The sequence below is a fragment of the Ochotona curzoniae genome, unplaced genomic scaffold, assembly GCF_017591425.1.
Source record: "Ochotona curzoniae isolate NIBS_2020 unplaced genomic scaffold, NIBS_Ocur_1.0 patch52, whole genome shotgun sequence".
Lineage (NCBI taxonomy): Eukaryota > Metazoa > Chordata > Mammalia > Lagomorpha > Ochotonidae > Ochotona > Ochotona curzoniae.
In genome coordinates, this window is record NW_024467031.1 from 1 (window position 1) to 214,958 (window position 214,958).

The window sequence follows — 214,958 nt, forward strand, 5'->3', positions numbered from 1 at the left end:
GATCTTATTCTGGCAGTGGTACGTGAGATGATGGAGAAAGATCTTCAAGGAGACCTGCTGGAAAGTTACTGCAGTAATTTGTGATGTTAAGCACATTTATGTTGTTTCCTATTTTAAAAATATCTTTCTATGAAAACTCTTTTTAAAAAGATCTGTTTATTTTTATTTAAAAGGCAGACTTTACAAAGAGAGAGATACTTTTATCCATTGTTTCACTCCCTAAATGGCCACAAGAGCCAAAGCTGACTGATCCAATCTGATCTGAAACCAGGAGCATCCTCCAGGTCTCCCATGTGGTTGAAGGGTCCCTAGGCCTCGGGGCCGTCTTCTGCTGCTTTCCCAGGCCACAGCAGGGAGCTTCATGTGTGGTTCCGTGTGGCAACCACAGCCATGGAGTGGACATGCGGCTTTGACGCATGAATGCATTTTTCTTTTGTGGGCGTGAAAGGCAGGGATGAGGCACCTGCCAAGGCCTCTCTTGTTGGTTGCAGGTTGTTGCCTTCTCTGTGTCCTGTACGGTCTTTGCTCTTCTGGTGTATCTCTCTCTCTGGGACACTGGACGTTTGCATTAAGGGCCCCCTCCAATGGCTTCATTCCTTCGACAACCTGGTCTGGCAGGAAAGCAGCATTTGGAGGTTCTGGGAATAGAGCTTCAACCCCTAATCTTTTATTTATTTATATTTTTTATGATTTCACACTGAAAACCACGTGAGTTCACAAAGATGACCTGGATGGGTGATGGGAGCATTTACTTCTGCAGAATCAAGCATGGGGTTTGATTCATTGGAGATCCAAAGAATTTCCTGGCTTTGGATCAGCGCAGCTCCAGCTGTTCACTCCATTTGGGGAGTAAACCAGCAGATGGAAGATCTTCCTCTCTGTCTCTCTATGCTTGCCTTTCCAATAAGAATAAATACATTTTTAAAAAATACATTTGAAGAAATGGTTTAAATACATCTCATTTGAATCTGTATGATTGGTATGATGACTTACTGCTTGATGGTAATCCCCCTAACTTGCTCAGTTTTCATACCAGTGGGTTGAAGTCTGTGCATGATGTCATTATTTTAAGAGCTCAATTATAAGTGATCTAAGATGAAGCTGATTCAGTGTGAACTGCTTCCCTCACCATGTGCCAATCAGCCTGAGGGTACAGCAGAATTCTTTAAATGTTTGACAGACATGACTGTTTTTATCTTCCAAGGTGTTTAAAACAAAGCTTTGATCGCAGAAGCTAAGCAGTTCGGGCCTGGTTGGTACTTGGATGGGAGACTACTTTTCTTAAAACCTGTGTTTTATAGATTCTTAAAAAAAATGACCAAACTTGAAATCACTGTAGCCATTTTACATACAGGTATTTAATCATTTAAAATGTCATAGTATTTGTATTTGATATATTTGATGATGCCTGCATGCTGTTCTTTTTTTTTTCTTTCTGATGTTTTAAAGGAATAGTTTCTCAAAAAACCAAATGGACCAGCAGAATGTCTGGCACGTGATCTGGCCTGTTTGCTGCAAGGGCGTCGGCTCGACTGTTACTTAAGGGTGGTACGAGAACAGTGAGGATCTGGACGTGGGCAGCAGGTGCAGGACGGAGCCCTTTTCCTCGGTGGCTCCTGGGGGCCACCTTGCTGATTCTGGGTTTCTAGATTTCCTCTTGCTTCTCCCCAAGTGTGTGTCGCTGAGCAAGGTTTTAGCAGGAATTTCCCTTTCTGATGTGTTCCTTGTAATTCATTTTGTGCTATGCAGTCAGATAAAACAATTTTGTTAGATTTTTGTTCAAAATGAGAATGAAACATTCTAACTGTAGGTTTTATCTATGTCAACGGTATGGGATGATGCCGTGAATCCTGTGGACTCCAGGATTTTTAGCTGTGTCCAGCGCCATACGCTAGGCAACAGATTCATTCAATTAGGTTGTAATTGGACAGTGGGTCACTTTGGCATCAGAGCAGAATCGTGTAGGAAAATCGTTTCATTTAATTTATACTGAAGTGACTGAACGGTGTTCCTCAGAAGTACTGAATTGAGCCAATGTCATGAGTTGGTTAATTCTAGTCTCTCTCTCTCTCTCTCACACACACACACACACACCCTCATGAGGACCTCTTCCCTGTTAGGGCAACGTTCACTGCGTGTGTTGCTGTGGTCACTTGGCCACCAGTTTTGTGGTGCCGATCTGTGGTGACCCACTTTCATATGCTGCGTGGAGAGCCCTTGGATGCAGAGTTTCATGAGGCCCGAGGAGTTTGAGAATGACGTTGAGTTGGAATCGGGGTAAGAACCGCCGAGTGTAGTTGTGTTTTCTGTCTTGTCCCAGGCAGGGATTGGCAGGAGCCGCTCCTCAGATGAGCTGACTCAGTGTCATCTACTTGCTAGATTGCCTCCAGAAATATGGGAGGCTTTGGATCTACTAGTTCCTGGCCAATACAACTTGTGATTGGGAAAAAAAAGTCGCCTTGCAGTATTGCCTGTATTATGTTTCTGTGAAAAGACACGACTGGTGGGCTCTGAAGGTCATTGGTGCAGCCCTGCTGCCCTGCAGGGGTAGTCAGGTTATCTTCATTGGGCACACACAGTTCAAGTGCAGGCAGCAGGGGGAGTCATCTCAGAGCCGAGGAGGGGAGACTGACAACAGCCTCCTGGACTCTGGCTCCATTACACGATGCAGAACTAAAGTGACTTAAAATGTTAAAGGAAAATTTAAACTTTTTTTGTTAATATTTGAGATATAAAAGGATGCAATGAATGTGATTTATTGCTATGACAATTTTTTTTCAGAGGGCTGCAAGTTATTGAGAGCAGTTTTAGCTAAGCAAGGTTAACTTAAAAAGTTAGAATTTATTTCCCATTGTATAAATTATGAACTGTTTACTTGGAGTAATAGTCACAGATGATTTTAATTTAAATGGGAAGCAAATTAGAATTTAGAATAGCTTTGTATAATTAGGTTATAATTATTTGAATAAATATACCTAAATTCTAGAAACTGTATGTTATAATCTCTGAATTAAATGTAAATTTATTGTTACAGAATAAAGAATAAAGAATGGGAGCTTTTCCTTTTTTACTGATCATTCTCTCCATCCTGATTTTTAAAGCACATGTTGAGCATTGACACATAAGATTGAGTGAGATAAGGGTTTCTTACTTACTGATGCTATTTTGCATATTTGAAAGCTAATGCGAGGTTGAAATGCAAGGTTTTATCTGTTGATGTGTCTGTGTGGGTGGACTGTGGTACTGACAAGGATTACAAGGCCAGGATCTCTGAGTGGCAGGCTGTCGCTGCCTGGCTATAGCAGCGGGCAGTAGCTTCTCTAGGCTGTGCAGCTCTGCCAGGAGCTTCTGCCAGGACCAGAGGGGACTTCATGTCCAGGTCAGCACTATGATACGAGGTGCATTAGGACTGCTGCCTTATTAATGTTAGCCCTCTGCCCAGCACTGCCCCAGGCACTGGGGATTGTCTAGATTCTGGTGAATTCTTCCACTCTACATGGACACCTGTAGGCAGCTCTGTAGTAATATATTGTGTTTGTGTTCTTACTCTTTTATTAGCACCCTAGCCCACTGGCGGCAGCGTTGAAATTGAGAACCTCTCTGAGAAGCAAGTCCTGTTTGAATATGGTTGACTAATGAGGAAAAATGATGCGTTAAGAAATGATGTGTTTGATCTAAATAAAGCTCAACAGCGCATGGCCCACTGTGGCCTGTGGCCGTAGTATCCATGAGTCCTCTCCGGAGAACTTCTGTGGACCACAGTCACGCGGAAGCAGCCAAGCAGCTGCAGCAAAATTATATTCTCTACAACTTTGTGTCAAGTTATTCATTGTATTGCATTTTAATGAAAATATTTTAAAAGCCTACTGATAACAATTTCACTTTAAAATGTGAGGCTTGTTTCTCAGTGAGAGAAGTCCCTGATGTTTCAAGTTCGGTGAAGTGTGTGGTGTCATTGCAGACCTTCAGGTTTGTCCCTGCAGACTCCTGTCCACTGCCACAATGACACCCTCAGAAATCTACACCTGTTCCCACCTGCTCTTTCTTCTTGTGGCTGCTTTCATTGCGGTCAGCTAAATGTTTCCTTGAAGACATCAGTGTATCATAGTGTATCGTAGTGAGGGAAAGGCCCCCAGATTCATGCTTGACTTTGTTCTCTACAGAACAAGAACAAGCCAGGCTACTTAGGACATCTCTAACGAGGTATTTGGAAGCTATACCACCAAGTGGACGGTAATGACCATTTGGCAAGAATATGACTTTGGCCAGTTCCACTACCCCAATCTTAGTGGAAAAGGCCTTATTGATTTGTGTCTACTCTTACTAGAGCCTCTAGCAACTCCACATATAGTGTTAAACTTACAATCGCTGCATCTCAGGTACTGTCAGGTTAAGGCCACTTCACAATCGTTGTGTAGTGTCCATCATCTTGCACTCTGCCTTGGGTCTCTCTAACCCACAATCCGGAAAGTGGAAGTTATCCTCTTAAATGTTATATGAGAAATCTGCAATTTTGTGCAGCAGAGGGCTGTGTGTGCAGCCCAGAACCCCAGGACCAAGCTTTTCATTTTGTTCTTTGCCTTTTTCTAGAGTCACATTGGTGTGACTTCTGAAAAACCGCCAGGAAATCTTTGGTTCACTGTGGCCCAGGAAGTTGTAGTGCAGGAAATACCAAGAAGGAGAGTCTAGAACTAGATTAGGAAGGAGGACATGGCCAGGCTGGAGAGGGGCTGGGCCTGCAGCTCTCCTGACCCAAGAGGATTTCCAGGAGGTTGGGCGAGCTGGAAAGGCTGCAGTTTATCTGGTTGTCCACCCCTGCCCCCTGTGATCTTAAGTTTTCAGATATCCATGCTCAGATATGAATCTCAAAGTCCTTTTAGTACCAAATGTAAGATTATTTTTAAGCTGCCCATGACCTCACTTGTGTTGCGGTGTGTCTCAGTGAGGATGTGCAGTGGAGGAAGGCCAGTCATGTTCCAGCATCGTAGTCTGTGGCGTCACCTTTTGCTGAGTGTGTGCTCAGATGCACCCAGCACAGTGTCCTTCCTGAAAAGTGAGGGATGAAAAGAAAAAAAAATCGCCCAAAAAGCTTGGTAACTCCTCATGGTGAGGCAGAAATGTAGTAAAAAACAAAGAAAAAGACAATTGGTGTTTGAGTCTTCATTTTGCAATTTGTACATTTGTGGTGTGGATTCACTTTTCTCTCTGAGATGTCTCACCGCTAAAATGGAGCTGGTAAACTGGCTCTATAGTTATTTTCAGCTTTGAAATAATGTTCCTGACGCTCACAGCCCTGCTACAGCACACTTGCTCACCAGAAAATGTTATCATCAGTTTTATTGTCTACACAATACATGGCATGTGTTGCAATTCATAAATTGAGGTTGATGCGACTATAATTCAGGTGATCTGCCTCTTTTATAGCCATTTATTTGAATTCTTGATTTTGTTTTCTTACAATAGTGTGCACTGATTGCCAGGCTACTAAGAATGGTTCAGTAGTAATTGGTAATGCGGTTTGGATTTTATTACTTTCCTCTACCAGCAAAACTTCTGTTTTTAGAAGCGATATTTATAGAAGGAACTGGTTATTAATCTATATTGTATTCAGCAGAATTATATTTTAATGGCTCTATTTGCTGAAAATCTTCCCTGAAGAGTTGGAGATAATAGAGACGCTGCTAAAAGTATCTTATGCCAGACGTTTTGCAATGCAAATGTTTTAATGAGGATAGAGATGTGACTGGATTTCCAATAGCGCTAAGCCATTGTTTTATTTTAATCAGTCACATGTACATTTGCTGTCAGTATGAAACATGCGTTTTGATCTAAAATAATTTTGCATGTTGGAGTAAATTCTTTGGGACACATAGTAATAATTATCTCTTGAGTCACAGTAAGATTTCTTGTTAATTCACCTGGTTCTCCCTCCATGTGACTTTTATGTTAATGACAGAAAACGAACAGAGTTTCTCATAGAATTACTCAGGGTCTAAGGTAAGGACAGAAGAATGAAGGCAAATGGGCTGGAGTTCATTGTGTCTCTTTTCAAATTCAGATCTGGGTCAAGGAACTTGGTGGTGCCTGACCCCAGACTGTTCTTGCAGAATATAGAAGGCTTTGAACTTGAGGTCACAGCTAGGCTGCTGGAGCCACTATGGTGTGACCTTCAGAGGCACAGCTGTCTTGGTGGGCGCCTTTGGTGGCCAGCTTGATCAGCTCTAGTGCAGGGCCAGCTGATGCCTTTTACCAAGTACTGTGCTCCTTGACCCAAAGAATTTATGCAGGCTGTGGCTAGCTACTGTGCTGGGCATCTTCTTTATGACAAATCTCCCTCAGGGACATTTCCTTGTATGTATTATGCTTCTATTAGAGTTACCCAGGAATGCAGAAACAAATGCCAGCAGCGTCTGATCCCTGTCAGTGGACACAGTTAAAGTCTTCCTGCCCAGAGCAGATGATACCTTACGTGTAACTGGTCTGGACCCCAAACTCCACTGGCCAGAATTCTGTATCCAAGTCTCAGATTCTCTGTGATAACCCACAGCTGTTTGTCAAAACCTATATTACGGCATTGCAAATATGGAAAAACTCTTTGACTCCTCAAGGACAGTGGAGTATTATGTGGCCTGGCTGGGGTTTGATTCTGTTTGTCTTGGAGCTGACCCTGGAATGCAGTGGACTCTGGTTTTCAATGAAGGCCTCATTATTCCTTTTAGTGATTAAGCATCTGCCCAAACATGTGGGTGCTAGGACAGCAGAGGGTGGCCAAGGTCTGCAGTCCAAGGCTGTGTCTCAGGTTTGGTGATGTTGTGATGGAATGCCACAAAGTGGGTAATATATAAACTATAGATGATCTTTCATGGTTCAGGCGGTGAGGAAGGCCAGTATCAGGATGCTGTCATCTGACGTTCCATCATACGTTGGAAATGAGAAGGGCAATGCCTCAGAGCTTCATGTTGACATAATTCAGAGGTTTCCAAATGTTCTTGTTCTGCGTCTTACTTGGTAAGAGCCCAGCAGTTTACCTGAACATAACTTTGAAAGTGTGGGAAAAGTAGGATGTTCATACACTTTCTGTTAAAATCTTCATTATGAAATCTTGCAGAGAAGCACAGCAAATACAGAACAGTGTAGAATGTCACGTGATCAGCAGCATCTGCTATCGATATCGACAGAACTTGAAGTTGCCATACTGGCATGGCATGCGTACTCAGAAATCTTTAATTTGTTATTTATGTTCCTTGGTAGAATTACTGTTGTCAAAGGTTTCAGGAGGGTTACTTAGATCAGTGAAGTAGAGAAATTAAAAGGGAAACCACAGACGTAAGTTTCAGATCTACTTTAAGCAGGTGGATGTGAGATACCTATTTAGGCAGCAGAAGAAAAGATACTGCCAACTTTTCTCCACAGTTCCACATGTGGGTGTAAGTTCCACTGTGCAGTGTTAATTTCATGTTGGTCAGTGTCCATGTGCTCATGTGCATCCAAGTTCCGCATACCCTGTGCTGTGAAAAGTGGCACTTTATCATTCTGTTGAGCCTGCACAGGTTACTCATGCTGACAGGTTACTCAAGGGACTGCTGTGACCCATATCTGGAAATTGTCAGCCTCTTGTGGGCACTTTCTTCTTTATCCAAAGACCCTGGAGAGATGCCAGTTTTTCTGCCTTCTCTCTAAGCCTGGCGGTAGAGCGATGTGGTCCCCTTCGTACTTTCTTTTCCAGACAGGAAGGCTCAAAGAGTCTTTCTGTGTGTATACACTTTTACCTGTCCCTGTCTCTTCTCCTGTGCTGAGGTCACCTTCGTGTGGCTTCTAGAACCAGTGGACTTCTAGTCTATCTGTCTTATTCCCTGGTATGGAGCCTCTGGTTAACACTGTTGTCTTCTGATAATGTGCTCTGATTGAGAATTCTTTTATCACTTCCGAAACTTAAGGTTCCCCTCCTCCTACCCTCTATGTTGGCCACAGTTTAAGTGTTACTTTATTTCATCTATTTTCAAGAGGTTTTAGCTGCGAAATAGCAGGGCATCCATTTAATCTGTTTTAATAAAAGTCCTGCATAGTGCAGTTTTCCATCAGTAAAGTCTTTATTTTATGGATGCCTACAATATTTGCATACAGAAGATAAGTCAGTATGTTAAAAAGATTATGATGTCTATAATATTTATGCTCTAATCTTTTAGTGTCCCAATTTAGCAAACATGATTGAGATTTGAGTTTCTGAACATTCCTGAACACTCTGGTGGATGGTCTGTGCTTAAAAATCAGTTTGTTCTTCTCTGTATTAGTTCGGTACATTTATGTTGTTTTCCCAGTGGGTTCTTCTAGCTTTCAAATGTCATGCCTTCATTGGACAGGCTAACTAATTGCATTTTTGAGAGAGAATGAAGATGCTCAGTGTTGTAGGGTGTCTTCCTGTGCTGTGCTGGTTCTACAGGCACAACTGTGCAGCTTCCAGCTCTCCATTGGCCTTAGCTGGACATGGTGAAGCTCACTCTTGTGTTACTGTCTTTGGGCATAGGGGTGGAGTGTTCTCCTGTATGCGTCCAGGCAGCCCTGTCCAGGGTCGCCAGGGCTGTGGAGTTGAGGTAGTGGTGGCTTGCCGTCCTGATCTCTCAGCGTCCTGCTCTGGCTCTGAGTCTGTAGGGACCTCCCCCTGGTGCTGATTGTGCCCTTTCTCTGCTTCACAGTCCATGTGATGGCCTCTTCCACTCGCAGCTTTGTCCGTTCCTCTTTGATGTGTTCTTTTGTTCTTTCATCTCTTCCTCCTGGAAAATTCCTGGCCTTTGAGCAGATGCTGTATCTTTCTGTTCATATGACAACATGGCTGCTGTGAGCGCACATGTGATTTGGGAGTCTTTGGCTCTTGCTGATCTAAAAACAATTGCTGCTTAGATCCAGGACCTGTTCGTCTGCTGGTTTGAATTTTGTGATTATTTTTGTAGTTCTTACTGAGCCCGCCTGTACAAAGGCTGCCGTCTACAGAAGCATAATTCCAGGTAGATGAGGTTGGACAACAACAGATTTGAGACTGATCTTTGGAGACACACACTCTCCTTCTATCCCCGGAAGCAGATGTGTGTGAAAATGAAGACAGCTGTTTCCACTTAAAGTTGGGCGCACTGAGAAGAAAGCAGAGGGAATTTTGTGAACCTGCGGAGAGAAAAACACATCAAAATAGTCGAGCAGCCAGGTGCAGTAGCCCACATGGCACTTCACAGCTCCGAGCAGAGCTCTTTCTAAAAAGGGTGACCCTGACATTTCTGCTCCTGTACCTGGTTTCAGGGTCGTCCACACATTCTTCTCTCACATTTTCTCCAACTTTTTCTAAGAATCTTGGGCTCCAGAGCTTAGTGGGTAAGGAAGAACACTCTGTTGGCCGGGATGTTCTCTGACGGCAGGACTGTCTCAAAGACAATGATTTGGTCTCTCTCTCTCTCTTCCTGTCTTGTTTTTCTTGAATCAAATAATAAATATTTGTTGAGTGTCTACTTGGTGCCTGATCTTTTTCAGTTTCTGCCACCTCACAGCACTATCATTTGTTATTTATACCTATTTTTTTACATGTTAAAAAGATTTATCTATTTTTATTGGAAAGGCTGATTTATACAGAGGAGAAACAGAGAAAGAAGGTCTTCTATTTGCTGGTTCATTCCCCATCTGGTTGCAGCAGCCAGAGTTGAGCTGATCTGAAGCCAGGAACCAGGAGCTTTTTCTGAGTCTCTCTCCTGGGTGCAGCATTCCAAAGCTTTGGGCCACCATCAGCTGCTTTTCCAGGTCACAGGCAGAGCGCTAAGTTGGAAGCAGAGCAGCCAGGATATGAACATGAACTGATGCCTGCATGGGATGGCAGTGCCACAGGGAGGAATGTTAAGTTATTGAGCCACCGTGCTGGCCATATTTATACCTCTTCTTCTTTTTTTTTAAGATTTATTTATTTATTGGAAATTCAGATATACAGAGAGGAGGAGAAACAGAGAGGAAGATCTTCCGTCCGATGATTCACTCCCCAAGTAAGCGCAATGGCCGATGCTGTGCTGATCCAGAGCCAGGAACCAAGAACTTCTTCCATGTCTTGCACGCGGGTGCAGGGTCCCAAGGCTTTGGGCTGTCCTTGACTGCTTTCCCAGGCCACAGGCAGGGAGCTGGATGGGAAGTGGAGCTGCCAGGATTAGAACTGGTGCCCATATGGGATCCTGGTGTGTTCAAGGTGAGAACTTTAGCTGCTAGGCCATAATATTGAACCCTATACCTCTTCTTAAAATTAGAGGAATTTAAGGATTCACATTAGGGGTCCACTAATTTTGGGGTCTCTCTCAAGAGTGAAAGATTCTTCAGAGTGCTCATCTGACTAAAGCACCTGTTTGGTTTTCTATAGCTAGTGTGATGTCTAAATGCTTCAGAAGAATCCAGAGCCTTGCTGTCTTTTGGTTCCTACTGAGTCCTCGCTGTTGTGGATCTGACTTTGTGTCCTACCGTGTTGGGGAAGGGTTTCTGTGGTGTCCCTGTGGGGCTTCCATCCAGGAGGAGAGGCAGGATGGGACCTTGCAACTACTTGTCGCCAAAGGCAAGTTCATGGCCTCATTTTTGCAGCAGCCTCAGGGCTCACTCAAGGAAGGGCACCCTGAGTGCGGTTGGCACTCAGGGCAGTGGCACTATCTGGGTCATGTGTTGGTGACACAGATTGTAGAGGGCAGAGATACAGCCTAGGATGGTTGGCGAGCAGAGGGAGTGGGTAGGACAAAAAAAATACTATTTTAAAAAATTTTCCTGGTGGGTAGTGTCATCTGTAAAGGCTTAGTTATAACCTTCACATGTGTGGACAGTTTTAGGGCAGTTTTGTTTTTAAAGAATATTTATTGATTTGTATGAAAGGTGGTGTCAGGGAGGGAGCAGGAGAGAGAGAGAAAGAGAGAGACAGAGAGAGAGAGACAGGCTATCTTCCATCTGTTGGCTCACTTCCCAAATGACTGCAATGACCAGGGCTGTGTGAAGCTAAAGCTAGGAGCCAAGATCTTCACCCATATCTCCCACGAGTAGCAGGGGTCCAAGCAGTTGGCCAATGTGCCTCTGTTTTTTGAGGCATGTTAGCAGGAAGCTGGATTAGAAATAGAATAGCTAGTGGGTGGAATCCCTGTCTTTCCTTTTCTCTTTCTCTGTAACTTTTTAAATAAAGAGATGCATTAAAAAGTAACCTCTATTTTAAGGAATAAAATTCTAAGCTTTGTAAGAAAATTCCTATGGTCAGAGTAACACAAAGTCAGAATTCTTACTTTTTTGGCACTGTTTTACACAGTTACACAACTGATTGTATCAGTAGGAGAAGACAGAATTATGGTTAAATATGCCCTTATAGGTAAAGATTGTCTTGTGCTTCCTGGTGGATCGGTAGAAACCCATGTGTATATAGGTATTTTTAAAGATTTATCTTAGATTATTTGGGGACTAGAGAGTGAGAGAAAGGAGGGAAGAGGGCAAGATGGGATGAAGAGAAAGAAAGATCTTGAAGTCCCTGGCTTACTCCCCAGATGTCTGCAACAGCCAGAACTGGGCTGGTGTGAAGCTGGGAGCCAGGAGCTTCTTCCAGATTTCCCTCAGGTGCATGGGCTGCCAAAGGACTTGGGTTATCCTCTGCTGCTTTCCCAGGTACATTAGCAGGGAGCTGGATCGGGAGCGGAGTAGCTGGGGCTTGAACTAACGGCAGCCTATGGAATGCTGGTACTACAAGTGGTGGCTTAACACACCGGGCCACAGCTCTGGCTCTCATAGTAGGTATTTTTAAGACAACTTAAAAAAAATTTATAAAATACACCATATACACACAGAAAAGTTTGCATTTTTTATAGTTCCTAATGCAACTGAGCAATTTTTCTTGTATTTATTTGCCATTGGGCTGTAACTTCGAGTGAAGAGATGTGTTCAAATCTCGTCTCCCTGTAGGGTCCCCACTTGCCTTTAAAAAGGTGAAGATTTTGGTGTTTAGGAGATGAGTCTTGTGTGGGTCACATGTGTTACAGACATTTTCACCTATTCCGTGGCTTGCTTTCAACTCTCTTACTGGAATGTTTGAATGAAAAGAAGTTCGTAATTTTGCTGTCATCCAATTGTTCTTAGTTTTTCTTATGGTTAGTACTCTCTGTGTCCTGTTCATGAGATAAATAATATCACGATGATATTCTCTTCATTTCTCTTTTAGAAGCTTGGTATTTTTGTGCTTCATATTTATGTTTACAATCCAGTTGGGATTTGTGTTTGTGTATTGTATGTGGGAGAGAAATGTCTTCATCCCCCACCGGCTGTGTTACAGTTACTGCCGTGTTGAATTGTCTGTCTTGCTGCTGTGTTCCGGAAGCCAGGAAGCCCTCTGTGACCACTGCTGTTTCTTGTCTCTGTTCGATAGGCCAGTTTGTTTATCCTTCTACCAGTAGTTCACTGTCTTAATTATGGTAGCTTTAGAATTCTCGATATTTTATGAGCAAGCCATCCCACCTTGTTATTCAGGAGTGGTCAATGTTGGATCATTTTATACAAGAAAGTAAACATTTCTGTTGTGATTTTTGGTTGCTGTTGCAGTGACACTCTCAATCACCTTGGGGAAGATTAGAGTCTGCAATATTGCATTTTCTAATTCATGACGAGCACCTCTTTCCATTTATGTATCTTTAATTTCTGTCAATGTTATTGTACCTTTTACAGTTCTCTTTGTAGAGGCCATGCACGTCTTTCATTTGGTTTTGTTTTAGGTATTTGATTTTTTTGATAGATAGTTAACATTTTTTTTTGTTGCTGATACATGAAGATGCAAACAAAATTTTTGCCCCACCTCCAGCAAACTTGCTGAAGTTTTTGCACTAATAATTTGCTTTTATGTATAGTTCTATGGTCTGTAAGCTGTGACAGCTTGTTTTCGATTGATTTCGTGTTGTTTTTGTTTGGCCTCACTTCACTGAGTGGAAACAACAATTTCAAATGTTCTGTGTGTTCTATTTCAGAGAAAACTTTCATCCTGTCACTCATCAGTATGGTGTTTGCCTAAGGTTTTTTGTCAAGAGTCTTTATCAGATACAAGGAGCTTCCTTCTAGTCCTTGTTTGCTAGAAGTCCTCAGTGCTGGTGGATGTTGAATTTAATCAAATGTGCTTTTTGTAAGGGTTGAGATGATTGCATGGTCTTCTCTGGAAGTTAAATTCCCAATTTGCTCACAGATCTGTTTTTTTAAATTGTTTTATTTTGTCTGAATGAGCAAGGAGACAAAAGCTGACATATTTCCTGTATTCATTACATTGTTGTTTTGTGAAAAGGAAATGTGTAAGGATGTGTCTGATGAGAGGCAAAGCAAGAATGTTGTGTACCAGGATTGTTCTGCAGGTTTCTCATTCAAAAGACAGATCTTTGAGTGACTAACAGAAAAAAAGAAAACAAAATGCCTCATTTGAGGATGGAGTGCTTATGACGATAAATGGAGTGTTATTGCTGAGGATATGTTAAATTTGGAAATCAAGGGACCAGAGATTTACCAGATCTTTCTTTCTCTTTTAAAATTTATTTACTTTTTTTTTTAATTATTGGAAAGGCAGATTTACAGAGAGAGGGAGAGACAGAAAGACAAAGATCTTCCATCTACTGGTTTCACTGTCAGGTGGCCTCAGCAACCTGAGCTGGGCCGATCTGAAGCCAGCAGCCAGGAGCTTCTTCTGGGTATCCCATGTGGGTACAGGGGTCCAAGCACTTGGGCCATCCTTCACTGCTTTCCCAGGCCATAGGCAGTGAGCTGGACCATAGGTGGAGCAACCATAACGTGACACAACATTCGTATAGGACTCCAGTGCTGCTGGTGGCTCTAGCTAATGAGCCTGCTTTCCCAGGAGCTGGATAGAAAGTGAGATAGCAGAGACTTAAACAAGTTATTGGATGTGTAATGCTAGTATAGCACACAGTGGCTTAACCTGCTACATATTAGTTCTGCCCACAGCCTGGGTTTTCAGGATAAATTCGTTCATTCTGGATCCATCTGCCACTGAGCAACGCTTAAGACTCATCTGTACGAGTGTTGACTATGTTTATTCACCAAACTAAAGCCAGCATTCTGTGATCTCAAGGTATTTTTCAGATGGAGAATGTTTTAAAGAAACACGACAAAGAAGTAGGGGAACAAGTAGATATGTAGCAGTTTACTTTTTAAAATGGATTTGTTTTATTTCACAGGTTGGAATTCTGTGTGTCATTTTTTCCCACAGCCTTCTTAGAAATGTGAAAGCAATCCACATGTGAAAGCCAGGACAGGCTGATGCCAGGAAGTTTTCTCAGAATCAAGGGGAAAAACTGACTTCCCAGATAAGTCTTGGGACAACATTTTCACTCTGTCTAGTCCCTAATGCAGAAAGAAAGAGTTAGCAAGACATAGGAGTGTACATTTCGGACGGGTATGTAGTTATAAATTCAGGAAAATGAATGAGCATTTGTGTTTGGGAAAGAAGTTCTTGGGATGTGTTTCTTGGCTGCATCTACTGCTGGCAGAAGAACCACAGTGGTTTTGTTTTCCATATCTTTACTCCAGGGTGGGTAAGCAGTTGGTGTTGGAATGCAGTTGAGCTTTTTATTGAAGAAAGTAGAGAAATTTCTTTTTAAGACCAAAAATACTGTGACAGTTGGACCTCAACATTGTTCATTTTATTTTTCAGCATGAAAGTAACATTTCAAAACAGTGTGATTCCTATTTTGAACACAGAGGCACCATATTAAGCAAAAAAAGACGTTAGAGCTCTCCAATTCAATTCTTGCCTGAGAGAGAGAGAGAGAGAGAGAGAGAGAGAGAGAGAGAGAGCCCATATCTGCTGTTTTATTCCCCAATGCTCGTAATAGTTGGGATCCAGCCAGGTTGGAGCCCAGTCAGGAACTTGTTCTGGGTCTCCTGTATGGATGGCGGGCTCCCACTACTTGAGCTAACAATAAGTTGGAATTGGAAGTAGAGCCAGGGTTTTAACCCAGATGTTCGTAAATGGGATGTGGGGATCTCAAGCAATAAACCAGCACCTGTCAGCCCTTACCTGTCATTTCTCCCTTTTAAAAGTTGAGGATGCTGGGCCCGGCGCGGTGGCGCAAGTGGTTAAAGGTCCTCGCCTTGCACGCCCGGGATCCCATATGGGCGCCGGTTCTAATCCCGGCAGCCCTGCTTCCCTTCCAGCTCCCTGCCTGTGGCCTGGGAAAGCAGTCAAGGACGGCCCAAAGCTTTGGGACCCTGCACCCGCGTGGGAGACCCGGAGGAGGCTCCTGGCTTCGGATCGGCATAGTATCGGCCAAAGCCCAAAGCTTTGGGACCCTGCACCCGCGTGGGAGACCCGGAGGAGGCTCCTGGCTTCGGATCGGCATAGTATCGGCCCGTTGCGCTCACTTGGGGAGTGAATCATCGGACGGAAGATCTTCCTCTCTGTCTCTCCTCTCTGTATATCTGCCTTTCCAATGAAAAAATAATAAAAATAAATCTTTAAAAGTTGAGGATGCTGAGACCTGGTGTTTTGCGTTTAAAATAAAACAAAATGGCATGATCCTGTGCCAAGTGTTCTGCATGTTGCATAGTTATTGCTTTTCTCTTTCTGTTGAGGATTTTTTTTTGATTTCTAGAACTTCTCTTTATGATAAGGGGTTCAGTTAGCCCGTGGCAGTGTGTTGTACCAGCCCCCTTTCCTTCTGCCTTTTATTGGTGGAATCAAATGGATTTTTAAAAGATTCTGTTGAAGTGAAGCGCATTACGCATTTGGTCCTGTAAGGCAGTGGTCTTCCCCTAGGGAAGGCTGGAGCCATCTTTGGTTGTTACTCACGGAGGGTGAGCTCTCCTGGCATCTGGGAGGCGGAGGGGAGGACACTGCCAACATCCTGTGGTGTGCTCAGGGCAGTGCCCCTGGCAAAGCCGTGAGCAGCCTGCTGTGCCAGTAGTGCTGAGGCCGGGAAACACTGCGTGGGGAGTTTTGTCCTTTGTTTCTTGCTTAGTAAGGCATTCCCTTTTATCATATTCATATTTACATCCAGTTCTTCACTGATGCTGCTGTGCAGACACACCACCAGCATGGCCGTTTGTTCTCCTTATTTCCTATTGCCACAAAACCCTCTCCATTATTTCCTGTCTGAGGTGCTGTCTTACTCCTTGGTGCCCTGTAAGTGCCACAGATCTCTTGAGTCTCCTTCGTGACCAGCGTGGTGCTGGCTAATGCCGCATGCTCCGCTAGTGTTATACATTCTCTCCAAGCCTCTAGTGGGCTGGGTTTCCTGGAACCCCCTTCCTATTTCTTGAGGACTCCTTCATCCCTCTGAGCATGGATGTAGATATGAGTGGATGCTAGTCTGTCTACTTGGTTCTTCTCTGGACTTTTTTTTTTTTGCACTAAGCTATTGTCATGTCATCTTTGTTTTTGTCTTTTCTTTATTGTTGTTATTATCATATTATTGTCATTTTATGATATTGCTCCATAGGCCCTGGGATTTCCCCTACCTCCTCTCCTAAACCCCCCACCCTCCCACTGAGTCCTCCCATATCATTGCGACAACATAGTTCCTCATAAACAGTCATAAGTCCATCATTACAGGCATGGACAATGGCAGAGTCCAGTATCCCATTGTCAAGACACATCCAACAATTTCACTGGGAGTCCATGCTGGATCCAGAAGTAGAGATGCACACTGCACTGTGTCCTCATCTGGACATGTCAGTCTCCATTACACAGTCAATGTATGTCTCCTCAAGTGAAAAGCCACAAAGCACAACCAACAACAGGAAGAGAAAAAGAAATTTACAGTGCCAAGAAGTTAAACAACATGCCACTGGATACAGGTATTATGCATCACCTTAAATGAAAAGCCACAAAACAAAATCAACAATGGGAAGAGAAAATAGAAACTTACAATGCCAAGGAGTTAAATCACATGCTGCTGAATGACTAATGTGTTTTGAAGAAATGAAAAAGGAAATCAAGAACCTTCTTGAAGAAAATGATGCTACTGTATGATCTGAATCATTAAAGAATTTAATGAGAAAAAACATGTTTTGAAGAAATGAAGCTAAAAACATCAAAATCCATGATACAGTTTCTGCTGATCTTTGTTGATGAGATGTATCTCCTATAGGCAACAAATAGATGGGTTTTTTAAATCCAGTCTACTTATGTATGGCATTTGATTGATTAGTTTAAGCCATTTACATTCAAGGTTAATATAAATAGGTGGTATTTGGGCCTGTCATTTTAGCAAAGGATTGTTCATTGATTTAGTCTCCTGTTGTCATTTTACTGGGATGTTCTTCACATTTGCCTTTGGTTTTGGTGGGTGCTATTCCTCTTCTCTGTCAAGAGAACATCTTTAAGTATCATTTGTAGGGCAGGTTTGGAAGAGGCATATTCTTTGAGCTTTTCTTTACTATGGAAGAATTTTATTTCATTTTCAAAGACAAAGAAAAGCTTTGCTGGGTACATTATCCTGGGCTGACAATTTTTTGCTTTTAGAATCTGGAATATGTCGCTCCATTCTCTTCTGGCCTGTAGAGTTTCCTGTGAGAGATCAGCTGTGAATTTAATTGGTATTCCTTTATATGTCAACTGATTTTTTTCATGTGCACGTTTAAGGATCTTTTCCTTATGTTGAATTGAAGAGAGCTTGATCATCACGTGTTGTGGTGAGGATTGCTTTTGGTCAATCCTGTTGGGAATTCTGTGCCCCTGCTGGATGTTGTTTTCCAATTCTTTCTCAAGATTAGAGAAGTTTTCCCTTATTATTTCATGAAATACGTTTTTGAACCCAGCTTCTCTTTCTGCACCTTCTGGGACACCTTTTAATAGTGTCTCATAATTCTTGAATATTTTTTTTAGCTTGATCCAGCTCTGCTTCCAGCTTTTTGTTTGTTTTCCCCTGGTGACAGGAAATATCTTCCAATTCTGAGATTCTTTCTTCTGCTTGCTTCATTCTATTTTGGAGACTCTCCACTGTACTTTTAATTTGCTCCACTGTATTCTTCATTTCTGATATATCAGCTTTCATTTGATTCATTTCCTGTGTGACATATTCCTTAAATTCCTTGAACTCCTATATTATGTGCTTCTCGTTGTTGATAAGAAGCTTTATAACAAGTGTTTTGAGTTCTGTATTCCCCATTTTCTTGATGTCTTCCTCAGTTAACTCTGAGGTTGGCAAAGACTTTTGCTCCTTTGCAGGGGAGTCTTCAGTAATATTCATTGTGCCTTTGTCTCTTGCTCTTGGTCATTGTACTTCTGGTTATCAAAGTCTTCTCCTTGGGGCAGTTTTCCAAGCTGTGTTATCCACAGTCTACAGTGTAATTTTACTTAATGTGGTTGATACATGGTTCTGTGTTTGCAGTCAGTTTTGCCACTTTCTCCAGCAAGATTCAGTCTGGGCTCTTATGTTAGACTTCCACCGTAGTCTGTGTAGCCTAGCTCCTGGTTCAACACTCCACCTCCTGTGATCCCATGCTATTGTTGTAATGTTGTCTGTACTGCTGGTCTCTCTCTCAATGTTTTGAACATAGCATCCGTGGAGGCTGGGTGAGGACCACTAGAATTCTGAGTCATCAGGGCAAAAATACCACCTATTCATATTAACCCTGAATGTAAATGGCTTAAACTCATCAATCCAATGGCATAAATTAGTAACTGGATTAAAAATACAAAACCCATCTATCTGTTGCCTACAGGAGACATATCACACCAACAAAGATCAACAGAAACTATATCTCATGGATTTTGATGGTTTTGTTTTTATTTTCATTTCTTCAAAGCAGTTTTTTTTCTTTCTTATTAATTTCTTCACTGACTCATAAGTCATACCATGTCTTCAAGAAGGTTCTTGATATTCTTCATTGTTTCAGTTACATATTAGTCACTCAGTAGCATGTTATTTAACTTCATTGTACTGTAAATTTCTGTTTTTTTTCCTGTTGTTGATTTTGTGTTGTGGCTTTTCACTTAAGGAGATGTATAGTAACTGTGTAATGGAGACTGTCATATCCAGATGTGAGGATACAATGCAGTATGCATCTCTACTTTCAGATCAAAGATGGATTCCCAATGAAATTGTTAACTATACCTTGACAATAGGATGCTGGATTCTCTACCATTGTCCATGCCTGCAATGATGGATTTATGGCTGTTTATGAGGAATTATGCCACTGTATTAATAAGGGGGAAATCAGTGCTGTGAGGGTGGGGGGAGGATTCTTGGGGAGGGAGAAAGGGAAATCCCCAAACCTAAGGAACTGAATAATAATAATAATAATAACAGTAATAATAATAATAGATTTCTAGTATCATCATCATCATCACCATCATAGAATTATAAGCATCAAGCTGGAAGAGGCCTCACCATGTTTGCTGTAGCCCCTCACTAAATACGAGAGGAGTATGTGCCCAGAGCAGCTAGATGCTATCTTTCAAGTCTCTCACCCACCTCTTCAGAGCAGGCAATGGCCAGTGCTCAGCTGGCTGCATTTTCCATTAGGAAACTCTCAGGCCCACCTCTTCTCACTAGAGTTGCTGCCTTGGTTTTGTTGAAAGCTGACACTATTCTCAGAGACAAGTTCTAAGACCTGTTCAAAATCTGCCTGTGTCACACAGTCACTTGTCGGATGCTTTCTCTCTCCATTGCACTTTCAAGCTAGTTGGATATAGAAGGGACCTTGAACTCCATGCGACAGTGATCTTACGGCCATTGACAGGCGTGGAGTAGGCTGTGTCTTTGACTTTTGAACTGCACGTTCAAGTGAACAAGTCTGACTTTTCCATTGACTGCAACCTCTTTAAGGGCCAAGGCTGGGTTTTTTTTCTCACCTTCCAGACCCCTCTTCTGGACACCTTATGTGGGTTCTCACAGGGGATTGGTGAGTGTCACAAGAATGACTCAGTTACCGTATTAGGTTTTGGGTAAAAGTGCAGAGGTTTGCAAGGGACAGGAACAAAGCTTGAAATCTAACTCTCGTGGAAGGGGCCCTGGGGACGGGGAGGTGTGTGTGTCTTTGAGGCCCAACCATTGTGCAGATAAGGTCTGAGGCAGCCCCGTCAGCTAGGACTCACAGTTTCTTGGGACTCTGTAAATGAGCCTGTTTTATATCTTCTGCAGGCTTTTTCTTTGATCCCTCATCCTTCATTGTTGTGCTGCTATAGGCACTGACAAAAACGTGAATAGTAGGTGATTGTGGGAAGGCTGATGTGTCACAAGGTGACTACGTCTAATTATGGTCTCAGGGCCGGTAGGCACCTTTACTCAAGTCCTGCCTCCCACGTCTCTATGGGCCAAGCCCTCATACCTGCTCTGGGTTACGGCATTAGTAAAAATGATGAACACATCTGAAACAAAATGGAAAAAGAACAGTTTTAGGTTAGGTCTGCTGCATGGAAAACATTTGGCTTTAGTAGATGCAGCAAACATATAACATTTAATGTTTGATAAATGAGCCAGTTGGTGAAGTGTATACAGAAAATCATTAACCCATGGGCTTCCTCTTTCTCTTTATTGCAGTTGATATTACAAAGGTTGATCATTTCTATCATCATTGGAAACTAGAAATTATAGCTGTGAAAATCTCACCCATTAAATATTGAGTAGCTCAAAGTCAGGGCTATTAATTATGACCTTTTGCTTTGTTATGCATTTGGGCACTTTGGTTATTACCTGCTTGTAGGTCCAGTTGAATGGGATTCAAAGCACTCGTGACCTCTTCAATAGGAATTTTCCCTTAGGAGAGAAAATACAAACGTAAATTAAAAAAAAACACTATAAATGATTGTGCAGATTAATGTTCAGTAAGTCTGCGGGATGACAGGCTCTTGCTTAAAAGTTAGTTGTTGCATTTTATGATGCAGGTAGAGCAAGTGTCAGCACAGGAGTGATGGCTGCCAGCTCGTGAGAGAGCTAATCAATAGGCCAAGGAGTGTCATGAGGATAAGACCAGTGTCCCTGCACGGCACTGAACTTGTGCTGTCGCCTCCCAGTGTGTTTATGTCTGGGAGTGTGCTGCATCACTCCTTCGCTAATCTATACTACCGACAGTTGAATTTTTAGCTTCATCCTCTTTTGCTTCCTGAGGATGCTGAGCGACAGGGCTTTCCTAGTCAGTCATCCTTCATGGTGCGCATGTGCTGGCTGTGCCCTTGTCGTCCCTAAGGCCCAGAGAGCCGCCCTCATGATACCTGATGGGTCTCACCAGTATCCTCAACTCTTGAGTCCTTTACCTGTGGTTGACTGACTCCTTCAGACAGCAAAGTGGGCATTGCTGTGGGGACCTGCCCCTGGCCACCCAGCTTTCTGTTCCTCTCATGCTGCTCTGGGGTCGCTGGCTTCCTTGTGGCTCACAGAGGGCACAGTGTCTCTAAGATCAGAGACGGGCCCATGGTCCACTGTGCTATGAGCCAGCTTGTCCTCCAGTGAGCCTGTCATGATCAAGGCAAAGCCTGCCAGCTCTACTGGTTCTGTTCCACCTCTGCTTTTAGAGCAGATTCAGTTACTTTTCATGAGCCTCAAAGCACAAGAGTGAAGACACCCAAGGTTCTTCCTTGCCACATGCTCTCGGGACTTGGGTTGGGACCGTGGGGAATTCTACGTGCACTTCACGAAGCATTGCACTCTGGTGGCTACATGTCATGCCATCACTCAGCACTCATTCATCTATGGGGCAATTGTTGATGTACCAGCAGTCGTGGGCCAGCGCCGTTCAAGAACTGGGGACACCTCAGCAAAACAGAAAAAACAAACCTGACCTCATGAGGTTCTAATGAGGGGGGATGGAAAGTAAATAATGGCAAGTGGACAGTTACAGTATGTTGGAAGATGACAGTTGTCTTCAAAAAGTCAAGGAGCTCATGAGGACTCAGCAAGGCCACCTGCTGCGGACTTTGCACTGTTTCGCAGGGAACTTGGTGATGCCTTCAGCAGAGGAGGCCCAAAGGACGCTTAGGATCAGCCTTGAGATCTGAAGGCATCCCGGCAGAGGGGACAGCCAGTGCCAGGACCCTGAGGTGGAAGGTCTGGAGGCCTGGTAGGTTGTGGGAACCAAGTGGGAGACAGTGCACTTGAGTAATCGGATTAGCGTTTCTAAGATTTCTTGGAAGGTTGGAGGAATCAATGTTCTTACTGTACTAGGAACTAAGGTACAATGTTTAATGTAATGGTGGGCACACGATAGGCACTCAGTGACTGGCAGATGGTACTGGTTGTTCTTACTGCTGGCACTGGCTTCCTGCTGGGGTTGAGTGCATCAGTTTTCACTGTAGACCTTTGACTCCCGGTCATGGCCTGGCTTCGTCAGTGTGCACTGAGGGTTATCGCTTTCCTTTCTCTGGTCTGAAAGCGTGTTCGAAGCGATGGACTTGGTCCACTTTTAATCTCTACCGATTTGCTGGGTGCATATAGAACTAACTATAAGCTTTGCCTCTCCTCCTTTGCAGGATGTTTCTGGCATCACGATGGTTTGATAACAATGTTTTGGTGCTGAGATGTGGCAAGAGCATGTGGCTGAAGGACTGGCTTTCCTTTGTAGTGGCCACCATGGGTCACTCAGTGCCTCTGCCCTTCGGTTTTCCACCTGGGATTTGGGCTGTTGTGGGGACGAATGAGCTACTCCCTGGCTGGGTTCTTCAACCCCTGCGAGTGACCATCTCAGGAGAGCAATCGTTGCGTGCTGGTGGACCGGGGTCTGTGTGTTTTGAAGGACTTCTCTATTGTGCTGGGTCTTAAGCTGCACTACACACCTCTTCTGAGGGTCTGACCGGACTCAGCAAGGGGGCTGTGATGAGGCAGCCATAGCCAGGAGGCTTCTTGTGTCACCAGGCAGGTGGTTTTTACCTGGTAATGCTGTCCTCTGAGCTGCCTTCAGTGGAGGTTTGGCTTTCCAGAATGAAATTTTGCACGAATGCTTTGTGATTTCAATGTAGTTTTGCTGTTTTAATGCATATATTGAACTCATTTGTGGTGACGTAAATCTTGGATATTTTGAAAGTTTATTTCACAAATGCAACTTTAAATGCCTCCTTTGTTCTAGCTAATTAAATTCTTTCTTCTTGTCAGACAGCTCTAAAGGTGACACCCATTCCACAGGGCCTTCCTAAAATAGCCCAGAGGTGAGGTCATTGTGTGACTGCAGGCGGTTCATAGCTCTCCTCAGCACGTGCTCTTCCCAACTACCAGTCAGTCTGTGCGTTTGCATCTCTTTCCACAAATGCTTTTTGGAGTCCCACCCTGCACCACGTGTTCCTCCATGTGCTGAGGATGGAGTCCTTGTGGCAGCTGAACCCCTTGCATTCAGGGAGGTTCAGTTTTTGGTGGAAGAAAAATAAAATGGCCTCATTTGGATCATTCACCACATTGTGAGGGAAGACTTCTCTGACAGGGTGACTCATTAGAGAATGAATGAGATGAGATGTGGAGAGCAGGCAGATTCTCCCAGTTGAAGCATTGTGCTCAGTGGGCCCAGCAGGTGCAAGGGCCCTGAGGTGGGAGGGAAGGAATGAGGCAAAATCCAGCAGCAGAAAGTGAGGGTGCAAGGAGACGACCTCAGGGGGCAAGAGCGGGGGCCGGTCAGCGAGAGCTTCATCTGCCGTGGACAGAGGCTGTTTCACCTTGAGTTGACGTATTATGAAGTTTACATGATTCAAAGTTCGAATATCCTCTGCTAATCTATTGGCTCTCCTGTGAGCTTCTGTGAAGGAACTGCTGAATGAAAGCATAGAATGAATATGGCATTTTTGGCGCACCATTGGATTCAATCCAAAACCTCTTATTCCCTGAAGGAGTTTATTGGAAATGGTTTGATAAGGGTGATTGGCAGAATAGGTAATCATTTCTCCATGTAGGATTCTTGATTTGTGTGCTTAGGTGTGTGACTGTTTTAACCAAATCCGAGCATCCTGTTTTCTGTGTCCTTAGTTCCCGGCTGAATTCTGTTTTGTGAGCAGTCCAGTGAAGCCAGGGACACAGCAGCCAGAGAACTAATTTTCTTTTATCACAGAAACAAATTGTAATTGAATAAGCACTGGGAACATACCCGGGCCCTTGCTGTCTGGGGAAGAGCAGGTGATCTTTCCCGTTGTTTTGTGTCTCCGGGTGCCAACAGATGGCCACTCAGAGGTCAGCAGTGAAGGACTTCCTCCGCCCAAGAACACAGTGAAAAGGACGTGCCACCCACGTTTATCTCCCATCTCCATGGGGTCCCATTCCTCTGAAATCACCCTCACCGATAATGAGACCACTGTTTCATGGAGTTCTGCTGAGGTCTCCTCCCACATCCTGTCCTGGCACTTGCCAGCGATGCAGACAGACCATTCTAGAAGCCTTTAATTCAGTAGCATCACTCAATAAAAGATCCCTGATTAGGGGAGACTGGACAACTCTTGGAAGTGGTGACACCGTGCACACATCACATGGCTCTTCCTGCAAAAGGAGACCCTGCAGAAGCCCAGGATGGCAAAGATGTTTCTTGGTCCACAGCTAAAACATCCAAGAGGGTGTCTTCCTTGCAAACCTAGATTATAACCATGATGTCTTAGACATTTCCATGGAATGCTAAGTTGTGAAGTCACTGTAACTTAGGATTGGGTTTGGGGAGCTATCGACCACCACTCAGTTCCTTGCTATCATGTGGTAATGACCTTGAAAAGTGTGCCTGCAAGTCGTTGGGAACCTGATTCCCCGCCTGGGAGCAGTGCTTCTGTTCCAACAGCCACTCTGAGACGCCGAGCTGATTTCCCAGTGATGGCACCGCTTTCCTTATGAGGGAATAATTGACCCATTTATGGTCTCGTTTCAGCTCCTTGCAGATCCGTGTGCCAGCAACCCTTGTCACCATGGCAACTGCAGCAGCAGCAGCAGCAGCAGCAGCAGCAGTGATGGCTACCTCTGTATTTGCGATGAAGGCTATGAAGGTCCTCACTGTGAGCAGGCACTGCCCAGTCTCCCAGTCTCAGGCTGGACTGAATCCACAGCCCCTCGACAGCTCCAGCCTGTTCCTGCCACCCAGGAGCCCGAAGTGACCGTATCCCGCTCTCAGGCCACCGTGACGCTGCCGACATGGCAGCCGAAAACAGGCCAGAAAGTTGTGGAGATGAAATGGGATCAAGTGAAGGTGAGGACATTGTACTGCGTGTGGTTTTCTGTAGGAAATCAGAAATGTCAAAGGCATTCTGGTGGTTCTACCATCAGCAGTGAAAATGGGAGAACTCTCGCCGTACCCCTGGTGGGGAGTGTTTGGTATGGGGGTACAGTGGGGTAAGCACACTTTAGTGACACTGCCATCACACGTTGGAGCAAGCTGCTCCGCTTTCAGTTGAGCTCCCCGCTAATGACCTGGGAAAGCAGAAGGTGGCCCTCCTGCAGTGCTGGGAAGCTCAAGATCAAGGCCAGCTGGGAGTCACACGATGTGTTTTTCTTTGGATGCCATCACACTGTGACCTCATGTGGCAGAAGGTGCACAGAGTGGATCATGCCCCAGCCTCCTCCCAGAGGCCTTGTCGCCTGAGCCCACCACCTTGAGGGTTGCATTTCAACACTGGCATGCCGAGCAGAGGCAAGGGAAACTTCAGGAAGCTGATGGGCAGTGGAATTCATGGATACATTTATTCTAGTGCAAAAAAATTGGAAACCCATGAATAATTTTTCATTATAAAGTCATGGAAAATGTATAATATATATATGTATATATATGTGTGTGTATATATATATATATAAAACCTAAGTGTGGATTTTAAGTTACTTTTGGAGCCAAGTAAATGTATCTTTTTGTTGCATTTTTCTGTGAGCTTTTCCAGTGTTGTTCCACATTCAGGCCCTAGCAGAAAGTTAGGGTGCCCAACTATGTAGTTGTTACTGTTTAGATTCTGGTTTTAGTACCTTTTACTACTTAGGTGGGACTTCAGAATATTTTGAGGATGTGTTTAACAATGAAATCTCCAAATTTTATTTACTTTGACGATAGCAAAATGTTGAAATGTGTCCCACGGGATTTGGATTCTGGTACCTTCAGAAGTCTTACCTGAAGATTATTTCCTGGTAAATCTCTAATAAAATGTAGAGTTTCCAGCTATATCTCTTTGGGAACCAAATCTACACCAAGAGTTGCAGCTTTGCGGAAACAGCGTTGCTTTGTTCCATGTCTTGGTGATGTGTTACTATAAGGAGTCTAACTTATATTACCATCAAGGATTTGTGTACAAAAAAAGTAAGAGGCATATATCTTATTTCTTGGATGATTTGACTAAGTTTTTGGTTGGCCCACTTTTTTTTTCAAGCCACACAAGCTTATGCCGGCCACGTTGAGACTGCGTTCTTAGCCTGCCTACCAGAACCGGGCGCTGGCTGCTCTCATTTCAGACTTCCGATAAGTGCTTTGAAGTTGCGTTTAATGCCTGTCTTGTAGGTGACTTATTTCTTGCATGTCAACTGGATTTGGTTCCAGGTTTATCAAGGAAATATCCTTTAAAGAAAATTGCTCTCTGACCGGCCGTTTCAGTCTATTTAGAGTCACAGTTCTCTGCGGTGGCTGCAGGTGACAATGAAATGTCCAGACTTTGTGTCAGGCATTATTTCCTTTAAAAAAGATTCATTTGGGCCCATAGCCTAGCAGCTGAAGTTCTCACCTTGCATGCGCCAGGATCTCATGTGAGTGCTTCCCATTCAGCTCCCTGCTTGTGGCCTGGGAAAACAGTCGAGGATGGCCCAAAGCCTTGGGACCCTGCACCTGTGTAGGAGACCTGGAAGAGGCTCCTGGCTCCTGGCTTCAGATCAGTGCAGCTCTGGCCATTGTGGCCACATGGGGAGTGAATCAATGGATGGAAGATCTTCCTTTCTGACTCTCCTGCTCTCTGTAAAGCTGACTTTCCAATAAAAATAAATCTTGAAAATAAACAAGATTGATTCATTCACTTGAGAGAGAAAAAGGATGGTGGTATCTTGCATCCACTGGTTCCTTCTGATGGAGGCTGCGATTCCATCCAGGGGTCGGGGGGTGGCAGGGGCTAAACACTTTGGCCATCCTTCGCTGCTTTTCGGGAGCATTAGCAGGGAGCGAGATGGGAAGCGGGAGGCTGTGGGGTCGTGGGGGACTGAGGTGTGTGCAGTAGCTGTCACTGATGCACATGTGACAAGCCAGGCTTCCGTCTCTGAGCTGAGCGGCAGAATCTGTGTGACGGCACACTGCTGGGGATGCGTCCTGCAGGTTGGGGCTGAGGGGCGTGGCTGAGAGCTTTGTACAGTGCTCAGGGGGTTCCCTCCTTGAACACTTTCAGGCCCCCTTCCTTTCCTTGGTCAAGGACAAGGACCATAACCACATCTTAGAGACGAAGTGAGTGCAGTGGTCAGGAGCCCTTCCCTGGACCACAGCTCAAGAGTTCCCAGTGTGCTCAGAGAGCAAAGCCATGCACCCCCAGGAGCTCCTCTGGCATGGAGGGCTGGCGGTGGGGGGCAGTGGTGGCGTGTGGCTAACAGGCTAATCCTCCACCTACAGTACTGGAATCCCAAATGGGCACCCATTCTACATTTGGGTACTCTTATTTCCAATTCAGTTCCTTGCTTGTGGCCTGGGAAAGCTGTAGAGGATGGCCCAAATCCTTAGGACCCTGCACCTGCATGGGAGACCTGAAACTCCTGACTTCAGATTGGTTCAGTTCTGACTGTTGTGGCCATTTGGGGAGTGACCCAGATGATGGAAGATCTTACAGTCTCTCTGTGTCTCTTCTTTGCCCTCCTCTGTAGATTTGCCTTTCCAATAAAAATAAATAAATCTTAACAAATATGTTAAAAGTGAAGATATAACAGGCAGGAATGAGGAAGGGCCCCTTCCCATTTCCCACATCCATCCACACGGGCGGGGGGTCTTTCTCACCATACACACCTATCTCTGGCAGGTGTGAGCCCGTCTAAACAGGCTTCCTCCTGTTCTTTCAGCATCTGATGCTCAGGCTGAGCATAGAGCAAGGGCCCAGGGGTGCTGTAAGGAAGGAAGGGGCAGGGCGTGCAATCCTGCCACCTTTCTGGAAATATCCAACTTTTCAGTTGATTCAGGAATTTGTAGGTTGCTCTTGGGAAAGACTCTGTGTGTGTGTCGAATGGAAGGCTTTCCTTTCCAAGTTCCTGTGCTGTCACTCATCTCTCCCATTCTTGTTGAGGCGCTGCTAAGGGGGTGAGGGGATTCACCATCATAACCCAAGAATGGGTCTCCTTCTCTTTTCACAGGTGATCCCTGATACTGCCTGTGGGAATGCCAGCTCCAACAGCTCAGCAGGTGGCCGCTTGGTGTCCTTTGACGTGCCTCAGAACACCTCAGTGAAGTAAGACATCTCATTGTGTGACAAGATTGGGCGGGCCGGGGTGGGGCTGGCATTGCAGAGCAGCAGGGTGGGCTGCTGCTTGCCTCCTATCCATATGGGCACCAGTTCGAGTCCTGGCTATTGCATATACTATCCTCTCTCTGCCAGTGTGCTGGAATGGCAGCAGAAGTGCTGGACTTTTTTTTAACCCATGTGGGAGATGCAGATGGACTTCCAGGCTCCTGGCTTCTGCTTGGACCAGTGTCAGTCATTGTAGCCATTTGGGGAATGAACCAGTGGTTGGAAGATTCATTCTCTCTCTCTCTCTCTACTCCCACCTTTCAAATGATCCAATCAATGTAGGTATATCTGTGCCTATCTGTCCACCTATAATAATGTATATACAGAAACAAGTTTGGGATGGGGCATGTTTTGCCTAGTAATTAAGATGCCACTTGGACCACCTGTGCCCCATATAGGAGTGCCCAGCTTTGCTCTTGGCTCCAGCTTCCTACTCATATACATCATGGAAGGCGGTAGCTGATAACTCCAGTACATGTGTTCCTGCCCAGGACCCATGTGGGAGACGTAGACAGATTCGCTGTCTGCTTGCTTCACTCTTGGGCAATTGTAAGCATTTGGGGGAATGAACCATTGAACGGGAACTCTGACATTCTGCCTCTCAAACAATCAATTGGCCAATCAATCAATATATAAAATCAAATCACTATTGATCCCATGTCCATGTGTCAGGTGCTGTCTTCTGTCTAACTGGCTCATTTCTGGCCAGTCCAGTGGGCACCCTGAGGATGCGTCCCTTGTCTGCAGGAGCTGGAGGAGGCTCTGTCAGCACAGGGCGTCACCTGGGATCTAGCTGGGGTGTGCACTTGACATAGGATAGGACAGGTCGGAGTGAGCAAGTCCAAAGCTGGATGCCTCTGTTCCCATATGTTGTTTGCTTCTCAAATGACTAGTATCTTTAGATTTTAATTTTCCACTGGTTAAACTCATGCAAAATTTACCCCAAATTTCAAAATCCACATATTACAATTTTCTCTTTAAAAGCAAGCAACTGAGAGGAGTATTTAGCTAAAATGCTTTCAAATGATAGATTGCTCAATGTCACCCGAGAGCCTAGGGAAGAAGCATAGCAGAGTGACATTGCCCAGGCGAACGCCTGCCACTGCTGGGTGCTGTCTGTGTGGCTCCGAGTAGGGTGTGCAGACAGACGGACAGCCTATGTTACCTTCTTGCCTTGTCCTCTGTGCCACCACCTGCCACCCTGCCCATGCCACCTGTGCATCCTTAGGTGTGTCTGGTGGGATTTTTGAAGATGGTGGAACATGTGGCTCTGGCTGGTCAAGCTGATATAATTGATCCCCTTTAATGAGGTCAGTGGCCACCCCAGCCCTCTTTTCCATGTGTACCAGCCCCTTTTTTTTGCCACGTTGCCTTCTAAACAATTGAGTTTCTGAAAATGTCTGTTAGGCAGACTTTGTTCCCTGCCCTCTGTGTCACCCTTCCCCGAGCCTTGAGTTCTGGGCGAGGGAAGAGCCATTTAGGGGGCAATGTCCCAGTGAAAGGGAGCTGGCCTCTGAGGCCTCTTCAAGCTCCGCCAGCAGGGGGAGCCCGGAGCTCAGTGTTTCATTGCTTGTCCTGGTGAAGGCCCTTAGTCCAGGGACGGTTCTGGAGAAATGGACAGGGAGCCCTCAGTTCACTTGCTCTTACGAAATCGTCTCTTGACTTCTTCCCGTGGAGGGGAAATAGTCTTATCTTTAAAGCCTTTCTCCAGAGTTCTGGTCTGCAGCCTCTTAAATGCTTTTGGTTTTGTGCTCTCCATAACCCTGACAGGCTGCAGGATTGGGCAGAAATGGCAGAGTGTGGCCAGGATACATAAAGTTCAGAATGGGTTTAGTGCCCTGGTTTCTTGGGGGGTGATGTAGAGGTAGAGGTGGCTGAGGAGGTAGTGGCGGAGGTGATGGAGGAGGTGGCTGAGGAGGTGGTGGGGGAGGAGGTGATAGTGGAGGTGATGGAGGAGGTGGGGGGAGGAGGTAGAGGTATGGGTGCAGATGTAGGTACAGGTGAGGATGGAGCCTTGTCCTTTGCTTATGGGGGTGGAAACCCAGTCCGCCGGGAGTGCACCTGGAGGGGCTGTAGCTGTCATGGCAGCATGCAGTCAGGGGTCTCTGTGAAGATGTGAAGGCAGGCACACTTGTCAGGTGGAGAAGGGGTGTACAGCATGGGACCTGGGAAGAGGTGGCAGACCCTTGTCCCCACAGCATTCGGTGCAGGATGGAGGAGCAGGTGCTGAGGCCCAGGGGGGAGCTGGGGTGAGCTGGGCAGGCCTTCTGCTGCGTCTCATCTCCTGCACTGCATCCTGAAACCCGCCAGAAGCCAGGGGTGCTACACATGGGGGGCACTGGGAGAACACACTTGTGGAGGGTTGGGTTACAAACTTATAAGACATTTAAGCAGCCTTTATGTACTTATTAGTATTGACTTAGATTGGTTTACTTTGAAAGGCAGAGAGAGGAGGGAGGGAGTGTGTGGTCAAGCATGCACACACACCAGTGGTCTGCCATCTGGTAGGTTACTGTGCAAACACCAGTGGTAGCTGAAGCAGGGCCAGGGTCAAGCTAGGAGCCTGGAACCCGGTGTAAGTGTCCCCTGTACTTGAACCTTCGTCTGCTGTCTGTCAGGCTGTGCGTCAGTAGGAAGCTGAACAGGAAGTCCTAGAGGGCACTGTGGCATGGCGCATGAAGTCACTGTCTGCATTGTCAGCTTCCTGGTGGGCACCAGTTCGCGTCCCACTATTTCACATCATCTAGCTCTCTGCTAATGTGGCTACGAAGGCAGTGGAAAATGACCTAAGTGCTTGGCCTGGGCATCCACAGGGGGACCTAGCTGAAGCCCCTGGCTCCTGGCTCCTGGCGTGGGCCTGGCCCAGCCTAGGCCATCTGAAATGTGAGCCAGCTGCTGGAAATCTTTCTTTCCTTCTCTCTGTTACTCTGCTTTTCTGGTCAATCGATCAAATTTTTTTTTTTCGGTACTGAAATCAGAACTTGAACCAGGCACTGGGAATGGGAAGGGGCTCTCAAGTGGCATCTGTAACTACTGCCCGAAGCCCCTTCCCCGAGATGCTGATGTTTCTTCGTCTCCTTCTCTTTTAAATTTTAAAATTACTAGAGAGGCAAAGGGCGTAGACAGAAAGAGAAAGACAGAGTGTGTGTTCCTACCCACGGGTTCAGATACCTGCAGCCGTCAGGGCTGGGCCAGGCTGGAGCTGGGGACACAGCTGCAGCTAACAAAAATCCAGTGATTGGAAAGATCTCCTGCTGCCTCCCAGGCAAGGAAGGCACACGAGCAGGACGCTGGAGCTGGGAGACTCTGGGACTCAAACACAGGCATCCCAGCCAGCGTCCTGACTGCGAGGCCCAGCACACTTCCCCAGAACCCTTTACCTTGTGTGGCTGCGGAAGAACTGATCTCCAAAAACTTGAATGTTTCTTGGAAGTGCTCCCCAAAGGTGAGTTCCTGATTGCTCGTCGAGTGTACTTTGAGTAAGTGGAGCAGACATGTGCAGCCTTCAGCGTTCACAAGCGGATGTAGCAGAAAAGGTGGTGGTTCTTGTCCTCCCAAGACCTGTGTGGCTGCACGCGTCGTCTTGAGCAGCTGACGGATTAGCTCTAGGATGTGTTTTTCTGAGCATGACTTTCCATCCTTGCCGTTTTCAGGATTCTGCAGGATGCCTCCATCTCGCTGATTCTGTTGTGGAAGGTCACGGCTGCGGGCTTCCGGCAGTGCTCCCTCATCGACGGCCGCAGTGTGACGCCCCTGCAGGCGCCAGGGGGGCTGGTGCTGCTGGAGGAGATGCTCAGCTTGGGGCAGAACCACTTCATTGGTGAGTCCTTGGCGTCGCAGCAGCACCCCACCTCCAGCGCAGCTCGGCTGTGTAGAGCCTGCCCGTAGGCAGCGTTGTCCACGCGGCTGAGCTCTGTCTTGTGGTCAGAAAGTTTCCGAGGTGTGTGTTCTGAAGGCCAGGCCAGGCCCAGCTGGGCTTTCTGCCGCGGAAGGAGATCTCCCACCTGCACATGGCTGTGATGAAGACGACGGGGCCAGGCTCATGTCCACCTGGGTCTCCCACTCAGGTGCGAGGTGGACTTGAGCCATCTTCTGCTTCCTTGTCTCGTGTATTAACCAGGAGCTGGATCTGAAACAGAACAGCCAGGACTAGAGCTGGGATGGGATCCAGCACTGCAGGTGGTGGCTTAAGCTGCTGTCCTACAGTGCCAGCACTGTACCTTGGTTTCCTTTGTCCAGGTGTTGGGGCAGCTGGAGGGCAGCTGGGTGCTGGTCTCCCACGGAAACCTCTGTTCCCTTTGATTTCTGCTTGAGTTGGGCTCTGGGGGTTGTGGCTGTCTTTGCCTCCATCCTCCACCCTGGGTCACTTCTGGTTTTGAACACTTTCTTATACTTGCATCTAGACTTGCATTTTTGAGTTTTCTCTGTAGCACATTAACTGCTTTTCTGTGACTTGGAGCTGATATTTCAAGAGAATGTGTTAAGTGCTACTAGTCTTTAAAGGGTCGTTCGTGTTGCCAGATAGGACCTATTGAAATATTACCTTACATTGTATATTGCTTTTGCTTGTGATGTGGCTGTAACTATAGACTGGTCTTGGGAGTCAAGATGGAAGTTAATCGAATAGGACTGTCTTGGGTTAGTGTAAAATTCTTCTATTGCAGTGGAAGAAATGCTGTGAACTCATACACAATCTGTACTCATTTTTCACTGAAAAATATTATGTATAATTTACCGTATTTTGAAAAAGGGTTGTGTTTATTTGAAAGAGAGTTGAGGGAGAGAAGGGGACACACACACACACACACACCTTCTGTTACTCTCCAAAAGGTTGCAATGGCTCATTCTGGGTCAGGCTGAGGCCAGGAACCCGGGACTTCATCTGGGTCTCCCACATGAGCAGCAGGGGTCACTCATATGCTGTTTGGGGGTAAATAGCCACATTAGCCTCCCTTTAACTGTCTGGCTCCACAGGGAACATCCGAGGCGCTCTTAGCTCCTCTGCCATCTCATTGCCTACAGTTGGAGTTTGGGAGGAGTGGGGCTGCTTGCTGCAGTTGCATTTCTGTAGGGCAGGTGTGGCTTGTCTGCACCCTGTAAGGTGAAGCTCCCCTGCCCCAGTTCATCCCTGCCGTGACTGGAGGCAGGCACTGTCCAGAAGGGCGATTTCAGAGCAGGCAAGCCCTGTGGTGGTCTGCAATGTCACCACTTCCGTTGGACCCTTCTGTAGGCTTTCCCTCTGATGTCAGTGTAGGTATCCGCTTGTCTGGAAGGGGAACCCTGCTCTGTTGCCCCTCCCCACCTAGAAACTCCCTACTAGCCTAGAGAACCCCTCCCCCACCTCTCTGTGCTTGGGATTCAGATTCTGATGACCACAATACCTCATGTGAGCCCTTCTGTCCTGGAGCTCATCTCCTTGAGTCTGAATCCTTTCAACCCAGAGTATTCTGATGGGTTGTCTTTTTGATTGGAAACCCAGGCAGGGCATGCCTCTGTGTGTGTGTGTGTGTGTGTGTGTGTGTGTGTGTGTGTGTGTGTGTGTGTGTGTGTGTTTGAAAGGCAGAGTGACAGAGAGATGAGGGCTGGAGGAAAATAGAGAGAGGGAGGGAAGAAAGGAGGGAGGGAGGCAGAGAGAGAGATTGAGAGAGAGAGAGAGAGGAGGGAGGGAGGGAGTGAGAGTGCCTCTTCCAGGTTTTCTGTGTGGGTGCAGGGGTCACTACTTTCCCAGACTCATTAGCAAGGAATTGGATCAGAAGTGGAGTAGCTGGTGCCCATATGGGATGCTGGCTCCATAGGTGACAACCTTACCATACTTGCATGGACCCTTTAGTAGGTCTTAATGAGAGGATGGGTTGAGTTTCCATCTTCCAGTGGACTTCTGGGGTCACTGGCTTCTTGAATTGGAATCTTTCCATTCAAACAGAGGCACTGAACTTCAGCCATGTTTTTGGAGTGAAATCTAATCTCCTTCAGGGGCCATGTCTTGTTGCCCCAGGTCCCAGCTTTGTGACTGTCAGCTCATCCCGCTGCTGCCTCTGTGGCATGCTGCCTCCCTGTGCTCCGAATGCTGGCAGTTCTGCCTGCCCAGATGTAAGCTGTGCTTTCTCAACCCCTGCGCTTTGTGGTTTGGATGCTGCTTACCTTTTATAAGAAGTTCACTTGATTCAACCCTGCAAATATCCTGTGTGCTTCTCTGTCTTTGCTTCTGGCTTCATTTCTCCTGCTCCGATTCCCCTCCCCGACTCCCAGCTCCTCTGTAACATCATTATCGGCCAGTTGTTTGTTTATCCTTTTCTGTCTCGGTAGCTGGCATCACACAGCTTGGTGTCTGGGTATCCTCCCTAACCTCCTCCCTGTTTTTGTTGCGTCTGTTTTGTATTTTTAAGAGAGGTCAGCCTTCTAGAATGAACAGATCACATCAGGACTCCTTGACAACATGGTGACCATGTGACAGTCACACGACTGACTGAGTTACTCTGCTCAGCAGTTCCTGAGCCACGTGAAGAAAATGTCTACTGCAAGATGTCAGCTGGGACAGTAACTTCCTTTTCTTTTTTTTCTTTCTTTCTTTCTTTCTTTCTTTCTTCCTTTCTTTCTTTCTTTCTTTCTTTCTTTCTTCCTTTCTTCCTTTCTTTCTTTCTTTCTTTCTTTCTTTCTTTCTTTCTTTCTCTCTCTCTCTTTCCCTCCCTCCCTCCCTTCTTCCCCTCCCCTCCCCTCCCCTCCCCTCCCCTTCCCTTCCCTTTTTCCTTCCTTCCTTCCTTTCTTTCTTCTTTCCTTCCTTCCTTTCTAAGCTTTGCTTACTTTTCTTGGAAAGGTAGATATACAAGAGAGAGATAGAAAGAAAGACCTTCTATCCACTGGTTCACTCCCTAAGTGGCTGCAATGGCTGGAGTTGAGCTGATTCGAACCCAGGAGGGTCTTCTGGGTCTCCCACATTGGCATAGGGTCCCAAGACCTTGGGTCTTTCTCTACTGCTTTCCCAGGCCACAAGTAGGGAGCTGGATGGGAAGTGGAGCAGCCAGGACACAAACTGGTGCCCGTATGGGATTCTGGCGCATACAAGGTAGAATTTAACCACTAGGCTTTTGCGCCAGGCCCCACTGTAATTTCTCTCATTGCCTCATTCACAGCCAGATTTCCAGCCAGGTATAGCCTTTCTTTCTGAGACATGGAAAAGGGGGAACACCTTGGAGGGAAGGGCTGGGAGGGGAGCAAGACAAGGAGAGAAAGACGGAGTGCGGGTGGAGACCATCCCTAGTGCTGGAAAATATAAACTTCTGGCACTGTGTGTTTTGTCTTACATCATTTTCCAAAAAGATGGCTTTTTAATATAGTCTTTTGAAACATTACAAAAGGCTCAATTTTTAAATTTCTTTTGGTAAGAGTAATATGTGCCAGAAAGACAAGGAAAAGTGAAATGTACTTTTTTATAATTCCCTCTCTATCCCCCCTTGACCTCCAGTGTTCATATTCATGGTGTCCCCCCTGCGGAGGCTTTCCTTGCCCACCGTGCATGCATGTGAGTGATGTATGTTGGTGCTATCATTTGTGTATTGTCTTTATATGCCTGTAGTGTGTGTAGGCCTGTGCCTGTTTAGTACTTAGTTGCCATCAGTTGACCAGTTTATTTAATCAGTCTGTTGTTAAATGATTCCAATCTTTCTCCCTCCCTTCTGCCTCTCTAAACAGAATTTCAAACACCATTGCAAGCATGCCGTTGCGTCTTTTTTGGGTTATAATCCCAGCTATGGAATTTGCTGGATCAAAAGCTTTGTACATTTTATTGGGAAAGGAGATGGGTGGTCCAGACTGCCCTTAAGTTTCTTCCAGTTTTCACTCCTGAGGGCCAGTTTGTCTTTGGAAGTGTGTAATGTTTGTTTCCCATGAGGTTTAGCTGGAGCTGGTCATTGGATTTAACCTGAACATGACCTCTCGGCAGCTTCCTGAATAGCCAGCCTTGGAAGGCAGCTCCTGGAGGAGGAAGTGGCTTCAGCAGTTCCCCGAGCAGGCGAGTGCAGGTCCTCTCAGCACAAGACACTGAATGTGGCTTCATTGGCAGCACACGTATGCCCCAGGGACGGCAGATGCAGTGGTTTCATGAATAGGATTGCACATCACAGTGAGCATGAAACAGAAGGGTGTGTGAGGGACTGAGCGAGGGGCTACTGGGGTCATGGTCCCGACTCCAATGTCTGGTTCTGGGGACCTCTCTTCTCCCTTGAGGTACAGAAAACATTCCTTTTCCAGGAGATGGTGCTTTCTCATGCCACTTCATGTCTCTCTCTCTCCCTCTCTCTCTCTGTCTCTTTAAATAAGATTTGTTTTACTTGAAAGAGTTGCAGAGATATTACATCTGCTGACTCACTCCCCAAATGGCTGGTCCAAAGCTGGGAACCTGGAGTTTCTTCCAGATTTCCCATGAGGAGCGGACACGGGGGTCCAAAGCCTTGGGCCATCCTGCACTGCTTTCCCAGGCCATTAACAGCGGACTGGATTGGAAGTGGAGCAGGTGGGAGTAGAATCAGATCCCACATGGGATGCCAGCGCAACAATCACAGGATTAGCTGACTAAGCTATGGTGCCCCAATCCCTTTCCGTATCTTTCTCTACACTTCCTTTTCTTTTGCACTTTAGTATCTGGGAAGTAACTATTTAAGACTTTTTTTTTTTAAATTGAGGTCAGAGTGATTACATGAGAACAGGGCAAAGCATTTCCCAGAATGGACAAATATTTGCAGACTCTAACGGGGGTCTTCGCGAGATCACTTGGTTTTACGTACTCATGGTTGTTACCATTGTTTCTTTGTGAAGATCTTGGGTGTGAAAGTCAGCAGCAGCAGCTGCAAATGGAGCAAAGCAAGGCAGCAGCAAGGGAAGACTGCCCACCTTTTGGCAAGGGATAGAAATAATGACTGCCTTTCAGAGGCTGCCTTGCTGCGGGGTCTCTAATGCTCTCCCTGGCATTTGGGTTCTGAACGCTGTTGGTATTTTTGGCATTCACAGGCATCCTTAACAAGCACGGCTCTCGCAGCTGTCCTGTTTCAATGCTGTCATTGCGAGAGTTTGACCTACAAATGTTACATTCGCTTCGCAGACCAATGGAAAGGCCTTCTTAAATGAATACACTGACAAGCGCTGTTGGTCTACATCGCTAATGATGGGCGACAGGCTCGGTAGAGCTCCTGTGACTGAACAGAAAAAACAAGCCAGGCTCACACCACCTGCTCCTCCACTACTCCCCCGAGTAGCATCCACAGACATCCAACGGCTGTTCTCAGCACTGAGGTTCCCCAAAATGTGAGACGCCAGCCCCTGACTCCGAGGTGTTAGCCTCAGACAGACAGGACTTCATATGTAACCCAGATAAGTATTGTCCTGTAGCCCAGACTTCTGCTTAAGGTCACATAGAGATAAACACAGTCTAGTAGCCAAAAATGAGCACATTTGAAGCCTTTACTTGCCTTTGTGAGGGAATATGAGTAGCAGTGAAAAGAAAATATATTCCAAGGCAAAAGTCATCTGCATCTCCTCTCTCAGTAGTCGCCATGTGTCATGCTGTGGCTCCCTCTACCTGTGTCTGCTCCCCAAACTCTCAGCCAGGCACCCGTTTTTGGAGCCTTTTCCATCCTTGCTCCTCTTTGCCTGTGTGTCCCGTCCTCTGTTGTACGTCTCAGTAGCTTCTCTTTTGTTTGTTCTTAGTTCACCTTCCAGTCTTGTCCATCATCTGGGCTTCCCCTTCACTGAGAACTTGACCAGGGACTGATCTAGTGAGTGAGCCCTCCTTCTCACAAGCTGGAGGGATGAGTGCAGATATTCATGCATTAGTCATTACTTGTGAATGGTAATGGTTTTGAGATGATGTTGCATATAAAGGGTGGACTGAGAAGATTGCCTAGTGCATGCAGAATGTTAGATGAATGTGCAGTGAACGTAGGGGTTATCTGAGTGCAGGATGGAAGAGTGATTACCAAGGGAAAAGGCTCAGACTTCCAGGCATTCCAGATGCAACATGGGAGGGCGAATGGGTGTGTCTAAGAACTCAACCTCCCTCCCACGTGGGTCTTAGCGACTGAGTACTTGCTGCATTGGCAGGTGCTGGAATTGGGAGCTGAACTGGGACTCCATCCAGGAACCTGAAAGTGACATGTAGGTATCTTAACTGCTAGGCTAAATGCCTGCCTCTCAGGCAGCTTCTTAGGGAGATGAGAAGGTGAGGGGGTACCCAAGGTGGTGATGATGTTTTGTGTGTGTTACTGGGGCAGCTTTAGCTGGAAAAGGTCCAGTGCCCACATCAGGTGGCAGTGGCTACAGAGAGCAGGGGTGGTGTTGGTGCCATTCATGTGGAAAAGAAGGCAGGAGGAAGAGATGGCAGTATGGAGAGCAGCAGACATTGGGGTTTTATGGAGGACAGGGCAGGGGAACAGAGCTATTAATGGAAGGAATGCCTCTTCTGAGCAAAGTGCAAGAGAGAGAGCCTAGACTGGAGGTCTGAGGCTTAGGCTTCTGGGTGGGACATCATGAGGTCCGAGTCTTTGGTGATGGACTGGTGTGGAGTGGCTGCCGTCCCTGGTGGGACCCCCACCTCTCTGCTGAGGCAGCACCATCTTCCCAGGCACAGCTGCTTTCTTGCCTTTCTTGGATTCTCTCCTCTTGCCACCTGCTCCTCTCTCACTCCCTGGCACTTCCAGGTGTCTTCCCTTCTCTAGCCCTCTGCCCTGGCCACCCTCTTACCTTGGGCTCATGCCTTACCTGATCTACTTTGTTGTTCACTCCTGCACAACTGTTATTGTCACCTCGTGTGTCTGATCACTCTCTCTCCCGTACAGTTGCCACATCCCTTCTCTTCATTGGTGTCTCTTGACCCCCACACTCCTATAGCCTCCTCTCGTTGGCCCCTAGGACATGTCACTAGAAGAGCAATAGCGATAAACTTTAAGCGTGTTGTTGACAGGGAACTTGTGGATTGTGTTCAGTGTTGTTTTGATGCTGGTTCACAGTAGGCATCTGTAAGCATGCTGAATGAATACTCATCACTGGTCGGCAGTCAGACGGGTGTTGTTTTGTTAAGTGTGGAACCCTAAGTTTCTATGGAAAACTGCCCACACTAAGCAAGCAAAGGAGGTGAGTGCAAGCAGAGTTTCAGGACATGAGAATTTTTAATGTCATTGCTACCTTCATCAGTGGATCTCCTTCAGGGCAGCCTCAGCCCTGAGGGACAGTCAGTGCTGGTTCATTTATTTTGTGTATCAGGCTGGTTTACACAACATGCTGTTAAAACACATAGACGCAAATCCATCTACTGTGTATACATGCATAGGAAGGGTCTGTAATAACTCCATTAAGATGTGTTTTATGAGAAAACCACATGGATAGCCAATTTTTTTTGCACCCGAATAAACTGACCATTTTCTCTTGTTTTTTTTCCAAGAACATTTTGAAGAACTGCAGTGTACACACACACGCACACACACATGCCCCTGTATGGACACGTAATACATACATATCAAGATGTACAGACAATGTATGCACATCTGTGAGTTACATAGCTCAGCAACTATGCAAGGATGTTGCCTGGACTGAGAAAGTGGATGTGTAGGCTTGCAGGAGCATGGAAGTGGACATCTGACTTGAACAGAAAAAGAGTAAGGGCTGGTGTAACGGTCCAGCAGTTGAAGTGGCTGCTTGCAGTGCTGCCACCGAATAGTGAAGTGCATGTTGAAGGTCTGGCTGTTCCACTTTGTTAGTGTGCCGGGGTAGGTGGCAGAAGGCGGCCTGGCTGCTTAGGCCTGTCCCACTCTTATGGGAAACCTGTGTGGGATTCCTGTCTCCAGGCGTCAGCCTGGTCCAGCCCTGGCTGTTGCAGGTGTCTAGGATGTAAACCAGTAGATGGATGTGGATGGAAGATTCTCTCTCTCTGTTAGTCTGCCTTTCAATTAGATATATAGCAATTTAAAAAATGAAGAAATAGACTTTTTAGAATTGAAAATAACACTAGTATTTCTACATAGGGTGTAGTATAAATAGTAGCTATTCGTGAGTGCAAAGCAGTCTGCTCAACAAGGATTTCATTTTTTATTAATGTGATTATTGTATTTTAAAAAGCATTTCATTTAGAATATCAATGCGTGCTTGTGTTCTACAAAGAAGCCCAGTTCCCGAGCTGCGTTTGCCAGCGGGTCGCTGGGACTCCACTGTGACCAGCAGCCCTGACAGGCAGGAGTCTGCAGTTTGCATTTGAAATGAAGCACCTGACGTGCTTGATGATTTTTTTTCTTTGTTTGGAATGTGAACAAAGGCTGTTTTTTCTTTTGTCTTGTTTTTGGAGTCTTCACACAGTGACTCCTGCTAGACATTCCAAAGGTGGAGACCGGCTGTCCACCCCCTAACCTACCCCAGCCATTCATACTGAGATTTTGGGTGTTAAAGGTTTTGGGAGGGAGAGGGATAGAATTTATAATGTGCCACATTGACCATTGCTGAAGGAATCAATGATCTGATAACAGTCCTACAGCTTTTGTCTGGAATGAAGCAGAAATAAAATCTGCTCTGGATAGATAAAGAAAACCTGTCAGCCCACTGAGCCGATGGTCATGTTGAATTGAAGAAATGAGCTTGGGAGACGGCTGATTGAGAACAGGCACGATGGGTAATTCCTTCTTTCTCGCTGTACCTGCAGACCAACAAAGTAGGAACAGGAAGAGGGTGGAGGGTGGAGAACAAATTAAAAAAGGGAAGGGGCACATGTGGAGGCTCCTTTGATACAGCTCAGGTGAGCCTGGAAGGTGTGGGGGGCATTGGAGGGGCTGCGGGCAGGCCCCAAGGGATTGGTGGCTGAGATTGTTGGAACCACAAGTGATTGGTAGGTGGGCAGGGATTAGAGGAGGGACCATGAGAGATCAGTGGGTGGGGTTCTCAGGTAAGATGCCATGAGGTTGCAGCCCATTGGTGGATAACGGGGATGGCGTGGATTCCGCGAGCTGTGAGAAGGAAGTGACACCAGTCCAAGATGACTGGGTCTCACCAGTCTTTGGAACGAGGTTTGAGCCACTCCTCACACATACTAAAGTTGTTTTATTTGAAAAGCAGGTCAGAAGGAGAAATATTGGAGGGAGTTAGGGACACAGAGATCTTGTATCCGCTGTATTCACTCCCTAGATGGCTACAGCAGCCGTGACGGGGCCAGGCTGAGGTCGGGCTCAAGGAACGCAGGGTTTCCCAGATGGGTAGCAGGAACCTGACCACTTGAGCTGTCACCTGCTGTCTCTCAGAGTGTGCATCAGCAGGAAACTGGAATTGGGAGAAAAGCCAGGGCTTGGGCCAGGTATTCCAATGTGGGATACAGGCATACCAGTTTTTTCTTTCTTTATTGGGAAGGCAGATTTACAGAGAGAAGGAGAGACAGAGAGAAAGATCTTCCATTTGCTGGTTCACTCCCCATGTGGCTGTAATGGCTGGAGCTGAGCCAATCTGAAGTCAGCCAATCTGAAGTCTTCTGGGTTTCCCACATGGGTGCAGGGCCCCAAGACTCTGGGCCGTCCTCTACTGCTTTCCCAAAGCACAAGCAGGGAGCTGGAAGGGAAGTGGAGCAGCTGGGACATGAACCAGTGCCCCTGTGTGTTCTTGGCAGCTGCAATACAGGGATTCAGTCACTAGTCCACCATGCTGGACCCCATCAGTGATTTCTTAAATATTGCATCAAGTGCCTGTTCTTACCCCTTGAGCTTTTTGAAGAATTCTTGTATTCATATAGTCTCCTGTCCAAAAATATCCATCGAGTGTCTTTTGTAAGGTAGGCACCTGATTGGTGTTGGCAATAGAGTAATAAGCAAATGAGATGGAAATTTTCACCCTCGTTAATCTTAAATCTTAATGGGATGGCAGTATTGAAGAAGCAATTCAAAAAATAAATAGAAAAATCCAGATTTGATCAGTACACATTGCTATCACTGTTGTGGGTCATAAAAATATACTATATCCTTGGGCAATAGGGGATCACTGCCTTGAAGATAGATGGTTAGGCTGAGAAACCAAAGGCACTAGGGAGGTGTTTCCAGACTGAGGGCTGGAGTGCAGGTGCGAGGACTCTGACTGGTGAGGATGCTTGGTATCCAGAGGATCTGCAGCCAGGTGGGGAGGCCATAGGCCACAGGGAGGGATGTGGTGTGGACATGCTCAGCTGGGCACGTGGGGCTGGAGACCACGTTGAGATCCTCGCGGCAGTGAGGAGCCAGTGAGGAAAGGAGCGGAGGAATCTCTTGGCCCTGGTAAGTGGTCCTTGCTGAACTTTTTGCATCCCTATGTCAACAGCTGCTTCAGCTTGACCTCAGGGAGGTTCTGTTGCTGCCGGATTGCCGCTGTCTAGGAGCTTCAGCACTGGTTTGATTCGTAAATTCTTTAGTCAGTTCTGACTCACTTCAGATTGCAGGCATTTGTGAGCATATGCGAGGGGAGATGAGTGGGGCTGGAGACCCTTCTCGTGCTACAGCAAGTAGAACAGGTGGGAAAGGCTGCTGTGGAACCTGTTGGGACTCAGATATAACAACCCTGGTGATGCCCATGTGAACCAGGAGTAACCCAGGCTGCCTTAGACTCAACCTCCCTTTACTGCCATGTTATTTTTATTTTATTTTATTTTTCTTTATAAAGCTTGGAGCACCACTGGGGCCTCATTGCAGATACAATGGTTAGTTCTATTTTTAGTGTGATAAACACATGCACTGAAAAGCAAAGCCGTTATGCATAATTCAGGAAGCTAATGCATCTCAAATTAGAAACTTTACCACATGTTTGTAAATTCAGGTAACTTTTTCATTTGACCTTGAAGCTTCTGCGCAGCCTGTGGCTGACCACAGAAACTTAGGATTTTTGAATCAAAGGAAAGCCAAGAGCTGTGAGAGAACAAAGGCAGCTGATGGATCATGTTGACAATGCTTTCATGAGCCAGGGGGGTCAACATGCCACTCAAATGCTTTTCCTGTGAGCTCTCTGCAGGCTTGCGTCCTGGACTCCAGGATGTGTAGGAAGTCATTTCCAGTCCACTTAGGTGCTATGCATGATCTCCTTATCCTCTCATTACAGCACAAGGAGTGATTAATTACTTTGGCGTTCCTACTAATGCCATCAATCAGCAGGCATTCATAGGCATTAATAACTGGATGTAGTGGGCAATTGTATGTGAGTGCTACAGTAATTTAGCAATTGATTTGTGAGTACTTGATGAGTTGAAATTGTACTAATGAAAGATGAAATGATACAGTTCTAGCCGATTATGATCAGGCGATCAAATAGACACTAAGAAATTAAAGAAATAATTTCAGCTAACATTATGTGCTATCCTTCAAAATTTCAGAGGAAAGTGCAAATTAATTTTCATGTTCAATCAGTGGCATTCAGAAACTAGCATTAAAGAAGGATGTTCAGCTATGATATGATTTTTACATCCATTGAGAATTTTTTTTTGTACAAAATGGAACGAAATCATATTTGTACTGATGCCAGAAATAGACATTAAGAGATTACATTAGCCTGCTTATAAATTTTACTGTCGAAAAGGGTCTTATAATGTGAATATTTTTGTAGTAATGTATCCTTGCTTGCAGACATTCCAATCAGCTCTACTATCCTTGGGAATGCATACGACGCTTTTAACTGAACATTACTTTTAAATATTATTTATCTATTTATTTTAAAGAGAGAGAGAGAGAGATTTTCTGCCCTCTGATTCTGGGCCCCAGGAACCAGGAATTCCACACTGTATCCCTGATGAATGGTAGGGGTCCCAGTCATTTGGGCTGTCATTCACTGCCTTCCCAAGTTCCTTAATAGGAAGCAGGATTCGAAGTAGAGTAGCTGGCTCTTGCACCAACAGTCTGATATGTAATGCCAGAATTCTAAACGGTAGCATAAAGCTCTGTTCCACAGCATTGCCCCCTCCACCTGGGTGTTGATTTTAATTATACAAATAATTTTAAAAAGTAGCCACTACTTAAAAAGTCATTTCCAAAGTTTGATTTGAGAGGAGCTGAGTGGGGAACTCTCTGTGACCTCCTTGCCTGTCATCTGTTTTCTCAGGGAGACCTGTTCTGGCAGTCTTTCCTTCAGGTGCACTGTAGCCTGTAGGCTCTTGTCTCTCCAGCTAGGATGCTGAAATCTAGTCTCCAGAGTGATGGGCTTGGGAGGTGGTTAGGGCTTAAGGACTTCACTTTCATGAGTGGGATTTGTGCCCTAATCAAAAGAGACCCTGGAGATCTCTGTCACCCTTCTTCCGCATCAGGACACAGCCAGAAAATGGGCTTCACCAGACGCCAAGTCCCTCCAGCACCATCAACATCCTGTTGCCCAGAACTGTGGACAATAGACTGTAGTTTGGGATCTACCATTCTATGACAACTTGTTCCAGCAACGCAAATGCACCACGGCAGGACCCTGGTTGTGAGTTGTCGTTCCTGTTAAAGATGGTGGTGATGAGGAAGGAAGTAATGGTCATGATGGTGGTGGCCATGTTAGGGGTGATAGTAATGATGATGGTGATGATGATGATGATGGTGATGATGATGATGGTAGTAATGGTGTGCATGCTGATGATGAAGGTCCTGATGGTGGTGACGGTGGGTGATGGTAATGATGATGGTGAGGATGATGGTAGTCATGGTGTGGATGGTGATGATGAAGGTCCTGATGGTGGTGATGGTGGTGATGGTGATGATGATGGTGATGGTGATGATGGTGATGATGATGATGGTGATGATGATGATGGTAGTAATGGTGTGCATGCTGATGATGAAGGTCCTGATGGTGGTGACGGTGGGTGATGGTAATGATGATGGTGAGGATGATGGTAGTCATGGTGTGGATGGTGATGATGAAGGTCCTGATGGTGGTGATGGTGGTGATGGTGATGATGATGGTGATGGTGATGATGGTGATGATGATGATGGTGATGATGATGATGGTAGTAATGGTGTGCATGCTGATGATGAAGGTCCTGATGGTGGTGACGGTGGGTGATGATAATGATGATGGTGAGGATGATGATGGTAGTAATGGTGTGCATGGTGATGATGAAGGTCCTAATGGTGGTGACGGTGGGTGATGGTAATGATGATGGTGAGGATGATGATGGTAGTAATGGTGTGCATGCTGATGATGAAGGTCCTGATGGTGGTGACGGTGGGTGATGATAATGATGATGGTGAGGATGATGATGGTAGTCATGGTGTAGATGGTGATGATGAAGGTCCTGATGGTGGTGACGGTGGGTGATGGTAATGATGATGGTGAGGATGGTGGGGAGAGTGATACTGAAGGTGATAATGATAGTAATGGTTGTGGTGATGGTGGGAGGGTGATAACAGAGGCAATGGTGATGATTGATGGAGTTGTTACATAAATGTACATTATCCGAAGAGTGTTGCCCATTATCATAACAACCACCCAAGGGATTTGACAGAGTTGCTACCTTTGTTTCAGAGAGAAGGAATTCAGGGCACAAGGGGTGTGAGTGACTCTGTTAGACACAGAGCTGACGAGAACTCAGTCTGTGACGACAGAACCTAGTGTCATATCCGTGACTCTCATTTCAGCGTTTTGGTGATAATAGTAAAGTCTCTAATCAGCAGGCTTGTGCTGAACTTAATGAATAGATATTGTGGGTAATTACCATTTCTATAATGTGAAACATTAAAAATCAAATGATAGAGATGCTTATTTATATGTATTTAAAATATGACTCTATTATCAGGTAACCTTCTGAGGCTTGTGCTCAGTTCCCTTCTTCTTGTCCAATAGAGAGAGAGCTAGAAGACTGCTCTCTCCGTTCCCCATCCTGCTTTGGAGTATTAAGTAGGTGGAAGAAGAGGGGGGATGCAGTTACTTTATTTTGTAAGTTTCTAGCTCTGAGTAGGCACTACGTGGTGATTCCCTCTGGTTGGGTGGCCAAGGTCACAGGCTGCAGTACAGGAGAGCAATCTTATTTATTTGCAGGCCTGTTGGGATTTATCTACAGGCATGTCTTGGTTAGGGTGCTGGCCAAGGTGTTGTAGTTAAGACTTGAAATGCAGAACCTTCCACAAGTTACCTGTCATCACCATCATCATCACCATCATCACCTCATGGGACAATGTAGAGTGGCTGGCCAAGAACTGATAGGGCACTTCTGCTTCCTCCACGCAGTATTCTGCCTCTGTACTCAGTATAATATCCTCTCTTGGGCGTGTCATCTAGTAGGAACAGGGCCAGGGCCAGGGTATGGGAGTGCATGCTCAGCCTCAGATGGACAATGGTGAGTCTCACTGAGTCCCTGATAAGTTTGTGCTCCCTGCCGAGTGGGCCAGTTCCCACGGAAAACTCTAAAGGACCTGGGAACATAGAGTGTCAGTGGAGCACTGGCTGTCACGTGCACATTTAGATACTCTGGACCGACTCAGGACAAGCAAGTAAATGGAAAAGAGTCTAGTGGTGCCAACATCTGCTTAAGGGCACTGTAGACAGCAGCCTTTTGCTGTGGGTATTTCTTTTGGGAAAATGTGGGATGTAAACCCTGGGATTCCAGCTGGAGCTGGAATCTGATCTTTGAAACCCTTCATACCTGTTGGGTGCCAGCCATGGGACTTCCTGGATGGTGAACAATTTTTATGGGTTATGGGTTTGTGCCAAATGACTCACTGAGTCTTAATAGGAAAACTCAGCACAGTCTGTTTCTAACACTTTGAGTCCTTATGGTCAGAATTTTATTTTATGCTTTCCCTTTAACAGTAAAGAACATGGTCTTTAGCCAAATGAGTGAAGTGAGATGTGCAAATCCCGTTTGCTATTAATCCCAATGAGGTGTTAACTACAAAGTCCATTTAAGACTCTTTAGCGTTAATATTAAAGAAGGCAGGCAGTAAAATAGTTGATGGCCTGGAACCAGTCATCTTATGTATTTTAACTGATGCTTGGCCACTCCATTCCACTAGTAATGATTGGACCTTCTTTCAGCTGCTCCCAGCTTCTCATTTGCACCAAGGGAGGTGAGTTTGGCAAAAAGCACTGCCTTGAAAAGACCGCAGTGATCTCAGATCATTTCATTACTGTGTTCATGAGCCCCATTTGGAGCTGTGGGCAAAGGAAAATGTGCTGTTTGTGTGTTGGGGTGGTAGGGAGGTAGGGGCAAAAAAAAAAATAGAAGGAGGAGAAGGAAATTCAGTGTTGATTTGTCGTCATAACTGGTTGCTTGAGTGTTAACAGATCCATGGGTATTTTTTGTACAGTTTTCCTTTGTTAGAGTTTGAGAACTTATTAGGCAAATCATCTAGTTACGTAGCACATAGAAATGAGAGCCTCCCAATCGCAGGTGCCTGTTTTCTTTCCTTCCCTGCTTTTTCCTCTTTTCCTTTCTCAGATTCTAAATGTTGAGTTGAGGTCTTTGGCATTCGTGAGGCTTTCCCCCCATAAATTTAAGTTTTCCCATTTAATGTTAAAGATTGTCTAAGTGCTAATGTGTAGTTCTTTAGGCTCTTCTTATAGAAATCTGTCCTTATCAGTGTGTCTGTGGAAGAATCATAGCTCTTTCTGTTTCAATTATTTTTTTTTTTCTGGAATGGTGAATGTCTGATAACCTCATAAAATTAAATTTATGTTGGAAATGTTCGGTTGCAAGCTTTAACTGCTGTTCTTTTTCTGTTCTCTCGCTGTCCTAATGTGTTTAGTACCATCCGCTTTCAGATGAGTGTCTTATTGAAATCTTCAGCCCTGATTTCTTGAATTACCCACATCCCACTTCAGCCACCAACTTGACTGCTCAGTTTGGGGAGCAACTCATCAGCCTCTCAGATTCAGTTGATCCATTCACAGTGCAAATACTGATTCCTTTGGTGACCAGCAAGGTTGTTTGGACTTTCTTGTGTGATTTCTTCCTTTCCTCCGCACCCCACCTCCATTATACATGAAGGTTTTGATGTTTTTGTGTGTGATCTTTCACAAAGCCAGAATCATGCATTGTTCCACTGCTTGATATTCTTCAATGGATCCCTGTTACACTTGGCATGAAATTCCAGTCTTTATGAAGGTTTGTGAACCTCCAAGTGATTTGACCCTTGCTGCTTCTGCATCCTGTTCTAGAGTACAGTGTGTTGACCTCAGCTCTCTTTCCTGGCTCATTCTCAGTGCTCAGCCTACCGGAAGTGCCAGAAACACCTGCTGGATACTGAGTGATTGAACAGAACCCCTCCTTCGTCCTGCCACACCTCACGTTGACATGGAATGCATGCTGAGTCCACGAAGGGCGACTCAATGTTTCGGTTTCTTTCTTTTTTTTTTTTTTTATTGTTGCTTACATTGTATTATGTAGTACAGTTTTATAGGCGCTGGGGATTCCCCCCACCCCTCCCATACCCCTCCCCCCATGGTGGATTCCTCCACCTTGTTGCATAACCATAGTTCAAGTTCAGTTAGAATTACAGACTTGGATCATGCACAGTTATGACACAAACAGGTTTATTCTTGAAAATGTTCAAAGGATTCAGTTTCGATGTTGGTGTGGATGGAGAATATGAAGCCACAAGAATGAGATTAAAAGCCTTTGTCACCAAAGATGTGACAGTCCGTGAGCGTTTTGATGGAGAGCCTTCGTGTGCTCTGCCATTTCCACTTGTTTTTCTGTCCTAGTGCTTTCTTTCTTTTTCTCAATTGATATCCATCTTATGCTTTGGTTTCCTTCTTTATCCTGTTCAATCTATTTTTTTTTCTTTCTCTCTGTTGTTTCCTTCTAACTTCTAAACCTCTTCTTTTTTTGGCTTTTAATTGAAACCAGGCTGTAGTTGCAGCAACTTTATAGGCTCCTGTGCAATACCAGTTATTTTGTCCTTAGAAAGGCCATGAAAATTTAGGTGTTGGGGGCTGGTGACATAACATAGGCTAAACTTGTGCCTGCAGTGCTGGCGTCTTATATGGACACTGGCTGGAGTCCTGGCTGCTCTCCTAATCCAGTGTTCTGCTTGTGGCCTGGGAAAACAGTGGAGGATGACTTATGTCTGTGGACCCCTGCGCCTACATGGGAAACCTAGAAGAAGCTCCTGGCTCCTGGTTTTCAATTGGCTAGGCTCTAGCCTTTGGTAGCTATGTGGGGAGTGAAACCAACAGAATGGAAGACCTTTTTCTCTATTTCTTCATTCTGTAACTCTGCCTTTTAAAAAATGTTTAAACAAATAATTTTAAGGAAGGAAGTGCAGGTGTTGGCAAGGTCTACTTTAAGGCAGCTCTTCAAATGGCAATGGAGAATTCTTCCTGCTCCTCTGTAGTCTCCCAATTGACCAATTGGCCTGTGAACCACAGCATTCTGAAGGTAAGACACGCTTGCTGTGCAGGCTCTGTAAGGTGTTACAGATACTGACCTCACACCACCAAGGAACAGAATGGTGCTCAGGTGCTCTGCGTTTCTTACGTGTTACAAGTGTCCATCCGCTGGAGCGCTGCGTCAAAGAAATCACACTGGCTTTTCAGCAACTCTCAAGGGTTCACTTTTAAAGACCCAGAGAATTTATTTGAAATGAATTCTGCCTCATTTTCAATTCTTCCCACTGCCTGTTTGTAAGGGGCACACTTTCTGCTTTTGACATTTGGAATTTGCTGAGGGCTACTTTGCTAGGACCCAGCTGCTGTTTGATGAAAGTTAAATTGGATAATATTACTTTTCATTATGAGAAAATGCAGGCGTTTTCCCCTAGACATGATCAAAGGGAAGTGCAAACAGCTTATTGAAATTACACTTTTACCTGGAAGAGTCCCCCAGCCGCTGTGTTCATCATGTGGATGGCACATTGCTGAAAATAGCACACTTGTCCTGTTGACTCACTTCAGAGGGTTGGGTTCGGAGTCTCACAGCAATGGATGGATGACACACTATTCTGAAGACTGATTTCTTCAACCGTTGTTTGATGTTAAGGCCAAGACGCAAGTCTTAAAGATAGTGTAGAAATCAAGAACTTGAGAGACGATAATGAGCTTGGAAATATAATCATTGTTTAGTGTGACAGAATCATCTGGATTTTAAAAATAGATGGGTGAAATATGCTTTTGGGGCTTTAACTTCACCATGATTGTTAATGATATTATTACACAAGAATAACATTACTTGTGTAGTTTTTTTTTTTTTTACCAGCTCAGTTATTCTTAACCAGTCAGCACTACTTATGCTGTTCCCGCCTCACCTCCCCCACACTAAAAAACAAGCAAGGTGCCAGAGGCTCATCCGAGACTTCTGATTCTGAATGCTTGTGTAATACCAGCAATACAAGAGAACCTCAGAAAGCTCCAGGGCAGGGGTGTTTGGCACAGTGGCTGACAGTTCCCTAGCAGGGTGCCTGGTTTGAGTTCCAGCTCCTCTGTGTCTGAAAGTTTCCTGATCATGTGTCTGTCCCCCAGGGGGCAGAGGTGAGGGCTCTGGCACATGGGTCCCCCCATCCACCTGAAAGGCTCACATTGAGATCTGGGCTTCCAGCTTTGACCTGAAGTAGCCCTGAGTGTTTCAGGCATTGTGGCAGTAAACCTGCAACTGGAAGATCTCTCCTTGCCTTTTACTGAAAGTGAGATGAAAAGGGAGGATCTTTGACCTTCTCAGTTAAGCTGCCAGTTGACACACCCATGTCCCACCTTGGAGTGTCTGGGTCTCATTTCTGGCTCCCAATTCCAGCTTTCTGCCAGTGTGGACTCTAGGACACAGTAGATGTTGGCTCGAGGAGTTGGGGTCCTTACTGCCCCCGTGGGAGGCCAGCTTTGTGTCCCTGAGTCTTGATTCTGGCCCAGCCCCAGCCATTTTGGGCATTTGGGAAGTGAAGCCGAAGATCTGAGCTCTGTCTGTAGGTCTGTTTATCTGTCTCTCTGCTTCTTGGATAAACATGTTTTTTAAGGGTTATGGAATTAGCAGGTGCATTTATTTTGATATAAAAACTTGCTTAAATCTGTGCCTATAGACGATCTTCAGGAAGTTCATTGAAAATGTGTATTGTGAAAAACCAGTGGCAATACTTCACTTTTTTCCACACAATACACTTATTTTTCAATCCCATATATACTTTGTAAAAACTCCTACAAGATTTTGAACCTACTGATTTTGGCACTAGTAAAAAAAAAATCCTACTTTTGATTGGAAATTTGAAGTGCTAGAAATTATAGAACCTGCCCTAGTGCCACTTTGTAGATGTGAGCTCAGTAAGGAATGTAAATTCACTGAGCAAATAGGACCAAATATGTAGAAAACTATACCTTGTATATTTTTAACAATGTGCTCATTTGATTTATTGCTGGCTAAGTAAGTGTAAGAGTTGAATCGAGTTTTAAAAGCACCTTTGAAAGAAAGTCTCATTTACAAAATTACAAAGCATTATGTGGCTCAATGCTTAGTGAGCAGAAAGATAATGTGGATTTTTAAAGTAATGTGAAACTAGAGTGTACAGCAAAGATATGAAAATGAAAATTGCTGAAACTAAATTTTGTCTTATTTTTAACATATCATTTAGAACAAGATCGGTAGTCGCATTCCGGTGTTCTGCCACCCTCCATTTCTCTATCAAGGACAAGCGCTTACTTTATTGGTAAACTGGAATTGGTGCTTTTGTGTGATTATTGTTCTTCAAAGTGGAGATCTGGTTAGATGTTATGACATTCTGGAAATCCCTCTTTGGAAATTGTCTTTGCAGCAGTGACCATTTGGCTCCCGAGTCTTGACTCCCGACTGCTTCTCTAAGACAGGATGCCGCCGGGGATACAAGAATCTGGGATTCGTGCATGATGATATATACTTGAGCACGAAGGACATGGTAGAGATTACAGTGGGATGCAGGAGAGAGGAAGGGGGCAATGGTTAGAGCAACCTGAGCTGATCTCAGTGGCTGGAAGCCTGGGAGGACTGCTGGCGTCAGAGAGGGCCAGGGGAAGTGCTTCGGTAACTGGGATGAGCTCCAGAGGTGTTAGCACAGGCCCAGTAGGAGGAAGTCTGAACCCATGTAGAAAGTGTCCCAAGCTGTCTCAGAGTCAGTAGGACATCTTGGCATGAGAGCAGCTAGGGTCTATGCAGGTAAAATACCGCTCTGTGGTTGTCCTGTGCTCTCTGCTGCCTGATGCCACGCAGGAGCAATCTTCACTTCTTTCTGGCATTCATTAAGTCTCCATCATGACCTTGGCACTTGTTGGCTGCATCGTTCCATTCTGCTTTTGTGAATCCAGTTTACTTCTGCCTCAGGCGTTAGTGTAGAGCCTTGTCTGTTGATTCACGATGTTCTCAGGATGTTAGGAATGGTGTGGCCACGCTGTCCCATTGGCTGGATCATCTCCCTTCATGTCTATGTCAAGGTGCAAGTTTCCCCCCCGGAAGTCTCAGCTTTGACGCATTCTGTGATTTCTGCCTTTGGGGTAACTCTTCATACTTGACACATGAGAACACTTTCGCTGAGAGTCATGGCTTATTTCAAATCAATTTGGTGCATTATCTTCAGTGCCTTTAAAAATTATTCTATTTTTGTTGGAAAGTCAGATATACAGAAAGGAGAAGAAACAGAGAGGAAGAACTTCCGTCTGTTGATTCACTCCCCACGTGACCACAAAGGTCAGAACTGAGCCAAAACCAGGAGCCAGGAGCCTCTTCCAGGTCTCCCACATGGGTATGCAGGGTCCCAAGGCTTTGGGTTGTCCTTGGCTGCTTTCCCAGGCCGCAAGCAGGGAGCTGGATGGGAAGCAGGGCCTCTGGGATTAGAACTGGCACCCATATGGGATCTCGGTGTGTGCAAGGCAAGGACTTTAGCCACTAAGCTACCACGTTGGGCCCTTTTAAAGATAATGTCGAGTCCTCCTCGACATTGTTTTTTGTTAATTTTGATTATAATGTGTAACGTTAATTTTAAGCAGATTATTTACATTCAGGGCTGGTTTATGTCAAAAGTATGTTTCCCTCTGCCCAAGGAGAGCTAGAAGAATAAATGTTCTTTTTTTAAAGCCTTGATGATTAAGTCTGAGGGGTCTCCTAAGGCTCCAGACAAGCTTTAGATAATTATGAGTGATAATTTGTCTTTGGTGCTTTTCCATACTCTCAGCTAGTGCATGGCCTATGATTAGGGTGCATATTCCAGGGACTGAAGAAAGGAGGAAGGCCACCCCTTGCCCAGGATATTTGCCTGGAAGACCTGGGTCACTTGGGAACTACCTGCATTGGGCTGAGAGCCAACATGTGCACGGGAGGCACACGGGCCTCTCTGGCGATGGTTTGTTGGTTCTTTCGCGAGGGGTTCCTGCAGCCAGACTTAAACCTCGGGTGTTGCAGTTGGGTCTGCTTCCCGCCACTCCCTGTGCTCGTCTGCCTGACGTCTTCTTTGCCAGGCCTTCTTCTCTACGTCTACACGGCCTTGATTCCAACTCTCTGGCTCTGGGAAGGGGCCGTCAGTCTCTGTAAGACTGTGTGGAATATGGGAACTCCTAAAGTCAATAACTTTAGCAAGACTTCCGTGAGTGTTCAGGAAATACGGAGGCAACCTGGAGACTTAGTCTAGCAGCTAGAAGCAGTTCTAGGAGGGAAAGGACCTTGTCAGCCAACCCAGGGCACTCAGGGGAGCCTTGAGGTTTACTATGTCTCAGAATCCCAGAGAGGGCACATTCCTTTTGCCTCGGAAGTTACCTTGTGCTTTTTGGAATTGCTTCCAGGGTGCCATCATTTAGCATGGCCCAGGAGGGCATATCTACTCTCTCCTCTCTACTGTGGGACAGCCTGGAGATGACCCCCATGCACGGTGAGATTTCCAAACACATGGCCATCCTAGAGGCTGATGGGTCCAGGCGGTCTGGCCCCAAGCCCAGGCTAAGAGCCTTGCACAGTCTTTGCTCAAACAGAGAAGACCGAGTCTCACTCTGCTGTTAGCCTGTCCTGTCCCAGCTTCTGAACGAGTTGTTCAGCCAAAACCACATCTTCCCAGGATGCAAATAAATGTAGGCAAATGGTAGTAGGGATCGACATTGAAGGGAAATCCTTGCCCGCCAGTTGCTTTCCTAGGAGCCGGACAATTCTGCAGGTGAGTGTAACGGGCTGCACGTGGGTTGTCGTAGTTGGATACGTCAGTGTTTACATGATTGCTGCTGGTGAGGCTCAATCAGCGGGGCGTGGTAGCTCTTGTGTCCAGTGTCCTGCCCTTTTTCCTTTGCAGGCAGGAACTACAGTCTTTTAGAAGGTGGGTTTCAGTTTCTTAAACTTTTTTTTTTAAAGATTAAAAAAATTTTTATTTGGAAGTCAGATATACAGAGAAGGAGAGACAGAGAGGAAGATCTTCTATCTGCTGATTCACTTCCCATGCTCTGTAATGGCTGGAGCTGAGCCGATCTGCAGCCAGAAGCCAGGAGCTTCTTTCCACGTGGGTGCAGGGTCCCAAGACCTTGGGTCGTCCTCGATTGCTTTCCCAGGTCACAAGCAGGGAGCTGGGTGGGAAACGGGGCAGCCGGGATTAGATCTGGTGTCCATATGGGATCCTGGCAGGGACAAGGTGAGGACCTTAGCCACTAGGTTACCTCACTGGGCACACTTTTTTAAACTTTAAGATGTATTTTTGTGAAGCCTTCAGACATAACCATCTTTAAAACTGTGTGTGTATGTGTGTATTGCAAGATCTGTCTTATATGTGTATAAAATGTGTGCTTACATGCCTGTATATATTTGCATCCAGGCACTTCCCACTCATCCGTTTGAAGCCATAATCTGTTTCCAGAAAGAGTTTTCATTGATCGCATACTTCTGTGATGTTGTCTTTATAACTTCCCCTAAGGACAAGCAGAAATAGCTCGGAGACCAAGAGAGATGTCTTATTTTTAAAAAGAACCTTGGAAAAGGAAACAATGTGGGAAGTCTCTTGTTAACTGCTGAGGCCAAATTTCTCAAAATACCCTTGTGTTTGGAAGTAAGTGGAGTAAATGTGTCAGCAGCACTTTGCATGCATCTGTGATAAAGCGTTTCAGGAGCGTACAGCACTTCGGTGTGCGAGGGGTTCTAAACCGAGCACATGGACATCTTTGGAAAGTTGCTAATTTATTGTGAACGGAAGCAGCATGTTCTTAAATGACCTGAATTAATGAGCTGATGTTAGATTCCATGCAAGTCAGGTTAATCAGTGTGTGTTCCATCTTTTATCTGCTTTATCGCTGTTTGATGCCATTTACTGACAACGGATTTCCAGATGCAGGTCCGTGCTTGTGTCAGAGAAAGGGATTTGCCATGGCAGGGCAAAGACTGCTGGAGATGTATGTAGAGAGTGACAGCAAAATCATTTTTGGGCTGTCTGGTCCAGATCTCCAGACACTATATTTTTCCTTTTAAACAAATTTAATTATTTGAAAGGCAGAGTTAGAAAGAGAGAGTACCAGGCACATAGAGCTCTTGCACCCAATGATTTACTCCCCAAATGGTTGTAACAAGTAGGGTCGGGCCGTGGTTGGGCCAGGCTGAAGCCATGAACAAGGAGCTTCCTTTGGGTCATCCACATGGGTGCAGGAATCCAAGCATTTGGGCCTTGCTGTGGTTATTTCCCAAGGCAGTTGGCAGGGAGATGGATTGAAAGTAGTATAGCCAGGACATGAACCAGTACCCGTATGGGATGCCAATAGCCAGGACATGAACCAGTACCCGTGTGGGATGCCAGTGTCTTAGGCAGTGATCTAGCCTGCTGTGCCACAGTGCCACACTTCACACGGTGTTTTGTAGTCTGACAGAGCCACTTTGGAGATGTGATGCCTGAACCCTAATAAATAATCTGAATTAAAAATTTGGTTACACAATGTTTAAAATGTGTGTAAAGCTATAGGAAAACATGGAAGGCGTCTTTTTGCATTTGCCTTATTTTCTTTCTATAGGATTAATAACTGAGATATTATATATTCAGCCAGAAGTGCCCTCCTTGCCACCTTCACTTTCCCTTTGAGCCTGGTTGATCTCTTTCTGGGCATCCTTACGTATTATTTGTGGAAATATGTGTGTCTACCAGTGCCGCCCACATAGGATCCCTGCTTTGTAAATTTTAATGTTCATTAACTATACATAATATTAAGCCACAAAAGTTATTTGCAAGAAGAATTCTGTATCCTAAAAGTTAATCATTTGCTGGCTTTTTGTATTACATATCTCATTTCCAAGCCTGTGTCGAATCAACTCTCCTTGTGCATAGTAAATTTACATGCAATTAAAATTTGAATTTCAGATGTTAAATTACATATATATTAAATCAAATTTATCTTCAACATATAAATTATTGCATTTAAATTTATTAACATACATTTTTGTGTTGTTATTTTGTATCATATTTAACAAATCAAAAAAATAACCTTCTGTATTTTCCAGTTGGAGCTTAAAATATTGTTGTTTCATTTTTAGTTCTTTAGTTATGATGTAGTAGGAGGTAGGGATCCAGATACAAGTGTAAATATTTTCTGGTCAATGAGTATTTTGGTTGCTCTGAAGTCCGTTGTTTTCTTGTCTGAATTTCTTTATCCTAAAAAATCTCTTCTCTTAAAAGTCAATATGGACACGGTTTTCTGACACTGAAACTCTTGGGCTTAATCTTACTCTTCAACAGAGAATGGAGCAATTTGCTTTGAATATCTTATAATATTCATGAATTTTGATATGTGTTTTTTAAAAAGATTTATTTATTTTAATTGGAAAGGCAAATTTACAGAGAGAAAGAAAGACAGAGATAAAGATCTTCTGTCCATCGGTTCATCCCCCAAGTGTCCGCAATGGCTGGAGCTGAGCCGATCTGAAGCCAGGAGTCTGGAGCCTCTTCTGGATCTCGCATGCAGGTGCAGGTCCCAAGGCTTTGGGCCGTCCTCCACTGCTTTCCCAGGCCACAAGCAGGGAGCTGGGATGGGAAGTAGATGGGAAGTGAAACAGCTGAGACATGAACCGGTGCTCACATGGGATTCTGGTGTGTGCAAGGCGAGGATTTAGCCAGGGCCCTTGATATGTGCTTTGTTTTCCATTAAAGGAGGAAAGGAATATATATATATATTTAAGATTTATTTATTTTTATTGGAAAGTCAGATTTATAGAGAAAGTAGAGACAAAGAGGAAGATCTTCTGTCCACTGATTCACTCCCCCTGTGGCTGTAATGGTCAGAGCTGAGTTGATCTGAAATCAGGAGCCAGGATTCTTTTCCGGATCCACCATGTGGGTGCATGATCCCAAGCATATGGGTGCAGGGTCCCAGGAGTTTGAGCCTTCCTCTTCTGCCTTCCCAGTCCTCAAGCATGGTGCTAGAAGGGAAGTGGAGCAGCTGGGATACGAACTGGCACCCGTATAGGATCGTGGGTGTGCAAGATGATGAGTTTAGCCACTAGGCTATTGCACCAGGCCCCAGGGAATATTAACACACACACACACACAAAATTTGGGAGGGGCTGTATTGTGGTGTAAAGGGTAAAGATGCTGCATTAGAAGTTGGCCTCCCATATGGGTTCCAGTTTGTGCCCTGGCTGTTTCACTTTTTTTTTTTTAAAGATTTATTTTTTTATTGGAAAGGCGGATATACAGTGAGGAAGATCTTCCGACCGATGATTCACTCCCCAAATGAGTGCAACGGCCGATACCATGCTGATCTGAAGCTGGGAGCCTCCTCCGGGTCTCCCACACGGGTGCAGGGTCCCAAAGCTTTGGGTCATCCTTGACTGCCTTCCCAGGCCACAGGCAGGGAGCTGGATGGGAAGCGGGGCTGCCGGGATTGAACCGGCGCCCATATGGGATCTTGGGCCGTGCAAGGCAAGGACCTTAACCACTGTGCCACCGCACCGGGCCCGGCTGTTTCACTTTTAATGCAGCTTCTTGCAAATATGCCTGGGAAATAGCAGAAGATGGTCCAAGTGCTTGGACCCCTGTGTGTATGTGGGAGACTCAGAAAAAGCTCCTGGGTCCTGGCTTCTTACCTGGCCAGCCCTGGCTGGCAGCCATTTGGGAGCAAACCAGTGGGTGGAATGCCTGTGTGTGTGTGTCTTTCAGAGAAATAGATAATTTTGAAACAGAGATACTCAGTGAAATAATTTAATTATCTCTGTTCTAGTTAGAGGCTGTGTTCATTCACTATGTCATTCCACATTTATTGCTGTTGATTGTATGCAAATGATTGCATTAGACACAAGGATCATTCGCTGATAAATATCATTGATAGCGTAATCAATACTGAACCGTGATTAGTCCTGTTTTATTAGTTACAGTAGAACTGGCTTATATTGACACTGTGCAGATTGGCGAGCAAGTAAGATGATCTTTTGTAAACCCAACCTAGAATTTCCAGCTGTGTTGCATGTCCTCCTGTAAGGAGCCTGGGAGCCTCTAGGGCAGGCTCATAACTGGCAGACTTCTGGGAACTTCCGGCACCTGTGAGTACCCAGAAGAGTGAGGGAGGAAGAGCTGGGTGGCGCTCACACCCTGGGAGAAGCCTGGAGTTCAAAGCAGGTTGAATTCAAAGGCTTAAGTGCAGAGGTGGCATTGAGAGACCGCGTGGGGCTCCCTTGTTTTGGCGTCATGGTTCTGCAAGCTGCTGGGGAGGACTCCTTCCCCTTAAAAATCTGAAGTCCAAGTGGACTGGGCGTGCGCCTCTTCCTTTGCCATATCACCTGTTGTTTAGTTGCTCAGACTGGAATGACGCTGTGGCTGAACTCACAGTCTCATGGGAAGGCTGTTGACAAAGCTTTATCTTACATTTCCTGTTCTTCCATTTTCCTTTAGGTTTTGTGAACGATTCTGTTACTAAATCTATCGTGGCTTTGCGTTTGACTCTGGTGGTGAAGGCCAGCACCTGTGTGCCAGGTGAGAGCCATGCCAACGACCTGCCTTGCTCTGGAAGAGGGACGTGCAGCACGAAGCCCTCGGAGGTGAGCAGAAGCCTAGCAGTGTGGACCAGTCTGTTTGTATAAATGCAAACCCTTGTATTCATGTGTGTGTGTGCATAGAAACAGGGATGGATGGGAGAGACCAAACGCATCTGCCAGAGAAAACTCACCAAATGTCTGACTTGAGTTATGTATCAGTGGCAAACATGTGGTTATATAAATCTCTGTATGATTTTTAAGATGCTTGGAATGAATTTGTGCATGAGGGTCTTGCAAGAAGTAGTCATGATGTCTGGCTCCTTAGAATCAAAGGAACTAGAAGAAGGGCAAGCACGCTTATTACCAGGTTGCATAATTGTGGCCTACAAATGGGTTGCATTTCCCCAGGGATGATAACTACCTACAGTAGAGAGAGTTAAGCAAAGGGACAGATGAGTGGGGGGGAGGGAAGGGGAGAAGCTGTTGGAGTTAACGTTAAGTGGGAGTGGAGCTTTAATCCCCCAAGGAGCGTGGTTTATTGTAGACCGACTTCAACATTTCTGGAGTGACAGCCCCTTGTGATGTGGGTGCATTTGGTGATGTGACCCCGAGCTTTGCCAAGTGAAAGCCCTGTTGGAAGAGCCGTGGTTTTCCTATCTTAGGTGTGATATTGGAGTTATTTAAGCAGACCGTTTTCATGAGCGAGAAGGCAGATTATGATCAGAACCTGAGTAGCAGAAACCATGATTTCTGCAAAATTGTTGCGAAAGAGCACAGAAAATAACCAAAGTCAAACCACAACTCTGCTTTCGGTGAGGGCGGGTGATGGAGTCGGCACACTAAAGGCAGCAGGGATGCATGGCAGGTGCTTCTGCACAGCTGGTGTGCCCGTTCCCTCCCAGCCTCGGCTCTCCTGTTTCTGCCCGCATGGACTGTTCTGCTTCCTTTGCTGAGGACAAACCTCGGTGTGTGTCAGGAAGAGAAGAAGTGAGGAAACTGAGCGTTCTTCTGTGACAGTCAGTGCTAGGGAGAGGCCAACTTGGTGAGGGGCAAAAGGAGGAGCGGGAGAACTTGTCCTACGAGGGGCAGACCAGGAAGAGCCAAGGATGTGGGTTGGAAGAGCATCTGGCCTTGCTGGGGCACATCCACCTGTTCCCAGGGGACAGTCTTAGGCCCGGTGAGCTTTGGAAATGATCCTTGTGGCAAAAGATCAAGCTGATCCATGAGGAAGGGAGGGCTGTTCTCAGAACTGCTGGCTGACAAAGTGGTAGAGTTCCTTGTGAGATTTCTTTCCTGTCGATGGCCTTTCTTTGTCGTGTTCAAGGCCATGTCCATGCCGTTGCTGACCATGCCACCGCTGACCATGCTCGCTTGGGGGTGGCCACCAAGCCTGGGACTCTGCCGCAGGAATGCTCTAACTGTGAGCTTCTACTTGGGGGCTTGGCCTGGGCTCATGGAGAACGCAGGAAAGGGACTGAGCACCTGGCCATTGACTTGGCACATTTTGCCCAACGTAGGGGGGAGACTTCAAAACACAAACTCTGAAGCCTTGGTGAAGGATCCGTCCTTGCAGAGAGAGGGTGTCTTCCTCAGGGGCACCAGCTGCTCGGATGCCTCCTCCTGCGGCTGCAGCCCCCGACTTGGCGCCACTTGTTCCTGCAGCGTGGAGCCTCTGCTCTTGACTTGATGTTTACCTTCAGCGTGTTTCAGGACACTGGCAAGTAGTGTTCTGTGAGCTGTTGTAATTGTTCTAGGCAAGGAGCAGGCTGGATCATCCCTTCTGAGACCCACCATTGCTGTTTTTTTTTTTTTAAAGATTTATTTATTTGAAAGCCAGAGTTACAAAGGGAAGGGAGATGAGGAGATACCAGTTTATTTGCTAGAAGCTTGCAAGAGCCAGGGCTCAGCCCGGCAGAAGCTAGGAGCCAGAAGTTTCATCCAGGTCTCCTTTGTGGATACAGGTGGCTGAACCCTTGGACCACCATCTGCTGCTTTCCTAGGCACATTAGCAAGGAGTTAGATTGTAAGTGGGACAGCTTGGATTTGAACCAGCAGCCCTTTCATTTTTATCTTGGAAAGAAAAATCTGGTGTGACCTGGGCCACCTATGGCAGGAGCAGGGGAGCAGGAAGCTGGGGTACCATGTTTATGTCTACCTGGTTACCATGGCTCTTAGTGATTCTACTGTGGCTGCTGTGGTGCCATAGGAGTAGTTTGGTAGCCATGAAAGACTTGTTGTCATGTGTCCTTCTTTTTATTGTTTCCTAAAATTAGAAGTGATATAGTCCCATCTTCCAGCCAATGCAAGAATCTAATTCATAGTATAAAACAAATGAACTGTATTTGGTGATTTAATTTTATTGTTTCTAATCATTTTTGTGTCTTTTTATTAGAACATCCATCAGAACAAACATAACGCTGTTCTTTCTGCAACTCCTGTCATTTGGTAATGGAACTCATTTCTTTTCTGTCGGCCTTCCTTGGCCGGGGAATATTTCTCAATTGCACGTTGATGGGTGGCTTGTGAGAAAGCTGGAGCTTGTTGCTCTTAGCTCTGGCACCTTTCTGGGAAGGTCTTTTCAAAGGTTTCCTGTAACACTGGAAGGAGTTCTTGGTTTCTGAAAACTGCTTTTATTACAAGGGCTGATTCTGAGCTCCTTAAGAAAAAAAAATACTTGTCTGCTGGCCACTGTTTGTCGTTGAGCTTGGTCCCCAAGGTGGCTTGCCTGGCAGCCGCTGCCTAGCTGATCACTTACTGGTTGGTTAGTTTGCAGGTAAATATCAGGGTCCACACGGGGCTCTATGCTGGGCTGATTGTTAAGTCTTCTTTACATCCAGATTCAATGTAATAAATGTTGTCCCTCATGGGCAAGTGGGTATCAGGTAGGGTCTTCCAGAGAAGCAGACCCAAAAGGATAGGTATACTGAGAATTTTTTAAAAGCACATGTATTGAAAGGCAGAGTGATATGCAGAGAGAGGGAAAGACAAAATATCTTCCATTTCCTGGTTCACTCCCCAAATGGCCACAGCAGTCAGGTCTGGTCAGTGCGAAGGCAGGAGCCAGGAGCTCTCTCCAGATCTCCCCTGTGGGTGGCAAAGGTCCAAAGTACTTGGACCATTTTTCACTGCATCCCCAGGAGCATTAGCAGGGAGCTGGCTTAGAAAGAGAGCAGGTGGTACCTGAACAGATGTTTCAGTATGAAAGGTGGGATTGCAAGTGGCATTGTTGTGCTACAATGCTTATCTGAGTGTTTTAAGAAATTAGCTCTGGGGCCGCTTTTGTGGCATAGCAGGTTAAACCCGTTTGAGTCCCAGATGCTTCACTTCGAATCCAGCTCACAGGTAATGTGCCTGGGAAAGCAGCAGCGGCTCTTCTAAGTCCTTGGGGTCTTGCATCTATGTGAGAGAGGCAGATGAACGTCCTTGCTCGGGACTTTGGCCTGGCCCAGCCCTGGATGCTATGGCCATCTGCGGAATGAGCCAGCACATGAAAGATCTGGCTCTTTCTGTCTGTATTTCTGCTTTTCGAATGCATAAATAAATTCATCTGTAGGGAAAAAAATGGGAAATCTGATGGAGGAGATGGGGAATCTTTCACTCAGAGCAAAGCAGCTTGCGTGCGAAGACGCCCTGCAGGCTCCCTGCGTTCAGAGAGGTCAGCCTTTGGTTCCTCTGTGTCTTCAGCAGACTGTGTGACTACATCCAGAACACCCTGGCAGGAACATCTGCTATCAACTGTGGGGGGCACCCAGCTACACTGGTATTGTTGTTCCCTGTTGCCCATGCCCACCCAACTAATCTCTTGCACAAAGCAAAGGGAGTTGTTGGAGTTGTTTTGAAGTGTAAGTTCATGGAGCCGGCATGGTAGCATAGCACATGAATCCTCCACCTGCGGTGCTGGCATCGCATATGGGCACTAGTTCTAGTCATGGCTGCTCCACTTCCCGTGCAACTCACTGCTTGTGACTAGGGAAAGCAGTAGAGGATGGCCCAAGTCATTGGGACCATGCACCCACGTGCAAAACCTGGAAGAAGCTCCTGGCTTCAGACTAGTCCAGTTCTTGCCATTGGCATTTGGGGAATGAACCAGCAAATGTAAGCTAGCTAACTTTCTTTCTTTCTTTTTCTTTTTTCTTTGTTTCTTTGTTTCTTTGTTTCTTTCTTTCTTTCTTTCTTTCTTTCTTTCTTTCTTTCTTTCTTTCTTTCTTATCTGTAACTCTTTTGAGTAAAAATAAATAAATAGTTATTTCAAAAAGACATTAGTTCACCTAACAATAGCGTCAGGTCCCTGACACATTGCCGCACTCAGGCCCCTCATACATATTCTCACTGTGAGGGCTGTTGATTCTACTGTGAAAGTGGATTGCAGGCAGTGCTTCTGGAAGCAACGGTCTTGGGGAAGTGCTTACTGGCAATACGTTCTGGCTGACTCCCTACTGGGAGGCACAGCAGTTTTCAGTGAAGGATTGCATTGCTAGTCATTTCAAGGTCGTCTAGAGAGAATCCAAAGTGAGTGTTGGGAAATATATAGTGATTCAGGAACTAGAGTGTCATGTTTCCTGGCCTTGGTCTTTACCAATAAGTCGTTGGGACTGTGTCTCCATTTCTAGAACATTCCCTAGAAATCTCTCATGATCTTCTCGTAGGAATCCATCACCTGTGGGCTGTTAGGATGGGGACTGGGACTTTTCTTCGAGGAAATTTGGCTGGTGTCACTCTCAGTCTCTTTCAGAGTTTGTATCTTAATTCTGCCTCCGGATATGGGTCTGTGCCTGAGAAAGGCACTTCCATATCAGGCTGCTGGAGTCCTTGGGTCCCCTTTCTCGCTTGCTATTGTTATCTCAGGCTCAGCCCCAAATCTTCCTTCTTCCAGAAGCTGTCTCCTATGCACCAGGGTGAAGTAGTCACCCCTTCTGAGTCCTATAGCGCAATCCTTGTTTGAAAGTATGTGTGGCTTCAGACTGATGCTGTGTTTTCACGAGTTCGTTATCATCTGCTTGTGCTTCTTGCAGTTACTGGGCTCTCAGTACTCTCCTGGGCTCTGGGGGACACAGCATTAGTCAGGCAGATCACAGCCTCTCGGGAGGGTTGGGAAGGTCCCCAGGTGCTGGATGGATGACTCACTGGGTCCAAGCACAGGATGCTGTGTGCGGTGGGTGAGGTTTATGAGACATGTCCAGCTCTGGTGTGAGATCATGCAGAACTCCCGCTGAGGGATTTACTCAGTCAGCCTCGCTGTCGTCAGCATCAGCTTCGGGTTCATTTCACATCCACCTCAACAACCAGCTCAGTGTTTCCCTGAAGGAGGTGCTCAAGTGCAGTCTGTGCGCTGAACGAGAGAACTAACAACCCAAGAGGCAATGAAAACCAAGTTCTCTTAGTTTCCAGTTAGATGTGTGCACTGAGGGCTATATTCACTAAGTGTGGGAGCATGGAAAAGAGATGCTGAGTCTCATTTTGTGAAACCATGTGTCGTCTGATCTGTAGCTGTCCTGCATGGTGACCTAGAAAGTGGCAGCAACGCTTAGCTGCATTTTAAGCAGCATTGCCAATCCTTTCCCTGTGTTTTCAGAAGGCAAAAGGTTGGAGTCGCTGGGACTCTGCATCATGACTTCCCAACCTGCTGGTGGTTTGAATCCTCCACAATGCTCTGCATGTCCGGCAGTGGCCGTGTAGAATCCTGTTCCACCGCCCTTGGACTCCCCTCCAAGAACTGATTCCCCACCATGGTTGGTGCAAGCCCAGAGGGCCTTGTGCTGAGACCTTGGAAGGCACTGTGACCCAGTAGAGTTGTTAGGAAGAAATAGGGTAGGAGAGCACATGAGGACCCAGGTACAAACAGCTTTATGATGGACTCTTGGTATAAACTTTGGAGCTAGAGGAAAGCATACAAGGTGAAGACCAGCAAAAGATATGTGCACTTTCCCTGGCAGAAGCTGCTCTGTGGAGCTAAGGAGTGTGTTTTCTGAGGAGTCAGGGTAGAGGAGTCTTCACTGTTAGAAACACAAAGACTAGGATTGAATCAAGATGGTGGAATATGAGAAGGACACGTTTAAACAGAGAAACATTAGCCAGTGTGAAGCAGACAGGGCACATTCCAGGAAGTAGGAGAGGACAGAACAATAGCAGAGAGGTACCTGGAGACTGACAGACACAGGAAGGCAGCAGACACAATGGTGTGGTGTTGCAGTGATTGATATTCCACTGACATTGAGTGAACGGTGATCTGAACTTCACCAGCAGCTGGAACTCCACCAGCAACCAGGTGGTAAGGGCTTTCACTGGGAGTTCAGGAGGTGAACCCAGACAAAGAAGTGCTCATCCTGCTGGTCTGTTTGATTTAACCAGAGGCAGAGACAGAGCAGCATGTCCCGGATGGGTGGTGCGAGGACAGGGAGGATTTCACAGACCAGTCTGTCCCCTAGTGTGGAATTGGGCGCCATTTTGTTTAAATAGGCAAAGGTTAGGGGATAGTGCTGCACTTGCACTGAGCTGGGAGTGAACTTATTTCTGACTCAGTGAACTGCAACAACATGGCATCCTACAGGTTCCACCGAGACAGGTTCGAGTAGCCCTAAGACCTGACAGCCAAAAGAATTCTAATAGTGGCACACTAGGTGCCATTTTGTATGGTATGAGAAGACTGCAGTGGACAACAGTGAGCTGTGCATGCACTGAGCTGGGAGTGAACTCACTGAGCTCAGTGCATTGCACTGGTCCCACAGGAAAATAATACTGACTTTGACATCATATGGGTCAAAATAGGTCCGTGTGGCCCTCAGACCCAACGGCCAACAGGTTCTGGCAAGATCAGTACTACCAACAACTTAGCTATGTAGGACACATGGTGTCTCCCTAATCCTGGGACCTGCTCCAAATGGAAGTGGGAGAAAGGTTGCAGAGACAACAGTGCAGCCTCAGCATGGTATCACAGGAGGTGGAAAGTGGTGAGCCAGGAGCTGGGGCTACGAAGACCATGGTGGACATCTAACATAAGAACCCAGACCTGGAACTGGCTGGAGGGAGTGGCACAACTGACTGCAAACAAAGAGATATGTACCAATTGCAGTAAGTAAAATCAAACTGTAGACCTGTAGGTGACAGAGCTTAGAAACCTGCCCCAAGGACAAGACTCTGCTAACCAGAAGTACAATGGCCAAGAGCACAAGGAGAGACAAAGGCACAATGAACATTCCTGAAACTCTGCTGCAACAGAGCAAAAGTCTTTGCCAACCTCAGAGTTAACTGAGGAAGACATCAAGAAAATGGGGAATACAGAACTCAAAACACTTGTTATAAAGCTTCTGATCAACAACAAGAAGCACATAATACAGGAGTTCAAGGAATTTAAGGAATATGTCACACAGGAAATGAATCAAATGAAAGCTGATATATCAGAAATGAAGAATACAGTGGAACAAATTAAAAGTACAGTGGAGAGTCTCCAAAATAGAATGAAGCAAGCAGAAGAAAGAATCTCAGAATTGGAAGATATTTCCTGTCACCAGGGGAAAACAAACAAAAAGCTGGAAGCAGAGCTGGATCAAGCTAAAACAAGGTATTCAAGAACTGAAAGATACTACAAAAAGGCCAAGTATAAGAGTTATGGTAGTACCAGAAGGTGCAGAAAGCATGTTAAAGCTTACAAATATATTTAATGAAATAATAAGGGAAAACTTCCCTAATCTAGAGAAAGAATTGGGAAACAACATCCAGGAGGGGCACAGAACTCCCAACAGGGTTGACCAAAAATGATCTTCACTACGACACATGATAATCAAGCTCTCTTCAATCAAACATAAGGAAAAGATCCTTAAGTGTGAATGTGAAAAAAATCAGTTGACATATAAAGGAAAGCCAACTAAACTCACAGGAGATCTCTCACAGGAAACTCTACAGGCCAGAAGAGCAACATATTCCAGATTCCAGAAGCAAAAAATTTCCGGCCTAGAATAACATATCCAGCAAAGTTTTTTTTTGTCTTCGAAAATGAAATAAAATTCTTCCACAGTAAAGAAAAGCTCAAAGAATATGTTTCTTTCAGACCTGCCCTACAAATGATACTTTAAGATGTTCTCTTGACAGAGAAAAGGAATAGCACCCACCAAAACCAAAGGCAAATGGAAGAACATTCCAGTAAAATAACAGCAGAAGACTAAGTCAATGAACAACTCATTGCTAAAATGACAGGACCAAATTACCACCCATTCATATTAATCCTGAATATACATGGCTCAAACTCATTAATCAAACATCACATGGCTGTTGATGGGATTAAAACAAGGAAGCCTATGTATTTTTTTTGTATACAGGAGACATATCAATAAAAATCAGTGGAAACTATAGGTCATAGATTTTGATTTGTTTTTAGTTTCTTCAAAACTCTCATTAAATTCTTCAGTGACTCATAGATCATACAATAGCATCATTTTCTTTAAGAAGGTTCTTGATTTTCTTTTTCATTTCTTCAGCAACACATTAGTCATTCAGTAGCATGTGGTTTAACTTCATAGTGTTGTTCATTTCTTTTTTGTTTCTGTTCTTGATTTTTGTCTTGTGGCTTTTCATTTAAGGGGATGTATAGTGACTGTGTAATGGAGACTATCATATCCAGATGTGAAGATACAATGCAGTATGCATCTCTACTTCCAGACCAAAGATGGACTCCCAATGAAATTGTTTATTATATCTTGACAATAAGAAGCTGGACTCTGCCATTGTCCATGCCTGCAATGATGTTTGTGAAGAATGACGGTTTATGAAGAAACATACTATAGTAATGATATAGGGCAACTCATTGAGGGGGGATGGGGGGATAAGGGAAATCCAGGGCCTATGGAACTGTATCATAAAATGATAATAATAAAGAAATGCTAGATGGAAATCAAAAACCAAAACAAACAAAAAGAAACATATGTATCACCAAGGTGCTGAAACTCAGGGCACGGGGGGGAATGAGTCAGTGTGGGTTCGATACCCTGTCTTGGAATTGCAGTACGTGGTACCCCTGTGGTTAGGAAGCTGCCACTCCCTTCCATGTTACAAAACCCACAGATTACTGTATGTTTACCTGCACAAGAAATAGGATGAAGTGTTTGAATCAGTCATTCGAAATGATTTAAAGAAATGACTTTAACATCCTACCCAGCGGGCAAGTGTCTCATCATGTTTTCAGAGGTTTAAAGGCATCTCCTCACATTAGTTGTAGAGGAGGGGACATTTGTGTCATTACAGGCTTATGAAGGTGAGGATTGTAACATTAGTGATAATATCAGGGTCAGAGATTTTAGCCGCATCTCTGCAGATTTTAGACACCAATAAATTACCAAGAAATCGAAGTTTAAGAGGAATGGAGGATGTTTGTTCAAGGTTTTGGGAACCAAGTCATGGCTGCGGTGGGAACAGGTATGGGGAGATTTTGGGGACTTTGGCTCTGGTTCCATTTGCCCCAGTAATGTCCCATATCATGGTATTCAGGATTGTGGCCAGCTGTGGAACCTGCTTTGTCTGTTTATTACAAGGGAAGCAGGGTAGCAGGTGGAAATCTGATGGTTTTAGTTTTTGCTTTGACCTTGTAGTGCTTTGGCGCACTGTTTCAATGTATAATGTGTGTGTGAATCACACGGGAGCTTGTTAAACTGCAGATCCTGACCCAGCAGGTGTGGGATGCACCTGAGCCATGACACACGTGATCTGAATGCTGCTGGCCTGGGGACACGGATGAGAGCCTAAGGCATTAAGGACACGTCGCCTGTGACCTTCCTGACACTTGGAGGATTCGTCAGCTCCCTTTGTGACAGTCGATGGCATATATCTTACCAGGGGACTCGATTCTTGGTTTTTCTTTCTTTAGAGCAGATTTTGAGGACATGGTGGCACAGATGAAATCAGTCATTTGGGAACAGACCAGCTCCTCTAGGTACAGCTATAGGAATTCATGTGTGGCCCAGAAATCGATGTTACACATCATTTGTTACCTGACTAAGGCATTATAAAGGGAAAGGATGCTTGTTTTGTAGCTGTGGTAGAGATCCATGATTATTATTATTATTAGATTTTGATCCATAGCTTGAAATACAAAAATAAAGCTTTGGTGATACTTAAAAAAAAGGAATTATTTTTTATTTTACTTGAAAAGCAGAATTAGGAGAGGGAGATACAGAGACACAGATCTTCTGTTCATTAGCTAACTCCCCCATGGCTGCTACAGCCATTGCTAGACCAGTCCAGAGCCAGGAACCAGGAGCTTCTTACAGGTCTCCCATGTGGGTGCAGGGACCCAAGTCCTTGGGCCATCAGTTTCTGCTTTTCCAGGTCACCAGTGAGGAGCTGAATGGGAAGTGGAGAAGCCGAGAGTAGAAGGGCACTCCTGTGGGATGCTGGTGCCAGAGTGGAGGATCAGCTACACCATGGCGCCGGCCCCTAGGGGAGATGGTGACACCTAAGGGAAAAGCCATCATTTTGGAACTTGGAAGGCTTGCTTTCTTTGCTTTTCCTCTTTGAGGAATTTTTTTCCTTTCACTTGGTGTTTACTCCTTGAGTCAGAGGGCTGAATGAGAGGCATCGCAGGAGGTGCAGCCTCGGGCCTTTGCACGGAGGACACAGCGCAGCATCCGTGTCTTCTCGGAAGAGCCTGAAAACTGTCAGCTGTTGCTCCTTATGAAGAGGCTTGTTCTGTGTAACATGTTGCAGGATTCCTTCTTTTTTTTTTTCACATTTTCATGTCCTCATCCAGTGTTTCATAATTGTAGAGCTGTGTCCTCTCTAAGCTCTCCAATGTGTCAGTCCAGAGCCTACTATTGAGGGGCCAGCACTGTAAGAATCAAGATGGTGGAATAGGAGAAAGACACATTTAAACAGACAGAGAAACATCAGCCAGTGTGAAGCAGACAGGGCACATTCCAGGAAGTAGGAGAGGACAGAACAATAGCAGAGGGGTACCTGGAGACTGGCAGACACAGGAAGGCAGCAGACACAATGGTGTGGTGTTGTACTGACTGATGCCCCAGTGACATTGAGTGAACGGTGATCTGAACTTCACCAGCAGCTGGAACTCCACCAGCAACCAGGTGGTAAGGGCTTTCACTGGGAGTTCAGGAGGTGAATCCAGACAAAGAAGTGCTCGTCCTGCTGGTCTGTTTGATTTGGCCAGGGGCAGAGACAGAGCAGCATGTCCTGGATGGGTGGTGTGGGGACAGGGTAGATTTCATAGCCCAGTCTGTCCCCTAGAGCAGTATCTGGCGCCATTTTGTTTAAGGAGGCAGGAGCTGTGAGTTAGGACTGCACATGCACTGAGCTGGGAGTGAACTCATTTCAGGCTCAGTGAACTGCAACAACATGGCATCCTACAGGTTTCACCCAAGACAGGTTCGAGGTAGCCCCCAGATTTGACAGCCAGCAGATTCAGAATTCTAATAGTGGCACATTAGGTGCCATTCCTTACAGTGTGGTAAAGTATTTAAGACTGTAGTGGACAACAGTGAGCTGTTCATGCGCTGAGCTTGGCAAGAACTCACTGAGCTCAGTGCATTGCACTGGTCCCACAGGAAAATAATACTGTCAATGGCATTGAGGGGTCAGCATTGTATCATAGCAGGAAAAGTTTCACAGGGCTGCCGACTTGAGCTGTGGTTGCCGCACTTCCAGTTCAGCTTCCTGCTAAAAGCCTGGGAAAGCAGCAGAGGATGGCCCACGTCCTTGGGCCCTTGTATGTACATGGAAGATTCAGAGAAAGCTCCAGGCTCTAGACTTTAGCCCCGCCTAGTTCCAGCCATTGGCATCCATGAAAGATCTCTCCCTGTGTAACTCTGCCTTTCAAGTAAATAAGCTAGTCTCTGAAACAATAGCAACAACAGTGATGGAAAGAAGCTACGATAAGGAGTTCATGAGTCTGAGCCTCATCTACAGCCTGTCTCCCGGAATGCATCCCGCTCTCCTTGGCCGCCTCGGTTTCTAACCATTTGGGGTGGCCTGATACTTTTTTCTGATCTGAAGGGGGGAATCCTTTCTATTATGTCCCCGCCCCCACATTTGCTGCAGCCACTGCATGTTGAGTCCTAAGGCTAAGAGGGGCTCACATCTTCCTCTAAAGGTTCGCAAGGTTAGATGCTTTGTTGTTTGTGACAAATGCCCAGATCCTTCTGTGACTTTATTTTAGATATTAGAAATAACATGTCTTTGCAGAAGGCCTTTCCAGGTTGTGGCAAGTTAGGCAACTTTCTAAGGGTGAGTGTTGAAGGCAGCCGTGATTAGGAGGAGAGCAAGTGCAAAGCAGCATTTGAAAATGGGGTAGAAGCACCCACTGGTTCTGGGTGCTGGCTCCAAGTGTTGGATACGATTGGTCATTTTGCCCCAGTATTCACTGGGGCTCCTGATGCAGATCAGTTGCTCACTATGGTTTGTGAGAAATACAGACTTCCTTGACCCCTTGGCCAATGGGACAGTATTAGTGCGCTAGCTTCACTTGGCACAGTGAGATCCTGGCTTTGCAGAGTAAGGATTTAGCCATTAGGTTACTGCACCAGGCCCCTGTTCTTTAAAATAGTATGGAATTGGACATGTAGTAGAATCTGTAAGATTAGTTGGATGTGGTCTCTGAGACAGCATCTGCAAACTTGCACTCTGTCACATTATCATGTATAATCAACAAGTCTAAAATCAGTGAACTTTTGCACCTTGATCTGCTGGCCTGACCTGCTTTTCATATCTTTCTGCAGTGAATGGGTCATGTTAAACCTTGCAGCTGTCATTTGGGAAACAGAGGCTCATCAAGCACTGCTGAGTTTCCAGGCATTGACATATATCAAGATACAGCATCAGAGACATCGCATCTCTGATGAATGTCACTGCCAACCTCATCAGAAAAGGTTTTGAGTATTGGGAATCTGTCACATTTGTAATGGAAGATAAAGGTTCCCCAAATTGTAATTTGTCCTTGATAGCTCGGAGCAGTGCTGGCAACAGAAACTGTTGAGTTCTTTCTCCTTGAAGTGACAGGCTTGCATTGTCCCTTCCAGGGAGAATGGCTGCCAAGTCGCCAGGATAAAGAAGTATAGTTTGCCTTAGACTCATTCTTGAGGAACAACAGGCAGTGTGGGCTCACAGGCAGCAATTGCCCCAGTTTCCTCCAGGCAGCGCCTGGGCCTCAGAATGCAGGAGTGGCTGGTGTACACCTCCTGTTCTGTGATAGGAGTGTTGGAAAGGCATGCGTATTCTCAGGGGTTGAAAGCAATTGCCATTTAAGTTTTTCCTGCTCTCTCTAGGACCTTCGAAGTGACAATCACCCTTTCCCCTGCAAGTGCCGGATCATGTCAGGGAAGTTCCATAGCTGTCTGCTGCAAAGCTACTGCCCCGGTTCCTACAGAGGCCTTAGCAGTTCTCCTCTCCAGTGGTTTTGTGTTTCAGTGCCAGTGTTCACAGGGCGGAAAAGGAACGGGTGTCCTCCTAGCACTAGAAAATAGTTTTGACCCCAGGGACTTGCTAGCGGGTTTCTGGAACACTCATCCCTCTCCCGCCCCAAATCCTGGAAACTGCATGTTGAGAATGTCTGCTTCTCCTCCTTCTTGATCTCTCTCTTCCATCCTCCCTCCCTCCCTCCTTCCTTCCTTCCTTCCTTTCTTCCTCCCTTCCTTCCTTTCTTCCTTCCTTCCTTCCTTCCTTCCTTCCTTCCTTCCTTCCTTCCTTCCTTCTTTCCTTCTTTCCTTCTTTCCTTCTTCTTCTCTCATCTTCTTCTCTCATCTTTTTCTTTGCTGACCTGCCTGGAGACAACAGCTCCCAGGGGTTCTGTGCTCTTTGTTCCTGGGTGCAGGCACGTGGTTTGTCCACCCGGGCTCTCCAGGATTCTGGTTGGGGCTTGGACAGAGCTGGAGACTGACTCAGCCCCAAGTGCTCCTTTGCCTGGAGCCTTTGGGGTGTTTGGTTCACTTCTAGGGAATGGGAGTTAGGGTACGTACAGAAGAGGGTACACTGTCTTGACCAGGATCCCTACAAACACCCTTCTCTTCCCCCAGTTTGTCAGACAGTCCTGGACCATCATCCCAGAAATCCCAGCCCACACCTGCACCTGCACCCACAGTGCTTGGTAGCAGTGGGATCATGCTGTCCTCAACCCCCTTTCCCTTAATGGACACCCCGTGGAGCCTTGCAGGCACCTGTGCTTTCTAGGCTCACAACACAGCAGAGCAGAGCTGCTGGTTTAGTGAGGACTCTGTGGTTAGACAGGAGATTTCCAAGTCAATGAGGGATAGAGGAGCTGACTGCAGCGGGGCACGAGAAAGCTCTCTGTGGGACACAGCAGCTGCTCACTAATGGATAAAGCAAGCATGTTTCCCGCAAGTCCTTTCTGGCTTCTGCCATCAGCACAGCCATCTCTCTGGTGGGTTTCCATCCCATTTCTGGGCAGAAAGCTGGAACAGCGGTGGTTATGTGATCTGTGCAGTGGGATGTCATTTAGGGCTCAAATGGAGACAGAATGCTGAGGGCTCTGGCCTGACAGTCTTCTACGGGAGTGGAAGAGATCCCAGGGGGGTGTAGACTATTCCAGAATCCAAGCTCACTCATTCTGTGGGACATCAGAGCTCTTGACGGCGCACTTCGCTTTTGCACGTGTATGCTAGTTTGGCAGAAAATTGACAACGTAGGCACACGTGGAGTCAATATCTGTATCTACATATGTGATACCATTTTAAATACTGTGCATAATGGTGTACATTTGTCTTGGCCCGTATCAAAAGAAACTTTTTTTTTTTTTTCTACTCAATGTCTCCATTACAGTTTGAAATCGCTTCACTAACTTCCTTACTGTATTTTTGGTTTTTCTTTTCCTACTAACACTTTTCATTTCTTTATATGCTCTCTTTATTACATTCAACCATGAAGCATTTTCTTTTTAGTTCTCTGGGCACAGACTGGTTTCCTAGACAGCCAGGCTTCTGTATCAAAGGATTCCACATCTGCAGATTCCAACAAAGTTGAATTGAAACTTTGTTTCACCCCTCCAGCACACATTTTATATCACAGCTGGTATGTACTGCCCAGCTCTGCCCACTGCTGAGTACATAAAGGATTTTTTGTCATCTTTCCCTAAAAAATATAACAACTGTTTGTGCAGCATTTACATTGTGTTAGTATTAGAAGAAGTCTAAAGCTGATTTAGAGTCTCTGTGTGCATATGATGATATATAAGCACAACACCATTTGATGTGAAGAATCCGAGATTCTGTTATCTGTGAGAAGGTTCCTGTAACGAATCCCATGAGTATGTCAAGGGACACTGGTTCTCATGGACTAGGATACTGGTAAACAAAGTTCCACAGGCGTGCGTCTCAGAGTTGCACAGGATCCTATATATCAAGCGCATTAAATGGCTTCTAGTATTATGTTCAGTGGAAACCGAAATTTTGCAGGAATGAGTTATACATCAAGGAAACAATTGATTGAAGTCATAATGAAGCAGTCTGTGTGTATTTGGTAGAGAGAAAGTGAGAACGAGCAAGCAAGGGGATGGGGAAGAGAGAGAGATCCCAATAACTTTGACAGCCAGAGCTAGACCAGGCTGAAACTGGGAGCCAGGAACTCTGTCCTGGTCTTCCACGTGGGTTGCGGAGGGGAAAGCCCTTGGCCCATCCTCCACTGCTTTCCAGATGCATTGGCAGGGAGCTGGATTAGAAGGAGGACAGTTAAGGCTTGAATTGGTGCTGTGATATGGGCTGTAGACATGGCTTAGCCCTCTGTGATGCAGCGCTCATCCCTCTGTGCCCATAACGATCTCCTAAAGAAGTTTTGTGGCATCTGAGATGGACTCCAGCAGGATTACCAGGTGAGGGCCAGGGGTCCTTGTGACATGCCCAAGGTGGATGCACTAGGAGCTTGGAAACATCCAGCGGGAACTTGCACTGGAATCCAATTACTTTTCATCAAGACTCAAGTATTTTGATTGATTTTCCAACTAGAGCTTGCCTTGCTATTGTTAGGACTTTTCCACACATGGCAGATTTGGGGGAATTAAAAAAAAATAAGATGCTGTGGTGTCTAAAATCAGAAACAGCCGTCAAATCTGACTTTTGCCTGAAGGGCTTTTTCAATTGACTAAAATAAATGTAAATGTGAGAATTGGAAACTTCCAGACTTAGAACAATGTAATATTATACATCCATTTTCTCCCATTAGAACAATCCACTGTGTAATCCAATCACGTGTGTCCTCTTACCTTTAGCTTCATCTAAGTTCACAGGTTGCTAATGAGGCGCCAGTCCATGACCTCCTGGTAAGAGACTGGTACACCACACCATACCTGCAGGTAGCTGATGACATGGACACTGTCATCCAGATTCCTGGGTGGGGCATGGGGGCTCCAGGGAATTAAGTGACCTAGTTTCAGTAAGAGCTAGAACTTCACAATTACTTGCTACTTCCCAAGGTAATGATCATTTTAGTTTTGTTGAGAAGCCTTTAAAGGCCTTCTTTTTGTTGCTAGTTAGAGACAGGATTCAGGGCACCAGCAGGGGCTCTGTGTTTATGGGAGCTGCTCCATATGTGGTCCAGGAGATGCCGGCCTGTGCTGTTCTGTCTGTGCAGAACCAGGTGACAAAGTAAGTGCAAGGCCCAGTGGGGGCCAGCAGACAGAACTGGAGGAGAGCTCAGAGGGCAAGGTGTCACTCCAGCACTGCTGCCCTGGGGCCATGTCATTCACTGAGGCCTCTGAACTCCTGTCCAAGGAGGGTGTGATGACGAGGTCCCTTTGGCACACAGAAAGTCTCATGCTTGCACAAAAGTGGTCCAGGTACTGTAGATCTGGTCACTCTCTGACAGATGGAAGGTGACACCTGCAACAGCATCTGGTGCCTGTGCTGGCAGCACCTTCCTCTGGCCCTCGTTGTCCTTGGCACCCTGACCCTGGTGCCCGTGGACATTTCTGCTTCCACTTGTCCTCTTTAGAGCCGTTCAGTATACTTCCGGCCAACACAACAGGTTTTGATTTGGCTGTGGTGGAACTCCTTTGGGGTCAGTTTTACACTGAATTTCCTTCTTGGAAACTTTAAAAAGATAATTGCTGGGAGAAAGCTGATACTTGCTGAATCCAGGAACTAACATACCCCATTCACCGGCTTTGATTTGAGTTTTAAAGACCTGTGACAAAAGCAAGTGTGCTTGGTCACAGGCAAGTGCAATATAGGCTTGCCCTTTCCTTTACTTGTTGTTTATAAGTTATATTCAGCTCAGTGTGTTTTCAGTTTTGTAGAAATAAATGAGTAAAACCAATCAGTAACATTATTGACAAAATGTCAGTTTAGCTAGAAATATCCATGAATGTATGATTGTTCCTGGATCTTCTGAAAAAATAACAAAAACAGAGTTTCTATCCTGCAGTGGTAGCCAATTTCTTAAATATCTTTTTATTGTGAAGTTTCTTTCTTCTAAACCAAAGATTTCTTTAAAGGAGAATACCTTGATACAGGGTCAGTCCAGTTGCCCACGTTGTTGACAGCAAGCAGTGGCCTGGGAAGACCTATGTGGTAGTGTAAGACTCAACGCTATCTTAGGAAGTTCCTTCTCCCCCCATCTGCTTGAGACATGGTTCTGGCAGGATGCCTGGATTCCTGTTCTGGGAGCTTCATTCTCATGTAATAAAGACATGATTTCCCATTTAAATGCAAATATCCCTAAACCGATAGCACATTAAGTTGTTAGCCATTACTGAAACTGGAATAACTTAGCTTAATCAGAGGTTGGCTTCTATAGGAGAGAGACGGGTAGCTTCTTTTAGAAGGTGGGTACTTGCTGGAGGTACAGGGTGTAAGAACAGAGACCTATGTTTGGGAAGTGAAGTTGAGCCTAGAGGAGACTGAGTGGCCCCAGGGGCAGCTGTTGTTCAATGAGTCTCACCTCAGAGCAGCAGCCCTGTTAAGCAGCCTTTAGAGAAGAGATTTGATTTTTTCTTTTTCTTTTTCTTTCAAAGTGAGTTTATGAAGTGACAATTATGAAAAAGAGTTTGAGCTCGGCCTCCACACCGAGGACTGTCGTATGTGGCAGTTGCACTCCTGGCCTGTGCTGGAGGCTGTGTTTGAATGAGGAAGGGAGCGCCATGCTGTTTCCAGCGGTGGCATGGATCTGGCTTGGCCCGAAGACTTGCAAGGCCACACAGCTTGGTGACATAGCCATTTTCATCCCTGTAAGAGGCTGTGGGACAATAAGCATGGGTTTCCTTTGAGGGAAGAGCCTCAATGCAGTCTCCTGGTTTACAAGTCCTAAATGAGTTGGAGAAGAAACTGTAAGCGTTGTAATGATGAAAATAAGACACATGGACCAAGATGTTTTTGAAAGGAAGATGTAACAGGTGTAATGCTATTGTACTTAGGCAAGTTTTTAGGCAGAAGTTTTAGGCAAATTTTTGTTTTACTATTCAGATTTAGAGGATTAAATTATCACACAAAAGCACTTCATATGAATATTACATATTAATAAAATCACTTGGAACGCAAGCACACTTCTCTGTGTGGATTTACCTAATTCTTTTGCCACACCTGCATTAGATATTTTGCTGCATTTGGTCTGGAGATAATTAAAACAATTCTATTCTAATTATGCTAGTGAAATGCGTTCATTAGCTATAACCTGCCTCTTGTTCAGTAACAAGATGATGAAAGCAACAGCTGATGGGACCTTTACACCTTTGTTGGTGTTATTTCAATAATGACAGTACAGAGTCAGTGAATTAAACAGTGCGCCAAATAAGTAATGGAAAAATTGATGTGGTGCATGGAGGCAACCTTTGTGTTTGGCTCAGACCAAAGAAAAATGTTCGTGAAGGCAACCGCAGTGAGGAAAGCATGATTGGTTAAAGACAAACCTCCTGGCACAGCATCGGAAGAGGGGCTCTTCACACAGCTATGTGTGGGCTCTCTAGAATAGTGGGGAGAGTATGGCAATTTTAGAGAAAGTCAAAAGCAGCCAGTGGGAGAGGCTACTGTGAAAATAATGGGAGGAATATACAGAGAGAAAGAGAGAGAGAGAAGAAGGGGAAGGTTGGGTGGCTATTACGGGCTGGATTTGTCCCCACCCCAGCCCCCTAGTTCATTGCTTGAGAACCCAACTCTGAATACCTGTGATTGTGTTTGAGTAGGAGCTTTCAAGAGGCACATCAGGTGAGAGCGAGGTTGAAGGAGTGAGGGCCCATCACCCATGACTGATGTCTTTCTGAAAAGACATCATGCTGTACATGCAGAAGCAAGTCCAGGTGAGGAACAAGCCGAGAGATGCCTTGGAGGAAGTCCCCTTGCTGTCACTTGGGATCTCGGACGTCAGCCCTTGGCAGTCATGAGGAGAACCACGTCTGTCGTGTCCGGCTGTGCTGGTTTTCCTGGGCTGCCCTAGCAGATGCATGCAGTAAGACAGTAGGAATCGGAAAGTAACCCATGTGCTGGCTGCAAATGACAGAGGACTTGGAGCTGGGGGTCGACTGAAAGTCAGAGCTGTTGGACCCAGCAACGGAGGGAGCTGCTGAGGTTGTCTCCTTCCCGTCCCACTGGGTTCACGGAGGCTGTTGCATCCCTCTCGTCACAGTGTTGTGTGACCCCTCACGCTTCTCTCTGTGACTTGATTGTTTTAGTTTCTGAAACTGTGAAGTGTCTTTACAGTGAAACCAGAAGCTGCATTCTCTGCCCCTGGTTAGCTGGGTGACCCTGGACGAGTGTCTGGAGTTGTCTGAGCTGTTTCCTCAATGGTAAAGTAGAATACGCGATGCAGTCTTACCGGCCTGCAGCCTTGGCACCGGGTGGCACTTTCTTCGGTAGACAACAGTACCATCATTTGCCTTGTCCCCTGGCTGAGTAGTACGTACTCAGCAACACTGGCTTGCCATATTTGGCACCCTCTGAGCTAACCTGAGGAAGATGTTGGTGGGAAGATCGCTGTTCTTCAAGTGTTGCTCGTTAATAATTTATACATAAATATTTCTGTTTTCCTAAACCTTTTCTCTTATTATTTTTTTCTGTTGTACCAAAGGTAATAACTAGAAGGATAAATGGAATTTTAAAAGAAGAAAGTAGACTGGGATGTCCTTTACTTGTGGGATTGGGCATTTTTCTAAAGGAAATTCAACAAAATAGTGTTTCAGTGACTTTTAAAAAAATAGAACTACTTTTTAAAATGTATTTGGACATCTTGACAAATAAATGTATGATGTTTGCAAATTGAAGATCAAAGTTGTTTGCATGGAAATTTCATGCTTAACTATGGCCACTCTAAGAGTACTAAGAACCCATCAATTTCTTTTTTTTTAAGGATTTATTTATTTTTATTGCAAAGTCAGATATACAGAGAGGAGAGACAGAGAGGAAGATCTTCTGTCTGATGATTCACTACCCAAGTGACCGCAATAGCCAGTATTGTGCCAATCTGAAGCCAGGAGCCAGAAACTTCCTCTAGGTCTCCCACGTGGGAGCAGGATCCTAAGGCTTTGGGCTGTCCTTGATTGTTTTCCCAGGCCACAAGCAGAGAGCTGGTTGGGAAGCAGGGCCACCGGTGTGTCCAAGGCAAGGACCTTAGCCACTAGGTTCCTGGTGCGTTCAAGGTGAGGACCTTAGCCACTAGGCTACTGCGTGGGGCCCAGAACCCATCAATTTTCAGGATACTGCTAGGAAATGCATCTGAATATCTCTGTAACTGCCTGTCCACACGTCCAGTTTCAGGAGGAAAAAGTTTATAAGAATTCTTAAAAGATGTTTACATCTTTCTCTCCTGAGTAAGAAAGGAAACTTTATTGTCCTTTGAAAGGGCAAGACTTTCATTATGGACACTGCTATTTAAAATTTAACATCTAAAAACCCAAGGAATGAATTCTGTGAGTTCTTAAGTGTCAAGTTTAAATTGGATGCCTAGATGCACCAGCATATTTCTAACATTACTTATTTATGTATTTGAAGTTACATCTGCAATGAATGAACCGAAATGGAAGACGAATTGTATGACTAAGGCTGATAGGAAAATAAAAAGCAATACGAGGATCTTGTTTATATAATGTGCATAATGAAAAATAGAACAACAAGAGCCAGCCAGTAGACAACAATTTAAAGAATGGAATTTGTAGTGAATTTGCCTTTGAGTACTTTGTTCCCAAAATGGGGCAGCAGTTTGTGTGGCTGGGGTCCAAGGGTTTTTGTGTGGCCCCGGGCTCAGGAAAAGGCATTTATAGGACAAGGCATTTTCACATTATAAATAGAATTCACAGATCATCTCTTACGTTTTACATCCAAGTAATCCCTCTGCCTCTTAAAATACTCGGTCTGGTTTCAGCAAAAGGCCGAGTTCCTTGTGTCTCAAAGAGCGTGTGGACACTTCTCGCCCTTGGCCGTGGCCCACCCAGCACAGTTCAGTGAAAATGGCCGTGAAGGTTGCTGTTTCCTAACTTGGTTTTAGTGTCCGTTGCCTCTGTGATTTCAGACTTTGTGACCACCAGTTCTGGTTCCCACTCCCCAGGAGCTGTGCCCACAGAGCCTTGGCCAGGGTGGACAGGACAGCATTGTTGTGGCCTTGGTCTCCACTGATTCGACCATTGCATTTGGGACAGTTGAGCCTGGAGTCTGCTCTGTTGTCTGAGGACTCACTGCCTCTGTCCCTGGTGTCTGCTTTGAGCAGTGTCAAAGTAAACACTTGGCCGAAGGGAGTGCTGTGACCCTCACTCTTGGGCGCATCTTCCCCGACACCGGCTGCAGGAACTCCTCCACTGAGTAAGAGTACAAAGATTCCAGAGCCTTCCAGTGTTAGAAAGCAGACTGCACTCCTTGATGCTGCTCCCAGCAGAAGGAGGACTGGTTTAGAGAGGTCTTCTGACTTGTTACCTTTCAGCTGAGGTCTGGGCTGACCCCTCCTGCCGACCCCAGCACATGGGGGAAGCCAAGAAGCGGCCAAACTTCTCTTGACCCAGCAGAGCCTGAGCCTCCTCCCAAAGCAGCCTGGATTATTTAACGAACGTGGTCTGTGTGTTGCGTGATGTCCACAGGAGAAAGCATGACCATCCCCGAGGGCCAGTACGGCTTTTGTGGGCACTTGGATGTGAAGTCCATGCCTGGAGTGGGGCTCAGAATGTGCACACAGCGCTGCCCCCAGCACGTGGGATGGCAGATCCCTCTGGGAGGAGCTGGACTGAGGTGCTCAAGTGGGACTCTATCTTTCAGTTTTATCTTTCCTTTCTTGGTGCTCAGCCAGGCTCTTAAAAATGACAGTGTCTATTTTGGAAAATTCAGACGTATGTAAAAACATGGGGAGTCATTTGGCTAAGTCCCATGTTGGTGTCACCTCGTTTCCACAATTACCAACTCATTAGCCGGAGTTCTGACCTTGCAGATGTTTGGATAGTTAACTGTGAAAGCCCCATATGTTTGGGATCAAGCTGGCCTATGACAGCAAACAAGGGATGGCTTGAATCATCTTAAATCCATCTCAGAGGCTCCAGGGACGTGCTAGTCACTTTTTGGCTGAAGATAGCCCTCCCCATCCTTGTTATTCCCTGAAGCACGTACATGTGGTCGATGACCGTGCGAGTGGCTATGATGCTATTGAAACAAAACTCAGAATGCTCACAGACAACCAAGGAATCAGGGGATGATATCCCTATATTTGTGTAGAACCCCTCTGCAAGTGTACTTTGCTTTGCTTTAAAGGTTTGCTCATTGCCTCGGGAGGCAGAAAGGAGAGAGAGAGAGAGACAGAGACAGAGAGAGTAGGAGGAGGAGGGGGAGAAGGACAGACATCCCACCAGCTCATTCATACCCAAGATGGCCAGGGGGCAGGGAGAACAACCCTGTAGGTCAGTCCAGGTCTCCCACGTGGATAGAAGGAATCCAGCCTCATGAACTATCACTTGCTGCTTGCTAGGATCTGCTTGCATGGAAGTTGGAGTCAGAAGCCAGAGGTGGGTATTAGACCCAGGTACTGCAGTGTGATACGTAGGCATCTTGATAGCTGGACCAAATGCTCAACCCTGGAAAGTCTACTTTTAAACAGCCTGCTGTAGAGTTAGCTGAACTCAATGAATACCCACATCCATTCCTTGTGTGTTACTAACACTACAGAACTCCAGGGCCTCCGGCACTGGCAGAGTCACCCAAAGCTTCTGTCTGTTCAGGAATGATCAGACACCTTCTGAACGAGCGATACCTTCAGTCATCAGCAGCATGTTCTGATACCTTATTTGGATATGTTTGATCATATTCTCAAGTTAATGGGAAATTGGACTCTATGAACTTTTAGACAAGTCAACAGTGCAGGGTCAAGGAAGGGAGGAGAAAGAGAGAGCCAAATGAAACCAGTAACCAGAAGCTACTGGTGGATTCAGGGGCCCAGGAACTTGAGCCATCTTGCACCTCTTTTTCATTCCATAAACAGCGAGCTGGATTAGAAGTAGAGCAGGCAGGACTCAAAATAATGCCTACATGGGGTCCTGGTGCTGCAGATGGAATGTTAGCCTACTGTGCCATGGCACCAACACCTACACATAGCAGAAGTCTGGTTATATCGGAGTAAGGCTGAATGGTGTTCCTACCTCAGTCTGTCATGTCTGAAACCATCATGATGAGCAGACAAGTACAACTGTGAATAGAGGCTCTGAAATGAAAGTGTAGGGATTGAAGCCTTCACTCATTCTATCCACCATCTGGGGCACCTTAGACAATTTGTCTGATAACTCTGTGATTGCTTTCTCAATTCAAAAATGAATCTGATCCTACCCATCAGTGAAGACTGATGATTTAATTCCATGTAAGCAAGCTTTAGAAGCAATGGAATGCAATGTCTAGTTAGCTGCAGTTTCCATGTTCAAACCAGTATCACTGGGGCATCAAAAGGAAATAAATATATGTTCTGTATACTTTAAGGCAACAGTGCAGAGGTAGAGAAACAGAGATCTTCTGCCCGCTGGCTCATTCCACGAATGCCTGCAACCAGCCGAGGCACAGCCAGGCGGGAGCCAGGCATCAGGAACTCCCATTCTGGTCTCCCACAAGGATGACCAAGGCTTCTTTCTGCTTCTTTCCAAGGAACATTAGCAGGAAGTTGGATCATAGGTGGAATAGCCAGGAATTGAGTTGGTGCTCATGATGCTGTCACAAGTGGCAGCTCATTCCCACTGCACCACAATGCTCGCTCCAAGTCGTGATTTTCAAAGGAAAAAAAAAACACAGCTCCTTGGGAAGTTTATTTCTAGGGAAGATAATGTTTTCTGACAATTAGAATTGACTGAAAGGTGAAAATGACAGAGTGTGACACCAGATAGGAAACAATAGACTAGATCTTTGAGTCTTGCACACCAAGTGAGGAGGCTTTAAACTTACTGATGGATCTATTTGGTTCTCTTTTTCATAACGTGCAAAAATAGAAAAGTACCCCAACATGAATCAGACTCATTGAATCGATGAATTAGGAGGCCACATTCAAGAAGGAAAGGGGAACTGTTATCAAGTTATTGAAGCCAAACTTTAAGTAGACTTGGGGCTTACTGCAGCCAGATCAAAAATGAAAGAGATGGGTCATGAAATTTGTCTGTGAGGACAGAATGTCAAGTCTCAGGATGAGCTAAATCAGTGACACTTACATAAGGGACTTTTTGGGCACACGTCATGAAAACATAAATGTCCTCAAGACATCTTCATCGTCAGTGGCACGGTAGGCTTGATAGAGCTAATCCTTGGAAAGCCAGAAAACACTCAGTTGAGAATGCTGAGTGAATAGAAACTCAGCAGAAGAAGCATTTCTGCCAAGAGAACACGAGAATGTGGCCTGGGACTTAGCTTTATGATGACTGGGCTGGATTCAGGCGCAAAGAAGAAGCCTGGCTACAGAGGAAACATGAGTTCTACTTCTGTGAGGATATGGCTCTTCCCAGATAGACTGGTGAAGACACAATACACTCTACAAAATACACACACGTGATGTGCTAATCCAGAAAGTTTTAAATATGCTTTTATTGATATAAGAACAGTTTTCGTGTATTTCACAGATACAGTTCTAAGAATATAAGAACATTTCCCTTGTTCCGTCTCTCCTTCCTCTTTTTCTTTTCCTCTGATTTTAGTGGTAGCATAGTTCAAATTTATAACCATAGACTTAATGTTCCACCAATTATACCATTCAGCAAATAAAAAGTAGAAGCAGAAGGACAAGCTGTTTTCCAGGAATACAACCAAGAGCTGAAACTAATAATCAAATCCTAAGATGTCAATTTCATTCTTATACACTCAGGTTCTTTTTTTTTCTTATTCTGTAGATTAGTTCCCATAAATCAGACAACAAGATATTTGTCATTTTGGTTCTGTCTTATTTCATCAAGCATGATTGTCTTCAGTTGCATTTATCTTGTTGCAAAAGACAGGATTTCATTCTTTTTCATGGCTGATCAATATTCTATAATATATATTCTAACATGTATATATATACACACACACATGTATATATAAACACCATGTTTTTCTTTTTATATTTTTTATTTATGTACGTGAGCAAATTTCATGTATCTACACGCACAGACTTAAGAGCATAATGGCACTTTGTGTGTTACCCCCCTTCCCGCTTACACTTCATTCGGTCATCAGTTGTTGGGGATCTGGGATTATTCCTTGTTGTAGCTATTGCAAATTGAGCTGCTATAAACACTGGGATAGGGATAACTCTTTCATATGCTGGTTTTGTGTAAATTCCCTGGAGTGCTGTAACAGATTCATATGGGATTGTTTTCAGATTTCTAGAAATCTTCAGGCTGACTTCCATAATGGCTTAGTTGATGCTTCCTCCAGCACTGCATTAAGGTGATTGTTTTGCCACATCATTGCCAGTATTATATTTTTGTTTTGGTATGATAGCCGTTCTAACTGGAGTGCAGTAAAACCTCTTTATGGTTTTTACTTGCAGTTCCCTGTTGTCTGGTAAGCCTGAGTATCGTATCTGTTGGCCATTTGTATTTTATTATTTCATCAATTGCCTGTTTCTTAAAATATTATTTCTTTTTTGTTTCTGACTTCTTGGAGCTCTGTTAATATTCTGGATACTGATTTTGTTTTTTAAATCAAGTACTGAGTTTGCAAATATTTTTTCTCATTCTGTTGGTCTCCTCTCCATTTCGCTGAGTGTTTCATTGTGGTGCAGAGCTTCTTAGTTTGATGTGATGTCGTTTGTCCAGTTTGAGTTTTGCTGCCTGTGCTTCTGGGGTCTTATCCAAGAAGTCTTCGGCTGTGACAATGGCTTGCTGTGCTTCTCCCATGTTTCCTTGGTAAAATGATGGTTTCCTGTGTTAGATACTTGGTCCATTGTGGACTGATTTTTGTATAGGGTGTAAAGTAGGGAGGGGTCGTGTTTCATACTTCTGCATGAGGAGATCCAATTTATCCAACACCTTTTTGTTTGTTTGTTTCTGCTGGAGTGATTTTAGTTTGTCTAAAATTAGGGGGCTGCGTGTATGTGAATTAATCTCTAGAATTTCAGTTCTGTTTCATTGGTTCACATGTCTGTTTTTATGCCAGTACCAGGCTGTTTTGAGTATACCTGGCTGGCAGCATGTTTTGGAATCTGATATTGTTGTGCCCTGGTCTGTGCTTTTATGCTTTCAGATTGCTTTAGCAATTAGAGAGCTCTTTTGTTTCTGTGAGAATTTTAATATCTTTTTTCGGGATCTAAGAAGAATGGGGTTGGTATTTTGATTAATATTAACTGAATTTGTAAGTTGCTTTGAGTAGTGTTCATTTCTTAATGGTATAAAATTCTTGCTATCTCTGAATATGGACTTTTTCCCAGTATTTTTGGTTGTCTTCTATTTCTGACCTTAGTATTTGTAATTTTCACCGTTGAGATCTTTATCCTCCATGGTTAAATTTATCTTGAGGCATTTAAATATTTTTTGGAGCTGTTGTAAATGGGACTGACCTTAAAAGTTTTTTCTCGGGCCCGGCACGGTGGCACAGTGGTTAAGGTCCTTGCCCGGGATCCCATACGGGCGCTGGTTCTATCCTGGCTGCCCCGCTTCCCTTCCAGCTCCCTGCTTGTGGCCCGGGAAAGCAGTTGAGGACAGCCCAAGGCTTTGGGACCCTGCACCCGCGTGGGAGACCTGGAAGAGGCTCCTGGCTTCGGATTGGCATAGCATCGGCCGTTGCGCTCACTTGGGGAGTGAACCATTGGATGGAAGATCTTCCTCTCTGTCTCTCCTCTCTGTATATCCGCCTTTCCAATAAAAAAATAATAATAAAAATAAATCTTTAAAAAAAAGTTTTTTCTCTACCTTGGTATTATCTGTGTATAGAAATGCTAATGATTTTTTTTTCAGATTTACTTATTTTGATTGGAAAGTCAGATTTACAGAAAAGAGAGACAGAAATATCTTCCATCCGCTGGTTCACTCCCCAAGTAACCTCAATTGCTAAAGCTAAGCCAGTCATAAGCCATGAGCCAGGAACCTCTTCTGGGTCTCCCATGTGGGTATAGGGTTTGGGCTGTCCTCAGCTGCTTTCCCAGGTCACAAGTCATCTTGTCCTGGACTTTTCTTGTTGGGTGTTTATTACTGATTCAATCTCCGTCTTAGTTATTGGTATACTAAGTTTTCTATGTCTTGCTTTGTGTATCAGTTTTGGTAGATTGTGTGTGTCCAGAAATTTATCTAGTTTTGGATTTTCCAAGTTGTTGGCATACAGCTATTTGTAATACTTGCTGATAGTTCCTTTTGTCTCTGTGACATCAGGTGTAACATCTCCTTTTTATTTCTGATTTTATTGATTTGGACATTCTTACCCGTTTGAGTAGTTGGCCCAATGGTTTATCAATTTATTCATTTTTTTTAAAAAAACAAATATTTAGCTGATCTGTTATCTGATTGCTTTTACATTTCAATTTTGTTTTAATTATCTAGTTTTTATGATTTCTTTCCTCCTATTAATTTTAGGTTTGGATTGTTCTTGCTCCTAGTCCTTGAGATGCATTGTTAGGCCATTTATTTGAGGCCTTTCAAAGTAATGTTTTAAAAGATTTATTTGTTTATTTGAATTTGGAGTTATATATAGAGAGAGGGAGAGACAGAGAAGTCTTTCATTTACTGGTTTACTTTCCAGATAGCTGCAATCGGTATGACTGGGCCAGGTGGAAGCCAGGAGCCAGAAGCTCATCTGGGTTTTCCACTGAGCAAGAACCCAATCTCTTGGGCTGACTTCTGTTGCTTTTCCCAGGCCACTAGCAGGAAGCTGGGTTATTTATTTATTTGAAAGGCAGAGTTACACAAAGAGAAGCAGAGGCAGAGAGAAAGTCTTTTATTCTCATGGCTTTCTTCAAATGGTCATACCAGCAAGCCTGGTGGGCCATGCCAGTCAGCAACCTGGAGCTTCATCTGAGTCTTGCACGTGGGTACAAGGACACAAGCATTTGGACCATCTCCTGCTGCTTTCCCAGGTTCATAAGCAGAGAGCTGAATCAGAAGTGGAGCAGCTTAGTTATAAACTGGTATCAATTTGGGATGCCAGCACCACAGGTAATAGCTACTAGTTTTAAATGAATCCATTTTTTCTTATGCTTATGACATCACTTAAACTAGATTGATTAACTCTTCAGCAATAGATCGCATTTCCTAAAGTTCCCGTAATGCTTTACAGCTTTCAGTGGCCAGCTTATTTTTTTTTTTGAATCATCAAATACAGTTTTCTGTAATAAGCATTCATGATCTCTTTTAAATCAGCAGAGTTAAAACTATCAAAACACCTTTTAAGAGGTATTTTGGGAAACTAAAGGAATCAGAGCTAGGAAGAAATCTGAGTTTTTGAATGACATCATAAAAATACACACGTTTTAACCAACACTGAATGGTAAACATTTGTTTACATTTGTTTATGCCTCTTCTCATTCATCAAAGCTTGAAATAAATCAGCTCAGTGTCCTGCTTTGCCCAAAGCCATTGTTGTAACATTTCTTAATTTCTTTCAACACCGTTGCTTGCAGTAAAGCAACATAGAATATGTAGTTTCTGTTTTGGCTTTAAATTAATCTACAGTTAACTCAAAGGTATTTGATTTGGAGATTTTGATAATTTATTGTCAGAAGCAACATATGTTCCCTGGAATTCACTAAATGAATTTTATGCAAATTATATTCCTCAAATAGCTAAGGAAATTTATCTGTGTTATGGAATGTCTGGATCTAAACCAAGTAAATTTTAGAGGTAAGCTGCTAATACCAGTGACATGGTAATTTATCGTGACAACCTGGTGGCTCACTTAGAAGTGTATGCACTGGATGGACTCCGCATTTCCATTTCAAAGGCAGTCACAAAACATTGGTGCACAAAGGTCTCCCCGCACAGTGTCTGCAGATACCAAATGCGTGCTCTGTTGTACATTTAAGCTAGAACAAGATTTTCCTTAGAAGATTGTTCTAGAAAAAGGCTTTGCCCAAGTAAAAGAGTATCTTTCTCACAACTGAACCCACACAAGAGGAACAAACTCAATGCATCATGAAAGAGCGGTTCATTGGCTAACCTAATGCTGGAATGCAGAGAGGATTGCCAGCAGTCACAAGGAAGTTGGAGAATGGTAGAAATGCAGGATAGAAAGTATAGTCACTCTAGTTGGACTGGAGATGAGGAGGTGATGTAAGCATTCAGAAAAAAGACTGGCTTCTCACATGGTTAAGATCAAAGATGTTGTTGAAGAATGCAAGCTAAGGGCAATGTCGTCATGAAGATCACAAGCACTTCCCTTAGTCCTTAACATTATTTTGTTAACAAAAGAAACGCTACGCCAAAGCTGGCAGTCTGGGCAAGTTCAGTGTCTCGTGCCATTGTCCGACTCCTTGGCTGGACCCTTGAGGCCGCAGCCTTCCTCATTCCCTCCTTCATTCACTTGTTACCTGGTGCTTATTCTTAAGAGGTGAGGTGGAGTCTTGGGGCCAGGCACGGAGGCTCTTCACTTTGCAAGGGTTGGGATCTCATACGGGCTCTGGTTCATGTCCAGGCTGCTCCCCTGCAGATCCATTTCCCTGCTTGTGGCCTGGGAAAGCAGTAGAGGATGGGCCAAAGCCTTGAGAACCTGCATGCTTATGGGAGACCCAGAAGAAACTCATGGCTTCAAATCAGCTCAGCTCCAGCCATTGCAGCTGGATTGAACCAATGGATGGAAGTTCTTTCTCTCTGTCTCTCTTTTTCCCTGTAAACCTGATCTGCCTTTCCAATAAAAATGAATAAATCTACAAAAAAACCAATAGGATCTTGGTGCAAGGATCTTAGGAAAGAGTCTGTTGGGAAGAGAGGGCATCTGTTAGATGAGAGGTTCTAGAAGCATTGGTACAAATAGAATCCAACTACAGTAAAACCATTTTGTGTAATGACCTAAGTGACAATTTCTTCCAAAAATGTAAGACTGAATCAGTTCTTGGAAACCTACACATTCAATTCATGTGATGAGCAGTCAGTTGTTCATACATGAAAGCATTAGGTAATTTTTGTGAAAGCTAAAATGGCACTTGATTAAACCCCCTAATTGTTCCATATTCTAGTTAGTGATAAATTCTATAAACAACATTTGGAGGCCGAACTTAATCTGAGAGAACCACCAGTAATACATTGGGAGCTGTATTTGAGGTGGTGACATTATTATTTAAAATTGATAATACTGGTTTTTCCCTTTTTGGTTTTGTGTTACCTAGAAAAGCTGAAAATCAGCTAAAAACTCAGATCTGTACTGAATGCTCAGTAGGACAGCTGTACCAATAACCTGGCATTCTAGAATAATCCCTAAAATGTAAGATAAGTGTTATAAGAATAGGATGAAGGAAATATCTGAGTATCAATTGCTACATGGAAATCAAAAATATGCATTAGTAAGCTGGTTAGTAAATGCACCAGAACTGTAAGACTGGACAGAAGTAATTACATGTTATAGCCAAGACTGGATGCAAATTTCCTTTTTTGGGAGGAGGTCAGACACAGGGTTGTGCTGAAGAGAATCTGGGTGGGAACCTGGATGGAGAATACTTGGAGGAGAGGTGGAGTCTCTTTAAGATGAGGATCAGGAGTGGATCCAAGGAGAGGTGGGATGGACAAAGGACTGGTGGCTGGGGCGGAACTTTGAAAGAGTGGACGTGAAGCAACTGTCTCTCTCAGTGTGGGAGCTGCTGTGGTGGTGCCCTCGAGGGGAAGGGAAGGACCTCAGAAGAGGAGCAGGAGTGGGATCAGAGCATAGGTGGGTTGGGCGAGGGCCTGGTGACTCTGGGCAGAACTTTGGAAGGCCAAGTCATCGGCTGCAGTGCTGGCCACAAGCCCAAGCCCAGCTGCTCCGCTTCTGATCCAGCTCCCTGTCACTGGCTTGGGAGAGCAGTGACGTGTGGGGTTTGGGAAGACAGCTTGGAGAGATGCTTTTGTCTGTTTTGCTTAGTTTTGTGTTTTTTATTTTTATTTTTATTGGAAAGTCAGATATACAAAGAAGAGGAGAGAAAGAGGGGAGGATCTTCTGTCCATTGATTTACTCCCCAAGTGGCTGCAACAGCTGGAGCTGAGCCAATCTGAAACCAGCAGCCAGGAGCCTCCTCTGGGTCTCCCCTGCAGGGTCTCAAAGCTTCGGGCCATCCTCGACTGCTTTCCCAGGCTACAGGCAGGGAGCTGGATGGGAAGCGGGGCAGCCAGGATTAGAACTGGCGCCCATATGGGATTCTGGGGCGTGTGCAAGGCGAGGACTTTAGCCGCTAGGCTATCTTGCCGGGCCATTTTGTTTGTTTTTAAGGAGTAAGATACACTAACCCACTTTCTTCCATCTCCCTCCTTTCTGTTTCTTGAAAATGTCCTATAGTGATCTTCATTGCTTGAGGTGGGCATTGAAGCCAGACTTGTGGTCTTTCATGGAGGCTTGGATAGTACTGTTTTTATTTTCCCTTTCCTTGGGCAGTCTGCACGAGGCTGTTTACAGAGCCATTTAGTGAATTCGGTCTGCCCTGGAAGCACAGTCCAAGCACGACATTTGGTGACATTTCTGTATGTGCACAGTTGATGCTGATTGGTTTTATTTGGTTAGAGCAACATTTAGTTTAATGGTTGTAGTATAATTTATCTGCCTAACAAAATTTGCTATTTTCATTCCAGGACAATGAAACTTCACGTTTAGGCTAAAATAAGTTGTTCTTTCTATTTCAGGCTGATTAAAATGTTTGGATTAAGTAAGACTGTGAATTTAAAAATACATGCTTGAAATTAAATGATAAAGAAACACATGCTGTTTCCCAGAAATCTGAGATCTTAACCTCATCACGATTTAGCAGATAGGACAAATGACTGTTAGTGTTGTTATCGGCCCCGGTGGTGACTTGTCACTGTAAGCACACACGTTTTTAAGGAACCCAGATGGCTTACACTGTGTTTCTTTATTATCTTAGGCAACGTTTTCCTGTACCTGTGAGGACCAGTATGTGGGCACTTTCTGTGAAGAATTTGACGCTTGCCAGAGGAAACCTTGCCAGAACAATGGGAGTTGCGTTGATGCAAACGAGAAGCACAAGGGGAGCAGTTTCACCTGCACCTGCCTTGCTGGTATGGTTTACATCCTTGAGCAGTTATCATGCTGTCTCTGCAGAATGCACGCTAATTAACGACTGTTAGCACATTGTTCAGCTGCTGGACAAGGTGACTTAGATCAGAGAACAGGAGAAGTAAGCTCACATGGGGATAAACATGTTCTGTCCTGATTTCTGATGTTACAATGCTTCCGTTTCACCCTTTACCTGCTTTGTTCTAGGAAAATCATATCCTCGGTCAAGGAGAGGCCTCGGTATTTCAAAACCAATTGCTCAGTTTTTTTTTCCACACATGGGTTGGTAAGGTGCTGAATGATGAAGTTAAGTAACTTGTAGGAAATGTGGGATAAACCGCAAGCTGTTGTATGAGAGCCACTGATCCTTCCACTCATTTTCCTTTGGCTGGTGTAAGCTCAGCTAGCTCAAGTTCCTGGTCTAGCTCTCTCCTCGGTGGGGCAGTTGTTTGGCATTCCTTCCTCAGCATGGGGGGTTGTTGGATGTCATTGTACTTCCTGGTGCACTTGGAGTGGGTGAAAGGAGACAGCGTGGTCAGTGGGTCCCACACTTGCTTGGCCATCATCCAGCTGGAATTACTGCTCAGCCCGTGTATTCTCAAACCGTTCAGGAGCAGGAAGGGTATTTTCCAGTGATTAGACTGCAGTTTAAACGTGAACACCAAGCTCCTTTTCTGTTTACTTACTTAATGTACAGAATAGGCATCCTCTTTCCTCTTTGTCAGCTAACCTGGATGGGGAGTCAGGGTGTGAGGTAGGATTGAGGATGCCGAGAAAGTTGGGATGAATTGGGGCCTGGTGGTGATGAAGGGCTCATTGTGAGAAATGAGAGCCAACAATGCAGATGGGCGTACGTACACTGATTGTCACTCATCTGTCCTCACCCAAACCTAGTCAAACACAGGAGCAGCTCAAGAGTTTGGCACATTCGCCCCAGCTCACTGTGTGCCGTCTGAGTGTGTACTCCTCTTGCAGACTGTGCGCTTAGGTTTCTTGTATGTGTTCTTAACAGTAAGTGCAGTGTGCATGCTGTTTTGTAATGCACCCAGTAGGCATTTGCCAGGAGGTCACACACAGCCTTCCCTGGGAGAGACACACGGAGTCGGCTCACTCATTTGCACGCTTTCCTGATGTATCTCCTATGTTTGTGGTTCTGCTCAGGTTCCACTCCAGACCTACTCATGTGACCGTTGCCTACTTGGCATCTTCATTTTCTGCCTCAGGTCACTCGCAAGCTGAATCATTCATGCACTCAACCACACACAGGTTGTTTTCTGGTGTTGTATCCACCACCGCAAACCAGGGCTTCCCAAGTCACTCCCACCTTCCATATTCTTCCTTCATCTTGGTATCTTTCAGTGTGTCACTCAAGACCATGAGGCTGGCCACATTCTCTGCACCCCATGGCACCTCCTGGCCAGCTGCCTCTGTCCTTTGCCTGTGCTGTTGAGTGAACCCCTACTGTTTCTCTGCCTACTCTTGTGCCAAATTGAGGCTAGGCCTTGTTCTTGTCCACGTGTTTATACCCCTTCTTCTGCACAGGCTGTAGGTGATCCTTTCCAGTGAAAATCAGATGTAGTTGCTTTCTTTAACATCCTTCTCACATGGCCTGCTGTGGTAGCCTGTTGGCTAAAGTCTGCCTTGCACGTGCTGCTGGAATCCCATATGGGCCCCCACTCTAATCCCGGCAGCCCCACTTCCCATCCAGCTCCCTGCTTGAGGCCTAGGAAAGCAGTCAGGGATGGCCCGAACCATGGGACCCTGTGCCTGGATGGGGGACCCTAAGAGGCTCCTGGCTTTGGATCAGCACAGCTCCGGCCATTGCGGCCAGTTGGGAAACAAATCAGAGGGTGAATTATCTTGTTCTCTCTCTCTGCTCCTTTCTGTATATCTGACTTTCCAATAATAAATAAATCTTAAAAAAAAAAATCCTTCGCCTTCTGTTTGGACAAAGTGAAGAAGTCTTTAGCCTCATGTTCCTTTGGGATGCACTTTATGCCTTTTCCTTTGCTGTCCCTTTTTACCGCATGTCTTGCTTGCTCTAGGTTGCAGTCACTTGACCATTACCCTCTCTGAATGCCAGAGCTGCTTTCTTCCAGGGGGTCCAGCCTCTCTTCCTTGGTAGCCCTCCCCTTCCTGGAGAGCCCTCCCCTGTACCTACCTGCCTCCTCCCTAACTCTCAGCGCTGTTTCCTTGGAAATCTTGGCTGATGCTCTGGTCTCCACTTGTCTCCTTTGTGGTGCTGTGTTCCTGCCTTCCCGGCCCTGTCTGTTTTTAGCATGCGTTTATGTGCATGGTGCTCTGAGCACTTTCTTCTCTGCTAGAGGTCAACCCCACAAAAGCAGGAACAGAGGGTTTTTGTTTTGTTTTGTTTTCATCATTGCATCCCGCAGTGTCTGACAAATTGTGCCTGCTCAGTCAGTGTGTTGATGAATTACTGAAGCAATATTAATGGGGCTTGTGTTTGAAACCATTACCGTCTTTCTGAATCTTTAGGATTTTTCGAAGTTTCTTTTTCATAAGTTACACAGAAACAAAAGTTCCATGAGTAGTCTCAATCAGAGCCAGTGTGTGGAAGCTTTCACCATTAGGGATAAAATAATTCCAGGCTGATATTTTATCCAGTTCTGTCCACCAAAGGGATTTCTGTTTTGTTTTGAAGTCTCTCGTGGACATAAAACTGGATTGATCCTAATATTTGTGACAAGTTCTCATCTCATCCGCACATACCCTCTTTCTATACACTTATTGGACACCAGGGAAGCTAGTGGCACAACTGTAAGTTAAATCTGATAACCATAACCTTGTCTATTTGAACTGTTTTTCTGACCTGCACTGCAGCATCTGTGCTTATACCGTGTCTGAAATATTCAGAAGCATAGATGGGTATTTTTGTTCCGTAGTAGAGAAAAAGTTTTATCTCCACCAAGGACGATGCTTTAGCCACTTCCATGTAACCAGCACGTGGTGGCCAGGTACGCACATGGGCATGTGGGATTCGTCTTGGGCCTACTAATCACAGCATCAAGTGGGAGAGGTACAACCTCTGACTCTGAGCAGGCATCAGGAGCAAAGGGGCCCACCACAAGTATGTCAGTGTTGGTGATTAGGCTCAGGGGCAGTTTGGTGATGGCTGGTCAGTTCATCAGAATTGAGCTGGAAACCTAGAGATGAAAAATGGATCTAGGCTTACCAAATGCTTACCTTGTGTTTCTCCTGTTAAGACAGCAAAACTATCTTTTTTTACCATGATGCTTGTAAAACATAGAAATGTACTGTGTTGATATTCTTTAGCAGTAGGTGTGTCATTTTCCAAGTCTTAGAAAATCAGAAATCCTCCAATGTTCATGAAATGGCAGGAGGTTTTATTTTAGCTCCAGGTGCCTTGCACAAGTTTCAAAAACAACCTAAAATCCCACTGACATATTTGCACCTTATTTTCTGAAGCTCTTCTCAGAAGCAGTATAATGTTCTTGGAGTTGTCCACCTGTAGATTAAAACAACAGCAACAAAAAACCCTCCTTGTGAAAGTTCTTCTTATTGAAGAGAGCTCAGAGCAGCCAGTCACAGAAGGCAGTTCAGAGCTTTGCTGCTCTGCTTGAATCTCATTCTCCTGCCATCTTTCCTTTTTAACCCCAATAGGCTTCCCATCAGATGGAATCCCACAGCCATCATGTTCCTGCTGGGGTCTCCTGGGCTCCCAGCAACCTCCTTTCCCTACATTCTCTTCCCTTCTTACAAATGAGAGCTGATTGCTCAAAAAAGAAAAAAAAAAGATTTTTTTTTTCCTAAAGAAAAGCTGCATTTCCTTTGCAGAACTGCTTATGTTAATTAACATTAGTTAATGGGCCTTTGGAGCAACGGAGGTATATACACAGGACTCCTCAAACAATGCGAAGTATCTTCTTTTTGCAAATTTATCCCACTGTGTACAAGACTATGTTTGATAGGTCTGAGAGGCGTGTTACTTTGTTTGAGGGATGGATGAATGGAAACCACGGTATTGTCACAGGAGAGCTGAAGCTCCTCTCACAGCCTGCATGGGTGCTTCTGGCTCGAGGGGGAACAGTTCTTACTGAATGAAAACATGACGTTCGGGAGAATATCTGCAGCTTTCTTTCAAGTGTGTTAATATTTCGGATGTTTTAGTCTCTCTGTCAAGGGCCAGTAGTAAAAATCATGGTTTTTTTTTTTTGACTCATGGGTAGAGATTATATAAATCTAAGAGGTTGGGTTGTGAGTTAACTAACAAATTCTCCTCTTTAGTTTTCACATGTAATTTCTTAAAAACAGGAGATGGCTTTTAACTAGTAAAAACATTGATAAGGATCACATACATGTTTGTGTGATATAAAGTGGATTGTAGATTATAACAAATGAAATTTCTATTTGGGGAAATCTTATCAGGTATAATTGACATTTTACTTTTAGCATTAAGAAGGTGGTTAGCAGCATCAAATACTGCAGGGGAACACATAAGCGAGTTGTTGATTGGGAGCAGGACTTACACAGGTCGTTGGTGGTCAGCCATGACCTTGGTCTCATCTAGGTTACATCAGAAGCTTTGAAGTCTGCAGAGAGCAGCAAGGGCGTGCAGTTAGAAGTTGCTAAACACTTTGAAGGCTCCAGAACTCCTGTTTTCAGATAGTTATAGCCACAAGGATTTTTTTTTAAAAACTTTTTCCTGTTTCAAATCTGGGTGGAGGGTGGGGGTAGGGGACATGAGGAGGGAAGAAGGGAAATCCCAGAGCCTAAGAAACTGTACATAACTTAATAAAATAAATTAATTTAAGAAGATTTGTTTTACTCAATTGAAAAGAAGAGCGATGGAGAAGGAGAGACAGCAAGATCTTCCACCTGCTGGTTCACTTTCCAAATGATTGCAGTGGTTAGGACTGGCGCAGGCTGAAGCTAGGAGCTTGGAACTCTGTCTGGGTCTCCCACACGAGTTGCAGCGACACAAGCATTGGGCAGTCATTTGCTGCCTTCGCATGCATGTTAATTGGGTGTTAGACTTGAAGTGGAATGGCCAGGATTGGAATCAGTGCTTCAATATGGAATAGTGGAATATGGAACCTTAACCCACTGTGTCACAAGGCCAGCCCTTGCACAAGGTTTTCATGTGGCCAATGGGGCTGTGAATCCCACAAAGCCATGTTGGTTGTATGTCACCAAACAGGATGCCAGCAGGACATGAGATTATATGGGCAGCAGGTATGTTTACAGCACAAATTATTGGAGGTACAGAATCAGAGAAGGCACAGTGATGGTTAATTCTGAGTGTCGACTGGCCTGGGCTTCTTGGCACCCAGATGTTTGCTCAGACATTACGCTCCGTGTGTTTCTGGGTGAGATCAACGTTTGAAGTGATTGAGCCAAGCAGATGGTCTTCTGCAATCAAGTGAAGCCCCAAGTGGAACAGAGAGGCTGACTAGGAGGGGGCTCCGCCTGCCTGGCTGTGGCGAGCTGGACACTCGCCTTCTCCTGCGTCCACACTTGAGCTCACACATCAGTTCCTCCTGGGTTTCCAGCCTGCCAGCTCTCAGACAAGAAATTACAGCTTTACGTCTCTGCTCCTGCCAAGACCTGCAGCTTGCCCATAGTACATATGCAATGCATAGTGAAGCTGAAATTTAACTTCTTTCATCAGGATATATTTTATAAAAGCCTTCTAATTTCAAGAACAGTTTTTCCCGAAGGAGCTATTTCTTTCTCTATAAAGAATAGCTGTGATACACATTCAGAACCACCACTGCCAAAATATTATTAGCTTTATACAAAGCCTTTCTCAACTTCAGAGCACTACATTGTTCTGACTAATTGGTGATTTCAGGCTATTTTTACAAACTCATCAATTGAGAGGCAAGTGGAGCGTAGTGTGTGTTCTTGTGCCAGCTTTACTCTTTCAAACGCTGGCTGGTGAGGAAGTGTCTGTTGCTTGGAGTTGTTGATTTGAAGTGGGTCACCGCTTCCTGGAAACAGACCCTGATGAGAATGTGCTGGGAGTCCTTAATTGCAGCCTCCTTCAGGCAGGCAGAGAGTGCAATAGCTTATGATGAACGCGGCTGCTAAAAGTAGGTTAGTTTGGAGTTCTGGCTGGGAGGGACTCCAGAACTTGGCTGTACAAGAGAATCATGAGGCACAGTTGGCTGTGTGAGTTTGGGGGAACTTCTCTGGGGTCACAAAGTTGGCTGTGTGAGGCTGGGAGGACTTCTCTGGGGTCATGGAAAAGCGAGATCTGTCTCATCCTTCTTTGAGAATAAAACTGTGTTGATGTGACATATACAGCTGCATCCCAATATTCTTGCATAGCAGGATTGAAAGAGAACCACTTTTGTGTGAGTTTTTGAGATCCATGGATAGTTTTTCCATATACACTTTCCATGACTTTTTTTTTTTTAAGATTTGTTTATTTTTATTGCAAAGTCAGATATACAGAGAGGAGGAGAGACAGAGAGGAAGATCTTCCATCCAATGTTTCACTCCCCAAGTGACTGCAATGGTTGGTGCTGTGCCGACTTGAAGCCAGGAACTTCCTCCAGGTCTCCCATGTGGGTTCAGGGTCACAAGGCCTTGGACTGTCAACTGCCCTCCCAGGCCACAAGCAGGGAGCTGGATGGGAAAAGGAGTTGCCGGGATTAGAACCAGTGCCCATATGGGATCCTGGCGCATCCAAGGCAAGTACCTTAGTGGTTAAGCCACCACGCCGGGCCTATCCATGACAGTTTTAAAAAACTTAAAAAGAAAGAGTTATTAATTTTTATTGAAAAGGCAGATATACAGAGAGAGGGAGATACAGAGAGAAAGCTCTTCCATATGCTGATTCACTCCCCAAGTGGCTGCAATGGCCAGAGCTAAGCCGATCTGAAGCCAGGAGCCAGAGCTTCTTCTGTGACTTCCATGCAGGTACAGGAATCTCAGGTTTGAAGGTAGGACAGCGGGAGGATGAGTTCTCGTCTCTGGTACTCTCCATGCTGGTAAAATTACCAAGGCTGGTCCAGACTGAAGCAAGGAGTTGGGAACTCTCTCCAGGTCTCCTACATGAGTGACAAGAATCCAGCTCTAGTCATTCCTGCTACCTCCTAGAGTGTCCGTTAGCAAAGTCAGAGGCAGAAGCAAGATGTGGCTTCTGAATCAAAATACTCGAAGTAACTGCTATGCAAAATACCTGACTTTTTTGTTTGTTTGTTTTGTTTCAGATTTATTTATTTTTATCTGAAAGGCAGAGCTACAGGGAAAGGAGAAACAGAAGCTCCATTTACTGGTTCACACCCCCCCCCCCCAAATGGCTACAATGGCTGGAGCTGGGCCAGTGTGAAACCAGGAGCCAGGACTTTCTTCTGGGTCTCCCACATGGGTGCAGGGGCCCAAGGGCTTGAGCCATTCTTTGCTGCCTTCCCAGGCCATAAGCAGGGAGCTGAATCAGAAGCAGAGCAGCAGCTACTTGAGCCAGAGCCTGTGTGGGGTGCTAGTGCTGCTGGTGGAGGCTTAGCTTGCTATGCCACAGTACCAGCCCTGTCCCTAAGCTTTTGAAGATTCCTTCTGTGCTTGGATGTCAAAAGTTTTTTTTTTCAGGTACTAAAAACTGTAATTCTTTTTTTCCATGGATTTTTTGAGGTTATCTGTTTTGAATTTTTCGTTCGCTATGCATAGTGTAGAAGTTAGGGATATTTCTGCTTTACTGTGAATCTGTTGTTCCCAGTCTCTCTGTCATCTCTCAGAACCAGAGATGGCACCGGTTGAGGTTTTAGGGGATACAATGATTATTACATGGTAGCCTGGAGCGTCAGTCTAGCCTCTGGAACTTACTGGCCCTGTGACCTTGTGGGGTCCCTCCTAGCCTTTCCTAAACTCTCTTGGGGTTTTTCATCTTAAAAATAGGAATTGTTATAAGGATATTTGATTATCTGACAATCGTTTCTGAAATGTCTGCTAAAAACCAGGTGTTTTCTTAGTGCTGAGAATACCATTGCAGACAAAGCAGAGTCATATTGCAGGAAGGGAGATACATAGGCAGTACACAAAACTGTGTGTTCTTTGATGTGTGTGTGTTTGCAAATGTGTATATAATATTGTGTGTCCCTGTGTGTCTAGTTATGAGAAAGCATCAGGTAGGAATGGGTGTCATGAAGTGAAAATGACACAGAGATGGGAGTAAGGTATGGAGAAGGTGATTAGTGAAGCTTCTCCAAGGGGATCTGCTTTGGAGGAGAAGTGAATAAAATAAGCCTGCTAACCACGTGACTCTCAGGGGGATTGTATTCCTAGTGGAAGGAGTACCACCATGCTGAAGGCTGACTGGTCATATGTTGAATCCTGATCAACAAGCCAATGGTTGTAGAAGATGGGTTCAGGCAGGTTCAGTATGTCCTGAAGGCTCCCTGTTGGTCAGTTGGGTTGATGGCCTTTGAAGGGGTCCTGGAGAGCTGGCCTGTCTTGCTGCTTGTCGGGGAGCCTCCCTGTACAGGCAGAGGGCCTTTGCCTGATGCTGAATCTGTTGGCCCCTTGGACTTGGACTTCCCAGGTTCAACACTGTGAGCAATAAGATCTTGCTGTAGCAATTTAGCTAGTATAAGGTGTTAAGTTACTGAGCAGGGTGATGCAAATAAGATGTCATAGAAAGTTCCTGAGGAGGAATCTGGAATGTGCAGGGGCTGGAGCCTGGAGCCCAGAGCTTGGAATCTGGAGCCTCATGTGTAGAGCTTGGAACATGTAACCTGAAGCCTGGAGCTCAGACCCTGGAACTTGGAGCTTCATGCCTAGAACCTGGAGCCCAGAACCTGGAACCTGGAGCCTAGACCTTCATGGCTAGAGCCTGGAGCCCACAACCTGGAACCTGGAGCCTCATGGCTAGAGCCTGGAGCCCACAACCTGGAACCTGGAACCTGGAGCTTCATGCCTAGAGCCTGGAGCCCAGAACCTGGAACCTGGAGCCTAGACCTTCATGGCTAGAGCCTAGAGCACAGAATCTGGATCCTGGTGCCTTGTGCCTGGAGCCTCGAGCCCACAACCTGGAACCTGGAGCCTCGTGCCTGGAGCCTGGAGCACAGAACCTGGAGCCTGGAACCTCATGCCTGGAGCCTGGAGCCCAGAGCATGAGACAGCCAGAAGAAACAATAGAACCACACTGGAAGCTGGACCAAGATGCAGAAGGACAGGGACCTGCTGAGTGATGGAAGTGCTTCATAGCGGAGTGGGTTGAGCCATGTGATTTCTGTATCTCTCTTTTAAGATTTATTTATTTTTGAAAGACAGAGTTGTAGAGAGACGGAAGGATAAAGATCTTTCATACACTGGTTCACTGCCCAAATGGCTGTGATGATCTGAAAGTGAGCTGATCTGAACACATGAGCCAGGAACTTCATCCAAGTCTCCCATGTGGATTCAGGGTCCCAAGGCTTTGGGCCGTCCTCTGCTGCTTTCCCAGGCCACAAGTAGAGAGCTGGATGGGAAGTGGAGCAGCCAGGAGATGAACCAGCACTAATATGGGATTCTGGCACTTGCAGATAGAGATTTAGCCTGATTCACCACTGCAGTGACCCCTGATTTTTTTTTCTCTTAAAAGGAGCATTATGGAACCTGGAAGAGAACAAATACATGGAGGGCACAGTGGGGATTAGTTAGGAAACTGTGACTGTGTAGGTGAATGATCAGGTCAGCTTGACTTCTGTAGTACTGGATACCAGGAGAGGCTTTTGAGTTAAGACATATTTGAAGCTACAGCTGGTAATACCTGGTGGATTGGGTGTCAAATGTGAGAGGCAGTGGAGTTGAGGATGATGCCAAAGGCTGTTACTGTAATAGAAGCTTTACTGAATTACAGTCTACGCACCATCGAGATGTAAAATTCACTGGATTTGGATGTATTTGCGGAATTGTACACCCATCACCCAATCTACTGTAGAACATTTCACTCCTGCCGAAATGAGCCCTCTGTTCTTTAGCTGTTACGACCCCCACACCCTGCCAGCTTGACCCTCCCGTCTTCCCCACACTCAGCTCTAGGCCACCACTGATGTAGTTTTCGTGTTTATAGATCTGTCTCTGATGGATGTGTTGGGTGTGTTGCCTTTGGTGCCTGTCTTTGTACACGTAACTTCACATGCTTTCGTGTCTTGGGATTGTATTCCTTTTCATACCTGAATCATATGATCTTGTCTGAGTGCACAATGCGCTGTTGGTTTATTCACCTGGAGAGCATGTGCTGCTCTGTCTCTTGTGAGTGGTGCTGTTCAGAGCTTCACGCTTGCTGAGCTCTCCCTGGCTCCCAGGAGTCCTGTGCTTTTGACTTTGCCTCCTTTTCTTTGCTGAATTGCAAGCTTCCCCCTGCTTTTGCCTTCCATGTCTCAAAAAGTCTCCCAAAGACCTATGAAGATAGCCAAGAATCTAAGTCCTTGCAGCTGCTTTCCTATCTTCACCTCCTCCTTTTCCCCTTCTTCATTTCCCTCCCCTCTTTCTTTCCTCTTGCCTGTACTTTCAGCTCCATTTCCTTTCCCCTCCCTGATCTCTTCATTGGTGCTACACTTCACTTTATATTCAACTTGTAATATGCTACCCACTCACTGACACTGCTTTGCTTCCTGTGTTGTGAAACAGCTTCTCCAAGGCCATCAGTGGTGTCCTCCTCATTGATTTCCACTCTCTTTGCTGGACCTCGTCCTGCCAGTGTCACCCCTTGTTTTGTTCAGAAGCACGTCTCTGACAATTGGAGTGCCACCCTGAGTCCAGCTCCCCAAGACCTCTGCCAGTCTGTCATGCTCATGCTCTGGCTGTTCTCTGCCTGTGGTAGCAGCCGCTCACTTGGAGCTGTCATCTCCAGGCGGATTTTTTCCAGACCTTCTTCCAGCCTGGTTTTTGTTTTCAGCATCAGCTCTGTTATTGGGTTTGACATTGATGCATCTGCTTGCTCCTTCTCCCCAGACAGACTCAAGCCTTGATTCACCTTGCTGGCATCCCTCTGCCTCCCATGAATGCTTACAAATCTGGCTTTTTCCTACATCTCGAACTTCAGCCAATGATGGCCTTGTGGCTCTCTTGACTTGGACCTGAGACTGAGCCATTACGGCTGAAGCCTTCATCTCATTTATCTTTGGATGGCCACCATGTTTGCTTCATTTATAACAATTCTCCATCTGTCCCTGAAGTTCCTTTATATCACCCATACCCTGCTTCAAGCTGCTGTTAGCTGCAGCCTGAGTGCTTGTGGCAAGCCTCTGTCCTCTCTTCTGCCCATGCCCCTCTGCTCTGCTCACAGTTACCAGCAGGATACTCATGAAGCCCAGGCTGAAATAAGCAGCAAGCCAAACTTGGCTGAGGAGTTCAGTTGCCTGGGTACAAAGTCAACTGCTACTACTCGTTTGAAGGATGTGTGTGAGAGAGATCTTGGGGGAGATGAAGTGGTGTCATAGGACCTCAGCAGTCAGTGTAAATCTCAGGGGGAGTGGTACTCCGTGGCTGCTGTGCAGATTGAATGAGATAATCTGTGTGAAGAGCCCAGAGAGGGAGCTGGCACACAGTAGGCATTCTGCATTTGCCAGCCTCTGCTGTTTGGAACTTTTGCACAGTGCCCTGCTGCTGCCTTTGCTGGAGATAGGGCTTCAGCTTGCTGGGGCTGCTCACTCTGACCAGCCAAGCTGGACTCTGTGACCTTGAGGACCTCCTGTTTTCCTCTGTTAAGCCCACAGGAGGGCCAGGCTAGAGTGGGTCACTCCTGGGGCTGGCTTTGGTTGGCTGTCATGGTCCTTTCAAATTGGGTTTTATCAAGGAGAGAGGCGACACAGGATGAGTGCAGAAGCTGGAGTTGGGATTCTGAACTACTGGGCTGAATTCCAGGCTGAGTCACAACTCTCCTTGGCTCCTTTGAGCCCAAATTTTCTTATCTGTGAAATGGAATAATGGGATTGACTTTGTAGCAGAAAATGCATGCACAAATACACACACTTATGAATGCATGTGAGTTTGTATGCATTCTTATGTACACATACCACACATGCATGTACCATGCCACACACACAGACACAGTAACACAATGTGTGTATGCACACACATGTAACACACATGTATCCAGGAATACACACAACACGGAGACATGAATACATGCACATACACACACATGTATGCACACAAACATGCACAATAGCACAGAATGGTTGAGTCACCAACAGCAGTGGTCTCAGCCTCAGTGCATTGGTGAGATTCAAAAGGAGAAAAGAATGGGAGGCATTGTCCTCCACATTTTGTCTCCATGACACAGTGCCTACTCCCCATCCCGTAGCCAGGTTTGAGGGCCTTTTTTGCTGATGCTTCATTTTGGCCACAGTAGAATATCTGCTCCCAGAGAGAAGGGACAAGCTGCTGGCCAGAGTAGAAGTGACTGAGTCAGGAAGTGACCAGTCTATAGTACTTCCTTGGCACGGCTGCACACTCCATGCAGAAACCCCCAAAGGTGTCACGTTGGTGACCTCAGCCTCTTTGGGCGTGGAGTGGGGCTGGTCATGGGCAGCCCCAGCTCAGCCTCATTTCCCTGCACTTGAGGCAGCCCAGCCTGCTTGCTGGCACCCACAGGTATCTGACTTGCTTCTGTTTCCTTGGTTTCATTTGCACTCCATGAGCAAGTCCTGTCTTGTCAATTTGTAAGCTTCCTGAAGACAGGACATAATTCTTAGATTTTTAGATTCCCCAGATGAAAGTTTTCACGTGGAAAAAAAAAACTTCCTGAAAAAGTAATTAATACCTCTTTTTAAAAAATATTTGCATAAATGTTACAATAATCTTTTTTTCTACACCTTAAAATAGACCCACGACTTAACAAATTTATCTAAATTAATCTTAACAATAATTTAGGTTCTCCCAGGTAATGATTTCCTTGCCATAATTCCCCTTTTCTACCAAATAATATCTTGTTTTTCTCAAGACTCACTATAAGCAACTAAGCAAAATGACATTATCCCCCTGCTACAAAATTCTTAATACCTCTTTGATACTTTGTTATGTGAATGTAGATTTATACCGATAAGAATCTCCCATAAGCTATCCCTGAATTTGCCTGTCCTAGAGCATGCATACATTTTTTAAAAATTATTTCCATTGGAAAGTTAGCTATACAGAGGGGAGGAGAGACAGAGGAAGATCTTCTGTTTGCTGATTCACTCCCCAAGTGGCCACAACAGCTAGAGCTGAGCCAATCCAAAGCCAGGAGCCAGGAGCTTCCTCTAGGTCTCCCACATGGGTTCAGGGTCCCAAGGCTTTGAGCTGTCCTTGACTGCTTTCCCAGGCCACAAGCAGGGAGCTGGATGGGAAGCAGGACCGCTGGGACAGGAACTGGCACCCATATGGATTCCAGTGTGTGCAAAGCGAGGACTTTAGCCATAGGCTACCATGCTGGGCCCTAGAGTTTGCATTCTTAAGACATTTTTTTTATATACTGTCTTGATCTCAGTGTTTCAAGAGTGGCTTTCAGGACATACTAAATGGAAGGAAATCCTCCACTCTTCATATTCACCATGTTAAAAGACATAGGGCTCATCGATTTCAAAACTGCACTATGTCACTATCACAATTCATTCCATTTCATCAGAATGAAAGGGATTATTTGTAAACATGGCTAACTGTGGTGCTTATGCATTTATTAATTTGGGTTATATATTGAGTACCTACGATGCCCTGACTCTGCAGTGGGCGTTGGGACAAAACAATATCTATGCATAAAAAGGAAGCAGGTGGTTGTGGAAAGAACACAGAGGCACATACAACGCCCAGCCTGGGGGCCTCCATTCTTCCACACACACAGACGTGCTAATGATGTTTGACTTTCATCTGTTTGACTTGGATCTTTTTTCTCTAAAACCCCACTATATGTACAATTCTTAGACAAATAACATTGGCATTTGATGTGCTATTGGTTCTCAAACTTGGGTGTGTCTTGTCTCTTGAACGTCACATGTGAGTCATCACTACAGCTTCTACTTCAACTGGACTGGGATGATGTTTGGTCCATTTCCACTTATAACAAGTTCCCAGACAGCTGCTGCTGCTGCTGCTGCTGCTGCTGCTGGTCTGGGGCCCACGTTCCAGACTATTATTCTAAATTTCTCATTAAAGACTATGAGGTCAAACAATACTGGCATACAGTTTTGTAGTTTTGAAATCTGTAAATTCTTCATTCATCCAAAAATCAGTGAACCACCTGGGATGTACCAGATACTTTGAAAGCTGCCGTGGATTCAAGGGTGCACCTGAGGGAAGTGACCACTGCTGCTTGCAGTTGATCTTGTCCAGTCACCAAAGCTGCCCTGGGAGCCAGCAGTCATTATCCTCATTCCACCTCTCATTGAAACCAAGGTCAAAGTCCTGGATATCCTCAGCCGTCTGATCGTTGCATTCCAGCCCAGATCTTTGAATCCCCAAGCCATTGACCTTTCAGCTGTACCTCTTGCCTGTTCGCCTCCTTCTTTATTAACCTTGAGATTTATCTTTCTAATTGTACTGCATGTCAGCTTTCACACCTGTGTTTTTATGACTACACTCCCCTGTGGATTGCCTTTCGGAGATGGGCTTCCAGATTTCTCTTGCTTTGCCTTGGTTTTTAAATCGGGTTTGCATTTATCCAGGTGTGCTCATGTTCCTCCTGCCAGTAGATCTCACTAATGTCTTCGCTAAATGATTTCTGCCTTTCAGCCTTGCGGTTGGATGCCTCTGGGATGGCATGTCTTGAAGGTGCACAGATTCCTGCTTCCCTGTGCTAATATTAGGTACTTTATTTCAGCAGCAGCTCCCAAGGCCCTGGGCCTGGACTGGCTACTCAGATCCCTGGAGGGCGAGAGCTGAGGCCACTGCCTTCCATTGATAGCATCAGGCTTTCAATTGAAATCCAGCAGTTTCACCTCACTGCACAGGCCAAGCTATAAAAAGACCAAGGTGTTAAAAATAGCTCCTACCACATCCCCAGCGCTGGAAGATTTCAGGACAGCTTGCTGAAAAAACAATTTGATTCCACCTCACAGAGTCAAAACAGCATGGAGGAAAATCATCTTTTGTTTCAGTAGAGGCATTGTGAAATAAACATTTCACTCAAAACCAGTTCTGTAACTGTTGTGAATACATTTAAAAATGCAACTGGTTGATTGTGTTGTGTAGATTTTTTTTAATATCCTGATTCACTTCACCTACTTTGCTTACACCTCCTGCCATTTGCTATTGGATGTTGCAGGCAGTGAAGGTGATGCAGTGTGGGTGCAGAAAGGTGGCTTTTTAAAGAATTTTATTGTTGGAAATTAGAAGATACTACTTAGTTTTCTCTGAACCATTCTGATAAGTCACAGGAAACTAGATATTCTCTCTTCCTATAGTAATAAGTTTTAAGTTATGTTTTATATCTAGAAATAAAGTAGCATAAAAACAAATGTTCTAAATTGATATCAAACCATAGTATGTTTACACCAACTGAATACTTCTGTGGTTCAATACAAATTCTTAAAGGAAGGCTTCTCTTATTAACGTGTGTGCTTATTCCAGCTAACACCACTGTTCAAAGCCAAAATGCTTTAAAAAGTAGCAGGCTCTGCTTTGATTTCCCAGTTGTACCACGTGTCCTCAACAAGCATCCTTGCTATATACGTCCCGAGTCACCACTTTTCTTACATCTGTGTTATACTAGAATTTTCTCCCATGAAATGGTAACTCCTCTGTGATTTCCCTAGAAGAATAGATCAGCTTTTCTAATAGCCATCTTTAAAAAAAAAATGATTATTTCTTTATTGGAAAAGCCAAGCAAGACAGACGAAGAAAAGGAGGGGGAGAGAGAAGGAGGGAGGGAAACAGAGAGAAATAGAGTGAATGAACGAATTATTCTTCTTGCTGATTCAGCTTCCAAGATGTCCACAACATCCAGGCTGAGTCAGAATGAACGCTGGATCCAGGAACTTCATCCTGGTTTCTCACATGTGTGGTAGCCCCCAGGCACGTGGCTTGTTGTTTACTGTTTTCTTATACATGCTAGCAGGAAGCTGGCATAGAAACAAAGCAGCCAGGTCTTCACCTGGCACTCTTCCATGAGGTGCTAATGTTGCAAGTGGTGGTTTAACTTACTACTCTACCACACAGCCCTCCTCATCTATCCTGAACCAGTAATGTTACTGATTCATTGAATATCACAATTATAAATCCCCCAGCTTGCAGCTTCTCTGCTTTATAAGCAGTGCTCTCTGTTTAAGGGAAAACAGGAGGCCTTTGGACAAGAACCAAGGATTTAAGTCCAAAGGATGAGGGTCCACTTGACCTAAAGCAGGCTTGCCACTTCTGGCAGTAGACATTTGGGCTCTGTAATGCTTTGTTTCAGGGTCTCTCTTGTGTATTAGGAGGCTCAGCAGCATGCTGGGCCTCTGCCTGCTGGGTGCCATAGCACCCCAGGACATGTGGCAATAAACAGCATCTCCAGACCTTACTCAATGGACCCGGGGAGGAAGACCTCCCTAGTTGGTAGCCAGTACCTTAAATTTGGACAATGGCAGTTATGGGAGAACAAGATGATGAGTTCTGTTTCTGGTTTGTTAGTTTCCGATGACAGAAAGCACTGAGCCCTAGGTGGAAGCATGCCTGGGGTTCAGAAGGGGGTCAGTTCATCCTCTTCTCATTGCACTGTGATGGTGGGAAGAGGGACTCTTTAGCAGGGCAACTGTTTGTTCCAGTGATTCTCAAATTAGAGATACAGGCTGTTTGCACACAAGGTGATTTTGATAGCACAATTTTATGGTAGTGATTTAAAATATTTAATAGCAGACCTGGCTAAAGTTCTGGCGTCTTACACACACAGGGATCCCATATGGGTCCTGGTTCTAATCCCAGTAGCCCTGCTCCCCATCCAGCTCCCTGCTTGTGGCCTGGGAAAGCAGTCGAGGACGGCCAAAGCCTTGGGATCCTGCATCTGCATGGGAGATCCGAAAGAGGTTCCAATCTCCTGGCTTTGGATTGGTGCAGCTCTGGTCATTGTGGATGCTTGGGGAGTGAACCATCAGATGGAAGATCTTCCTCTCTGTCTCTCCTCCTCTCTGTGTATCTGACTTTCTTTTTTTTTTTTTTTAAAGATTTATTTATTTTTATTACAAAGTCCAGATACACAGAGAGGAGAAGAGAGAGAGAGGAGAAGAGACAGAGAGGAAGATCTTCCATCCGATGATTCACTCCCCAAGTGAGCACAACGGCTGGTGCTGCGCTGATCCGAAGCCAGAAACCAGGAACTTCCTCCAGGTCTCCCACATGGGTGCAGGGTCCCAAGACTTTGGGCCGTCCTCAACTGCTTTCCCAGGCCACAAGCAGGGAGCTGGATGGAAGTGGAGCTGCCGGGATTAGAACCAGCACCCGTATGGGATCCTGGCGCATTCAAGGCGAGGACTTTAGCCTCTAGGCCACCATGCCGGGCCCTGCATCTGAGTTTCTAGTAAAAATAAAATAAATCTTTAAAAAAATGTGTAATAGTTACATGGTTATACTAATGTATGTTAGGAAAAAGAATAGTTAGCACCCTTCTCCTATGTTGTTTTGGATATTGGTGCTTAAGGAGAGACAAACATATAACTTGAAAGATACAGCTGATTTTAGGGCAGAAATTTTAAGCAGATAGACTCATTCCATCGACAATGATGATGAAAGCAAAGTCCTGATTCTGAGGGAGTTTATGTTCTTGAAGGAGCACCAAAGTCAATGAAAAAGCACATTATAAAAAAAAACCACATCATGACACGCAATGATAACTATGACACAGGAGCCGTAGAGGACAAGCAGTGGCTCCTGTGAGGGCATGTGTTGTCAGGTGGAGGTACACGCTCAGTTGGAGAGCAAAGCAAGGCAGGAATTCTGAGGTCCGATAGGTGGTTCTCAGCTGAGAGCTGTGCACTGAGCCAGGTGGCCTGGAAGACCCTAGCAGGGGTTCCAGGCAGTGATATATCAGACTAGACTAACAGGGCATAGGTTGTGACCATGTGGTGGCTGCAAGGACGAGCTAGGCCACCAGCTGGAAGGGAAGGGACTTTGACAACTCCTGGTATGTGCCTTGCTGTGAGAGGGGTGAGAGGTAGGCTTTTGATGCTTGGGAGCAAGAATGAAGGAAGTTTGTCAAGCTTGAGGGTTCTTAGGAAGGTATTAGTGATGTTCACAGCTTCCTTGTGACATCTGTGTGGGTTTTGCCTTGTCACTTGGAACTTAACGGCATATAGATCTTTAAGGCTGAAATGCTTGTGTGTGTGTGTGTGTGTGTGTGTGTGTGTGTGTGTGTGTGTGCAAATCCCCCCATAACTCACAAGGTTGCCACTTGCTACCTTTCCTTTCTGCAGCATTGGCTCTGTCAGGTGCCTGCCCTTGCTTTGTACACAGTTAATGTTCTGACTTATTTGCCAGAGAAGAGATGAACTTGCAGAGAGATAGAGGAATGGACCTAGGCAAGACACTTTTCATTGAAATCCTTAGTCTTCACTAATTTAGATTCTTTGGAGCAGAAGGCTCGGGAAGGGTGATTTGGGTAAGTCTTAGCAATGCCAGGCAGGGTGTCACAGAGTAACAGGGTCAATGATTTGTCTGACACCTTGGTCCAGTTCAGCTGTTGGGGGACCCAAGGAGTGACTCATTGGGAGTTCAGGGACCTTCATCCTGCCAAGGATGTTCATGATACCTTTTCCTGTGGCTTCAGTGATCTGGCAGGAGGAAGGCAGTCACCTATGGGACCAACTGGTGACTCCACTGAAGACTATAGGGATACCTGGATTTTCTTGATGAGCCTGCAGCCTGGCATGGACTAGGGGCAAATTTATGGCTACAGATCTACAGCTGCTTCTTGCCGGTCATGTTGGTCAATTGTATCTATCAATGCTCAGTAAAACTGTAATCTCATTGACTTGCCTGCCTTCTTCCTCTCCGTCCTTCCCACATGCCCCCATTATTGTGTCTTCATCTCTAGGGACAATGAACCTTACAGGCACGTCCACCTAATCATTCATTATAAGCACAATTAGTTACATAACATCTTTTTCTCTACAGTTTTCTGTGTGACAGTGTGGGATATATGGGAACTCTTGGTGTATTCACAATTTTTTGGTTTTCAAATTTAAAATTATCCTGAAATTAAGTTTCTTTAAAAAATCTTTAGAGACTTTAAAGCTCAAGAAGAAAAGTGATGATGTTTTTGTTGAATCTGGACCAGTGTTTTGCACTGAAGGAGATTATTGGCGTTGTGTGTAACACTCTTACGCTCAAGCTTCTCCACTCAAGTAGGGCTTTCACATCTTCACCCAATACACGCCCGTGGCATCCTCAGACACCCTTCACTTTCAAAGCTGAATTAATCTCCTACCCCGAAATCTTAGCAAACTTGCACACAGTGTTGAAGCTTTTAGCAGAACTTAACATTCATTTTGTTTACATATTTCATTTATTAGAGCTTTAAGAACTACTTACTTGTATGGGAGAATTTATATATTGTTAGACAGTTCTCAAAAATCATGAAAAATAATCAATATGCTTTAAAAAGTGTTTAGTGAAATTTATAAATGGAACTGAACATTGAGAGACTATTAAAAGTGACCTTTAGAAACATCTCCTTGTGTTAGGACAACAATGAAATATTTACAGGTGAAATGAGATTTGCTTTAAGATACTCTCATGGGTAAAATATGGAAATGTGAGAGGGCAGGCTAAATTAACAAAATGTTCTTGATTGTTGATATGAGGCAATAGATATGTGAGGTGAAGAAAAACAACTGTTGGTACCTGGAGCCCAATTATAGTCATAGATAGATCATAAGTTACAAGGGAATATTTAGTGCATAGCTATCTCTGTGTAGGCTATGCATTTTGTTATCATCTCCTGTTATTTTTGTTCGTACTGAATACAGGTTTTTGATGACAGCGTTACAGAATGCCTTAGACCTTATGTTCTGTTTAGTGACTTTTCTCCAAGTGGAGAATGCACAGCACCTTATCGTGTCTGCTGTAGTCACCCCATTGTGCTATAGAACCCCAAAACTGTGGCTTAGAACCGATCACTCAGCCTCTCTTCCTCTCTCTCATCCTCTTGTTTTCTCCATCTTTGGCAACCGCTATTATATTCCCAACTTCTGTGATATCAACTTGTTAGGATTCCGCAGGAGTGACATCATCTGGTACGTATCTTTTGTGCCTGGCTTCTTTCAGTTAACTTGTTGCCCTTTAGTTACTTCTGTGTTTTAAATAACAAAATTCCATCCTTTTCATGGCTGAGTAGTATTCTACGATGCAGATTTCTATACCATCTTTATTTGTTGAACATAGGTTGTTTCTTGCGTCCATTACTGCAGTAACCATGGGAGGGCAGTTGTCTTTGATGGACTGACTTCATCCCAGTGGTGGGATTACTACATTCTGGGGCAACTGTGTTTTTGAGGAACCTCCACAGCATTTTCCACAGTGGGTGTACTGACTGATATCCCTGCCAACAATGGGAAACCGTCCCCTTGTCTCCACATCCTCTCCAACACATGTTGCCTTTTGTCTCAGGCAATCAAGTAGGAGTGAGGCAATGTCTGACTGTGGGTTCCATTTAGATTTCCCTGGGTATTAGCAGTATTGAACATGTTTTCATGTATCTGCTTGTGATTTTTATGCCTTACTTGATCAATGTCTGTCTGAATCTACCGTCCATTTTTAAGATGAACTAATCATTTGCTACTGGACTGAGATTTTCCACATGCTAGCTGCCTTTCAGATGTAAGTAACTCTTTAGTCCCATTCTGCAAGTTGCCTCTCTCCTCTTGCTGGTTGCTGTTGCCATGTGGAAGCTCTCCAGTCCCAGGACCAGCTTCACTGATCCAGAGTCCAGTGTCCTGAAGTCTCTTCCATGTTTTCTTACTGAAGTTCTGGTTCTTTTGTTGAGGCCTGTGATGCCTTTCAGGCTGAGTTTTGCACATGGGGAGAGAGGGCAGTGGTGTGGCGCACGTAGTATTACTCTTGTACACATGGTTAGGCAGCGTCCCGAGCACACATTACTGGGACGACTCCTACTAAAAACCAGGCGCTCTCTTTCATTTTGAATCTAGAACTTTTGCTTGAAAATGTAATCTTCACATAGTGTTGTAATATTCACACAGTCTGCTGTGGAGTGGATTTTTGTTCTGGTGTTTGGATAATTAGTTCACAGGTTTGTTAGTTTGTCTTTTCATATTCATGGATCGCCAAAAAATCCCTGGGTTGTCTTAAAGCAAAGATTGTAGGAACAGTAGAAAGTTGTATAGTCTTTAATTAATAGTCTATAATTTAAGCTACTTAGGCAAGGTAACTGAAGCCCAGTCATATCATCTCTTATCCAGTACTATTAATTTACTTATTTTAAATCTGGGATTAAAGTAATAAAGACAGTCTTTCTAAAATAATTTGGGAAGATAAGTTTTTTTATAGTGAAAATCATCCTGAAGATGCACAAAAAATGTTACAGAATGATTGAAGATGTAGGAAATCTCTATACATCCAATGTTTCTGAAAAGGATTGTCTCCAGGGCGTTAATGGTCCTGTCATTCAAATAACGTGACTAAAGACATGTTTCTCTGTCATTATTTTAACTCTTGTATTTCTCAAATATTCCACCATAATCCACTTTCTTTCACTTCCCACTTTTAAGATGAGAAGCATGTTACCTTATTATTTTTTAAAATTTTCTCTGTGGAAACCTTTGTTTTAAAAATTGATTAAAGAAAATCTGGGGCCCGGCATGGTAGCCTAGTAGCTAAAGTCCTCGCCTTGAACACGCCAGGATCCCATATGGGTGCTGGTTCTTATTCTGGCAGCTCTGCTTCCCATCCAGCTCCCTGCTTGTGGCCTGGGAAAGCAGTCAAGGATGGCTCAAAGCCTTGGGACTCTGTACCCATGTGGGACACCCGGAAGAGACCCCTGGCTCCTGGCTTCGAATTGGCACAGCTCCAGCCATTGTGGCCTCTTGAGGAGCGAATCATCGAATGGCAGATCTTCCTTTTTGTCTCTCTTCTCTTCATATCTGACTTTCCAATAAAAAGAAAATAAATCTTTAAAAAAAATCGCTGGAATTTATTTAAACTTGTTTGGCCTCACAGGTGTTAAAATCGATTTACCGCCTTCTTTCCCATCCTGTGTGTGTGACTCAAGTTTTCTAAGAACATCCCCATGGGGGAGGTGCTTGCTTCGCTGAGAATTTAGTTCAATCTGTGATGTAAGTAAGTGTTAGGAATCATCATACTTAGATAAGTCAGTCTCCCCAAAAGGATATCGTCTGTTTCCCCTGAGTTGTGGTGCTAATACATAGAGTCCCGAAAAATGTCATGTGCACGAGTGAGACAGGCACGTTGAGGTTTGGTTACTTTCCTGACCCTTGTCTGTGCTCTTGAAGAATGGTGGTGTTTTGTTTTTTTTTTCTGCCAATCATTTGTTGGATCCTTTTTCTGATGGAGGGTTGAGCCTATGTGAAGTGTGAAAACTGAGGGGAGGGGAGAGAAAAAAAAAGAAAAGGTAGGAAGAGGCAGGGAAGGCTCATGGGTGGGAGGGAGGGTGGGCTGGAAAATACCAGTATGCTGTGTGTATGTTGTGTATGAAATCTGTTCATTGTATACAAACAAAATAATTTTATGTAGTTTTATAAAGATGGTCAAATATGCCTTTATGTCTCCAGAATAAAATGTAAGTTAGAAAGTAACATATTAATATGCTTATGTATTATATGGCACAAACTCTTTATCTTTTAGAATGAGGGAGGAGAGTGCAGAATTAACATAAATGGGATCGTCTGCCTTTAGGATACTTTCCATGAAGAGTCGCGTGCCCCGACCTTCTCCTAACACTTCTGTTCTATGTCATTGTGATGAGCTAGGAAAGCGGTCGTCATTTCAGTGAGTTCAGTGTTGGGAATTCTTACAGCCTGTGATACGACAACAGTAACCTCAGCCCAGACAGTTTAGTTCCATTGAGAAAGCCTGGAGCTGATGCTGAAGAGAAGTCTGTCTTTTTGATCAAGAATTTTGAAAAGTGAATAATGTTTGAATCGTGGTTGTAAACCGCTATGATTTTTTCCTACTTGTAAAGGTGCACTAGCTCAGGAGGCGGGGAGGGGATTGGCTGAGGATGCTGCCCTTGTCTCGCGCTCGGCCCCGGATGAGCCTGTCTCTTCCTGGTGTGGCCCAGAGTGGCTTTAGAATTACAGTTGTTAAAATGTGCATTTTGTTTCATTCAGGTTACACTGGACAACTTTGCGAATCCAAGATTGATTACTGTATCCTAGACCCGTGCAGAAATGGAGCCACATGCATTTCCAGTCTCAGCGGATTCACTTGCCAGTGTCTAGAAGGTAACCCCTGCTCGTGACCCCACGAACACCTTTCATGTTCATTAAGGCATGAATGATGAGCTATTACTTCAAATTTCTCAAAAAAATTCTTCATGAGAAACGAGATGGTCCCCTTGTTTTTAACTCTGTGCTAGAATAGCTTGAACATTATGCTTGCACATTAACTATGATCTAGGAATTTCTGTGGTTTTTCTTTATACATTGAAACAATGGACAATTACAAAAAAGCAGAATCTCTGGTGATGAAATTTTACTTGTTAAGATTCCTATTTATTTAAATTGGTTCTCAATACCATTTCACATGAAAGAATTCGACCTAAAATTCAGGTGCTTTTTGTTTTAAAGTTAAGTTGATAATGTCTTTTGAAACTCAAGGATTACTTTTATTTTACAAGAGTTTGTCAGTTTCATAGTTTCACCCCAAGTAAGTAGGCCGTTAATCTTAGCTAGCAAGCTGGTGTTCAGGAACGATTTTGTACTTGAAGGAAGTTTGTTCCATTTATGCTTGGAGGGATATTATGGGACGGGTTACTTTAAATCTTTAATGTAGTACGAATAACGTGACATTAGAGGTTTTTCTCCTTGAGACCAACATGTAAGCTCCTGATCCACAGTGGTGATATTGACAACTATGTGACATAGAGTCACCTCCTCTGCAGAGATTAAATGCTGAGCCTGAGTGCATCCGGAAACTTTTCTGCACTAAGAATGACCTCAGACGGCCCCTGCTGAAGGGGCTGCAGGGAGGCCATGGGCCCCCTAGGAGGCCCAAGGCTCTGGCTCCCTGGGAGCTGTGCCGGATCAGCAGCCTTGGCTGGCTCAGAATCCCGGTTCTGCTTGTGATTCCAGCTTCCTTCTGGAACGTTCCTTGGGAAGCAGTGGTAACGACTCAAGAGGTTGGATGTGCCGCTTGTGTCGGAGACCTGGGTTGAACTCCTGGCTCCTGACTCAGCTGGCCCAACTCCAAAAGTTGTGAGCATTTGGGGAGTAAAACAGTGAATGACAGAAAAAAAAATCGTTTCTCTGCCTTTCAAATAAAATGAAAAGTTTAAAAAATTTTATGTAATTATTTGACAGGTGAACTACAGAGAGAAATAGGAGAGATAGACAGTGATAGAGAGATCTTCCATGCTTTGGTTCACTCCTCAAATGATTGCAATGGCTAAAGTGAAGACAGGCTGAGTCCAGAGGCCAGGAGTTTCATCTCGGTCTTCCAGTGGGTGTGAAGGCACAAGCACTTGAGCTATGTTCTGCTGCCTTTTGGGAGCGGGATTGGAACTAGAGCAGCTGGAAAATGAACTGGCCTCCATATCGGGTGCCAACATTACAGGCACTGGCTGAACTGGCAATGCCAGAGTGCTAGCCAAAAAAATAATTTTAAAAGGATGTTAATTCAGTGTATGTCAATCACAGAAGGGTGAATTGTTGTCTCCTGGGCAGGGTGGGGCTGTATCACCCTGAGTTGTCCCTTTTCCAGCTGTGTATTCAGTACATGAACACAGCTACTGTGACAGTGTCTGGTGTGCTTGACGAACCCTTTTTCCTTCCCTACCTGCCCTTGTTTTGCAGTGCAAACTTCACTCTTAACCGAATGAGAAAACTTGTAAACATCACCCAGGCTGATGATGGAGCACATGAACACCAGGCATCATTTGCCCACGAGCACTTAGTTATACCCTTGCTCAACTGCCACCTGACTCTGGTTGTTGGCTTGGCCATTTGTCAAAGGCAGGCTTCAAGGCCAATATGAAACCGAATTGGAGTTTTGCAAAAGAGCCTGGATGACTCCAGTATGTTCTGTTGTTATTGTTTGAATTATTACCTGAAAGTTAGACTCTGAGGCTTAGTGAAGAGGTGATATGCACAAAACACACTGACAATAAGGGCTGCTTTTTGAATCCAAGAGTCTTTATTCTTAAGATTTATTTTGATTTCAAAGGCAGCTTTATGGAGAAGGAGAGATGGAATAGAAAGAGATCTTTCATCTGCAGGTTCACTCCCCAAGTGGCCACAACAGCCGGAGCTGAGCCAACCTGAAGCCAGGAGCTTCTTCTTGGTCTCCCATGTGGGTGTAGGGAATGAAGGATGCGAGCCATCCTCTGCTGCCTTCCCAGGCCATAAGCAGGGACGTGAATCTGAAATCTAGCAGCCTGAGCTAGAACCAGTGTTCATAAGGGATGCTGGACCTTCCGGTGGAGTATTAGCCTGTTGAGCCATGATGCCACCTCCCCGCCCTTGAAGTTTCTTCTTGTGCTCACGCTTCCTTTCCCACTTCCTGTGGAAATTACAGAGCATTTTATGTGTGTGCCAGGTGCGAGGATGTAGTAGTGGAACCGATACAGCCTCTCCCACACACAGATATGTGGGTCCTTCACGGAACATGTATGTTAGGAAAGAACTGTGCACAGATTTCAACCCACCTGTTCATTCCGTTTTCCATGACCTGTTTGATGTACCCTCATAAGTGTTGACTTCTAGGAGTGGAAGGGTAGAGTTTGAAGCAGAAAAACTGATGGTTTGAGAGGATTTGGAGTTTCAGTGGAGCAGCCTGGAGAGAGGTGGATTATGGACAAGAGAGAGAGTGGCCTGAGTGTAGCTTCAGTAGTTGGTTGTGTCGTTCATGGAGAAGTATTCTGTTTTGGGAATGAGTATGGAGGGCTCTTGTTGGGTTTAGCTGGAGACTTCCACTGGGGAGTTGTTGTGTGGATCAGGAGGAAGTCTGGGCCCAGTGCGAGCACAGAGACGCTGGCCTGTATAGATGGTAACGTAAGCCCTGGGTGTCTGCGGGATGGATAGATGGTGGACTTTCTCTTCATTTCCTGTCAGTTCCTTTGCCTGGGTTGAACCAAGAGAAATGCAGTGCTCTGAACCTGCAAGGAAGGTGATGAGCTTCTTAGTGGTCTTTCTCTGAAGACTTTCCTTAAAGATCAGCCAAGGGTGAGGGCTCTGGTCATTATCTAGAGAGATTCTTGGCAGGGTTCTGAGCATGGCAGCAATGCCTGGTGATCCTTGGACAGCCTCGCTCCCTGGCCTGTGCTGGAGTAGTAGTCCGTATCGGTAAAGCAGCGTGTGCTTGGCTGCTTCTCGTGTGAGCTGTGCAAAGTGTCAGATCCATACAAGGCGCTAGAGTTCCGGGTCAGCCACTGTCCTTGGCCCTTGCCTGTGCTCACCTTGAATAGTGGGGTGGACCATGCTCTGCTTCTCAGCGTTATCCTCGCATTGGGGGAAGTGTATTTTATTCGTCTTCTCACAGTCACTCCTGACACCCTACTTCCAGAGTTTTTTTTTTAATGTGGGGGCAGTTCATCAATATTTAGTAAATAATTCAACTGTAAAAGCCAACAGTGTGGTACTACTCCCAGTTGGTACATTAACCAACTGCTTTGGTGCTCACGGCAATCCTAGGAAATACATACTGTTAATATTTCCATTTACCAGACTGGGAAATAGGGCCCAAGAAGGTAAATAACTTGCCTGAAGCTGCACAGGTCACAGGTGGAAAGCCAGGCAGCTTGGCTTCCGTGTTCTTATCCACCATCTATCTCTAATATAGTTGAAAAACTAAATCCTATGATGTTTATGTTTAAAGTTTATCTGTGTAGCCATCGTCATGATTCAGACAGAGGCGAGGTTTTTGGGTTCTGGAATTTCTAAACACTCTCACTACTTAAGTCTGCAAAGGCAAGAACATATTTTCTTTCTTTTACAGCAACCTCCTGTAGAAGGGTGTGTTCCCTCTGGGTAGCGCTTTTGGTGCTGCATGTCCAAACCACGGTTCCTTCCCCATCTGAGCATCTTCTTCCCTTTTCCATCCCATTTGGACCAGCTTTCGCTCTCGTGACTCTGGTCTTCCTTTTAGCCCCTTGCCTGAAGTTCAGGGTGAGTCACTGGAAAGACTCATGTATTCCCTTCTGGGGTTGTCTGCTCCTCTCTGATGCTGAGTTCTTGTTCTCCCTCATTAATGGCTTCTGTCTTTTCTTTGAACGTTGACTCTGCTTTCACTTTTTGGAGAGGAGTTTCAGATTCTGGTTCCAGTGGGGGTGATTAGAGTTACAGGTAAAAGCACCCAGGGTGTTCCCTTGTATTCACTTTGTGAAACGAGAATGACTGTACCAAAGATAAGGATGTGGAGTAGGATGCAATTGTCCGTGCACCTGCTGTGTACCCGGAGTATTTTGGAATGTTAGGTTTAGACCTTTGAGAGCCTTAAATTTTTCAAGAAAAATTTTTTCAATTCTGACGATGTCTAATTATATCTACTTACTATCATAGCACATTGACATTTAAATGTGTGCATAAAATTAGACCCATATAAAAATAAAATCTGAATACTAATATCCAGCTATGATCTTTACCTCAGCAATTCAGTTTGTATTCTCCTATTCTAGGGTTTTAAAGTAGAACACCACACAACTTAATACAGAAGTGAAAGAAGTCTATTTGTGGTTGGAACGTTCAGTAGTAAAGGACTGTTGTTGGAGCTGGGAGAGTGACCATTCATGGCATGCAGCTCATACCTGATAGAACCACCTACCAGCCAATTACAGAAGCCTAGGGAAGTCTGGTCCATAGAGAGAATATCGGACTTAATTCACTGTTTTGCGAAAATAGAATTTTGTTCAATGTATTCAAACAACAGCAATGAAAAAAGCCACTACTGCTAATGATAAGATAGATGCACAGTGCTCTTCAGTGTTCAGCATGAAAGCAAATGTTGCAGTTGGGTAGTGCGGAGACCTTTTGTTCAGTCATGGGATGTCAGAGTTTAGCACTGGAGTTGATGGTCAGACATGGGAGATTTTATGACGTGGCAGCTTCCATGAGCAAGTATGAGAAGTTCATGTCATCTTCCAGCGTGGGTGTTGCTGGACCTGAGAGTGTGCCCAGTGACGAGGCCGTGGAATGAATGCATCCGTTTGGGTGTTAGGTTGCATTGTTAGGTTGGAAGTCGGGAGCCACCTCTTTTGACAGACTCTGCTTCTCCAAGACTCATTCTTTTGTAGGGGGGTGTTTATACTCAGCTTTTAAAGCAGTGGGCAAAAATAGAAACCCGCAGCTCTGGGCTTCCACCAAGTGTGAATGTGGAATAAATGCTAGTCATTGAGAGATGATTCTAAGACATAGCCTTTTGTTTCTTCCAGCCCTTGTTTCCATCTTATACAATGAGGGTGGATCCTTCTGTATTACTATTGAGGACCCCTAAATGTCCTTGATTCACATATGCCAGCTGAGGAGCTCCTCCCCGACCCACGTCAACAGTCCATCTTGCTTCCACTGATGTTTGTAAAGTCACCAATGAGTGACTCCAGCGAGACTTTTGTCCTGGTGCTGAGGGTCTGCAGATTAAATCCTGCTGCCATAAGCTTCAAGGGCTTTGTTTTTCTGCATTTTATAGCCTCGAATAATCTAGTTCCATCAAGCCTTTTGTCCAACTTGAATTTCACTGGTAATACTATCTGTCTTAGGGATTTACAGTCATAACCATACGTGCCACAGAAATCATCTCACAGATAATGTGCCCTGTGCATAAACTGGGCATGGGATTCAGTGAGGATCTAGAAGGGCTATGATTCTGGGGTTTGTTTGTTTCTGCTATGTTGTGTATAATCTTGTTGATGGCACATTCTTAGGACCGTAAGATATTGCACATCTTTATAGATGCAATGTGCAACATGTCCTCATGAACTAAGGAGGGCCGTGCGAAGTGCTGTCCTTATCCTTGTAAAGTTGCCATTATCTCGAAATCATCACCGTCTCCAGGAATCCTGGCAGCTGAGACCCCTGAAGTTCCAAGTGGTATAGAGTTTCATCTCTTGGAAGCAGGATCAAGGATTATGTCTTATTAAGTGTGAATAAAACATCAGTTTCTGTGTTTGGTGTATGCTGATTAATTTTTGTTTTATACTGAAGTGTATTTGTCTTTTCATTTTTTCCCCTCTTTGTGCGTGTGAGTCTTTTCCACATAACGTGATTTCTCTGAGGTTGTTTTAAATAAAAACATCACACAGAATTTTGTTTGCTGTTTTGCACTAGCTGTGGAAGAGACAGCAGCAGTAACTTTCAGTGGATGACTAAAGCTTTTCTTTGGAATCCTGAGCTTCAGCGAGTGGCTTGTTCTGTTCCTCAGCCTTGCCTCCAGTACGTGGCTTCTGTTGGAAACCATTTTAACATGGTTTGGTACCGGCAGATAGCAGCCAAATGTTAATTGAATGAATGAATGATGGTATCTTGATGCTTTTCCCTCTAAAAAGAGTTTGAATGTACCTTGCAGATAAACCCCAAATTCAGTTTCTTATGGATCTGCACATGACAGTCATTTAGCTTTATTTACTGTAAGTTTTTAGCTTTGAAAATTCAAATGTATTCTTGCTTCTTTTTTTTTCAGTTGTAACTTTTTTCTTGTGTGTGTGAGAGAGAGAGAGAGAGAGAGAGAGAGGGTGAGAATGCGACCACGAAGAGTACGATTGTATCTACTGGTTCACTCCCGAAGCCAGGAGCCGGTATATCAGTCCAGGTCTCCCATCTGGTGGCAGGAATCCAGCTACTCCAGCTTTTGTCATTGCCTGGTGTAATGTGCCCTAGCAGGAAGCTGAAGTCAGGAGCCAGAAGTGGAGCTCCAGTTGAGGCACTTGCACGTGAGCAGCAGGTGGCAGTCAAGCTTTGGAGAGCAAACAGCGGCTCCTTGTTTCTTTCATGGGGCTCCAGGAATCACACGGCAGAAGCAGTGATTGTTACTGACATTTGTCGGGTGTCTGTTGGTTAAACACTTGTTTGGCATGGGAAGTTTCTATCAAGCTTAATTTAGCAGTTAACAGCTAAAGCTCAAGTGTGACTTTGACTCTGTATTCAATTATGTATTACGTGGTGACTTTGGGCAAGTTGTTTAAATTCTGTCTCATTTTTCCTCATCTACAGTGAAGGCAGTATCAGTACCTACCTAATGGAGTTATTGTAAGGATTCACGAAGCCCTGAGTGTACAGTGCTTGGAGCAGTGCCCAGAAGAGAGTGAGCGATGATTACAGGTCACTGTTTGCTCCCGACAACAGCTCTCCAGGGCAGTAGATATTATTACACGGTAGTAGCAAGGTTCTCAGGTTCAAGGGCATCCAGGATGTAAACCCAGAGTTGTTTTTGCTGCACTAATTCCTCTCTGATCACGTTTTACCACCAGTGACAGTGATTGGCATGGCCCCTTCTGTCTGTTCCCTGTCAGGGATTATGGACTCATGTGGGAGGCGTGTGTCTTAAGAGCATCCGGGTCTTAAGTAGAGATGAAACTTTTGTTGATTAAGTGAATGAGTAAATACTTAAACTGTTCTAGATTAACATGTTGTAAAGGGGGAAGCACTCCTGCATCGCCAGGATGGATTAGCCAGTGGTCACCAGAGTAAACAGGTGGATCTCTGGCAAGACTGAGAGACGCCAGCTGCTCTCAGTGCTGGGATCATGACAAGAAGAGGGCAGAGTTGTCATACAGAATTTGGGGATCCCCTTCTCTGCTTCTCTTCTTTCCCGGGCCCCTCCGTCATTCCGCATGGTGTGTTTGGCCCAGGCTGTTTCCCAAGATGCCCTGGAAAGAGCAGGTTGTGTGCTCTGTATCACAGCTGTCATGCTCCTTGGGGTGGGACCCTCAGACAGAAGTCTCAGGCCACTCTGGTTGTTGCCTCCATGTTTTGACTACACTGCAGAAGTCTGTCAGCTTCGCTTCACTTTCCAGAGCCTTGATATGGTTGCTCTTCTGTTTTTTTGCCTGGAGATACAACTGTCATTTGAGGGGATATCTCTGATAAAAGCTTCCTTCTCCCTAAGAGATGGAAGATGTTCACTGTTCTTAAAAACAACCAGGGTCCTTTCAAACTGAAATGCAAGTATTTTAAGGATAAATGTGATGTTTTTTTTTTTTTCGGAAGCAGAGTTATCTTCTTACACTTGCCCATCATGAGATCACAATCATGGGGGAAGCTCAATTTGTCTCTAATTTTGGCCAAAATACATGTTTTGTAACCCAGGCCACCTGCTGAGCTGTTCAGGCTTCAGTTCCAGTTCCTATGAACATCCTTGGGTGAATGCAAAGGGACCCAGGTCCAAGACAAAGTTAAACAAAGTCATGGGCGTAAAACAGTGGTTTGATAATTTGTCATGTTATATGTGTGATTCATAAGCCTTTTTAAGTTCTGTTTTCCCCTCCCAGGTCTAATCTGGCATTCTGCTTGTAACAGGCAGCTGAGTGTCAACGCTGTGCTTCTCCTTGATCGCATAGTCTGAGTATTCTGATATGTTTTCCCACTATACTTCCTGTCCCAGTTCTACTTGGTTGCATTATATGTGAATAATTAGTCCTTTTTAGGGCACTTTCCTGACTTTGAACTCCCCAATAGCAATGTTTTTGGTCACGATGACGTTTACCTGCTATAATCTGTTTACTACTTCTCGACATTTTACATGGTCATTCTTTCTGTGATGACTTAGGAGTATATATAGTGCTTGAAGTAAGCTTTATACATTTTTAATTATCAAAGAAATCTATGCTCAAAGAAAGAGAATTCCTGTTACCTGTTCTCTCAGAGACTGAGGTGAATCTCTTGGAAGTCTCTTTTTCAATTCCTCTTTCAGAAAACTGAACTTGGAACTTTCTGTGCACTCTGTTTTACAATGAGCTGCTTGACCGAACGTGTCTTTAACATTCATCAAAATAATTGTATTTTTCTACAGTGTTGTGAGTGGCTGTATTTTATTCTGTCATACAGATGTGGTCCAGTGAATATGTCATTGAAGACTTTATCAATCACATAGTATTTATTAGCTCCTTATCCATATTGCAGTTGCTTGGTGGTTACATGGGCTTCAGTTATGAACAGGCAAGGTAAATGACAGGCAGAGGAGGGAGGGTAGATGGAGTAAAGACCAGAGTTAAGGAAAATATTGGGAACCTGATCCTGGGATGCAGGGGGATTGTGATGGTGGAGGGAGCTCAGGTGGCAACAGTGGAGATAGTCATGGATCGTTGTGGCTGTAAGAAAAGAAGGACACTGGGCCTGGCGTGGTGGCTCAGGGGCACCAGGAATCCCGTATGGGCACTGGTTCATGCCTCATTACTCCAGTTCCCATTCAGTTTCGTGCTTGTGGCCTGGGAAAGCAGTCAAGGATGGCACCAAAGCCTTGGGACCCTGCACCAGGGTCTTGGAACCCCGAAGAAGCTCCTGGCTTTGGATCAGGTGAGCTCTGGCCGTTGGTGCCACTTGGGGAGTGGCTCAATGGATGGAAGATCTTTCTCTCTGTCTCCTCTCTGTAAATTTGCCTTTCCAATAAAATAAATAAATATTTAAAAGAGAGATAGAAGGAAGAGTACAAGTCAGCTTTGGACCCATTTTTCAGGACTTTTGTCCTTTCTTCTTTTTTTCACTGCAGCTGATAGTTTTTTTCATGTTCTTCAAACACAAGAGCTTGGAAATTGTCCTCTGGAGGGCACCATTTACCTTAGAGCTAAGCAGTGTGAGGCTGAAGTCTTGGCTGCTGATGCTCCCAACCACCTCCACCTCCTCTCCTTAACCCCCACCTCCTTCTTCCTCTGGACCAGACGTGGCTCTCCTTGGCTCATCATTTGTGTCTCCCTGGCGGCCGTATCCAACACAGCTCGCATCCGTGTCGGCCTGCTCTATCTGCTTCAACAGCAGTGGTGTTGTTGATGATTCTACCTACTTGGCTATTGCTGCTGTTTGTTTTCTTCACCAGATTTCAAGGTCTTGTTGAAGATAGAGACATGATTGATCTCAGTGTTGGTTACAGAGGGAAACAAAGGAACATGACAATGCCTCTTCCATTCTTTTACATCTTATTTTTCATCATAGTTTTTTGTAATGTATTTTATTATTATCTTTTAAATTTTAGATGATGTTAACATAGTTGATCAGGGTAAGAAGGATCAAGGGTTATAGAAAAGTAGGTGTGACCATTGTTTTCAAAATGACTGTTTCTTCTTCCTGTTTCTGGGGGAAGGAGAGATAAGGGAAGAAGCCATTGCTATCCTCGCAACCTTCCCAGTACCCGGGATGGGGAATGGCCACCTGATATCAACCCAGAGTTCCAATGTGGCACATGCTCTGAGGGTTCTGCCCAGGTGGTTTCGATAGTTCTGAAATGTTGTCTATCTTGTCAATCCAAGGATGAGGGAATCCTCTCAATGTCCCTTGTCTGACATAGTCAAATTTTGAATCTCCATTTGCCCAGGTATTGGCTGTCATCATTGGGCTGGGATATTTATTGTCTAATTTGTTTTGCCTCCTTCCTCTGGCATGGTACATATGTCCTCTGTAGGCCTCAGTGGGCTGTCATGTCTCCCATATGGATCTGGGCCAGCTGTCTATTACTCCGTTTTTTTCCACTGAGGAAGCCCAGTTTCGCAGGTGGGCCCAAGGACCCAGGCCAAGTGTCTTGGGCCTTGCTGGACCCCTGCCCTTGGGGCTAATAGACCTGGCACCCGCCATGCAGGCAGACACAGGGACCCAGGTCAGGCGACCATGGTCTCATCAGACCCTCCGCCGCTGGGGCTCACTGACCAGGCACCCACCTTCCCCAGACTAGCATGCCTCACCTCACCTCGGCCTCCATCAGCAGGTGCTTCAGCCTGGTTTGGTCCAGCCTGCCTCCAGTTCTACCATTCTGGTGTGTGCTACAGCCTACCCAGGCCCAACCAGCCCCCAGTCCTGGCCCTAGTGTGAACTGGCTGGTGTTGCAGCCCCATCCAGCCACAGGTGTACCCAGTTCTGGTTCTCAGATCAGATCTACCAGTGGATGTTTTTTTTTTTTAAAGATTTATTTTTATTATGTTTTTATTGGAAAGGCGGATATACAGAGAGGAGAGACAGAGAGGAAGGTCTTCCATCCCATGATTCACTCCCCAAGTGAGCGCAAGAGCCTATGCTATGCCGATCCGAAGCCAGGAGCCTCTTCTGGGTCTCCCACAGGTGCAGGGTCCCAAAGCTTTGGGCTGTCCTCGACTGCTTTCCCGGGCCACAGGCAGGGAGCTGGAAGGGAAGCAGGGCTGCCGGGATTAGAACCGGCGCCCATATGGGATCCCGGGCGTGCAAGGCGAGGACCTTAACCACTTGTGCCACCGCACCGGGCCCCGACCAGTGGATGTTTTGAACTGGCTAAGCCTGGCCTGCCCCCAGACTTGACCCACATGTATGCCATCGGGTACTGTAACCTGACCTGGTCTGGGCTTGTCCTTGCCTTTTGTCTTGCATTCATCTGCAAGGACTGTGTTCTAACAAAGGAGTTATGTTTCCATTTTTAACAGCCAATTATTTTTTTGCACATATAGCTATAATTTGAGTAAATTTGCATTTTCTACCTTTTTATCTATTCTAAACTGGGGAAAAGTTGCTTTAGCATTCCTATGTATTTTTTCTAGTTATTTTTCATTTTCCTATCTGGGTTCTAAATTTGTCTTTGTGTACTGCTAAGGAAAATGTCCTTAAGGCATATTTTTCTTTCAATTGGTTTTCTTAGAAGTTGAAAGCTACATCCTCGGTACAATCCTGTTGGATCTTTTGTATCTGATGGGTTTGTAATTGATTTTCCTAGATATTCCTCCTTGCCCTTATCTTGCATAGCTGAGAACAAGAACAAATGCGGTCCTAATTAACTTTTCCATAAACATCAGCCAAAACCCCTTCTCTGATTCTATCATTTCACTTCCTTGTCTGCTGAGTCAAATCTTGGATTTCTTTGAGGCCCAATGCAAAACCCAACTTTCCAGTGAGATTTCGCTGACCTGTGTACTTTGCGGTAGTCACAGACACGGGGAAGGCTGGCACTGTCAACCCCCAGCTGGCAGCCTGGCTGCCCCTCTAAGCCACAAATATTTGCAAGAATTAAGAATGGCCTCATCAGCTATCTGCTCTGCCCTGCCCTCTGCGAGTCAGGATCCTACCTTCTCCCATGTGCCTCACACCTCTTGGTAGAAAATTCAGGAAAACCGTATCATCTGCCCTCATGATTTGATGATTATTCACTCACACAACCATAACAAAGTCATCAAACAGTCATACTTTACATATTCCCTCATTATAAATTACAAGACATAATGCGTATCTATCATCCACTTTGTTTTTTAGAATGTTTATTCTGTGAGACGAACATTCCTAAAGTCAAGACTAGGTGAAGACAGAAACATTGCAAAAAAAGGGGGAGAAATGAAACATGAAATCAAGCAGCAATAAAATAAATACTTCAAGCCAATCTCATATTTGTGTTGTGTAAGATATGTTAGTATGTCTCTTGCCATCCTTCCCCTCCAGCCACCTGACCATCCACCCGCCCAATTTCTGCATGTACATTAGTGCACTATTCTGGCTGATGGGAAAATGCAAGATGACTCCTCCCCCTGGAAGTTTATGATGATGGACAGCTCCAGAGCCAGTACATAAGAGCATCATCACACATTGACCTGCAAGCTGTGAGGCCAGTGAGCAGGGGCCATGATACTGAACAACAAAGGGATATGCACCTCGACTGCAGTGTCTAACATTTAAGCTAAGGATTAGAATGCCAGGACGATGTAGCACTGAAAGCAGACAGGATCGGGGTACCTGAGGCTGTGGAAATGGCATGTCACAAGTCTCCAGAGGAGGACTGGGAGCTGAAGGGAGACTTATGGGACCAAAGTCTGAAAAACGAGGGGTCGCAGTGGTCAGGAAGGTAAAGGCAAGCAGGACTTCTTGCCCGTGGAAGGCAAGTGCAGGTTTACCGTAGGATAGCTGGACGCTATGATCTTTGCTACATTTTGTGATCACTCTGCTGTTCTTTGAACGGCTGGTTATTGGATAAGATAAAGCACAGGATCTCGCCATGGGACACTGTGATGATAGAGGAGACGTAACTGTGGCTTCTCCTAGGACGGCGGCAGCAGAGACATCACAAAGCGCTTGGGGGTTGTGATATGTTTCAGAAACAGCCTACTGACTGCTGAATCTGGGAGTTGAGAGCGATAGAAAGGTGGGGTTCTTGGGTTTCTGAATTGAGTCATTTTCTCAAAGCAGTGAGTTCATTAAATTAAAATTTCAGTATCTGTGCACATCACGTTTTATGTGGAAATGGGCTTTATTTGCAAAATTGCCAGTATCACTTCATTTTGTATATTCATCAATTTCTGGTATTTAGAGAGGTTTCTAACAATACACACAGTGACTTCATTGACTTACAATTTAAAATCTTCCAGAAATGTTTTCTTTTGGTCTTAAATATCTAATTTCTATGATATGTGCAAAGCAAAGATTGCTTTCTTCTCATTTACATAATAAATATTCAGCAGGCATAGTCATCTAAAAATTGGTTTAAATGCAAAGTTTGACAGAACCGGCAGCTACCTGGCGTTGGCTCTTATTCTTTAGGTTACTTTTGCAGTTCTAGTTCTAGTTTTATTCATCGAGACTTTCTGAAAGGTATGTATTTGCAAGAGCATGAGTGACTTGACATCGATCCAGTGGTTCACCCCTGAAATGCTCCAGCTGAGGCTCTCAGATGGGTGGCAAAGACGCCTCCCTGAGCTCTGCCTGCTGCTCCTAGGGTGTGCGTGACCAGGAAGCAAGAATTGGAAGGGAGGCTACCACTCAAATACACGCACTGTTATGGCATGGGAACACCCCCAAGTGGTGGTTTAAGTGGCATGGGAACGCCCCCAAGTGGTGCTGCCCTGTTTCAGTCCATGGCTTTCTAAGCTTTCTCACTGTTGGACTGAAGTCTCTTGGCTGCTGGCATTGCCACCGTGTGTTGGAGACAGTCTGTCCTTGGGGCTTTTGTGTTTTCTTTCAGCTTTCTTGATGCATGCCCTCTGAGGTCTGCACACCCCGAGCTGGGTCACCCTAGAGGTATTGTTCTGTTCCTTATTTCTGTACTTCTTGGCTAACGGTATCATACAGCTTTTCAGTTGCTACTCTTTAAGGAAAATTGTAAATCCAAAAATATTTGCTCAGTAGCTTCTAGTTAGGAGCATACATTACTCATCTATTACAATTTATTTTCAGAAACACGATTAGTTTTATGACATCATAGTACAGAAAACCATATTCTGCTTGTCCTTCTGCATGTGAGGTTACTTCAAAATGTGTAAAATGAAATCAAAGGGTAAATGTATCTTGATACAAACACTTTTGAAATTATGAATATATTTTTTAATAACGTGTATGTTCTTGAACTTTGGGGGTTCATGTTTTTGGAGTTTAAATGTGCCTAGGAGTGTGATTGAACCCAAGAGTGTTCAATTTTCTTTGCTAATCCTCTTGCTGTTTCCACCACAGTTCATTTGTTTTGCCTATTCTTCTAGGGGAATTTTCAAAAGCATGCACCTTAACTGATTATTATTGATGCATTCGCCAGGCACAGCTCTTAAGGAATTTTATAGGGACAGACATTCGACCACGTCTTCCCCTCTTGGAAAGTCTAAGTTAAATAGCAAAATGTTTGCATTCCCCTCCCACTCTGTGCTGACTCCTTCTTGCTGCTAATGAGCTCCCTGACAGGCAGCAGCTGATGGTCCCCGCATCTCAGTTCCTGCCACCTGTGTGGGAGATCGGGCTGTGTTCTCAGAGATAATACATACAGGGGAATCCTCCTTTTATTCGGGAGTAGAGATGCATACTGCAATTTATCTTCACTTCCTGGTATGCTAGTCTCTATTATAAAATATGTATTTACCTATATATCTGTTTATCTTGTATTTTACATGGAGGTTGCCTTATATCAGAGAGAACATGATTTGCTTATAAGTTCTTATAGTTATTATTGTAGAGTTCTTTAGATTTTCTTTGTATAATATCATAGGCTGGCGAATAAGTCTTATTTTATCCTTTCTACAGTTTATGCTTTTTTCTTGATTTCTTTTACTGGCCCGATCACATATAAAGAACTTGCAGTAAAATATTGAGCTTCAGTGCCAAAGGGAGCCATTCTTATTTGTTTCCCGGCTTAGAGGGAAAACATCACTGTGTCGTCATTAACTTCTAGGTTACCTGAAGCTTCAGATAGTATTAGGATTGCAAGCAGTTTCTGCTAGGCATGGCCAGCATGTGGCAGGGTTTGGAGAACCTGTCCGCCAATTCTTGGCTCTCCTGATGAATCCCAGATTTCTAGGGTTACAAAAGCAGCAGGTGTTGAATGGCCCCTTAACCGTGTGTGTGTGTGTACAGCGCAGTGAACACTTCCCAGTTTCACCCACTCTTTCCTTATGTGTATCCAGGGATACAACTCTGTCAGATTCTTGCATCTATTTAGATTGGTCCCACAGTGGAGACTGACTGACACAGGTCAGCGTCCTTCCCAGGGCTTCACCGAGTGATGAGGCTGTTGGCAGCATGACATTTCCGCAGAACCGCTGCGCAGTGGAAAGAGAGTCAGACATGTATTGTGCATCATCTTGTTTGCTCCTCCCCGTTTTGCACACCAGGGTATTGAAACAAAAAGTAATGAGGGATCTGGCGTAAATTCACACATCAGATGGGAAGATTCAAGCTCTGATTTTGAGGGCTCTCCACTCCTTGTGACACAAGAGTCACTTGTGAAAGGATGTCTTATGAATTAGAGAATAACCATGGCTCAGGTGACAGAGGAAATGCAACTTTGCTAGACAAAGCAACTGCATTTTCCAAATTGACTCAGCTTCCTCTTATGCCTTGTGCTTAGCCATGTCGCAGTTGCCCACAGTGGTAGCACCTGTGCCCATGCATTCCATTTCCAGCAGTATGCCTGTGGCCATCAGTCCTTGTCCTCTAGGCCATGCCGTGCTCTTGATCAATAGGTCTGTGCTCTGTGGTGACTACTGATCGACTGCGGAAGCATCTCTACCTGACCTGCAGCAGTCTGAATTCATACCACTCAGCCCTCCCAGCCGTGTAGTGGAGTCTGCTCCCATACTGTCTGCTGCAGTTGCTAACAACATCACCCACACTGTCCGCAGGTCCGGAAACTTGGGAATCACATCGTAATCACAACTGCTTCTTATGGAACACTTCTTTTTGGAGCATCACTGTGCCAAGAACTTCTCATCAATTTTTCTCTTAAGCTTCATAAGAAATATAAATTACAGATGTTAAAATCTCCATCCCAGAAATACAGAAGCAGTGGTCAGGGCATTTTCAGCAGTTAATGAACGGAGGTGATGCTTAGGGTGAAGCTCCTTCACATCCAAAGTCCGTGCTATAGGACATGAAATCACCCCGAAAAATCACATGTATGTGGCCCATAGATGTATTTTATTTGAGACATGATTTGCCAATACTTTAGAGTAGAAAAGGTTCAGTTATAATCTGTCTTGCAGACTTCTGTTGAAAATTTAGAACAACTGGTAATCAATACCGTATTTCTAAAAGTTATAGATTGATGGCAGTCATACCTCTCAGCTGGGAATTCTTTCTCTAGCTTGCCCGAGGCCCTGTCACACGTGTTGTGTTACACCTGGGTTACACTCCTGAGCAACACTGCCCACTTGACTGCTGATGGAATTTGGGTTTTGACTCCTGTTCTGTTGTGTCCCTGGGCTCCATCTTCTCTTCCGTTGGTCGCAGGTCCTTGTATTGGCATTGTTGTGTGTAAAATCGTTCTCCTATCTGGTTCTTTTTGTTATGCCAGTCCTACCAACTGGTCGTCACGACCTCTCACCTCAGATGCTCTGCTGATCACCTGGCATCCTATTCTAGTCTTCATCGCCTCTGATTCAGCCTGCAGATGGCCCGGCTGCAGGAATATATTTTTAAAAAAATTTGTGTAGATGAAGTCCAGTGTCAGAGTGAAATACAGACTCCTTAGCATGATTATAAGACTATTTGTGTCCATTTGTGATCTGGCCTCCGGTGTTGGTTCATTTTTCATGCTTCTCTTGTCCATATTAAATATTGGCTCTTCCCCAAGTCTTGACCTTTTATTCGTCCTTTTGCACTTTCCCTTCTCCTTGGTATAGTCTATGTAAATTATATGAACACGTGCAACTGCAAATACAAACATGAAACTAGAGTCATTACTTTCTGAAACTCATTTTTTATTTTATTTTGACCTGATCAATAAGTCTCCTGTTTCTGCTCTCACTAAGAACAGATACAGAAGAGAAAAGCAGGCTTACATATCAGAGTATTGTCCTAACTGGTTCATCAGAGCAATAATAGCAGACAGCCTTGGCTGTGTATCCAAGTTTTGTTATCTATTAACTATGTAGAGTTAAAATATTTTTATTTATTTGAAAGACAGATGGAGAGAGGGAGAAAAACACAGACATCGTCCATCTGCTGGTTCATCCTCTGGATGGCTGCAATGGCTCTTAATGGGCCACCCTAAAGACAGGAATCTGGAACTCTGTCCAGGTTTATCAGGTGGGAGAGCTTGGGCTGTCTTATGCTATTCTCAGGAACATTAGCAAGGTGCTGGGTTTGTGGTGGAGCAGTTGATGTCCATGTAGGAAGCTGGCATTGCAAGAGGCAGGTGAACCTGCTGTGCCACGGCACCAGGCCCTGACTGTGTAAACTTAAACAGGTCATTTCACATGGTTGTACTGTTCTTTACTTGTCTGTAAAGTAGGGATACTAATAGGTCTTCCACTCCACTGAGGTAATGGAAATAATTCACATAAAGCCACATATTATCACCCACTAAGTATTAGCTATTGCTCCAATCTTTACAGTTTTTACTCCATTCAGTCATTCATTTAGCCTGGGAACTGTTCTAGGATATTTGATACATGTCTTTTTAGAAACCACCATGTCTTTATGAAGATAATGTCAGCCCTCTTTCCATGTGAAAATATGGAAGGTGAGAGAAAGAGAGAGCGAGAGAGGGAGAAGGAGGGCGAGAGAGACTGCCACAATCATAAAACCCAAAGATCTTAGGTCTTGCTTCCCTTCTCATATTACCCCTTGTTATGTAAGTTTTGCTGGATTGTCATAACAAAATATCGCAGAGTTGGGGGCTTAACCAACAGAAACTGACTCCTCATGGTCCCAGAGGCTGGAAAAGGTCAAACTATTGGCATGGAGAACTCTTCTGCTGTGTTCTAAAAGTTTCAAGTATCTTTATTCATTTTTATGCTCAAATAAGTATGTTTCTTATTTCTAAATTTTCTGGTCTTTGATTTTTATAAATATTCATTCAATGAAGTTCACAGTTTAATCTTAGAGGGTTTTCAGGCACTCCTTTCCTTTGATGAATTAGCTTTTCTGTGTTCTTCCTCTGACCTCGTGTGACCATTTTATTGCTCTACTGGAGGAGAAAAAAAGAATCCACGTGTTCTCTCAAATTTGAGTTTAGCTTTTTGAGCCTTAAAATTTTTAATCTTGTTATTCATCATGAACTATTGTTTCAGATAATTTCATACCTTGCTTTGGCATGGATGATTATCATGAATCTGAATTCCTGAGGGGGGAAAAATACCAGTAGGACTGCAGGATTAATTAGAGCTCCTTTTCGTTTTTTTTTTTTTTGCATCACACAATTTCTCTTATTGAATATAAGCTGTGGGGTGACCTGGTCAATGCCTTTCTCAAATTTACTTCTTCAGCTTAAGAGAAAAACATTTAATTACTTTTAGTGTCATACCCAACGACACTATATTTGCAGTGAGCAAATTAAAGGGACCATTCTTGTTTCCGATGGCTGTGTTTCATTTGCTAGACCCAGAGAAGAATGTTTTTAGTTTGTTCTAAAATGAAGAGTTTTGAATCTATTTTGAAAATAGCATATTCAGTGGTGCTGATGGCACACAGTGCTGGCTTATGTTGATAAATGTTTTAGTATCTTCTTGTCAACCTGAGTAAAATGGAATACATCTGAGTAAAAATGAGAATGGAGCTGTTGTCACCTCAGCTGCTAGGCAAGACTGAACAATGTAAATGTTGCTAAAACTGATTGTATGACATATTTTCAGTATGATTCTAAGATTGAAATCTACCAGGAAATTCATGAATGATGAATAGCTTTGTATTTCTTTTTCTCTCCATATTTATACCCACATACATATACTTACTTATATGCCAAGTTGACTGTGCCAATTTGTGAAGTGGCAACTCAAAGAATTAAATCTGGGAGTTGATTTTCCTATATCCATTCATTCATAAATCTGGTAGTCTGCTTCATCTATTCATTAGATCCTTAACAATAGCAGTAAACACTGTCGTATTACTAGGAGTCCTGTGTGAAGATGGATAAATAGAAACTTAAATGTAGATAAGGAAAGTGAAATATAATAGTAAAATATATACTGTGTGTCTGTAAAATTAGTTAACCTTATCCCTAAAGTTTGAATAATCTTAATTTCGTTTCTTAGATTTCTTTTAAAAGACATATAGGCCTGATCCATAGCTGTATTGATACACATCATTAAGGAAGCACAAACATTGATGGGTCTGGAGACCCGTAAAACTTAGGAAACACCTAACCACACACGAGGTCATTATAAAAATCACTCTTCAATCACCACACCTGAAGTTTTAGAAACTTGACAGTTTTGCAACATTTCACATATGATAAATTCATTTATTTGAAGAGTACAGTTAGCACTTTTTAGTAAGTTTTCAGAGCTGTGCAGTCACGGCCACAATCCCACATGGGAAATTTTCATGAATCTGTTTGCTGCCAACCCATCTTCCCCCAGCAGAGGTTACCCCAGTGCCTGTGTCAGTGATGAGCTTTCTCTGAACACTTCTTCCTTCACCCAGCATGGCACTTTGAGGAGCAGGTGTCTATCCTCACTATCTTCCTGTTGCCATCTGATATCCATCGTATGACTGTGCTGCCTTTTTTCTTTCTTTTTTAAGTTTGAGATTATACATTTTTTATTTTATTATTTTAACATTTCACAATCCAGTTTTATAAAGTTTTTTTTTTTAATTTTATTTTAACTTTTTCATTAACAGTCACATGTTCATCATTGCGGGCATGGACAATGACAAGAGAGTCCATCTTCCTATTGTCAGGATACAACTCATGGTTTCATTGGGAGTCCATCTTTGATCTGGAAGTAGAGATGCACACTGCACTGTATCCTCACATCTGGACATGATAGTCTCCATTACACACTCACCACACATCTCTCTAAAAATGAAAAGCTACAATATAAAATCAAAAACAGGAAGAAAAATAGAAATTTACACCATGAATTTCTCAAGAGGTTTTGATAGTTCAACAGTCCTGAATTGCTGGTGATCCCGCCGTTCCAATCACAATGAAATCTCTCCCAAATCCACTGGCTGCTATAGTCCACCTTAGTGTCTCCGTCTGCCCAGATCTTCACTGCCAATGGTCGGCTGGGGTAGTAGATCAGTTTTTCTGTCCTCTGTCCTCTCTCTCTCTTCTTTTCCTTAAGGACTATTTTCTTACATTGAAAGTCAGAGCTGGAGAGAGCTGCACCAAACAAAACCAGGAGCCAGGAGCTTCCTCCAGGTTTTCCATGTGGTTGGCAGGGGCCCAAGTGTTTGGGCCATCTTTTTTGCTGCCTTTCCCAGACCATTAACAGGGAACCATATGGGATGCCAGCATTGCAGCTTGTGGCTTTACCTGTTATGCCGCAACATAAGCCTCTGTGCCATTACTGCTTAGCCTTTATAATAACTTTTTATTATTTAAAAACATACACTCAGGAAAAGGGTGGGAGAGGTTTATTTCATTGCTTATAATTTTATATTTTATATTTTTTCAATTTGACATAGTATATTATGTATTAAAGCAGGTAAGGGATATGCTTCCCCAGAATTATACTAAGAGGAAGGAGGAAGCCCTTTGCTGATGCAAATTCCAGCCCCTTGGGGTACTCAGCACTGATTCTGTGGCGTTCTGCGGTCAATGTGCACATGCACACATGTGTATTCAGCTATACTACTGTGCAATCTGTGTGTTTGCACCATCTCAGCAGTCTTACGTTACATCTCAGAAATGAAGTCACAGAGCGTAGCAGTTTCACTCAGGGGTGCTACTAATACTGACTTTTCTGACTTGGTCAAATTGATCAGTGCCCCATGTGGAATACTGTAAGTGTGCAGACCCTGTTTGTTCATTATGATGTGCATTTTCTCACAGGCTACTTCGGATCTGCTTGTGAGGAAAAGGTGGACCCGTGCGCTTCGTCCCCATGCCAGAACAACGGCACCTGCTATGTGGATGGCGTGCATTTCACCTGCAGCTGCAGCCCAGGTTTCACGGGCCCCACCTGTGCCCAGCTTGTTGACTTCTGCGCTCTCAACCCCTGTGCTCACGGCACCTGCCGCAGTGTGGGTACCAGCTACAAATGCCTCTGTGATCCAGGTTGGTGCCATTGCAGACAGCAAAGATTTTTCTTTTTTTCTTTTTGAAAGCAAAGTTACAGAGGGAGAAAAGGAGAGACAGGTGGAGAGAATGAGAGATCTTCCATCCACTGGTTCACTTTGCAACTGTCCAAAACAGCTGGGAGTGGGCTGACCAAAGCCAGGAGGCTGGAACTTCTTTAAAGTCTCCCACATGAGTGCAGGGACCCAAACACTTGGGCCTTTTCTGTTGCCTTCTGAAGTGCATTTGCAGGGAGCTGAATTGGAAGTGGAACATCAAGGTTTCGAATTGATGCCCATAATGAATGCTGATGTTCTAGACAGTGGCTTAACCTTACAAGCCACAATACTTGCTCTGCAAAGCTTTTCTTGACCCAATTTCAAGATGCTGTTAGCTTTTCTTTGGTATTGAAGCAAATGTCTGCCTAGAGAATTTTGTATACTTTGAATGAAAGTGGATTCCACTCACGATACATTTTCTTTCTAGATTTCCTTGCCTGGGTTGCAAAAATGCCCTTTGCCCTGTGTGTAAGCAATTTGGAGTTGGAAAATTAGGCAATGCAAGTGAGCAAAATGGATAGATTAATGTAGGAATAATTGTATAACAGGTTAATTCTTTTTAACAGTGTGTTATAGGTCATGCTAGAGCATGCTTTTAAAAGATGGCATATCCTTTACTGCTGTGTGCTTAAGGTAATGGAATAAGCTTCCTGTCTTACTGTGTGTGAGAAGCACAATGCAAGCCATTCAGAATGTTGTCGATTAAAATTCTGCCTCCGTGCACAGAGTGTCACACCCCTGACTGCCTGCCGATGCATCCAGGACTCCCACCATTTATATTTTTCAAATGTCTTCTGAGTTTGTATTACTGCTTTCTAATTATGGAAATTCAGCTGTTTAGATGTCAAAATGATTACTTAGCCAAAATGTATGTATGCCCATTCGTATGGGAGGGGTTGGACAACACATGGGCAGTCTTTTCTTTCCTGACATTTCCATTCTGTCCACGTCCCTGTCGTTGCACTAGGAAGCTCTTTAAAAGGCTTCTCAGGCCTCGGGGTCCCGACGCAGGTCTCTGACCCAGTGGCCTGGCTGGCGCTGCCTCACTCTGCTTGGCACTGGCGCACCTGCTCCTCAGCACCCTGTTTTGCCTGGAAAGCTTTGGGACTGAATCAACTCTTCTGCCGCCGCCTACACAGTCACCTGCGCGGTCTCTAAAACATTGTTCAGTGATGCTGTGGGTTACACCAGCTGGCCTGGACCATGTTGATCCCTACTATGAGGCCCCAGTGTGTGAGGGCACTCTGAGTGCACAGCGAAGCCATCACCCAACGATGCATTTCTCTGGATGTGTCCCAGTTGTGTGAGGTCTGCATTCAGTGCCCGTGTTCATCAACAACATCAGACCCCAGCTAAACTTTAGTGAACATTAGTATTTCTAGGTTGTGTGCTGTATGCTTCACATCTCTGAAACGTGGTCTTCCCATGCCACTTGTACACCAAGATGTAACACTGTGTGTGGTAGGTGTCTACACACCCAGTAGGGACCTAAGCCCACATTCTACCCACGTGCCCCTGTTTCTGCTGCACCAGTGCCTGGTCCAGAACTTGCAAGAGGCTCATATCATACCTTATCAATGAAAGGAGACAATGGGAAAATCAGTCAGCATCAGAAGGGTGTTGATGGTTCTTTTTCACCTAGGTTTCTTAATGATCTGATTTCCCAAGCAATTGTTATTTTGCCAAATGCCTCTTTTCTGCTGTGAAACAATCAGAGGAAATGGGGGGTTGAGTCATCCTCATGTCAGAGTTAGGTTCCCCAGAGGAGCAGCGGAGGGATGGAAGCAGGGAGGGAAGGAGGTAGTGTGTGTGCAGGTGCGGCCCAGCCACACCACACTGGCTAATCTGCTTTTCTCCACTTGTGCCAGGTTTAGTCTTCTCTCATCTAGTCATATAGTAAGAGCAACACCTAGCATAGCGTTAGAGAAAATACCTAGGTGTGTGGCCCAGCCAGGGAACACAAAATTAGTTCTCCAGTAAACCTTGAGATGAAGTTTCTCCAATTCTCTGTATGATGTGAAAACCTTTCCCTGGGATTTTGCCTCCTCTCAGAGCCACAGCAGAGATAGGAGTAGTGCCTCCCAGGACCTCGTGCCCTGGGGCTGGGCAGGGTGGGGAATGGGGCAGAGTGGGCACACCCTTACCCATGGGGAATAGAGATCTCTAGCACGAGCAGTGCTGTGTTTGCAAATGGACTGAGCTGCAGTGGTGCTGGGCATGGATGGATTGGCCCACCTGTCTGTCTGTCGTCTATTTATCTATCTCTCCCTCTCTCTGTGTGTCAGGGAAAGTTACAAAAGGGCGAGCCAGGCCACAGCCCAGATCCTGGAACCCCATCTCAGTCTCCTACATGAGTGCAGGGTCCCAGGCACTTGGGTGGACTTCTGCTGTTTTCCAGGCACATTAACAGGGAGCTAGGTCAGAAATGAGCAGCCTGGACTTAGATCAGCACCCATGTGGGATACTGGCACTTGCAGGTGTTGGTTTAATTTGCTACACCACAATGCCAGCCCCTACTTGGTATATCTTTTTGAAGTTCAAATGGAACACTGATATTTTAAGATAAATGTTGCTCTTCAATAATGCCAGTAGAATGTTTTCTTTTGTGTGTGTGTGTGTTTTTTAAATTTAAGGAACTTTGGAATCCATTTGATTCTCAGGATTACAATAAATACATGATGATTACTGCAACACAGTTCTCCTCAGTCGTCATGTTAACATGGTGTTAATACAAAGAAAACATTTAGTGTCATGCACAGAAGCAATTCTGATATTTTTGCTTTGTGTGAGGAAGTTTTTTCTAAGTAGAAGTAGCCGTTGCAGAGTGGGAATAGGCTCCCACTACTGACTGTGGCTGTAGAACTGCTGGGTCTCCCTGGGCCTCCCTGGGCTTTCCTTGGCCTGCCTGGTTCCCCTTGGGCCTCCCTGGGCCTCCCTGTGCCTCTCTGGGCCCCTGTGTTCACTCTGTGTGAGAGTACTAAGCCAAGGGGAAACAGCCTGTCTACCGCACATGGTGATAAAAGCCATCACTTCCATGCATTGTTAAAGGTTTCTGGAGGAGTCTCTCAAGTCATAGAGGGTGAATGGCTCCCATTCAGTTCCACTCTCCATTCCCTCTCTCTTCTGCTGGAGTTCGCTGCCCACTTGGCGCATTTATCTCGTTCATTGCCTGTGGCCCAGCAGCAACTCCTATGCAGGCTTGCAAACGTCGAAAAACACTCACTTTTGAACCCTTTGTGTATTACACGAAGCCCTTCGTTTACTACACAAAGTGAAAGCCTTGGGAGGTAAAATTGCTGTTGGATAGGACCTTGCTCGGATCCTTAGGGTGCCTCATGTCTGGTGAAAATTTACGCTGGAAGAGGTGAACATGACAAGTTTGGATGTAAAGTTTCTCGTCTTAATCTTTTGGAGCATGTGATCGGTTTGCATAATGGAGGAATCTCATGAGAATGGGTGGAATTGGGTGACCACTATGGAGCATAGAGTTGGATCATCCTTTCTGAGAGTGGACAAGATAGATTCCCAGTGAAACTGTTGAATATATTCTGACAGTAGGATGCTGGACTCTGACATTTTTCATGCCTACAGTGTTGGGAAACACTTCAATAGTGGAATGATGGACTTATGACTGTTTATGAAGGACTACCCATTGCAATACTAGAGGGGAAATCAGTATGTGTGGAGGGGAGGCAATGGGAAATCCCAGAACCTATGGAACTGTATCATTAAAAAAAAATGCATTAAATCTAAAATATTTAAGTGAAGTTTAATTAGCTAAGTTTTGATTTACACCAAATATAGATAAGGAAGACTGTCAAGTAAAAAAAAAAAAAAGAGTGGAGAGTTCCCATTTCATAAATGGCAACAAACTGAAATCATGTCAAGCTGGAAATTAGTTCTCAGCTGACAGAACGTGATCTTGGCCTGACTGCATTGATCATAGGCCCTGCTAGATGGACTTGGGTTTCCATTCTAAACTTGCTTGTTGTAGTGAGTTAGCTCCTTGAAAAGAAACTGTATCCATGGTAATTCCGATACCATTTCTGTGTTTTACATAGGCCTTCCATTACAGGCTGTGTTTCTCAACTGTATGACCTAAAACAAAACTCTCATTTCTTCCTTCTGTTTCCCCTCAGACTTGGGGAGCTCTCTCAGTATTCTGATGGTATCTGCTGGAGACAGAATCAAAGATAAGACTTAATGGTTGAAATTTTCAGAGGAATTGAACAGAAATAAAGACATAAACATACCTGCAAAGATATGAAGACATTAGCTCACTAATGAATGTCTAAATGCATTTATGTGCTTGGATTAAGTACAGTGTACAACTTTCATGTTTTATTAAGCAGAAAACTTTATCTTGTTTGCCAGGATGAAAATCATTCTTGGTTTAATATGCCATAGGAGTTTGCTGATCAGCAGATATGTGTACCACATCATTCAGGGCAAGTTGAGGAACATTATATAAAATAAATTCTCTCTTTTCCAGTCCTAATCTTGCTACTTTGCCCTTTCTCTTTTCTTTTTTTTTTTCTTTCTTTTTTTGAGAGTCAGAGAAATAGACACAGAGAGAAAGAAAGAGAGAGAGAAAGAGATGAGTGAGAGAAAAATGAATGTTCCCAGCTGCCAGAACCCAATCTGACAGAAGCCGGGAGCTGAGAACTTGACCCAAACTCCATGTGGGTGGCAGAAATCAGCTCCTGTGCCTCTCTGTGTCTGCGCTGGCAGGAAGCTGGCATCGGAAGCAGGATCTTGGCATCAAATCCGAAATGCTTCCATAATGGGAAGGGGTGTCTTAACCGGTGTCTTAACCACTAGTCAAATGCCTGCCCCAGCCCTTCTTTTTGTATCCTCCAAGTGTGATGCATACTCTTGCCAGCTGGAATCTGGTGGAATCTTGTTTAGCTCGCTGCTGCTGCAGTAAGAGTGGTTTGTTCTATTCTTCATCATCTTTGTCTAAGAAAAAAGGAAATGTCTGCGTTAACATCGTGATGGCACCAAGAACCGAGAGAGAGAGAAATGCAACTGCTGACATTGGCAATTGCTCTGATCTTTCCAGGTAGACCTTGAGGTTGCTGAGAGCTGACTTGGTGCTCAGAATCAGGCGATGGTGTCTGTTGAATGCAAGGGCATGATGATCTCAAAGAAAATCAGTATGTAACTGTGTCTAAGATGAAAACAAGGCCGCCGTTTACCCCAGAAAATACTAAAATTTCTCTTTTAGTTCTTAGTGTCAGATAAACGGATAGCTATTTCTGTATGGATTACAGCATTAGCCTTGCTTTCTGTATGAGTAAGGTTTGCTGAGATACCTGAGCATAGAATTGCTTCTGTTTCTGTTCACTCTAGAGTGTTATTCTTGGATCATACAATCAGGGTTCAAAATCATACCAGGCTACGTAGCACCTGCTACAGAGACACGCCACCATTTCTCACTGTGCGGCTTCTCCAAGCTTCGGTGACTAATACACTGAACTTGTTCAATTCCACTTGTGTCTTTTTGGTTGGAGGGTGTTGAAAAATGCAACTGATGAAAATGCTGCTATTATTGTTGAAGGCATGTGATCAAAATTTCCCATTAAAATTAGTTTAACATTTGTAACGGATTGGACTTTGGAATAATTGTTTGGATTTGTTCATAGGGAAGGGTGGAAAACGCAAGTCCTGGGTGGTTTTAGAGAAGGACTCATTGGCTGCCACTGAGAAGTATCAAGTGCAGTAACGGGTGGTAAGGTTGAAAGTACTCATTGGAGCGGACCGAGGAAGAGCATTGCAAGAGTATGACCAGTGACATTTCAGGGCATTTTGCGTTAGTGGGTGTGTGCGGATTGCTGTGTTTTAGACACATTACTTCCACAGCATTTGATGTATAATACAGTCAAGAAGTGATCATAATAGGAGATGTGTGAAATGGAACTTGTTACAGTGGGAATGAAAGGATGGATTGAACAGTCTGGTGAGTGGAGCCATCAGTTCAGTTGTCAGTTGATTGTTAGACATCTGTGGTGGGAATGGGGATAAGGGTAACTGACAATTTCATTTGGATAACTGAGCAAAAAGGGAGATGCAGCAGAGAAGGCACTTCAAGTCTTCAGGTCTTTGGGTCCACTCCAGGGCAGCCAGAGGAGATGGGCCAGTCCACAGTTGGTAACTGGAACTGGAACTTGGGCATGAGGCTGAAATCCGGAATGTTAAGGTGGGGTTCTGATTCTGCGGGAACTAGAGGAAGTTACAGACAGTGTTAGGATCAATGGAAGTGAGAGGGGAGGAGAGTGTCAGAGAGTTCTAGCATTGAGGTGGGAGTAGAAGCTATAATCAGAGGTGCTTAAAACTGTCACTGACTTGGAGGACCACTGGGCAGTGACACGGGAGGAAAGAGTGGGTGCGGACACTGTCTGCAGCAGGAGCAGCTCAGCCAGTCACCCCAACCGTCCTGTGCTCAGTGGGCTGTTAGAGTTATCTGTGTGTCTTTATGTTGCTGAACCGGGAGATTACTTTAGGAGAGATGGGACACTGGTAATGAGGGCAGGGCACTCGCTAATGGAGTGCTTGGAATTTTTTATGGGATTCTTGATGTTTAGGTTCTATTCGCAAGGTTGCTGGTGAGCATCACTTTAGGAGTAACTCCTTATGCGTGGAAGTGTTCACGAGCGAGCCTTTAATGATAGTTTCTATTTCCACCTCTCCCTGATTTCCCTTCGAAATTCAAGGCACTCAGAGCTCGTGCTTGGCTGAACTCATGTTGAAATTCTGCAAGCTTTCCTTGCTAAAAATATGAGCTAGCAGAGTCTAGGGGGACATCAGGGTTCACTCTGTGTCATCTCGCCTGGAATGAAAGTTGCAAATGGCACAGCTGACATTACTAACTGATGAGTATTTGGGGAAGACCGTATTTGAAGGTCTGCCACCACATAATTTCAGGAAATTTTCCTCAAGCTCATGGCCCTGGAGGTCATATGGGGGACTTACCAAGGACCATTTTGTAACTAAGCCATTAACACTTACTAGATGGTTAAAAATTATTATGATCTGGGCCTGGCACGGTAGCCAAGTGGTTAAAGTTCTCACCTTGCATGTGCCGGGATCCCATATGGCCGCTGGTTCTAATCATGGCCACCCCGCTTCCCATCCAGCTTACTGCTTGTGGCCTGGAAAAGCTGTTGAGGATGGCCCAAAACCTTGGAGCCCTGCAGCCACATGGGAGACCTGGAAGAGACTCCTGGCTTCTGCCTTCAGATTGGCTCAACTCTGGCTGTTGAGGCCGCTTGGGGAATGAATCATCAGACAGTACATCTTCCTCTCTGTCTCTCCTCCTTTTTAAATATTTAAATAAATCTTTAAAAAAATATTATCATGATCTAATTGCTCATACTGTCAGTTGTTGCGAATGTTTGAGAATCTGGAGTTGAGAACCCCAAATCCTGTATGCCTTGCCCCCCACCTTTTTTTAATGGAAAAGGACCAGGGCATGGAGTTGAGCAAAGCTAAATTCAAGTCCTAGAGTTACCCGAAATAGTTGTGCAGCTGGCCTCTCCATTAGCTTTGTTTTCCTACTGTGTGAAATGGGGACAAATGTAACATTGATGAAGCTCCAATGAGATGACACATGCAGTGACCCACTTTTGAGATGTGTAAAATAATGGAGCTGTGGCACAAATATCGTTTCCTTTTCTGGGGAAGCTGTGGAGGAAGTGATAAATTCTGCACTTTGGGAGTTCAAGATTAGAGTCAGACTAGAGGTGGGAGGCATTTTTAAGGTCATGGTGGATCTTCTTGCATATGGATGCGTACTCAGCTTCTTAAGGGATTAGGCAATGCTTATTGCCTGGCTTGTGGCTCTTTGCAGTGGCAAATATTTAAGAGCCAGGTGCAGAGATGTTTCATTGGGTTGATTTCTTGCGTCTCCACAGCCTTTGCAAAGTAGGACCCATGTTGTTGCTGTTTTTGAGCGAGTTCAGGATGAAGCTGGAATCCGACCCAGGCTGTTGTTGGGCTCTGGAAACGTAGTTCCCTCCTAGGGAATAGTGTCAGATGGTGACCTGCATTCACTGAGGGGCAATGACTGAAGAATGAAACATCTATCTCCATTTCCCAAGTGGTAGTTGTCTTAATAACTACCTCAGATGAGCACGTTACGTTGGAAGTTTGCCAGTCACACTGATTCAGCTCTGTGGTTCTAGGGCATCATTTTCCCAAGTTGTTTTTTGCCCTGAGCAGCTTCCATTTTGGAGAATTTATGCTATCTCCACTGTGTACCAAATACATGACAAATGTTTTCTTTTACAGCCTCCCCAGGTTGTAGTATTTTTGTTACTTAATAAAATTGATGCATGAAAGTCCAAACAAGAGGCAAAGATATCAGTGCCCCCGTTTTAACGTACATTTATCTTACAGCAAAGCCCCTGCTCCTGCCTACTAGGTTAGGCTTAGTGCAATTTAGAGAGCTTGTGGCCTCGCAGGTTAGATGCTCCCGTTATGTCTGAGTCAGTCACAGGAACACGCTTCCAGACTCCCAGTCTCGGCCTCAAAGCCAGGTTTATAAAGTAACCTGACGGTGGCTCAGTGACTGCCTTGGACCAGAAGTTCTACCTGCTAGTACAAAGGGGCCACGGCTCTGACTTCCAAGCCTACTGCATGGCTTGCAGCTGGGCAGACCCTTCCTCTGACTCTGCTTCACTCTGAAGATCCCAGAATCCACAGCTTTGATGTTGGTACTGAGGCTGTCCCTGATTGAAGCTTGCAGTTTCATCTGACCCGATGCCTGCTGGATGCAGCTAATTAAAGACACTGCTCTTTGCAGGCTAGTCACGTGACAGGTGTGTGTCCTTCAGTTTGGGTAGTCTCCTGTGATTGATGCTTCTCATTTCTGGGGTTCTTGATGACTATCAACAATTTTGTTTTAATGATGGTCTGGATCCCTGGAAGTCTCCTGCGTTGATTCATTATAGAATAGAGCCATTTGCTGTGTTTTCTTCCCACCCCTCTCTAAAAGTATCCTAGTCCCAAAGATGTTCCTTCCTCTTCCCATTTGAAAGGTGTTATTTTTAGCTCCGTGCCTTGGGATATCATTATGTGCTGTACTTTCAGTGGCACCTCTGGCTGTGATCAGATGGTTGACATCAGCGTCGACAACAGAGGGTCTGCCCAGCCTCGGCAGCCCAGGATGGGAGAAACCTGGACTGTGAGATGCTGTCTGAGGTGTGTTGTCATCAAGGGGAGCCCTGAGACCGAGTCCCAATTAGAAAACTGATCAAGAGGTTTGTCTGCCTGCCCTACTTTTTTGTTTTTCTGGCTTGATACCATCCCATGTGATTTTACATTCCTTCTTGGTTTGGATTTGCATAAAAACCTGCAGACAATGCCCTGTATTTCTTCCATTGGTTTCCTATCCTGCCCATTAATTTTTAGTTTGAGAGCACACAGTGAGCGTGCTGCATTCATAGTGCCTTTACCAAATGGCTTCGGTTTTAATGCAGACTTAGAGCTTGTAGTTCTGCCTAGAGCAGCTTGATGCATGGCTTCCTGGCTGCTTCCCTTCTTGCTTGCTTTGCTTTCTCTCTCCCCTGCCTTCTCCCTCCCTTCCTCCCTCTCCTCCATCTCCCTCCTCTATTCCTCTCTCCCTTCCTCCTTCCTCCCTTCCTTTTTTTTTTTTGCTGTTAGCATTGTCAGCACAAAGCAGATGCTGATCTTGCAAAACAGCACATCTGCCTTTGTCTCACCCAGGTACTTCCTGCTTTGTACAAAACCACATTTACCTTTATGGAGATTGTCCGCAGACATCTTTAGTTGGTTGACCTGAAATTGTAGTGATACATTGGTGACGGTCAGGATCACGTCCCACTTAACTCCACCAGGTCACTTCTGATGGCATAGGTCGGAGTGAAGCTGCCATGTCTAATTCATTAGTAAGGTGAAAAACCCAACTGCATGTAGCTCTGGACCAAGGAATATGTGGTGCCTTTCAGTAGGATTTTGGCAAGGATTCCCCCATATGTTCTACTCCCTGAAAATATCTTTCCTACCAGTTCTTTGATTTTTGAAAAGTTTATCTGGTTTCATTCCTTTAAGTTAGGCATAATCCCAAGTGATTACACTGTGGCATCAGCTAGTTACAGCTGAAATTTGGTGGCGGGAAACAGCCATCCATGGGCTATGATTCTGAATTGGCAATCTGATTAGAGTTTGGCCAGGATGTCTCCTCTCTGCTCTGTGTCGTATTGATCATTCGTGGTTGGCGGGGGACCCCCTGGTCCAGGATGGTGCCTTCACATGGCTGGCGAGGGGCTGAAATGGTGGGGTGCCTGGGCCCCGTGCCTCTCATCCTGCAGACCGGTTCAGGCTTGTTCACAGAAAGCCAGATTTGAAAAGCAGCAGCAGAGGATATGTGCGCCTTTTTCATGATATACATTATTTCCCATTTTATATGAGGATTCAAATTAATTTTTTTTGCAACAAGATAAATATATGCATTTTTTGAATTCCTTCTCCACGAGTGCTTTGAATTGCCCTTGTAGGTATTCATATTGCATGTATAATATCTGTTGTATATGTAAGAGCAGATTTGCAGAGGAAGAAAATTGATAAACACAGTGTGCCATCTGCGGACTTGACAATAGATGAGGACCACTGAATTGTTCAAGTGGTAAGGGTGTCTAGGGAATTTCTTATTTCATAATTCTGTACGGGTTGAACATTGCTTTGTTTTTAAGGAAATTTCATTTTCTACTTTGAATTCTTAGTACACAGAGTATTTAGGGATTTTGAATCACCAAGAGAAAACACATTTTGATTTTCCACTATGTCATGATTTCTGAACTGAAAAAAAAAAAAGCCTTATTTTCATGCACCCTTAATTCAGTTGTGGCAATTAGAGTAGAATTCAGGGTTTGTTCAAACAACTGAGTTGTGTTTCTAATTTATCTACATTTTTGGAATTTTCTTGGTAATCCGGTTGCCTCGAGGCACGGCTCTGGCGCTTAAGTTTCTCCCAAAATTGTTCCAATGAGACTGTGACTCCCAGTGTCAACTTCAGCCCTTCTGATTTTACAGCCTCAGGGATGGCAGGCACATGGGTGGGGGGCGGTTTCCAAAAATGTCTGTGAATGTGAGAGGTGTCTTGGTATTTGTCAGTTCTTAGGATTCAGCATATTGATTTGAAAAAGCCAGGGACTAATAGGGGAGAATCCATTTGCATTGTACCTTTGATAGGTGAGGGGAAATCTTGGTCTGCGTGTGAATGGCAGGCACCAACATAATTTGGAAAAGTCTCAGTCACAAAGCTTTGGCTTCGATCCCACAGAGAGTTTCGTACCCATCTGTGTGTCTATGGGGTTGCACGTGACATAGAACCAAAACTTGCAGTATAGAATCAGATGCCATCTGAACAGGTTTGGGTTTATAAAAAGGATCGCTGCCGTGTTCTAACAGTATTCCTTTTAGCAAAAATGGCATTCCAAGGGTCAAGGCAGTGAGGTCAGAGCTTGGGCAGGGTTGCACTCATGAGCTGTGTCTGGATGCATTTCCTCGTTCCGAGCAGATGCACCTGATGCCCGGCCCACCTCGTGCCGTGGGGACTTAAACAATGGTGTGCTCCTTCTGCCTCCTTCTTACCGTCTACGCTAGCTTCTCGTTCAGCTCAAGAGGCTGAGAGGAGCAACTTAGACTTGAACGTTTTTTTGAAAGATTTATTTTTGTTGGAAAGGCAGATTTTAAAAGAGAAGGAGAAACAAAGATCTTCAATCCGCTGGTTCCCTCCCCAGATGGCCACCTCGGCAGGAGTTGAGCTGATCTGAAGCCAGGAGCCAGGTTTCCTGGGTCTCTCATGTAGGTGAATGGGATGGAAGACTTGGATCATCCTCCACTACTTTCCCGGGTGTAAGCAGAGAGTTGGCTCAGAAGTGGAGCAGTCAGGACACAGACAGAAACCCACGTGAGATGCCGAGTCCATGTGGTGGAGGGTTAGCCTGATGCACCAATGTTATTGGCCCCATGACTTACACTTTTTAGGTCCACAGGTCACAATCAGCAACCCTACAGTTCAAGATCTGGTGGAGGCTGGCTGTAGCTGGGGACACGCTGAGGACCTGTGACATGGTGGGCCGTGGAAGAGAAAGATACAGGGGAGAATATTCCTCTGCTGTCTCCCGTGTGTCTTTAAGTAGACACATTACAACCTACCTCAGGGCAGCCCCAAGCAACCTAGTCCAATACAGTCACGTAACCTTCAGACACCGCATCCAGCCTTCAGCCTAAGCTGTCAGCCAGTAGCATTAATCCATTAACTGCTAACATGTAACTTGGGGCTTGAACGTCTGCATGGGTTTAGGGAACCAAGTACTGCGGGGGGCTTCTCTTTCATGTTGAGCTTTTCCTTGTATTACCTTCTTCTCTTAAGTAAATCATGAGGCATGTTGTTCTCTTTAGCCTGTTTATGTGCCTGTTGTTGGTACATGTTCTGACTATGTTTTATGGTTGGTTTAATGACATGCTTAGGGGAACAGCTGTTAAAATAAAGAGCCTTGATATAATAGTCCTTCCTTTTGCATGTATTTTCAGAAGTTGGAAGTTGTGGGAGATATTGTGGACTTTGGGCATTCTTAGCTCAAATATGGAGTATTTATATACAAATAATAAGTTACATTGGCAGAGAGTTCCTAAGTCTAAACAAACAAGTAAAACTTATCTAACGTTTCATACGCACTTGTGCATATAGACCAAGATAATTTTACACAAGATTTTAAATAATTTTGTGTGTTTTTACTGCAACCCGTAACGTTAGACCAGGTGTGGACCTTTCGCTGGTGCTATCATATTGGCACCCCAAAAGTTTCAAATGTGGAACATTTTGCATTCTGGAATTTGGGATGCTCAACGTGCGTAACTTGGTTAATGGTAAGCTAAATTCAAACGTGGGCAATGATTTGTGAATTTATAAAGCCCTTTTCTGCCTTCTGCTCCTCTAACACCCCTCTTTGTAATTCTACCTTCTGTGTGTCTGTGCGGGAGAACAGCCCCCAGCGTCGGCTTCCTCTCTAAGAGCCACAGTAGACTAGAGCCTTCCTCTTGGATGCTCCCTCCCCCACAGAATAAATCTTAAAAAAGTAAAATCACATACAACACAAAAAACTCCTCCATATGCTCATCCTCAATCTCGGTACTTCCATCATGGCAGCTCAAGCATTTGCATTTTAAAATAATTTTTATAAATTGTGAGGAAAAGAGATCCCTCTCTCATAGGCAATTTTGGATGGAGATATCATATATCTGAAGAACTTATGCATGTCTTTATTCATAAGCTGTAAAGATATGTCTGCATGCTAAAGTTAATCATCAAAAGGAACAATATCACTCCTTTAATATGACCTGGCAGATTCATTTGTGTCCTTTTATGCTGTGTATTTCCTTTGGGGAAAGATATGTTTATATTGCCCCCCGTCCCTCTTTTTTTGTGTTACCGTCCCAAGTAGGGTGCTTTTATCATTATGTTCTTTTTTCTTTTAGCTGATATAGATCATGGGCACAACCCACCCTCTAGTGGCCAAAAGCAACATGGGGAAAAAAAAAAAACCCAGAAAGGAGGCTACAAAATTATGATGTGATTGAGTTACTTTTCATTTGACTCCTTTGTAACCCAGTTTCAAAGACAATTCCAAAAGAAGAGCAACATGGTTAGAAAACCCCTGAAGAAAATGGACAGGTTCAAGGTCAGAGCCCTTCAGAGGCGCCGGAACGTTCAAGCACACTGTCACCAGCTCTGGACCTGTAACACCCTTAGCAAGTAGCTGCTGTTTAATTTTGCCGTATGCGATGTGATCTTTCCTTTGGTTGTGCATGCTTCTCAGAGGAGGATGCTGTTTGGAAGCATGTCACTCAGACTGGCGGGGTTAAGTTTTCTATCTATTGAGGATTTTTTTTCTTTCAAATGTGAAAGCAGCTATGTGAGAGACCGAGTGAGATGAAGGGAGATAGGGAGTACCATCCACAAGCCAGGCTGCAGCTGAGCTGTAACCCACCGCCTCCCAAGGTGCGTTCAGGCAGGACAGGAGAACTCCAGGATGGGAGATGGTGCCCCAGCCTGCAGCTCCTCTGGTTTGATTTCTAAAATGACCAAAGTTTCCAGAGAAGATCTGTTTCTCCAGAATCTTAAATACTGTATTCTGTTCTCTTTAAATCTTCTTTATTAGAAAACAATTTTATTCTGATGGCTGTTTCTTTAAAACTCTTTTCTAATACCCTGGCCCTTTCCCTTTGTGGACCGTAAGCATTGCTTCATCCACCTGTATGAATAGGAACGTGAGTTGTGATGGGCTTTTCCTGATGCGACCTGCTCTCCTACTGTGTGTTCAAGCGTTAGGCATGGAGCCTGGTTCGGATTGCCCTTGTAATCGGCAGCATGATCTGGACTTACGATGCTGCAAATAGAACACCCAGAAGGCGTGGATGGTAATAGCCTCTTGTGTTACTGCAAATTGCATTGTTCCACTGTGAAAAATCAGCAATATGACCATGCATACTTAAATACATAAAATAATTTCTGAATCAAACCACTGTCTAACTTGGAAACATTTTCCCAGGCTCCTTTGTGCTTATTTGTATAAACAGATGTTTATAAAGAAATGAACCCTTCTATGTCTGAGGGTACAAAAATGATTCAACCCTAGGATTCTGTTTTTCTGAAAAATCCAATTTACTCCATCTGATCCAGTGTCTTCTCTCTTCACCAAACTGTGTGTTAAGCACATGACATGAGAACAGACTTCAAAATGAAAATAGCTTGGGATCAAATATCAGGCAGTCAATCAGAGTTTGAGTGCCAGTCAGGAAACTTGGAACAGAGAGGGAAAAGGGCCAGTTTTTAAAAAGCCAGCAATCAGCTGAACATTGCGCTTCAGAAGGTGCGTGCCTCTGAGCTGCAAGCTGGTGAGATCCGGGCTGGGCCCCAGCTGCAGCGGCAGAGCCACTGGGTGTCCAAGCAGTGGCCCCTGCTGCTCTGTGGAGCCCGGGGACCTGCTCTTCAGGGCTGATGCACACACCTTCGCTGTGTGTGTGAGGTGGGTACCCGTTTCCCATGCACATGCCTGTGGTGTCTGTTGAAGTCATGCTTTCCCAACTGGCTAGGTGAGCACACATTGTTTTTGATGCCATTACTGTGCTACTATTGCATGTGGGGTGCCTAGTTCATATCTTCTTGAAAGCGTCACAAGATGCCCTAATTTCTTTTAAACAAATTTATTCATTTTTATTTGAATATAGAGTTACAGAAAGAACGGGGTAGAGAGACAGTGAGAGAGAGAATATGTATTTTCCATCCCTGGATTCACTCCTCAAATGGCTGAGCTGGGTAATCCAAAGCCAGGATCCAGGAGCTCCCTCCAGGCCTCCCATGTGGATATAGGGGCCCAAGGATTTGAGCCATCCTCTGCTGCTTTCCCAGGGCATAGGTGGAGCATCTGGGAAATGAAACAGCACCTCTGTGGCATGCGGTGCCACAGGTGGAGGCTGACCCCGCTAAGCCAAAACACTGGCCTGAGGTCTTGCTTTTGTAGGTACTTTCTGTTGCCACAGTGTCCACGAGAGCGGCTCTGGAAGATGACAGTGTCTAGCCTTGAGCTGCAGCCACATGCGTGGAGGTCTGAAGCTCCCTGCCTGAAAGCAGTATTGGTATTGGTTTATGGAAATTGTTTCATGAAAACACAGGTGGGGAATTTGACCAGGCAGTGGGCAGAGTGAGATGTCCACACATCCCATGTTGCAGTGACTAAGTTAAAGTCATGGCTGGGCTCCTGATTCCAGCTGCTTGCTGATGTGTAACTTGGGAGATAGCAGGTGGGGATCAAGTAGTTGGGTGCTGGCCACCGACGTTAAGGACCTGGATTGCTTTCCTGGCACCTGGGTGCAGCCCCACCTACGCTGGGTATTGCAGGTGTTGGAGTTCAGAGAGGCAGAGAACTAGTATAAGTAAAGAACACTTAAAAAAGAAAAGCGTGTCAAACGTATTTTGTTTTCATAAATGGTAACTTGGAAAGCTTGACTCCTACAGTGATCCATGCTCTCCCAGACTCTGAAATGGAACCCCAACCCCTTATGCTGCAGTACCTGAGGGCCCCCCGAAGGCAGGGCCCCAGTTGTATCACAGGCAGTGCTGTGGCTCTGCAGGGGGACCCAAGGTGCGTCTGGCAAGGCCCTGCATTCTGCCCGATCTAATTCCAACACAGTCAGGACCAGGTTTCCTTTCTCACTTGTCTGGGTCTCCCTTCCCACTTTATCCCTTCCTTCTCGCTCCTTTCCCTCTCTGTTCCTCTTGCTCCCACCTTCTTTCTTTATTTCTCTTTGATTTTCCCCTTTTTCTTTCCTGTTTTAGCATTCTCGAGTCTTTGTCCCCCACAACCTCTCCCTTCTGCTCCCACCTCCCCTTTTTTCTGTGTCTACCCCCTTTCTGTCCTCCCTTCACCCCCTAGGTTTTTAAGCACAGCACAGTTAATCTCAGCACCTGCCTCAACGGAGTGTTGTCAGCATTTGGTCAATATTAGTGAACATGGATGGAGGTTTCCTTTAGATGGCTTCTGTCTTTCTGTCAATTTCTTGGTCTGCTAAGGTGTACTTGTAGGGGCTGGTTCTGACTGCTTTCCATCCTGTTCCTCTGATGTGGGTGTGTTGTACTGAAAAGTGCCTGGAACAGTCTGGACTAGATAGAGAAGGGCACTCGGTCCATGCCTTCTTCTACCCTAAGGGGAAGCAGGATGGGAGACTCTGGGAACTGGAGACTCAGCTTAGATCCCACCTTTCATGCCTCAATCAGGACCAGGAGTTCCTGCTTTATTCTGGAAGTGACTCTTGATGTTTCCTCTCCTGCTGACACTGCCACCACCCTCATGCCAGGCATTCCCCTTCATCGGTTTTGCCACATTGATGCTCGCAGGTCTCGCTCTCATTCTCCAAGTGGAGACTGCAGGGATGATTGTCATCTCCTCTCCTGGAGTTTGGCCCCTGCCTGCCTCTTGTCCTCTCTCTGTGTTTTTTTTTTGTTTTTTTTTTTTTTTTAGCTCAAGAGCTCCTGGCCGTGGATACCCCACCTTGGGACTCTGGTGCAGCTTTCTCTTCCCAGGACCCAGTCACCTTCCGTTTTGCATCCCAGATCCCTAAATACTTATACTCCTGCGGTTCTGATTTTCCCTGGAGTTGGCTGACTGCTACCTTCCCCTGTGTTGGGACTGGCCATTAGCCCCTGCCGCTTGCGCAGTACCCGCACACAGTTGTCATTTTACCTCTGTCTGTTGCCTTAAGGGAAGGATGGATGGAGGAGGCCTCCACCCTCGGCACAGGCTATTCCAGGCAGCAGGTCTTGGCAGTGATGGAGGACACGGGCTGTCGGCCAGGGTGTTTGGGACATGACTTAGGCTGGCTGTGTACCATGTGTCCTTTCGGAGGCCCAGGGAAGGAGATGAAAATCTGTAGACGGCGCTGTAGCAAAAGCCATGGGAAGGCTTTGCCGTTAAAAGCTTTCATTTCCTCTGTCTTTGAGTCTCCCAGCTTAAGGTCTACAAAACTATGGCAAGTGGAAACACTGACTGACTTGGGTCTTTCCACATCTGTTTTCTGTCCTGGCCCAGGTGCTGTGAGCCATGAAACCAAGCAAAGGTCAGGGAGTCAGGGGAAGAAGCAGCATTCAGCAGCCACTGCCCTTCACACACGAGTGAGTGCGCTGTGCTTGCTCGGACACTTCCTGCAGACGCACAGCTGCTGCCCTGTTTTCCCATGTGTCTGTGTGACAGAGACGTGCTGGCTGCGTGGAAGGCTGCAGACAGCAGCGTGGCAGGCCCAGTCAGCACACAGCAGCTGAATGCTGGAATCACGTGAGCAGGCATTCATCTGTGTTTTCTTGTGTTCTTAAATGGTTTCCAATTACGAACCTGCCAACAAAGAGACAGAGGGAGATTATTGGATGTGCATTCACAGATACAAGGAGAGAGAGAGAGAGAGAGAGAGCGAGAGAGAGAGAGAGAAAACCAATGAACCATCTTTGGAACAAGAGGTGATGCGTTTGCTTCACTGTGCCAATCCTCCTGGTTTTTCTGACCAGCACTGAGGTTTAGCCAGAATTGGAAAGCTCATAGACAATCATGGTCACTTAATAGAGTTATTTTCTCAGTGTCTACATCATTGACTCTGAGTGAGAGGAGTGTGTAAATCTCCCAGGAACCAGTGGAGTCTGCTGCCAGCAGGCCACAGTTGTCACGTCACATCCCCTGGCAGAGAAGAGGGGAGAGACATCCTTGAGCTTCAACCATATACCTTAAAGGACCTCGCCCCACGTGCCCCAGATCCTTCACATACCTCAGCCTGACTGTAGAGTAAAATTCAAGAACTCTACTGCCAAGCATTTCAGTCTGCTTTTTGGGGGGCTTCCTTAGTGTCCTTCTGTGAGGCGGCAGAAAGCACAGTCACCCAGAAAGGACACAAACAGAGCAGGAGCCAGGAGGGGCTGCATAAGTGTGAAAGCCATCACCACCAGAGTCTTGGAGCTTTGGATTTGTCACAGTGTGGCAGTGTGGTGGGCAAGGAGAGGAAAAATGCTGGGTAAGTAACCATGGGTGGGGCCAGAGCTGGTCTGCGTCTCATGCTCCAAGGAAGCTGTCTTGAGATGCAGTAGAGAGAGAAGACAGGAGAAAGGCATGGGAGGCAGTGGGGAGGACAGCCTGGAGGCAGCGGGTTCTGTGTCCTGGAGCAGGTGCTAGTCTCCAGCGCTTTTGTTGAGCAGAACTGGCCCTGCCTGGTTGTCTGCCTCGAAGAGCAGGAACAGTGTTACCCAGCACCTGGCTCTGCCAGGACAGTGATCAAACAAGAACTTGCTCTGAAGACAGAGCAGAGACTTGACCTAGTGGCTGAACATTCACCAGGGTTCTCGGTGGTCTGAAACCGCCAGCTGGGGACTCCAGCCTCCCCTTTTCTTGATCTCATTTGGGATGACCAGAGCCTGGGGGTCACAGGCAGGGCTTCCTTCTTGCTATGGGGCAGCAGTACTTCAGAGAGTGACCGAGGGAGCTGCCGCCACCTGCAGCCCACCGTGGCAGGTGGACCCCGAGCGCTGCCCAGGAGTCTGTTTACCCTGGCAGATTCGCTGGTACTCTTCACAACAACCCGAGACCTGCACGTCCTCAATTCTCTTCTATGAAAAGGTTCAGGACTGCCGTTGTCAGAAAGGGCCATGTGACACTGTCTGGAGGTCTTGTTCAGGGCAGCTGGGGCGGGGTGTGCTTCTGGAACCCAGGAATGGAGTTGGGGATGCTGTGCTGCCCGCACAGCGCGTACAGGACAGCTCCCCATGGTGAGATGTGGTCTGAGACCAACTGTGTTCGCCCTCAGAGTCCCCCTGCAGGTGTTACAGACTGAGTTTCATCCCCCTCAAGTTTACAGGTTGAGTCTCTCTGACCCCAGTATGACTGTCTTTGAATAGGAGGTCTTTGAAGAGGTATCTAAAGTCAGTCAGGACATAAGTGGGAGACCCTGAGGCAATAACACCTGTGTCTTACAAGCAGAGGGGATGGGCCCGGTGCAGTAGCCTAGCAGCTAATGTCCTCACCTTCCATGTGCTGGAGTCCCATATGGTCTCCAGTTCTAATCCCAGCAGTCCTGCTTCCCATCTAGCTCCCTGCTTGAATCCTGGAAAGCAATAGAGGATGGCCCTAAATCCTTGCGATTCTGCACCCACATGGCATGCCTGGTGGAAGCTTCCAGCTTCGGATTGGCTCAGCTCTGGCCATTGAGGCTGCTTGGGGAGTGAATCAACAGATGGAAGATCTTCCTCTCTGTCTCTTTTCCTCTCTGTATATCTGACTTTCCAATAAAAATAAATAATTATTTAAAAATTAATAAAAAAACAAGCACAGGGGATATTCCAGGAGCCAGTATTCTTGCACAAAATGAAGCCATGAAGGACACAGTGAGGAGGCAGCCACCTGCAGGCCGGGGGCAGAGGGCACATACCTGCAGGCCAGGGGCAGAGGGCACAGACCTGCAGGCCGGGGGCAGAGGGCACATACCTGCAGGCGGAGGGCAGGGCGCACAGACCTGCAGGCGGAGGGCAGAGGGCACAGACCTGCAGGCCGGGGGCAGAGGGCACAGACCTGCAGGCCGGGGGCAGAGGGCGCAGACCTGCAGGCCGGTGCAGAGGGCGCAGACCTGCAGGCCGGGGGCAGAGGGCATAGACCTGCAGGCGGAGGGTAGAAGGCACAGACCTGCAGGCCGGGAGCAGAGGGCACAGACCTGCAGGCCGGGTGCAGAGGGCGCAGACCTGCAGGCCGGGTGCAGAGGGCACAGACCTGCAGGCCAGGGGCAGAGGGCGCAGACCTGCAGGCCAGGGGCAGAGGGCGCAGACCTGCAGACCTGCAGGCCGGGGGCAGAGGGCATAGACCTGCAGGCCGGGGGCAGAGGGCACAGACCTGCAGGCCGGGAGCAGAGGGCGCAGACCTGCAGGCCGGGGGCAGAGGGCACAGACCTGCAGGCCAGGGGCAGAGGGCGCAGACCTGCAGGCCGGGGGCAGAGGGCACAGACCTGCAGGCCGGGAGCAGAGGGCACAGACCTGCCGGGGCAGAGGGCGCAGACCTGCAGGCCGGGTGCAGAGGGCGCAGACCTGCAGGCCGGGGGCAGAGGGCACAGACCTGCAGGCCAGGGGCAGAGGGCGCACAGACCTGCAGGCCGGGGGCAGAGGGCACAGACCTGCAGGCCGGGGGCAGAGGGCACAGACCTGCAGGCCGGGTGCAGAGGGCACATACCTGCAGGCCAGGGGCAGAGGGCGCAGACCTGCAGGCCGGGGGCAGAGGGCGCAGACCTGCAGGCTGGGGGCAGAGGGCACAGACCTGCAGGCCAAGGGCAGAGGGCGCAGACCTGCAGGCCGGGGGCAGAGAGCACAGACCTGCAGGCCGGGAGCAGAGGGCACAGACCTGCAGGCCGAGGGGCAGAGGGCACATACCTGCAGGCCAGGGGCAGAGGGCGCAGACCTGCAGGCCGGGAGCAGAGGGCGCAGACCTGCAGGCCGGGAGCAGAGGGCACAGACCTGCAGGCGGAGGGCAGAGGGCGCAGACCTGCAGGCCGGGTGCAGAGGGCACAGACCTGCAGGCCAGGAGCAGGGGTGCAGACCTGCGGGCCGAGGGCAGAGGGCACAGACCTGCAGGCCGGGGGCAGAGGGCGCAGACCTGCAGGCCAGGGGCAGAGGGCACAGACCTGTAGGGCAGGGGCAGAGGGCACAGATCTGCTGCCAACACTTTGCCCTTGGGCTTTCAACCTCCAGAAAGGAGAAGGAATCAGCTGCTGTTGGCATGTCTTATTGTTTCAGCCTCATCAGAGTGATGCAGTCCGCTGTGTGCTTTGGGGCCCACCCTGGCAAGGAGGATGAGCACACAGGGCTGTGTGGCCTCGGGCCAGCTTGCGTCTTCACCTCTCTTAGTTTCTCATCTGGGAGGAACTAACTTGTTCCTTCGTCATGGGGACTCAACTCGTTCATGCGGATACAGGGCCTGTGGCAGAGCTAACACGTCCTCCAGCTGGCTTCTGGACTGTGCGCTCCGTGCAGATTGAGGACCCTGCTGGTTAACCTTTCACCTGGGGCCCTGGAAACGCCGAGGAGCGTGTGTCACCAGTGACACCTGGGGGCTGACTTGGCAGCTATTCTGTACAGAGCGTGTCCCTGCCAGGTACTGGGAAGATGGCTGTGACTTCTGCAGTGACTGCCTCTGTCTTCAAGTTCATGCTCTAGTATAGGAAAGGAACTAGGGAAAAATATGATTTCAGAGTTAGGATAATAGGATTTCAGACAGTGCAGTGACAGACATCGAGTGCTGTGACGAGTGACTACATTACATAGTGTGGGCAGGAAGTCATCTGGAGGGGCTCTGATTATTTCTCTAACACGGGCATTCTTTATTGGTGACTTAGATTCCATTAGAGCTGTACCATTCTTTGCTTTATTTTCCTGGAGGCATGTCCTAGGGCAGTCGTGTATCTTAAAACTGTGCTGCATGTGTAAAAGTTAGAGCCTTGGAGAGTTACAAATAGCACTTCATGCCTGTCCGTTGGGGGTGGTCCAAAGTTGGGGAGAATAGGGACCCTTCTGAGCCATACAGGAATGGCTTCATGTTTAGTATCTTAAATCCTGGTAGAGCCCTGCATTTATTTTATTTCCAGAACACCCACTGAGTCAGGCATGGGCCAGCACCCTTAAGAGCTGTGCTTCAGAGGGTCTCCAGCAGTCCATGGTGCTGGTTCTTTGGGAAACTGCTTGCCGGCGTCCTCGGCTTCCTTCTTCTCTGGCTGCACAGCCCAGTCTGTCCTTGTCTCTCCCCTCCTTTTCCCCCGGTCTTGCTGCCTATCGCAGCAGATCTCATCTTGGTCCTTTCTTACTTTTCCTTTCTGTTCTCTTTTTTGCCACAAAGTTCGGCACTACTTGCAGACAACAGATTCCCGAGGTATTCTCCGTGTGCCCCTTACAGTATTTTCTGCTGAGGCTTTGGGTTCTCCAAGTGAACCCCAAATCTAACGCTTCCAAAGCGAAGCTGGTCCTGTTATTCTGAATCTGTTTTCCCTCAGCTGTGACAGCATCCATCCATTTAGCCCAAACATGGCAGCCAGCTCCTGCACTACTCAGTTCCTTCAGAAAGTTAGAGTTCTGTCTGTTATGAGTGAAACAGAACATTCAGGAATGGCTTATGCAAAGGTTAAAGCAATGGTGCTGAAGGCAGTATCCTGGGAGGGGGGCCACTCTGGCCCCTAACTTTTCTGATCTTTCATTTTACTTATTTTTGTTTTTTCAGATTTATTTTTTTCTGTTAAGGGCAGGATTACAGACAGAGAAGGGAGGAATTGAGGGAGTAGAGGAGTGAAGGAGCCACAAGTTAGGGCTGAGTTGAGTTGGAGCCAAGATGATCATCATCTCCAACGTGCTTACAGGAATCCAAGCATCTGGACCATCTTCCTCTGTTTTCTCAGGCATGTGAGCAGGGAGCTGGATTGGAAGTGGAGCAGCCAGGACTTGAACCAATGGCCTTATGTAATACTGGCATCCCAGACAGAGACTTAACCTGCTTCACCCAAAACCAGCCCCTCTCATTTTATTTTTTAGAAAGTCTTTGGACTAGCCTAACTTTTTTTTTTAGGCCCTGGGTATTTTGCCCTAAGCTAATTTGTTTGCCTGTATTAATTATCAGCAGGAGTTGGCAGCCTCACTTTTCACAGAACCCTGTCTGCTTTGGGAGGAATGGCTTTTTTATTCAGAGTTCGCTTTTGGAACCTCGGCACGGCGTGGAAAGGGTGCCTTGACATTTTCATAAAGACCTTTAAATGTTAGCATCTCTGAAGAAACAGTTGTAGGAGAGGAAACCTATGTCTTTTTTTTTTTTCACCTTAAGGAAGAAAAACATCACTGGCTTAATGATCTCCATGAAATAGCTTCCTCATTTCCTTTCCGGGTTGCTAGTTGAAAATTTAATGATACCATTTTGAAAAAATGCAAACGATTATGGATGATTTTGTGAAACGTGCCTTTGACGTTTGTCTATGTAAATTACACCTTAGTTCAGAAACGGAAGCTGTGTGGCGGGGTTGTCCACGTGCCCTTCTTGGTGAGTTGCTAAGATCTCCAGGCGGACTGCAGAACAACGCAAAGATGCTGCTGCAGTTATGCTCCGTGCTGACCGGAGTCGAGCGACCTTCGCTTTTCTGCTTACCACAGAGACTTGCTCTCTGAACATGCTTTAAGTGCACGTGATGGTACTGTTCAGCAGGTGCACGCTGCTGTGCGGTGCCTCATTAGGTCTTGCTCATCCTGCCTAACTGAGGCTCTCTACTCACTGTAGAGCAGCTCCCCGACCCTGTCCCTGTAGTCCCTGGAAGCCAGTCTCCTTCCTTCTGAAAGTCCCCTGGTTTTTGGCTTCTTATCAAAGAGCCGTGTATAGTACTTATTCTTCTGTAACTAGCTTGTTTCATGTTCCATCATGTACTGGTGGCTCATCCATGCTGCAGTACCATGAAAGGGTTTCCTCTTCTTTTTTTTAAAAAAAATTCTTTATTTATGAGTGAAACAGAGGAATCTCTTCCACCTACTGGTCTGTTGGTTCACTGCTCAGATGTCCAAAGGCTGGAACTGGACTCCAGCTGTTCGAGTATGGAGTGCACTCATCTAAGTCACTTTCTAAGCACTGCAGCAAGCCCCATCTTTCATTTCCTTCATTTTAAAGGCTGAATCACGTTCCATGATGTATATGTGCAACATTTTCCCTTATCCATGTGTCCATGGACTTTTTTTTTTTAAAGATTTATTTTTATTATTTTTATTATTGGAAAGGCGGATATACAGAGAGGAGAGACAGAGAGGAAGGTCTTCCGTCCAATGATTCACTCCCCAAGTGAGCGCAACAGCCGATGCTATGCCGATCCGAAGCCAGGAGCCTCTTCCTGGTCTCCCACGCGGGTGCAGGGTCCCAAAGCCTTGGACCGTCCTCGTCTGCTTTCCCGGGCCACAGACAGGGAGCTGGATGGGAAACTGGGCTGCCGGGATAGAACCGGCGCCCATATGGGATCCTGGGCCTGCAAGGTGAGGACCTTAACCACTGTGCCACCGTGCCGGGCCCGTGTCCGTGGACTTTTAAGTTATTTCTAACTCTTGGCTATGATGAATAATTCTGATAATGAATTTAGGAATGTCAATATTTCTTGGAGATCCCATTTCAGGCACTTTGGGTAAATAGTCAGAAGCAGGATTGCTGGATCATTTGGTAATTCCATTTCAGTATATTATATTTAAAGCTATATTTATTGTACTTGCAAAGTCAACTTAGTGAGAAGGAGAAAGAGAGAGGGAGAGATCTTCTATTTGCTGGTTCATTCCTCAAACGGCTGCAGTGAACAGAAGAGCTTGGACAGTCCAAAGCTGAGAGGCAGGATCCTCTTCTGTGTGTCCCATGTGAGTGTAGGGTCCAGAGCCATGGGCCATCCCTCACTGCTCTCCCAGGCCATTGGCAGGAGCTGGATCAGGAAGTGGACCAACATGGGATGCCAGGGCTCCAGGGTGGAGGATAAGGCTATTAATGCCACCATGCCAGCCCCTCTGTTTTGAATTTTTAGAGGAATGTCCCTAGTGTTTTTCATTGAAGCTGCACCATTTTACTTTCCCAAAAATGTTGCATGGAAGCTCTAATTGCTTCACATCTTCATTTGTATTTGTTATTTTTTGATTTTTATAGTGAAGATTCTGCAGGTATGAAGTGATAGCTCATGTCGGCTTAGTTTGCATTTCTCTTCTGGTTGGTGATACTTCGGCTCTGTTTGTAGACCTGGGGGCCATTTGTGCTTCTCACACTACACCCTGAAATCAACTCAGTGTGAACTGAAGGATTCATTAAGACTGAAAACTATAAAACTCTTAGAGGAAAACACATGAGGAAAGTTTTATAACATTAGTGGTAGCAACAATTTCTTGGCTATGATACCCAAGGCAAAGCATGTGCAAAGTACCACCTCGTCACGCTAGAAAGGTTCTGTGCAGCAAAGGCAGCAGTCAGCAGAGTGAAAAGGCAAAGGGATCATCGTCTGTAATTCTTGTGGAGAGGACAACCCATCCATCCCAGGATGGGAGTCAGAAAGCTTGGCCTGCAAAGGCCCATGACCACGTGGCCTCGGTTATGTTGCTAATGTTGCAGTGATAGCACTGTGGCCGCTGTGTGTGTATGTGGGTGTGACTGTGTCCCAGTGAGCCTGGTTCACAGACTGTGGGCAGAGGGTCACGCTGGACAGGAGCAGGGTTTCTCAGCCTGGGGTGTTGACAATTTCCTTGGAGACTCTTGCTGGAGGATAAGTAGTGGGGACTGCCATGAGCCATTAGGATGCAAATAGTATCTGTGGCTTTGTTCCCTGCCTCCTGCACCCCGCCCTGCCTGCCAAGGCTTATAGCCACTCTTTCTGTTGGATCCTATTTGTGACAATGCAGAATAGCTCCAGACTTCGCTGAGTGTCCTCAGAGGGGCACAATGGTCAGGCATAGAGAACCTCTTATCTAGGTGATCATTATAATCTGGTGAATAGTAAGAGGAACTAGTTCTCTAAAATGATGCAAAGTAGGGTCATATAGAAGAATGAAGAGTCATGGTGCGTATTCATTTTAGGTAGGTCAAGGTCTTCTCAGAAGGGCCATTATTGCTGCCTAAATTGGAAAGTGGTTCGAAAATAAATGGCAACATACTTGAAAAGTGCAGTGTTAATAATGCAAATGTGAGCTTAACCTACTTTCATGATGGGCACAAGCAACAAAGCTGTTCAATGCATTCACAGATTCTAATGGGACTTTCTGAGTTTGAGGTTTGGCTTTGTGTTGGAAAGGCTGGGAAAAAGCTCATAATTCTAATCCCTGTTTGAGTCAGGGCTTATTTTTTTCTGCTTATCTGAATTTAGAATGAACACAGGGTGGTTTTTGAAGCCACTCACATGTTTCTCATTGTTTGGACAGGGCTGGACAATGATGGCTTGGTTTCATTGCAAATTGGCAGGAATACATGTTTTTAAAAGTTGAAAACAGCTGAACGCTCACGAATGAATCTCAAAGAATGTTGTCTTACCCTTTAGGATAAACACCTGTCTTGCAAATAGAAAAACAAAGCCATTTGTATCAAGAAATTTTTGTATTTATTCATTGGAAAGGCAGAGTTAGAAGAACAAAGAGAGATTGGGAGAGTGGGGAGAGCTTCTATCTGCTGGTTCACTCCCCAGATGACTTCAGTGACCAGGAGCGACCAGGCCAAAGCCAGGAGGGGCCAGGAGCTTCATTTGGGTCTCTCGTAAGGGTGCAGGGACCCAAAAACTTGAGCCATCTTCCATTGTTTTATCCCAGGCCACTATTAGGGAGTTGGATTGTAGGTGGAGCATCATGGGACATGAACTGGCACCCACATGGAAGGCCGGTGTCACACGTCATGCCTTTATCCACTCTGTCAAAATCTGGTCCCTCTATTTTTATATTTTTAATCATTAAACAATTGGATTGAAGTTTTTAATACTCCAATTATATAATTATATTTTCTAATAAACAGCCAAAATATGCATTTCTTCTAGAATTCCGCTTAAACCTTTTGAACTAATTTTCTTTTCTAGTTTGTCAGGAGCAGAATGAAAACGACTGCTGTGTTCTCACTTTTGTGTGAACACTTAGAAAGTTAGTTCCATGGAAATAGAGAGTAGAATAGCGATGACCAGAGGAAAAGAGAGGAGGAGTGGAGGGAGGCTGAGGAGGAGGGTGTGACTGGGCGGGAGGAGTAACTCGCAATGCTCGGGTCACTGATGGAATACAGTCTCGTGTGTGTCTCAGATGAGCCGGTAGAGACCATCCTCACAATGACGAATGGCATCAAATATACAAATTAATGTAATTGTCACATACCGTGTCCATGCATAAAAATATTTCACTGTGCCCCGTAAAAAGTACTCTTAGGTGTCGACTGTGAGTAAACATACATACAATAAATTGTCAAAAAAAATACAATGAGAACGTGAGGCTACATTTAAAAGTTTGTGGAAAATACTATTTGGAGGCAAGTGTTCTTCAGTATCAACAGTTTTGAAATTAATGCTTCAGCGTCTTAAAATTCACGGAGAATGTGTTTGATGACAGAACTATATGGATTTCAATGCTCTGCATTAAAATTAACTCTTATTCAATTTCCGTGAGTTTTTTGTTTTTAACTTTTTGGTTTTTTTTAAAACCAAAATTTATTAATAGATTAGATTTTCAGAATCACAACAAGTGTGTGATAATGACTCCAACACAATTTTCATTGTTTCCCATCTTCATGTGATACCAATAAAAGAGCACTGTCATTCATAGATGTAATTTTAAGAATGGAATACTAGTTTTTCTTCCCCTTCCTACTTTGATAGCATACTTTTATTCACATGATAGCCAAAGACTTAATGCTCTATGAAATAGAGGGTTCAACAAACAAAAAAGACCCTAGCTCAGTGTGAACTTTTTGAAGAGTTTTTAAATAAAATGTCGTTTAGCTAAAGGACTTTGCTCATGGATGTGGAGGAAAAGTTGGGTTTTCTTCCTCAGAGGGCAGTGCTACTCCCGTGATGGAGACTCTGCTGTGCTCTCTGTTCCATCCTTGGTTGGCTGACATGCTCAAACACCAGGCTCCCCAACATCAGTGCCATTGCATATGCAGTGCTAAACCATTCAGTAGATGGCCAGTGGGGTCACGTCTCTGATGTGGAGCTGCAAAAAGCTGTGTTCATGGCAGATTCATTCTTCTTGACCTTCTCCCACATTCATGACACAATAAAAACAAAGATTTATTTTGTTTAGTTGAAAGGCAGAGTTAGACAGACAGAAATCTCCCATCTGCTGGTTCCTTTTCCAGATGGGCACAATAGCCAGGGCTGAACATGTGGCAGCTAGGAGCCTAGAATTGCATCCAGCTTTCCCGCATGGGTGGCAGAAACCCAAACACTTAGGACATCTCTGCTGCTTTCCCAGGCACATAAGAAGCTGGATTGGAAGTAGACTTGAATTGATAGCCATGTAGGATGCTGGTGGTGGAAGCAGGGCCTTCATCCACAACGCTGGCCCTGAGTTTTGTGATTTTTATCCCAAGAGTCATGGTTCTTTGAGATCTGGTATGTCTGCCCTGCACTTCCCAGTGAGTGCAGGTGATCTGCTCTGGGTTTTATTTGGGATGCTTTTGACAGTGTCCCCTCTCTGTTCCCTAGGTTACCACGGCCTCTACTGTGAGGAGGAGTACAATGAGTGCCTCTCTGCTCCTTGCCTGAATGCGGCCACCTGCAGGGACCTGGTTAATGGCTACGAGTGTGTGTGCCTGGCAGAATACAAAGGTAAGAGGCTATTTAGCCTGTTTGTGCGAGAGCAGCTTTAAACAATGCCATGGCTTCTCTATGCGAAAGCACAAACCTCTAATTGGAGTGTGGATTTATCTGGAATGAACATGAAATCCTGCAGCTGGGATGATTTATGGGTCCAGTGATCTCATGAGACGGGTAGGTCTCGTGCCTCCCTAATAGACACTGGTCTTTGTTTTGCCCTTTCCTGATGGTTTCATTCCTGTTGAATGTGCAGGTGTCATCCTCATCGCCTTTCAGCTAAAAGCCTTACCAACACCTGGAGGGGTGGAGGGGTAGTGCAGTTTTGGAGAGAAGAATAAGGTGCAATTAGTCAGAAGAGCCAGGGTGCTCCCCCTGGTCACGCACATCTCACTGTTGAGCTTGGACAAACCTCTTCAGTACTCTGCACTTTATTCTCTCTGGATAAAGCAAGAATAGGGATAGTGATGCTGACATAGATTTTGTAATTTTCCAATAGGAAACTTGGTAGCAGTGGATGAGTTTTTTTAAATTGTCAACATCCTTTAGTTTATGGTAGATTTTTCATGATTTATTTATTCAGTTGAAAGAGTTACAGAGAGAGAGAAAGAGGCACAGGAGGGAGAGATCTTCCATCTGCTGGTTTACTTCTAGGCAGCCGTAATGGCCAGAGTGGGGCCGGGAGCCATGCACCCCTTCTGAGTCCACGTGGGTAGCAGGGACTCAAGCACACAGGATGTTTTCTGCTGGATTCCCCAGGCTGTGAGCAGGGAGTTGATATGAAGTGGAGCATCCAGGACATGAACCAGCATCTGTATGCACCTCAACACCAGCCCCTTATGGTTGAATTTTATACAGGACATTTCACCCTTGTAAAGGAAAAAGGAATATTAACTGGAGACTTCCTGAATATGCTCCTTACACTTTTGTCTTTGCGTCGTTGCTGAAGCAATCATTACAAAAAATGAAAAAATACAGCTGCCTCTGATGACCCTCTGATGACCCATCTCTAAATTCAGATATTTTTCCTAGCCTTCTTTTCTGTTTTTCCTTACTTTTTTCTTTCCTCCAGGGTATTTCAGAATGTTACTTTCCCAAGCCCCATATTAAAATCATCAATCCTAGAATATAATTAACATCACCTTCATCCTTATGAGATAAAACAGTTATCATTTGTAAACACTTTCAGATTTCTCTAATGTTGTACATTCAATAGCAGTGGTTCTCAAATGTGTGTGTGTGTGTGTGTGTGTGTGTGTGTGTGTGTGTGTGTGTGTGTGTGTGTTATGGCACAGTTTCCCTCTTTCACAGTTGTAATTCACTAGGTCTTTGGTGAGGTCTGAGAACTGGAGTCCCTGGTAAGTTCTCAGGAGGCGCTGAGGTCCTGGCCCACGGACCAGACTTTCAGAACTCCTGTTCCTACAGGCTTACTTGCAAAACTTCTGGAGCTTTGCTCTCTTCCCTAGTACTTGATCACATGTTTATCTTGCTCAGAGTTAATCTTTTCCTTATAGTATAAATTCCACCCCTTCTGTCTTTCTAAGAAATTTATTCTGGCAATCATCTTTCTGCACATCGCCTATCTCTTAATCTCTCCTGGCTCCTTTCCTTTACCCTACAAAGAGGTTCACATGTCTCCAGCTCCAAGGGAGTGACATTCCAGGAAGATGGCCAGCTAAGTTCATGTTCTGTATTCCTGGGTCCTGCAGCTCTCTGCTAGGAGGAATCCTTCCATTGGAGAGGGTCTTGAGTGCTTGAGTTTGCTTTTTGAGGAAGGGAGGTGGTGCTGGGAGCCTTTATTCACACCAGGAACAGGAAGTGTAGCTTCCAGGAGAACTGAGGATTCTGTGGCCAGCTAAGAATCCCTCAGCTTGTAGAGAGAAAGTTCCTGCTATGAGGGTACCAGTGTGACCTGTGGGATACCAGAGTCTACTGACCTCTCTCAGAGTGAAGTGGAGCCTGGCTGTTGCCTCAAGGATGTGCACAGTTGGGCTGAAGGGACGATCTGCATCTGTGCACACCTGGGAAGCCTTGAGAACCCCAAAGTGGAAAAGCTCCCACACCCCATGCCATAGTAGCCAGGATCCAGTTGGCTGGTCATCTAGCACTGGGTGGTAGGGGAATGGAAAGCTCTAGCATCATGTCTCTGTCAAGTCTTCCACCCTCACCCTGGCCAGCAACTCAAAAAGAAGCTCAAGAAATGTGCTTTCATCTGTGTGGCAGATGCTCCAGAGGGAAGGGGTGCATAGAGAGCAAAGCTGAACTCACTATTAGAAGTCTGTGAGCTGCCTAGAGAAATTTTGTTTCCAAAGAGAACGGACTTTCAGAATGGCCTAGAAATTGAGGAAGGGAATGAAATGCAACTTGGGATTTCCTGAGACATTTCCTGGGACAAGTTTTGGAACAAAGGGAGATGTTGCAGGATTCTACAAAGTGAGTAGAAGTTACATGTAAGGGTAAGAGGTCAGCCTTGAGCAGCTCGTGCCTCCAAGGAGCAGAGCTGAACCAGCATGGCAGGCTTCATTGTGAAGATCATCATTTAGCTTTGAAAGCAAAACAAAGGTATTCCTGACATTGTGGCACTGCATGATAAGCCCTTGCCTAGCAGCATCCCATGTAGGTGATGATCTGAGTCCCGGTCCATGACCTCAATCCAGCTCCCTGCCTATGGCCTGGGAAGGCAATAGAGGATGGTCCAAGTGCTTGGGCCCCTGCATCACGTGGGAGACCTGGATGAGTTGCCAGCTCCCGGCTTCAGGGCAGCCACCGTGGCTGCGTACTTAGTGAACCAGAGGATGGAGAATCTGTCTCTCTCTTTTCCCCTCTCTTTCCCTTTCTTCAGCTCTGAGTTTCAAATTCACAAATAGCTTTAAAACAAAACAAAACAAAAAACAAAGTCATTGTTGTACCTTCAAAGATACAGAAAATGCATTACAAATGCTTTTATAAGAAAATTACTGCTTTCAAACATTTATTTTATTAATAGGCAAGAGGCGGTGGAGGAAGAGAGACATAAAGAGATATTTCATCCTTTGGTTCAATCTCCTAGTGACAGAAATGACAGGGGCTGGGTTAGATGAAACCAGGAGTCTGAAGCTCCTGACTTTCCCTCCTGGGTGGCAGGGGCTCAAGTGCTTAAAACATCTGTTGTTGCTTTCCTAGGTACTTTAGCAGGAGTCTGGATCAGAAACAGAGCAGTGGTTACAGGGATGGGCATGCGTATAGAACGCTGCTATCACAGGCAGTGGCTTAGACCACTGTATCACGATGCCATCTCCAAAAACATTATCTTTAAATGTATTCTCATCTAACAGATACCAAGTTGGAACAAAGATATCCAGACAGGGAAAGATGGAGAACAGGAGGAAGAGTTGGGCAGACTTCTTTAAAGAAGAATCCTTAGCAAGCTGGTGAATAGTAAAGGTGAGGGAAGTCCCTATAGAAAACATTTGTATCTGCTGTATTAATCATCTAGTGCTATATAAAAATAATCACTCCCCTTCAGTGGCTTAAAACCATGCCTTTTATTATCTAACCTGTTTCTGCGTCCACATGCGGCCTGCTGATTCTCTTGCCAGGATCCCACTAGCTGACATCACATTTGAAGTTTGAATAAAGGAGGTTCTACCTGTGATTTACAGCTTAGGCTTCAGGAGGCATCTCACCTGTGGCTGTAGAAGTTGTGATGCGTTGGAACTTGAAAGACAGCCGGGATATGAGAGCCCTACCACTTGCTGTTTGCAACGTCAGGGGAGGCTTTGCGCCCTCTTAAATGTCTCACCTGGTTAGACCAGGCCCACCTAGAATGAACTCAAATATTTGTACCATTGCTACATGCTTTGGAGTGAAAGCTCGTGAGGAGAGGGAATTGTGTAAACACTTGACTTCTTGGGGGTCACCTGAGGGTGTTCCTGCAACACCTAGTTCTCAGGAAATTTTATAGGACCAAATTGAAATTTCATTTTTAAAAAACCAAACCTAGGAGATGATAGGGGTAGTAAGGATTGGAAGTGTGTTGAAGAATGCATCCCAAATAGGCTAACAAAGTGTTTTCTAAATTTTGTTGTGATTATGGAGACATTAGGCTTAGGTATAAATAAGAATTGGTAAAAACTGGAAAGTAAGCCCAAGCAACGTAGTAGTAAGTGGTAGGGTGTGTAAAGCAAGAATGGGGAGGTGAGCAGGATGGGAAGAAGGGCTTAAGAGAGACAGACAGAGGGGCTGAATCCTCTCTGGTTCAGACCCAAGATTCTGTTCTCTTGTGTTTCTCTTGTGAAGCACTTCTGCCAAGCTCTGGTTATGTGTAGCATTTCTCTATTGAGTTAGGAAACTCTCAGATGGTGGTGGCAGCATAGAAGGGTCAGCACGCTGAGCGGTGGCTTTGAAACACAAGTGAGAATTTGGCAGACAGAATCTGCCCAGAAGGCTCCCAGAGAAAGGGAAGATGTGGAATTGGTCCTTATATATGGAAATTGCCAAATTCCTAAAGCGTTTTTGCCAGACAGCTGGCTTGACGCCTGTCTCCGTCTCCGAGTACTCTCGGAGCCATCACTTCTTTGTCTGAGAAATGGGAATAATCATAGGGATCCAAGAGCCATGGTCTGGGGACTGGTTGAAATTTTCACAAAGGGAAAGGGAGAAACAACAGTTGCCAACTGGTACATGCATACTTGGATGTACGTCTTGGATAAGTCAATAAATAATGTGTTGTGGTTGGGTTTTAATATTCTACTTCACAAATGTGTTTTAAACAAGTGTATTTCTTTTCACTTTTTTATGTTTTAAATAAAGTTAATACAAGAATGTAAATTCCTAAGAATGAATTTACTAGGAAGTCAGGCGAAAGCAGCTAACAACATTATGAAAAAGAAGAGCCAGAGGGAGCACTTCAGAGACATTTTAAAGCCCACTTCGGCACTACAGTTATTATTACATTTATATGTTACTGGTGCAGGAATGGAGAGATGAACAAAGCTAAGTGCCAGTACAGAGACCATTGTCTACAGGAATAATGTGTGGTTTCTAAAGAGAAGTAGCCATGAATCAGAGCCCCATCCTTTTCAAATAAATAGTGCTAGAAAAATTGTATTGCTAAACCACAAGAAAATGCTTTTAGGTTTCTAAATAAATCCCATATGAATAATAATGATAAAAATCCTTGTCTTTGACGTCGTGTTTCTGCTGTACTTACTTCAAGTGCCGTTTTTCTTTTTCTCGTTTTCAACCAAGTTCCTAGAGTTGATATTCTGTTTCCTAGTTGGTTTTTTTTTTCCCCTTTCTTAATGTTCTTCCTTTGGGCCCTTGTCCATACACCATTGCACTAACTCAGATTTCAGAAAAATCCTGGCTGAGTTCATTGAAGACCTTGAGTGACACCTGCAAGCTCCCTTCTGATTAGCCGTTCAGCTCTTTTTCCCTTTGGGCCCAATCCCTCCTGAAGGTCATGCTGCTTCTTCTGCCATCTGACTCTCCTCTCCAAGCTCTCCCAGGGTTCTTGCCCCCTGAGCACTATAAATGCTGTTGGGACCTAGAGCTTCGAGCTTGGCTTCTTTCTTCCCCCTCCCCTTTGTCCTCGTCCACCCCTGTGTCTGAATCAGCATCGACTGTCAGGAGTATTCTTCTCCAGACAGATGCGACTTGCCCGACTTTGGACTGTCAGTAGAGTTGAGGATGGTCTTTGATGCCTTCTGACTTTTCTTTGCTCACATAACCTGTCATCTTCCCTGTAGGCAGTAGGGTGGTTTGCACAAAGCAATTCTCAATAGCTGTGTTTATTAGAAATAAAACTCCCGTGTAATGCAATTAATTCCTGGAAGCCAACTGGAATATTTTTCTGATATCTAAGTTTCCATTGTGGAGCATGAAATTGTTAGGAAGTGAGATGCACGAAGAGGTTGAGAGCACACTCTTTCAGGCTGGCTTGCTGATGTTACTGATAGCAGGTGCAAAGCCCGTTTATGATGGGGGCTTAACAGATGCACGGTCAGCGTTCACTTCATATTGCCATAGAGAAATAGTGCAACCAGCAGGACAGGTGAAGTGCTCAACAATGTATCATTTGAAATGTTGGCGACTGAAGTTTTTTTAAAAAGTTTACATTTTAATTATGCAAGGGATACAGTCACAATAACAAACATTTAGAAGAAAAATTCAGAATTGCTCATGGTTTTACCACATAGCACAATAGTAACAATGATTTGTGTTGTTTCCATCCATGTGTAATAATGTATAAAATACATAGTATACAATATATATGCACACTGTATAGCATGATATTGTATTTGACTTATACAGGAGTACTTCAGAAAGTTCATGAAAAGTTGGAATTGCAAAATAAGTTTGTTTTAATGCTAAATGGTTTAAATCCATGGGTAGTTTTTTTTCATTATGTATGTTTTCCATAAGCTTTTTGAAGACTTCTTGCATATTGTTAGAAAGTTTTAACTGGTTTTCTTTTAAGTAGCTCTCTGGAGTTCCCATGAAGAAATACAGATTTATTTTCTTGCTGTTGCTTCTAATGTGGGGCTTTTCTAAATAATTATTGGCGGAACTCATTTTTACATACACTTTTCATACAGTCTGAATTAATTTTACTGATAGTCTCGGAAATGAAATCACTGAGGTATAAATTTGTTGACACCGTACTTGTTTATTTTTAATGGCCACATAAATTTGTAATTGAAAGGATGGTTCTTGCTTTGTTGAGCAAAATTATTTCCTCTGTTAGAGTCTGTCAATCAGTGAGCAAGAAGCTCTGGGAATTGTGTGTACCCAGACCTTCTCAAGCACAATGATAAATGCAAAAAAATGGATAAAAGGCAAGTGCTCTTCCTTCCCTGGGCTGTTATTGTACCAAAAGAGAAGACTGCAGCCAATACCCCCATGAGGCTGAGGTTGAGATGCCAGTTGTAATTTCTGAAACAGTTTAGTGCTGGAGAAGTTTTCTTAAAGGAAGTGAATTTGAGTAAGATGATGTCTTGAGTCAAATTTAAGCACAAAGAATACGTCTGGTGAATTTTCCTTACCTGTCTTATTTTTCCTGAAGATGTAGGGATGACTTTCAGTTTTCAAATATTAATCGGGACCAAATTTGTGGTGACAGCAAAGATTTATAATTGGTACATTGCTCCTTGAATTCTTGTTCATTTTAATTCTAAGATTAACTTCTGTAAAGAGCCCTGTTGGAATAGAAATCCTTTCAAAAACATTGCCTCTCCATCCTTTAATATGAAAAGTATGAATTTTTATTAGTTTTGACTGAATTACAGTTTATTTTTGCTGGAGACTAAACACAGTTTCGTAATCATGCGTGCTTTGCCTTTTGCCAATGGGTGATGGATGTGTCATTGCACAGACTCAGTTCGTCATGCGGACCTGCTTTCCCCTGACAAAACGGGGTGTTGCTGAGGCAGAGCTGGAAGTTGGAACAGATTCCTGTTCCTCCAGCAGTCTCACCTGTGTGGCAGCAATGCACGCTGGTGGCTTGGCCACATCTCCACCCATGCATTAAGTTTTGGCCTGTGCTCTTCAGATCCTCGGGGATTTGTAGGGCAGCCAGACAGGAGAAGGCTTTGGTTATGATGGGTGCAATGGCTTCTCACAACGACAATCCAAGTCTGTTCTCAAAGCAGGGTGACAGAAGAACCTCAAGAGTTGGTTTTCCTGAAAAAAAGCTTTGGCTTTGGGACTTGAGAATGAGGCAAGGTCCACGCTGAGGGAAGGACTCAGATGGAAGCAATGTTGGATGAGTGCTGGGGACCCCCAGGAATGGCATCCCGACTTCCACATGAAAGGAGGACTCCCCAGTTAAATATGCCTTGACAATAGGATGTTAGGTTTTCTGTTTTTTTTTTTTTTAAAGATTTATTTTTATTATTTTTTCATTGGAAAGGCGGATATACAGAGAGGAGAGACAGAGAGGAAGATCTTCCATCCGATGATTCACTCCCCAAGTGAGCGCAACGGGCCGATACTATGCCGATCCGAAGCCAGGAGCCTCTTCCGGGTCTCCCACGCGGGTGCAGGTTCCCAAAGCTTTGGGCCGTCCTCGACTGCTTTCCCAGGCCACAAGCAGGGAGCTGGAAGGGAAGCGGGGCTGCCGGGATTAGAACCGGCGCCCATATGGGATCAAGGCAAGGACCTTTAACCACTTGCGCCACCGCGCCGGGCCCGGTTTTCTGTTTTTTGTCCACATCTACAATGCCATGATACATTTAAACAGCAGAATGTTAAGCTTGTAACTGTTACTAAAGAATTACATCTCTGTAATAATATAAAGGTAAAATGTTGGGAGAGGAAAATGGTGGTGGAGAAAGGGAAGGAAAATGGAGGGAATCCCTATACCTACAAAACTGTATCATGGAAAGTAATAGAACTAATTTGAAAAGTACATGAAAGGGGGACCCAGAGGTCTTAAGAGGAGTGTTGGTGTGGAGGCTCCCTTGGCGCCTCACTATGGTCCAGGCCTCTTTCATTCTCTGGGTTTCAAGTTTCTGGCTAGGGGTTTTTCATCTCTAATGCCAAGCAAAGCACCGTGACACATTTTTCGTATAGGAATTAGTGAGGCTTAGAGCACAGACGTGTGAGTCATCAAAGTGCTCATTGGAGACTTTAAGACCGTCTTGTTTCATAGTCATGGTGTTTCTGTGCGCTTTTGTCCGGTCTTGCTGCCAAAAAGCTGTCTGGGGATGATTAAGTGACCCAATCGCTTATCTCTTGCAAAAGAGGAATAACAAGGGACAGAGTTATTGCCGTAAAAACCCTCCAAATACACAGAAGTCCAAAATTGCTCACCTTGGGTGTTTTCAACAACTATTTAATAATTGAAAATCTTTAGGATAAGGTGCTTAAATATTTAACCTGGGTTTTGATTTTTCCTTATTTAAAAAGTACCTCATTTTTTGGCAAACATTTTAATTACAATACACAGCAGGGTTAGCAAGTGTATTACTAGAAGCTTTCTGAAGATCATTTGAACATTTATTTTTTATTTTTTTGAGTCTAATGGAAATTTTTGTTTTTTTTTTAGATTTTGGCCACTTTTGGGCTTTGGTGGTGCCTGCATTTCCCATTACGATGGAAAACGTTTTTGTCTCCTGGTTCCCATTAAACAACCCCATGGGAACTTGTAAATAAATGAATACTTGTTTTGCTACAAGTGTTTTGAAGCTGAAAAGGCTCTTCTGCATTTTGCTTTTTCAATTGAATCCATGTTCCTTGGGAGTCAGTGTGAAAAAAAAAAAAGCACTGGAGACTTCTGGGAGATGAAGCCAGGCACACCCAAATGAAGAAGACTGACCCAGTTTATGCTGATCATTCCACTCATTTGATATTTTCTTTTGCATCCTGGGTTTGTTCAGGGTGACAGCAGCCTGGGAGGATCCATCAAGTCCCTAGGAATAGACGATGGAGGACTGTTTCCCATCACAGGAGACTGTGGCATCCGGGCGATTATAGCAGGGGAAAGGGGGCCAAGAGTAAAGAGTACTTCAGAAAAATATCTGCCTGACCCTTGTGGATGGCTTGGTTATGGGGCAGGGGAAGTGGCAAAATTCAAAGCTTTTCTTTCTCAAATGCCCTCCTTAGCTCATGGAAGTTGTTTATGTGCAGAGAGGAAGTTCCGTCTCTCTTTTCACACTTCTTTTCCTCTTTACTGATCCTTGCTTCTTAAGACAGGACAAAGAAGTGAGTGCCAGCCCCAGCAAGGATGACTTCAGTGACCAGATGATGAGTCACTGGGCGTGGCCGTCTGTTGCACAATCTAAGAAGTGAAGTTGGGAACATATTAAATAAATACCTCCACTTCCCAGCTGCTCGATGTGTGTGCATCTTAAGGCTGTGGAGGAGGACGGCCACGTTGGTATTTACATTCTTATTCAGAATAGGATGTGATTTTTCTTCCCTGCCAAAGGGTGGGGCATGGAGGGGGTGAATAAACAGACCAATAGACCCATTTGTTCATTCTGACACATCATCGTACCATTTTTCATATAGCATTGGATTTAAAAAAAATAGAGTTACAAAACATATATGTTTATCATAAAAATTGCTAATACAGTGTCTGTACTGTGGCAAATAGAGATGTCAGTTATCTGTTCTAGAAGCATTCCGGTCCCACTTCAGGCATTTGCACAAGTACATGCATATCCTTGTGTTAGTGCTTGGCTTTGATTTTTTTGCACTAACAGAAAATGGTTTTGTTTGTAACTGTGCAGATACTTTATGAACCCATTTGTTTTGTTTTATTGGAACAATGCTATCAGGCAAGCAAATGTCATGTGCTTCCTCCATGCAATTCGGAAGGCATGATGATATCTCCCGTCGTTTCTTCCCTCCCTCACTCTTCCTCCCTCACACTCCCTCCTCCTCCTCGTTTTCTTTTGAATTTTGCAATGACATACTTTCAGTTCACTTCATCACAAGCTTAACCTTAAACTAAAGAGTTCAACCAGTAGGAAGTAGGAAAGCCACTGTTTCTCAGGAGTGAAGATGAGGGCTCTATGCGAGAATTTAATCTGAAAGCAGCAGTTTTGCTCATAGGCATTGCTTGCTGGATTAGATTTAAAATTTAAGATCTTGCTGCAAAGATTTAAAATTCCTCTTTTTTATTATTCTGACTTTTCAAAGCCTTGGGATATTTCTGTGATCAGACAGAAACCACTCTCAGTCAACTCTGCAGTAAGCACAGACTGCGTTTGAATGTTTAGCAGGTTCAAATCCCAGCTTCCCTTACTAGGCTCGTGATCTTGGGTTGTTCCCTCAGTTTCCCCATCTCTAAACTGGGGAGGAAGAAAGAGTGCTTGCTGTGTTGGTGTGAGGATCTGAATCGTGGCAGTTAGGTCACCCAGCACCTGGTACCTTTGTGGTGAACTGATTTGGCCTTTGGGAATGAAGCTGAAATACAGAGCGGCTCTGCCTCCTTTATTTCTGCAAGATAGAACTGGTAGCAATATCTGGTTCCAGATCTTCTTTGTTTTAGGATGCTGTTTCAATTACATGGAAACTGTATTAGGTCTGTGTAGCCATTATCTGTTTTGCGGGGGACCTTCACATTTACTGTTGATTAACTTTTGGGCTTTGGGACATGTGGAGATATTTGTAGTAGGACCTGCAAGTAGGGATTGATGATGTTCTTATAGGTATGTTCTTATGACAGTCTGAAGTTAAGAGTGAACATGCGACGTGCATGTGTGTTACACACACACACGGAATCTGAAGACTGCTGCCTGATCATCCCTTGCCTGTTTCTCCGCAGGGATTCACTGTGAACTGTACAAGGATCCCTGTGCCAACATCAGCTGTCTGAATGGAGGCACCTGTGACAGTGAAGGCTTGAACGGCACGTGCGTCTGCCCACCTGGCTTTACAGGCAAGTGGTCTGGGGGCTGAATTTTCAGCTTTATCACATCCCTGAGATTTCAGAAGTGAACCTGAAATAATTACAAGCTAACAACATAATTTGCAAAGTGTAAGGAGGCATTGCTAGGGTGCGGATCTATTTTGACGTAGACTTTGGAATCCCATGGGTGTTTATACTTGCGTCACCACCATTGCTGGTTGTTTCCAAGGCTGAAAGGAAGGATCAAGTGCATCCTCTGCGGACTCTCCATCTGAGCTGCTGTGCTGAATTTTATTGAGAGCATAAACGTGATGGGATTTTGAAAACAGGTGGTGGTGGGAAGTAAGGGTGACACTCCAGGTTGGAGATCAACTATGAGTGTGGACTTAAGCCCTACAGAAGTGTGCAGGGATAGTGGGGTGGAGAGAGAGGCTAGAAGACCTGGCTCTGGGGTGCACAGGAACCTTGGGGGTTCCTAGACACCGAGCAGGAGTCAGTTGAAGGTAAGGAGATCCAATCCAACCTGAGGTTCTTCTTAGTCGCCCCTTCAGGGCCTGCAGGGACTCTGTGAAGTTTCCATCAGGTTCCCGGAAGGAAGTCTGTACCATTGCAGTGGTTTGTTATTCCAGCAGGATGCAGGAGTCATGATGTTTGGAGAGCTGGATAAAGTGTGTTTTCTGAGCTTCACTCCCAACAGTGTAAATGTCATTCTGGTTTGTACACTGGCGTGCCTGATCTTCTAGAACCAGGTGGGCTCTTAGGCTGCAGGCCGCTGCATGCCCTCCAGGCATTTCATGGAGACTGGTTCCTTCACCCATCCTGGGGTGTCTCCTGTGTGCCTTGGGGAAGCCGCAACAACCAAGAGGTGGGAGAAGCAGCACTGACCCTGCCTTCCATACAGGATCTTTAGAAAGTTCCTGGAAGATGCATATCCTGAAAAAAGTCTGCACAGATTCAAAACTTTCTTGCCCCTCAAAATAAACCTACCTTTTCATTCCATTTTCCACAAGTTTTTTGAAGTCTACTCATGTTTTTCAGTGTTACATCCTAGGTTTTCTGATTTGGATTTTTTTTTCCTGGGGTTGAAAAGTGAGATTGTGTCACAGAAAGCTTCTTGGATGGTTCTGTTTTGCTGAATGGTTACAAACCCACAGATACCTACTTGTCGTTTCTCAGAGACAAAAATAATATTGGAAATGCATCGTGTTTTTTCCCAAATATCCTTATCCATGAGTAATAAAAATAGGGGATAAAAATTTAAAAATACAGGGTTATCAAGATAAAAAACATAGCAATTAAAATTGCACTACTAGAACATAATATTTTGATACATTTTTTGATATCTGGTGATTTTCCTGTAGGGGTGTGTATGTGTGTGTGAAGTTACTGCTATTTATTGGAATATACAAAGAATCATATCGTTTATACTATTATAAATTACTTTTTGCTTAAAATATATACATGTAATGAATGTGTTTCCACACCATGATGTGGAAAGCAAAAATGCTTCTGCGTTTTCATTTTTCCCGGCTGCCTGTAGCCCATGATATGAAATCTCATGATTGTTTCAGTTCCTCTGCAACCGAGAACTTTTCCTGGTTTGAAACAACGTTGTAAGGCATATCTTTGTGTACATTTTTGTACTCATACTATTTCTCAGGGTCAGAGTCGGAGGCATCGAGAGAACCCTATGCCTTTCCTTAGTATTCTCTGTGGAAACCCGGGGACACCCTTCACTCCCGTCATGGTACGGAGCAGTACCAGTGTCACCGACTGGGGCAGGCCTGTGATTCCGGGGAGAGTGGAAGCTTTCAAATATGTTTCTGGTTATTTGTGTTTCTTTTTCTTTTAACAAAAATGTGTGCATATTTGAAAGGCACAGTGACACACACACACACACACACACGGGAGCAGGGGGAGAGAAAGAGAGAGACAGACTGACTTTCTTTCCACTGATTCACTCACCAAATATCAGCACTGGGATGGCTAGGGCTGGGTCCTGCTAAAGTCAGGAGCCCAGAACTCCTTCCAGTTATCTCGCTTGGGTGCAGGAGCTCAATGATTTGGGTCATCTCCTGGTGGTTTTTCATATGCCTTGGCAAGAATATGGAAGTGGAGCAACCAGGACTTGAACCAGTGCCCATATGGGATGTCAGCATTGAAGGTGATGGCTTAACTTGCTGGACCACGACACTGGCTGCATATTTTAATTTTTTTTCACTGTATCTTGACCTTTTATTCAGGTTTCTTTGTTTCATTCTAAGAAGTTTTTCTAATCAGAGTTTATATTCTCGTCTATGATTTGAATTATGTGGAAATTAAATTTTGTCATTTAAATCTCTACTCCATTTGAAATGTACTTTGGTATCTTATGGGAGAGAAAAAGTAATCTTTTTCCAGGATATATGTCAACTCTGTGACGGATGACTCAGCGTGCACCCAGGGAAGTCTCAGAGCCATTTCAAACCCCGAAGTGTTTTCTCCTTCCTAAAATATTTTCTCACTCATCACACAGCAGTACTTCACTCCAGGCTGCTGTGGCCACAAACTGGGCAGTCATTTTGAGTCCTTCCTCCTCTTATCCCCTCGTTGTCTTCAGCTACTAAGGACTCCTAACGGCCTCCTGTTTAGTTTTAATATATATGGGGTACAATGTGGTCATTCCACACATGAATATAATCTAAAACTGGATTAATTAGCATTTTTATCCCTTAAACTCTTTTTTAAAGATTTATTTATTTTTGTTGGAAAAGCAGATTTACTGGGAGAAGGAGAGACAGATCTTTAATCCACTGGTTCATTCCCAAAGTGGCCACAATGGCTGGAGCTGAGCTGATCCGAACCCAGGAGCCAGGAGCTTCTTCCAGGTCTCCCACATGGGTGCAGAGTCTAATAACCTCATCTTCTGTTGCTTTCCCAGGCCATTGGCAGGTAACTGGATGAGAAGTGGAGCATCCGGGACACGGCCTGGAGCCCATTATGGGGTCCCAGTACATGCAAGGAGAGGATTTAGCCATTGAGCCACCGTGTTTCAGCCCAAACATTTTAAAAATGTTTTTGATTAACACTTAAGAGTTGCACATAATTATGGGGTACAGTTGATATTTCAGTAGGTATATACAATGTATCTCAATAAATGTATACAAAGATATCCTATAATGACAATCTTATCATTCCCTATCTAGACATCTCCTGTTGACATTTCATTGTAAGAAAAACATGAAAGCACTTTCCTATTTTTATTTTTATTCGTAAAAAGAGGACAGCTTTCATGTGTTACATGTATGTATGTGTTACATAGATACAATTATAGGACTACGCAGCCCCTCCTGTCCTCTCTCAACCTCCCTTCTTCCATCCTATTTTTTGTTAAAATTTTTAGCAACATAATTTCAAATTTTTTTTTATTTTCAAAGATTTATTTATTTAGTTGAAAGGCAGAGTCATGGGCAGGAGATGGGGTGGTGGTGAGGGGAGAGAAAGAGAGATGTATTTTATATGCTGGTTCACTCCCCAAATGATTCCAAATGTCAAGGTTGAGCCAGGCTGAAGACATGGAACTCCATCTTCTCAGGGGTTCAGGGGCCAAAGACTTGGGTCATCTCCCACTGCTCTCCCAGGTGCATTAGCAGGGAGCTGAATCAGAAATGGAACAACTGGAACTTGAACCAGTACCCACATGGGATGCCGGTGCCACAGGCTGCAGCTTTACCCAGTACACCACAGTGCCAGCCCCCCATTTATTTTATCGTCACAACCTTAATGGGGCACACTCTCTGATGGGCCTCTGGGTCTTTGCAATTCTTCCCCTTAGAATTATCTGGCTGAGGGCCAGCGGGTGGAAAGGATGGACCTCCTGACCAGATGCTAATTGCCAGGAGCCGCTGCACTTCCTACCTGGCACTGTGAATGGACTTGAGATCATTGTGTACCACGGGGAGAACAGTAAGCCCTTGAGATCCCCTAACACTGTCCCTTTAACAGCAGGGACTTGAATGCTGCAGTCCTTTCTCACGGGCGTGATTAAAAGCGGAAAGTGATTCAGTTCCTTTGCAAAATTCCATTGAAATTTTAGTATACATCACTTGGTGTTGACTTTCTTTCATGTGGTTTTTAGCTATTCACATGTTGCATTTGCAAAATGTCTTTTCGAATCATTTCTCTACTTAAAATAGTTATGTGTCATATTATTGACGAGTGATAATTCTTCATATATTCTGGATAGAATCCTTTGTTAGAGATATACATTCTGCCTGTGCATGAATTTTACGAGTGTTTTATTTTGATAATGCCTAACATCAATTTTTCTTTTATAGTTTGCAATTTTTGGTAGCAAAAAGTCAACACTTAAAGATGGTGGAATTTTATAGTGTTTTTACAATAATTTTTTTTGCTTCTACTTTAGATGTAGGACCTGTTTTGAATTAGTTTTTATATACATTGTGAATTGAAGCTGGAGATTCATATTTTGCATATTAATATCCAGTTAGTCCTGTAAATTACTAAAAATATGTACAACCTTTTCACTGTTGAATTCCATTGGCTCATTTGTTAGAAAAACAATGGACTATCTATGTGCCTAGTTTCCTCTGGTTATGTTTTTGAACTTGTTATTCTGAGATAATTAAAATTGTTGGAAGAAACAAGAGAGCCCCAGTGTAACCTTTGTACCCAGCTTCTTCCAATGACAACATATTGTGAAACTGTGGCACAATATCAGAACCAAGACACTGACATGGGTAGAACCAAAGTCCAGAATGTTTTCATCATTACGAAGAATGTTGCATGCTGCTTTTTTTACAGCAACACCCATCGCCCGCCCAGCACAACCTCTCTTTAACCTTTGAGAACCACTGAATGCTCTACATTTTTGCAACTTTGTGCCTTTTTAAAGGGGTGTGTTATATAAGTGGATTCATATAGCGTGTAGACTTTGGAGATTGGGCCTTGTTCACTCTGCTTTATTCTTTGGAAGAGGTTATCGGAGTTACCTCCGGCGTCCTCCGTCTTCGTTCCTGAACGTTGTTCTGTAGTGGGACTGTCCTGTGTCTGTTGTGTTTTGTTTTTAAACCATCACCTGTTGAAAGGAATCTGGACCACTTCCACTTCTGAGCTATCACAGAAAAAAATTTGTAAACCTCCACATACACATTTTTGTGCAAACAAATTTAATTTTTCTGGGACAACTGCTCAGGAGTTCAATTGCTGGGTTGTATGGTCAATTGCATGTGTAATGGTTTCTCTCTCTCTCTCTCACTCTTTCGGTGTTTGCAGTGGGGGAAGAGGGGAGGATTTATTTTGTTTATTTGAAAGACAGAGTCAGAGAGAAAGAGAGGCCTTCCAGCTTTTGATTAACTCCCCAAATGGCTGTATCGGCTGGGGCTATGTCAGCCTGAAGCCAGGGTCTGGGAACTCCATCTGGGCCTCCCACATGGGGGCAGTAGGTTGGCCATCTTTCACTGTTTTCCCAGAGTGGAACAGCTGCGGCTTGAACCAGTGCCCATATGGGATGCTGGTGCTTCAGGCTGCAGCTTTACTAGCTATGCCACAGCACCAGCCCCTGCATGTGTAGTTTTACAAAAAGTGCTTTCCATCTTTGATGATGTGTCTCTCCATTGGCAGGGAGGGTAACTTTGTTTCTTGCTTTTAAAGATGTCCTTTCTTATTACTTTAAATCCCAGTTTCCACACCTAAGGAAGACCATACGAAATTTGTTCTGTGTCTGGCTTATATGACTCAACATGATAATGCTGCTGCAAGTATCTCTCTGATACAAGGTGTTCAGGTCTTTTGGAATACATCCAGACATGGGATTGCTAGATTAAATGGCAAATGTACTTCTAGTTTTTAAAGAAATTTCCATACTGTCTTCGACAGTGGCTGCCCTGACTTACATCCCCACCAAGAGTGTTAAGTGTTGCCCTTTCTCCATACCTTCTCCAGCATTTGTTACTCTGGGGTTTTAGGCATTCTTAGTGAGGTGGTATCTCATTGTGGTTTTGACTTGCATTTCTCTGATGGCTAGACTTGCTGAGCAGTTTTTTCAATCTGTTAGCCATTTGTGTTTCTGTCAATGACTCCCTGTGAAGACCCTGCACCCACTTTTCAACTGGATTGGTTGTTTTTCTGTTGTCGAGTTTTTGTTTAAGTTGGTAACATATTTTGAATGTTAATCCTTTGTTGGATAGATAGCTTGGAAATATTTTTTTCTCAATGCATTGGATGTCACTCAGTGTACTCTTTGCTCTGATGAAGCTTCTGAGTTTATGACCCCATTTGTTTGTTTCATCCTCTTCAGCATTTTGGAATAGTTGAAGAAGTATTGGAGTTAATCTTGGGATGCTTTGTATGATTCAGTGGTACAGCTGTGAGTGAAGGCCTAGGTTTTTTCCTTGCTTTGGGACTTTTGATTACTGTTTCAATCTCAGTCTGTTTAGATAGTCTCTATTTTATTAATTTAATCTTGGTAGGTTATATGGATTCAGGAATTTCTTCATTTCTTTGAGGATTTTTGATTTACTAGCACATAATTCTTCATATCAGTTTCTTCTGATTCTTTGTATGTTAGTCATACTACTTGTAATGTTTCATATTTTCTTTTCTTTTTCTTTGTGAATCTGGCCGGAGCTTTATCTGTTTTGCTGTGATGTTATTTTTTTGCCTACTCTTGATTTCAGGCTTGGTTTGTTCTCATTTTCCTAAGTACTCATGGCACGTGATCAGATCTTTAGCTTCACACATTTAGTTTTGTAATGTAGGTACTTAATGCTACATTCTTCCCTCTTTGTATTGTTTTTGCTGTATCCTAAGATTTTCATATGTTGTTTTTTCATTTTAATCTATTTCTGTAAAGTTTTTGTTTTCCTTTTTAATGTCTTCAGTGACCCACTAATCATTTAGCAGAGTGTTGTTTAGTTTCCAAGTATTGCTGGGTGTTGTTCTACTATTCTTGTTTATTTTAGCTTTGTTTCTTTATATTCTTTAGAAGACACGTGGTGTGATTTCAGTTCTCTTAAATTTGCTTAGACTTGATTTGTGGCCTAAATGTCCCATGTGCTGAGGGCAAGGATGTGTATTCTGTAGCTATGGGATGAAACGTCCTGTAAATGTTGGGTCCATTTGCTGTATTACATAGCATGTCATTTGAACACAGATATACTTGATTAATGAGAAACTAGTAACTAAGATAACACTTACAATGCAGGGAAAGCTGGAATGGGATGAGCTATTGTCAACCAACCATTACATTAACCAGGACAGAGTGGCCCAGGGTAGCCCAAGTTTGTGTGGCTGTTTGACCCTATTCAGACATCTTGGGTCCTCTGAAAGAAGCTCTTAGCGGATCTAATTTCTAAACCTGTCATACCCACCATTAGCATGATTTATGATCACTATGGTCCTTGTGGACCTTGATGACCTAGCTGAGGTGATTTTCAAGGTTTTTTTTTTTCCTGTAATGTTACTGTTTTCTATCTTTGCAACATTAAACTTTGTGTAGCCTTCTGAAAATAAGATGGTGGAGTAGCTACATGAATTTTCTGGAATTCTTATGTGTGTGATAATTCATTCCCCTCGATTTCTTTATCTGTTACTATTTATATCCACACATGGTCCCAGGTGGTTGTGGCATACTTTGCATCATAATCCAATGCTGTATTCGTTTTATTGTTCAGAACGTTCCCACTCTGGACACCTAGAGTGTCTTCATTTGGCTGCTATGTCCCATCGTTGTGTATATGTTCCCATCGCTGTGGGGGTGGGATTTTTGGCTTGTTTGTTTGTTTGCTTAGAGCGTGTACTTTCTGACTCTGTAAGGAATTCCAGTCTCATCTAAGGCTTTTCTTCCCCGGTCCTCGAATTGTCCATCTCCCCAAAGATCCCTTTATTCTTTCTTTCCCCTTTGTTAGAGAATTGTATTCAGAAGGTCTAGTCGCTTGCTGTGCTTGTTGTTATTCAGATGTCATTGCTTTCAGGTTCTCTGGACTAACACAACGGTGAGATCCGTGTGTGCGTACTAACCGGGGTAGATACGGATTTGTAGACAGCAGTGTGCAGCTGTCTCCACCTGCGCCAAGCTTAGTAAGGGTTGATAGTGCCATCTCCAACTCAAATCCATGACTCCAGGTCTAATCCATTACCACGTGGGTAATTCTGGATTTCTCTACTTACACTTTTGTGAACTCCCAAACCAACAACAAGATACCTGGTATCTGACATCTGTTTACATAACTGTTCAGTTCTGATGTTCATGTACAGAAATATCAGAATTGTCAAATTGTCCTTGTGAGAAATATCTTTGTCAGCTAGAGTACAATGCTTGTGTGCAGCTCATTTTGCATTTGATCTGTGTATGTGTGTGTGTGTTTGCCTTCTATTCCCTTAGTACACCAGAGGCTAGACATTCTAGATGTTTTTCCTTGTTACTCAAGCTTAAGGGAAAAGTATTTAGTCTATAACTTGATCTCTAGGGCTTTTAAAATGTTCTTTATCAAATTAAAGAATTCCTCTGTTTCTTTTTTTCTTGGTGAATTTAATCATGGATGAGTATCAGATTTCTTCAGATGCCTTTTTTGTATTGATTTATATGTTCGTGTGTTTTATCCTTAGCCTATTTATGATCTACGTTGCATAAATTAATTTTCAAACACTGAATTGATTTTATATCCCTAGGATAAACCCCACTTGGTCATGGTACATAGTTCTTTTTGTATATTGCTAAACGCTGTCTCCTAGCATCTTGTTCATGATCTATATTCATAGAGGAATATTTGTCTACATTTTTCTTAATATTGTCTTTGGTTTATATCAGAGCAAAACTAATAGCAAGAAATGAGTTGGGAGGTGTTTTATTTGTAGCAGATGATGTCAACTTGTTAATTCTTTAAGTATATGATAGAATTTACTAGTGAGGAACAGCTGGACCTGAAGATTTCTTTGCTGAGGATTTTAGAAATTTATCTATTAATCTTCTGAGAGATAATTTAGTTTTCTATTCATCTGTTCAATTTTCTTAGTAGTTGTAAGCCTATTCAGAGGAGATACCGCATAATGAATGAGCTGTGGTGCTTTCTGTTTTTTGTGGTGGGGCTCTTTTTCCTCTAAATCCCAAGCTCTCTGTGCATAGAGGTCTTTGAAGCAGCCCGTACCATCCTCTGAGATGTGTGGGCGCTGTGGTGCTGTCTTGTTTTATGCCTGGTATTGGTAACCTGCATCATTCTCTTCCTTTGTCAACAGACTGCTTTATTGTCTTAATCTTTCCATTTTCTCTATCATTTTACTATTTTCAGTTTTTTGATTGCTTCTCTTACCTCTCTGATGTGATGCCTTCTATTTTCTTTGAGTTTATTTTGTGTTTCTCTTTCTACATTATTTAACTGAAACCTTAGGTTAATACATGCATTCAGTGTTAAAGTTTTCCCCCTTCAGGACTGCTTGCATTGTATCCACATATTTTATGTCATAGGTTCATTTTTATTCAATCAAATGCTTTTTCCCTTTCTCTCACTTAAAAAAAATTGTGTATTTAAAAGTTAGAGTTACAGAGAGAGTGGAAGAGATAGAGAGAAGGATGGACAGAGACAAAATGAAAGAGCAATGTTGATTTTCCATCTTCTAGCTACCTCCCCAGATGGCCGCAATGGCTGGAGCTGAGCCAGGCTGAAGCAAGGAGCTAAGAATTTCTTCTGGGTCTCCCTTTTGAGTGACAGGGCCCAGAGACTTGGGCCCTCCTCCACTGCCTTTCTCAGGCCATTCGTAGGGAGTTGAATCAGAAGTGGAGTGATCAGAACTGAAACAAGTACCCATATGTGATGCTGCCAGCACAGGTGGCGACTTTCCTCGCTGTGCCACAACATTAGCAACATTCTAAGCAATAAGCGCTTATTCTTAGCATTCTTTCATATTTTTTTCTTTGATGGATTACTTACGAGTTCATTGCTTAGTTTTTGAGTTCTTTGTTTTTTTTTTTTTCAGATGTTTTGCCATATTTCCCTTGCAGAATTCTAGTTTGGTTACTTGATGGTCAGAGAAAATTCTTTCTATGTTGTCAGTTCCTTTAAGTTTGTTTAATATGGGTGATAGAAATAAGTTCGGGAAGAGTGGGAGATAAAGTTGGTTCTGTTACTGCCAGTGTTGAAGCGTCCTGGGCAGATGTTGCCGTGCTCTATTCTGCGCTTACTCACCTGGACAGGGGCAAAGCTTAGTGTTTTTGCAGTGTTTAGCTGGATTGGAATAGTTTTTGTCTATACATTTTGCCTTGAAGCTGGCCATATCCTGTTGTCTGGCCTTGAGGAAGACTCCCTTCCCTTTCCCCGCCGCATGTATTGACACTGCTGAATTGGTGGCTTTTCCAGACTTAGTCCTTGATCAGCAAAGCTGACATGAAACCTCAGCAAGCTCACCCTTGTGTTGCTGCCTGCGTGTTGGTTCCCAGCCAAACTCAGAATCTTCTATGTCCATCTAGAAAGGAGTGTCCAGGATGTTTTCAGTTGTAGTTAGAGGGAGGAATAGGGAATAAGCATCTCTTCTGTCTTTTGAGATCCATACGTATCACTGTAGCTGTTTTTAGGACTTCCCCTGTATTACAAGGTTTTAGCAAATGCATTAGCGATGTGCCTCAGTGTGGTTTTATTGGCATTGCTCTTGCTTGGGGTGTGTTGTACTTCTTGACTCCCGGACTATAAAGGTGTTGGAGTGTTATTCCAGAAGGTAGGTCATTAAAGTAAATCAAGAAGTATCAGAAATAGGCGTTACTCTTGGGTTACTGTAAAGCACACACACTATACAAACAGTGCCAGCAAATTGGCTCCCTAGGCAGCGTAGAGTTTATATCATTACCTTATGCCGTTTAATCCCTTTTGCAGTTCTAAGAAAGCTGTGGTGGGGAAAACCAGAATGGTATAGGTCTGACACACTCACAGTGCTCTTCTCCTGAGGGTTGTAGATCACTGTCTACAAGAGTTCACTTTTTCTTTGTTCTGTCATGTCTGCCTTTACCACGTTTTCTGAGCCAGCATATCTCAAGAACAGACAATTTTAGGGAGCTTGGACTCCTCGCTACTTGTTTAAGCCTAATGGTGATTCAAGAACAAAAATATGCAACGGGGCTGCCCTGGAATCGGAATTTGGCATCCACCTCGCTGAAGAAGCTGTGCATCAGAACAGGATGAAGTAGTCTGGACCCACAGCTGTGGGTTTGCAAGAGTTTATGGACTTAGAAGGGTATTACAGTGGCATTGATCTTCATGGGGCAGAGTGGAACTTACGAGTTTTGCTGGACTGTAGAGGCAAGGACAGTGGCACCACTGCTGTAGCTGACTATAAAGGTAGAAGGGCATCTCATTTCAGAGCTTGCAGTGGTAAGATAGCCAGCCAAAGAGAACTATTGTTTAGTAAATACCTCAATTAAGCCTGTTTCCCTTAGTGGTTGGAAAGTAGTAGTATTTGTCAAAGCCTCTGATTTTATCCTTTTAACATTTCTCATCGTGTTTCTGATGATGTCTCTTCAGCTGGCATACCATGTAATGCTGTTTATAACAGCTTAGTCTGTGCCCTTTTCCACTCAGTGTGATTATCGCATTATAGAAAGACAACCGTTGAAATTAGTAAGAAGCAATCAATTTCATGTCTTTTCTATTGACATAAATTACTATATTTATTGCAAGAAACACATTCACTTAGACACTACTGAATTATTATCAACCTACTGTGACCTCGAGGTGGTCGATATTTCATTCTATAGCTTTTACTTTAAAAACAAAATAGATGTCCAATACATGAAGAATGTGAAGTTCAGCAGATGTGACATATGTCAGGGTGGGCGTCTGCCTGGAAGATGGTCTATGCCTGATGAGAGGATGTCTTGTAAATGTGAGGAAAGCCACTGGCAGGTATGAAAGTAATGCGTGAGTTAAATAAGCTGAGAGGAACTACTGTGTGCTTGATGAAATACTGCCTTTTGTAAATGGACACAATGTTTGATTTTGCATTCTTGCTTTCAGCTCTGATTATAGCTATGCAAGGTGTTTTTATTTCAGGATAATTTTTTTCTGTGTAATTATCTGACCAAATGCTGGCATATGTTGATAATTTCTTTTCTCATTTTCAGTCACTTAAGAGAGAGTGCCTCAACTTGAAGTATCCTCTTTAGCTTCCACGTGATGGTTTTATGTTTTAGAAGTGTGCTCATTTTATAATGACTCATAATGGATTTAAAATCACTTGAAGATGGCTTTGTTGATATAACTTGAGAAACTTGTATTTTACTCTTTATATATAAAATCATGCATATTTATGAAGTGCCATGTGATGTTTCCATACTGGTATGTGTTCTGTAAACCTTCAAGACAGAATTTATCTCCCCAAATGTGTATCATTTCTTTATGGTAGCAACACTCAGCATTCTCTCTCCTAGCTTTGTGACATGTATGATAGAGTATGTTTTTATTATTTGTGTTCACCTTCCTGTGAAACAACACCACAGAACTTGCCCCTTGTATCTTGGTACCTGTCAGTCAAGTACCAGCTTCCATCTGGCTCTGCTCCCTAGCCTTCCGGGCATCTCCTAACCATCCCTCTACTCTTTAACTTCTCTAAGAGCAACTTTCTCAGGTTCCACAGAAGGTTGAAGTCCTGCAGTACTTGTCTGTTATATACCATCTTCAGGTTCCAGCCGATAGCAATGTTTCCTATAAATCAGTGTTTGGATTAGAGTGTTTGGATCACTGGGATTCTGCTTCTCTCTGAGATAGGCAAGGATGCCCAGAAAAGCTGAGCAGGAGTTGGAGGCCGCACGCTGCCTGTGAGGGAGTCTCCCTCAGGGCACCATTTCCCAGGGACTCTCTGTGAGGGTTAGACTACTCTCAGTTCACGACTGCGTCACGGGAGGTGGGCTGGGTGCTATTCTGGGCATTTCAGGTCCCTTTCTCTACGCCAGGCATATCGAGGGATTTGGAAAGTAGGGTAAATTTTCATAATTGGCTCAGGCAAGACTCCCAGCTTTGTCCTAGAACTTTCCAGAAAAGAGTCAAATGTCTAGTCTCATATACTCAAACACTTGGCTACAAAATAATCATAAACTGAGATTTTTTGGCTTTCTGGAGTTTCAGAAAAATAAATAACAAGATTCAGCTGATGGAATCCAAAATTAAAGACTTCTTTAATAAACCAGGAACCCAAGTTCAGTCTTCCGATCAACCTCAAAGAATGTATTCAGATGTGGGAATCAGCTGTGGTTAACTGGTTAAACAGACTTAAGGAGAAATTCTTTTGAATACTGCTAATTTTTTTTCCCTATTTTAGTTTCACTAAATGAGATCCCTTGTCTGGAATTTTCTGAGAGTTCTGTACTTTATACAAACAGCAGATTGGCCTCCAACTTGCAGGTCCTGACCTCTAGCCTTGCATCTCCATTTTGCCAGAGAAATGCTAGGCACCCTGGGTGCAGCCATCTCACAGTCACTTCTCCGTGTTTCCTAGGTGACGAGTGCGACATTGACATAAACGAATGTGACAGTAATCCCTGCCATCACGCTGGAACTTGCCTGGACCAGCCCAATGGCTATAGCTGCCACTGCTCACATGGCTGGGTGGGAGCAAACTGTGAAATCCGTAAGTATTTTGCCAGATCCTCTACTGTAGCATTACGTTTGCCTGCAGCAAGACGAAGATGCCAGCTGTAACCAGATAACTCCTGCTCACCAGTCACTGGCAAGGCAGTGAGCCCTGGAGACAACACAGGTTACCCAGGCCTCCCAAGCCCCGTCTAGCGCTCCCGCCCTCCCGTGCACTGTGCCCACTCCTTCCAGTGTCTGAATCCAGCTTTCCCGGAGTGAGGACTTTCACATGTCATCCAGAGTTCACCACTACTCATGCAGCCAAAAATGTGCTTCGCGGAGAAGCATCAGAATCCTATCAGAAAATAGAGCCTTTGTGTCAGATTTTTTTTTTCTTTTGGTGAAACCAAACAAAACAGAATGTAAATTCATTTTGCACTTAAGTCTGCAAGGGTCTTCAAGTGGATTAAGTTCCTTCAAGTGCCTGGAAAGAAGTCCAATGAAGGCAAAGCTTAAAAGAAAATCTGAAAAACATTTCAGGCTGCTCCAAGTTAAGTGTTGTCTTGTGGTGAACTTGCAGCAGTTTCACCATGTTGCAGTCGGCCCTTGAGATGTACAGACACCAGGAGTGAGCTGAGCGGACAGAGGGATGGAGAGCTGATATGCAGCTGTGTGTTTAGCTGTTTGAGAAAGTGCTGGTCATTCTGCTGTGACAGCTACGTCCTTAGTCTCTTCCTAGAACAAGAGGGGTCCTTTTCACCCCATCCTAGAGTCCTCAGTGCATAGGGACCCTTACCTGTGGTGTATGTTTGGAATAAGGGTGGTGAATGCACAACGTTCTAGCTGTCTATCTGGTTCTCACCCTGACTTTGGCTTTCTTTGTGTGACTGGGCTTAGTTGTGCTGAGCCTCAGTGTACTTAACCATAAAATGAGACCAGTCTTCATTCCAAAATGTGATGATGTGGAATGACACATATCATGCATTCTGATAGTCACATCTGTGTATTACTTTTGAAATCATATTGTGAAGATAAACCTGTATAGGAGAGTATGGATAAGAAAGTTCAGAAACACTAAGAGTGTCCAGTAAATTTTAAACTCAAGTCCAATGCTAGTAAAAATGTATATAAATTATACTTATTTCCAATAATGATGATAATAAAAATATTCAAGCTTGGGTTCAAATCCAAGCTAAATTGTGTTGTAGCTATTGTAATGTGGGCACACAAATTTCCCTCTCACAGTCTTGTCCTTCCCACTAATGTGATTACATTAGGCCCACTCAGGTAATCCAAGTTAATCACCCTATCTCGATAGCCTCAATTTAAGCACATTACAAAAGTCTCCTTTGTCATATAAAGTAACACATCCATAGAACCTGGGGATTAGAGTGTGGGCATGGTTGGGAGACATTATTCTGCCTAACACCCCATCCTATCAATAATACCTGCCTTTTCTTCCAGCTTGATTGATTGATCAAGTTGGGGATGACATAGAATTTTACTGGTTATAGCATCATTCTAGTTGTGGTGAATGTTTGAGCAGACATGACTTGCCATCATGAAAGATGAAGATGTGGAGAATGGTTGAGGCATTGGGTCCAGTCCAGTGTCTTCTGGCCCCCAGGCCCTCACAGTGCATGATGACACATCTCACCTCCCTGGCTTTTTAGTTCTTCATTTACAAAAGGAGAGATTAACCGGCAAGGTTCATTCTTCCAGCTCCAGAAGTGTAGATTCCATCCTTCAAATAGTGTGGTCCTATATCAGCAGGCACAAAAGGTAAGGCAGATATATTCTGCTGCCTTTACCTTCCAGAATGGCACAAAGTATCTCCTACTATACATGGCATGAGTGGGGGGAAAGGAGAGGAGGGGATCTATCCTGACATACATACGGGCTATTCCCCATGGCACTGAGAGCACCTGTGCATGCTGAAAACACAGCACCACCCCGTCACTGGGGAGCCCTACTCAGGTAGATGGCTTCTCATCTACCATTGCTGACGATGCTGAAACCTAGTGGGACCGGTGGATTAATCCCAATTTAGCTGTTCCACACTTGCTTCCTCTGCTCCCTGTTTATCCGCCAATGAGTGTTTCTTAGACATTTGTTTGTTCAGGGGCCGAATTTTTGGCACAGCAACCATCCAACAGTTGTTACGTGCTTAATCCGTTATGTGGACAGGCGAGCTGCTTTGTGTCTGTTCCTCACTTTTGTGTAAATCAGCCTTTTTGCAAAACCAAAAATAATTTTTATCACTACCTCACATCGGTAAACACTGTGAACCTTTTCTCATGTATTCTTTTAAAAATATTAGTTCTATTATTATTAAAGATTTATTTATTTGTATTGGAAAGTCAGATTTACAGAGAGGAGAGACAGAAAGATCTTCCATCTGCTGGTTCACTCCCCAAGTGGCTGCAACAGCCAGAGCTTAAACAATCCTAAGCCAGGAGCCCGGAGCCTCTTCCAGATCTCTCATATGGGTGTGGATTCCAAGGCCTTGGGTCGGCCTCTACTTCTTTCCCAGGCCACAAGCAGGGAACTGGAATTGAAATGGAGCAGGTGAAATATGAACCAGTGCCCATATGTGATCCCAGTGGATACAAGGCAAGGATTTAGCCAATAGGCTACCACACTGGGCCCTATCATGTATTCCTGTAGATGTATTCAATAGACTATGCAAGTCTCTTTTGTTTCCCTATAGTAAAGGATTATTTTATTCATCTTGTGTTTTTTTTTTAAGATTTATTTTATTTTTATTGGAAAGTCAGATATACAGAGAGGAGGAGAGATAGAGAGGAAGATCTTCTGTCTGTTGATTCACTCCCCAAGTGGCCACAACAGCCAGAGCTGAGCTGATCCAAAGCCAGGAGCCAGGAGCTTCTTCTGGGTCTCCAACATGGGTGCAGGGTCCTAAGGCTTTGGACTATCCTCCACTGATTTCTCAAGCCATGAGCAGGGAGCTGGATGGGAAGTGAGACCACTGAGATTAGAGTTGGCGCCCATATGGGATCCTTGTGTGTGCAAGGCAAGAACTTTAGCCATTCGGCTACCATGCTGGGTCTGCTCTACTTGTTAATACTGCCGCCTCTCAGTAGACAGCAGCCTACTCGTGTGAGAGTATCAGTAAGGTAATGTCTCAGAGCTGGAATGGCTAGGTTAAAGGGCTTTCAGTTTTAATACTTGGATTTGGCATGATGGTTATTATTGTTGTAATTTTTCACAAGTGTTTATCTATATACGTTGGCTCTTTGCTTTTTAAATCTTTGTCTTGGAAGCAATGATGTGGCAGTCCCAAGGTGACTTGGAAATTACGCTTATTTCGTACTTACCCTGTTGATGTTTTGAGCACCGCTTACTTTTCCTGGAATAACTGTGGCTGTGTGTGAGGAACGTAGCCTGACCGAGCGGAGAGAATGCTGCTCTGGAGTCGCGTGGGGGAACTCAGTGCTGTGACTTGACGTCGTTGTGAGTTGCAACTCAGCTGCTCCGTGGCTGGAAAATAAGATCTCTTAGCCCCAGTCCTTGAGAAATGGGACAGTGAATGTCAGCGTGTACTGCGGTGCCTGGCACCCACGGGGACTCAGTACATGGCTGCTTGAACTGTTGATGAGCTGTCCTTCTCTTTGATCACTAGTGATCCCTGGAAGTCTACCCGGAGTGAGATTTGTGTTTCCCAAATGCACTGTTGACATGTGAGAGAATGTGGGTTAAAAAGCACTTTCTACAAATACGGAGTATTTTAGGGTCACACACAGTATATGGATCGATGGTTGCTGTTGATAGAATTAGGCCTTGCCATTTCCCTTGTGGCGTAGAAACAGCACATGAGCAGATCTTTCTAGTCTTCTCTGAAAACTGCTGATGGGTTTATGTACCGGGGGAATGGTTCTCAGGCCTCTGGCTGCAACCCGCCGGAAGATATGATTCATATCTTGACGCTATGTATGACACATAAATATGCACATAAGCACCCCAAACGTGAAATAATACTTTTTCCTGAGTGACACACTCTGATACAGTTTTCTAATTTTTTTTCCAAAATATGAGTATAGTCTTACTTCATTGATTTCTGCAATCTTCACTTTGCAAACCACTACTTTATTCATTGAAATATGTGGCTGTAGAAACACAATGCCTGGATTTAAGCACATATTCTCTTATTCACTTTTAAAAAATTATATAAAGGGTATGAATTTTATGGTTTTAGGAGCCTAATGAAACTTCCCATCCTATTCTCCCACCTATTGTCTCTTGTCCTTTCTTTCCTATTAATTTTTGCAGTGGCATATTCTCACCAGCTTAACCCTCCACTAAGTAAAGAATTCAGCAAGCAGTAGGCTTCTTCTGCCAGCTGTGATGTGCATTAATCCTGGGAAAATCACTTCCCTCCGAGTCTCATTGGTTCTTGTATTAGTTAGAGATAACAGTATCTTCCTTAGAACATTTTAAGAGGAATAAGTGATTTAACTCCCAAGACACTTAGAATCCAAACCAGCACATATAGACTTTTCAGTCAATGTCAGCTGTTACTCACCAAGATAATGAGCTCATTGTCCACCTGACGTGATCATGTGGGGGTCTTGAAGACACTTCCTATTGAAAACACACACACACACACACACACACACACACACACACACACACGTGTTCAGGTCTTCTGGTCAGCATTGAATGTCTTGGTGTGATCCCTGCTCAGCTACAGGGCACAGCTGTGCTTGGCTTTGTTTGTGGGTACCTTGTGAGATCTCTGTATCCCTCAGCAGACTTGGGCCCCATGAGCAAACTTTTCACTTTTTTTCTGGCACAAAGTAGGTACTTGATGCTCTGAATGGATTCCAGGGAAGAAGTGTATCTGTTCCTTCTGTTCCCTTCTTCCATGTGTGCGGATTCGCAAGGGTTAATTTCTTTTTCCATCTTACTGTTTTGGTTGCACCTGTAACCTTTAGCTACAGGAAACATAATGTAATCCAGAGGTTCCCCTTGCAGTTGTTCTGGGTAGCAGATTGTCTCAGAAATTCTGAAGCTACTAAACGACATCTCCACAATGACATTCTCATCTACTCACTTTTACTCTATAAATAACTAAGGTAGACGAATTAACTAGTCGTAGTCCATGGCTAACCCCCTTTCCCAACTGAAGGAATTTTGGGGACCAACTCAAATGCTTAGTGCAAAAGCACTTTGTGGAATACAAAATCCCAGTTAAGGAAAAATGAAGAGGATGCCTTCTTTTTGAACAGCTCATGTGCTTGTGTTTCTGACTGTGCACCTGCTGGGACTGATAAGTTGACCCCATCAGTCTGGATCATGCTGCTTCCCCGTGCTGTGCAGCCAACATGCAGAGGGATTCCAAGCATGCAGCAAAGTGTGGTTTTGGAGGGTGGTGTGCCTGGACTGGCAGACAGCAATTGCAGCCACCTGGTGCAGACCAACTTGCTGCCTGTGTGACCAAGTATTGACTTTGCTCAGTTCTAGCCTGGCTACTAAACTCAAGTTTAGTTAGCAAGACATTCACCTTCACTCCCATCAGAAAAGTTTCAGGAGATGGTAAAATAGAATATAACTTTAAAGAAAAGTGTAGAGAGAGGAAAGAAAGTAGAAGTTTTTGGAGTCATTTGGAGAAAGTTTTCTCAAAAGCCAGACCACTTGGAATGCAGACACGTGGGAGATGGAGCAGGCGGTGAGGAATGGCAGCTGTGGAGGAACTCAGAGAAACTGAGCCCAAGATCAGCACCATTGTTTTTTTCAAAGCAGTAGCCATGTGATTGTGTGTTTTGGCTTTTACACAATTAACACAAGTGTCAAGTCATTTGTTTATTGGGTAGATCACCAGAAATGGACTTGTGATGACCAACACCATATCTGCGTGCTCTACTGAGCTGGAGTACAGGCGAGCTGCCCTCGTGTTTCTGCTAAATGGATGTTGTAATGTTCCTCATGGAGCCTCGAACTCCAGTTTGTGTCTGATTTTTTTTAGAGACTGTTAGAATAAATAGAAATCAAGTGAATTGGTCTTACTCTTTTAGCTGCAAAAGTAAATCTTGTCTCTCACATGTACCACCTATTGCCAAATGACATGGCTGCTGATTTAGCCATGGAGTTTTGCTTCTGTTTCTACAAAGCAACTTTCTGTCATGACGTCATTTGTGGCGATTTATGTTACCGCACCTGTGTTTGCAAGCTGGTTCAGACGGAGCAGAGAGAGTCAGTCACACTAAACTCCATGTGCCAGGAGCTCAGGCCGGCCAACTCCAGTGGCACCAGTCAGATTATCTGGACCCAAACTCAGAAGTCATTCCCTGCATCCTTTCCTCTCCCTTTCTCAGGGACCGTCCAGGCTGGGCACCCGGGTCACTTTGCTGTTGGGCTTCTCAGAAATGTCTCTGAGGACTTGTCCTGTTGTTGCATCTTTATCTGAGCTCTGCAGATGTTAACAGTTCAAGGCAAGGGATGGCTAATCCTTGATCCCATAAGCACTGAAGAAGTAGCTGAGATGAAGTTGTGGACATCTAGGAGCCACAAACATGAGGGTATTTTAACAAGCTCGTTGAAATGGAATTAAATGGTGAAGCGTGTGGGTGCAAAATATCTGAAATCCATGTTATTTTCCTCTTAACATTTTCAGTGAACTTTCTTCTTTTTTAAAGAAGATTTGTTTATTTGGAAATGAGGGTTATACAGAGAGAGATGGAAATCAGAGTTACACAGAGAGAAGGAGAGAGAGAATCACTTGTTCACTGCTTTTCTGCTCCAGATGACTGCAATGACCAGTACTTGGCCAGGAGCTTCAGCCACGTCTCCCACTTGGATGGTTTCCGAATACTTGGGCAATCCTAACCTGCTTTTCCTAGGCTGTTAACAGGGAGCTGCATCAGAAGCAGAGCAACTGGAACTTGAACAGGTGCTCAGTACAGGATGCCAGCTTTGAGGACGGTGGCTCTACCTCCCAGGCCACAACACCAACCCCTCCATAGACTTTTTAAGGAATCTGGATATGCATGGATTTCAAATGGTTTTTTTTTTCCTACCAAAGCAAACCTTTTAACTACATTTTGTAAAAATTTTTCCTCACTTAAAATAGAATAGGGAGATGATTCCTGAAGATTTCACAGTACTTCTTTCCTAGGCCACAATCAGGAAACTAAATTGAAAGTGCAGCAGTCTGGACACAAACTGGCACCGAGATTGGATGCCGGCTCTGTCAGGCAGAGGATTAGCTTGCTACCCTACCACTCTGGCCCCTACATGAACTTCAGCTTTTCAATGAGTAGTTAGATATTCTGAAGTCATATACAGTTCACAAATTATTTTATTACATAAGTAGGTCATGTTAGAATACATCATTTTCATTTCAGCCTTTTGCTGGTTAATTAATATTTTTACATTTTACTAAGAGCCTAATATTAATGCTATGTCTCATTTTTTGTCTGTTATAAATCATGTTGGAGCCGATGGGGTGGTACGAGAGCACAAGAATAGGGGACATGTAGCTACACCTGCAATGTTTTATCTCTTTCTAAAAATTATCTGAAGACTCTAAAGCAAAATGTGAAGGCTTATTAACTCCCAGTAATGAATACAGGATTCCTGGTGATTTTCCGAGCCTTTCTATGAATATGTAGTAGTGGGGCATTTCACATTTAAAGTTGTGATTCTAAGATGAATTTTCTTAGACAGGGGATTTCTGCATTTACAGGGGTTATTTCTGCAGCACAAATCCTAAAACACATTAAAATATGTGCCTCAGAAGGGTAATGTATCAAGTTATAGTCTCTATTCCTGTGTGCCCTTGTCAACTGTGCTTATCATATTTTAAAAATAACATTTGGATGTCGGTAGAGAAATTTCATTTAAAAGATAATTATGGAGCTGAGCAGTTTTCCACTCACATTCCTTCGATGAACTCTCTACCCCCTCTGCACGTTTTCCCGTGACATATTCCTGGGTTTTCATGATTTGGGAAAAGCCATTATGCCTTAAATCCTTCATCCCTTGATCTGGACTATGCATAGAGGATGATTCTTCTAGGTTTGCTGGCTCTGAAATGGTAAATTACTGATGCCAGGGAAGGAAAGACAAGTTGCAAAGGCCACAACTCATGCCCAGCCCTGTGCTTGCTTTGGCCTTCAGACCTGCAGTGGAAGTCCGGTCACATGGCGGAGAGCCTCACCAACATGCCCCGGCACTCTCTGTACATCATCATCGGAGCCCTCTGCGTCGCCTTCATCCTCATGCTCATCATCCTCATCGTGGGCATCTGCCGCATCAGCCGCATCGAGTACCAGGGCTCCGCCCGGCCTGCCTATGAGGAGTTCTACAACTGCCGCAGCATCGACAGCGAGTTCAGCAATGCCATCGCTTCCATCCGTCATGCCAGGTGGGCTTCCGGGGTGTCAGCGGGCAGGGGAAGCGCTGCTCACAGGTGCACCTTCTTGGTACCAGGTTTGTAACAGACACAGGATATCGCGAGAAGATAAAGCATAGTAAGTGCAGTGCTGTAACGGGACAGCAGGCAGCCAGGCTGTGCGACCAGCTCTGGTTTACACTGAATACTTTCGTTCATCTAATTTGTGTTCATCATTGCATCAGTAGCTGATTGTTAATTTCTCTGTGTTGAAGCATTTCCCGATGATTTCTGGGATATTGGACTATGCTGCTTTCAGACCATTTGCCTAGATGGATGATTCTGATTGATGCGGGGACTTACAAAAGGATAATGAAACAGCTTCCATGTCACTTCTAGAGTCCATCCTGATAGAGAGCAGTGTCCTGCTGTGGAGGGAGGATTCCAGCAAGGTCTGGGCTGATGTGCTTGTCAGGGGAAGTCTATGCATGAGGCCTCAGGCAACAGAACAGTTTTAGCTACTCCATGACTGGGTATTTTAAAAGACCATTTGATAGCTCCACACACTGAGAAATGGATAAGTAATCCTTAGTAATAACAGTCATGTTAAATCACCCTTATTAAAGGTTTGTACAGATCACACCGGATTTGCTTCTGAGCCATTATAAACAACTCAGCTAATGTAAAGAGTATTTATCCTAAAAAAGACAATAGCAACCTTGTCCATTGAAGTGAGCCATGTTTTCTTTCCATCAGTGGACTAACCTGAAGAGATCAGCTCAGAAGTCAGTATAGTTGAGACTGGCTGAAGTTGATGCCTTAGGGCTGGGTTCAAGGGCACTGTTAGCTGGATGACACCCGCTGAGATGTCATCTGTTGGTGCTGGTCAAGACACACACTGACAGAATTCTGTCTCAATGCTGCAGATACGAAGAGGTGCAAAAAAAAGTCTTCTTTAGAAGATCAAACCCCAAATCTTGCAACTGTTTCTTTGCTCCACAAAGTTACAGTTGGCTTCTGGGAAGAGGAGCTGGTGGCACTTGGGAGGTGAGGCGGTCCTGCCGTGATGCCTGGATGGACCTGAACCCAGCTGTGATTTAATTGTGAGAGACAGCAGGGAGCCTGGCCTCCTCCTCAGGGCCTGCGCTGCTGCTCTTCCTGCCTCCTGCTCCTGAGGCCCGTTCAGGCAGCAGTGCTCCCAAACAGCATGATCTCCTCTCAGGCACCTGCTTCTGTGTCCCGAGGATCCTGGCACACAGAAGATCTCAGCAAATTTTCAGGTCAGAAATGAGTGGGTGATCTCAGTGAGGGGTTGACCCAGCACCAGACCCATGACCCCAGCCTAGGAAATCAGATCCCCCCCACCTCGAGAGGTATTGTAGGTAAGGCCCGTTCAGGAGCCAAGAGGCAAGCTTTGTAAAGCTGGAGATGAATTTTTCTTCCCATGTAGGCCTCTTGGGAAGGAAAAAAAGAATAGTCTTGAAACTCCTGAAGCAGAGAATCGACTGGAATGCATTTTACAAACCTGGATTCTATTTGGCACTGATTTTTATCAGAAATATGTATGGCAGGTTTCCTAGCCAACAAGCTGCTGCACGCACCGGTGACAGCAGATGGAATGATGATATTAAAGGAGTGTCTTCCCAAATAGCTGGAATTCAGGAGAACATCTCCCTTGGCAGCTGAATTAGTGACCATCTCATGTTTCTGCAGCCTGCCTGTGCAGAGGTTGTGGCTGGGTCTCTGGCCTACTGGCCCCTGTTGCTCCCTTTCTGGGAAACACTAGAAAGGCATTGGCAAACTCTCAGTCATTTGGATGTTACCCTCCACCTACTGCGTATCTCAGACTGTCTGCCTGCCGCCAGTCTGGATGTGATACTGAAGGCAAATGAACATAGCACAATGCTCTGTGGGAGGATGCTGAGTGGGTCACCCGGGACACTCACAAGTGACTGGGGAAATACCTGGTGATACTGAGGTTGGCCATCTGTTGTTGTTGTCTTCTCTCCGGAGTCACCTGTGCGTTGGCAGCTTGCTGACACACAGGCAGCAGAGTTTGTAACTGGTTGGCCAGAGCTGAGTTCTGGTGGCTCTTTCTGAGTTCTGATCCTGAGGTCGCATCTTGGTTGCTGGAAGCCAGGTCTCAGCAGGAAAGGCCTGATCTCACAAAGCAGAAAAAGGCAAGCCATGGATGGACAGTATTGCTCAGCAGCTCCAAACACAGTGGTTTTGGTCTTTCTCAGTCCTGGGTCACGGCCATTCTCTACAGCGTTGGCTGGCTGTGAACTTGGTAGAGAAGGTCTGCTCTTAGAGCTGCTGCACACGGCCCTTTATTCTTGTAGAGAAATGGGCACATGAGACTTGTCACCACCTGTAATGTTTGCGCCCTGCTGGTGTCACAGCTTCTGTTTAGTGCCTCTGTGGCGGCCAGCATCGACTGAGAGCTTCCTGTGGGTCAGACGCCATTCTAAATGGTTCTGAGATAAGGCATTGGGAAAAATCTGAATCTGTAGTCCATGACACAGGTGGCAAGAATGGGCTTAGAGAGATCATGCAACTTATACAAGGTTTCTTACGTGGGAAGTCCAGGGTAAAAGATGTGCTAGCTCGAGGGCAGTGTCTTCAAATGCACCCAGTATGTAGACGGTCACCAGGAGTGGGAAAAGAGACTCACAGGTCGCGTGTTCTTCACGTGCATGGAGGCTGCAGCGAAACGCCTAGAACTCAGGCCCCAGAGGCCAGATAATTCCACCTCCCACAAGGAGTCTGACCTCGAAAACTGATTCCTAATCTTTTATTTCCTCTTCTGGTAAAGTGGGACAAGTGTAACCTGCTCATCCCCTAAGTTGCTGTGACAATGAGATGAGAGGATCAGTCCCTAGAATTGAGACAATCACGGGACTCTGGTGTGACATGAACACTGACCTCAGTGCCTGACGTGCGAGCTCTCGGCGGGCCTCGAGGAGGAGCTGGGAAGAAGCGTTTGAACTGCTTTTCTGGAGGGAGAGGGCATGCCTGCTCATGTACATCCCGGAGAACGCTGGCGCCCTCCTGGAAGCTCAGCAGTATCTCCTAAGTGTCATGGTGTGTGGTCGCAGCTCAGCGGGGAGTTAACAGGCGGAAACGTGACCATAGCTGCCCACCAGCTCTTGAAGAATCAGTTGTTCCCACTGATTTTCTAAACTTGTATGATATTTTTTTTAATAGACAAGAATGCTTTCCCAGTCAAACTTCACACAGAGTTGAGGGTGAGAATTCAGTTGCAAACAGTATGCAGAGTATATTCTCGCTTTTGTTAACATGTGTAATAAATATTATATATGCGAATGCGTCCGTAAGTTCACAAGAAAGTAGAATTAAAAGAGAAGTTTGTTTTGGTACAAAAATTTTTTTAAGTCCATTTAAATCAATTTTTTCATAATAAGCATTTTTTTCCATAGCTGTTTGAAGATTTCTCATATACATGGTTTTAAGATTTTTGATACAAAATAAACCTAGCCTTTGATTTTATTTCCTATGAACTATTTGAAGTTCCCTTGTATGACATATTCAGAGGTGCTTACTACATACCTGCTAACGGAGCTGAAAAGATTTTGTGGTGCGGAGTGGCCACAACAAAGGATAACACACAAAACATTGACGCCTTTTCCCTTGGGGAAGGAAACAAAAATGATTGTTAGGGTGTTCAGTAGTGGCCTTCAGGCCACACAACCTGTTGTGAATACTCCACTCTTGCTATATTACACGTAAACATCCAGAATCAGTGTGAGTGGCTCGACTACAGTCCAAGAAAGCTGCTTAACACCAGGCAACAGGCTGAACTTGGCCTGCAGCTAATAGTTTGCTAACCCCTACACAGCAATTTAATTTTCTCTAGCTCCTAATTTTTTCTTTCACAACTAAAATGTATCCCGATAAGAAAAACAGCATGCTACTTGAGAAAAGAACAATCATGTTTTAAAACTGTGGTAAAAAATTAAGCAGCCTCTTATGCTGCTTTAGTGCCTGGAGTTTAAGATAGAAGGCTACAGGTGTTTCTTCATCTCCTGGCATGTACCCAGTTTTGAGAAATGAAGGAGGTAGAAAAAGCTGTTACTGTTTGAAAGGTCAGCATGGGCACACGTCCCTGGATCCCCAAGGATGAGTCCACCCTGGTGAGAGAGGTTGGCAATTCCGTTGTATCAGACATGGGATATGTATGTGACATCCATCAGATGTTCTATCAAGCAGACCATTTTCACTTTGGCTCAGTAGATGCTACACGTGGGGTGGGGCGCTCTGTGATTCACCTGTGTCAGAAGAGCTAAATTCTGACAGCTGGAACACTGAAAGGGGATTTCAGGCCCCGGCCTGATTGCGCCTTCCCTGCTGGACACATCAGTCCGAGGTTCACCAGTTTATCTTGCTAACGTCACGGTCCTCCGTGACCCGTTCCTGTCATCACCATGTGCCCCAGGAAGGTGGGCAGTCTGGAGGCAAAGTCGTGCTGCCTGCCCAGCTGTCTGCTTTGAGCACACACAGGTGAACAAATGGCTCATTGTGGAGGGGTGTCAGCAGTTGTCTAGCACACTCAGTGACTGCACAACAGCCACTCTCAGTCTCACATTTAATTTTATGGTCCTTTGAACAATACCTTGCTTTTGGTTGAATAAAACAGAGACATCTAATTTTCTAGATTTTGAGGAAACTGATTCTTCTTCAAACAGTAAAGACATATGAAAATATCTTTTAAAAAAATCTAACGGAGTCCATCAAGTTTAGATTTTTCTTCTTGGTCAATTATAAATTTTCAGTTAATTAATATGATTTTTTGGTTCATACATCAAAGTTTCCACAGGAAGCCATAGCTATAAGCTAGGATGTGGAGAAGTTTCTATAGGGTTGGTAAATTTTTCTGTTAAATTATTAGTAGTAAGTAATACATTTTGAACAATGTATGTGGCAGCTTTGAAAACTTGTCAGAATATATGTTTTTTTCCCTTAAAGCAGTTTCTGATGAGTTCAGACTTGAGGGGAAGGGTCAGGTGCAGCAGGCCTTTCCCACTCTCCGCTCAGCCTGGAACTCGACCCAACCTCTGCAGATACAAGTCCAGGCTCAGCGCAGCATCACATTTCAGAGACGGAAGTCTTGCTAAGGGGTGCAGGCTGGCTCTGGGTCTCCTGGGGCACAAAGCGTTGACTTCCCCACCTCTAGCCTGGTATACCTCCCTGCTCCTGAAGGTCAATCAAACGGGAATGAATGGGAGTTCAAGATTGACAAATGGCTGCAAATGAAAGATGATCTGACGAATGCACTGTTTTCTCGTCCCCATCCCCCGCCATGCCAAACTCGCCACAACCCCGTGGATCCTGCTTCTCTTCTCCAAGCATAGCGTGTATCAGGGAGCAAGAGACAGAGAGGCACCCAAGCTCTGGTGGTTGAACCCCTTTATTTCAGAGGAACCCCCTTTTTCAAAATGCAACATTCTTCTGAAATTCCTTTTTAATAAACCCGGTTGGACACATCTAAAGGAAGGGGGAGAACTGGTGGGTTTTTGTGGACGATTGTTTAAATTCTGTTGTACTCCAAGGCTTTTAGGAAAGGTGAGGGGTCTTACCTTTCAGACCACCCAGAAGTTGAGTTAGCTTTATTGTAATAACTGCTTAAGACTGGCTTAGCAGTAAATCCTGAAATTGGGTTTGACTTCCCTGGCTTCTAGGAGTCTTCAACCCTGCCATCCAGGGGATTTTTGTGTTTGCAGATCTGTTGGGACAATGGCTTGTGTGTACCTGGGGCTTGGGGTTGGCATGATAGATGCTGGGAGACTGCATGAACAGGTGTCTCTGCATTTGACACTACTTCCTGTTCTCTTCCTCTGTTATATTGAGGTCTCAAAGGACCTCAAAACCTTCACAGCTTATCCCTGAAAATCCACGGGAGAGGTTGTCTGTCTGTAACACCCTCCCCCCCACCACCACATGCTGTATTTCAAGCGCTAGAGTGGATGTAACATACGCTTTGTTCTCCAAGACTTATAGGTCTTAGAAGATAAAGGCAAATCAACATATGTTTTCTTAAAACCTGTTGTGGCGTTGTCATGCCCAACTGCTTTGCCAGGATTTAATGTAAAAACTTTGACATTTGTTTGGCCTGTCTTGTGAAATCCATTCTTTGGTGTTTGCATCAAATATTCATGTTTTACCTATCAGTGTTAATATCAGGATTCTTTTATTTCTGCACCAACAAACTAGAGGATGTGTTCAATGGACTACTGCTAGGGTTCCATTTGATTCTTGAGTGTAAGTCATTGTTACCACTTGCCTTTAACAGGACTTAAGCTCTTATATGCATCCAACCAGAATCCTCTTTCTCTGTGATTTCAGATTTGGAAAGAAATCTCGGCCTGCGATGTATGATGTAACGCCCATTGCCTATGAAGATTACAGTCCGGATGACAAACCTTTGGTCACACTGATTAAGACAAAAGATTTGTAATCTTTCCCTCTCTCTCTCTCTCTTTTTTTTTTGGATTATTTTTCAAAAAGATGGGTTACTACACTCATTGAAATATTTTTAAGAAAATAAAAAGCTTAAGAAATTAAAAATGTTAGCTGCTCAAGAGTTTTCGGTAGAATATTCAAGAACTAATTTTCTGCAGCTTTTAGTTTGAAAGAATATTTTAAAAACACAGAATTTGTGAACTCCATAGCCTACATTTTAATGTACTTTCTAAACTGTACGCTTCTACAAGTGTGTGCTGTTTCATGGTAGACACTATTGCGAAACCCAGATGAAATTCTGCACTTGTTACAGAGTAAGTCTAATCAAGAAGTTGCTGAGTGCTGGCAGTAGAGTTAGGAGAACATGTAAGTAGAGTATGATACATAATACAGTATATCCCTTACCTAAAGAGAAGTCAGAAATGTTTGTTTTGTGAAAACGACGCTAGTTGAATTTATTATTCCTCTCCTGAATGGAATTAGCCTCTGCCTTATTCAGTGCATGAGTAAGTGATTTATTTCTGCACTGTTTGAACTTTGCAGAACCACGATTTTGAGTTTGTTTTTGTCATTTGTGTAACAGTCTTCAAACTAGGCCTTGAAACCAACCACAAGGAAGGGGTCTAGTGCAGCAAATTACGATGGAGTTCTGTCTCTATTTTTCTTCCAGCCCTCAAGGTTTTCTATTGTGAGTAAACTGAATTTACGTTTGAGTTGTTGTGTTGCTAAGAGGTAGTCAGTGTAAGAGCGTACTGGTTCCTTCAGTAGTAAGTATTTCTCATAGTGCATCTTTATTTATATCCAGGACATTCTTGTGGCTGTATTTGATTGGTATGTGCTTCTTCTGATTCTTGCTAATTTCAGGAATATTGAATAAACGTTATTAAGTCAAGGAATCACTTGTTTCTCCTTTTTTTAAATTGCATAAATCATTTTGGGTTTTATGTTGGTGGTCAAACCAATGCTTGTTCTGTTTACAGCATTTTAAACACCCTGAGGTATTTCCATGGTTTGCATGTGGTTGCCATGGGCCCTCCAAGGGCCCACAACAGATTTGGTCCCCATGATGACAGAATGGGAGGGAATGGAACTTTTAGGAGGTGGAAAGGTCCTTGGACCACTGGAAGAGCCGCCCTGGGAGAGGATTTAGGATGCTCTTTGTGACCCCTGAGCTCCTTCAAGAGTGAGTCCTTAGCAAAGTGAGCCTGACCATTGGGTGTATCTCCAGCTTTCTGTTTGGAGATGTGGCTTTCTCCTTGCGCACCTGCTCCTGCGTTGTGGTGCCATGCACCTTTGGGCCCTCACCAAAAGCTGAACCAATGGAAGCACCTGACCAGAACCCTGAGGTGAATAAATCTCTCTTCTTTATGAAGTTAGTCTGCTTCAGGTCCGTGGCAATAGCAGTGGAAATTAGATAACACAGCATCTCTGTGTGTGCCACAGCTGCCCCTGTGGTTGCCCGACTTCCAGATTGTCAGTGAGCCACCCTTGTTGCTTGCCAACGTGAACCTCATGACAAAAAAAGGAGAGGAAGAATTCTCATCTGTAGTTTTGCATCTGAACTTCCCAATGAAATGCAGCGCTTATGAATATTGCATTCAGAGACACCTGCAGCTTCCTGGGCAGGCACTTGAGAGCTGAAGAGGCATTTTACACGCTGCTTTAACGTAGAAATCAGATGAAATGACCCTTGCAGGCAGCTCTGTGGTCCTTAGAAATTGAAGTCGTTAGGGGCCACCTGGCATCCAGTTCCATTCTGTATCTGACTACAGAGTCATTTATTTAAAATACAACTTTAGCATATGACAGGATTGTTTGGTGTGGGGCTCAGGGGCAAAGAGGTCACTAAGTCAATAAGATGGCAACTAACAGTCAAGGTCACTGGGTTATATGTGGCAAGCAAGATGGCAGCCAAGGACAGAGCCCAGGCATGAACCAGGGCAGGGGTCACGTTGTTTGATAGAAAAACCAAAGATGGCCAGGGCCATCTCGCTCACCTACCCCTGGCCTATGGGAGGTGGCTTCCGCAGTCATTCTCCTAGTAATTGGCTCCTAGTTTCTCCCCTCCTGGAATTCCTGAAATTCCTGGCCTGAGGCTATCCCTTACCCTATATAAGAAATTGAATTTCCCCAATAAATCGGAACTGCTTAGACAGAACCCCTGTCCATCTGTCTCTTGTGGGCTGGGAGGCTGGGTGGTGGGCAGCAGGCTCACCCCCTCCGGCAATGGGGTACTAGAGGAATCTGTGGGGGAGACCCTGCAGTTTGGTAGGGCCACAAGAAGACCCGGCAATAGGTACAGGGGAGGGTTTGCAGCACAAAGAATGATTTAAGATGTTTTTCTTCTCTCAGTGTCCTCCAAACATCTGTCTGAAATCTTGCACACGGCATGCCAAAATGCCTGCTCTTCAGTTGTTACATGATACCGTGCAATATGCTAGTATTTTTAGTTCACTGAAGTGTCTGGAAGCAAAAGTAGAACAACCTTAACTGTCAATGGAGCAACCATGGGAATACACAGCTGAGGATGGGACACAGGCCTGTGGACTACCACCTTCCATAAAGGACCCTGTTGGTTGTATGGGTCAAGGCCCTGCTGTCAACACCAGGAAGGGACCTGATGGGAGCTGAATCCGAGCTTCTTGTCTCCCCTCTGTGCTACAGGCTCATGTCTGGGCTATTGGTCTATTCTGCTTGTTGTTCCTTGTTTGCAAGCAGCTCTGATCACATCCTCAAATGTCCCGTCCTTCTCATCCTTGGGTTCACTGTCCGGGATGCCCTGAAGTGAGTTGTGTGGGAAGAACTAACTGGCCTTTTATCAATCACAGTTGTGCTTTTGAGAGAATTCATGAAATTTAGTGGTTCAGATTTTGGGTAGAGTCTGATGACAGTTTGAGAGCAGACCTTGAAACATGTCTGGAAACACATGCTTTTTCTTAGACCTTCAAGACTAATTATTCATGTTCCTGAGCATGCGTTCTGTCATCAGGCAGTGAGCAGGGAGGGGTACATAGCAGTGTAACTTCCTAGCTTTTAGTCTGTTTGAACCAGACCTTGATCTAACAAACAGAACCACAGAGTTCTACTTTGAAGAGCATAGAGGATCAGATTTGATTCTGCATAACGGCCTCTTGTGTATAGCAAAGTGGATTAGAATCATGCTTGAATCCTTTTCTTACTGATGACTTTGGGCATTGCAACTCCCTAGGTCTAAGCTTTATCATTTGGAAAATGGGAATAATGGTAGGACTTCCCTTGAAGGGTCATTGTGAGAATTAAACACAGAATGTAAGTAATTCACTTAAACCATGTCCAGCACCCGCTGAGCTGTCAGGGTGTGTGAGCATTGTTTCTGTGGCTGTTGCTTTAGACAGAGGCATCATCACTGTGGGCTCCTACACGTTGCTGGCTAATGGGTGTGATCTGCAGTTAGACCATCATGAGACTGTCAGTCATCTTCCCAAAGTGTGGAGCAAACACTTCAGCATCTCACCTCAGTCGCTGCTCTGCACTGCCTGTGAAAACAGTGGTGGCAAGTGAGAGTAAACTACTGGCCAGTGCTTCTGTTAACTCAGTGGAGCCAAGCTGGCCGAGTTCTGCTGTGTTTTCACAATCAAGAAAACTTCTCGATTGCAGGAGTCATGCCTTTGAGATGTGGCACAGCTGTGGCTTCCCTGACATCTTTAGCAGCCTGCACTTGGCATAATGAAGCCTGGACCCCTTGGCCTTGGTCACCAATTCTGACCTTTTCCTTAGTGATTCTGCCATAGTAGTTTCTTTCTTTTTTTTTTAATTTCAAGCAAATTTAGAGTTTTATTTTTTCTTCAAGCAGTTTGATCTGACTGTGGTGTTTCTCCAACAACTGGCAGGTGTCTGGAAATCTGATGTACCCTTTTCCAAATAATGCTATTGGTCAAGTTAAACTTTTCAGGTATAAATTGTGTACATCAAAATCTTTACTGTTGGAGGATGTTACAGTTTTTATACAGGGACACACACAAAAAAAAATGAGAAAAAGACAGCTATGGTATAATTGGGATGTTTTAGGTAACCACTCATAACACCCCAGCAGGCACTGGTTGCCTACAGACCAGCTCCATTTCCCTGCCTTTTTTCTTATGCACCTAGAATTGCAAATGCCAGACTCACCTTTACCAGCTTACTTTGCTCTTAAGGATGAATGTGGGGCTCAGTGAAAGTCAGTGGGATTTTTCAGGAAATCGCTGAGGCTGCGTAAAAGACTTTCCTCCCTGGTCAGAGAGTGGAGACTATGGAGAATCAGATGTTTCTGAACAAAGGAAAGGATCTACTAAGCTACGATTAAACGGGCATGGATTTTGACTCTCTTCATGACAGAGTGAGATTGGCAGAACCCCCTACACTAAAAACGAGTTTCTTTAGCCACCAGATGGGGAGAGAATTGACTGATTGGGCCCACAGCCAAAATAGGACCCCCAAACTAAGTCTTGAAAACTGTAGAGATGGGAGTGGTTGCGTGCATATCAGTTTTTAATAAGCTTTTTACTTTAAAACAGAGTTTAAAATTGATTTTCAAACTCTTACGGGGGGGAGGGATCCAGCACAGTGGCTCAGTTGGCTAATCCTCCACCTCCATGTGCCGGGATCCCATATGGGCACCAGTTGGTGTCCTGGCTGCTTCACTTCCAATCCAGCTTCCTGATTATGACATAGGAAAGCAGCAGAAGACTGCCCAAGCCTTGGAAAATTGCACCCATATAGGAGACCCAGAAGGGGCTCCTGGCTCCTGACTTTGAATTGATATGTCTCAGCTCGGGCTAATGTGGTCATTTGGGGAATGAACTGGCAGATAGAAGATCTTTCTCTGTATCTTCTACTCTCCATAAATCTGACCTGCCTTTCCAAAAAAAAAAAAAAAGGAAGAAATTTAACTTTTTAAATTCATTTGGAAGCAAGAAATCCTGAAACACTCATTCGCTCTCCAGTCGCATACAACAGCTGCAGTGCAGCCAGGCCAAAGCCCGAAGCCAGGAACCTCACCCACATCTCCCACAGGGTGGTAGAGGCTCAGGCACTTGGGCCATGTTCCTCTGCTTTCTTTGGCACATTATTAGGGAGCAGGTCAAAACTGAAGCAGCTGGGGCTTGAACTGTCACCTGTATGGATGCCAGTGCCTCAGGCTGTGTGAGGGGTGGGCTGAGAGAAACCACTGAACAAAACCAAAGTTCATTTAAGATGGGGGATATGAGTAGGGACCTGTGAGCAACCAAAAATGTCCTATGCAACTACCTAGTAGTTAGCATAGTGCATGGGGGCAAGCCTACCTAGGGGTAAGTCAGGGAGCGAAGTGGGTGGGGCAAGCCTGCCTAGTGTTAAGTTGGTGTGCAGAATGGGTGGGGTCAAGAAGCACTGGAGGGACAATTTGCAGATCTGTTTCAAAGAAGCAGACGGGCACCAGGCAAATCATTTCACCTGGGCCTGTTCCAACCACATTAGGGTTTTGCTTTGAGCTCAAAGCCATGGCTCACTGGTGTTTTTTACTTTTCCTATGCTATATGTAAATCAAAACTTAGAAACAATTAATATTGAGATCTCTCTTCTCCTCCTCCTCTGCCCCTAGATCTCTATCTGATTTATCTTGAGAACCCTGAAGCTGTGCTCACACTGTGCATGTTATCCCTTGGTAACCAATGACTGACATTGAAATGCAGTTAGGGGCACAATCTACACTGCTCCCTGTTGCCTCTTGGATGCTAAAAATGAGTGCTAGTTAGAACCTATGGTCTTACTGTCCAACTGTGGTTTTGCCTTATTTTCTTTTTGTGGATGAAAGTTTTTCTGTAGCCATGCCGTCGAAACAGGTACAGAGCAGTGCACCAAGTGGAGTCTGTTTCAGAGAAGTGCAGAACGTTGCTGATGGTGGAAGTGGAGATTGTTTTGTGTTTAATATGCAAAGACACTGGACAGATCCATCGGCTTCTATGGCTTTCTTGGCCCTGGAAAATATTTTCAAGTTTGTGGACTAAATCTGATTTTCAAATTTACTTTTTTTAAACAAAAGAATATTGTCTTCCAATGAAGTGTTACATAAAAGGGCAGTATGTAAGACAGATGAAAACAAACAAGACTGAGGGGTGGGCAGTAGTTAGGTTACCTCTTGGGAGGCCCATATTCCCTGTTGGTGTGCCTGTCTGGGCCCCAGCCCTGGCTCTTGATTTCGGCTTCCTGCTAGGCATCAGATGATGTTCCAAGTACTTGAGTGGCTGAGGCCATTGTGGGGGACCAGCACTGAGTGAGTCGCTGCTGGCTGAGTCTGGCCTACCCCTGGCTACAAAGAGCATTTGGAAAGTGAACCCGCAAACAAAACGTTGATCACTCTCTGCCAGTCTTTGGCTATCCCTTTCAAATATAAACAAGAGATCACACCCTGGTTAAGGGGCCCTGGGGCCCAGACTGTCTCATCTTACCTGCTTGTTTGCATCACACTTTGGTTTCTGGAGAGATGAGATGAGCCCAAAAGTCCCTACAGAAGAGCCTTGACACCTCTGGAGTGGCTAATCCAAATCCTTATGCTTGTTTGCGTTCATCTAGTTAGGGGATGTTAACGGAACCCCCAGCGTGTGAGAGGCTGGTTCTAGGTGCTGCCTGCATCAGCTGTCATGACTAGTTACAGAACATACAGTCACAAAGGCCCTGCAGTAGTTAGATACTAGAGTTAAGACAGCATTATACCAGAGTCTACTCATAGAATATTATGGGTGCTCCTAGCAGGAAGAGACTATTACATTCTGCAGAAGTTGGAGAAGGCTTCTTGAGTTACAGCATCTAAGTCAAAGCCTGAAGCCTGGACACGAATTACCCAGGCAGGAGGCCAGTGTTGTGCAGTGGGTTAAACCAATGACAGTATCAGACACTGGAGTCCTGACATATGAGTACCTGTTTGAGTTCAACTGCTCTGCCTCTGATCCAGTTCCCTGCTAATGCAACTGGGAAAGTAGCAAAGGATGGCACAGGTCTCCTGAGCCCCTGCCACTCATGGAGGAGACCAAAATGGAGTTCCAGATGCCTGGCTTCCTCCTGATCCAGATCTGGCTGTGGTGGGATTTGTGGAGTGAATGTGCTGAAGCAAAGTCTCTCTCTCATCCTCTTTTTCTCTCTTTTCTTCTGTAGTCATGCGTTTCAAATAAATAAAATCGTTTTTTTTTTAAACAGGACTATGAGTAGGTTGAGGATGATAATGCTGGCATGGGCCACAGCATTCCCATGGATGGGTTTGTACCAAGAGAGGAAGAGAGAGGAAGAAAGTAAAAGTTGCATGGCAGGGGATTTGGGCAGAAATGAGATGCAAATAGTGCTTCATAGACCTCTGTTTCTGAACTGCAACAGCTACTCCGTGATGCTATAGCACTAGTTGGCTTAGAGGAACCTGCATGCTAGGGATCTAGAAGTTTCTAATCTATCAGTTAAATGTCACTCACTGGGATGCCAGTGCCTCGGGCTGTCTGAGGGGTGGGCTCAGGGAAACACCTCTGCTGCGTGGTCATAGTCCCTCCTGCTGGCTTCTTTGGAAATCTCCAAATTGCCAAAGATGAAGTTCACAGAATTGAAATCCTTATATCATTGAAGTAGTCATGTGGGAAAAAGCACTGTGTGGCCAAATTACCTTTTAATAAGGTGATTTTCTGTTTCTCCAACCCCAGAGGCCCCCTTAGCCTCTTGAAATTAAAAAGTTGGGGTTCTGGAATACAGCTGCCAAGTGACTCTAGCAATCTTGTGCAAACATGACCCTCCTGGGGAATTTGAATTTACCCTGTAGTAGGATCTCGCTTACAATGAAAGGTCACCCTTCACATCCCTTCACATCAAGAGTAAATTGGACATCTCAATGGGTCCATAGATCAACTTCATTTTTAGACAGACTTACCAAATTCACTCATGTAAGCACATGTTCATGTGCGCACGCGCACACACACACACACACACACCAGTTAGAAACAATGAGCTAGATCAGGGTTAACTACGGTCCTGTGCTAATGAATCTTTGGACCGGAGAACAGAAGAGCCCTGGGTGGGGATCAGTGTCACTAGGTTACACATGGTGAACAAGATGGCGAAGCCCTGGGCGTGAAGGGGAGGGGGGGTCACATTGCTTTAAAGACTGATTGGCCAGGGGCCATTTCCGTGTTCCTGAACACCAAGTGCTCCCCTGTCCCTGGCCTGTGGGAGGTGGCGTTTGCAGTCATGCTGATGAAGATTGGCTCCTAGTCCTCCTGTCCTGGAATTCCTGGAGTTCCCAGCCTGAAGCTGTTCACTCTTCTGTAAAAGAGTTTGTCTTTCCCAAATAAACCAGAACTGCTTGGATGGAACCCCTGCCACGTCTGTTTGTCTCTCACGTGCTGGGAGGCTGGATGGTGGGCAGTTGGCTCACCCCCTCCGACAATGGGGTACTAGAGGATCGAATCTGTGGGGAGGGAGCCCTGCACATGGTAGGATACTGAGCAGCATCTGCCAGTTGTGACAATCCCAAATGTCTTCAGATAATGCCAAACAGCATTGGGTGAACCACTGAGCAAGTCCACCTGTCCTTCTCTTATTTTAATTTTTTCCATCTGCCACTCATGCAGGTCATTTCATCCATTCCTATGGTGATGCTCATAGGCAGGGATCTCAAATGTCCCCTTGCAATTTAGGATGATTCGGAATTTTCTTTTGAATAGATGACTTGTATTCACTGTTCCAATAAAAAAAATAGTTACAGTGTATTAAAGCTCACTCTGTGCTGGCTTCAGTGATAAGAAATACGTGCAGCCCGTCTCCTTTAATCCTCTCAATGCCCAGCTAGAGCACAGGACTTTTATTGTTGTCATTTCTAGGATGGGAAAACTAAGTTTTAGAGGGTTTGAACAGCTTTTCAAGATGCCAGAAGTTTTAAGACATGGAACCAGAGATTTTGCTCCTAATTACTATTTATCCGCTGACTTATCTATTCAGAAAACAGTTGTTACACGCCTGCTGTCTGTCACGAATCCATTCCCTTATGGCTCTTCCAGCTTGCCTTGTGAGGGGAAAAGGTGGGAATGCTAACTGCAGTGAGATAGGAGTTAGATCTAGGCTTGGATATCTTGAACTTTGTCAAGGATGCCGTATCTGCTTCTCATAACAGCAGGTGCGTGTAGAACCCCCTCTATGTTTTAAACACAAAGAACAAGATTTGGCTGTAAGCTTTGTGTGAAGGGTTTGTGCAGGTACATACCCAATATTTTCAGACTGGGTTAGGCTTTCTGTCACAGGGGAGTGAAGGATGTTTGGGAATTACTTTTTCAACCCTCAGTTTTCAAATAAGCCAAATAAGGCCCAGGAGGCATGGAAGATGACTTTCCCAGAATCAGTGGGACCCACACTGTTGTTTCGACTCCAATGATAGGTTCGTGTATCTGGAAGGACTAGCAGCATAGTTCCTATCATGTCATACACTTGGAATACATAGTGACTCACAGTCGCCCTTAAGGAGGTCTGGTCTCCACTGGCCATGCAGAAATCAGAGGCATACACAGAAGATGGATGGGATTCGTGGATATCAAGGCTGAGCCACAGGAGAGACTGCCTTACCAGATCCTGCTTGTTTACCTCATGGACATGTTAGTGCAACTCAACAGAGCCTCCTGGGGGCTTACCACTCTGAACTCTGGGGATTAATTTAGGGTGGGAACCTTTCATCACAGGACACAATGCAGAAAACCTTCCAGTTCTCAAATCCAGCAGCTAAGCATGTGACTCATGTGCTGTATTCTCTGAGTTTCAAGGTGTGCTACACGAAGATTTAATTCTCAAATAATCTCAAATGCTTATGATGGGAAATAGTCACGTAACAGAGTGGGAACTGTAGAATGTGAAATGGGCTGTTCAGGATGTAACAGGTAAACCTGAAGCACTAACACTAAGCTGTGATTAACAGACCAGCGGGTTGGTTGCTCCACAAGGCTTTATTCCCCGGCTTCAGCAGAGTCAGCATTTTTCA

The 214,958-nt window shown here is 44.7% G+C and overlaps 1 protein-coding gene across 1 annotated transcript; it reads left to right on the forward strand.

The window, feature by feature from the left end:
- Positions 1–24,798: 24,798 nt before the first annotated feature.
- LOC121168087 (delta and Notch-like epidermal growth factor-related receptor) lies at positions 24,799–205,857 on the forward strand (the record flags this gene model as incomplete). The annotated part of the gene is made up of 12 exons (XM_040997852.1): positions 24,799–25,113; positions 28,218–28,312; positions 32,026–32,192; positions 59,098–59,243; positions 91,560–91,713; positions 114,928–115,041; positions 136,097–136,321; positions 165,130–165,252; positions 176,492–176,605; positions 190,052–190,183; positions 198,268–198,514; positions 204,845–205,857. Coding segments are annotated over 12 exons (1,944 nt in total), but the record flags the coding sequence as incomplete, so codon positions are not given.
- Positions 205,858–214,958: the final 9,101 nt, after the last annotated feature.